This window comes from Tachyglossus aculeatus, chromosome 5 (assembly GCF_015852505.1).
Source record: "Tachyglossus aculeatus isolate mTacAcu1 chromosome 5, mTacAcu1.pri, whole genome shotgun sequence".
NCBI lineage: Eukaryota > Metazoa > Chordata > Mammalia > Monotremata > Tachyglossidae > Tachyglossus > Tachyglossus aculeatus.
Window position 1 is genome coordinate 73,261,522 of NC_052070.1, and position 284,834 is coordinate 73,546,355.

General features: G+C 46.8%; 1 protein-coding gene and 3 non-coding genes across 4 annotated transcripts; 1 reads left to right on the forward strand and 3 right to left on the reverse strand.

Annotated features, from left to right (window-relative positions):
* Positions 1–12,460: 12,460 nt before the first annotated feature.
* HCN4 (hyperpolarization activated cyclic nucleotide gated potassium channel 4) lies at positions 12,461–148,367 on the reverse strand. The gene is made up of 8 exons (XM_038747328.1): positions 147,620–148,367; positions 91,530–91,953; positions 35,257–35,418; positions 31,439–31,657; positions 24,355–24,501; positions 23,808–24,048; positions 22,703–22,867; positions 12,461–13,839 (listed from the first exon to the last, which is right to left on the reverse strand). The coding sequence occupies exons 1-8, from the start codon at positions 148,336–148,338 to the stop codon at positions 12,461–12,463; spliced, it is 3,456 nt and encodes a 1,151-aa protein (XP_038603256.1). The 5' UTR covers positions 148,339–148,367.
* LOC119929085 lies at positions 36,637–36,774 on the reverse strand. The gene has a single exon (XR_005451227.1). It is a non-coding gene; the product is annotated as a small nucleolar RNA SNORA7 (small nucleolar RNA).
* Positions 49,482–49,619, reverse strand: LOC119929027. The gene has a single exon (XR_005451171.1). It is a non-coding gene; the product is annotated as a small nucleolar RNA SNORA7 (small nucleolar RNA).
* On the forward strand, positions 108,819–108,956 carry LOC119928999. Its single transcript, XR_005451143.1, has one exon. It is a non-coding gene; the product is annotated as a small nucleolar RNA SNORA7 (small nucleolar RNA).
* Positions 148,368–284,834: the final 136,467 nt, after the last annotated feature.

A 284,834-nucleotide genomic window follows, 5' to 3' on the forward strand; every position in this document is an offset into this window, starting at 1 on the left:
GAAGAGTAGTGGTCTGTCATACATGAACGGGGAGGCAGTTCCAGGCCAGAGGGAGGACATAGGAAAGGGGTGGGTGGAGTGATAGACGACCTCATAGTACAGTGAGTAGATCGACATTGGAGAAATGAAACACGCGGGCTGGGTTGTAATAAGAAAGCAAGCTGAGGCCAGGGGATGTGTCTACCACGTATTGTTATGTACTCTCCCAGGAGCTTAGTACAGTGTTTTTCACACAGTTAAGTTCTCAATAAATAGGAAAGGGGAAAGAGAGGAAGCAGGGAGGATCTGTGGGATATAGGATAAGTGCTTGGATCAAGCGCTTAGTACAGTGCTCTGCACACAGTGCTCTAAGCGCTCAAATACGATTGAATGAAGGACCAGATCGTCATGGTAGCAGTTTGGATGGAGAGGAAGGGGTGGATTCTACAGATGTGTGAAGGTAGAGCTGATAGGATTTGGTAACAGATTGAATATGTGGGTTGAATGACAGCGATGTCGAGAATAACGTCATGTTTAGGGACTTGTGAGACAGGGAGAATAGTGGTGTGGTCCATAGTGATGGGAGAGTCTGAGCTAGGGTGGAAAAATGAGTTTCTGTTTCGGACATGTTAAGTTTGAGGTGTTGGTGGGACATTCAAGGCAGTCAATCATATTTATTGAGTGCTTACTGTGTGCAGAGCACTGTACTAAGCAGTTGGGAAAGTACAATATAACAGAACAGACACATTCCCTGCCCACAATGAGCTTACAGCCTAGAGGAACAAAGCATGGAGCAGCAAGTAGAACCCTCCCTGACTAAGCCATTATTTACCCTATCTGCTGTCCCCTTTGTGTCAACTACGCACTTGGCTGGGAACCCCATAAGTACTCTGATATTCAACCTCAGCCCCCGAGTGGTTCAGTAAACATCCTTATACCTATTTACCCGTAGTTTATTTTAACATCTGCCTCCCCCTGTAGATTGTAAGTTCCTTGTAGGCAGGGATTGCACCTACCAACTGCATGATCTTGTACTCTCCCAAGAGCTTATATAATGCCCTGCACATGGTAAGCACTCAATAAATTGATTATCTCTGGCCCCGATTTCCCACTAAAAAAAGACTTAAGGAAGGCACTGCCTGGAGAGGTAATGATTCAGCTTCCAGATTGTCCAGTTCTGGCACTGCCTGGAAACACCTAGAGAAGGCCCCTGATAAACATGAGGACAAGGAAGAGTCTCTGTCTTCTCAAAACCTCCGTCAGCCTCACCTTGGGCACCCACCAAGCCGGCACATTCTTCATTCCGAAGTGCTGCCCATTTCCAAATGATTTAATGGGACCCAGCTGCGGGGCTGGCTGCAGAGGATCACATCATTGCTGGCAGCATCTGCACCAAGACTCTCTTCCTCTATTCGTTAAGGCTGGTGATGCCAGCCAGTCCCTCTCCACTCCGCTGAGAACACCTAATGCGACTGATATGACGGTGAACTGACAGTGATAGGAACTGTGTGACATTTCGAGCAGCAAGAGAGCTGGGAGATGGGGGAAGGGGGAGAAGCCCAGCAAAGTATGCCCCTCCTGCAATACTTATCAATTAAGCAATGGTATTTATAGGGCACAGAGCAGCTAAACCAGGCAGATAGGCTCATCGGCTCAGACTGAACAGGGGTAAACTCTAGATGTCTGTTCACTAGAGCAGCCCACAGCTGATGACTAGGGAACAGAAAGTTGTTTAGCTCTGGTGGATCTTGGTTTTGGCATCACTTTTTCATGGCTTTCTTACTTACGTGCCAAGAACTGTACCAAGTGGTGGAGTAGATAGAAACTCTCAGGTTGGACACAGTCCATGTCCTACATGTGGCTCACAGGCTTAGTCTCCATTTTACAGATAAGGTAACCTAGGCACAGAGAAGTGAAGTGACTTGCCCAAGGTCACACAGTAGACAAGTGGCAAAGCTGGGATTAGAACCCATATCCTACATGATTTCCCGGCCCATGCTCTATCCACTAGGTTCCACTGCGTCTCCCATTAGCCCCGTGTCAGGTCAGCAGCAGCACCATTCATTCATTCATTCAATCATATTTATTGAGCACTTACTGTGTGCAGAGAACTGTACTAAGCGCTTGGGAAGTACAAGTTGGCAACATATAGGGACGGTCCCTACCTAACAGCCGGCTCACAGTCTAGAGGCCAAAGGAGTAGAGGACAAGAGGAATGATGCCATTTTTTTCCTATTTCCCATCCAAAACCTAGAAGAGGCATCCAGAGGCCAGTTCAGGCCACCTGGATGCACAAATCAAAGAATTATAATAGGCCCACAGCTCAGTTCAGAATATTTAGATGGAGGCATGCAGGAATGGAAAACCCACCCAACCAGGCAAATTTCCATGAGCCCAAGCCCAGGATCACAGCCAGAATTCTGAGTTTTGGGGAGAGCCCTTGGGCCAACAGGACTCACTCAGCACTCTATCAGCTTGTTCCATCCCACCTCACCTCACTAATCTCCAACAACAGCCCATCCCAGATACTCTGATCCTCTTAACACCAGCTTAATTGCTGTGCCTGGATCTTGTTTATCTCACCATTGACTCCTCTCCCACATCCTCTCCCTAGTCTGGAACTCTCTCCCCCTCCATATACGCCATATCACCTGTCTCCCCCTTCAAAGAATTATTAATGTCACATCTTCTCCAAGATGCCTTCTCCAATTAGTCTTCTTTTCCCCAGCTGGCTCTCCTTTCTGTATGTATGTACTTGGATCTGTGACCTTTGGATATTTGATATTCACCCCACCCCCAACCCCACAGCACTTTCATACATATCTTTAAATTATATGTTATAAATTATGTATTCATATTAGTGTCTGTCTCCCCCTCTACACTGTAAGCGTGTTCTGGGCAGGGAACGTGTCTGCTAATTCTGTTGTATGCTCCCAAATGCTTAGTATAGTGCTCTGCACATAGTAGGGGCTAAATAAATATGAATGATTGATTGATTGAACAGGAGAAAAATGGAAGGGGTGGGCAGAGATTGCTGCTGGTGGCCACTGGCCAGGTTCCCCGTCCCCTGCAGTGCCACCGATCAGGTGCCCTGGGCTTGTGAGGCACAGTGCCTTTCCCCGCCGGCCCTGAGGCCGGCAAAGTGGGCCCCGTCCTGGTCCCAGGGCCATCCAAGGAAGAAGGGGAATAGTAATAATAATAATAATGGGGTTTTTTTTAGTGCTTACTATATGCCAATCACTATTCTAAGAGCTGGGGTAGATACAGGGTAATCAGGTTGTCCCATGTGAGGCCCACCGTTTTAATCCTCATTTTACAGATGCGGTAACTAAAGTCCAGAGAAGTTAAGTGGCTTACCCAAGGTCCCACAGCAGACAAGTTCTTAGCACAGTGCTCAGCGCTTAGAACAGTGCTTGGCGCTTAACAAATACCATCATTATTATCATTATTATTACAAGTGGCAGCGTCATGAATGAATGAATGAGTGGGAAGTAGAACGCACGTCCTCTGACACCCAAGCCCGTGATCTTTCCTAGACTCCGGTGGTCTGGTCCGGTCCGGTCTGGTCTGGTCTGGCCTGGCCAGGTCTAGTCTGTGCTGGTCTGGTCCAGTTTGATCTGGTTTGGTCTGGTCTGGACTGGCCTGGCCCTCCGATTTCTGTCAATCAATCAATCAATCAATCACATTTATTGAGTGCTTACTGTGTGCAGAGCACTGTACTAAGCGCTAGGGAAGTACAAGTTGGCAACATATAGAGACAGTCCCTACCCAACAGTGGGCTCACAGTCTAAAAGGGGGAGACAGAGAACAAAACCAAACATACTAACAAAATAAATAGAATAGATATGTACAAGTAAAATAAATAGAGTAATAAAATATGTACAAACATATATACATATATACAGGTGCTGTGGGGAAAGGAAGGAGGTAAGATGGGGGGATGGAGAGGGGGACGAGGGGGAGAGGAGGGAGGGGGCTCAGTCTGGGAAGGCCTCCTGGAGGAGGTGAGCTCTCAGCAGGGCCTTGAAGGGAGGAAGAGAGCTAGCTTGGCGGATGGGCAGAGGGAGGGCATTCCAGGCCCGGGGGAGGACGTGGGCCGGGGGGTGGGGGTGGAAGGGGGAGGCCTCGGGGAGGCGGTTGCCATGGGGACCGGGGAGCCGCCTGTGTGCGCGGGAAGCCCCAGGGCAGCCCGGGGACTCCGCCGGCCCGGTTACCATGGCAACGGGCGCTCGGCAGGGAGAGCAAGGCAGGGAGGGCGTTCTCCGGGAGCGGGAGCGGCTTTCCCCTTCCCTCCTCCTCCTTCTCCCCCTCAGCGCCCTTCCTCCATCCTTGGTCTCCCCCGGGACCCCCGTGGGGGGCTTGCGGCCGGTCCTGGCTGAAATGAAGCGCGGAGGCCGGAGGGAAGGCAATAATAATAATAATGATGATGGCATTTATTAAGCGCTTACTATGTGCCAAGCACTGTTCTAAGCGCTGGGAAGGTTACAAGGTGATCAGGTTGGCCCACTGGGGGGATCGCAGTCTTAATCCCCATTTTACAGATGAGGTACCTGAGGCACAGAGAAGTGAAGTGACTTGCCCAAAGTCACGCAGCTGACAGTTGGCGGAGCCGGGATTTGAACCCTTGACCCCTGACTCCAAAGCCCGGGCTCTTTCCACTGAGCCACGCCGCTTCTCTAGGTAGGCCGGGGAAACCTAGGTCAATCAATCAATCAATGAATCAATCAAACAATTGTGTTTATTGAGTGCTTACTGTGTGCAGGGCACTGTACTAAGCGCTTGGGAAGTTCAAGTTGGCAACATATAGAGACAGTCCCTACCCAACAGTGGGCTCACAGTCTAAAAGGGGGAGAAGTCTAAAAGTCTAAAAGATCGGTCTGGGCGAGGGGCGGCCGGGGCCAGGCACTCGGGCCTCGCCCTTCCCCCTGGAAGGGAGGAGCCGGGTCTGCCCACCTGTCAACCCCCACCTCCCCCCCGCCCCTTCCGGCCGACCCCCATAGCCCCATTTTACGGGGGAGCCAACTGAGGCCCAGAGAGGTTCAGAGACCAGCCCGAGTTCAACCAGCAGGCCAGGGGCCGAGCCGGGACTCTCGACTCCTCATTCATTCAATCGTATTTATTGAGCGTTTACTGTGTGCAGAGCACTGGACTAGGCGCTTGGAAAGTACAATTCGGCAACAGAGACAATCCCTACCCAACAACGGGCTCACAGTCTAGAATCCCCACCTTTTTCCACCAGGCCGCTCTGTGCCCCTGTTCTGCACCCCAATCGGCGTTCATTAAGTTCCACTGATTGATTGCTTCTTATTGGCAAGGGAGCTGTGGTGCAAACCAAGGGCAGTGGGCTAGTCTCCTTCTCCTCGACAGAGCGTTGGTGGGAAGGAGAGGCTGCAACTCTCACGGAAATATGGTTTGCCCCTGGCTGACTTCTGATGCCAAAAAAAAAATTCAGTCAGAGAAGACGAAGGCAGCCCAAAGTAAAGGAGGCAGAGAAAGGTGGTCACGATTTACTTAGTAAAGATGGAAGAAGCCATCCGTCACCCTGAGCTCTGAAGCACTTTGCCAGTCCACCCCTGCCCCTAGCCGCCTTGGCCCAGGTGCTGGAAGTCCCCATAACTCCTAACTCATGCCACCACCCCAAGCCCTTGAAGCACATCCAGGCCTATCCAGTTACCACGCAGCTCTGCCCCTTGGCCCCACTCCTTTCTCTACCACCCCCCTCCTCCCCTCCCGTCCCCCCAAGCACAACGAACGACCCAGCCGGCCGAGGGGCTATTTGAAAGTTTTTTATTTAAATAAAATATACAATACAGTGTAGTAATCGTTTTCCTTTTAAAAGTGGAAGATTCCAAAATCGCCAACACTCTACAGGGGGCTGGAGAAGAGCAAAGCCACGGGAATCTGGGGGAAGCCCAACTACACATCCATACGCTCTGCGCCCAATCCCCAGCCCGGCCTTGGGGAGCAGCAACCGCCACTTGGTCAGGGTGCGGTTCGTGTGAGCAGAGAGTGCTGCTTGGCTAGTGAGCAGTGGCCCCCGTAGCCCTCCCTGGACACCGGGCCGGTGGCAGGGCGTGGGCTGGGCTGGACTCTTCGGACAGTCCAGGGAGCAGAGAGGTCCAGCAGCATCTTCGAGGGCGCTCCTTGGCGCTTAACAGTCACAACGGGAGGAAGTCTCTGCCCAATTAACCCCCACTCGTTTGTATTTCATTGAAAATAGAATCAAACCCATTATCACATTTTCTTTGCCCCCCCCCCCCCCCCACAGACTTTGCCCTAGCCCCTTGGACCACTCTCACCCAGTTCAGCCACCCTGGAGGCCCCCACAGCCCTGAATGGCCTCCCCAGGCCAAGCTGAGCCAGGCCAGGCAGGGGTTGGGGGAAAAGCCTTGACTTCCCCTTTCTCCCTACTCTTTGCCAGCCCTTTTGCCCAGGAAGCCCCCAAGTCTGGGAGAAGAGTGCTCTGGACGATAGGCTGCTACCCCAAGCCTGGCTCCACCCAGCTTCCTGCCAGGTGAATGGAGACCCTGTACCGAGCCCCAGCGGAGGAAAGGGATTCCCTTCCCGCATCAGAGTTTTCTGGGAAAGACGCTGGCGGGTCTAGATTGCCGGCTACAAAGAGTCGCCACATCTTAAAGCCAAACCAATGTCCTGTTGGCTAGGTTTGCATTTTGGTCTTGCAGGGGCCTGAACCTGCCCTGCAGGTGGGAACAGTGCTGGGGGGGCCCATTTCCAGAGTCCCGGGACATTGTTGCCTCTGAATTATCACAACCCCCACTCCTGTTAACACCTTTACTGATGTCGATAGCAGGACCCGCAGAGCACTGTAGGGGACACCAACTGTTTGCAGAACGCTGTGCTTCAGGCCAACTATATGCAGAGCACTATCTGGATGTGTGCTGTGGGAAGAGCACTGTACTGGACACCTACTGTGTGCAGAATTTTATACCTGGCCCTATTGTGTGCAGGCAATATACTGGGCACCTGCTGTGTGCTGAGCCAATATACTGGACACCTATTATATGCAGAGCACTTTACCCGGCCCTATTATGTGCAGAGCAATATACTGGGCACCTATTGAGTGCAGAGTGTATGGGGACATACAGAAGAAGTAAGATGTGACCCCTGCTCACTCTCCCCGCTTAAAAGGGGTTTTGAAGAGTTTGGGTTGCCCTAATAATCCTTGCCAACTTTTCCTTTTTCCTGGGGTTCAGCAAAGCCACGGGGCCATTCACACAATTAGGACCTTGGTTTCCCAGCTCAAAAGAAAGTTCTACCAGGGATGAGTGGGGCCTTCAGAATCTCCCAGGGCCTCTGCCCCAGCCTCCAGCGTGGAGAAAACCAAGCAGGGGCCCTTGCCCCATTAGCACCACCACACTGCAATGCCCAATGCCCTGCTGACCCCAATTCCAGGCTGACCGGAATGAGGCTCAGCCAGCATTAGATCCCCAATAACTCCACACTCTCCCCGCTACAAGTTGCAGCTTGGGATGGGGGTTCCCATAGCAGAAGTGGTTGGCACAGCTGAAGGGGAAGTCCACTTAAAACCCACCCAGAGCAGCCATCCCCATAAGCCCCAAACCTGAGAATCCAGGAGAAAGAGGAGGCCAAAATGTCCAATGGAGGAGCAGGTAGAAAAGGGCTCCGGGACAGGCTGAGAAGCTCAGGTCTGGGGTTTGTCAAGGGAATGTTCTGCAGCCATGGTCTGCTGTCTGAAGCTTCTAGGGCCATTTTATTTTTTTAATCTGGAGCAGCCTCTACCGGCGGGCCACGTCCCCTCCTGGGCTCAGAGTCATTCAATTGTATTTATTGATTGCTTACAGTGTGTGTAGAACACTGTACTAAGCGCTTGGAAAGTACAATTGGGCAACAGAGACAATCCCTACCCAACAATGGGCTCAGAGTCCTCGGGGAGCTGTCAGCCCCTGGCTCTGTGTCCAACATCTTGGGCCCCGCCTACCTCAGGGCCGAACACCTCATCCCAAGGGACCAGAGATGCTCTGGTTGAGGCTCAGGGCCTATTTCTGTGACTCAGAAAGAGCAAGAGACAAAGAAAAGAGAGCACACGAGAAGACATGTGAGGGTGGTAGAGGCGGGGTCCATCTGTCGTGAGGACTCAGATGGCCCTACTCACCCGCAAACACTCAAGCTAGCTGAAGACGAGTAGGGGAAGGATAAGGGGGGCGGGGGGATATAAGCAACCTGCACACTGCTGACTGCCCTGGTCCCCACTGCTCTGGATGCGGGCAGAATCTGGCTGATGGGCCCAGGTGTGACTTCTGCTTACTCCTCTTCACTACAGGCCAACTTCTGCAGGGAAGGCAGGTGAAGCGGGAGATAGGGGCAGAGAACCAGTCACACGGGGTGGGCCAGGGGCTAGGCAGAGGTGGCCCAGTGGGGCGGGGTCTGGGATACTCACCCAAGTTAAAGAGACTTCATCCAAACCTCAGCCCCACCTGGTTTCAGAAGCGCTGGATATGCTCACCCCCCCAGCCCTTCCACCTCCAGGAGATCAATGTTGGAAAGCAGAGGGAAGTTGGAAAATTCAATTTGCTTCCTATCACTTATGCTGATGAATTCTCATCCACACCTGCCTCCTCTGCCTGAGCCAGCCAGAAAGCCAAGAATGCCCTCCCTCATCATATCCAACAGACAATCGCTCTCACCCCCTTCTAAGTCTTCCTGAGGCACATCTCCTCCAAGAGGCCTTCTCCGAGTAAGCCCTCATTTCCTTTTCTCCCTCTCCCTTCTGCATCTTCCACGCACTTGTATTTACACTCTTGATTCAGCTCCAGGGCACTTATATACATACCCATCATTTATTAATTTATGCTAATGTTTGTCTCCTTGAACTGTCAACTCATTGTGGGCAGGGAACGAGTTCACCAACTATGTCACATTGTACTCTCCCAAGCGCTTAGTACGGTACTCTACACACAGGAAGCACTCAGTAAATGTGATTGATCGATCGATTGATGATTGGGAGGAGAGTCCTAAGCCCCAAGTCTTCCCCTGGGGTGTGTCAAGTCCTTCACTGTTGCCCTGAAGCTCTCGCTCTGCTCTCCTGGGTCTGACAGAGCCCGCTGCCCTCCGGGTCATGATGCCGCGGAAACCCCTGGCCAAAGTCTTTGTGGGATTTCCACTGGGGCTTCCTCCAACCTATTCCTCTGGGACGCCTCACACCGCCAGCCCTGGGACAGTTGGGCCTCTGCTCCAGTCCTTTACCCCTGGGGAAAGAATGATCAGTCCCACAGCAGTGAAATCTGGCTGGCTGGGGAGGGCGGGGGTTTGGACCGGGGGGGAGCCAGTCTCCTAGGTGGAGAGGAAGAGCGGGACCAGGTCCAGAGTCATGGCTCCTTTTCCTCCTTGCCTTCCCCAGAGCTACCTCCAAGGTGCGGGCCGGGAGTGGGGAGTGCGGGCTACCCATCTGAAGGGGCAAGATGTGTTTCCTGAGGGAGCAGGATTTGGGGACTAGATAAACCAAACCGAGCTCCTGTCCCCGGCGCTAAATCAGGAGGTCAGAAGAGTGGGATGGCAGGAGAGCAGGAGGGCAGGAGAGGAAGAGGGCCTTGGTCTCCACAGAAAAGAAACCAAAATTGGAAACTCATCACCCAGGGTCTAACACTCCAAAAGCCTAGGGCACGGAAAGGGGGAGATGTGAGGGTGGGAAAATTTTGGTCCTCTTTGGGAATGGGCTAGAGGGTGTCAAAGTTCAACTTCAAGGACCTCTATGCCTCCGCCTTCTCTTCCAGCTTCCAACCCAACTCAGCTTCCATTACTCAAATCCTAGGCCCTGCAACGAGGCACGAGGCACGGCTCGGCTGAGAAGTAAAGAAATATTAGCCGGCGGTGGATCAGGTGGGAAAGAAGTTCCATCCTGACAGTCTCCGCGCTGCACTGGAGCCAGGGAGAGGTAGGTAGCTGAACAGCCTCCAGGACCTCTTCCCTCCCTCTGCCCGCTGTTGGGTAGGGACCATCTCTATATGTTACCAACTTGTACTTCCCAAGCACTTAGTACAGTGCTCTGCACACAGAAAGCGCTCAATAAGTACGATTGAATGAATGAATGAATCAAGCCTACCTGGCTGGAACTCCCCTCCAGTAAAACTGAAAGTCTCAGAATGACCATTCTGGGGCAACGGGGGCAGCAAGGACAGGGGCGGACAAGAAGAAGGGTGGGAGGCGGTGTCCTTTTTTTTTAATGGTATTTATTAAGAGCTTACTATGTGCCAGGCACTGTAGTCCTTGTCTATGTGGGGTCAGGTGGCAGCCCCACCTCCCCCATTTTACTCTGCCCAAAGTCTGGGCTGTAGACCCAGTGGGTGCCTTCTTCAGTTGGATGAGAACCAAGAAGACTGAAAAGTGCCCACGGGTCAAGCTCCAAGTCCAGCCTGAGAAGCCCCTTACCTGCCTCCTTGCCTCCCTCTTTCATAGCACCGTCTTACTGCTACTCACCCTACTCCCATCCGTCATCCCAACATCACCCTGACAGACCCCTGCCACTCCCCCCGTCACCCCAACACCACCATCAGCACCCTCCCACTGCCCCCGCAAAGTCACTATGGGTGTGACTGCTGCTTACATTCCAGTTTGAAAGTTTCTGTCACTTTCAGCACTGCCCTCTGTGATCCAGGCCTGGCTCCTTGACACGGGCTGAGGTTACATCCAGGGGCGGTCAGCAAGGGACAGGTTATATCCCCGCTCATAAGCTGCCACGTCCCCAAATTAGGGTCAGGCCTGATGCTTCTATTCAAAAGTAGAATATCTATGACTGTGTATGTATGTACGTATGTATGTCTACACACCGCTATACATGGCTACATATACACGTATACATATGTCCGTATTGCCATACTGTAGTAGAAAACGGTTAGCCTAGAGGCCCCTTTCAGAAAGACCGAGGTTGGTCCCACCTTGGATGTGAGTCACCCAAAGCCTTGTGAAGCGCTAGCATTTAGTTAGTGCTACAGCCACATCGGGTGACAACAAGTTTCCCAATTTCCCAGGCCGACTGAGATCCTGAACCCAGAGGTGGGAGGGATGGGGAGAGCCAGAAATGAGAGGAGGAATGAAGAGAGAGGGAAGGGCCAGGTCAGAGGGAGGGAGGAAGGAGGGCCTCGAAAGGGAGGAGGAATGAAGAGAGAAGGAAGGCCCAGGCCAGGGGGAAGGAGGAAGGAAGGCCTCGAATGGGAGGAAGGGGCGTGACGGAGCTGTTTTTTGTTACCTTCACGGAGCAGGGGGAGAAGACGGCCGGGCGAGAGGACGGACTTGGAGCCTCGGGTGGGTGGGGAGGGCCTAGGGGATCCCCTAGATGAGCTCTTAAGCCCTTTCACAGTGAGGTGGCCAGTGAGGTGGTCTATTTGCTCAAGACCTCCGCTTACCTGGCTTCGCAGGTGGTCGCTCCGTGCAGGAGCCAGGCCTTATTGCCTCACCCCCAGAACCCCTAGGGAGCCAGAGGGTTCAAAGTCTCCCGGGGCCTCTGTGCCCCCTGAGCCCAACCGCCCTCATGGTCTCTCACCGCACACCCCACGGTGGCAGGAGGGTGCACGCTGCGTGCTCGAGGCCAGGGTGCTCAGCCACCGAAGCTGCCTCTGCTTTTGGATCAGTTCTATTGCTGGTGAGTCCGAGCGGCAAGAGGGTCTCTGGGGCAGGGAGAGCGAGGGCAGTTTTTGGGTGGGGCGAGGTGGCGGGGGGTGGGCAGGGGGCTGCTCGTTGGCTTCTCTGGAAGAAGTCAGCCCTGGGTTCTCAGATCCAGAGGGCTCTGGGGGTCCTCCGGCCTGGCCTGCTGGCATGCTTCTGCCCCACCGCCCACCTCTCCTCCCCCCATTTTCACAAAGCCTTATTGGAGAGGGGGTCTGACGTCTTCTCTTTCCCCTAGTCCTCCTCTTCCGGGGCCCTACCTGGGCCACTCATGGTCCGGGGCGGGGGTGCTCGGCTGGCCCCCAACTCTCTGCCTCCGCCGCTGCCTAGGAACCGGGGCGGGCCGGACCAGGCCACACCGCCCAACGCCCTCGCCCCTCTTCTTCGGCCAATATCACCCCTCCAGTCTCGCCCTCCCTCACTGGATGGGGAGGCCTGGGCTCACTCTTCAGCCCAAAGAGCAGGAGGCTCCCCCAGGGGCCAGCTGGGCAGGGGGTCCAGAGGGTCCTGGCTGACCCCACCGTCCGTCAGTCAGCACCCACCACGGGGAGACCCTCTCCCACCTCCCTTTGGGTGGGTGGGCCCCTGGAGGGGTTTAGTGGCCTCCTAGTATTAAAATCGCCTACAAAATCGGGTGACCGAAAGCCTACAGTTCTGAGAATACCTGGCTATCTGCTTTTTCTTCTTCTCCTTTTTTTTTTTTATTATAACTCTCGTTATTCCTAATCACAGTTAACCCTGGAGGACGGGAGGGGGAAGAAGGGACTCCTCCAAGTTTAGGGGTCCTAGCGGGGGGGGGGGGGGGGTCCCGAACCGTGGCGGAGGGGGGGGGGGGGAAACGTCACAAATTGGAGGGCAGTTTGGAGCGGGAGGGCTCGGGGTCCCGAGGGGGGCAGGGGGGCAGGGCACCTGAGGCCAGCTGGCGGGCCCTGGGAAGCGCCGGCGGCGGGAGGGCACGGAGGCCCGGTCCCCCGACGTTGCCGCCGGCACCGGGGAAGGCGGAAAGGGCCTCCCGGGAGGCTCGGGGGGAGGCTCGGCGCGGCGCGGGGCCCCCGTCCTGGGGCAGGGCCGGCTGCGAGGCGGACAGGAGCCTGAGGTCCTGGGTCAGGCGGCCGGGAGGCAGGGCCGGGGTGCTGCGCCGCTGCGGGGGCTGCGGGCCGGACGCCAGGCCCAGGATGGAGCCGTGGGAACCGCCGGAACCGTGGGAACCGGCGGAACCGTGGGAACCGGGGGAGGAGGCCGGCCCGCACGGCAGGGTCCTGGGCGGCCCGGGGCTCTGGAAGCCCGTGGGGCTGTAGCCGGGGGAGGCGCCCCCTGGCGGCGGCGGCGGCGGCGGCGGCAGAGGGGACCCGCAGGGCGGCGGCGGCCGCTCCGGGAGGGGCGGGGCGGCGGGCCCCGGCGGCCCAGTCGCTAATGCACTTGGTGGGGCCGCGGGCCGCGCCGTCGGGGAGCCCCCGCCGCCCGCCCGGCCCCGCCCGGACCCCGGGGAGCCGCCCCCTAGCGGCGGGGCCGGGAGCTGGTCCGGGCCGCCCCCTAGCGGCGGGGCCGGGAGCTGGTCCGGGCCGCCCCCTAGCGGCGGCCCCGGCCCCGGCGCCTGCTGGAAGCGGCCGAAGCGGGCGGGCCCCGGGGGCGAGCCGCCCGCCGACGGCGACCCGGCCGGGGCCGCCCGGTGGACCTGGGCGGGGAAGCCTCCCGGCTGCTGGGCGGGGCAGGACGAGGCCGGGGGCGTGTCGGCCCCGGGCGTGTGCGGCTGCGACGGGCCGCTGCTGGACGGCGAGCCCAGCGCCGACGGCAGCCACGACGGCAGCCGCCTGTGCGGCCGCGGGGTCTGGCCGGCGCCCCCTGGCGGCCCCGCGGCGGTGTTGGAGGCGGCGTTGGCGCCCCCCGGCGGGCGGAAGAGGGCGGCGGGCAGGCGCGGGTGGTGGGTGAGGGCGATGGCCACGGAGGTGGTGGCGGCGGCCGCCTGCAGCGGGGCCTGGATCAGCGGCGTCCAGATGATGGGCGTCGGGCTGGACGCCGCCCGGGCGGCCGCCTGGGCGGCGGCGGCGGCGGCGGCGGCCGCGGCGGCCTGGGCGGCGGCCGCCTGCACGTTGTGCGCGCAGTGGGCCATCTCCCGGTCGTGCTGCACGATCTGCTGGATGATCTCCTTCTCCTGGTAGTTGAACACGCCCGAGTTGAGGTCGTGCTGCACCTTGTGCAGGAGGATGGAGTTCTTCTTGCCTAAGGCGACCGGGGGCAGACGGAGAGACGCGGAGAGACACGGGGGCCCGGGGAGGGAGAGGAGAGGACACTCAGGTGACCGCCGGGGCCGGGCCCGGAGGCCTGCGCATCATCATCATCGTCAACCGGATTCATTGAGCGCTTACTATGTGCAGAGCGCTGGACTAAAAGCTTGAGAAGCCCTGGGATGCCCACCAGGGACGGGCCCGGAGGCCTGCGGATCATCATCATCATCAACCGGATTCATTGGGCGCTTACTATGTGCAGAGCACTGGACTAAAAGCTTGAGAAGCCCTGGGATGCCCACCAGGGACGGGCCCGGAGGCCTGCGGATCATCATCATCATCAATCGGACTCATTGGGCGCTTACTATGTGCAGAGCACTGGACTAAGCGCTTGAGAAGCCCTGGGATGCCCACCAGGGCCGGGCCCGGAGGCCTGCGGATGCCCACCGGGGCCGGGCCCGGAGGCCTGCGGATCATCATCATCATCAATCGTATTTATTGAGTGCTTACTATGTGCAGAGCACTGGACTAAGCGATTGAGAAGCCCAGGGATGCCCACCAGGGCCGGGCCCGGAGGCCTGCGGATGCCCACCAGGGCCGGGCCCAGAGGCCTGCGGATGCCCACCGGGGCCGGGCCTGGAGGCCTGCGGATCATCATCATCATCATCAATCATATTTATTGAGTGCTTACTATGTGCAGAGCACTGTACTAAGCGATTGAGAATTCCTGGGATGCCCACCAGGGCCGGGCCCAGAGGCCTGCACATGCCCACCAGGGCCGGGCCGCCCAGGCCCGGAGGCCTGCGGATGCCCTCCGCCTCCCAGCACAGCAGGCTCCACAGTCTCCAATGGGCACCGCCTGGGCTGCAACTGTTGAGCGGGCGGTCATCATCTTTGGGTCCCACCCTGGGCTTCTGGGCAGGGGGATGGAGGCAGGAAGGATTCATTTATTGAGCGCTTACTGTGTGCACAGCATTGTAGTAAGCGCTTGGGAAGTACAAGTCGGCAACATATAGAGACGGGCCCTAGTCGGCAACGTATAGAGACGGGCCCTAGTCGGCAACGTATAGAGATGGGCCCTAGTCGGCAACATTTAGAGACGGGCCCTACCCAACAACGGGCTGGAATGTACTCCGCTTCTGACTCTCTTGACCAGGGAAAGACTCTCTCCAGTCTCCGGCCCTCCAGGGCCATGTTGGGCGCTTACTACAGTGCTCTGCACACAGTAAGCCCACAATAAATACGATGGATTGAATGTTGGGGGAAGGTCCAAAGCCCATTTCTCTGGACCCTTGGATAAGGCGGGTTTTTTTTACAGTATTTGCTTGGCGATTACTATGTTCCAGGCACTGTACTAAGCGCTGGGGTTGATAAAAGCTGATTGGGTTGGACACGGTCCCTGTCCTACGTCAGGCTCACAGTCTGAATCCCCATTTTACAGGTGAGGGGACTGAGGCATAGAGATGTTAAATGACTCGCCAAAGGTCACACAGCAGATAAGCGGTGGAGCTGGACCTAGAATCCAAGTCCTTCTGACTCTCTGGCCTGTGCTCTATCCACTAGGCCACGATGTTTCCATTGGCAGTATTGTCTGGACCTCTTTCCTACCACTGCCCCAATCCTCCAGGCAGGGCTGGGCCTGCCTCCCCAGAGACCAGAGGGGCAGTAACGGAATTGGTTCCCTGCCGGGGACAGCTGCTCTCGGTCAGCATCCGTCCCGTGGATAAGCTTGAACATTGTTTTCCCAGTACCATGGTAAGGAACCATCCCGCTAGGGAGATGGACATTTATGGTTTGGCAGCTCTTCAGCTCCAGCCTGACCTCTCAAGGACACACCACTGCCTGGGTGGCTTTTGACGCTGCTTCGCAGGGAGGTTTCCCCTCGGCTGGCTTTCGGGTGAGGGATGGGGTGAGCAGAGAGGAGCTGGGCTCCAATTGCCCCCGGCAGCCCAAACCGGGTCATACGCCTAAGCCCGGTCCCTGCCCGCCTATGTTAGAACACCTCTCTGCCTCTTCTGTCAGGTCCCAAGGATTTCACGTTGCAACCAACTCTGGGACCCAAGGCTGTTCTGACCCACACTGCCGCTGTCGTGTTGGCAGGCTGGAGGTTTCAGGAGGAACTGGAGAAGTCAATCGGTGGGATTTATTGAGCACGTACTCCGTGCAAAGCACTGTAGTAATCCTCTTTTAGACTGTGAGCCCACTGTTGGGTAGGGACCGTCTCTTTATGTTGCCAACTTGTACTTCCCAAGCGCTTAGTACAGTGCTCTGCACACAGTAAGCGCTCAATAAATACGATTGATTGATTGATTTGGGAGAGTACCAAAAAAAAAACCCAGAGTTGATAGACACGGTCCCTACCCACAAGGAACTTACAATATACAGGGAAATAAACATTGAAATAAATGACCGATGATATGTACTTAAGTGCTGTGGGACTGAGGATGGGGTGAATATCAAGCGATTAAAGGGTACAGATCCAAGTGCATAAGCGATACAGAAGGGAGAGGGAGTAGGGGAAATGAGGGCTTTAGTTGACTGTGAGCCCACTGTTGGGTAGGGACCGTCTCTATATGCTGCCGACTTGTACTTCCCAAGCGCTTAGTACAGTGCTCTGCACACAGTAAGTGCTCAATAAATACGATTGATTGATTGATTGAGGAAAGCCTTTTGGAAGAGACGTGATTTTAATAAGGCTTTGAAGGTGGGAAGAGTGGTGGTCTGTCTTATATGAAGGGGGTGGGAGTTCCGGGCCAGAAGGAAGATGTGGGCAAGGGGGTCAGTGGTGAGATAGTTGAGATGGAGGTACAGTTGGGTAGGCTGTCATAAAAGAATAAAATTTGTGGTCTGCATTGTAGTAGGAAATCTGTGACGTTAAGTAGGAGGGGGAAAGGTGAGTGAGTGCTTTAAAGCCAATGGTAAGGAGTTTCTGTTTGATGCAGAGGTGGATGGGCAATAACTAGCGATTTTTGAGGAGTGGGGAGATATGGAATGAATATTTTTTAGAAAAATGATTCATGCAGCAGTGTCAAATGTGGACTGGAGTCGGGAGAGACAGGAGGCAGGGAAGTCGGCGAGGAGGCTGATGCAGTAGGCAGGGCAGCATACGATCAGTGATTGGATCGGCATAGTGGCAGTTTAGATGGAGAGGGAAGGGCAGATGTTAGCTGTGTTGTGAAGGTAGAATGGACAAAATTTGGTGAGAGATTAAATATGTGGGCTGAAAGAGAGAGATGAGTTGAGGATAATGCCAAGGCAAAGATGAATTTGAAACGTACAGGGTCTGGATTTCTGCAAGTTGTGCCCCGCAGCTTGTGCACGGGAGCAGAGGAAGTGGACTGTGGAGGAGATCTGGGCCTGTGGATTAGTAGTATGAGATCAGAAGAGGAACAGGGGAGAGTGAGTTCAGTTCAATGGAAAGGGTGGTGGTGAGGGCATCAAGAAGGTAGTTGGGTATGGAGTCCAAATGGACCATGATGACTAGAAAGTTGGAGGGGATTAAAAGACAGTAGGTCTCTTTGGGGGAACAGGACAGATTTGTGGGGAGGGGGTGTGTGAGAGAGAAGTCAGGTGAGGAGGTTGTGGTCCGATAGAGGGATTTCAGAGTTGGTAAAGGTAGCGTTTGTACAGGGATTAGAGATGATGAGATCAAGTGTGCACTTGAGTGGGTGAGGTGGGGAGGCATAGGAGGTTGGTTGAGTTGATGAGTGACAGGAAGCAAGCAGTGGAAGAGTCATCGGTAACAACCATGTGGACAGTGAAGTCCCCAAGGATCATTGTAGAGATGTAGAGAGAGAGGAATGTGAGAAAGGGATCAAAATGGTTCAGGAAGTTCGAGGAGAAGCCTGAAGTAGATGACTGTGACTAGCGACGACTCTTCCCCTGATCCCCCTTTACTTTGGGATCCTCCTCCTATAGACTATAAGCTCACTGTGGGCAGGAAATGCGTCTGCTTCTTGTTATATTGTACTCTCCCAAGCACTTAGTATGGTGGGAAGTGCTCAAAAAATAAGATTGAATGAATACTAATAATTAATAATAATTATGGTACTTGTTCAGTGCTTACTGTGTATCACATCCTATTCTAAGAGCTGGGATAGATACAAGGTAATCAGGTTGTACCACATGGGGCTCACGGTCTTAATACCCAGTTTATTCATTCATTCATTCCATCGTATTTATTGAGCGCTTACTGTGTGCAGAGCACTGTACTAAGCGCTTGGGAAGTACAAGTTTACATATGAGGTAACTGAGGCCCAGAGAAGTTAAGCGGCTTATCCAAGGTCACACAGCAGGCAAGTGGCAGAGCCGGGATTAGAACCCATGTCCTCTGACTCCCAAGCCTGTGCTCTTTCCGCTAAGCCACACTGAGGCGGAAAGGAAGCTTTATCCCCTTCTGTCCTCTCAGCTGATTAGATTGGGGATTCTATCCTGTGCTGACCCTTTTTGGGGATTCTGTCCTGCCCAAGGGATTCTCCCAGGGTGCTTTAGCACTCAACATCTGGGTGGCTCTTGGCCAGTTTAATCTTCACCCACCTCTTTTGGTAGCGGAGGATAGGGGAAATATCACTCTCAGCGTTTGAGTAGGGAGAGAGTTCAGCACCATCTTTGTTCAGACTCCCTATGTTCTCCCGGATCTCCTCCGGGTGACCTTGCCTCAAAACCCAAACTCCACCAGAACTCGTGGGAGAGAAGTTGGGCATGTCCGATGGATGCGTTCCGGCCTTGAGTAGAAACTCTCCTACCGGAAAAAGAACCAGGAGCCCTCTCACCTCCCTCTTTCCCCTTGCGGACAGTCCCTGCCTGCCATTCCCTAGGGCAGTGGCTTTTTTTAAAAATGGAATTTGTTAAGCACTCACCATGTGCCAGGTACCGTACTAAGTGCTGGAATGGATATAATCTAATCAGATTGGACACAGTCCATGACCTGTGTGGGGCTCATTTTACAGATGGGAAAGCCCCTTTTTTCAGATGAGGGAACTGAAGCACCCAAAAGTTAAGTGACTTGCCCAAGGTCACACAGCAGTCATGTTGTGGAGCCAGGATTAAAACCCAGGTCCTTTAACTCCGAGGCCCGCGCTCTTTCCATTAGGCCAAGCTGTGTTTCTTCCTGAACAGATGGAACCACCAACTCTCAACCACAGGTGACATTTGGGGAATGGGGAGGGGAGAGGCAGTTAGTTCCCTGGTGAGGAAGTGTCAGACCTTGGCAGGCAACAGCAGGCATCGGTGATCAGTGAAAATTTCACCCCAGTTTTGCCCACGGCTGCCAGCAGGGAGTGTCCTGCTGGGGCACCAACCGAGCCATTGATCACCTACTGTAGAATGCCATGGTCCCCATTTCTGAAGCCAGTGGTTCTTGATTCCAAGCTCTCAAGGCACATATTTTTCCCCTCTCCTAAAAGCCAATCTCCCCCGCCACGAGTCCATCCTAGCACCGTTTTTGTTGTTATTCAGGACCCACGGGGCGCTAGTCCTGGTCTTATGGAACTTGAATTCTTGGGGAGTATCATGCAAGTAGCCCATACACAGGTTCTTCCTCCCTTAAAAGCCCTACTGAGAGCTCACCTCCTTCAGGAGGCCTTCCCAGACTGAGCCCCCTTTTTCCTCTCCTCCTCCCCATCCTCCCGGCCCTACCTCCTTCCCCTCCCCACAGCACTTGTATATATATTTGTACGGATTTATTACTCTATTTATTTTACTTGTACATATTTACTTTTACTATTTATTTTGTTAATGATGTGCATATAGCTTTAATTCTATTTGTTCTGGCGATTTTGACACCTGTCTACATAGTTCGTTGCCTGTCTCTCCCTTCTAGACTGTGAGTCCGTTATTGGGTAGGGACCGTCTCTATATGTTGCCGACTTGTACTTCCCAAGCGCTTAGTACAGTGCTCTGCACACAGTAAGCGCTCAATAAATACGATTGAATGAATGAATGAATACCTAAACTGACCACTTATTGCCGTGGGTCTCAGCTTTCTAGGTGCTTTCTGTTGCTTTTTTTCTTACCGGGGAAAAAGCAGAAGTGCTTAGTACCATGCTCTGCACCTAATAAGTGCCCAATAAATACCACTGATTCATTGTTTGATTTCATCTTGTGAATCAGGTGGACTGTAAGCTCACTGTGGGCAGGGATTGTCACTGTTTATTGTTGTATTGTTCTTTCCCAAGCGCTTAGTATGGTGCTCTGCACACAGTAAGTGCTTAATAAATACGAATGAATGAATGAACTTGCATTGGACACGCATCAGTCCCTTCAGCCACGATCCCAGGCAGGCCTGGATAGGACCTCACCACCAGTAGCATCATCTCCGAATAAGAAAGACCGAAGAATGGCAAAATAGCTGTGTTTTGTGAGCTTATAGGCAAATCCACAGGGATCATCAGTTTCAAGGGTTGCTCCCCCCTAGGATGCTCTTAAGGTCTGTGGGTGAATGTGTGCCAGAGGTTCTAGGTGAAAGATGCTGTTGAGACACCCAATGTGATGGTTTATAAGTAAGGATCTTGTAGCCGGGACCCAGAGAGGGATCAATAGTGAGCGCCTGGCTCTTGTTTGGCAGCCTACACTCCTCCCCCAGCTTAAGGTATGTCTGTGTCCAAGGCAGGGGCCCCACAAAGGACATGGCCAGTAAAGGCCACAGCACTTATGTGCATATCCATCATTTATTTTGACCTCTGACTCCTCTAGACTGTAAGCTCCCTGAAGGCAAGGATTATGTCTACCAACTCCATTGTACTGTGCTCTCCCAAGAGCTTAGTGCAGTGATCTGAATGTAGTAAGCGCTCAATAAATACCACTGATTGACTGACTGGTGGATTTCTCCCACGCCGGAAGAGTAGGGCTCCTAAGATGTTGTTGCAGAAATAGCCATTGTAACCATTTTCCACAAGTGTCTTGCCCTCTCCCATGTGCACATTTAAGGGATTCCTGGTCTCCCAGTTGTCAGCCCAGTGAGTTCTGCTGGGGCAGGCCTCACGCCCAACGCCACCCCTCCAGTTTACAGGACAGGAGAGTCCATTTCCCGGTAAAATTTAGTTTTCTGGGGGCCTCTAGTCGCAAGCAGGGGCCTAGGCACCCGTTGCAGCTGAGGAAAACCCGATTTGGGGAGGCAGTACTATTCTCTCCTCCTGTGAGGGATGAGGGGGGTGCAAACACCTCAAATCCTCAGACAACTGGGGCCAGCAAGCAGGGATGGGGCAGGGGGCTCATTTCAAACCGGTCTTTTGAAAGTTAGAAGAGCTGGCCTATGGTTCAAAGACCACACAGCTGACAGTGAGAGAGGCTCCACGGGTGTGACTCACATGCTGAGAAATTTGCATACCGTGAACTTGAAAGCACATTTGAAGACAGCATCTTTTTGGTCCCCTTGCCACTTGAAGTAAGCATATTGCTCAGACACCAATGGCTAAGAGGGGAAAGGCCTGTCCCACTGTTAGCTAGGGATGTGCATGGGTGGCTTCTGCAGTTGTGGTGATGGTTTATGGCATTTGGTGTATGTTATTTGGTAAGCGCTTACTATGCGTCAAGCACTGTTCTAAGTGCTGGAGTAGATACAGTACCATCAGGTAGGACACAGTCCCTGTGCCACATGAAGCTCACAGTCGAAACAGGAGGGAGCTTGGGCATTGAATCCCCATTTTACGGGTGAGGAAACTGAGGCCCAGAGAAGTTAAGTAACTTTTCCAAGTTAAATGACTTGTGACTTGTTTTGCCTGACATAGCAGGCAAGAGGCAAAGTTGGGATCGTTTTGTGCTGAGCCATTCATGCGCGCGGACACCCAGTCCCCCTGGGCTTAGGGATGCATGTGGGGCAGGGAGACGGCTATCAGGAAGAGTAAGTGCGGCCTGTGGTCTCAGAACAGAATCCTGCCGTCCCTTCGGGAGCAGCAGACGCCACTGGGCCCTCACCCGTTCTGGGAGCCATATATGAGGATGATACTTTGCAGGGTGTGGTGGGACTGTCTTCTCCACTGTCTTGCAAACACAGCGGGAAAAGGAAATAAAGCAGGAAACAAAGAAGCTACAAGGAAGCTTTACAGGCCTCTGTTTCAGAGACCATTAGTAAGGGTTGTGCACTTTTGAGGCCTAAATCACTTGCTGTGGCTCCTTTAAGGGGATCCCAGTGAGGTCAGAACTTAATAATAAGAATGACTGTGGTATTCATTAAACACTTACTAAGCTCGGGGTACAAGACACGGACATAGTCCCTGTCCCACGGGGTTCAGAGTCTAAGCAGGAGGGAGAATAGAGGATGGGGGGATGGGCGGAGGCTGAAGAGGAGGAGGGAAGACAGGTAAGGGGTGAGAGGCCCTTCCTTCCTTGCCCCATTTCCAGCCCAAGGGTCAGACAGCTCAGTGTCATTGTTTGACTGAAGCCCTGAGGTGTGTTTGTAGAGCCAATTGACATTGCTTAGCCCAGATGCCCAAGGAGAAGCCTCATTGGGATTTTCTGGGTGGCCTAAGAAGCTCTCCCTGCCAGGTGACACAACTCAAATCTGGGAAGGAGTTGGGAAAATCGTTTCACTGAAGGATTTGCACCCAGTCACCCCCATAGTCTGCATCGCCCCATACTCACCACTCACACTGCCGCCCCTCCACCCTTAGCCTATCCTCTCCTCAGCCCCAACCCACCCCAATCCCCAACCAATCCCCAGGCCCTGGACAGACGTCCATTTAGAACTCTGGTCCCAAGTATAGTGAGTCATGAATATCCCTTCCATCTTCCTGTAAGGCCTGGCATGAGCTTCTCTAACGTGGGATTCTGGGAAGGAAAGGGGACAGAGCCTTCAGGAAGAGCTCCCAGAGAGAACGCTCAGGTTGCCCCTCCTTTGCCCGCCCCCGACGATGCCTCACCAATCCGGTCCAGCCTGTCCAGCGCCACTGTCTCGAAGGCCCTCCTCATCATGGGGTACTCCTCCAGCACCTCGTTGAAGTTGTCCACTGAGAGGGAGTAGAGGCGGCAGTAGGTGTCGGCCCGGACGCTGGCCGTCCGCCTGCCCCGGGTCAGCAGGCAGATCTCTGTCGGGAAGGGACGAGGAGAATGAGTTGCAGGCATCTCCCCATCCTGCCTGACCCTCCTGGGGAAAGTTGGCGGGGCTCTGACCCGCTCCCAATGTCCCCCTTGGGGCCTCTGAACCCCAGGCCCTAGGCCAGGAGAAGGTTTCACTCCCAGGCATCAGGGCTCCCTCTTCCCAGGGTGGGCTGACCGCCCTTCACCCCACCTGGCTGGAGCAAGAACTCCAGCAGAGAGGAAATAAGAGCCGTGTCTGGTTGCCCCAGAAACTTCAGTTTCAGTGTGGCCAGGTGGGATCTTTGCCCTAGCTACACCTTCCCTGGACAGAATGCTCCCCCCAACCTTGTCCACCCCCCCGGCCCCTAGCCTAGCTGCCCTGCTTCCAGGCCTCATCCCAAGGTGGCCAGGTCTTGTCCCTGCCACTGGCCTCCTTCTTGTGAAGGGCTGTGGGCTACTGCAGCACGTCTCTGATTGGGGCTGGAGGTTGCTGGGGAAGATTAGCCGAGTTTGTTGCAGCTGCCATTCGCCCTCTGAGGATCAGGGGAGAACTGACTCCTTTGCTTCCTGGCCCCCATCCTGCCGTCCTTCTACCCAGCCTGTTAGATGTGCTGCAGTGCCAGGTGGTAGGAAAATTGGGGGCTTAGGTTTTTTTAGTGGAGGTTTTGGAGGTGTGGGGAAGTGAAATAATGAGGCCAACCATAAAGCCTGCCTGGTCTCCAAGGAGGCTGACTTATGTGGCCATGAACCCCACTCTTATGGAACTGTAAACCCACTCTTCCTGGGGGCCTGTGGACAGTATGGGGTCTCCCTCCCACTCAAAGCGACAACTTGATTTGCTCTTGATCTGAGGCCTTGGGGATCAGCCGCTGGATAGGATGGCATACAAGGCCAGGAGGGGACAGGGACACTGCCCCAACCCAGTCTCGAGCCCAGCCAGAGCCTCACCCCCAAAATAGGAGCCATCGGCCAACTTGGTCTCTTTGTTGCCTTTGGTCAAGACGCTGACCACCCCGTGCTGGATGAAGTACATCTTCTTGCCGATGGTGCCTTCGCGGATGATGTAGTCTCCTGGCTGGAAGACCTCAAACCGGAGCTTGGTCAGCATGGAGGTCACAAAGTTGGGGTCAGCGTTGGCAAAGAGCGGCATGGAGGCCACCAGCTTCCGGCAGTTAAAGTTGATGATTTCCTTTGGTCGGGAAGAGAGCAAGGCAGGAGGGATGGAGAGAGCGAGGAAGGGGAGGGAACAGGCATGGTAGAAGAGGAAGGAGGAAAAGGGGAAAAAGGTGGGTGAGAGCGGCAGCAGTGGCAGGGGTCCCACTTGAAAGGTCTCTCTCGGCCCCCTTGGCCCTTCTTGGGCTTTCCTGAGGGCCTCTAGCTGGAATGAAGGCCCCATGGTATTAGTTGCCTGACTAAGCCACTGTGTCCCCATCCCGTCTCTCCCCCTGGCCCTGCCCCTTCCTAGCATGGCCCTCCGCCAGGCCCCGGGCCTTACCTCCCGCAGTGGCTCGCTGAGCTCCCCCAGGATGCTCTCCTCGTCGAACATCTTGCCCTGGTAGCGGTGCTCGTAATAGTCGTGGATGCGCTGGCGCATGTCGGCGGGCAGCTTGTGGAAGGACATGTACTGCTCCACCTGCTTGTACTGGGGGAACGGAGGCAAGAGAAGCATCACTGAACTGCCTGAAGGCTGGGTCCGAGCTCCCGTCCAGCCAGGCCGGTCCCAGCCGAGAGCTGGGAACCCTCACCCAGAGGTGACCCCCACGGCTGCTCCCACCGCCAACGGGAAATGCCCAGCAGGCTGGCAGGTGGATCGGTCCTCCCAGCATTCTGGAAGCACCAGGCTCCGGATCCTGCACTGTTTTCCTTCAGAGGTCTGCAGGGAGGCAGAGACCCACAGTTGCCCACATTTGGGGCACACGAGCCCCGCCTCTTCGCAGGTGCTGGGGGTGGGTGAAACCAGACTGCTGCCCAGGAACCCCGTTCCCACAGCGAGACTAGTAGCCTGTCACCTCTTGGCTGGCAGTCTTCTTGGCCCCACCCCCAGGGATGCTTCTCAGAGGCAGGAGTGTGCTGAGCAGGGACCTGCCCCCATGGAGTGGTGGGGGCAAAGCGGATAGACTGTGGTGTCTATGGCCACCCACAATGGCCTTCCAGGGACCCACCTCTCAGCCTTCAGGGCCACCCCCCTGCACCCTTTATCCTTGGGTGTTTTATTCAGTTCCCAAATGGCGCATCTCACAACCGCTCCCAACAATCAACATTGCAGTTTCCCATTCAGTACAATCTACACCAAGCTCCATTTCCCTCTACCTGAGGAACTGCTTCTCCCACTGCAGCTTCAACTGCCAAGGATTGCAACTGCCGAGGACCACATTGGTCACTCCTTTATCCATCGGGAAAAAGCCTCTGTCAGGCCCCAAGTCTCCCTTATCCTACCTCTTATCTAGACCAAACCCTGCCCTTTTGGCTTCCCATTCGTCTCACCTCCTCCCCCAACCATAACTCCCAGCCTGGGCAGAAAAGACTGGGAAGTGACTCAGCAGCAGGCTTCCCCAACGTGAAGGGTTATTACATAGGCATTGATGATAGGCTGTACTGAGGCCTGAAGCAAAGGGAAAGGAGATATAAAGGCAGCAGGATGGGCTTAGGCTAGAGTTTAGGACTTCAGAGCTTCAAGCCTGGGATTTGGACTGGTTGGAAGGCTCCTTCCCTGGGGTCCTTCTAGACCAAGATGTGAGATTCCATCTCTCTAGGTTGGTTTAGGAGTGTGGTTCTGTATAAAGGATAGGGGTTGTGTTAGATGATCCAGTAAGGGTCTTTAGATCTATCCTCAGTAGGGACCTGGAAACCGTAAGTGGAAAGGGATTTGCTCATTTGGCTCCAATTGAGAAGTAGTGTGGCCTAGTGAAAGAGCATGAACCTGGGAACCAATAGGACCTGGGTTCTAATTCCAGCTCCGCCACTTGTCTGCTGTGTGACCTTGGGCAAGTCACTTCGCTTCTCTATACCTCAGTTACCTCATCTGTAAAATGGGGATTGAGACCGTGAGCTTCTAGACTGTGAGCCCACTGTTGGGTAGGGACCGTCTCTATATGTTGCCAACTTGTACTTCCCAAGGGCTTAGTACAGTGCTCTGCACACAGTAAGCGCTCAATAAATATGATTGAATGAATGAATGTGAGACACAGACTGTGTCCAACCTTATTAGCTTGTACCTACACTAGTGCTTAGTCCAGTGCCTGGCACATAGTAAGTGGCTAACAAGTACTGTAAGGGGGCAGGGCACACAAAGGGTGGAGGGAGTAGGAGACCCAGTCCTCCTCATTTTCCAGTCTAGTGCCCTGCCCCTGTGCGGCTGCCCCAGTAGGCTCCCAGGAGTGGGACCCTGAGGTGGAGGACTGGTTGGTACCCGCTTGGTACCTGCCTAGATGCGGGCTGGGTCCCCCTGAGGCACTGTGGCCCTAGTCGCTCCCACCCCCAGCTCATTCCATGCCTGCGGCAGGCCCTCTGCCAGACACACAGGCAGTGCCCTCTCTCCTTGCCCCTCGCCCACCCACCGCTTCGTTTGCTGACAGGAGGAAGAGGAGGGGTGGGGAGCGGAGGAGCAACGGCTGGGCTTTCCTGGCATTTCCAGAGCCTTTTGTCCACGGAGAACAGCCAAGGCGGCAGCTGTAAATATTCATCGGCTCTTTGCCCTGATCAAAGTCAAATAGGTCGGCGGCTCCCCGTGTGGGAGGCTAGGGAAGGAGCGGCGGCGGAGCAGCAGGAGGAGGAGGAGGGCTCTGCGTCTGCCAGCCTCCGCAGGGGTGCCAGGGAACCCCAGCGGCTGAGCATCAGGGGGCCAGCAGCGAGGTGGGGTGGGTGGCCAGGGGAAGATCCTTCTCCCGGCCCCCCGGGGTTCCCCACCATCCTTTCCAGCAACCCTGCCCTTGGGCATCTGTTTCCACCCTGGTGCCCAGCTTTGTTGCCCTCTGCCTGGAGGACCCAGGAGACCAGGTGCCCAGCTCTGTGCCCTCTGCTGGGAGGCCCCAAGATACCAAATGCTGCCAGGAAGCGCGGGCAGGGCAGGAGGAGGGGAGACCTTCACCCCTCCACCCAGGGGCAAGCAGGGCCAAGGCCAGGATAGGGAAGGGTGGGGTTGGGGGCCTTTCCCATCATTGCCAACCCTCTTAACTTTTCCCCACCAGACCTCCCAGCTATTCAGTTGTTAACCCAGGGGGTCTGGAGATGGAGGGAGAATTGGGGTGGCCAGGCGACCTCCAAGGACCTGGGTACCTGCGGGTGGGTTGGTTTCCCAGAACACCCAGTGTGTCTGCAGGGAGAGCAGGACTCAAGGGGAGGGAGGGTGTGGGTGACCCAGGAGGGCAGGACCATGATCAGTGCCCCTTTGAGCTTTTCCATCCTGCTCTGTCAGGCTCGCCTGGGGAGTGGGGACCAGGGGAGCCATGGGATTTTGGAACTACAGCTTCTGGTCTCTCTGCAGAAATTCCCAGTTTGGGAACAGAGTGAAGAAAGTGGAGCATCTCCAGAATGGAAGGCACAGCTGGGAGCTAAGAGGACAGGCTTTTTACTGAAAGGAAAAATGTAGGGAAGAAGTCTGGGGAGGTTTCTCCATGGAGGATCAGAGCTGGGGCCCAGATCCACAGGCATACAGTGAGTCTTCCTGTTCTCCCCACTGCAGCCTGTGTGGTTTAGCTCTGGGGAGCGTGGAGTGCAGGACAGGGACAGCTCTTCTTTCTGGGGGTCTGGGCAGAGGCAGGGGTGGACAAGCTTTGCCCCTCCTCGCTTTGCTTCCCGGTTTCATCAGGACAGAAGCTGACTCCTGGGCAAGAAGGGGCGGGGGGGCATGTCAACTGCTCTCTCTCTTTGACCTCCTCCCCTACCTGGACCTTCTAAAGTCCAGTTTTCTGCCAGAGCGTGCCCGGCACAGATGCCATGATGGCTACTGCTCCAGGCCTGATGCCTAGCTTCTGAATTCAACTGTGGCGGTAGCAGCAGCAGCAGAGTGCCAGCTTCCTCCCTTCCCCCACACTCCTGGCCTCCCCACTCCTCCCGTGCCCACCTCCTCTGTGCGGAGACATTAATGCTAATGTATTCCAGCGGCAGCTCTCAGAAAGCAAAGTGCAATCAGGCCTGTGTGCTTAGCAGCAGCACCCCATCCCCACTGTCCGCTGAGGAGGGGGGACCGGGCTGGGGAGGGAGGGAGGAAGGGGATCCAAAACCCTCAAGTGTGTCTGCTTAAGGAATTCTGGTGAGAGGGCTTCAACACCCAGCCAGCCCCAGGGGGTGTTTTTGTTCAATTTTTGCCTCATTAATATCCTAGGGTAACTTCCCTCCTGCCTTATAGACCGTGGGCTGGCCCCCAGGGGCCAGAGATCATGTATGAAGTGCCCATTTGTCCTCTCTGGTGAGCAGTCCAGTGCCCTGCACATTGTGGGGGCTTCATGGCGGGGAGCACTGACGGCAGTATTGACTGCCGGGGCCAAGCAGCCCTGGTCTGGGGACGGAGGAAAGGCTTTAGAGGCTTTCACATGTGACTCGGCCCTATGGTTCCCTGGGGGAGGGCACTGAAGATTGGTTCCCTCAAGGTGAAGAAACAGCACTGTGGTCCAGGGCCACTCATTGTGCTTTCCCAGGTGACTCCTAGCTGCCAGGCAGAACCCAGGTCATAGTGGAGGGGCAGGGGCAAGGAGGGCATCTCCTAGCAGCACTGTTAATAACTGTAATATTATTTATTGAGCGCTTACTAGGTGCCAGGTCAGACCCAGACCCTGTCCCACACAGAACTCACCGTCTGAGCACACAGGAGAGTAGATATCATATCCCCATTTAGCAGATGAGGAAACTGAGGCCCAGAGAGGTGGTGACTTACCTAAGATAACTTAGTGGGCCTATGATAGGGTTGGGACTAGAACCTGGTTAGGCAGAGAACCTGACTACCAATTCAGTTGTACTCTAAGAAGCGTTTAGTACAGTGTTCTCTTCACAGTAAGTGCTCAACAAATATCACTGATCTATTGATTTTTGACTCTCAACCCCGTGCTCTTTCTTCACTAGGCTACATGGCTTCCTTGCTTTGAAAGGAATCAGCTCAGTGACCTCCTGACAGGAAGTAGAAAGATCTGAAACGGTCACCTGTTGGGATAGGCCCCTTGAAGCCCTCTCAGCCAGCAAGGATGTCTGCAAAGGACCGGCCGAGGTTGGCAGAGAGAAATTTTCTATCTAGTCAGCATAAGCCTCTCACTAACCCAGTGACCAGTAGAAAATACAAAACTGGTTTCTGGATCCCACTTCTTCCTTAATGGTGCAGACACTGCCAGGCATGCTTCCAAGCTGTGAGGATGGGGCTTGAGCCCCTGGGTCTTTTGTGGAGGTCCAGCAGGTAGGGCTGAGCCACACTAGGTTGGGCTTGAAGAGGCAAGAGGAGGGGAGGGTGAGGGGGAGACATGGGGAAGAGGAGGGAGTCATGTATTTGTCTTGGGATTGGTCTGGAACTGTGCACAATTAACAGCAGCCATCTCCCCTCCTTCCTACCCTGCCACTGGATCCACACTCTTGAGGGCTGCCCTGAGGGTCCCAGGTGGGCAGGGAAGCAGTGTGGCCTAGTGGACAGAGCACAGCTCTGGAGTCAGAAGGACCGGGGTTCTAATCCTGGTTCCACCACTTGCCTGCTAGGTGACCTTGGGCAAGTTCCTTCCCTTCTCTGTGCCTCAGTTTCCTCAACTATAAAATGGGGATTAAGACTGGGAGCCCCATGTGGTACATGGACTGTGTCCAGCCTGATTACCTTGCATCTACCCAGCGTTTAGTACAGTGCCTGGCACATAGAAAGCACTTAACAAATACCACTAAAAAAAAAGACGGAGAGGTTGGGACAGAAAGTCATCCGAGATACTTCCTGTTAGCCAGACAGTAGGACCCATGGGAGGATTCTCTGACTGGCTTGGAGGCGAGACTAGGGTAGAGGACTTCCTTTCTTCCCCTGCTCCACCTGCCCGCCTGCCCCTTATCTGCCAGGCGTCACCCTGGAGGCCCAGTGTAAATTCTGCCAATCCTATTTCTTCCCCAGAGCAGTGGCCATGGCCGGAGCCATTACGCCCAAGTGGGCAACAAGCTCGGCTCCTCTGACTGGTCCCAGGTGAGTGAGGGAGGGGATAAGCAATGATTTTACATTTTTCAATGAATCCTACTGCTCATCAGGACAGTAAGGAAAATCAGGAGGGCTCCTGCTGTAGTGGGCATGAGAGTCTGACCAGCTGGAGATGACCTTACCACCAGGAGCTGTCACTGATGCCCATTTCTTCTGACAGCTCTTGCTTCCTCTCCCCCCGCCTCACCTAACCTCTCCCATCATGTCCCAAACCTAGTCCCGCGAACCCTCCCAGCTCCCTCCTCCTGTCTCAGCCCCTCAGCATTGATCACGCAGGCAAGGCAGGTAAACAACCAAGGCAACTGAAGGTGTGGGGTGAGAGGTGTTTGTAGGGACAGGGGAGTGAATGCAGGGGTGTGAGTGCATCTGTGCTCTTGGGTGGGAGTTAGGGGTGCACCTATGTATATGTGTGTACATGAGTGTGTATGAGCATGTTTATGTAAGGGGCTGACATGAATAATAATAATAATGGCATTTATTAAGCGCTTACTATGTGCAAAGCACTGTTCTAAGCGCTGGAGAGGTTACAAGGTGAGTAGGTTGTCCCACGGGGGCCTCACAATCTTAATCCCCGTTTTTTACAGATGAGGTAACTGAGGCACAGAGATGTTAAGTGACTTGCCCAAAGTCACACAGCTGACAAGCGGCAGAGCTGGGATTTGAACCCATGAATAGGGAAATATCCACACTTGTGTTAGGTGAAAGAGGGAGAGCGTGGGGCCAGGGGGGCGGAGGGGAGAGAGAGAGATAGAGAGAGAGAGAGAGTGTGTGTGTGTGTGTGTGCGCACGCACGTGCCTGCATGCATGGCCTGGCAGAACCCATGGTTTGGAGCAGGAGGTTTGCCAGGCCCACTTTGCTTCAGCCTCTGGCCATTCCCTTGGGACACTGCTCTTCACCAGCCCTGGCAGCGCTGCCTCCAGAAAGGCACCCATGTGGCAGAGAGGGAGCTTGGCTGGTGAAGGCCTGGTCCTCCGGGGCTGGCCCGTTGCTGGCCACCCCGACTGGGTGGGAGCAGGAGACATCTGGGTGCCAGGCCCCATCTCTGCTGTGAGGGTCCCCATGGGTTGGAGGGTTTGGGGCCACTTTGACCCAAAACCTGTGCCTCCTGGCCCCCTGCCAGCATTCTGGGGGGCAACAAGGGCATAGAAACAACCGCCAGGAACTGGGGGGAAGAGTTTAGCCACAGGGAACAAAGGCAGGGTCAGATGTCTCTGCTTTGAATGGCTGCATCTTTCTCCTTCAACCGACCTCTGGCTGGGGCAGCCCCAGCCCATCTGAGTCTTCCGGCCCAAGGAAAGGACCGCCTGGTGACCCCAAATCTAAACCATCTCATCCAGCAACCAACGCATCAACCCCTGCCACCACACCGTCCGGCCGTCCTACCCACACAAGGAGTCCTCTCTGGCCCCCAGCTGGCAAAGCGCTTACCTTCTCCTGGTACTGTCGCCGGGAGGAGTCCAGGGACTGGATGAGGGCAGTGGCGTGGCCGATGAACATGGCATAGCAGGTGGCACCGACGATCATACTCAGCATGGTGAGCCAGACATCCGACATGCCCAAGGGGGCCTGCTTCCCATAGCCAATGCACAGCATGTGGCTCATGGCTTTGAACAGAGCATAGGAGTACTGCTTGCCCCAGGAGTCATTCTAAAAATGGACAGAGAGACAGGCAGGCAGAGAGGGGGCTTAGGGCCACCAAGCTGGAGATCCCAGGGATAGAAATGCATAAATGGAGGCTTATCCTCATTCTGGCTAGGGGTCAGACACCCCTCTCTCTCCTCTCCTGGGAGTGGCCGCGGATGGGCTAGTGCCGGCTCTCCCGGAGACACCAAGGTCCCAAGAGTTCAGTCACCTGTAGCCCCCTCCACCCGGCGGAATCCCGGGTAACTAGATTTCTTTGTAGCTTCCCATTGGCCCTTAGGAGGAGAGGAAATTTGATATTTACACTCTAATAAGCTCACTGTGGGCAGGGAATGGGTCTGTTACATTGTTGTGTTGCACTCTCCCAAGCGCTTAGTCTAGTGCCCTGTACCCACTAAGCTCTCCATAAATACAGTTGATTGTTTGATTGATTAACAATTGTGCATTCATTTATCTAAGCCTCTTTGTCTTCCCCGTTAGAGACTAAGCTTCCTAAGGGTAGGAAGTGTACTTTCCAGTTCTGTTAGCCCCCCTACGCCTAGAACAGTGCTCAGCACACAAAAGATGCTTAATAAATACTGCTGATGGTGAAGAAGAATGAGGTTTTTTTCTCCCTTCCAGTTTTGATACTTGAGAAATGCTCACTGTGTTCCACATGTACCATAAAGGGACAGGGATCAGTTTCCCCATCTGACAGATAGAGAAACTGAGGCCCAGAGAGGTTGAATGAGTTGCCTGAGGTTTTCCAATGAGTTAGGGCAGATCTAGGAAGAACCACAGTCCAGATCTGGCCTGAGCTGGTTTCAGGAGAGCGATGGGTCCACGCCAACCCCTTTCCACCGAGACTAGGAAGAGTTGGCTGAGTGGAATCTTCGTCCCACTGCTCCTCTCTCTCCCACCTCAGTTTACCTTTATTTTAAGGTATTTGTTAAGCACTCACTGTGTGGCAGGAACTGTGCCAAGCAATGGGATGGATACAAGCTCATCAGGTTGGACACAGTCCATGTCCCACATGGGGCTCACAGTCTTAATCCCCATTTTACAGTATTTATTCCCCATTTTATAGATGAGGAAACTGAGGCACAGAGAAGTTAAGTGACTTGCCCAAGGATACACAGCAAGCAAATGTTGGAGCCGGGATTAGAACCTAAATCCTCTGACTCCCGGGCCTGTGCTCTTTCCAATAGGCCATGTTGCTTCTATTGGTTCTCGGAGCCCTCAAGCCCATGTCTTTTCTCCCTTAATGACTGAGCCTGAGGGTATTTTTAGGGAAATTCAGTTTCTGATTCATTTATACTTAGCTCATCAAAAAGAGATCTGTTAGAGCAGTTTGATGTTGAAGGCATTTCCCTTGTGCTCCATTTTCAAGGCCTCAAGAAGCAGCATGACCTAAAGGATAGAGCGTGGGCTTGGGAGTCAGAGGCCCTCGGTTCTAATCCTGGCTCCACCACTTGTCTGCTGTTTGACTTTGGGCAAGTCACTTTACTTCACTGTGCCTCAGTTTCCTCATCTGTAAAATGGCGAATAAATCCTATTCCCTCCTACTTTAGACGGTAACCCCTATATGGAACAGGAACTGTTTCTTATCTGATTATCTTTTATCTATCCCAGTGCCTAGCCCAGTGCTTGGCACATATTAAGTAATAATAATAATAATAATGGCATTTGTAAGCATTATTAAGTGTCACACACTGTCCCAAGCACTGGAGAGGATAAAAGATAATCAGGTCAATCAATCAATGGTATTTACTGAGCGCTTACTTTGTGCAGAACACTGTACTAAGCACTTGGGAGAGTACTTCTAGACTGTGAGCCCACTGTTGGGTAGGGACTGTCTCTATATGTTGCCAGCTTGTACTTCTCAAGTGCTTAGTACAGTGCTCTGCACACAGTAAGCGCTCAATAAGTATGATTGAATGAATGAATACAATACAACAGAATTAGCAGACATATTCCCAGTCCATAATGAGTTTACAGTCTAAAGTTTACAGTTTACACACAGGGCTCACAATCTAAATAGGAGGTAGAACAGGTATTGAATGCCGATTTTACTGATAAGGTAACTGAGGCACAGAGAAGTTAAGTGAGTTACCCAAAGTCACACAGCAGGCATGTGGCAGAGCCAGGATTAAAACCCCAGTCCTTTGACTACCAAGGCTTGTGTTCCTTCCACTAGGTCACGCTGCTCCTCTAAGCACTTAGCAAATTCCACATGGCCCCTTTCCTACTAGGAACTAGAAATTTGTTTCTAGACCAAACTAAACAGGTTCCCACCACAAAGGCTGAGGCCCACTTCAGTGTGGGCAGGTAGCCAAGGGGGATGGAATGAAAGAAAGAAATAACCTCCAGGGTGCTGGATTCCCTCCCCGCACCTCTCTTTGCCTTGTGAGTCTGTTAAGTAGTTCCACCTCGTTCTCCTGCCCTGTAGGTCTTCTAAGGCCAGAGACAGTGAATTGGACAAAGAAGCAAGATCCCAGGTGTGACCTGGGCATGGGCAGTGAGGATGAGAGGTGACACTGGAAAAGCATGAAGCTGGTAGTCAGAGGACCAGGGTTCTCGTTCAACTGTGCCACCAGCCTGCTGTGTGTCCTTGGGTAAGTCACTTAACCTGTGGGCTTCACTTTCTTCATAGGGGTATGACATCCGCTCTTCCTCCCTCCTTAGGTTGTGAACCCTCGGGGGCGGGACAGGGACTTGCCTGATTGGATGACCCAGTGCCTGCCCAAGCATGTAGCACAGTGCTTGGTATAAGGTAGGGGCTTTATGTATACCATGATAATCACAATAAGCATTTTAAGGGTATTGGGAGACCTTCAGCCTGGACCAAACCCAAGGAGCATAGCCCCAGCACACCAGAGTCTGCTCTTCAGGGCCAGGCTGGACATGGCCTTCTGCCCCCGTCAGCTCAGCGAATGCTAAAGCCCTTAACAGCCCAGGGACAGGTGATGCCTGGGCAGGTGCTAAAGATGGGGTGGAGCAGGAGATGAGCTAAAAGCCCCTATGGTCTCCTCGTCTCTTGGGCTATAGGCAAGCACCTCCTACTTCAGTCTCTTCAATCCCAGTCTAGAAACAGTGCTCTTCCCAGCCCTGAGCTGTGGCTTCCATCTGCTCTCATGGGGAACTCTTATGTGCTGCCCCCTCCTCTGCCACCCGACCTACCTGTCTCCTGGCCCCCCTGAATGCCCTCCTCCTTGAGTGATGGGTGCCCCAGCAGGGTATACTGGGGCATCCGGGCAGCACCCCCTAGTGAGTGGGATACTCTTGCCTGGTCCTCTGGTGTTCCCCTAGGTATGGACCTGAAATCAGACCTCTCTTGCATCTACTTGGGAGTGTATAGGACTTCCAAGCGTTTGCTGGCCTTTAGCTCACGTCTAGGGCAACACTGAGGGCACAGAACAGTAACTCCTACAGCCCAGCACATGGAGAAGAGCAAAACCCAGTTCAGTGCCTGGCATTTCTCAAGGTGGGGAAGGAGATGACTGATAAGGGGTTCATATGGCCCTGAATAGGAGGAGAGGCAGGGAGCCCCCAAAGCCCCAGGGCCCTCGTCCCCACCCCCCTGCCCCCATGGGGTCCCAAGGCCCAGGGAAGGGGGGACCACTCACCACCATGCTGTTGAGGGAGACCCAGCAGTCCCTGGGGAAGTCCTGCAGCATGGGCACCAGGAACTGGAGGCAGCCGTCCCAGTGACACAGCAGCAGCATCATGCCGATGAGGTTCACGATGCGCACCACCGCGCTGGCCAGGTCGTAGGTCATGTGGAAGATCTACCACAGTCAACAGGGGATAAATAAGTCAACACCAAACCAGCCCTGAAACCCCCAGTCTCCCCACCTTCAACAGCCCCTCTTTGGGGAGTTCCCTTCCTCCCCTGCTCCCCATCAGGCCCCGCCCTTTACCCCTCTCCTCACCAGTGCTCACCTCTTGCCAGGCCCTTATCTGTCCCATCCCCTCCACTGACCTTCACCCAGTGCTTCCGACCCATTAAAAAGTGCCTCCAAAAGTGAGTGATAGTTTGCATAATCTTTGCATATGATTTCCATTCTGTTCGCTCAAAGTTGAAATCACAGAGCTCTTCACCCGAACTTCCTCCACCCTTCCAGCTCCTACAGAGTCAGGCAGGATGGTGCAGCCTGAAAAAACAACTCGTCGGACTCAGCCCAAGCACCTCCAACCTTGGCCCCAAGTGCAATGCTTCCACTAATCCCTCCTCCTCCTCTCCAGCCATCCTCACCCATTCCTCCCCACAGGGAGCCCAATCTATCCCTCAACGCTCAGGCTGTCAGACAACTGGCCAAATCTGAAAACCGCTCCCTTGGTACAGAGGGGCTGGGCAGAATCACAGGGTGCAGGGGGCTTGAGCCAGGCAGAGTGTGAGCCGAGAAGAGGCCTACTAATGGTTTAATTCTCCCTGAGACAAAGCCCTCATTACTGCCAAAATTATTCAAGGCAAGACTGATGGATGACTGACAGCTGCTCTTTAGCCAACAGAAGGGACACCAGTTTGCATAATTCCCTCCAGGGGGGTTTAGGGAAGAAAATTCCCTCTTGCCTAAATGTGCCTGACACAGCTCGGGACTGGAGTTAATTGACTCATAGCTCCACTGGATCCTTCTAGCTTGGGTCTTGCATCGGGGGAGGAGGGGCAGGGAAACGGGCGGGGGGAATATTTGATCTTAGGTGGGAAATGAAAACAATCCCCGTTGCCTCTCTGCCTAGCAAAGTTTGTCAGCTCCTTAGTCCCACCTTCCCCTCTCTTGTTTTGTCTTAGGTTGTCGAGTCATCTCTGACCCATAGCGACTCCATGGACACATCTCTCCCAGAACGCCCCACCTCCATTTGCAATCGTTCTGGTAGTGTATCCACAGAGTTTTCTTGGTAAAAATATGGAAGTGGTTTACCACCACCTTCTTCCATGCAGTAAACTTGAGCCTCTGCCCTAGACTCTCTCTCATGCCACTGCTGCCCAGCACAGGTGAGTTCTGACGTGTAGCAGATTGCCTTCCACTCGCTAGTCACTGCCCAAGCTAGGAATGGAATGGATATGCCTCTGCTTGACTCTCCCTCTCGTAGTTGAGACTGGTAGAGTACTGGAAACTCGCCAGGTGCGATCCTGAGAGAGGAAAGATCTTTAGAGTCCCTGAATTGAATCAATCAATTGTATTTATTGGGCACGCACTGTGTGCAGAAGACTGTGATGATAATAATTATGGTATTTGTTAAGTGATTACTATATGTCAGGCACTGTACTAAGCACTGGAGCGGATACAAGCAAATTGAGTTGAACACAGTCTCGGGGCTCACAGTCTCAATACCATTTTATAGATGAGGCCTAAGGAAGTGAAGTGACTTGCCCAAGGTCACGCAGCAGATAAGTGGCAGAACCCATGGCCTTCTGACTCCCGGGTCTGTGATCTATCCACTAAGCCATGCTGCTTACTTAGCACTTGGAAGAGTACACTCTAACAGAATTGGTAGACACATTCTCAGCCCACAAGGCTCTCACAGTCTCGTGGAGCTGATTCATCCAGCCCAGCTCACTTCCCCACTTCCCCTCCAGTGGTCCAGCTGCAGCCCCAGCCAGTCAGATCAGGGATACTGAGGACCAAAGAGAGCCAGACGTCATTTTATTTTCTACCCAGGGTCATTATGGTAGTGTCATATTTTTATTTGGATTTCCATTGCACTAGTTCATCCCATACTTGAACCACTTCCTGTAGTATCCGCCTATGCACACTATTGGTAATTTACTTTTTTCTGTCCGTCTCCATTTTTAGATTGAGAAGTCATTGAGAGCGTGGCCTAAAGCATACATCTGGGGGGGTCATATGACCTGGGTTCTAATACTGGCTCTGCCAACTGCTTTCTGTGTGACCTTGGGCAACTCAATTTCTCTGGGCCTCAGTTTCCTCCACTGTAAAATGGAGATTAAATACCTCTTCTCCCTCCTACTTAGACTGTGAGCTCCATATGGGATAGGGCCCATGTCTGACCTAATTAACCTGTACCTACCCCAGTGCTTAGAGTACTGTTTGACACATAGTAAGCACTTAACAAATACCATAAAAAATAAGTGCTTGGCTTCTGTTGTACTCTCCTCAGCAAGCAATACAGTGCTTCACACTCAGTAGGGCACTCAGTGAACCGTACTGATTGACAGATCAATTGAATATAGGCCAGTTTTTGGACTTGGGACACAATTGGTTCCTGCTCATTATGGGCAGAGAATGTATATAATAATGGCATTTTTATTAAGCGCTTACTATGTGCAAAGCACTGTTCTAAGCGCTGGGGAAGTTACAAGGTGATCAGGTTGTCCCACGGGGGGCTCACAGTCTTAATCCCCATTTTACAGATGAGGTAACTGAGGCACAGAGAAGTTAAGTGACTTGCCCAAAGTCACACAGCTGACAATTGGCGGAGCCGGGATTTGAACTCCTGACCTCTGACTCCAAAGCCTGGGCTCTTTCCACTGAGCCATGCTGCTTCTCCAACTCTACGTATCTACCAACTCTGCTGTATAGTACTCTCCCAACTGTTTAGTACAGTGCTCTGCACACAGTAAGGTCTCAATAAATACGACTGACTGAAAAATTGCACTGCAAATCAAAATGTCAATGGAATTGACTGTCTCATTAATAAACCAATCAATGGTATTTATTATGTCTCATAGAAACAATGTTCTAAGTAGGAATTGGATCCTGAACCAAGGTGAGATACCCGATTTTTACCAAAACTGCCCAGAGTGCTTAGTGTGTGCAGAGCACTGTACTAAGCGCTTGGGAGAGTACAATACAACAGAGTTGGTAGGTATGTTCCCTGCCCACAATGAGCTTACAGTCTGGGGGATGAGCTTACTCAGTCACTTTTAGCTGAATGATGTGGCTCCATTCAAGTATTTATATTGAGTTAGAGAGGTTCCACAAATAGGATAGCCAACTTGTACTTTAATGGAAGTGAAATAGAGGTGTCACCAAGTGATCAGAAAACTCCCTCCCCTCCTTCCCTGCTCCCCACGGCCTCTCCCCAAACCTTCCCTCACAACCTCCTTAAACGTTTTTTCCAATTCCCTCCATCCCCTGTCATCGTGGCTTTTCAAATCATTCCCTCATGTGCCCTCCCCTCCTCACCTCCAATGAAGTTCTATAGGAAGTAAAGGTGCTAGTATTGTGAAGGAGTCTCAGGATGTAAAGTCTAGCTTGGGTTGTAAAGCTGGAACTGGATGTAAATTTAGAAACATTGTAAGTGCTATTTTTTGCTACTTGAAATTTGGTAAGTCAAGTACTGTTTGTATTGTGGTTTTACACAGATGACAAATCAGTGAATTCTGAACATCAGCTCCAACTGCAGAATTTTATTTCCAGTAAAGCCTGGGAGTTATAATCGAGAGGGGTATTTAAGTTAAAATCAGTTCCCTGATTCTAGAGTCTCCAGCCCCCTCTCTGCCCCCAAAATTATCCTAGGACTACTGAGGCCATTAACAAAATGAAACAATGCAAGTAAATAGAGCTTTCCCATTCTTTTTGTTTCAGTAAGATGAGTTTCTAGAATCCCTTACTTCCATTATGCTAGTTCATTCCATACTTGAACCACTTCCTGTAATACCTGCCTAAGCACATTAGTGGTAAATTACTTTTGTCTGTCCGTCTCCATATTTAGATTGAGAAGTCATTGAGGGCGTGGCCTACGAGAAACAGAGTGGCCTAATGCATGAGCCTGGGGGTCAGATGACCTGGGTTCTAATCCTGGGTCTGCCAATTGCTTGCTTTGCGACCTTAGGCAAGTCAGTTCTCTGTGCCTCAGTTACCTCAGAAAGGCTAGACACGCACGCACGCACGCATGCACGCACACATACACACTCTCTCTCTCTCTCTCTCTCTCTCTCTCTCTCTCTCTCTCTCTCTCTCTCTCTCTCTCTCTCTCTCTCTCTCCCCTAATTTGTTAGTAATACGAAATGTATCCTCTAGGCTCCTCAGTTACTTCATCAAGCCAAAACCAAAAGCCTCTGGACTGACCCAGCACCTTTCATTGAAGGATCTCACTGTGCTCAGAATTCACGAGGGCTGTGAAGGAGGCAAGGAAACTGGGACACAGATGAGGAAGTGACTTATTCCAGGTGAGTCAGTGACTAGGGGGCTGTTGACAAGATCACAGATATAACTCCCTTTTTCCTGCACCTCCTCCCTGTGTTCTTTATTTTTAACCCAGTCACAGTCCTTTGAGGAAGATATATTTGATGGAGCCAGAGAAGGGTGAGGAGGTGAGAGGAAGGGAAATGATAACAGTTAAGGCAAGGAAAGGGGAAGGGAAGGGAACTTCCATTCCTTTGGAGCACTTGATGTGTTCCCTGACCAGAAATCTTCATTCCCAGTAGGTTACTGTGGGCATAACTGGGGAGAGCAGTTGGCTAAGCTGAGGCAGAGGGATGGTCCCTCGGTGGTCCCCCTGTCTGCAGAGATAACTTGGGCACCAAGCTGAAAACCATCTGGGACTGTTCCTTCTTCCTTCCCCTTCTCTGCCACCCTTAGGGCTTGGCAACCAACTCACTGTACCTCGATTTCCTCTATTTCAACGTCAGCCTCTCGACCATGTCCTATCTCTGGCCTGGAATGCCCTCCTTCATACCAACAGATGATCACTCTTCCCACCTTCAAAGCCTTAAAAGCACATCTCCTCCAAGAAGCCTTACCCGACTAAGCCCTCATTTCCTCTTTTCCCACTGCCTTTTGCATTGTCTTTGCACTGGGTTTTGCACCCTTTTTTCACCTCTTCCTTAGTCCCACAGCACTTATGTACATATCTGTAATTAGTGCTCTGCACACAGTAAGAGCTCATTTAAGAGAAGCACCGTGGCTTAGTGGAAAGAGCCTGGGCTTGGGAGTCTGAGGTCGTGGGTTCTAATCCCGGCTCTGCTACATGTCTGCTGTGTGACCTTGGGCAAGTCACTTAACTTTCTGAGCCTCAGTTACCTCATTTGTAAAATGGGGATTAAGATTGTGAGCCCCACGTGGGACAACCTGATCACCTTGTATCCCCCCAGAGCTTGGAACAGTGCTTTGCACATAGTAAGTGCTTAACAAATGCCATTATTATTATTTATTGATTGATTGCTTGATGGCACACTGAAGCCCATCTGAGAAATGGACACCTATAATAATAATAATAACAATAATGGCATTTATTAAGTGCTTACTATGTGCAAAGCACTGTCCTAAGTGCTGGGGGGATACAAGGTGATCAGGTTGTCCCACGTGGGGCTCACAGTCTTAATCCCCATTTTGCAGATGAGGTAACTGAGGCACAGAGAAGTTAAGTGATTTGCCCAAAGTCACACAGCTGACAAATGGCGGAGATAGGATTAGAACCTACGACCTCTGACTCCCAAGCCCAGGCTCTTTCTACTGAGCCACACTGCTTCTCTAGGGGAGACTATGTCCACCACCTTCAAGTTCAATTCTTTGACCAATATTCAGCCTGGCACTGACCACCATCATCCCATGCCTTTGTTCTGCCTCCTTTTAAGTCCAGGAGAGCTCTAAAAGCCAAGGGGCCCTGTCTAGGCAGGCAGGGAGCCCACAACCGCCTGAGAAGAGGACCACTTGCCTGAAAACCCTGGCCCAAAGGAACGAAGTTCAGGCTTTGGGTAGGTCAACTGGCTTGGGAACATGGAAGGCCACTGGTAGCCCTCAAGGATATTGGATGAGGAGGTGCATGAAACTCCTCACCACTGGCTTTAAAGCAGTCCACTACCTTGCCCCTTTTCCCCCTCGCCTTTACTACTCTATTTATTTTACTTGTACATATCTATTCTATTTATTTTATTTTGTTAATATGTTTGGTTTTGTTCTCTGTCTCCCCGTTCTAGATTGTGAGCCCACTGTTGGGTAGGGACCGTCTCTATATGTTGCCAACTTGTACTTCCCAAGTGCTTAGTACAGTGCTCTGCACACAGTAAGCGCTCAATAAATACGACTGATTGATTGATTACTCTCCTACAACCCAGCCCGCATGTTTCGCTCCTCTAATGCTAACTTTCTCACTGTACCTTGGTCTCACCTGTTTTGCTGCTGACCCCCTGGCCCTTGTCCTGCCTCTGTCCTGGAACACCTCCCTCCTCAAATCCAACAGATAATTATTCTCCATTCCTTCCTTCAAAGCCTTATTGAAGGCAGACCTAGGCCCCCTCTTTCCTCTTCTCCCACTCCCTTCTGCATTGCCGTGACTTGGTCCATTTGTTCTTCCCTCCTCCCAGGCCCACAGAACCTATGTACATATCTGTAGTTTATTTGTACTGATGTCTCTCTCCTCCCCTCTAGGTTGTAAGCTCGTTGTGGGCAGGGAATGTATCTGTTTATTGTTGCAGTGTACTTTCCCAAGTGCTTAGTACAGTGCTCTGCACACAGTAAGAGCTCAGTAAATATGAATGAATGAATGAATGAGGTGTCACATGGATTACCCTGGGCACATGGCATCATACAGCCACATCATTTCTACCATTTTGGGAAAGTCCACTGAGTTCACCAGAACCTAGAGCATTTCTCTGTGGGGGTCCTGATCTCCTCACTTGTTCCAGAGTCCATGTTCCATGAATACAGACACAGCTTCTGAGTAGCAGCGTGGCTCAGTGGGAAGAGCCCGGGCTTGGGAGTCAGAGGTCATGGGTTCTAATCCCAGCTTCGCCACTTGTCTGCTGTGTGACTTTGGGCAAGTCACAACTTCTCTGTGCCTCAGTTCCCTCGTCCGTAAAATAGGAATTAAAACTGTGAGCCCCACAAAGGACAACCTGATCACCTTGTATCCGCCCCAGCGCTTAGAACAGTGCTTTGCACATAGTAAGCACTTAACAAATACCATCATTATTATTATTCTGAGCCGGACGACCAGGTGGCAGGGCTGTGGCTTAGGGAGTATGGGTGTCAACAGTAAAAAATACTGGACCTAAAGGGGTCCAATGCCAAAGCTATACCAGAAATGGGACATACTAGAAGAAAACCAGACTGCCCAGAATAAAACTGGATGGCTGGCTTCCCTACCAGGTTTCTGAACTCATGCATCACCAGGGACCCAGGGTGGAAACTTTCAGCAAGGGGTGGGAGACAGAGGGACTAGGAAAGCAGTTGATCAATAAGAATTCAGAGACAAACATTAGATAGTGGTAGAGGGCCAAACAGATGAAAGCTTATCAGTACAGAGGAGTCTCCACCCTGGAGAGATTAAAGAATCCCCATTTCAGAGAGCCTCCCCCTCCCACAATGACCCATCAATCAATCAATCAATAATAATAATGATTGTGGCATTTGTTAAGTGCTTAGTATGTGCCACCCACTGTTCTAAGCACTGGGGTAGATACAGGGTAATTAGGTTGGATACAGTCCCTGTCCCACATCAGGCTCACGGCCTTAATCCCCATTTTACAGATGAGGTAATTTAGCCACAGAGAAGTGAAGTGACTTGCCCAAGGTCACACAGCAGACATGTAGGAGAGCTAGGATTGGAATTTGCATCCTCTGACTTCCAGGCTCGTGCTCTTTTCACTAGGTCATGCTGCTTCTCTGGTATTTATGGTATCATGGTATTATTCAATGGTATTTATTGAGTGCTTATTATGTACAGAGCACTGTACTACATGCTCAGTGACATTCAGTGCTTGGTACAGCCCCTGCTTCCCCTACTCTGAGGCCTGCAACCTGACATTTATCCTTGACTCTCCTCTCTCTCTCAACCTTCATATTCAATCTGTAGTCAAACTCTATCAGTCTTTTTTCCACAACAATTCCAAATCCACCCCTTCTTCTTCATCCAAATGGCCACTAATCTGGTCCAGGTGCCTGTCATAGCCCTGATTGACTGCTGCATCAGACTCATTGCTGATCTCCCTACCTCCACTTTCTTCTTTGAAACTGGGATCATTTATCTAAAATGGCATTCTGCATACCAACTCCTCAAACTCCTCCAAAGGTTGTCCATTACTCCTGATCATAGAGTGGCTTCAAGGCACCCCATCAGCTCCCTAGAACCCTGGGAAGGCTGACATTGTTTGTAATAAGGGACTGCTTACCTGAAGCAGTGGAGAGCCTGAGGCCTTTCACCTCCAAGATCTATTCAGTTACTTGCCTTGACATGGTCTATCTCAGCTTTCAGCATAGTGCTTGGCACATAGTAGTAGTGGAGTACTTATCCACTCTGTTTTCCCACTACACCCAAGTGCCTAGTCTTCGTTCCTCTCAAGCTAACCTACTCACTGGGCCTTGTTCTCATTTCTCCTGCCTCTGACTTCTTGCTCATGTGCTCCCTCCTGCCTGGAACTCCCTCCTTCAAATTTACCAGGCCAAAATTCCTCTCAATGCCTTTCTGAAATTAAAACCCTGATTAATATCCTATCTCTCCTGTCTATGTCTCCTCTACTCTCTGCTCAGCACTTTTGCTCCACCTAAGCACTTGGGAACTTGCAATTGTTCTAGACCACTTTGTGCATATCTAACAGATCCTGTTACTTAAGTACTAACTCTTGTCTTCCTTTCTCCTAACTGATTTTAGTGACTTTCTCCCGTGCTAGAAGGTAAACTTACTGTAGGCAGGGAACATGTCTGTTAGATTTTACTCTCCTAAGTGCTCAGTACAGTGCTCTGCACAGAGTAAGCACTCATTAAATTCAATTGGTTGATTGATTTCAGGGCAGGAATCATGTCTACTAACTCTATTGAACTCTCCCTGGTATAAGGCTCTGCAGGCAGTAGGCCTCTTTTTTAAATGGCATTTGTTAAGCACTTACTATATGCCAGGCATTATACTAGATGCTGGGGTATTTGGTTGGACCTAGTCCATGTCTCACATGGGGCTCACAGTCTTAATCTCCATTTTACAGATGAGGTAACTGAGGCACAAAGAAGCTAAGTGATTTGCCCAAAGTCACAGGGCAGACAAGTTGAGGAGTCAGATTTAGAACCCAGGTCCTGTGGCTTCCAGGCTCATGCTCTTTCCACTAAGCCATGCTGCCCTCAGTAAATACTACTGATTGGCTGACTGATTTTTCTCCCCAAGGCACTCTCACTGGATTTACCACCTGGAGGGTGGAATAAGGCAGGAATTGCCTACCTTGGTTGGGTCTACCAAATTTCCAGGGAGTGACCCCTCCCCATTGGCATCATGTGGATCTGCGCCCTCAACAGAGAACCTGGCTGATAGCATCAGTGGTAGGCTTAAAATGAGAAAATCTCCTGGATCTTGCATTTCTTTCAGCCCATCCCTACCCTACCACCCCCACCCACTCAAGACTCCTAACTCTGTGGGCAGGTATTGTGTCTACCAACTCTCTTGTGTTGTATCTTCCCAAGCGCTTAGTACAGTGCTCTGCACGCAGTAAGCACTCAATAATTACCACCGATTGATTACTTCTCCCCAGTCTCTGGTTCCAGAAGAGGAGGGGCAGAGAAAGGACATGGACTTTTGTGTTAATAGCCTGACCCTTCCATAATCAAGGCCCTGGCTGGCTCAGCTGGAGATCTCTCCACCTCTGTGGGTTCCATCATCCTCTACCCTGGGGGTGGTTCAAATAGGGTCGGGCCCATCGCCGCACAATAGGAGCACATTTGTTAGCTGCTGCTGCATTTTTCTAAAAAGGCCTTCCTCCCATTTGGATGTGAAAACTCTTGGGCTCTTGCCCAAAACTAAATATCACTGAGACCATACACCCAACCATGCTCTAGGCAGCACCCCCAAAACAGGTCTCAAAAGACCGAGGGAAAAGATCTGAATAGCCGGAAAGTTAATAGCTGTCAGTGATGGAAAAAAAAAAGCAAAAGTGCCAATAAATCTTTTAGCTAGGCATTTCCTCTTGCCTTGATTTAAAGAGTTTGTGTTATTTTATTCTAATGAATTGGAGGATGGAAAATCCAGCAATTATAACCCATTGGTATTCCCCACAGGAAGGGACCTGAACAGTCCCTCTTCGCCTTTCTTTATTTCTACCCAATCTCAAGCATTTATGCATGTATGCATATTAGGTGATTTATTCTGCATTTCATCCTGACATATTCACACTACTCTCTGTTTTATCTCTGTCCTTCCTCCCACTCCTGGTCTCTGTTCATCACCTTTGGTTGTTTGTCCGTCTCCCCCATCCTGAACTCCTCAATGGCAGGGATCGTGCCCATTAATTCTTGTAGTGTTCCAAGTGTTTAGGGCAGGGCTCTTCCCACATAAAGACCACTCAATAAATACCACTGATTAATTGACTGATTGCACAGTTCTGAGCCTGAGATTTCTGCTTTCCTTCTTGCCTCCTTCTGAAGTTGCAAGATGGAGATCTGTAATCTTGGGCAGTCTCCCTCATTTAAATGGTCTCTTGGGTGGGTTCCCCTCATTTAAATCATCTCTCCAGGGAGCAGAGGCATCCTGAGGCCCATAAGCGGATGAGTGAATTTCAGGGGCTGGCGTGATCAAGTTCTTCTCTGACCCCAAAACATCTCCTGGAGCAGTTGGAGGGACACTGTGGACCTGTGGCTTTCTTGTTTTCAGTCCCATGAAAACTTCCTGTTGCATTCAGCTGCTCTATCCAAGCTTCCTGGGGTCTGTGGAGCATACACTGACAGACCCTGGAGAGAAACACTATTCTCTCAATGACCACGGGCAATGATTCTCATGATTATTTAACTTTATCAAGACCAACCATGTGCCAGTCTTGGCACCAATCGAGAGACAGAGAGAGAAGGGGGGGGGGGGGGAGAGGAAATGATACAGCTGGAAAAGACTAAGCTGCTCACCCTAAACCTTGCAGAGGGGCCTTGGCGATGTTTTCAGGTCAGAATGACAATGAATTCATTCTCCTAAGCCAGTGGCTCAGTCCCAGTGGCATCTCTGGGGCCAGGCTGGACTTGGAGTGGGGCATGAAGGGGCAGGAGGCCATCCCACAATTTTCAGGAAGTCTGAAGCCATCCTGCTCCCCTTAGGGGTTAAATCTGTTTCCACAAACAAATCACCCTGCTCCTCTTAGGAGTTTACTGTCTGTCCACAGATAAACCAGCCCACTCCCTTATTTCCTTTCCTTCAAGTCCTGCCATTCTGGTCTCTTCCCACCCGCCCTCCCTGTGTGGTGAAGAAAGAACTCCCAGCGGGGAAGGATCAGTCAGCCGCACAAACGGTTCCTAGACATGGCCCCCTCTCAGCACTTAGAGTCATTTAGGCCTGTGTTGGGGAGGTTCTGCTCTGAATGCTTGGCATTCCTGGGAGAATCTGGGCCAGGGGTGGTGTTCATGAGTATGGGAGGGAGGGCGGGGGGCTGGGGTGGCCCCAGAGCCTTCCATTCCCCTCAAAATTGAGGGAGTGATGCCCATCAAGTAATGGACCAGATCCCTCTGGGGCTCCTGGGGCACCTGCTTTTTGCAGCTAGGCCCCTCTGGCTGGCTAACTCTTTGCTTACTGCTACCAGGCAGACTTAGGTAGTGGATTTTCTCCTAACAGGGCAAACAAACACACAGCTCCCTCCTCCAGCCTCACTGGAGTGTGGGGCGAGGTCAGGGGAGCAGTGCTTAGAACCAATGGACTCAGTCTCAGCCAGCCTCCTTGAAGCTTGGCTGCAGATGAGGCCATGGAAAGATGAGTGGATGGGAGGGTCTGTCCTCAGAGACTGATGTGGTGGGGCAGGGAGGGCAAGGGGAGGAGGGAGGCCGCTGCCAGCCAGCTAAGAGTTGCTCTACCTGGATGAAAGGTGCCCCCCATTCCTGCAGTGCAGGAAGAGTTAAGACAGGTGATCATGCTACCATTGTCCCTGTGTGACCAGGCTATTCAGAAAGACAGGCCTGCTTGGGTCAGGAGAGGGAGGGCAGAGAGAAGAGAAAGGAGTGAAAGAGGAGGGAGCTGAGAGAATACAGCCTTCAGAGCATCTGGCTGCAGCCACTCCTCTGGGTATGACCTCTTTCCCTGCACACCTCCTCTCCAGGAACAATGGTCCTTCCTGGTATCCAGCATCCCTCTCACTGGATGCTGCGTTGCTATGGAGATGGTGGTGGGAGAGTAGGAACAGATGGAGGCCTGACGAGTGTGATTCAGGTCCCTCCAGGAGATAGTGTCTCAGCTTTAGCTTGAAGAGGGCTGGGACTGTTTCCGGGGTGGTGATAGGGCTTGCGGGAGATAAGATGGGCCTCCATCACCATATCCAGCCTCCTTCACCGTTTTCAGCCTCCATCTCCATATCCAGCCTCCCTTGCGATGGTCAGCCTTCATTATCTCTACCACCATGTCCAGCCTCCACCACTGTGCCCAGCCTCCCCAACCGTGGTCACCATGACCAGTCTCCTCCACCATTATATCCCTCCACCACCATGTCCATCCCCTCCCGCCACACCATCATGAGCTACCCCAACACAGTGGGGAGACCCCTGGAAAGACCCTCGGGTCATTCTCTGTATCGCACCCAGTTCTGTTGTTCCACAAGGAATTTGACAAAAGGAAATTCAGGCCTTGGGCTCCACTGGACCAGGAGGGAAGTTGGATTCAGATGCTCCAAGAGGGAGGATCAGAGTGGCACAAACCTAGGCAACCTGGACACCTGCTCTCATTCACTCCTCCCTCACTGTCCTACCTGCAGATCATGCTTGCCCTTCCTCCCCTGGGCCTCATTTGGATCCAGGCATCTCCCACTGGAATCCTGTAAGGTTCTGAGCCATGTGGGTGCACAGCAGGAGGGTGGGTGGCAAGCCGAACCTCTTCCAACCATTAATCCTTCCCCCTCCCCAAAGACATCATGAGATCTGTTCAGCTGATACCACACTGGGTCCCAGAGGGAGGACCCTGGTTCTAGTTCCACCTTAGCCATGGATTGCCCAGGTGGCCTCTGGGTCCATCATTTCTCCACCCTGACCTCTTTATCCCTAGCTGCACAATGAGGGGTGAAGTTAGGTGGGAACACCCCAAGGTGACCCAGGGTGCACAAACTGGTGGGTGTTAAGTGCTTCAAACCCCCACTGCATGCCAACTTGTACTTCCCAAGCGCTTAGTACAGTGCTCTGCACACAGTAAGTGCTCAATAAATATGATTGAATGAATGAATCCTGACCCTCCAAGAGAGGTGACATGGTGTTGGATCAGGCTGTGTTGGAAGGGGAAGAATCAAAGCTGGATCCCTTCTGCTTGAGCTTAGCCGACTTGCCACTTCTCTCCCATTGTCACTCCATTCAATTCACTCCTAACCAAAAGGAAAATCTCAGTTGACCTTGACATGGTGCCTTTTCACCCTTTCAAGTGGAGAGATCCCAAAGCAGGCTAAGCCCACACACTGCAAACTTTGTGCTCCTCTAATGCCAAGCTGCTCACTGTGCCTCAAGCTCATCTCTCTTTCACCAGTAACACCTGGCTCAAACAGTCCCTTCTGCCTGGAGCTCCCTCCCTTTTCGCATCAGGTAGACCAGCGCTCTCCCCATTTCAAAGCCCTACTGAAAGCATGCCTCCTCCAGGTATATATCTCCAGGTATCTCCTCACTCTGTTCTCCCACCCTTCGGCATACTCCTATGCACTTGCACTTGCATTCTTACTTCCAGTCACTGTGACACTTACCCCGCCCTCATCCCCAAAGCACTTATATTCACATTTTTTTCTCTGTTTCTTCCCTTGTCTTGTCTTATGCTGTCGAGTCGTCTCCAACCCAAAGCGACTCCATGGACACATCTCTCCCAGAACACCCCACTCTCCATCACCAATCGTTCTGGTAGTGTATCCCATAGTTTTTTTGGTAAAAATAAGGAAGTGGTTTACCATCGCCTTCTGCGCAGTAAACTCAAGTCTCCGCCCTCGACTCTCTCTCATGCTGCTGCTGCCCAGCGCGGGTGAGTTTTGACTTGTAGCAGACTGCCTTCCACTCACTAGCTACTGCCCAAGCTAGGAATGGAATGGGTATGCTTCTGCTTGACTCTCCCTCCAGAAGCCGAGATTGGTAGAGTACTGGAAACTCTCCAGATGTAATCCTGAGAAGGCGTTTCTTCTCTTACCTGTAATTTTTTTTATTGTCTGTCCCCTCCACTAGACTGTAAACTCCTTTTGTGCAGGGATCATGTCTCACAACTGTGCTGTATTCTCCCAATCAATCAATCATATTTATTGAGCTCTTTGTGCAGTACACTGTACTAGGCTCTTGGGAGAGTACACTATAACAGAGTTGGTAGACACGTTCCCTGCCCAGACATTAATATAAATAAATAAATTACAGCTATGTACCTAAGTGCTGTGGGGCTGTGAGTGGGACAAATAAAAGGTGCAAATTCAAGGTCAAGGGAGCAAGTGTGTAGCCGTGCTGAGCCACAACAAGCACTCAATAAGTATGAGAAGCAGTGTGGCTCAGTGGAAAGAGACTGGGCTTGGGAGTCAGAGGTCATGGGTTCTAATCCTTCCTCTGCTACTTATCAGCTGTGTGACTTTGGGCAAGTCACTTAACTTCTCTGGGCCTCAGTTCCCTCATCTGTAAAATGGGGATTAAGACTGTGAGCCCCACATGGGACAACCTGATCACCTTGTATCCTCCCCAGTGGTTAGAACAGTGCTCTGCACATAGTAAGCACTTAACAAATTCCATCATCATTATTATTAAGTATCCAGTGCTTAGAACAGTGCTTGGCACATAGTAAGTGCTTAGCAAATATCATAATTATTATTATTATTATTACTATTATAAGGCAGAGTAATCCCTGAGACCTCAGCACTGCCTTGCAAATAAATCTGGAGATTACCAGCCTAACGCCAGAGGTCAACAGGCACTAGATTAAAGGAATTCAACATTCTTTATCCTTCACCCATCAGAACTTGTGACTTCCCTGGGGGAGTGGTTATTTGCCAGCCTAAGTGATTGTTATTATTATCATTTAGTATTGAAATCCCATTACTAATGATACTACCACTACTAATGGTATTTTTAAGTGCTTACTATGTGCTAAGCACTGTACTAAGCCCTGGGGTAGATACAAGATAATCAGGGCAGACAGCCTCTGTCCTGCTTGGGGCTCACAGTCCAAGCAGGGGACAAATCCCCCCCCATTTTACAGACGAGGAAGCTGAGGCACAGAGAAGTTAAGTGACTTGGTCAAGGTCACACAGGAGGCAAGTAGAAGATATGGAGTTAGAACCCAGATCCTCTGTTTCCCAGGATCATGCCCTTTCCACTCGGTGTCTCACGGCTTCTGTTTCAGCCTATTCATTCTAATGAATCCCTCAGCTAATTAGTGATTGGAAACCCTGCTGCAAATCCAAATGCTGACTACATGCAAATAATAACAATTAGAGGGATAGAAGACACTGAGATAGTTATGGAAATTATGACACCTCAGAGAACCTGGCTATACCATTTCTCTCAGGGTGGGGTGCTGGGTCTCAGTGGGAATTTCCTTATGGAGAAATCCTTTCCCAAACTATACCTTGTCCTACGCTACCCAGCCAGGCTATTTTCCGGCCCTGCCTCCCTCTGTGCTCACAAAAGCCCCCCACGGTATCTGTTGGACCCCTCCATCAGAGCCCTGTCTTCTTGTTGGATTGCCAGCCCAAAATAAATAAATATGCGAAAGAACAATATCATTAACCAGGGACTAAAAATAAAGACACCTCCTTTCCCGTTCCCCCTGGGGCCACTGCATCTCAGGTGAAACAGAGCAGGAGTCATTAGCACTAAGAAAAGTTGGTGTAATTGCAGAGATATACATGTGTGAGTTTCTCTGTGAAGGACAAAGATACGACCACAGTGCAGAGTTGAACTTCTCTCCATCCGAGGGTCCTTTTTTCCATGGCAACAGCCCCATCTCTCCCTCATGCAACTCTTCAGGGCAGAGACTGATATGTATCTCATTGTCAGAACTTTGGTTTCCTTGACAACGTCACCATTTCTTCCTCTTTTGTTGAACATGCTCCACAGTAAATCCCTCCCTTGCTGACCATCAGAGCTGGATGAGGCCACGCCCGGCCTCTCTGAAGAGCAGGTGATAGGGTCAGACTTAAAAAATGAGCAATATTTTCCCCTCCCCCAACTACTAGGCCCAGGAAACCGAAGCCAGAGAAGATGCAGCCCGGGTCATCCATGGACTGGGGTTGACCCTTTGCCCACAACTTACCTCTAGCCTGGAATGCCCTCCCTCCTCAAATCTAACAATTACTCTCCCCTCCTTCAAAGCCTTACTGGAGGCACATCTCCTTCTAGAGACCTTCTCTAAGTCCATCTTTCTTCTTCTCCCACTTCCTTTGGCATCACCCTGCTGGCTCCCTTTATTAATCCTCCCCAGCCCCACGGCACTTATGTACATATCTGTAATTATTTATTTATATTAATGTCTGTCTTCTCCTCTAGACAGTAAGTCACTGTCGGCAAGGAATGTGTCTGATTACTGTTATAGTGTACTCTCCCAAGCACTCAGTATAGTGCTCTGCACACAGTAAGCCTCAATAAATTTGAATGAGTGAATGAATGAACCACCACCAGCTTAGTTTAGGCTCCACATTTGGGCAGGGTCAACCAAAGATGCTTTGAGAGTGTTCTGATTGGAAATTTTGTCTCATAACCTGAAAAATCATCACTCGGATGTTGTCCTAGAATTTCCTCTGTGCTCTTGGGACAGTCCCACCATTAGCCCTGTGTCAATGCAGGCCACCCAGGAAAGTGAAGTGACAGCCCATTCTCAATTAACCTTGGCAATGGGGTCATTGAAGACTGGGCTATCAAAATGTCCAGATAATCGAAAACCCACCTATTAACAACTTCTTCTCCTCATTCACTCAATCGTACTTATTGAGCGCTTACTGTGTGCAGAGCACTGTCCTCCTTTTTCTTCTTTTCCTCCTCTTCCTCCCAAGACCGGTCTTTCTTCCCAAGAACAAAAAGAGCCTGGTTTGATTGATTTCCTCTCCCTGGCCCTGCAAACTCTCTCCTGGGAGGGGTTGACAGGCAGGGAACGTCCCACGAGACAGGGAGCAGGAGCAGAAGGAGGAGAAACAGAGAAACACGGCACCTTTGTTATCTGGATGACTTCCACAAGGTCACATCGCATCAGGGTTTGAGTGGAGGAGAGGCTTGTAGTCCCAGCTGAACGAGCTTCTATTTAGGAGAGAAAAGGATCGCTCCCTAATGGGGCCCAATCCACCTCATAAGTGAAGAACCCCTGCTGTCTGGAGCAAGACTTCACCCAAGCCCTCGGGGAGAGGATCCAAAAATGGGCTATCACTATTTTCCAACAGACAGTCTGGTTTTCAGCCGGTCTGCTGCCTGTTCAGATTCAGCAGCAGCCACCTTGATATCTGGTTTTTATATTTTCAACTCCCACCTCCCTCCCCCATGCTCCTGGTCACAGCTTCTCTGGCCCAGAAGGGCTGATCATGTCCAGAGAGACCTAGGGGAGGGATAATGAGCCACTGGTGGTGGTGGGGGGGGGGGGTGAGGGAGGGGGGGCGGTAATGGGTCTCTTCTGGAAAATGTGCCCTAAATTCTGGTGGATTTGGACGGAATAGCGTGGACTTCTGCAAAATGGCATCCAAATGATGTCATGATGTTTACATGCCCTAAATGCACGGAATGCCTGACTCTTGGGTATCGGGTCTGTTTGGTTAGTGTGCCGCTGCTGGCCATCGTAGCCAACTATTTAGACCTCAAATACCAAAGCGGTGCTCCATTCAGAATCAATCCAAATCCCTTGGCCCATTACTGCCCGCTGTCTCCTCCCTCCCTCCTGCCCCTCCCAAACCAGACCCCCGAGAGGCTCCTGCAGAGAAATTCCCTTCCCTGGCTGTGCTCCTGGGCAGGCAGTCCTGCGTGGATTGGCAGAGACGGGTAACAAATCACAATTGCAGGGAGCCCATTTGGGAAGCAAAATAAGCCCTTGGGCTCCCTTGCTTGTGCTCCGGGAAGCAGGGCTCTCACTCAGAGCTGCAGGAACAAGCTGCCCCCAAGGCCAGTCCTCGGGCCAATGCAGCTGGATTTTCCCACGGAGGGAGTCTGACAACCGGGTGGTATGATCATGAACGGCTGCAGCTTCCCATCTGCCTCCCGTCCCCGCCTCCTGCCCAGCCCGTGGATGGAACAGAGGCTGTCTCCATTCCTCTGCCACTCAGGATCCATGGAGAGGGGGCGAGCCCCAGGTCTGGGTCATAGGAAGAGGGGACCCCATATCTCCGCCCCACTGCTACTTTGGCTGAGCCACTTGGGAGAGGAAAAGGGTCCAGCCCACAGGTCCTTGGGGAGATATTCTAAGTTATCCCTTCTCTGTGGGGGAGGCTAGAAATTAGACCCAAATCTTCCCAGCCAGGTTCTGGCAATAGGGAGCTTGTCAGTACAACTGAAATGTAGGGCTGCTAGCCATGGGCTCGGGTCCAGTGGCTGCCAGCAACCAACCTGACTGTGCTCCTCTCCTAACTCAAAATGTGATAATAGAGAAACTACATGGCATAGTAGAGAAGCAGTATCAGAAGGTCATGGGTTCTAATTCCAGCTCCACCACTTTTCTTCTATGTGACCTTGGGCAAGTCGCTTCACTTCTTTTTGCCTCAGTTCCCTCATCTGTAAAATGGGGATTGAGACTGTGAGCCCCATATGGGAAGGCCAGTGGAGCATCTTTGACTAGAACCCGAGTCTCCTGACTTCCGGCATTATGCTCCTTCCATTCAATCACACTACTATTAATAATGACAACCGTGGCATTTGTTAAACACTTACTGTGTACTGAGCACTGCCCTAATCGCTGGGGTAGATACAAGTTAATCGGGTCAGATGCAGTCTCTTTCCCACTGGAGCTCACAGTGTTAGTAGGAGAAAGAACAGGTATTTGATCCTCATTTTAGAGGCAAGGAAACTGAGGCACAGAGAAGTTAAATGATTTTTTTTATAGTATTTGTTAACTGTTTACTATGTGCCAGATGCTGTATTAAGCTCTGGGTAGATTCAAGCTAATCAGGTTGGACACAGTCCATGTCCCACCTGGGGCTCACAGCTTTAATCCCCTATTTTACAGATGAGGTAACTGGGGCACAGAAAAGTGAGGTGATTGCCCAAGGTCATAGAATAGACAAATGGCAGGGCAGGGATTAGAAACCAGGTCCTTTGACTCCCAAGTCTGTGATCTTCCTATTAGACCATGCTGCTTCTCATGACTTGCCCAGTGTCATGCACCAGTCAGGTGACTGACTTCCAAGTCTGAGCTCTTTCCACTAGACCACACTAAGTTCTTCTACCCACCTCCACTCCTGGAACAGCACCCTTGGGGACTCTTGAATCAATGCCAAATGGCCCCAATAATAATAATAAAAACAGTATCTGTTAATAATAATAATGATGGCACTTATTAAGCGCTTACTATGTGCAAAGCACTGTTCTAAGCGCTGGGGAGGTTACAAGGTGATCGGGTTGCCCCACAGGGGGCTCACAGTTTTAATCCCCATTTTACAGATGAGGGAACTGAGGCCCAGAGAAGTGAAGTGACCTGTCCAAAGTCACACAGCTGACAATTGGCGGAGCCGGGATTTGAACCCATGACCTCTGACTCCAAAGCCCGGGCTCTTTCCACTGAACCACGCTGCTTCTCATCAGCCACGCTGCTTCTCATTAAGCACTTACTGTGTGCCAGGCACTATTCTAAGCACTGGGATAGATACAAGATAATCAAGTTGAACACAGTCCCTGTCCCACATAGGGCTCACAGTCTTAATCCCCATTTTACAGATGAGGTAACTGAGGCCCAGAGAAATTAAATGATGATGATGGCATTTGTTAAGCGCTTACTAGGTGCGAAATGACTTGCCCAAGGTCACAGAGCTGACAGGTGATGGAACTGGGATTAGAACCCAGGTCCTTTTGACTACCAGGCCCGTTCTCTAGGCAACACTGCTTTTCCAACAATTCCCATGTCTCCTACCTGTCTTCTCTTTCTTCTCCTAACAAACTCAGACCAGCAGTTGCTCTCTGAATCTCCTCCTGAGCTCCCTGAAACTTGTTTTCTTAAGGAAACTCATGTTTCCTCCCCTCCCCAACAGTTCCTCTGTCTCCCTTCCCTTTTCTAAAACAAAGCCCCTCCCCTCCACTCCCTTCCCATCGTTGTGGCCCCTGGGTCTAGTGCTGTAATGTTCTGTAAAGGGCAGGGAGCTCCTTTATGCTTCTCTTTCTTTAGCCCGAAAGGCCTGAAAAACACTGAACAGACTGGGTAATGGATATACCACCCTGTGATATCCTTCTACAGAGGCTGTTATTGTATTAGATCCCATTATATTACATTATAGTGTATTAAGATAATATATTACAGCTTATAGTACAAAGCTGTCTGACTCGCTGTTTAATGTTCCAAAGGGAAATAGAGTGCTTTTCCACCTAATTCAATCCTCCATTAATTAGATCAAAAACCTTAGGAACCCAATCCATTTGCATTAAAAGTAACACAACTTTCACCCTGCTTGTTTATGTTTAAAGTAAATTTCAGACGGGGTGAAAGGTGCAGGGCTGAAAGTGCCCAAGGTTGCGGCAGTCGTTTGGTTCTGCCTCAGAGCAGAGGCTGTGGCCTCAGCGCTGGGCTGAGAGCTGGCAGCTTGTGAGCTCCTGCCTTGGCTCCACTGCCGTCTCACTGTGTGACCTTGGACAAGTCACTTAACCTCTCTGGATCTCAGTTTGATGAGGATAATAAGGGCTGTCACCCACTTCCCTCCCAGGGCTGCTGGAAGGGTTGGCTAATTAAATGACTGTCAAGCGTTTTGCAAATATGATGTTCCGGCCACACTCAAGATGGTTCCAACCTAGGTAACGGAAGCCAGAGAAGCTTCCTTTACTCAGGGCTCCTTTCCCTCAATTTACCCCTGTAAACCTCTGTCTCTGCTGATCAGTCTCACCCTTAGCTGCTCGCAAGGGGAAGGGGCTGGGCTAGGAGGGGAAGGAATGATGGATGACATTTCACTCACTTATCCCTCTGCCAACATGATCAGGCTCATCTCATCCCTCCCATCCCCCCTCCATCCCCCTCCACCCTACAGTGGAACTGGGGAGCCTTGAATGATATTGAGCCCCAAAATATGGTGAACTGCAGCAGAGTTTAGTACCCAGCCCCGGCATGTCCGGTGCTGAACTGGCTGTTTTAGAATCCAGCTCCCCAGATGGGAAATATACCCATTTCCCAAATACTCTTGCCAAGAACTAAATTTTAGGAACCTCCTCTTAATCTTCAACCTGCTTGCCTTCCCTGACTGTCCACCAGTCCTCAGATCCTGACCTGCACTCCATCTCTCCAAGCTCCTCTGCTCTCTTTCCCTTTTGCCCTGCTCCATCTGATCCCAGACTCCATCCTCCAAGCCTAAAGCCCACCTAAAATCCCACCTCCTCCAGCAAGCCTTCCCCGTTTAATTTCCCAGCACCCCGAGTCATGTAATTTCATTGAACAACTCTAACATTATGGACTTATTACACTAATGATAATAATAGCTGTGGTACTTGTTAAGGGCTTACAATGTGCCAAACACTAAGTTCTGGGCTTGCTACATGATAATCAAGTTGGACACAATCCCCCTCCAACACGGCCTTAACAGTCTAAGAGGAAGGGAGAACAGATACTTAGTCCCCATTTTACAGATAAAAAAAGGAGGTGCAGGGAAATTAAATGACTTGCCCAAAGTCACCCAGCAGTCACGCAGCTGGATCCCAGTGGTGGATCCAGGATTAGAACCCATCTCCCCTGACTCCCAGCCCCCTGCTTTTTCCATTAGGATACTCAATGTGGACTCGATTATTTATTTTGGCCACTCGAGTTGTAAATACTCCTTGTTTTTCCCATTAAGGCATGTCAGCTCCTTGTGAGCAGGGAGCATGTCATTTAATTATTCTGTACTTCCCAAGCGTCTAGTACAGCGGGCTCTCAATAAATGTTACTACTACTGTTTTCTCCTCAGAAGACCTGGGCAGTCCCTCCTCCTCTTCCCGGCCTGCAGCACAATCTAACTCTGCTCGGGAACGTCTTCTGACCCTGAACAACACACTGGGCCCCCCAGGCTCAGTCACCCAGCTCACTGTCGTCCTTTCAGGGTAGAAGCGTGACCCTCTGGACCCAAGTGGTAGCGACAGACAACTGGTCAGTGGCCCTGCCAGCCCTCCAGGAGTATTAACTTCTAATCACTTATAAACACAAGTCAACTCTGCAGATCCCAGCTCTGCTCTTTATTTTCCCCTCTAATCTAAAGCAGTATCTTCACCCAGAGTGTTAGATCAATCATAAATACTAATTACATTGGCCCAGTTGGAGTCTGAAAGGGTGATGAAGACGTAGAAGTCTCCCTGCCCTCCTCCCCTCCTTCCAACCCCCATTTTTTTAATCTGACAACCTTTGACCCTGGGTATTAAGGGCTAATTCACTTGCCAGCCACAGAACTGCTGGAGGCTCACTTGAGAAAACAAAGATGCTGAGAGGGAGGGAGAACACCAAGAAGAGTCTGACAAAGGGAAAGCCATGGACAGGCTACGGAGACCAGTAAGAAGGACCTGCGGCCCCAGGGAGCAGTGCTACTGGAAGAGACTCCAGGAGTGTGACCCCAGGGCCAGATGCCTTGCATCATGCAGGAAACTGTCCGGGAGACACTTTGTCATTCCACACCTCAGTTGTAGTAGTAGTAGAATTATAGTAATAGTAGTGGTCACATCTATTGAGGCCTACTTGGTGCAGTGCACTGTACTAGGAACTTGGGTAGAACATAATAAAGTGACACACTTTCTGCCTTCAAACTTACCTTTTAGCAGGGGAGCCAAAATAAACATATACACACGAATGCTGAATATTGATATAAATAAGCTCATGAGTGATAGAGTTGGCTGATGGGTTTATATGACTTAGGGTTTGGGGAATTAATCTGGGATGACTTATTGGAGTTGGTGGGATTTTAGGAGGGCTTTAAATGTGGGGAAAGCTGTTTGATGTGGGTGTGGGAGGCAGTTCCAAGCTCAGGGGACAGTGTGAGTGAGGGGATAGAGATGGGTCTGAGATGGGCAAGAAGGTTGGCTTGGGCGGAATGAGGCCACAAGGCTGGGGAATTATTGGAGAAGAAAGCAGATAGGGTGAGGTGGGATCAGGTAGTAGAGAGCCTTGAAGCTTACTGTGAGGAGTTTTAATTCAATGATGATGATGGTATTTGTTAAGTGGGACTGTATTAAGCGCCGGGGTGGATAAAATCAAATTGAAATGGACACAGTCCCTGGCTCGTTTGGGGCTCACAGTCTCTATCCTCATTTTACAGATGAGGTAACTGAAGCACAGAGAAGTAAAGTGACTTGTTCAAGGTCACACAGCAGACAAGTGGTAGAGCTGGGATTAGAACTCATGACCATTTGACACCCAGGCCCGTGATCTATCCACTAAGTCATGCTGCTTCTCTAAGAAACACTTGGGGCCAGTTAAGAGTTGTGAGGAGAAGAGGTGTGGGCTGAGCGATGCGTCAGGAAGATGATTTGTGCAGCAGCATGAAGTGTAGATTGGAAGCGGCAGTGGCTGGAGGCAGTGAGACCAGTGAGGAGGCTGATACAACCGTATGATCAGAGCTTTTAACAGGGTGGAAGCAGTTTGAATGGAGAGAAAGAGGTGGATTCAGAAGATACTATGCAGGAATAGTGAGATCACACCTGAGGTCCCAAAAAGATTGCTCCTGTTGCTACTACCCAGAATTATTTTATCTTAGTCACTTAGAGAGTTTTCCTTGACTTCATCTTCCAATCTTGATAATCTGTTGTCATGGGAAACAGGAAGGGGCTGGGTAATTTACCACTACAGACCATCCAAATTAACAAATAGTTTGGGACTTCCCCCTCCCACCAAACCTTTGATTTTGATGCACCAGAAGCCAAGAGCAGGGACAGTTCTCAGAAGTTCAGAACGTGTTCTGCCTCTTGTTTACTTGAGTCATAGGCATGGTGGGCATAAAAAAGGGAGGAAGGCAAGTAAAGGGAGGGCTTTTATCTGCTGGCCTGTTTCTGGGACTAGTCGTCCCAACTCCCAACAAACTTGGACTGTGAGCCTCTGACAATGCTCAGAATCTGAGAACTTGGGCTGTGGTGGGTAGTATCTGTTACCTCCACGTGGAGGCCTGGGGAACTGCTCACTTGGGCTGCCCTCCAAGGGCAATGTTGACAAATAGTCTGAGCATCCCCCTGCCCACTGTAGAGTGGCGATGCTTCAAGCAGGCCAATGGACCGAGACTCATCGAGAGTTAACATCGGAAAGGTCAAGACTCTGACATGCAATACCCAGGATCCCTCAGGCTTTTCTTTGGTCCCATCATGCCACCAGAGGTATCCAGACACCTAGCCAGCCCCCAACTCCTTTGGCCCTGGGCTCTGTTGGGGAAGCCATGCAGAAACTGTGAAGAGAGCTCAATGGAGACCTGTTTGCAGACCTCCTGCTCGGGGTTTGTCTGCTTCAAAAGCAAACATGCCACTGCTTGGTCACATTGAGGACAAACTCCTGCCTGCTTCTTACAGAACCAACAGCATTTTGGATCCAGGGAGCTTTGAGCCAGCCAAGGACTGAATCACCAATTCATGCTTGCTTGGACTGAGCCTTGAGCCCTCCAAGCTCCTTGAGCTGCGTCTCTCTCCCCTTCAGAGAACAATTTGCCTTCCTGGGCCTTGTTCCTCTTGATGCTAATGCCCACTACACTGCCCCCCCCCCCCAATATCCACACCACCCTTCCAGGGCCCACCTTACTCTTCTTATCTTACAGTCATATCCTCCCTTCCCCTCATTTGCCCAGATCCTCCTTGCTACTCTTCCTTCCGGCCTCCTGATATTCTTACAACTATCTGTTATATCCTTGTTATTGCTCCCTCTATTTGGGAATGATTTAAACCTGCCTGATGTACCCATTAAATTATAAGCTCTTCGAGGGCAAAAAATAAGTGCTTTCTTTCAGTGTACTTTCCTAAGAATTTAGTGAAGCGCTCTGCACTCCATCAATGCTATATAAATCCCACTGATGGTGATGATGAGGATATTGATAATGGTGATGGCTGCCGTCTTATACCTGTCCTCTTCAGCTCGAGAGGGTCGATGAGAGTATCAACTTGTATAGTAGGAGGGTGAAGGTGGGCAGCTGACATGACTTTGGCTGGCAGTACCTAACCTAGACTGCCCCTCGTCCTCTTCAGGGGCCATTTGGCTGAGGGACAGGTGTAACTCAACCCTGCTCTTCCAGTGGCTGCCTCTTCCACTGCCTTCCTGTGTGACCTTGAGAGAGTCAGTCAGCTGTTCCTCTTCCCCAAGAGAACAATCACCACCTCCTTGCGAGAAAACTAAAATTAGGTTCGATCATTCCCAGCGGCCCTTTAGAGCTTTCAAAGCAGAGACCCAGGGTCATGAAGGGTCCCAGGCCAGAACAGGATGCTGCCAGAGGCTCCCGAGTCTCATTGGCCCCGGGAAACTTTTGAGAAGAGCCCTGGGATGTCTCTTTGGAGAGAAAGAATTTCTCAGCATCAAACACAATTTTCCCTGACAGCTTGTGTCCGGTACAATCTATTTTATACTCTAGATTCTTCCCTTTATAGGGTGCTTTTTACTGCTTATTTTGGGGACCTTTAACTCTTTTTTTTTTACTGCATATTGCTTCCTGCCCAAGCACGAAGAGCTGCGATAATCACAAATGCTGCCTTCTGCTGCTCTCGTTGGGAGCAAACTCCTCTCTCCTGCGGAAATCAGGATGGGAGATGACATCAAGTCTGGCTAGGGGTCACCTGGAGGATGTCCCCAGAGATCCCGGCTGGCATTGACTCCTCTCTAGGAACAGGGCTGGTGCCTCATTCCCTGCTTTCTCCAGCCATAGAAGTAGTCACGGTTTGGGGTTCCAGGGAAACGATCGTTTTACATTTCTATCTGAGCTAATAAGCCACTACCGACTTCGGTGGAGATAAGTATCAAGATTTATTGACTCCAGAGACAGGTATCGACCCTGGTGATGGAGAGATCAATACTCATCTTGGGGGACCACACAACTCGATGGCCAGTGAGGAAACCAGAGTGGGAGCGGCAGGGCAGGGCAAGTCCGACTGGTGGCACAGAGATAGGCCAGAGGGGTTTGGCTCCGGGGAGCTCAAGTGCTGGGGTTTGTCTGTGGCACAACTGATTGGTGCATAGCTCGCTGGAGGGATGGATCCCTGCCACAGGAAGATGTGTGGATGCTGGGAAGAATGAGTGGTTTGAGGAGCAGCAAGGAAAGAGCGCAGGTCTGAGAGTCAGAGGACCTGGGTTCTAATCCCAGCTCTGCCAGTTGCCTGTTGTGTGACCTTGGGCAAGTCACTCAGCTTCTCTCTGCCTCAGTTTCCTCATCTGTAAAATGGAGATTCAATACCTCGTCGCCCTCCTTAGACTGTGAGCCCCATGTGGAACAGGGACTGTATCTACCATAGTGCTTGATACACAGTAAGTACTTAACAAATACAATAATGACAGTAGTAATGAACCAATGTCAGCTCAAAATGAATGAATATTTTTTCTGGTGTTCATCGTCTTATACACCATTTCTCCTCTAGGTCTCTGTCACTTTAGGGGTGAGACTGAAAGCTCTTTGAGGTCCGCGACTGTGTCTTGTTCTTTCTTTGCAACAGAACTACTGCATCATCTTTTTGAAGCCTCATTTATCTCACACCTCTTCTCAAAATCCTCCAATTTCCCATTTCTATTCACAGGAAGCAAAAATTCCTCATGCTTGGCTCCAGGATTCTGAACCTGCCACTCTACAGTTTGCTCTCTGCTTCTCCCAAGCCCGCCTTCTAACTGTACCTCCCTCTCAATTCTCCAGCCTCCATCCCTTTCCCTCACACTGTGACCCCAGGCTGAAACTCCTTCCATACCCCAAACTGACGGACCACATTCAGAACCCTCCTATAATCTCACCTCTTCCAACAAAGTGTCCCCTTTTAACACCCAACACCCCAAGGCATATTCAACCACTAACCACCTGCACAATCGATTATGGGCAGAAAGTGAAGATTTGAAGGACTTATTATTAAAAGTTAAGGAACAGGACAAAAATGTGGGCTTATATCTGAATGTCAAGCAAACAAATATCATGACAACTGGAGGTTTTAACACACTTCTAGTGGACGGAAAGAAGACTGAAATTGTTAACAGTTTTTCTCTACTGGGATCAATAATCAATACTAAAGGAACTAGTAACCAAGAAATAAGCCGAAGATCAATGTTAGGAAGACTTGCTATGAAGAGCCTGGAAAAAGGTCATAAAACGTGCTGATTTTACAGTTGCCACAAAAACACAAATGATCAACTATGTCAATTTTCAACTGTGTTTCCATTGACAATGTATGGATACGAAAGCTGGACAGTGAAAAAACAGGACAGAAAGAACATCAATTTTGTGTTGAAGAAGACTTGTGAATACCGTGGACTGCCCCAAAATCAAACAAATGGATTTTGTAGCAAATTAAACCCAAGTGGTCTTTGGAAGGCCAAATGACTCGACTTAATTAGCACATTTTGGACACATAATCAGGAGAACTAATTCTCTGGAGAAGACACCAATGCTAGGAAAAGTCCAGGGAAAACCGTGGAAAGTGCAGACCAGCAGCTAGATAGATAGAGAGACCATAACAACGATAACAGAAGAACCATTAGGAAGGTTGCAGATTACGGCAGAGGACAGGAAGTTCTGGAGAAAGCATATCCACGGAGCCGCTATGAATCGGAAATGACTCGATGGCACATAATAATAATAACAGTAATAATTTATTAAGCAACAACTATGTGCCAAACACTATGATAGATAAAAGATGATCAGATCGGATATGGCCCCACATATGGACTTCACAATCTAAAAAATAGGGAGAATGTACACTTTATCTCCATTTTTGAGACTCACAAAAGTGACTTGGCTGAGGTCACTCAGCAAGGCCAGTGGCAGAGCTGAGATTATCAATCAATCAATCAGTGGTGTTTATTGAGCCCTTACTATGTGCAGAGCACTGTACTAAGCACTTGGGAAAGTACACAGTCGACACTGTGGACCACCCCCATCTCCTCCTACTTCACCTCGCCTCGCTACATCTACACCCAGCCCACATACTTGGCTTCTCTGGTGCTAACCTTCTCACTGTGCCTCCATCTCGCCTGTCTCGCCGCTGACCCCTGGCCCACATTCTGCATCTAGCCTGGAATGCTCTCCCTCCTCAAATCTGCCAGACAATTACTCTTACCCCTCTTCAAAGCCTTATTGAAGGCATACTTCCTCCAAGAAGCTTTCCCAGACTAAGCACAAATTTCCTCATCTCCCACTCCCTTCTGCATTGCCCTGACTTACTCCCTTTGCTCTTCCCCCTCCTCCCAGGCTCACAGTATTTACGTACATATACACGATTTTATTTATTGTATTGATGTCTGTTTATTTGTATTGTTGTCTGTCTCCCCCCTTCTAGACTGTGAGCTTGTTGTGGGCAAGGGCTGTCACTGTTGGTCGTTGTATTGTACTTTCCCAAGCGCTTAGCAAAGTGCTCTGCATATGGTAAGCGCTTAATAAATTTGATTGAATGAATACAATGAAACAGAGTTGGCGGACACGCTCCCTGCCCACAATGAGCTTCTAGTCTAGAGGAGTTTACCATCTAGATTAGAACCTGGGTCTCCCTAACCCATGGTCTATGCTCTTTCCATTGAACCACACTGTCTCCTATTCATTCTTAACCAACCTTAACCCAACCCAACCAGGTCAGCAAGCAGCCCAATTCTTCCTTCTTATGATTCAGGCTGGGAAACTGAGGCTCAGAGAGGTGAAGAGATCCTTCTGGGGGCCACCGGCCACTGGACAGCAGGGCCAAGATTCCAATTTGCAGCGACTGAGTGTGTGGGCCAGTTCTAGTCCCAATCCTGGCTCCGGACATTCTGGAGGTGGAGGGAGGGGAACAAGCAGGCTCTCCCCATGCCTTTATCATCCTGTCCCCGAAGGGTGCAGGGTACAGGGAGTTAAACTGCTGCATTTCATTGTGTAGATCTCTGCTCCTTTTATGTTTCCTGTTGTAAGTCTTTGCTTGTGATTAGTGTCATTAAAGGCTATATATTAATCTTTGGCTGCCTGGAATTCTCAAGGTCGGCTCAGTGAGCTCCCCAGAGGTCTGTTACCAAAGCGAGGGGAAAGCTCGGTTGCAAAGCAGGCAGACCAGTCGGGAGGGGGAGCGGGAGGCTCAGCGTGTTGTGTGTCAGGTTTAGAGACGGATCAAGGCAGAAATGTCAAGGTGTCAGGCCGCCGTGAGGAGGCTCCCAGCTGGGGCTCCCACTGGCGACTTTCCCGGCTCCGTCCACCGTCAGGGATGCTGGCATCCTGACACCCTTGCGGCCCGCACCCAGACAGGGAGGGTCCAGCAGGGTTCACCCGCACCTCTCCTCTGCCCAACACAGTCTGCTAGAGGGCACCGAACAGCAGCAGATGGGGCAGTGACCACAACTTGATCTAAGGGCCCTTGCCGTGTCCAGTCAGAAGGGGAAAGCATCACCCCAAAACACCAGGAGAGATGGTTCTCTTTAGCGAGAATCACCTTCTGATTAGATCTTGTTACTTCCCTACGCAGAAGGCGAGAACAGCAACCAGCTACCCCTCGAAGCCAATCAAAACTCCTGTTTATCTTGTATCTGCCTCAGCGCCTAGCACAATGTTTGCTACATAGTCAGCCCGCAGTAGACACCCTGAGAAGCAGCATGGCTCAGTGGAAAGAGCCCAGGCTTTGGAGTCAAAGTTCATGGGCTCAAATCCCGGCTCCGCCACTTGTCAGCTGTGTGACTTTGGGCAAGTCACTTCACTTCCCTGGGCCTCAGTAACCTCATCTGTAAAATGGGGATGAAGACTGTGAGCCCCCCGTGGACAGCCTGATCACCTTGTAACCTCCCCAGCGCTTGGAACAGTGCTTTGCACATAGTGAGTGCTTAATAAATGCATTATTATTATTATTACCCTATTACTATTGTTTTTGTTGTTGATGTTATTCCAAGTCTCTCCTCTAAATTCATTCATTCTTTCAAGCATATTTATTGAGCACTTGCTGTGTGCAAAGCACAGTACTAAGCACTTGGGGGAGTACAATACAACAACAAACACATTCCTTGCCCACAACAGGCTCACAGTCTCGTAATTTAGTTCCAGGCCAGTGACTGCATTGTCCTTCTAGTCGGGCGGACCTGCTCTGTACCTCGTGCTACCTGCCATCAAGCCAACACTCAAGCTATTCCTTATTCAGCCCTCTGAAGCAGTGTGCCTAGTGGAAAGAGCACAGGCTTGGGACTGGGGGACCTGGGTTCTAATCCTGGGTCCACCATTTGTCTGCTGTGTGACCTCGGGCAAGTTACTTAACTTCTCTGTGCTTCAGTTATCTCATCTGTAAAATGGGGATTAAGACTGTGAGCCCCATGTGGGACAGTGACTGATCATCTTCTTTCTACCCCAGCACTTAGTACAGTGCCTGGCTCATAGTAAGTGCTAAACAAATACCACAAACAATTTATTTTCTTCCTTTCCTTTCTTCTGACCTATAACTTTTGTCTACTGGTGTGCTCTAAAGCTGCCAACCACTGGGCATGACTTTAGCAAAAATTATGGAAAAAAAAACTAATGACTTTCAAATTTTTTTACTGACCTAATTCTACGTAATATAAGGTAGTAATTGGGAATCCATTATAGCTTCTATGTGGCCTAAAGCTAGGCGATGCCAGTGCCCAGAAAACAGGAAGAGCTTTGCAGAGCATACAAACATAGGTGCTGGTTGGGGGAAATGAGACATCATCTAGAAATCACAGCTCTTCCCTCCCTTCTTGCCCACCTGCCTGCTGCCTCCTGCCACAGAGCTCTTAACTGGCAGCCCCCTGTAGCTCTAGAAAACTGAAGGAAGAACAGATACTAAGGAAGAGGGTGCAGGGGTGGAAGGGATGGGGAAAGTACTGGAAAGAGGAAGTGAGAGGAGAAATAAAGAGAGGAGAAAGGGGGTAAGAAAGAGGGGGGGGGAGGGGAAGGAGGAAGGAAGGGAAAGGGGAAGAACAGAAGCAAGAAAAAGAGAGAAAAGGGGACAAAGGAGAAGGCAAGAGATAAGAGGAAGAGAGGATGGATTAAAAGTTATGGATTATGGATTGCGAATCCTATCTGCAATCTCCCGTCTACCAACTCTGTAGACTCTGTAGCACTTAGTATAGTGCTCTTCACAGAGTTCTTGCTCAATAAATACCATTGATTGATTAGTGGAGGAAGGGAGGGAGAAGAGGAAGAGTATAAGGGGTCCCCCTTCCCCCCTTCCTCCTCCCCACTTCCTCCTCCCTCCTCCGCCTCCCTATGCCCTGCATCCTGGCAGGTGCCTAGCCCCAGGAGCACCATTTGAAAGATGGGATGCTGAGAGAGGAATCAGGATGATAGCACGATTGAATTTTAATGCTGGTATTTCTCACTTTGAGACAATACTCCAGATTTGTAGCAGGAGCAAAACTGACTTTGGCTCAAACCCCTTCTCCATATTTCACTACTTCACTCTTCCCTGTTCCACCCATTCCTGAAGTATTTTGGCTGCCTTGAGTGATTAAAGCCCATTTCAACAGCTGCCCCTTTTCTATTTAGCATTAGATGAAGGCAGATCTTTGGTGTGTTGGCACAAGGCGTTCTTTGCTGAGGAGAAGGGGTTTAGAGGGGGAATCCATAATCTTTAATTTAGATCTGTATTTTCACTACTCTCTGATGATGTATCTATGTAAATGTTCAGTAAATACGACTGAGTGATTGATATTGTGTTTTTATCATTTAAAATGTTCCTATTGTTTTGGTCAGTTGAGAGGATTTTGGGAATGGCGTTAATGGGCATTAACGGGCCATTTTCCCCTGGGAAAAGATTATTTCTTTAGGGCTCTTCTGCTTAATGCTCTATTGCCATGGTTCCAATTAAGACACATTTGGCAGGGAGATGCTGGCAATCAATCAATGGCATTTACTGAGTGCTTACTGTGAGCAAAGCACTGTACTAAGTACTTGAAAGAGTACAACACAGCAGAATTGGTAGATGTGTTTCTTGCTCACAACAAGCTTATAGCCTTGCACCTTGACATCTGTTCTTTGTACCTATAAATCAGCCTCTAGCCTTGTCCAGACCCGGGAGTCACTGGACCTGTTCCAGATGGAAGCCTCAGCGCCCCTCAATCTTCCCTCCTGCTTCCCTGGTCAATGATTCCTCTCCAAGGCTCTTAGTGAGTGGGCAGGGAGTCACCCATTTTCTCCCTGGAAGCAGTGGATTAGCAAATAGGCACTGCTGCTCCTTCTGCTTCCTCTGGAGGCAGCAAGAAAGGGAAATGGAGCATCTTCCAGAGGCCGGGAAGTCCGTGACCTCCAACCATTTGGTTTCCCAGGGTTTCCGCCCCCCCACAACCTCCCCCCACCCACCATCCCATTGACGTTTTTTCATTCCCACTCGGGGAGGAGCCAATGAGATAGCCACTTGGCAGAATTGGAACAATACCCACAGACAGAACACACACACACACAAGATAATGGGAACCATACACACAGGGAGGATACACACACAGACTGGATAACTGGAATCATACAAACAGGGAGGAAACACACTCCTGGAATAACCGGAGCAATACACACAGAGGGAAGATACACACACAATAATGGAAACCATACGTGGGAAGTATACACACATTTGTGGTTCAACTGGAGCAGTATTTCCAGAGGATTTGAGTCCTCAAAGCTCATCTAGGGCCTCAGACAATCACCCCTGCAGCAGGCAGAGGCTGGAGAGCCCTCTGGTCATGAACATTCTCACCAGCTGGACTGGATGGACTGGATTTAAGTGAGTCACAGATGTTTTTTGCAGGTTACTCCTCACTGCAAGGACTGACCCTCCCTTTCATTCCCCAAAGCTATGCTACAGTTACCCTTCCCCCTAGACTGAACTCACTGCGGGCAGGGAAAACCTCTACCAACTGTGTTGTATTGTACTTTCCCAAGGGGACACAGTAAGTACTCAATGAATTCCACTGATATATTACCTGTCACTCACCTTCCTCCACCTGTCTGCCTAATCTCCCAGGCAAGCAATCAAGCAATCTGTCAGTCCTATTTTTTGAGCCCCTACTGAGTTCTAAATGAAGAGCTTTAAGAATACAAAGCAAGGCAGATGCCCTTCCCTGCTTTGCTTTAAGAATACAAAGCAAGGCAGGTACACTTCCCTGCCTTCAAGGAGCTATAGTTTAATGGGAGGAGGCAAACACAACCCATAAGGCCCAAAGAACCTTGCAATCACCTGCGTCTGACCATGGTCTCTCCCATCCCCAAATGACCTCTCACTCCTCCCTTTTCAGCTCTTGCCATATTCAAATGGCTGCCAAATCATGCTCCTTCTTCCTCAGCAATCCCTCAAAGATCAAACTTCTCACTTCTGGCAGTTCTCCCACCTCCACTCCGCTCTCATCAGGCCAGATTTCCCCTGGGAAAATTTTCCCTGCTACCCTTCTGGGACAATCAGGTCACTCCACTTCTCTGAGTCTAGTCAGGAGTAGGGTGATCAGTCAAAAACATTTTCAGTCGAAAACACTTTTCTAGTCCATGTGATGTGGAAACAGATGTTATCCCCATTTTCCAGATGGGAAAACTGAGGCAGCGGTCTGGGCAGTGACTTGATTTAAGCTACACAGAGAATGAGTGGCAGAGCTGATGCTCAAATCCCCAACTCTGGAGCCCCTGGTGATGGTGGTGATGCTGGACCTTCATGGCCTTAATGTCTCAAGGATTTTTCAGTCTGGTTTGTTTATCAGTCATCTCCAGGGAGAAGCTACCTTGACCCCAGCCGCCCCCAACCTTTTCCTTTTCTCCATTTTCCTCCAACAGCAATTTTATATGGATGGAGCCACCTCAAGCAGTACTTATGGCCTCCCACTGCGTGCATTACACTGTACCAAACACTTGGGCAGTACAAACCCTCAAAGCCCCACAGAAAACCAGGTTTCATAGGTTGCAATGGGCAATTAGTTAATTGTGCTATTTGTTAAGTGCTCACTATGTGCCAAGCACTATATTAAACCCTGGGTTAGATGCGAGATAATCACGTTGACACAGTCCCTGTCCTACATTCATTCATTCATTCAATTGTATTTATTGAGCACTTACTGTGTGCAGAGCACTGTACTAAGTGCTTATACAGGGCACTTCCCAAACCCCTCTGGAGCTCCCCTGCCTTCCCTCCAGTCTCTTCTGTCAGTCCCCTTTCAGGACCAGAGAGAGATCCCTATGTCCTGCAATCCCTGGAGTCCTCTGCCCCCTCTCACCAATAAGTGGGTTTGCCTCAAGCTGGGTGGGAAATTGCTTCCTCTGCTTCAATGGGCCAGAGAGGAGCTGATTCAACCCAGTGCCCTGAAAGTTTCCTAGTCTGGAGTCGTGAATCTTCCAGGGTCCCAGGAGAAGATAACACCATTCACTGGTTTTGCTGAAGGCAGAATGGGGCGGGAGGGCACAAGCCACAGTTGCAGCAAGATGGATTGAGGTGTGATATGATGAAGGAGCTCCTGGGTGAGAGTACAGTGCCTGGCACATAGTAAGCACTTAACAAATACCATCATCATCATCATCATCAACAGGTCAGAGATCTGCCTGTCTAGGGTGGATGAAGGGTAGGACTACCTGAAGGCAGCAGGGCCTGGAGAGAGGGTGGCCTCTGGGAGTGCTGCTATGTGAAGGAGCCTATGGTATGGTAATTCTCTTTCCCATTTCCCAGAGAGCGACAGGTCTACCCGGTAGTGGCTAATAATTGGGAGTCTCATCCATGGTTGCCTGTTCAGTACACCTACTTCATCCAGAAAATGGAAAGGAATGTTCCAATAAAACTTCAGCCCAGGCAACTCCCCTACGCCTTCCCTCTTCAGCCCTGACCCAGTGTCAGTCCTTATCCACTGGGGCAACAGGAGTCAGTGTTTACCACAGTGGCAACTGGGATCGAAGAAGTAGGGTGGAGGTGCCCCATTCCTGTGGGATGGCTGGGGCTAGGAGATGTTGTTTGGTATGGGTATGGGTGGGTAAGAGTGTGGCTTAGTGGATAAAGCATGGGGCTTGGAGTCAGAGGATCTGGGTTCTAATTCCTGTTCCGCCATTTGTCTGCTGTGTGACTTTGGGGCAAATCCCTTAACTTCTCTGTGCCTCAGCTCCCTTATCTGCAAAATGGGGATTCAATACTTGTTCTCCCTATTACTTCAAATCTGAGCTCCATGTGTGACCTGATTATTTTGCATCTACCCCAGGGCTTAGTACAGTGCTTGGCATGTAAGTGCTTAAGAAATAGCACAATTATTATTATCTTGTATTTCCTCTGGGACTTGCTCTCCAGTTAGAATGCTGTTTTCTAACTGATGCTCCAGAGCACTCAGAATTTGGAAAGTTGCTCATCTTTGATGGCTTAATCTACTTCTAGAACCCGAGTGGGGACTTACTTCTGGGCAGGACAGGATCCCTGTTTTTGACAGGGGAAGGCAGAGGGAGGGAGAGATTTCTTGGGTGGCTCAGGCTGGGGCAGGGTCTCCTCCTAGTCTGGCTTAGGTGAGGTCAGGGTCTCCCTGTCTCTCCAATTCGGACAAATCACTCAGAAGGAGGGGTAGAAGGGAACAGGCAACGACAATGCCTCCAAGAGATGTTACTTTGTCCGGAAGTTGACTGAGAAGTCCCTGTTTAAGGACAGCAGAAGAGGGACGGGGACCATTTGTGGATGGGAGAGAGGGAAAGGCAATTCTCTCTCTCCTAATACTTTTTCTTCCTGCTGGATACTCAACAGGAAGCCATACTGGGGAGGGGCAAATGGTGGGACTGAGAAGTAGGGGCTGGGGCGGGGGGGTGGGGGGGTGAGGTCCCATTGTGCCAGCTGGTTTGGGGGCTCCCTGGGAGAGTGGTAGCCCTGGCCAGGCTGTGCTTCCACTTTCCCCTGGTAGAGGTAACATGGCTGTGGATTGTCCTTCCACCTCGGCCCAGACCCGCCCATGTCTGAGGCAGGAAACTGAGCTTCCAGGATCAGCCTTCCCGGGATGGTCCTTCACTGATGGACTTTCCCTGGCAGGGGTGGTGTGGAATCTTTTCCTGTGGAAAGGACCTTTCTTGGGCTCTGTTTCTCAGGTGATAAGCTGGGTTGGTTGCAGAGGTGGAGGGTAAAAAATGCTTCTCCAAGGCTGCTCTGTGACGTCCTCTCTCTGACTCATCGCCATGTAAAGGTCTTTCCCTGACCCACTCCCTTGCAAAGTCTTCTCCCTGATCTGCTGTTGTGTGAAGTCCTCTCCCTGACCTGGGTGCCAAGGGGCTGGCCTCCAGCCCCCCTGGGGTTAATGCACTGCCCAGCTGTCTCTGACTCCCAGCCCCATGGTTCTTAGCAGGTTTCCCTGCTAAGAAAGGCAAAGGGGGCTTCTCACAGCCTTACTGGGATTTCTCCTGAGTGTTTCTGGATTATTTTCCAGTTAGAAGGGAAAAATTAAGTGAATTTATGTGGGATTTTATGGAACATTTATGGGATTTGGGAGCCCTTTCTGCAAGCTAACAGCCCCTCTTCCTGTTACCTAAGAAAGACAGCCCACCAAGATCTTAGGTCTAGGTTCTGGGTCACTTTCCTTCAGAGGCCCCTAGCAATCACCCAGCCAGACACTTCACTTCTCTGTCCTGGTATCCCAGGAAGAGGAGGCATAGTGGTCCCTGACTCAAGCCCCTGAGGCCTGGGCACGTGCCGTGGACAGGAATCACCTAGCTGGGGCTCCCACAGCAAAGAGCAACTGAATGGCACAGACTGGCACTTGGGAAGGTAGGCATGGGGGGAGGTCCAAGGCCAGACAAGACAGGGCAGAAAGAACCCATCATCCTGCAGAGCTGTGACTGTCACCTCGTTGCCAAGAGAGCCGCTCACTGTTGCCTGGAGGGGACTGTAAAACCTTCCGGGGCCTTCCTTCCTTGGTCAGGCCTGCACTGCTGAGGCTGAAAGTCAGCTCCCTAAGCAAATATTTGCCTTGTTCTTTAGTCTTCATCAAAATCCCCTTTATAGCACTGGCTGTGATTTGGCAGGATTTCACGGACTGAATAGGGGGCCCCTTCCTCCCCTCCTTGAGCCAGCTTCCTGTAGGGGACCACCCCAGCCCAGCCTTTGAGAGCTTCTAAACACTGCACATGCAGAGGTCTTGGTTGGACCCAACTCCTTGGGGGTGAGAAAGGGGTGTGTCCTAGAACCCAGAACCTGGAAAGTTCCTCCACAAGTTATCTAGGCCCTCCCCCTGTCTCTGAGCAGGTCTCCACCCAAACCATCCCAGGAATCTGGGTGTCTGCCATGATTGAAAGATCTCCAGGATAGGTTCATTCATTCACTCATTCAATCGTATTTATTGAGCACTTACTGTGTGCAGAGCACTGTACTAAGCGCTAGGGAAGTACAAGTTGGCAACATATAGAGACGGTCCCTACCCAACAGCGGGCTCACAGTCTAGAAGGGGGAGACAGACAACAAAACGACATAGTAACAAAATAAAATAAATAGAATAAATATGTACAAATAAAATAAATAAATAGAGTAATAAATACGTACAAACATATATACTTATATACAGGTGCTGTGGAGAGTGGAAGGAGGTCAGGCCGGGGGGATGGGGAAAGGGAGGAGGGGGAGAGGAAGGAGGGGTCTCAGTCTGGGAAGGCCTCCTGGAGGAGGTGAGCTCTCAGTATAGGTTCCCCTTACCACCCTTCCTCCTACAAGTTAAGTCCATTTGTTCATATTCTGCCCTCACTGATCCCCTTCTTTAAACCACTCGGAGGACATTTGTACTTCCCAAGCACTTAGTACAGTACTCTGCACACAGTAAGCACTCAATAAATACGATTGAATGAATGAATGAATGAATGAATGAATGAATGAATGAAAAGTGTGCCCTTTTGGTTCAGAGAGAATATGGGGCTGGACCAGGGCATATGGGTTAGTTCCAAGAACTATGACCGACTCAGAATGGAGCCCAAGGCCTCCACTTCCCCTCTCCAAGTAAAAGGAGGAGCTTCTGTCTTCTTCTAATCCAACAGACCACAGCTCTCTCCATCTCCTAAGCTCTTCTGAAATCACATCTCCTCCAGGAAACCTTTCTTGATTAATCCCTTAAATAATTAATTTATTTATATCTCTCAAGCTTCCACTTCACCACTTCTGTGTCCCTTGGGCATGTGGGTACTTCACAACTTCCAATAGCATTTTTTGCACATATACCCTGTATCTTATATGCGGTAACTCCTGTACACATCCCCTTTTCCTTCCTCCTCCTGAATATCAATTATTTTAGGGTCTGTCTTCCCCTTAAGGGCAGGAATTACGTGTAGTAGTTCTTTTGTACTCCAACAAGTGTATAGGATAGTGCTCCACACCTAGTAGGTGCTCAGTAATTACTATTAATGGGGTAATTGATTGAGGAGGACAAAGATTTGAATAAGGAGAGCAGGAGAGAAGTCCCCCTACCTCTTCTGCCATCCAGCACATGGCTGAATATCTTGGGAGTGAGAATTCTCGGCAAACAGGGCACATTGGACGTGCCTGAGGGCCAGGTCCAACGTTCAGTAACATTCAAGGACTAGTCACAGGCAGATCGGCATCCTGAAAGCTCTCTGTAGGCACGGAAAGTATATAACAACTCTGTTGTTGTGTATCCTCCCAAGTGCAAGGGCTCTGCATACGGTAAGCACTCAGTAAATGTGATTGACTGATTGACTGATTGACTGATTGGAGCATTCCAGGATCCAAAAGTCTTGAGCTTTAGACTCAGAAATCAGTGTAACATCTGCCTGGCCCTGGGTTGTGCCACATCTCTTCTCCGGAGCCAGCAAAAGAAACTGATCCCAAGGCAGGAAAGACCAACACAATGTACTGTAAGGGTCTGAGGGCATCTCCTGTTCCTTCTTCTCCATCCCACACTCCCTCCCCTCCTCTCCCCTCAGCAAGGGTCCCCTGGGCCTGGGTCTCGGGAGCCCAGATAAGAACATCAGTGATTCTGCCAAGATCTCCCCTTTGGAAGGTGGATTCCAGGGTTTCACTGGCTGTGGGAGGCAGCCAGGAAACTGATCTAGATAGTATGTGTGGCCAAAGGAAAGTTCAGGAAGGAAGGAAGGAAAGAAGGATAAATGAGGAGCTGGGATGGCAGCAGGGAGCATTCTGGGAGGAGGAAAACATGGTTCCGGAGACACTGGGAGCTGCTGCCAGCTACCTGGGAGTTGCTGGGCTGCCAGCATCCAAGCCAATGTCTAGCAGGTTCGCAGCCCTCAGTTACCCTGATCAAAGACCCAGTACGGGCACAAGGGGAACAGCAAGGAAGAGCAGCAGCTGGGGGAGCCATCTGGTATCTGAGAAACCACCTGGAGGGCACCCTCTGGCTCCGAAGCTCCCGGAAGGATGATGGGTGAATTGGCCAGGCATCGAAGAAGACCTTGCAGGAGAAGTATGGCAGGGACTTTAAAGAGAGGGTAGGGGGTGCTGCGTGGGAGGAGAGAGATTGGTTGATAGCCTCCTGCTGGAACTATCTGATGTCCTGGTCATGTCCAGAAGGCACCGAGGGGAGGAAAAGCTATGTCCCCCAGTCATCCATGCAAAAGAGGAGGGATCAAAGAGTCCACCTGAATTATAATTAATACTAACAATAATAATTGTGGTATTTGTTAAGCGCTTACTATGTGTCAAGCTCTGTTCTAAGTCCTGGGGTAGATACAAGGTAATCATATCAGACACAGTACATGCGGCTCACAGTCTTAATCACCTGATGAACACCCCTGCCCGAAAGCAGAGAAGAGAGGGATAATGAGAAGCAGCATGACTTAGTGGAAAGACCCTGGGCTTGGAAGTCAGAGGATGTGGGTTCATATCCCTGCTCTGCCACTAGTCTGCTATGTGACCTTGGGCAAGTTACTTAACTTCTCTGTGTCTCAACTGCCTCATCTGAAAAATGGGAATGAAGACTGTGAGTCCCACTTGGGACAACCTGATTAGCTTGTATTTATCTCAGCACTTAGAACAGTGCTTGGCACATAGTAAGAGCTTAACAAATACCATAGTCATCATCACATCTGATGGTTGAGGGGAGTCAGAGAGATCATCCTAGCTCCCTGGGATGGCATCCTCCCAAGTTGGGCAGGAGTCCATTTTGGGGCAGAGGACACAGTGTCTTTGGGAGCAGGCTGGCTAACAGAGCAAGTCAATAGGTCAACTGGGGAAAGCTAAAATCACAACTTAAGCTAAAGTGAAAAAGGGATGAGACAGCAGAAAATCTGTCCTGGCTCAGCCTAATGGTTCCCCCTACCATCCCTGGATTCTGTCTCCAACAGCAACCCATAAGATGACAAAGAAAGTCAGTGTGGAGAAATGAATGAAAGCAGTTCAGACTGTTTTTCCCTTCCACACCCAGGACTGTGGAAATTTCCAACTTGCTTTTAGGCAGACCCATACCCATTCCTCCTTCACCTGCCTGTCGACTTTCTCTCTTCCCTCGGTCCAGTTTTAAGTCTAAGGTCAATCCTGTGAATACTGTCATCCGACCAAAAGGTCACACCGAGAGTCAGGCTCAAAGCATGTATCTCAGACAACCTGGCAACTTCTAATGAAAGGTGTAAATGATCTAGGTACATTATCAAGTTGCTTTATAAATAAAATCTTTCCTACACTATAAGAGTCCTCTAGCACCCAATGTAACAATCATCAGGAAAGATAAGCAGGGGGAACAGATAGTGTGGGGGTCTTGATTATTGGTCAAGTTAGTCTGTTATGGTACTTAAGTGTCTACTTTGTGCCAAGCCTATGCTAAATAGCAAAGAATCAGATCATACACAGTCTCTAGCTCATCCAGGGCTCACAATCTAGAGCTAGGGATAAGCATGACCTAGTGGATAGAGCATGGGCCTGGGGTCAAAAGGAAATGGGTTCTAATCCCGGCTCCTCCCCTTGCCTGTTAGGTGACCTTGGGCAAGTCACTTCACTTCTCTGTAACTCAGTTCCCTCATCTGTAAAATGGAGATTAAGACTGTGAGCCCCATGTGGCAGAGACTGTGTCCAAACTGATTAGCTTGTATCTACTCCAGTGCTTAGAACAGTGCTCGGCACATAGTAAGCACTTAACAAATACCATTATTATCATGAAGAGCAGGCATCCTATCCCCATTTTACAGATGAAGAACCAAGGTCCATACAGGTTAAGTGACGCGCTCACGTTTGCACATCAGGTCCTGGGCAGAGCTGATATTAGAACCTAGGTTCTGTGCTCTTTTCCCAAGGCTACACGGCCTCCCTATCAAGGATAGATACCTAGGCCTCAGGAAACAGGATAATCAGAATAGATCTGGGTTAAAACAGAAAGGAAAAGGAGTAAAGGGGAATATTGTGAGCAAGGTCCATTAAGGCCTCTGAACTAAGAGATGCTGGATGACCCTGGAAAATCCGGGTCAGGTGGCCTGGCAGTTATAAGCAATTTTGCTTCCCAGACATGATCCATGTGGCCGGATTTCTGAACAAGTTCTGGCAGGGTGCTCTGGACAGTTTCTTAATGCTGGAGGTGGAGAATGCCCTTTTTGGCTGAATTCTTTACAAACAAGGAGGAACTAGTCAGAGATTTAAAGGTGGGTGGAAACAAAGAAGTACAGGCCACAAGGTAGAGAATTAAAGATTCAAAGGAAAGAAAGGAGAGGAGAAGAGCAAGATAAAGAAAATTCCAGGAAAGCAGATCTCAACAATCATAAAGTAGGTGGAGGGAGATGAGAGGGAAAAAGTCAAAGAGACAAAGGAGACTTAGTAAGTTGGATGCCCTGTAAGCCAACCGTTCATTGAGTCTAGTAACAAGGAGAAGGAAAAGAAGAGGGGTAAGATGCTAGTAGGTTCACTGGAGAACCATAGAAAGGTTTGAAAAGTAAGCCACAAATCACAGCCAATTATTAAGGTAGACAAAACAACAGCAAGGTGGTGTCAGGACAAAATCAGGAGAGCTAACATGAGAAAAGTGATACAGCTGGCAGAAGGAAGAGTAACAGCAAACTTTCCAAACATAAGAAATGCCATACATCTTGTCTCTGACCAGTGACCCTTCTAGATCATTATTCTGTAACTATAAGTGGCAACAAAGGATGTGTAAACAAAGAAAATGACCAAGAGGAAAACGAAACTCCTCCAGCCAAGCAGGAGGGAAGATTGTTAACAGGTGACTGCAATAAGCAGAGATTTGAAGGTGGGGTTTACCTCTGCTGTTGAAAAGGTTCACCTACAGTCAGGTGCTCGCTGGGATGTAAGAGGCAGCATGGCCTATTGAAAAGACTATGGGCTTGAGAGTCAGAAGATCTGGGTTCTAATCCTGGCTCTGCTACTTGTCTCTTGGGTAAGTCACAACTTCTCTGTGCCTCATTTCTTTCCTCTGCAAAATGGAGATTCAATACCTGTTCTCCCTCCTACTTGGAGACTGTGAGCCCCATGTGGGATCTGATTATCTTGTATCTATTCCAGTACTTAGTTCAGTGCTTGGCCCATAGTAAGTGCTTAACAAGTATCACAATTATTATTATTGTGTGAGGGTGAAAAATAGAGGCATGCCTTTACAAAATGTGCCGTAAGCTCCCTCTAGACTGTAAGCTTGTTGTGGGCAGGGAATGTGTCTGTTTACTGTTATATTGTACTCTCCCAAGCACTTAGTACAGTGCTCCGCACATAGTAAGCGTTCAATAAATACCACTGACTGACTGGATAGATTCAGTTCAGCAGGCTCTAATGACATGCAAGGTACTATTCTTAAGTAACTGGGGGAGTAGACACAAGCTCTTGTTTTAGGGACTTCTAGATTGTAGGGGGGAAATCTCTGACATCTAGGAAAGGATCGAGTAGGTGCTCATCTTCAAAAAAGCCATAAACCTTGACCTTGATAACTAAAGACTGATCTGACCAGCTTACTTTGGTACTTTGGAAGATACTAGAACTAATTATCAAACAATCAATTTGCAATCATCCAGACTAGCACAAAGTACTGGACAGCAAGCAACACGGATTTGCAAAGAGCAAATTGTGCCAGACCAATTTAATTTTCTTCTATGATAGAGTGGCAGACCATGTTGATAAGGGGGAAGCAATAGATGTAATCTGGTCTTCAGAAATGCTTTTGGTTCCATCTGACTGTAACACGTTACGAAGGGTCACGCCTTTCTATAAAAGATGCATCTCCTATCGTCTGAAAGGGATTAGGGACAAAAAAATTCCCCAAAAGCATTTCCAGGCTCTGGGAGCCCTGTACTTCTCCCCCTCTATCTTACGCCTCCCCAAGTGCCCCTCCCATGCTTGATGTTACAATACTGCAACATTACCAGCAGAACACATGCCTTTGTTGTGTGTTTTGGTTAGAACCGTTGTCTGGGAATGTTCGAAAGTGCAAGCCCATTTGGAAACAGTGTTCCAAGATGTTGGTAGAAATATTCTGCTTGTGTATCTGTGTGTGTTTGTGTGAACACATATGCAGCTTCAGGTACTGTGAGTGCTTCAGTACTGTTTTTCTTTAATGTGGGATTTTGTGAGAAAGGAACCTCTACATTTTAGGAGAACTGAGTGTTAGAAATAAATCAGGCTGTCCTGAGAAATTCACCAAGTTACTGTGGCCTAGTGGGAAGAGCATGGAACTGTGAATCAGGAGATCCAGGATCTAGGATCTTCCCACCAACCTATTGGGTGACCTTCTGCAAATCCCTGGGTTTCAGTTTGCTCATCTGTAAAATGAGAATAAGACAGAATGTGAGCCCTGTGTGGGACAGAGACTACGACAAATCTCATAACCTCATACTTACCCTAGCAATGTGGAAAGAGAGAATCTGGGTTCTAATCCCAGTTCCACCACTTGCCTGCTGTGTGACCTTGGGTAAGTCACTTAACTTCTCTGTGCCACGGTTACCTCATCTGTAAAATGGGGATTAAGACTATGAGCCCCAGGTGGGACAACCTGATAACCTTGTATCTACTCCAGACCTTAGAACAGTGCTAGGCACATAGTATGCGCTTAGCAAATACCATCATTATTATCCCCTGTCCAACCCTTTCCCGTAATGGATGGAGCGAAGCAGAGCTATGTGTTAGTCCTTGTCCTGATCAACCTCGTCTATGCTGCCATGCTTAAAGATGCAATGCGAAGTCTGAAAGCTGGAGTCAAAGTTTGTTTCTGATCCACTGGACAGCTCTTCCAGATCAGAGGCTATGAGCAACTTCAGAACTCTTTGAGTTAGTGGTTCAGGACCTGCTTTATACAGATGACTGTCTAGTAGGCAGTGTTGCCTAATAATAATAATGATGGTATTTAAGTGCTTACTACATTTTGTGCAAAGCACTGTTCTAAGCGCTGGGGAAGTTACAAGGTGATCAGCTTGTCCCACGGGGGGCTCAGAGTCTTAATCCCCATTTTACTGATGAGGTAACTGAGGCCCAGAAAAGTTAAGTGACTTGCCCAAAGTCAGCTGACAATTGGAGGAGGCGGGATTTGAACCCATGACCTCTGACTCCAAAGCCCGTGCTTTTATTGATAGAGGACATGACAAAGTCAGGAGATGCAGGTTGTAATATCAGCTGGGCAGCTGTGGCAAATCGCTTAATCTCTGTTTTCAGTTCTTTCACCTGAAAAACTGGGATAAGATACTTTTTCTCCCATCCACTAGATTTCAACCCCCTTATAGACTAGAGACTAAATCCAAAGTGATCATCTTTAGTCTATCACTCATTCATTCACTCAGTCATATTTATTAAGTGCTTACTGTGTGCAGAACACTGTACTAAGCACTTGGAAAAGAACAATACAACAATAAATCTCAGTGTTTGCTTGGGACATAGGTGCTTAGCAAATACAATAATAAAGTCATTATCATTATTATTATTGTTATCAGTAGTAGTAGTATGTACTACTTGTTCCCTTTACAATAATAATAATTATGGTATTTGTTAAGCACTTACTATGTACCAAGCACCATTCTAAGCGCTGGGGTAGATATAAGGTAATCAGGTTGTCCCTCGTGGGGCGCACAGTCTTAATCCCCATTTTACAGATGTAACTGAGGCCCAGAGAAGTTAAATGACTTGCCCAAAGTCACACAGCTGACAAGAGGCAGAGCCAGGATTAGAACCCACGACCTTTGACTCCCAAGCCTGTGCTCTTTCTGCTGAGCCACGCTGCTTTTCATCTCATCCATCCCCTCTTCCAGCCCCACAGCATTTATGTACGTATTTGTAATGTATTTATATTAATGTCTCTCTCCCCCTCTAAACAGTAAGCTTGTTATGGGCAGGGAATGTGTCTGTTCATTGTTATACTTTACTCTCCCAACCACTTAGTACGGTGCTCTGCACAGACTAAGAACTCAATAAATATAACTGAATGAATGTACTCACATAAAAAGACAAGTAAATGATTTTGAATCACTTTTCAGACACAGCACAGTGCCTGAAACAAAATGGGAATTTGAGCTAGCTCACCCCCAGAAAACTATGTGCAACCAAAAGTTTTCACTGACAACACAGACCTTAATATCATCCAGTCCTGCTATCTAAGCAATCCACTATCCAACAAGGGACAGTTAGGTGAAGAGATGCAAAACTAAGGGCCAACATGGCTTTTGGCAGACCTCAAAATACAATGTGTTGACGTGACCACAGGGCATCATACTCTATATCAAGTTGAAATAAGGCTGTTTTTGTGTCCACCCCCTGAAGGTGCTTTGGGAAGAAGACACATCCAGTCTCCATCATACCTCTGGCCCAACCTATCAGCCATCCAATGTCACCTTCTGAACAAACTAGAAAGCTCTGACTGAACTAACGGATGGTCATCAAAGGACTGGTTGGAGAGTTTTCTCCAAAAGATGGTTGTTACTTGCTTTGTAGCCATTTGGGGAAACCTACTGAGTGGTGCCTCAAAGTGGTCAGTCTTAGGGCTAGAATGACCAGTAATTTGGATGAAAGACAGGAGAGAGCGTTCTTTCCATTTGCAGATGACAAAATTGGAGAGGTTGTTAATATCACGGAAGACAGAATCTTGCTTGGTGAAAATGTTCTGATTTAATGATGGAAATGGTTCATTAAAAATAAACCGGTACAAATAATAGAGAAATTCAAGGAAGTACACTTATGGCCAGAATGGGAACAGTGCAGATACAAGATGGGGAAAGATTAATTAGGCAAAATGATGGCAGATAAACACTTCAGGAACCTAGGAGATCACAAACAGAATGTGGGTTAACAGTGATATCTTATTTATTAGAAATATGAACGTAAAACCCGAGGAGGCATTGCAAGATGCTGACGTGCAGCATGAGAAGCAGCGTGGCTCAGTGGAAAGAGCACGGGCTTTGGAGTCAGAGGTCATGGGTTCGACTCCTGATTCTGCCACATTCGCTGTGTGATCTTCGGCAAGTCACTTAACTTCTCTGAGCTTCAGTTCCCTCATCCATAACTGTGAGCACCACGTGGGACAACTTGATCACCTTGTATCCCCCCCAAGCGCTTAGAACAGTGCTCTGCACATAGCGCATAACAAATGCCATAATTATTATGCAGGGATGGGAATAATACTCCTGTTAAAACCAGCACTTCTCAGTCCTTTGTTAGGATCTGGTTCCATATTGGGTCCCTGAATTTTAAAAGAGAAGTTGCCTTCTGAAATCTTATCTCCTCCAGGAAGCCTGCCCCAATTAATTTTCTTCTTCCCAGGTCATATCCTCCCAGCTACCACCTCGGCTCACCTGGAACACTTTTGTACGTATCAAGGTACAAACTATATTAAACTTTTGTTTCTCCCCTAAAGGTAATTTATTCTGTGTCTCCACCCCACCCACTCTCAACCTGTATACTCCTTGAGGGTGAGGATTGTCTCTTCTACCTAGTACACTCTCTTAAGTGTTCAGAACAATGTTTTGCAAACGGTAAGCAATAAATACCACTGATTGATGGAATGATTGATAAGTTGGAATTATTCAGGCTGGAGAAGAGAAGGGGTACTTACTTTCAAGGATAAGGATTTGAAACATTTATATGAACTTCTGCCTCCCACTCTAGACTGTAAGCTTGTTGTGGGCTGGAAACATACTAACTCTGTTCTATTGTACTCTCCCAAATGCTTAGTATAGTGCTCTGCACCTAGTAGGCAATTGACTGACTGATTGAGGAATAACAGTGTTCTAAGTGCCCATCAAGGACTGACCATTAGGAAATGTGACAAACTGCAGCAAGAGAGCATTAAGTTAGACATGGAATAAACCCATCAAACTGTAAGCTTGTGGGCAAGGACTGTGGCTGTTATATTGGCCTCTCCCAAGCACTTAGTACAGTGCTCTGCCCACAGTAAGTGCTCAGTAAATATGATTCAATGACTAAGTGTTGGGTAGTTAACCACTGGATCAGAGTTTTGACTCTGTGCCTCAGTTTCTCCAGCTGTTAAAAAGGAGCAAGCCAGGTGGCAGCAGCACCAGCAGCCATGCAGCCCTAGAAATCCCTCCTCTAGTGGAGCTCTGGGGTTTGTGAATGGGAGTCTCCCTCCTCCCCCACTGCCTTGGAGGTCATGTTCCGTCGGTCAGGGAAAAGAGTCAACCAACTCTGTTGTACTCTCCCAAGTGCTTAGTTCAATGCTCTGCACACAGAAAGCGCTCAATAAGTATCATTAATTTACAGGTGGAGACAGTTGCCACTGCCTCACCTATAGCAACTTGAGAACCTGGGGAAGATTATGCCTGTGTCTGCTGTTGGACTCTGAGCAGCTCAGGTGGAGCAGTGAGGAGCCTGGGAATGGCTTCCAAGGCTGGGATGTGCTTTTGCTCCCACTCTTTTTGTTTTGTTCATTGTCTTTTGCCATACTTTTCGTTTCTATCTCTCCACATGTGGCTGCCTCTAGGAGCCCTCCCTCACTCTCTCAGTCTTAGGCTGTAAACACTCTGTGAGTCAGTGACGTCTGAATTATCTTCTTTGTACTCTCCCAAGCATTTAGTATAGTGCCTGCACCACTCTGGGCACTGTAGAATGTTCTCCCTCCTGCTTAGACTGTGAGCCCCACGTGAGACAGGGATTGTGTCTGGTTTATCTCTACTGTTTCCACCCCAGAGCTTAGTACAGTATTTGGTAGATAAGAAATGTTTAACAAATATCATTATTAATTATCATTATTACTATTAGCAGGCACTCAGTATACTGTTCTGCAAATGGCAGGCACTCAATATATTGTTCTGACAGAGAAAAGTACAGAGAGAGGTGCTCAGTATAGTATTCTCCACACAACAGGCTCTCAATATATACCACTAAATATGTAGGGAGGAAATGCCCCTATCTGATCCTGCTATCCTCCAGGGCTTATTCAGAAGTGTACCATGTGTTAAGGGCTTTGGACTCCCAGGTATGTATTCAAAAGGTAATCATGATCTAGCCTTATTCCTTTGATTAGCACAGTGCTTGGCCCCTAGTAAGTGCTTAATAACTGCCATCATCATCCTACAGGCTGACAGTGGAGAAAGGCATAACACAGAATAGCAGGACAAAGAGAGCAGTACTGGATTGGAAGGGAGAGGGAAAAGGAAAAGCGGGGGTAGGGGAGACCGGATAAGGGAGAATGCTATAAGGAGATCCAGAAAGTCTATTTAGAGTTGGGCATTTTCTGTGGGGAATGCATGCCAAGTCCACCCTGAGAATAGGCAGGATGTGATCTATTGTTATTACTGAAACAGTATTATCGTTAGCAATATCAGCAGCAATAACAGTATTGCTTTCCCTGGAGATTCGTGGCTGGGGACAAACCTAGGAATGAGCCCAAATTGAGACTATCAAAATCAAAGACAGGCATCACCCTTGGACTGAAATTCAACAGAAGCGAAAGGTTTGAGATCAAACCTTAGTTGGAAGAACTCTAATCAGTGGTATTTATTGGGCAGTTACTGTGTGCAGAGCACTGCACCATATGCTTGGGAGAATACAATATACCAGAGTTGGTAGACATGTTCTTTGCCTACAGTAAGCTTAAGACTCTAGAAGTATGTTCAAGCAGGAGGTGAAAAGGTAGGTCACTAAGGCAGGGTATAGGATCTCCCTTGCAAGATGGCCAAGTCCCCTCTTTCTGTGGGCCTGTGTGTGCCCTGTCTGAAGGCTGGGGGAGAGATCACATGACCTAGGTAGGTCACCCTCATGTTATCCATTGCCTTTCTAGACCAAGGACCCAATGAGACTCTGAAGGTTTATGGGAAAAAAGTTGATTTAGTCACCCAGCTGACCAGATTAATCAATCAAAGATATCACGTGCTTACTCTGTGCAGAGAGCTGTACAAAGAGCTTGGGAGACTACAGTGAAGTTGGCAGATATGATCCTTGTCCTCTAGAACTTACAATAATAATAACTGTGGTATTGGTTAAGTGCTTACTATGTGGCAGACACTGTACTAGGCACTGGGGTGGATGTAAGCAAATTTTGTTGGACACAGACCCTGTCCCACATGGGGCTCACAGTCTTAATGCTCATTTTACAGATGAGGGAACTGAGGCACAGAGGAAGTGAAGTGACTTGCCCAAGGTCACACTACAGGCAAATGGCAGAGCCAGGAGTTGAACCCACATCCTTCTGACTCCAAGCCAGCGTTCTATCCACTAGACACTGCTTCTGGTTGATTGTGTTTAGATTAGGGTTGGAGAACAACTGGGACTCTTTTTTTCCTTTAGTGTCAGACACAGCAATGCCAAAGTAAGCCCTGGGTGGGGCCAGGGGTATGAGATGCTGAAACCATCAGAACAATATCCAATAGGGAGGCTGTGGCTTCACGTATGTCCCATTGTCTGACAGCCAGATCTGGGGTAGGGCCTCCCTCACTTTCTCTGGGCCAGCCCAGTTTCTTCTGCCCTCCTCCCTCCCCACCTCTCACCCACTGGTGGTTTAGTGAGTACAGATTAATGCCACCCTACACCTTAAAGGGATTCAACATAGGAAGGGTGTCTTATTGGGAATCATTGGAGGCCACTGGGAGGTTGTACTTCCTGGCATCAGTATGGTCAGGGTCCTGCTAGGAAGGATCATCTAGGAAAACTGGGATTGACAAAGCTGTAGAAGGCCCTGCAACAGTCATGGCTCACCAGCTGGCAGAGGATCTCACAGCCTGGCCTTCAAACTGGAGAGGAAATGAGGCCAGAGGGAGGGTATCCACTGTCCAGGTCCGATCTCTGAGCCCAAGTTTCCCTTTCCTTTCCCCTACTTCGTTCTCAGCAAACTCCTTCTTCTGTTACCCTCTCCCATGCACGTTGCTCCCCCACAGGTTTGAGCAAACCCACACAGACACATACAATCTCGTTACCCACCAGCCTACCCTGTCTCTCTTTCCCCTGCTCACGATTACTCTACTCCCCAGCACCTGCCTGTGGTGGGTGTGCAAATTTTTAGACAACTGCAACTAGCATTCCCCAACCCTGTCCCTATGGCTCCAGTCAGCTTGTCCTCCCACAGCCTCACAATCCAGCTCATCTGTAAGATCCAGGTGCTTGTCTGGACACCTAACAGCCCCCTTCCCAATCCCATCTGTATAACCTTCCCCCAACTCTCTCTGCTCTTTCCCTGCTCTCCCACTCTCCCATAGTGCTGTAGAGTCGAGCATCCTAGAGAGAAGGGGAGGGAGGGGAAGAAGAGATGGAGACAGAGCAAGACAGAGGAAAAGTGTGTGTGTGTGAGAGAGAGGGAGAGAAACAGGAGATAAGGAGGAACCAAGGGAAGAAAGAAGTACATACACACACTCTATTCAAAGGGTCCCCAGAGAAGCACCTTAAAGGTGGATTCCTCCAGTTCTTAGGTGTCATTGTTTCCCTGCTTGGATCTCCCTCTAGACTGTGAGCTCGTTATGGGTAGGGACTGTCTCTTTATTACTGTACTGTACTTTCCAAAGAGATTAGTACAGTGCTCTGCACACAGTAATCACTCAATAAATACAACTGAATGAATCAATGAACCCACAAGCAGCATAGGGCCCAGTGATACCCACGTGCCAGTAGGATACAGACAAAGCATTCCTAATGCTGCCAATGTTGAGAGGAAGATGTGCACATCAGGGACAGATGCAGCCTGAGGCTCATAGGATCACCCTCCGCACCCCTTCCTGGTGGAAGGGGATTCCACCTGACTCCAGAGAAGGGAGGAGAAAGGCAGGAGAATGACTTGGAGGGAAACTGGGCTTCTCTGCTCCATGATCCCAGTTAGGCAGCCAACTGAGTGATGGGATGCAGTCTCAGTTGTCCCTCCACTTAGACTGTGAGCCCCATATGGGACAGGGACTGGGTCCAGCCCTATTAACTTGTATCTACCCCAGAGCTTAGAGCAGTGCTTGACCCATAATAAACGCTTAACAAATACAATAACAATAATAATAGTATTAATCAGGAGTCCAAATGGCACCAGGATCAGTGTTCCCCTGCCCATGCCTGGCCTCTCAGTTGCTTTCCTGCATGCCCAGTTACGGTTACAGGAAAAAAGCACCACCCTTCCCCAATCCCCCTGAATGCAAATACTGATTGCCTGGCTCTGATTGCAGAGTAATTAGTGACTTGGCGATACAGTGTCACACGCTCTCCTGTGCCCATCGCTGAGCCTGTTTCAAGCGACGGGCCCAGCGGTCCATGGACCGCCCGGTAATTACATATTGATTTTGTGGACCAGCCTCCCAGGGAGAATGTTGATGGCCCTGCCTGGGGTGATCGTGATTTCTCCCTGAGCCTTTCCTAGAAAGGGATAGGCTCTCTGGCTCTGCTGCACTAGTGCTAAATGAGACCACATCTCAACTCTGCCCAGCCAGAGTCACGGGGGAGACCTCTCCTCTCCCTCCCTCATCCCATGAGGGCCCCCCTCAGCCAGAGAAAATGCCTATGGCCCTTAATTCATGGCAGGGGATACGACCATGTCCGTGCACGGGTCTGTATATGCCCTGGCATGTGTATGCATTTGCCTGTGTGTTTTCATGTGGTTCCGTTGTGTGTGTGTGTGTGTGTGTGTGTGGGTGTGGGTGTGTTTGTGTTTGCGAACTATGTAAGTTTCCTCTTCTTCCTGGTTCCCTCTCAGGGTCATCAACCTTTAGAACCCTGAGGTCCACTTGAGGCCATAGAAATCAATTTCCTTCCCATTGCCAAGGTGCCCTATTGGGGTCAGGGGGCAGCAGCTGGAGTCCTCTCCCTGCCCCTCCCTGCTGGGGAATCTCAGGCAGAGAAGGCTGCAAAAGCCATGCAAAGTCACAGGGTTGTTGGGGTACAGGGGAGGTTGGGGAGGCAGAACTAATTTTCCTGGATGAGTTTGGCCAATGTGCTAATAAAAATAATAATAATTGCGATATTTGTTAAGAACTATGTGCCAAGAACTGTACTAAGAGCTGAAGTAGATACAAGGTAATCAGATTGGACAGCGTCCCTGTCCCACATAGGGCTTACAGTCTTCATCCCCATTATACAGATGAGGGAACTGAGGCAGAGAGAAATGAAGTAACTTGCCCAAGGCCACAAAGCACACAAGTGGAAGAGCAGGAATTAGAACCCAGGTCCTCCTGACTCCAAGGCCACTAGGCCACACAATGGGGCTAACCCCCACTCCCCACTCACTGAGGAGGGGTTCCTGGACCTTCAGGAAGTGGAAGACATTTCAACATTCAGGCCTGGCTTTCTGCCCTGCCTCTCCCTTCTCTGCCAGAGCTGCCTGGTACCCACCTCTCCCCTCTAACTTCCTTCATCTCTGTTTCACTGGAGGCAGGCTGGTGGGTCTGAGGGGTGCCAGCACTTGAACTGGCTTGGATGAGGTTAGAGGAAGTTAAAGAGACCCAGTGATGAGGATCCCTCTATTCTCCTGCCTGCCAAACCACCATCCTCCCACTTAAACAAAACAAAACAAAACCCAAATACACACAGTTCCTAGCCAACCCCTCTTGGAAGCCTTCCCTGATTTGTGTCACTCATTCTCCAGCCCACTGCACACTCCCTGACTCTCTTTCAGCTCATGCTTGAATTGCTGCCTAGTATGTTTTTCTGATTTGTTTCTCCTGCCAGATGGGAAATTCCTTGAGGATGGAGAATGGGCCTATTCCCTAACCTGGTACCCACAGATCTAGTTCTGTGCAATGCCCTGTGAGACCATTCAGTGGGTACTGCACTTGTTGGCCAACTGACAGCTACTATCTCCTGACTCCGCCACTGCAAGAGCTGCACAAAATCTCCTCGGGTAGCCCAGGTGGACCCACGAAAACTCTTGGAGTCAGAGAAAAGGGTTGTCTGGGTACAGGAAGATGCTGGCCCAGGTCCCCTTCCCCTTGAGCCAGGAGCTGGTCAGGAAGGAACTGGCTAAGGGCTTTCCCCTCCCGATATCGATGCCGTGAGAATGGGAGGAATAGGAAATCTGGTGAGACTTTATCATAGGTATTACCAAGGATATTTCACTGTCAGGGATATGGGCAGGAACCTGTTTCCACAGGAGATAAAGCCCAGGAGAACACGCCATTATTGACAGGAAAATATGGGCCTCTGCTCAGCTAACCCTTTATCCAGCCCCTCGAGGACCCTGAGTGGTGGGCGGGAACCACCTTTGAGCTGAAGCATTCTTTTCCACTTCTGGATCACCTTGCTCTTGCACAGGTTTCAGTGGAAGTCCAAAGGCCCACAGCTTGAAAGAAGTCAGGGTGGGCTTAAAGGAAATCAGGCACCAGAGCTGATTACAGTCAGAAAAAGAGGCTACAGAGAACAGGAAGCACAACCTCAGCCTCAGCCTTTTCTCTCAGCCCTGTTTTTTGGTTCTCCTGGGAGCTTTGTGTCCAGCAGAGAGCTCTGGGTGAGCCGGCTACAGGTCAGAGTTTGCATTCCCTGAGCCTGGAAGGTGGGAGTCGGGGAGAGGAGATAGCAGTGGCCGGGGGAACCAGGGAGTGATCTGTGGGTGGGGGTCATTGTGCACTTGTGCATTGTGCTAAAATAATTTTTCCAGTTGAATAGTACTTGAAGTCCATCCACAGCTGGGCTAGAGGAATCCATGCAGTGGGGGCTGCTGAGGCCACTCTGTGGGCTAGCCCGGTATGTCATGGAGGGAGGGCAGGCTGCTGGTGTCTGCCTGCTTGGGGCTCTGGCTGGACTGTCCCTCTGGGGCAGCCAATCGGCCAGCAGTCCTCTTTGAGTTGAATTTGCTCTTGGAACCTCTGGGGCCTTCTGTCCTCTACCCCATCCCCCCATCATTGAGCCCCTGCCATGCCCCACCCAATGTCTGTCTCTACCCCCACGCCTCTGTTGCTTGGAACAGCACCTTCCTGGGGCTCAGGAGGTGGGTGGCCCCTTCCTGGTTAGGTAGTTAGTGCTCAGAGGGTTTGGTGGTGTGATCTAATGCAGGGGGATGAGCTTGGGCCTTGGGGTAAGAAGTGGGGTGGTACTATCTCTGTTCACTCCCTTAGCCCTAGGCTCCCTCCAACGGCAGAGAAGCAGCATGGCCTAGTAGGAAGAGCCTGGGCCTGGGAACCAGAGGAAGCCCTCCTTTCCTCTTCTCCCACTCCTTTCTATGTCACCACGATTTGCTCCCTTTATTCAACCCCTGTTCCAGCCCCACAGCACTCATGTACACAACTTTATTTATCTATATTAATCAGGCAGAAACTCCTCACCCTCGGCTTCAAGGCTCTCCATCACCTCGCCCCCTCCTACCTCACCTCCCTTCTCTCCTTCTACAGCCCAGCCCGCACCCTCCGCTCCTCTGTCGCTAATCTCTTCACAGTGCCTCGTTCTCGCTTGTCCCGACATCGACCCCTGGCCCACCTCATCCCCCTGGCCTGGAATGCCCTCCCTCCCCACATCTGCCAAGCTAGCTCTCTTCCTCCCTTCAAGGCCCTACTGAGCACTCACCTCCTCCAGGAGGCTTCCCAGACTGAGCCCCATCCTTCCTTTCCCCCTCCTCTCCCTCTCCATCCCCCCCGCCTTACCTCCTTCCCTTCCCCACAGCACCTGTATATATGTATATATGTTTGTACGTATTTATTACTCTATTTATTTTACTTGTACATATTCTATTTATTTTATTCTGTTAATATATTTTGTTTTGTTCTCTGTCTCCCCCTTCTAGACTGTGAACCCACTGTTGGGTAGGGACCGTCTCTATATGTTGCCAACTTGTACTTCCCAAGTGCTTAGTACAGTGCTCTGCACACAGTAAGCGCTCAATAAATACGATTGAATGAATGAATGAATATCTGTCTCCCCCTCTAGACTGTAAGTTCACTATAGGCAGGGAATATGTCTGTTTTATTATTATATCGTAAGCTCCCAAGAGCTTAGTGCAGTGCTCTGCACACAATACTACTGAATATGATTGACTGACTGAATGAATAAATGAATGAATGAACCTGGGTTCTAATCTTGGCTATTCCACTTGTCTGCTGTGTGACCTTGGTCAAGCCACTTTACTTCTCTAGGTCTGAGTTTCCTCATCTGTAAAATGGGGATTCAATACCTGTCCTCCCTCCTACTGAGACTGTGAGCCCCATTTTTTAAATGGTATTTGTTAAATGCTTACTCTGTTCCAGGCACTGTTCTAAGCTCTGGACTATGTAGAAGGTAATCAGGGTGGATACAGTCCATGTCCCACATGGGGCTCACTGTCTTCATCTCCATTTTACTGATGAGGTAACTGAGGCACAGAGAAGTGAAGCGACTTGGCCAAGGTCACACAGCAGACAAGTGGCGGAGCTGGGATGAGAATCCAGGTCCTTCTAACTCCCAGGCCTGTGCCCTATCCATTAGGCCACGCTGCTTCTCACAACATGAGACAGGGACTGAGACCAATGAAATTCATTTGCATCTACCTCAGCACTTAGAACAGTGCTTGACACACAGTAAGTACTGTTACAATCAGCCACCCCATAAGCAGCCCTGCCACCCCAACTTACCTCCTCCCACTGGTGGATGTAACGGATGAGGCGGGAGAGGCGGAGGAGACGCAGGAGGCTCAGGATCTTGGTGAAGCGGACGATGCGCAGAGCCCGGGCTGTCTTGTACACCTCTGAGTCAATGCGGGTCTCCACAATGAGGAAGATGTAGTCCACGGGGATGGAGGAGATAAAATCCACCACAAACCAGCTCTTCAGGTATTTCATTTTGATCCTCTGGGGGTCCAGGATGATCTCCGTGTTGTCCTCCACCACAATCCCCGTCCGGAAGTTGAGGACTAAGTCGATGAGGAAGAAGGTATCTGAGACCACGTTGAAGACGATCCAGGGTGTGGTGTTCTCGTCTTTGAAAAAGGTGATACCCACAGGGATGATGATCAGGTTCCCCACCATCAGCAGCAGCATCGTCAGGTCCCAGTAAAACCTGCCCAGGGAGAAACAGAGGCTCAGTCCCTAACAGGGAGATGGAAGGAGGAGCAGTGGCAAAGGAAAGGGCAGAAGGGCCAAGGCAGACACAGGGACACGGATGAGGAGGACTCCTTAGCCCCATGACCCCTTCCCCTAATTTCAGATGCTTTCTTAGATCTATGAATCTGGAGTACTTATTGAGGGCTTATTCTGTGAAGAGCACTGTATTCTGAGCAGAGCTTGGGAGAACACAATAAATTCCATCTCCTCCAGGAGAACTTGTTTATGGTATCTGTTAATAATAATAATAATAATAATATAATAATAATAATAATGGTATTTGTTAAGTGCTTACTATGTGGAAAGCACTGTTCTAAGAGCTGGGGAGGTTACAAGGTGATCAGGTTGTCCCACGGGGGGCTCACAGTCTTAATCCCCATTTTACAGATGAGGTACCTGAGGCACAGAGAAATTAAGTGACTTGCCCAAAGTCACACAGCTGACAATTGGCAGAACCAGGATTGGAACCCATGACCTCTGACTCCAAAGCCCGGGCTGCTCTTTCCACTGTGCCACACTGTTAAGCACTTATTATGTCAAACACTCTTCTAAGTAATGGGGTAAATGCCAGTTAATTAGGTTGGACACAGTCCCTGTCCAATATGGAACTCAAAGTTTAAGTAAGAGGGACTGCCCTGATTAATGAAAAGGAGGCTGCTAGCACTGTCCCTCCCACCCTCCACTGCACAGGATGCAAAGGCAACGAATAAGCAAAGCAAAAATAGTGTTGCATGGCACCTCACCCTGGGCCTGGGCCTGCAAGGGGAAAACTTCACAGCAGGTGGAAGAAAAATACCACGGAATCTTCATATGTCATCACCCTGCCAAGGGAATCTGAGCTCAACATTGTGCTTTTCATTGCAATCTAACAAAGCAGGCCTGAAAACTAAGTGGCTGAGGGGAGGGAAGAAAATACTTTTTTCCAGTGGATAACTGCCCTTGCCCTCTTCCTCCTCAGCCTGGGAGTTCCCACTGAGTTGGCTGATGCTACCCCTAGGTCTGGGTGGTTCCAAACTCTCTCCACCTCCTTTCCTTGCCAGCCTGCCTGGGTTGAGGGCAGTGCCTGGAGGAAACCCAGCTGAGTTGTGGGGCAGGGCAGAAGGAGCTTACTGTTAAATCAGCAAGTAAACTGGCAGCAGGGCTGCTGGGACATGCTTAGGGGTGGTAGAGGAAGACTTCTCCAAAGTAAGTATGATCAGGTTGGCATTCAGTGTGCCCTGGCAGATTTGGTCTCCAAGAAAAGTTTCCACAGGCAAAATTATCTTCCTAAACTACGCCTTACCCTGGTAGCTCCCACTTGGGAGTCTGCCTCTATCTTAACATTTCAGAATAAAAATTCCCGGGTGTCTGGGCCCAGGTCTTTTGGGAGGACATTGCAGAACACTCACTTATATGTTTCATAAATTGGACTCGGAGTGGGGGGGGGCAGTGTAAGAGTGATGAGAATGATATAGAGAAGGAGGGGGGAAAGAAGGAAGGAAAGGTTGATGCATCTTCTCCCCATCTCCTGTATTGTACTCTCCCAATCTCTGAGTACTGCGCTCTGCACACAGTGAGCACTCAATAAATACCATTGATTGATGGATTGATTGATTTCCTTTAAGATTTGAGCAATCTTTGACTAAGTCAGTTGGTGACTGCTGAGGTGAGCCAGCAGGAGGGGAGATGGGTCAGATGAGTGATTCTACACCTACCCAAATTTTCAAAAGGGGACAATAGCAAGATTTGCAATGATGTGGGGATAGAAGTGACTTTAGCTATACAGTTAGCATGTAGAATGCCCGAAGATGTTCTGACCTAGCTTAAGCAATTCTTCCATCCTTAGGGAGGACCAAGAGAGCTTAACTACACATGCTTATCTCGGGATGCTCAAAGGATATTTATTAGCTATACTGATCATAATCCTAATAGTGTTTGCCTCAATAGTCCCTCAGAGATTTAATTTGTTGCACTTGGTCTCTGTATCTTTGAAAAAAAATGTCATTGCTTATTTGAGTGATGTGAAGCAAGCAGCTGAACTGAATGTGCCCTCAGTTTTCCTGTTTATAACTTAAAGATCACGACAATACTGGGGGATGTTCCAGGAATGAACACATACAAAAGAATTAACTGCAGACAGAACAGGATTAAAAAAAGGGCTAAAGACCACTACCACAAACTACCACCACTGCTGGGTGGTAGTAGTAGCATTTATTGAGTTCTCACTTGGTGCAGTACACTGTACTAGGCTTTTGGTAAGTACAGAATAAAAAAGTGCCATGTACTCTGCTCACAAAGAGCTTACAGTCTAAGAGGATATATAAAGAGAAAATATTTACAACCAGAGTTGGGCTTTTTATGGTTTCTCATTCATTCATTCAATCATATTGTGCAAAGCACTATACTAAGCACTTGAAAAGTATATCAACAAGCAGATATATTCCCTGCCCAACGAGTTCACAGTCTAGAAGGTGAGACAGGCATTCATATAAATAAACAGATAAATTGCAGATATATACATATGTGTTGTGGGGAGGGAAGGAAGGATTAATGAAGGGAGCAAGTTAGCGCAATGCAGAAGGGCGTGGGAGAAGAAGAGAGGAGGACGTAGTCAGGGAAGGCTTCTTGGAGGAGATGTGCCTGCAATAAGGCTTCAAAGTGGGGAGGAGCAATTATCTGTCTTTTTATTATCTGTATTTTATTCATTCATTCATACTTATTGAGTGCTTACTGTGTGCAGAGCACTGCACTAAGCACTTGGGAAGTACAAATCGGCAACATATAGAGATGGTCCCTACCCAACAACGGGCTCACAGTCTAGAAGTCTGTACACAGTCTATATTTGTTAAGCATTTACTGTGTGCCAGGCACTGTTCTTAGTTTTGGGGTAGATACAAGGTAATCAAGTTGGACACAATCCATGTCCCACATGGGACTCACAGTCTTAACCCCCATTTTACAGGTGAGGTAACTGAGGCACACAGAATTTAAGTGACTTGCCCGTCATCACACACCAGACACGTGATGGAGCCGGGATTAGAACCCAGGTTCTTCTGACGCCCAGCCCCGTGCTCTTCTATTAGTGACCCCAATTTTCTCTGGACCTGAAGTTGCCCCCTGGTAGTAAGTTAGACATTTTAGAGGGAGCACGTCTTTCAAATGAATCAGAGACCTTTGGTGCAATACTGCAGGGCATTATGACTCCTCTGCAGGGTTGCACTTAACATTTCCGCTTGGTCTGAAAGTGTTCATGTTCCTCCCAAAATGTCTGACTTATTGCAGAGGGAATCTGAGGTCCTAAGAGAATTGGATTCACTGGTTTTACTATTTTCCTCTCACCAACTAGGGAAATTGTGTTTTCTCCAGTTAAACATTTTAAGGACCTGGTAATTTATTACACACCAGCTTCAATTCAGATGGATGGATTTCTGCATATCTGTCACCAACCTAGGAGATTTTTATTTTCACAATAGGCATTTATAGTGTGCTTAGTTAATATCTGTGCCTATATAACAAGGTTAGAATGTATAAATGTGGTGAGAAACAAAAATTATCAATAATAATAAAGATTTATGATGTGCTTAGGTAATTTCTGTGACTAAGTTATAATTTCTGTGACTGTCACATGGTTAGAATGTATAAATGTGATATCTGAGAAACACAAATGATCAAGAATAATAAAGATTTCAGAAGAGAGGCCATTTCCCAACACTACATATTGGATCTACTACCCCCACCAAAAAAAAAAAAATGGAAACATGAAGACAAACCAAGCCAAGTGATCACAGTATGTTTGCAGAGTCAGCCTGTGTAGGGTTTGAAGGGCAACTCCCAGAAGGCAAGCATGGGTGTCATGGATGTTCTGTAAAGGACCATAACCAGGGTGGCGGCTCAGCAGGCATTGAGACACAAATTAGGGACATACATGGAGCTGAGCTCCAACTCAGACTGTAAGCCCCAAATTCATTAATCATATTTGAGTGTTTGCTGTGTGCAGAGCAGTGTATTAAGCACTTGGAAAGTACAATTCAGCAACAAATCGAGACAATCCCCGCCCACAAAGGGCTCACAGTCTAGGAGGGAGGAGACAGGCATCAAAATGAGTAGAGGCATCAATAGCATCAATATAAGTAAATAGAATTATATATATATACATCATTAATATAAATGGAGTTATAAATATGTACATATATACACAAATGCTGTTGGGGGGTAGACCAAATGGAGCGAGTCGGGGCAGTGGGGAGGGGAGGAGGAGCAGAGGAAAATGGGGGGCTTAGTCTGGGAAGGCCTCCTGGAGGAGGTGAGCCTTCAGTAGGGCTTTGAAAGGGGGAGGTTTGATTGTCTGGCCTGATTAGCTGGAATCTACCCAGTGCTTAGTACAGTATTTGTACAGTCAGTCATGCTGAGTGTTTTAATAAATATGAAAGAAAATTCTCCTCTATTAGTGACTATTCCCTGACCTCCTCAGCTATTAGTCCTTTTTGATCGTTCTTAGTGAAAAGAGAATGAGAAGATTCTGGAAAAGGAAGTCCCCTGTTTCCAACAGGAGTCTCTCATTGGAGCATATGAAATAAAAGTGATAATAATAAGGATACTTATTATTATTTATTACTATTCCAAGGTGGAATGACACACAGATCCTTAATACATTCTTCAGACCCTACACAGGCAATACTCTGCAAACATACTGTAATCACTTGCCTCGGATTGTCTTCATTGTTTCCATTGTTTTTTTTTGGTGGGAGTAGTAGATCCAATATGCAGTGTTGGGAAATTGCCTCTCTTCTGAAATCATTATTATTACACATCATTTTTGTTTCTCAGATATTACATTTATACATTCTATCCATGTAACATAGCATTTAACAAACATCATAATTATGAAAGTAGAGTGGCCTCTGATGACTCGGGACACAACAATCTTTGACTTATTCATTCATTCAATTGCATTTATTGAGCGCTTACTGTGTGCAGAGTACTGTACTAAGCGCTGGAAAAGTACAAATCAGCCATATATAGAGATGGTCCCTACCCAACAGTGGGCTTGCAGTCTAGAAGGGGGAGACAGATGACAAAACAAAACAAGTAGACAGGAGTCAATACCATCAGGATAAATAGAATTATAGCTACAATCTGCTCTGGGGGTCGGTTACTGCAAAATCTCCTTAACTTGCATCCAGATGCCCAGCACAATTTGGAGACTCTGGTTTATGATGATAAGGAAGGACACAGAAACAGCTCAGCTCGGGAAGCCGGAACTGTGGCATTTTGACAGCTTTTCATATTTAGACTCACTTCCAGCCATGAAGATGACAGTAGTATTTTCATATCACACTTATCCTTCCAATGTCTTGATGAGGTTGGTGGAGGAAAATAGTTTAGTCTGTGGATGGTGGGTGGATAATCTAGGTCCCAGAAAGTTTAAGTGACTTGCTCAAAGTCACACAGTAAGTCAGTGGAGGGTTAGAATCCGTATCTGTGAGAACTCATGCGTGCTGTCTGCATGGGCAGGGGTGTATTCCACCATGTTGGGTCCTGTGAAAGAGCCCCCTCAAGGACGGGGCCTCAATCAAGGAGATGGATGCAGAAAGCACTGAAATCCTTGCCTGTGACCTTGCCCAGAGAAGCTAGCCAAAGCAGTACAGTTCCAAGTTTTGGGCCTGTGTATTAAGGACATGAAATGACAGTGCAACTTTTCTATGCTATTAATTTAGAAGGTTACACAATAGCATATAAAGGTATTAAGTCTGGAAGAAATTAGCATGTCTTTGCCCAGGAGAAATAACCTTTCCACCATGTTTAATCTCACTGCTGCGGGGGAGGAAGAGAGGGGAAGAAGGAGTCACAGAGAGAGTCAGTGCGAGCTTGTCCTTTCTGCTTCTTAAAGGGACCAAGCACCAACTCTAAGTGAAGCTGCCCAGGAGAAAGACTAAAAGCCCTTCAGAGTTGGAGGGGGCTTCAAAGAGTTCTCTTTCAGATTCAGGGGAAGGGGCTATTTTCCTTAGTTTATCAAAAGGGCAAACTGAGGAACAGAGAAGGTGAGTGACTTGCCCATGGTCAAATAGCTAGTTAGGCTGTAGAGGCAAGGCTAGGATAATAATAATAATAATAATAATAATAATAATAATGATAGTAATCGTGGTATTTGTTGAATGCTTATTATATGTCAAGAACTGAACTAAGCGCTGGAGTAGATATTAGACAATCAAGTCCCACATGGGACTCACAGTCTATGTAGGAGGAAGTCCCACTTTGCAGATGAGGGAACTGAAGCACAGAGAAGTAAATGACTTTCCCAAGGTCACACAGCAGGTATATGTCAGAGCTGGGTTTAGAACCCAGTCCTCCAACTCCCAAGTCCTTGAATGCCCAGGTCATGCTCTTCCCACTAGGCCAGACTTGGCAGGTCTTTTCACTGGACTGTACAGTTTCCCTTGACAACTTGAGCAACTCATTCCTTCCAGTGTGGGGGACCAGATGTTTGGCATGCTTGGGGATTTCAGACATATGTCATAGGATCAACCAATCAATCATATTCATTGAGCACTTACTGTGTGCAGAGCTCCATACTAAGTGCTTCATAGAGTACAATATAACAGAGTTGGTAGGCACTTTCCCTGCCCACAATGAGCTTACAGTCTATGGCCTCCTTTTCTCTCGAGTTGCTCTTCCCTCATGAAGGGTACGCAGGGCCTTGCAGGAGTGGTCTTCTCTAGTAGGACACAGCTCATTTTCATCACCCTGAAGATATCTTCCTTGGAAAACAGACATGACGGTCTCCTCCCCCACCCCCGACACCTGGGATCCAGTTTCAGGTGGTCCAGTTTCAGGTATTCTGAGTCCTCACCTCCCAGGTCTTCAAAATGCAGCTTTCTTGGAATTTCTCCTTGGGAAAGCTGTCCATCTTGCTCAAAGCAGTGGTTACATTCTCCATGAGAAAGAGGCTGCCACCGATTTTTGCGCTTTGTGCCAGAATGGAGAATGAGATCTCTCATTTTTTAAAAGTTCATTGTTTACTCCAGGAAGGATGAAGATCTGGTGGGGGGGGGGAGGGTGTGTGTGTGTGTGTACCGCTCTTCCAAGTGCTTAGTACAGTGCTCTGCACACAGTAAGCGCCCAATAAATATGATTGAATGAATGAATGAGCAGTCCTGCTCTTGGTACAGGAGAAACAGCACAGCTTTGGGAATCAGGAGGCCTGGGTTCTAGTCCCAGCTCTGCAAGTAGAAGCATGCAGGTTGGGGCTATGCCACCCACAGTGAAGTTATCTAGAGTATTTCTCAAGGTGGACCAACTCTGCTAGAATCCTGAAAATATCTGGTTGATGTGGGCAGTGAAGACCGTACTGGCTTCCAAGTAACTTCTTGGTGGCTTATAATGTTGTGGCACAATAATGACCCTGTGCTGTGGGCCCATTGGGTGTAAATGATTTCTGCACGTACAAGAACCTTTGTATGCACTTTGCAATGTGCTGTACCTCTGCCTGCCTACTCATTCACTGCACTCACTGACACAGTGGGAATATGACTGACAGGGATGAAAGTCTACCACTATAATTAATTCCTCCTTGCAGGTTCTTGGGCCTTGAACTCTCAAGACCAAGAACTGTCTGCCACTTTCAATGGGGGACTCCATGATTATCATGTTTGTAGGTGTCTATACGTCCGTCAATTGGGCAGACAAAGTTTGTACTGACTTGTGAACACCTTTTATGGTATTTGTTAAGCCATTACTATGTGCTAAGCACAGGCCCTATCCCACATAGGGCTCAGTCTTAATTCCCATTTTACAGATGAGGTAACTGAGATACAGATAAGTAACTTGCTCACAGGAGACATGTGGTGGAGCTAGAGCCCAGGTCCTCAGACTCCCAGGTCTGTGGTCTTTCCACCAGGCAATATTGCTTTAGTAGCAATAACAATAATAATAATCATTATTATTACGGCACCTGTTAAGCACTTACTATGTGCCAAGCACTGTTTAAAGCACTGAAGTAGATACAAGTTAATCAGGTGGGAGACATTCCCTGCTCCACCTGGGGCTCTCAGTCTAAGTAGGAGAGAGCAGTGTTTAATTCCCATTTTACCGACGAAGTAACTGAGGCACAGAGAGATTCAGTGACTTGCCCACAATCACACAGAAGAAACGTGTTAGGGTTGGTATTAGAACTCAGGTCCTCTAACTCCCAGGCCTGTGCTCTTTCCATTAGGCCATCCTGCTCCTCTAAGCACTAAATGCTGAAGTTGTTAGAGAGAAGATTATCCAAACTCTGCCCGCAAAGAGTTTGCAATCCAATGGGAAGCAAGAAAGTGTGTGAGTGTGTGTGTTTGTATGTGAATGTGTGTCTGTGTGTAGGCAGATCAGTTGTGGAAAAGCAGGCAATCATTTGGGAGATGAGGAGCAGATAAAGGGAACAAAATAGACAAAATCAGTTTGGTCTATTTGTGACAGGCCTCATTTTTCCAGCTTTCTCTGTGCATTATTCATAAGAGGTAGCAGGAGGGTTGCTGTGATTTGCTTCCTCTAATACACTCAAGCCCACTTAACTAGTGCCCAACATAGGAATCCACCCATTAAAGGAACTCACTTACACACAATGATCTACTCAGACATTCCGGGGGAGCTAAAATATTCTATCAAATGAGCCCCTGTAAAAGAGAATTTGAATGTGAGAGACTCAGAAAGCCTGCACACTGAATAATGAAGACAGGGACTGGGACCCGTTAAGAGAATAAGTGAGATTGCTTTAATTCACATTCCGCTAATCTATGCAAAAGATGTGTACCCAGACATCTGGGAAAATGAACATCTGAAGGAGGAAATAGCGCTGAGAAGAGGCTGTCTTTCAAAATACCTCTTGGAGAAAAGGACACTTTCACTGCATTAGAAAAGATTAGGCTTTGCACTGGGGAGTGGGTGTCTAATAATAATAATAATAATAATAATAATGGTATTAAGCGCTTACTATGTGCTGAGCACTGTTCTAAGCACTGGGATAGATACAAGATTACCAGGTGTTCCACATGGGGCTCAGTCTTAATCCCCATTTTATAGATGAGGTAACTGAGGCACAGAGAAGTTGAGTGACTTGCCCAAAGTCACACAGCTGACAAGTGACGGAGCCAGGATTAGAACCCATGAGCTCTGACTCCCAAGCCTGTGCTCTTTCCACTAAGCCATGCTGCTTTTCAGCCACGCTGCTTCTGTAATGATTAGGCCAGGGAACTGGAATCCCAGGAACTGTTCCTGGATCTTATTTATGGGAGGCCAGGAAACATCCTCTCTACTCTCCCTCCCAAATGCCTGGTATAGTTCTAGGCTCACAGTAAGTGCTCAATAAATAGCTTTGATTGATATCGGCACTCAGTATGCCCATCTGTGAAATGAATCAAAATCCACTGACTTCACTGAGAGACGAGGCTTTAATTCTTGAATGTTTGTGCTTTAATATTTCCTTGTGAAAAATAATCAAATAATTAACGAATGGTATTTATTGAGGACTTATTCTGTGTTGAGCACTGTACTGAGCACTTAGGAGAGTAAACACAATGGAATTGGTAGACACGTCCACTGCTCACAACGAGTTTACAGTATAATAAATTCAGGATACATGGAAGAGAGCTTTGCACCCACAACGAGGAACAGTGTGTTTCCTTCCCCAGCCTCCTCTCCCAACTCTAAGGTACAGGTGCTTCTCAGTACCACCCCTGGGTTGGCTCCAGAACTGAATGGGTCTCCTGCAATCAGCTGAATGTATACCGGACACTATGTATATATGTTTGTACATATTTATTACTCTATTTTTCTTGTACATATCTATTCTATTTATTTTATTTTGTTAATATGTTTGGTTTTGTTCTCTGTCTCCCCCTTTTAGACTGTGAGCCCACTGTTGGGTAGGGACTGTCTCTATGTGGTGCCAACTTGTACTTCTCAAGCGCTTAGTACAGTGCTCTGCACACAGTAAGTGCTCAATAAATACGATTGATAATGGAGGGTCTCCCCAGTCAACATGGCCTAGGGGGTAGAGCATGGGCTTGGGAGTCAGAAGGACCTGGGTTCAAATCCCCACTCCACCACTTGTCTGCTGTGTGACCTTGGGCAAGTCACTTAACTTCTCTATGCCTCAGTTAGCTCATCTGTAAAATGAGAATTAAGACTGTGATCCCCATGTGGGACAGGGACTATGTCCAACCTGATTACCTTGTATCTACCCCAGAGCTTGACACACAGAAGCAGCGATGCTCAGTGGAAAGAGCCCGGGCTTGGGAGTCAGAGGTCATGGGTTCTAATCCCAGATCCACCACTTGTCAGCTGTGTGCTTTGGGCAAGTCATTTAACTTCTCTGTGCCTCAGTTACTTCATCTGTAAAATGGGGATTAAGACTGTGAGTCCCACATGGGACAACGTGATCACTTTGTATCCTCCCCAGCGCTTAGAACAGTGCTTTGCACATAGTAAGCGCTTAACAAATGCCACTATTATTATTATTAGACTGTAAGCCCACTGTTGGGTAGGGACTGTCTCTATATGTTGCCAACTTGTACTTCCCAAGCGCTTAGTACAGTGCTCTGCACACAGTAAGTGCTCAATAAATATGATTGATGATGATGATGATGATTATTATTATAGTAGTAAGCGATTATCAAATACCATCATCATTATTATTATTAGACTATACCCCAGGGCCTTGCCCAAATTAAAATCAGTTACTGGTGCTTGGGCTTGAGAGCAAAGCACGAGTCAGACTGACATTTGCCTGCCAATATCTGATACTGTACAGCACTGATTCCCTCCAGGGTTATTCCACCCACACCCCAACGAGCCAGGCTGAGATCTGGGTGGTGTTGGTGAAATCTCCATCCTCGCAGATGCAACAGGCTCCACAAGGCATTTCTGGTCAATGGTCAGATGACCAGGATCTAAGTGGCTCTAATAGGCTCTTCCTCAAGCTGTACTATTCTTCACCTGCAGCGGAGGGACACTCAGGCAGATGCACAGTTCTTCTCACTGCCCTCCTCTCCTTCTACCTCTTCCAGCCAGCATTGAAAGAATCTGAAAACAAATCATTTCCCATCTGATCTTTACACCTGAACCCCTGCTAAAGCCATTATAACACGAAGCAGAGGACTTTGGGGAAGAAAGATTGAAGTCATAATGGAAAGATCTTGGCCTACAGTGAAATCACCAGCCACACATTTCAAATTCCCAATTCTCTCTCTCTCTCTCTCTCTCTCTCTCTCTCTCTCTCTCCATGTATGTGTACGCCTGTGCAGATGGATGAATAGAGATGTATCTGTTGATTCTTTCTCTTGAGAACCATTAGTGAGGCAGTACAGTTCTCAGGGCAGCTAAAATTCATCCAAACGCTTGTAATCTATCATCTGTTCATTGGGAGAATGTCATGCAAAGCAAATACAGACAGAGAATGAAGACGGTTTCTAAAATTAAAATGAAAAAACTCCGAAGTTGGAAGTGCCATCGCTTCATCATGTTTTCATTGCTGTGATTTCCCCAGCTTTAAAGCTCTCAATTAGAGGCTAAACTTGATACAGTAATTAACAGGAAAATGTTTACATTTAGTGGTCTTCATAAAACCAAATTATACAATGCGAGCATACCCATTTTCTAACATTCTAGATAATTTTTTTGGATCGAGTTTAAAAATGCCAGTGGGATTATTTTTAACTCCAGCTGGGAGTCTTAAATGACTTTCTAACAACATGGTTAGCCTGTTGATTTGTTTATGCTCCCAAAGTACAGTACATGAAGATTTACACATATTTCTTGACTTACCCCTATGAGAAACACTGCGAGCTCACTGACAGTTGAAATTTTGATTAGGCTATTTTAACTCTCTTATCATCATCATCATCATCAGTATTATCGCCAGCAAGTTTTTATTGTGAGCTCACACGAGTCATAGACATGTACTCCTGATTAGGGGCTCATTTTAAAGAATAACCACAGTTCTTGACCTTGTGAATACAGGGACCTTAGAGAAGAACACAAGGACTCTGGAGCTTACAGTCCCATATGGGAGACAAGCAGTTGCACACACAATCAAAAATAAGACTGTATAAATATAACAGCTGTCCCAGCTGCTAAAAGAGGAGAAGGGACTTGCAGTGCCCAGCTGGAAAGGCGAGTCGATTAGGAAATTCCACGGTTTACCTGGACTTCCAGCTTTGGGGGACTGCAACTACAACCCCGACACTAAGAAATCTTAGCTGCCAAGAGACGTTACAAGAGCGAACTGTGATGAATAAATCAGGATTTTAGTAGTTGTTGGCATCACCTCTGACTTTAAAATGCTCTTCCCCACAGATGGACTGCTCCCTAGATGCTCTGCCCGCTTCTTTTTGAAGTCTCCAGTGAGTTATCCATTTCAGCACTTCGGGCAGCTCCTGACAGGGGCGGCTGAGAAGGCCTTGCAATGATCCTTGGGGAGCAGGAGCAGCTAACGGAGCCAGGAGCTGCGGGACAACAACTCACCCTCTTCTGGCATTCCAGTCTGCACCACATTAGGAACTGGGTGCTCTGCCGGGGACATGATCCAGCGTTTAAAACCGGTTTCTGGCAGAATGCAGTAAAAGGTAGGGCTGTGGGCGTGGTGGGGAGGAAGGGGCTTATTACACCCGATCCCACCGTTCCCAGAGGAGATACTAGGAACAAGGGTAATAATGTGAATCCAACTAAGGACCCAGGAAAGTGCAGTCAATGCTGGGTCTGCTTCGCAAATGAGACAAACCACATTACACCTAACTTCAGTCATGGTGTTTCAGGTCAAGGGTCTCCAAAGTCAGAATGCTTGGAACGGTCATCTTTTCATGAAAGAGAAAAGTGAGGCATGGATTAAGGAAGAGGCTTCCTCTGAGTCCACCCAGAGAAAGCTGAAAGTAGAGCCTGGGGCAGAAACCAAGGTGTTTTACCACATTTATTTTCCTCTTCCCCTTGCTGGACAGTAAATCAGTCCGTAGTCTATCTTGGCTGACCACCGCATCTAGCATGATATACTGGCCATTGATGGGAGCTAGACAGGAAGAACAAACTTCTTCCCTGCCCTCCAGCAACTTCCTCAATGTCAACAGATAGGCAAGCAGTCAGTCCATAAAATGTTCTTTGTGTTTCTTAAATTTTCTTAAGGTGACTATTAGCTTCTGCAGTACATGGGGAATCCTCTTGGGACAGAAAAATGGGCAGCATCTGAGGCTGGACTCCCAAACAGGCAGGTTGTGGGCTGGAGCAATCCTGCACTGGAGTGATCTAGACAGCTGTGATCTCCCTGATATAGCAATTCTCATTCTTATATGTGTTCAGATAAGATGTCCTATCTGACTTTATGGCCAGAAAACTGAAAGAAACAACATAGCTTCGGGAATCCAGGGACTACAAGCCAGCTCCAACCCCAGATCATGGGTCATCTTTCAGGGGGGCACCCAGTCATTTTCAGCTGTTGCATAGAGACCAGGAGAGGGACTCTAGACTTCACAGAGCAGATAAGCCATCTCTCCCCGACCAGTGACTGAGACAGGAGACTGATCCGCGTGAGGAGAGAGGAGAGAGTTTCCTGCCTTCCTTCTGGAAGACAAATGACTCAGTTCGGAAGCTCTTACTCCAAAAAGAAGCCTCCCTGGCTCCACAGAAAGCTCAAGAAGATTAGGAATGCAACAAAATGAAGACTTGGGTACAGAATTCAAACCATCAATCAGTGATATTTATTGAGTACCCTTTATATGCTTACAGAAACACATACGCACACACACACAATATTTTCACCTCCTTGCACCTCACTCCTTCTCAATATCATCACTATCATCATAAATATAGTAGTATGTTATGTGCCAAGGACTGTACTAGGCACTGGGTAGATACCAGGCAATCGGGTTGGACAGTTCCTGACCCACATGGCACTCACAGCCTACAGGGGAGGGAGAACAGGTATTTAATCCCCATTTTACAGATGAGGAAACTGTGGCAAAGAGAAGCTAAATGATTTGTCTAAGGTCACATATGAGGCAAGTGGCAGATCAGTATTAGAACCCTCTCCCAGGTCTGTGCTCTTGCCACTAAACTACAGTTCACATACACAAAACTATACTACATGCAAACATGCACTCATATGGACAATCAGGCAAGAGGACTACGTACAGTGCTGTCAGAAGAATGGAGGAGAATCTGAGAGCAGGGGAATGATATACCTAGGACTATTTCTGAGATTGAATTCCTTTGTGAATCTTGAAGCTGTGGATGGGGCCTTCCACGGGAGGCTCCCACTCACAGCTTGGGGAAGAAACTAAGAAACTACTGCTTTTCCCATCCCCAGGCCCACGCTGCTCATGCAGTAAACAAGAAGGAAATGTCTGAGGAGCGGTAGATCCAGGTGAAAGGGCCATTTGGGAGATGAAACAAGTGGGTTTTCCTTCTTTCCCTCCCTCAAAGACCCTGGAGGCTTAGGATAAATGCTGTGGTCCTGGAAAGAGGCCCCACTGCGAAGGAATCTGAGCATAAGCTGAGAGGGCAAGTACCCTGGGGGCTAATCTTGGCTCCGCAACTGATTCACTGGGAACAAGGACCACCACTCTTTTAGTCACCGAGGTCCTCGGTTTCTCCTTATTTGCAGCAAAGAAAAATGCTGGCTGCCTTTTGTCCCTCCAGTTATTGATGAATTACTAGCAGCACTCTAGACTCCACAATAGGAATGCATAAACTCCAATAGAAAGTATCATCATGCTCCTGGTCTTGCTTATCTCATCAGAAAAATGGGGCTCTCATGTCACTACTGAGGGATCCATTAGATTGTATGCTTCTGGAGAGCAGGGATTGTTTCTATCAGCTTTATTGTACTCTCTAAAGTGCTTAATACCGTGCTCTGTACACAGTAACTGCTCGAACTGATTGATTAAATTCACCTCCATAAAGCCATTACAGGAACTTTCCTCCACTTCCATTATTATTATTATTATTATTACAATTATCTATCTCTGTTTATAAAGGTCTTTGAAAGCTTGCTGGCACAATCCATAGATGATTGTTCTTTTGGCTTGCTCTTGGTATAGAGGGCCGGTAGGGTTCGGCTACTCTTATTGACAGTAGACTGATCCCTAAGGAAGTTCCATTCTGCCTTGTATCTGCCACTTCAGGGTTCACGGCTGCCTAAGGGAGAGATGCAAGGAGAGCAGAATCCCAACAACAATCAGCAAACACACCTCTCACCCAACATAAGATAAAATTTGGTGGAATAATAATGATGATAATAATTATGGTATTTGTTAAGTATTTACTATATGCCAAGCTCTGTACTAAGCACTTGGGTAGATACAGGATAATCAGGTCCCCCATGTGACTCACAGTCTAAGTAGGAGGGAGAACAGGTACTGAATCCCCATTCTGCAGATGAGGAAACAAAGGCAAAGAGAAGTTAAGTGACTTGCTTTAGATCATATAACACACCAGTGGCAGAGCTGGGATTAGAACCCAAGTCCTCCAACTCCCAGGCCCAGGCTCTTTCACCTAGGCCACACTGCTTCCTAATAAAGCAGCATGGCCTAACGGGAAAAAAGAAGGAAAAATCAAGGCCAATCCTTGTCATAGATTCATTTCACTGAAAGGGATCTCTGCACATCATCCAGCCCAGTCCCTCGGCAGGCCTGAACTGAAATCATCCCCAGCGGAAGAGTCTTTTGGACAGGCTCCTTATGTTGCTCACTGAAAGAACACTAAAGCTTTTGCCTTTAGCCAGTACTCTCACACTCCCCTGCCAACACAAAGCCCTACACAGAGATGCCCAACCCAGAGATGACAGAAGGCAGGAACTTATCTTATTATTCCAGGCTTTGAGGGAAGAGTTCTGTATTGAACTCTCCCAAGCTCTCAGTTCAGTGTTCTGTACACAGTAAGCACTAAATAAATACAACTGACTGACTGATTGACTGATTGACTGACTTCCCTGGCCCACTGGAGAGCCAGACAAATCTGTTGGGCTGAAAGCTCTCTATTAGGTCTTCCAGCTTTGGACCAGTTCCTTTTGGTCTCTTCACATGTAAGGTAGAAAGCAATCGATCCCCCCCACTCTGTAATTCCTCCATTTCCTCCACAGTTTTCTCTTCCCTGGACTAGTTAGTCACTGGTTTGTGCTCCCTCTAGACTGTAAATTTGTTATGGGCAGGGAAGCAGTGTGGGTCAGAGGAAAGAGTGCGGACTTGGGAGTCAGAGGTCATGGGTTCTAATCCTGGCTTTGCCACTTGTCAGCTGTGTGACTTTGGGCAAGTCACTTAACTTCTCTGTGCCTTACTTCCCTCATCTGGAAAATGGGGATTGAGACTGTGAGCCCCATGTGGGACAACCTGATTACCCTGTATCCCCTCAGCGCTTAGAACAGTGCTTGACACATAGCGCTTAACAAATGTCATCATTATTATTATTATTAACATACCTGCTAATTCTGTTGCATCACACTCTCCCAAGTGTTTAATTCAGTGCTCTGCACATATCATTCATTCAATCGTATTTATTGAGCGCATACTGTGTGCAGAGCACTGTACTAAGCGCTTGGGAAGTACAAGTTGGCAACATATAGAGATGGTCCCTACCCAACAATGGGCTCACAGTCTAGAAGGGGGAGACAGGCAACAAAACAAAACATGTGGACAGGTGTCAAGTTGTCAGAATAAATAGAATTAAAACTAGATGCACATCATTAACAAAATAAGTAGAATAGTAAATATGTACAAGTAAAATAGAGTAATAAATCTGTACAAACATATACACAGGTGCTGTGGGGAGAGGAAGGAGGTAGGGTGGGGGCAATGCTCAATAAGTATGATTCACTGATAGATTCCCTTCTAAGTATTGCATCTGGAGAGTTTCCAGTACTCTACCAGTCTCGGTTATGGGAGGGAGAGTCAAGCAGAGGCATACCCATTCCACTCCTAGCTTGGGCAGTGGCTAGCCAGTGGAAGGCAATCTGCTACAAGTCAAAACTTACCTGTGCTGGACAAGTGACATGGGAGAGAGTCTAGGGCAGAGACTCAAATTTACTGTGTAGAAGAAGGCAATGGTAAACCACTTCTGTATTTTTACCAAGAAAACTCTACGGATATACTACCAGAACGATTGCAGATGGAGGTGGGGTGTTCTGGGAGAGATGTGTTCATGGAGTCACTGTGGCTTGGAAACATATTGACAGCATAAGACAAGACTGATAGACTGGAAGGCAGAAAATCCCCGTCCTGATTCACGGTACATACTCCATAAAATCCCCACCCTGGGTTATGGTATATACCCTCCCTTCCTCCCTTTTCCTCACCATCTCCACCCCTAGCTATTCCAGAATACCAGGGATCTGGGACTTTTCCAAAGTCTCAGTTTTGCAGCACCCCCGAGTGCAAATGTGCTAGAGAGAATTCTGAATACCTGGAGCTGTGAAATCTCATGACAATAATAATCATTGATCCATATTTATGAGCTGCCTCCTGGGAGTGTTTTCTGCCATGATTAAAAATACAAACATCTGGCAGCAAAAGAATCTCTTCGAGGTCCAAAAGCCAAGGGAATGAAAGGAGTCTTCCCATCCTAGGAGCACCCAGAATCCAGCTGGCTGACTGGGAGCTGAGGTGCCCTGCTCTTGAGATCCAAGAGACGGGCACCAGGGTGCAAAGAGCAGCTGGTAATAATAATAATAATAATAATAATAATAATAATAATAATAATAGCATTTATTAAGTGCTTACTATGTGCAATGTACTGTTCTAAGCACAGGGGAGGTTACAAGGTGATCAGGTTGTCCCACAGGGGGCTCACAGTCTTAATCCTCATTTTACAGATGAGGTAACTGTGGCACAGAGAAGCTAAGTGACTTGCCCAAAGTCACATAGCTGACAAGTGGCAGAGCGTGATTAGAGCCCATGATCTCTGACTCCCAAGCCCGTGCTCTTTCCACTGAGCCACACTGCTTGACCAGGATCCAAATTCCTTCCCATCTCCACTTGGGTATCCCTCTGCCACCTGAAGCTCAGTACGCCTAATCCTGAGATCGGTACCTTTCCCTCCAGCTCTTCATCCTTCCAAACTTCCCCTGCTCTGTCACCAGTTCCCAACACACAACCTCTGTTCTCTCTTTCTCCTCCACATGCAGTCCACTGTCCAGTCCTGCCAATTCTTCCTTAGGACCATTTTATGCCTACACCCTCTTCTCCATTCTGAGGTCCCGGTCTGCTCCGGTCCTGCGCACCTTAAACCTGGATTACTACACAGTATCCTTGTCCACCTTCAGACTCTCTACTCTCTTTGTCTTTCCTCTCCACTTCATTCCCCACACAGTAAAAAGAATCATCATCTTCAAGCACCGTTCTCATCATTTCCCTCCTCAGGAGCCTATTAAATCAAATTAAATTAAACTAAATTATATCTACTTGCCACAGGCCAAAGAACCTCCACCAATTTGGTCCTCAGTGATGCCCTCTACTCCAGCAAAACAAGAGTTTGCCACCTCCTCCTCAGCACCTCCTCCATCTCGGTGCCCCTGGAATGACTATTTCCTCCACTTGAAGAGCCCTTCCCCCTCTTCTTTCCTAGACCATATCACTTCCCTTCTTCAACCCCCATTTCCTGCATGACACTTTCCAGGTGGACCTCACCTATTTCCACTAACCTCTGGAACTCCTTAGACTTTGTGTGAATCTCCTCCACACAAACCCGGCTGGGTTCTTCGAAGAAACTTTCTTATTTACAGGTTTCTATCTTATGTCTTCATTCATACTGGAGCTTCTGTGCTTGTCTTTCTTTCCCATTTTGGTAAGTACCATGTTTTCTATAGTAAATCCCCCAGATTCCTGGCACAGTGCTCCTTGCACAGCTGTTGGCTGGCCAAGAATAAAGTTCTCCAGCCCCAGGTCCGGTTTGTGTCTGGCATGAAATCTTGCTGGCCAGGCAAAAATACGTGCTGACCATATCTGGCCCAAAGAATTCACCTTCCTACTCTATTTAATCTCTTCCTCTCCCCCAGTACTTGGATGTTTATGGCAGTGTCAATTCCATTATGACTCTTCAGTTGTGTGTCTTGTGGAATCTAAATAGTAAGCTCCCTGAGGACAGGGATTTTGTTTTTTCTAAATCTCTGGATCACTACTACAGTGACAGGCACCAACAGGAAGCTCAAACAGTATTGATTGATTGGTTACTGATGAGGGCAAGGTAGTAGACATTTCTGAGGGAAAAAAAGAAATTACATTTAATATCAGGGTACGGAGTGAAGACCTTCCCACTCTTCTCTGAGCCGGACTCAGCATCTTTTCTTCCATATTCCTAATGCTGGACACAATCTGTCTTTCCACATCCACCCAGATACTTTTCTCGTTTCCTCTAAAGCATACCCCTGCCTAGAAGCTCTCCCTGGTTGCCTTGGAAGTAAAACAGGGTTCCAATTTAAGGATTGGATTGGACTGGACTGGACTGGAACCTGATCTCAGGCTCCAAAACAAAGTGCTGGACTCCCAATTAAGACATGAAAGCTTAGGCTAAGAGGAAAGCAGAGATAATTTCTTGACAATGTCCTCAAGGCTGATGATTAATGCTTCCAACTAACCGTTGTCCCTTGGACCTAGTCTTGGAGAAGTAGTGCAACAAAGGAGCCCAACTTCAAATAGGAAATTTTGGCCTGCATTTCAGTAGACTTCGCTAGCCTCAGATCAAACTTATTCCAGGCCCATACATTCCTCACTTTATGCCCATTTATATTCCCATTGGTCTTTTAAATATTGAAATCCTGAAGCAGAGTCAGTCTCCTAGCTCTGAAACTATAATGATATTGATAATGATGATGGTGTTTGTTAAGCACTTACCATGTGCCAGACACTGTTCTAAGCACTGAGTAGGATACATGAGGGCAGTGAATGGTAGCAGGCTACCTGAATAAATGCTGAATGGAGAACTGAAATTGGGAAGCCGAGAGGAAGGAGGGAAGAGGAAATGTTTTAAGGACACAGTAAAATGAAGCCTCAGACAGTGCTGCAACCCAGCTGAAATTTGGGAATCAGTTGCTGAGGAGAGACCAGCATGGTGTACAACTCTCAGGAGAAAAGTGGCTTTTTGAGCAGAAGCTGGGTAAGGAATGAGAGATTAGGAGGCAAAAGTGAAGACAGCATCAAGTGCTGCAAACATCAAATATGACATCACAACACACTGGAAGCAGAAATATTCTGGCCCACTATGCTTTTTGGGAGGCCATAATAGGCTAGGAGGCTCAGTTGGTGGCAATGTGGACTAGTGAAAAGAACACAGGCTTGTCATTCATTCATTCAATCAATCATATTTATTGAGTACTTACTGTGTGCAGAGCACTGTGCAAAGCACTGGAGTAGATACAAGGTAATTAGACTGGGTGCAGTCCCTGGTCCCATACAGGACTCCCAAGGTAGGGAAAATAAGTATCTTATCCCCATTTTACAGGTGAGGAAACTGAGGCACAGAGAGATTAAGTGGCTTGTCTAACTTGACACAGCAGGTGAGTGGCAGAGCTGGGACTAGAACCCAGGTCTCATGACCCTACCAACTCTGTTGAATTACACTCTCCCAAGCACTTAGTACAGTGCTCTGCATACAGTAAGCTCTCAATAAATACCATTGATTGATTGATTGACATGCCTGTGTTCTTTTCACTAGTCCACACTGCCACCAACCATTGATTTGGAGAGGCCTGGTTCTGAATACCTTTGTATATCTATCACCCTCCCTTCTTCCTTCTGAAGCCCTTCCTGATTTAGTGAATATGGGGGGCAAGGATAACTCTCAGGAGCAAACTCCCAGAGGGGACTATTGTTGGCCTGCCCTACCGCCTTTAGACTCCCATCCATGCATCGATCATGGCTGCAAATCACAGCTCAGTCAGAACAATGAGTTCCATCTGTAGTTGCTGCATGGCACCATCACATAGCCAAACCGCAACCGACATTGCCGGAGAGACCGCTGCTATTAGGCAATGACTGAGGCTGCATCATTGCCACCATCATCATCATTATCATCATCATTATCTGCTCCATTGACTGTGCACTTTCTGTGTGCCAACTACTGTACTAGGAACTTGGGAGCATTTATAACACCACGGTTTCTGCCCTCAAGGAGCTCACTACCTAATACGGGAGGCAAGAGGGCACAATTTGCCAAATGCACAACAGAGTGCCAGTACCAGTACCTGACTAAAAAAAGGAGCAATTAAATAAATATGAGGAGATATACACCTAAGTGCCATGGGAGCAGACTGGGCAACATGGGCAGGAAGGTGAGAATTTCTCAGAAAGATGTGAGGTAACATCTGAGTAACCATTTATTGGTGATAAAGATGAACTTCCCTGAAGCAAAGTTTTTGCTTGCCAGTTTGCTGCCAAGTGTACTCAGGGTACACAGTGGGGCTTCCTGTAGGAATACCAAGAATTTCTGATGCCTTTTAGTTGGGGAGATAGTTAAACACACACAGTGGGTGCTCAGTCGACAGCAGGAGACTAGGTACTTAGGCCAGGAAAAGAGAAGCAGAGGTAGAACACTTTGTAAAGAGTTAAATACCTGACTCTCACCAACAACTTTTCAGAGTCCCTGGCCCTGATCTCCAAGACCCAGACAATTTAGGAATCTTATTTTCCTACCCATCCCCTGGCCAGGCCCGAACCTGGAATTTGATAGTTCCAAGATATTGTTTTGTAGGTAATGAGCACCAGAATTAGAAGCATTGACAAACAGCAAGGCCTTCTACTTTATCATCCCTTTCCTGAAGGTTTGCCAAGGACTATGCCACTTTCAGCCGGTGGCAAATATGATGGTTCTTCTTTCTAACTGGGAAGACTGAGTCAGAGCCAGGGGTCTCAGAAGGTGTTTGATTTAGGGTTCCAGTTCTTGCTTCTGTTTCCAAATTCTATTTTCTGCCCTCAGAACCTCATACAATTTACACTTGCAAATTACCCAGAAAATTCAGGGCTATGAAAAAAATGCCCTCCCCTGGACTGGCCCAATAACTGCAGCTAAAGTGCAAATGCTGCCTCTGTGAAGCCTCCTGGGTAATAGAAGCAGCATTCCCTTTTCATTTTCTATCCCTGGGGATGCTGGTGTTGGCTTGCTTTGTCCACTTTGCTCAGCTGCAAAACCCCAGCTATCCTCTGGAATTCTGAACTGGGGAGGAGAGTTCCAGTCAGCGATCCACTAAAACCCTCGGGCTGCAAAAGGATGTGGGAAATCATTTCAGGCACCCTCTGCCTCTGCCTCTTTCCAGCCCTGTCTGATGGGACTCAGTCCAATAGGAAACCCATCTAGTTGAAGTGCAAACAACCCACAAGCATGTTTTTCCAGAAACCAGAGCTCTCCAGGAATACAGGAAAGTTAAAAATAACAGGAACCCATTCTATTTTTCCCTGTTCTTCAAAGAGAGCCGAAGTGGAGAGCAAATCACCAGCCAGAGGCTGCATCAGTGGAAAGAGCAGGGCTTGGGAGTCAGAGGTCGTGGGTTCTAATCCCAGCTCTATCACTTGTCAGCTGTGTGACTTTGGGCAAGTCACTTGACTTCTCTGTGCCACAGTTACCTCATCTGTAAAATGGGGATTAAGACCGTGAGCCACACGTGGGACAACCTGATTACCTTGTATCACCCCCAGTGCTTAGACCAGTGCTTGGCACATAATAAGTACTTAACAAATGCCACCATCATCATCATCATCATCTGACTGTGCCTGGTAGTGCACTGCCTGAAGGTGGAACCAGGTTAGCAGAACCAGCTTAATGGGGTAGACAGCCCCAGGATCACCTAGATGTTTGGCCCATTCTTGGTTTATCCAGGGTTGTGGGTTTGTGGGCCTGCAGTCCAGAGAATGGGCTCATCTTAATGGAGGTTCTCTCTCTCTATCCCTCTCTCTCCCTCTCTCACGTTACAGGCCGGGTGTTAGAGGCTCTCCTGGCATGACACAGCCCCTTCCAAGACTGGTTGACTGTGATAATAATTATTATAATAATTAATAATTATGGTATTTATTAAGTGCTTACTATGTGCTGTTCTCAGTACTGGGGTAGCTACAAGGTAATCAGGTCACTTCACTTGGAACTCACAGTCTTAATCCCCAATTTACAGATGAGGTAACTGAGGCACAGAGAAGTTAAATGGCTTTCCCAAGTTCACACAGCAGACAAATGGTAGAGACAGGATTAGAACCCACATCCTCTGACTCCCAAACCTTTGCTCTTTCCACTATTCTTATGGTCAATTCTTATGGTCACTTGCAAAAAACAATTTTCTGCCTGTTGGTGAGTGTTGAGTGTCAGGCTAAAGATCAGGAGAAAGAGACAAGGAAGGAAGAGCAGGGACCCGCGAGCCAGGAGATAAAGTAAGTGGCCTTACCTTCCCATCTCAGCTCTGCCACCGACCTGCCATATGACCTTGGGCAAGTCACTAATTCCCCAGTCTCAGTTTTCTCATCTTTAAAATGGGATAAAATGTGTGCTTTCTTTCTTATATTGTGAATCTGTGTGGGACAGGGATTGTGGTTTAACATGATAATCTGGTATCAGCGTTTGGCCTCTAGTAAGCACATAATAAACATCATGATTGTTATTATCTTTAGATTTTATTTCTCCTTTCACCATTGACTTTATTGCTGGGATACCTGGCTTATTGGAGAACCTTCCTCACTGGCTCAGTGGAAGAAGCCCGGGCTTGGGAGTCAGAGGTCATGGGTTCTAATCCCGGCTCCACCACTTGTCAGCTGTGTGGCTTTGGGAAAGTCACTTCGCTTCTCTGTGCCTCAGCTACCTCATCTGTAAAATGGGAATTAAGACTGTGAGCCCCACATGGGACAACCTGATCATCCCGTATCCCCCCCAGTGCTTAGAACAGTGCTTTGCACATAGTAAGAGCTTAACAAATGCCATAATTATTTTTCAAACTCCCCAAATGTGTCAATGACCTAACTTCAAACCACATTTTGACTGTTGTTCAACTATCAAAATCAGCCCCTCCCTGGGTCCAAAATCAGATGATTTCTAGAAGTCTTCTCTCATGTGGTCTAAACCAGGACTAGGGGATATCCAGTGACTGAGGTGTGAGTAGGGGTGGAATTTTGGAAAACGTGGGGGATCAGTGAGATGAAATAACAAACTTGCCTACTGTCAACATGGAGTTCACTTCTTAGCCCCAGCCTTGGCACTCCACAGCAAGGTAAGTCAAGCTCATTGGCTCTAGACTGGAAGCTCGTTGTGGTCAGGGAATGTGTCAGTTTATTGTTATTATGCACTCTCCCAAGCACCTAGTACAGTGCTCTGCACAGAGTAAGTGCTTAATATGATTGACTGAATGAATGAAGAGTCACCTTTCGTCCTGTACAAATTTACATCCTTCGGGGAACTCCCTCAGTTCTGAGGCCAGAACTCCAACTTTGAATAATGGGAAGCAGGGTGGCCTAGTGGAAAGAATACCGGCCTGGGAGTCGAAGCACCTGGGTCCTAATCCCAGCTCTACCATATGCCTACTGTGTGATTTTGGGCAAGTCACATAACTTCTCTGTGCCTGAGTTATCTGTAAAATGGGGATTTAATCTTACTCTTTCTTATTTAGACTGTGAGCCCCATGTGGGACAGGGACTCTGTCCCACCTAATTAACTTGTATCTACCCCAGGGTTTAGAACAGTTCTTGGCATATAGTAAGTGCTTAATAATGACTGTAATTATTATAACTCCAGCCATCCTGCACTCCCCTGAAGCTTCAGGACCAAGAATCAGTGTAAAGGAACTGATGAGCATGCTAATGGTTTCCTCAGCATCACTATAGCATTCTCTTCCCCTCCAGTCACGTTTTCACTGGGATTCAGAATGCAATGACAAGCTAGAAGGCGGAAAGGTGTGTGCTGACATGCAGCCTGAAAGGACCCTCTGCAGAACAGAGTCTGCAGGAAGAAGCTGGGGTCTCTCAAGGGTACCTGTTCCCCTGAGACTGCTGGCCTCATTTTCAGGAGAGAGAGGTTTGGATCAGTCTCAGATAAGCATCCCAACTTCTAGGGTCTTATCAGATCCAACTCACCAGGTTCATTCATCAGCAAGTTGACAACCCAACATCAAAAGATTGCAGGCAAGGGTGGGGAGGCGGATGACGGGAAAGTGAGAGAGAACAAGGGGAAGGAAATGGCTTTTTAAATCTAGGAGAGAGAAAGATCTCAGGGAATTGGTGAAATCTTTAGTTAGTGAAAATGCTACTTTTGAAGCAGAAGTGGATTTAACCCCCAGACTTTTCTAGCTGCTGTGGTTTGCCCACATGCCCAGGGGTGAAGGGACATCAGGTAAGACCAAATGTAAGCAAAACTGTACCCCAAATGGACTCTGTGCCCCCACCCATGTTTTAAGGACAAAAGGACACAAGAAATTATTGAGTGATAGTGATAATCTCCCACTGCCTCCAACAGTGGCCCCAAAGGATGTTTGGAGGAGTTTATCTCCCTGACATCCTGTTGCACTGTATTCTTCCAAGCATTTTGTGCACTGCACTGCACATAGTAAGCCCTCAATAAATTCATTCATTCACTCTTTCATTCAATCGTTTTTATTGAGCACTTACTACGTGTACTAAGCACTTGGGGGACTACAAATACAACAATCAACAGATGATATGCAATTGACTGACTGACAACCACCCAAAATTACTATTCCTAAGTTTTCTCTCTACCCACTAGGAACCCTTAGTAATAAAAATAATACATAAAATTGTGGCATTAGTTAAGAGCGTGTTATGTGGCAACCACTGGAGTAGATACAATATAATCAGATCGGACACACTCTCTGTCCCACATGTGACTCACAGCCTAAGGGGGAGAACCAAAGTTGAATCCCCATTTTTTAGATGAGGAAAATGGCATAGAAAAATCCATCGAAGGTCATGCTGCAGACAAGTGGAAGAGCCAAGATTAGAACCCAGGTCTCCTGACTCTTAGTCCTGTGCTTTTTTCATTAGCCTATGCTAAATCAATTTACCCTTCTCAATCTTCCTAACTCCAATCTTATGTTCCGAAATCCCTACCTTTCCCAATAATGTCCCGTTATGGATCTCTAATCAATTAATTTATCCAAACCCTTTATGATTTTTTTATATTTTCAACCTATATAACTGTATAACCTGTTGACCCCCAGCCCACGTCCTTCCCCTGGCCTGGAATGCCCTCCCTCCACACATTCACCAAGCTAGCTCTCTTCCTCCCTTCAAAGCCCTACTGAGAGCTCACCTCCTCCAGGAGGCCTTCCCAGACTGAGCCCCCTTTTTCCTCTCCTCCTCCCCATCCCCCCACCCTACCTCCTTCCCCTCCCCACAGCACTTGAATATATTTGTACAGAATTATTACTCTATTTATTTTACTTGTACATATTATTCTATTTATTTTGTTAGTGATGTGTATATAGCTTTAATTATATTTATTCTGACGATTTTGACACCTATCTACATGTTTTGTTTTGTTGTCTGTCTCCCCCTTCTAGACTGTGAGCCCGTTGTTGGGTAGGGATCGTCTCCATATGTTGCCGACTTGTACTTCCCAAGCACTTAGTACAGTGCTCTGCACACAGTAAGCACTCAATAAATACGACTGAATGAATGAATGAATGAATAACTTCCAGTGGTAGTAGAACACCTGATATTTACAACCCACTCTATAAAGAATCTACCCCTTTAAAGTTTCAGTAGCTGTCTTCTCACCCTGGAGTGAGGATTTTAGGGAAGAGCAATTTCGTGTTTGGCCTGCCCACACCTTTTGTGACTTTATAAGCTTCAATTGTGTCCCCTCTCATCTTTCATCTTTCCACACTGAGAAGTTCTAATCTTTCCAATCTTGCTTTGTTCAGAAGCTGCTCCTCTCATGATTATTCCATCCCTTCTTCAGATCGATTTTGTCCTCCCTAAGTAACAAAGGCCATAACTGCCCACAATATTCTGGGGATGGATACTCTGTGGTTCCACACAATGACAAAACCCTTCTTCTTTCTCTTATGTCCCTGCTGATGAAACCCAGCATTTTGGAATCGAAGTCAGTCAATCAATCAATCAAATTGTATTTATTGAGCCTTTACTCTGTGCAGAGCACTGAACTAAGCACTTGGGAGAGTACAGTATAATGGAGTTGGTAGGCATGTTCCCTGCCCACAATGAGCTTACAGTCCAGAGGGGGAGACAGATGTTATATAAATAAATAAATTATGGATAAGTACATAAGTGCTGTGGGGCTGAGGGAGGGGTGAATAGAGGGAGCAAATTTAAGTGCAAGGGTGGTAAAGAAGATAGTGGGAGAAGAGGAAATCAGGACTTAGTTAGGGAAGGCCTCTCGTAGGAGACATGCTTTCCAAAAGGTATTAAAGGTGGGGAGAGTGATTACCAGATATGAAGACGGAGGACATTCCCAGCCAGAGGTAGGATGGGAGCGAGAAGTTGGAGACCAGATCAATAAGACTGAGGTATGGTGAAATAGATTGGCATAAGACCTAAGTGTGCAGGCTGGGTTGTAATAGGAGAGCAGCAAAGTAAGGTAGGAGGGGGCAAGGTGATTGAGTGTTTTAAAGCTGTTATAAAGGTCCAACTGTTTGATGCAGAGGAGGATGGGCAACTATTGGAGGTTCTTGAGGACTGAATATTTTTGTACAAAAATGATCTGGGCAGAAGAGCGAAGTATAGATTGGAAAGGGAAGAGTCAAGAGGCATGGAAGTCAACAAGAGTGCTGCTACAGTAATCAAAGTGGGTAGGGTGGATGCTTGGATTAACGTGGTACCAGTTTGGATGGAGAGAAAAGGGTGGATTTTAGCGATGTGCAGGTTGAACCAAAAGGATTTAGTGATAGAATAAATATGTGGATTGAATGAGAGAGATAAGTCATTAGTATAATGCCAAGAAGAGGGAAGAATGGGGTGCCGTCTACAGCAATGGGAAAGTCAGAGGAAAGACGGGGTTTGGGTGGGAAGATAAGGAGTTCTGTTTTGGACATGTTAGGTTTGAGGTGTCAGTGGGACATGCAAGTAGAGATGTCCTGACAGCAGGAGGAAATGCAAGACTATGGAGAAGGAGAGAATCAGGGCTGGATATGTTGATTTTGGGAGTCAACCACATAGAGGTAGTTGAAACCATGGGAATGAATGAGTTCTCCACGGGAGTGGGTGTAAATGGAGAATAGAAGGGGACCCACAACTGAACCTTGCAGGACTCGAACATTTAGGGCAGGAGGAGCCCATGAAAGAGACTGAGAATGAATGGCTAGAGAGATAGGAGAACCAGGAGAGGACAGTGTCCGTGGAGCCAAGGATGGATAATGTTTCCAGGGGGAGGGGGGTGAAAGACAGTGTTGAAGACAGCTGAGAGGTCAAGGAGAACTAGGATGGAGTAGAGGTTGTTGGATTTGACAAGAAGGAGATCATTGGTGACCTCTGAGAAGGCAGTTTCTGTGGCATGAAGGGGGTGGAAGCCAGATTGGAGGGGTCAAGAAGAAAACTGGAGGAGAGGAATTTGAGACAGCAGGTGTAGACTACTGGCTCAAGTGTCTGCAGACAAGGTAGGAGGGAGATGGGGTGATAGCTGGAGGGAGCCATGAAGTTAAGGGAGGGATTTTTCACGATATGGGAGACATGAGCATGCCCACGTTTGTGTGGAAGGAAATTTTCAGTGATGATTCTTTAAGTCAAATTTGATTTTCAAACTCACCAGAAGGGCAGCTGATCTGGTTAGGAAGAGCAAGCAACATATGTATGTGGTCACCTTGTAACTGTCCCCAGACAAGACCTCAGTTCAACAATTGGGTTTTTGCAGAAGTCCTCAAATAAAAGCTTAATTCTGGTAAAAACCAGAAAGACTGTTCATAATTGTGCATTTGTTTCACATGGTCACACATCTCTGTACAGGGACACATATCTCCCAACCCCTAAGGTGGGCTCTGAGAAAACCAGGTAGGGGGCTTCATGGAAAATCAGGCAGATGACATGATGGAGATTCCATTTCTCTTTTCTATCCTGTTGGTTCTTATGGGAATCTGCATCTGGGATGAACTCTGAATGTCGTTATTCCTAGCAGCTACTGCTGTTCTCCAAACCTACTGAGAGGACAAGAAGGAAGTTGGATGGCTCAGAGGGGCAAAGAAATTCCCTGGTAAATGTGGGCAGAGATAAAGCATATTCTGTGGGCCAGATGGAATTTAGGTAGTCCAAGGCAGGGACTACTACATTAGGGTCTTGTCCTTGTCCCTTCTAGAGGAGGACCTCTTCCCTAGCCATTACTAACGGTATCTGCTTTCACCCTCCATTTCATCCAATTCAGCTGGACCATATTGTTCTCCAGTCCCATCCCCTGTACAGCCTCTGAAGCACATTTCTGGCTACTTGCTACGTTTGGGCCCCAGTGGACTTGGAAGCATTTTCAGAATCAATTATTTATGACCAGGCTGCATCTGGAGACCAGCGATCTTTACCCTGTTTGATCTATCGAAGTCTCCATGTGGATGAATATTTTAAAAGCCCTTTTGTTTGCTCTCCAGTAATCTCAGCTCTGACTACGTCTATGAATTCACTTCTGTCTGAGGATCTAAAACCCAAATCTTCCTCGTTTAAGAATGGACTCTTCACCGATACCTGTCACCATGGGGACTAACTCAAAAATCTATCTTCTTGATAGGCAGCTTGTTTAGAGATCCCATTCTGCTTCCCACCCTCTGCCTTTGACTTTTCTTTTTAATGGTATTTGTGAAGTGATTACAATGTGTCAAGCACTGTACTAAGTGCTGGGTAGATACAAGGCCAGATAGAATCAAGTCAGATAGAATTCCTGTCTCACATGGGGCTCACAGTCTAAGTAGGAGGGAGAACAGGTATTGAATCCCCATTTTGCAGTTGAGGAAACTGAGGCACAGGGAAGTGAAGTGACTTGCCCAATGTCACACAGCAGGCAAGTGGCAGGGCCAGGATTAGAACCCAGGTCCTTTGGCTCCCAGGCCTATGCTTTATCCACTAGTCCACGCTTCTTCCCTGCTGTATACTACCCTGCATTAGTGATTTCCCCATATTTTTATGTTTGTCTCCCTAGTTAGAATATAAGTTCCTTGTGGTCAGGGAACATATCACTTCTCTAGACTGTAAACTTATTGTGGGCAGGGACTTTGACGGTTTATTGTTCTGTTGTACTCTCCCAAGTGTTTAGGACAGTGGTCTGCAAACAGTAAGTGCTCAATAAATATGATGGAACTTCTTCATTCTTTTGTATTGTATACAATGGAATACATAATGTATACTGTATTCTGTTTTACTGTAACCTGCATACAGTGAGCACTCACAAAAAAAAAAACATTGAGTAATTTATTGATGGATTCTGTTCTCCCTAAGTACCTCAAATAGAGCACCAAGTGGACGCTCAAGAAATAGTACTACTCCTACTGCTACTACTCGCAAAGAGTAGTAAAATACACAATTTGAAGCCTAAAAAATCACATGGGCTTGGAATTATTCTTATATTTAGGCCAAAGTGTCACAGAAAATTCAGGTTCAAGTGCATTTTTAGGTTTTGATGATCCAAGTAATTTGCACATTTAGACACAGTCAGGGTGGTGGAAATCAAAGTGACAATTTAACTTAGTTTCAAATTGATTCCCACCAAGAAGACTTTTTGGCATCTGGAAAGAAGCTTTTTTATGGTATTTGGTCAGTGCTTACTCTGAGCCAGGCACTGTACTAAGCACTAAGCATTGTGAGGTTTCTGCCAATGCTTGCTGTAGGAACAGAGTTTGAAGGGTTCCTCCAGGGCCCAGGATCCCTCCTTGGTTCTCTGTTTCTGATTCAGCCTTGGGCAGCTCTAATCAGACTCCCTCGGCTTTACCAGAGTCACTCGGGGGTTCTCAGGCTGTAGCTCACCCCCCCCAGCCGCAGTGGAGCAGTAGGCTGACCCCTCATGTAGAAAGGCTCACTCCTTCTCTCACATGATGAATGGCCATGGATTTTCCACCCAAATTTCTGCCTTCCCCATGCTGAGAGTCTCTTTGCCCATTTTCCTTGAAAGACAAGAAGACATTATCCCAAATTGCTAGAATTAAATAGGAGAGTTGAGTGGCTGTGCCATGTGCTCTCTGGTGCCGCTCCGGTGACTGACAATAGCTTCTTACCCATCATTCTTCCTTGAAGGCCCCTAAAGCCTTCATTCAGCAGCAGTCTCTTTCCACTGAGAGTCAGAGAAGCAAAATTAAGCTGCTAAATGGACTTGTTTCCCCAGAGTCAGGGGGCAAGTCAGCAGAATGAACCCTGGTTTCAGACTTCTCCCCTACTTCAAAGCCTTTTTGAAGGCACATCTCTGCCAAGGGGCTTTCCCTGACTAAGTCCTCCTTTCCTCTTCTCCCACTTCCTTCTGCGTTGCCCTGACTTGCTCCCTTATTCATCCTCCCTCCCAGTCCCATAGCACTTATGTACATATCTGTAATGTTTATTTATATTAATTTCTGTCTCCCCCTCTATGCTGTAAGCTCGTTGTGGGCAGGGATGTGTCTGTTTATTGTTGTATTGTACTCTCCCAAGAGCTTAGTACAGTGCTCCACATAGAGTAAGTGCTCAGTAAGTATGATTGAATGAATTGAATGAATTGGATGAATTTCTGATCTACTCCTCTCCCTGCTTATCCAAGATCCAGCTCTTTCACCCTTTGAGCACCCCCGAACTCTGCTAGGAGTACCCTTTCAAGTTACCTAGTCTTGACCCAAGATTATCTGAAGGACCCCCTCATGACCCAAGTCCAAGACCATCAACCCTCCTAGAAACAGGAACCCATCTTACTTTCCCCATCCTTGGGTGTTTAATTTTTTAATTTATTATTTTTTTAATGGTATTGGTTAAGCTTATATGAAATGCTGGGACAGATACAAGATCATCAGGTTGGACAGAGTCCAGGTCCTACATGGGGCTCACAGTTTTAATCCCCATTTTACAGATGAAGTATCTGAGGCCCAGAGGGGTTGAGTGACTGGCCCAAGGATACAAAACAGACAAGTGACAGAGCTAGAACAAGAACCCAGGTCCTCTGACTCCCAGGCTGGGGTCATGCTGCTTCAGAGCACCTACTGGGAATAAGTCTGGTTCCCAAGTCTCCTGCTCCCTCACTCCCCTGGTTCTTGCCACCTCAGCCCTCTACTGTGTTCCCTCAGAATCAATCAGAAAGGACCTGGGGTCCATTTGAAATGAAGCCAAACCTGGGCCTAGACCAACTCTGATTCTTGACTTTGCACATTTAATACAGGGCTCTCTGTCCTTTTTCAGAAGACAGCTCATCCTTTCTGGGAATGGCTATGCCTCCATCTCCAGATGCCCATGTTTTCCAACTGCTTTACGGTCACTAATCAGCCTACTGAAAACATAGTAGTATTGTAAGTGCTTGGGAATTCCTCGAGGAGCTGACAATCGAATAGGGGAAGCAGATCGATAAAACGTATTTACTAACAATAGGAGCAGGAGAAGTGACAAGACTATCAGAGTGGGAGTGGGAATGCTATTAAGGCAGGATGAGATAGCTGAATAAATAATTAAGCATATATTAAATGGGTACATAGATGATTTAGGATGGGCATAAAACACATAAATGATATCAACCCTCATCCATACGACCCCTTGTATCCCTTTGCAGTGCAACTCAATAGCAACCTCCCCATTGCCGAGAGCAGAAGTCTTATCATCTGGAGCCACTGGGAAACCCATGACCAAGGTGAGACTGGAACCCAAGAGGCCCCAGCTCCCAGATGGATGCTCACTCACTGGACTGATCAGTTGTTCTCAGCTGCGCCCATGTCCCGCCACATCCCATGGGAGGATGCTGATTCTGCTCGGAGATGTGGCCTTGGGAGTCCAAGTGAGAGGAGCTGCCCCATGGTAGGAGTGGCTTGATCCAGATGCCAGGATAGGCCCCCTCAGTTCTCGGAGACCAAAGCAAGCCCCTGACTTGCAGGCAGGTGCAGACCAGGATGCTGCCAAAGGCTGCTGGGCTTCTGCTTCCCTAACTGCCCCTGGAGATCACCTTCAGGGCAATACCCTTGGTGCATGTGTTCAGGCCTTGTGCTGTGTCAGGCAGGGTGTAGGGAGCTTCCTCTTTTTTAAAATGGCATTTGTTAAGCGCTTACTACGTGACAGGCACTGTACTAAGCCCTGAGGTAGAGAAAAGACAATCAGGTTGGACGCAGTCCCTGTCCTACATAGGCTCACAGTCTTAATCTACAGATGTGAGGCCCAAGGAAGTGAAGTAACTTGCCCAAGGATACACAACAGACAGGTAGAAGAGCTGGGAACAGAACCCAAGTCCTTCTGGCTCTCAGGCCTGTACTCTATCCACTAGGCCACACTGCTTCTTCCTGTGAAAAGATGTCCTGGCCAGTGCATTGATATGAGAAAGAAACAACAAAAAGGGCCCACTATCCAGCCCTCTAGCCCATTTCTCAGTCCCTTCTCCCCGTACCTGTCCCGGACAGTGCGGATCGGAGATTCATCCCAGGGTTTATAACACTCACTTTCTGGAAATTCCTCTTGCTGTAGACCAGTTCTATTTCCTCTTTTGGTACGCTTCTGGATTTATGGTTCCACCTAGGCAGTCAGCTCTTGCCTTCCTACTTTCACACACCTCCCCCCTCGCATCAGAGAGCTTGATCGCCCTTTATATCTTTAATCAAAAGTAACATATCTCTGACCCTTCTGCCCCTTCCATCAGCCCTGACTCTGCTTCTGAGGCTCTTTGGTTTTCGGGGGCCTGTGCTGGGAATAAGAAGAGAACTGAGGGAGCCTCAGGGAAGCTAAACTTTCCCTATTCTCTACTCCCAAGGCAGCTCCTGTGCCAAGGCCTCACTCCTGCTCCTCCCGCCTCACTGGTCTGAGCTAAATTTAAAACCAACATAAAAATATCTGACTTGAAAATCACATGGCTTTCCAGGTAAATTCTCTATCGAGATCCCACTGGGTTGTGCTTTGAAAATATTTAAAGGTGAAATACCAAAGATAAAACTCTGCTCAAGAGTCCAAATCCATTATCCAGGAAAAAAACAACAAATTTGCCTCTTCCAGATATCTGACGTGGAGATAGCATGGTCTTTAGGAAAGACTATGAGCCTGTCAGTCAGGAGATCTGGTTTCTAGTCTCAGCTCTGTCCTTGGCCTGCCGTGTGACCTTGGATAAGTCACTTGACCTCTCTTGCCCTCGGTTTTCTCCTCTGTAAAATGGGGGTGGCAGACTGTGACTCCTAGGTGGCACAGGGAATATACTCAATTATCGATTAATAACCTTGTACCTACTTCCCTGTTTAGTAAATAGCAAGCACTGATATATTCTGACACCCTACATTCCAGCGATGAGCAAATTCCAAGACAGATGAGGTAGCAGAGTTTAGCTCTGTCCTTCAGAGCTTCTGACAATTAGTCATTATGTTCAGGGAGATTTGGAAACTAGAAACTTAAAGGTTCTGGGTTCAAAACTTCCTGGTGCTATCAGTGTGCTGTGTCATCTCTCGGGGCCACTTGGAAGAAATGTGACTGGGGCTAGGGGACCGGAGATCCAATTCTGGGACCTCACAACCCCACAGTATGCAAATGATGTAACAGCGTCTACATGATTTAACAGCACAATAACGCGGACAGGGATTCCAGAGAATTGCAATTTCCAATTCAACATGGAGAAATACAAAATAAAAATCAAATGCTGTGCAGATATAAAACACAGTTCAAACCCTGGGGGGAGAAAAGGGTAGAAGAGCAGGATCCAATGTTATCGATAGTAACATAAACTGTAAAATCTACACAAGAGGAAATAGGCTTGAACTGCACCAGGAAGGATTTAGCTAGACACAAGGAAAACTTTCCAACTGGGTGAGTGGGTAAACATCAGAGTAGGTGAGTGATGGGGGCTGGAGAAGTTATTTATCTTTTAAAACAGATTGGAATCTTACCAGCCTCTCCTAGGTAAGGTGTAATCATGCTAGAGGCAGAGGAATGGACATGATGACTTCCCTTGAGCAGCCCAAGATTCTATGATTTCTATTTTCAAACCTAAAACCAAACTTTTAAAAATGGGTAACCCTGACCTATTGAGCCCCATCTCCACCTAGCACCCTGAGGTAAGGGGAAAAGCCACCCGCTTTCAGGTATCTTTGTTCAAAATGCAGTTCTGCTTCAGTCTATGACTGCTCCCTGCTCTGAAAGCTCTCTCTGTCAATCCTTACCTGCTCTAACAAGCCAAAATTAGAACAGTGGCATGTTAATGTGGGAGCATGGGGAGTGGGACAACTGATGATGCTTTGGAAGAATCTGAATTTACCTTATCATTATTAACAATAATAATAATAATTGTGGTATTTTTAAGTGCTTACTATGTACTAAATGCTGGGGTAGACAAAAGGTAATTGGGTTGGACACAGTTTCTGTCTCTCATGGGGCTCACAGTCTCAATCCCCATTTTACAGATGAGGTAACTGAGGCACGGAGAAGTGAAGTGACTTGAACAAAGTTACACAGCAGACCACGGGCAGAGCAGAGATTACAACCCATGATCTTCTGTCTCCCAGACCCAAGCTCTATCTGCTACACCATGATGTTTCTCATACTTTTTAGATTCAGGGCCAGCGACTCCCCCATAGTTGAAGTGAGATTCCCCTGGCTTATAAAGGTCCAAACCAACCCCTTTTGCCCATGATCTAGGGGAAAGCCCATTTTTAGTCAAGCTCTTGACTTGCTGGATGACTCTGGATAAGCTACGTACTCTCTGTGGGCCTCACCTCCTGGGTGCTTCTAGAATCAGCAAGAGATGCCTGTTACATGTTCTGAGCATCTTGGAAGAAAGGCACAGTAATGATATGAGATGTATTCCCAGTTATGTGGTTGTTATTCCTGTTGTTAATACAGTGCCTGACTCCCTCTGCTGCCCAGGAGATCTGCTGCATCATCTTCATCATCGGTGTTTATATTAAGCACTTACTATGTGCAGAGCACTCTACTAAAGCGGTTGGGAAAGTACAGTGCAAGAGTTGATAGACATGTTCCCTGCACACAAAAAGCTTACAGGCTACAGGGGGAGACAGATATTAATGTAAACAAAAAATTTATAACGTATAACTTACAGATATGTATATAAGTGCTGTGGCAAGAGGGAGGATAGCATTTCTTTCCCTTCACACCCTGCATAAATGCTTAAGCCTACTGCACAAGGGTCCTTGATACTCTCATCCCCCCACAGCACTGTTATATCTACCCTAACACTCTTCAACTTCTTCCTACCTGTAATTTATTTTAGAGTCTGCAAACAGCTTGAGGACAGGGATTGGGTCTACCAACTCCATTGTTCTCTCCCAAGAACTTAGTATTAATTAATTAATTCATTCATTCATTCAATCATATTTATTGGGCACTTAATGTATGCACAACACTGTATTAAGCACTTGGGAAGTACAAGTTAGCAACATATAGAGACGGCCCTACCCAACAACAGGCTCACAGTCTAGAAAGGGGAGACAGACAAAAACACAAAACAAGCAGACAGGAGTCAATACCATCAGAATAAATAGAATTATAGCTATATACACATCATTAATAAAATAAATAGAGTAATAAATATGTACAAATATACACAAGTTCTGTGGGGAGAGGAAGGGGGTAGGGTAGAGGAAGGGAGGGGGCGATGAAGAGGGGAGGAGGAGAAGGAAAGGAAAAAAGTGGGGGCTCAGTCTGAGAAGGCCTCCTGGAGGAGGTGAGCTCTCAGTAGGGCTTTGAAGGGAGGAAGAGAGCTAGTTTGGCATATGTGTGGAGGGAGGGCATTCCAGGCCAGAGGTAGGACATGGGCCAGGGGTCGACGGCGGGACAGGCAAGAACAAGGCATGGTGAGGAGGTTAGCGGCAGAGGAGCAGAGTGTGTGGGCTGGGCTGTAGAAGAAGAGAACGGAGGTGAGGTAGGAGGAAGCGAGGTGATGGAGAGGCTTGAAGCCGAGAGTGAGGAGTTTTTGCTTGATTCGAAGGTTGATAGGAAACCACTGGAGATTTTTGAGGAGGAGAGTGGCATGCCCCAAGAATTTCTGTACAGAGATAATCCAGGCAGCAGAGTGAAGTATAGACTGAAGTGGGGAGAGACAGGAGGATGGGAGATCAGAAAGGAGGCTGATGCAGTAATCCAGTCGGGATAGGATGAACAAGCAAGGAAGAGGTTTGAACGGAGAGGAAAGGGCGTATCTTGGCGATGTTGTGGAGGTTAGACCGGCAGGTTTTGGTGACGGATTGGATGTGTGGGGTGAATGAGAGAGCGGAGTCGAGGATATAATAACAATAATAATAATAATAATGGCATTTATTAAGTGCTTACTATGTGCAAAGCACTGTTTAAAGCGCTGGGGAAGTTACAAGGTGATCAGGTTGTCCCTTGTGGGGCTCACAATCTTAATCCCCATTTTACAGATGAGGTAACTGAGGCACAGAGAAGTTAAGTGCCTTGCCCAAAGTCACACAGCTGACAATTGGCAGAGCTGGGATTTGAACCCATGACCTCCGACTCCAAAGCCCATGCTCTTTCCAATGAGCCAAGCTGCTTCCCTGATACCAAGGTTGCAGGCTTGTGAGACGGGAAGGATGGTAGTGCCATCTACAGTGACAGAAAAGTCAGGGAAAGGACAGGGTTTGGGAGGGAAGATAAGGAGCTCAGTCTTGGACTTGTTGAGTTTTAGATGGCGGGCAGACATCCAGATGGAGATGTCCTGAAGGCAGGAGGAGATATGAGCCTGGAGGGAGGGAAAGAGAACAGGGGTGGAGATGTAGATTTGGGTGTCATCAGCATTAGAGATGATAGCTGAAGCCATGTGAGCGAATGAGTTCACCAAGGGAGTGAGTATAGATGGAGAATAGAAGGGGTACGGTGCTCTACAGTGAATAAGCACTCAATAAGTACTATGGGTTGATGGCTTGATCTGGGTACACTGAGCACCCCTGGTGGTCCACTGGACGATCCTGGAAAGAAGTGGGCCCAAGACAAGGTGGCTGGTGAACATTAGGGCCTATCCTGCTGTCCTTGAGGTAGTCAAGTTTTCCCTCCCTCTGAAAGTACCACGTGGTTCTACAAACATAGCGAAAGGCAGCTAAGTGGAGCAGGAGTGTGCAGTCTTTGCTTGAAGCAGCTTTAAGGCTGTGCCAATTGCTCTCCCCTACACTGTTCCAGGGGGCATGTTTCTGTGCTCTTGGGAACCACAAGCCATAGTCAACCTCATCATCCATGGGTCTCTTCTCCAGACCAAGCTACGAAAAATCCCACCACCTTCATGATGTCTTCCCAGATTAACTACCTATCTTAGATCACACCAATGGACTAGAAATTCCTTAGCAGTTATGTTAAGGATAGCATTCAATCAATTGATTGAGCGCTTACTGTGACAGATAAGAAAAACAAAAGAACACAAGCAAAGGAAACAAAGCATAGCTAACAGAGATCATCAGACTATAGACTGATAGTACTGTAGACTATCGATAATTTTATTTATTTATATTGCTGCCATTGATGCCTGTTTACTTGTTTTGATGCCTGTTTCCCTCCTTCTGTGAGCCCATTGTGTGCAGGGATTGTCTCTGTTGCTGAATTGTACTTTCCAAGCACTTAGTACAGTGCTCTGCACACAGTAAGCACTCAATAAATACGACTGAATGAATGAATGAATGAATAAATAAATAGCACTGTAGACTGTAAGCTCTGTGAGGGCAGGAATCTCATCAACCAACTTTGTTGAGTTGTATTTTCCCAAATGCTTAGTACAGTGCTCTGCATACAGTACGTGCTCAAAAAATACTAATGATTATTTATCATCTGTGCTTTATATTCGGCTATATGTATGTGTATTGGTGTGTTCCCATCTCCCCCACCACCTAGAAAGTTCCTCAAGGGCAGGGACTGTGATGTGTCCTATCTTTGGGACTCCTACAACATCTAGCACAATGCTCTGAAGAAAGTAGTCTCCCCCTTTTAGACTGTGAGCCCACTGTTGGGTAGGGACTGTCTCTATATGTTGCCAACTTGCACTTCCCAAGCGCTTAGTACAGTGCTCTGCACACAGTAAGCGCTCAATAAATACGATTGATTGATTGATTGATCAATGACTTACTGTGACTGGAAAAATCACTAATGGCTGGTTGGTCAAGGCCACTCAACTAAGCCTAGGAAAATCACAATGGAAGTAAAGATTTTTGGTTCTGATTTTCCAATTTGATCACCTATGGAAGGAACTCAAACATACCTCTCACAAAAACGGTTTTATGCCTAGTTCCACTGTGCTGTGGCAGTCTTTTGGTCACTTACAAAACCTATCCTTTATAAGCCTCAGAATCCAAGGTGATGCAAGGGAAGCCAAGTGACCAGCAGGATAGGCCCTTGCCCAGCCCTGGTGGCTACTCCCTCTCCAATCCCCGAATCATCTCTGGTGAATACTGGCACTTTCCCACCAGCACAGAGACTAAGGGCGTCAAGATTATCCGTAAGTAGATTCAGACAAAACTTTTCACGGGGTCAGATCTTGGAGTCTAGGATAGATAAGCCTCTGCCATATAGCAAATCTCAAAATGGAAACATTCCTTCTGTATGGGTCATGGAATGTGGGATGAGAGAAGAACAGAAGCAGCTATGTGACAGCAGCCTCAAAAAATGATCTTGTTCATGGTCACCCTCAGCCATTTTTTAAAGGTATTTGTTAAGCTCTTACTACATGCTAGGCACGATATAAAGTCCCAGGGTAGATACAAGCTAGTCAGTCCATGTCCCACATGGGCCTCATAGTAGTAACCCCCATTTTACAGATGAGGTAACTGAGACACAGAGAAGTGACGTGACTTGCCCAAGGTCACACAGCAGACACGTGGCATAGCTGGGATTAGAACTCCGGTCTTTCTGACTCCCACTAATGTTTTATCCACTAGGCGATACTGTCACCAAACAGCGCTTCGAGGGAGGTTGATATTACATTTTCTTTGCTTTCCTTCTGATGCTAACTTTATTGTTGCTTGGGTAGCCAAATCCTGAAACCTTCACGTATGAGTAATCATAAGCCATTACTGGTTCAGAACAATGGCCCAACCAACTCAGAACTCTATCTCAGACAGAGGCAACCTGGGGGACCCAGGGGATGTGTTGCCCTCCTAGATATCTACAGTAAATTCCTTTCAAGCAGGTGATGGATCCAAATAGAGAGACTGGGAGCCTAGAACCAAAGTCCTATAAAGAGGTCCGAAAATTTCTGTTGAGGTCCCCTACTACTTGATGATCTCCCACCTCCATCTCATCCTCTGATGGATGGTGATTGTGACTGAATTGGTCTTACTAGAAAGAATGACCCCCAAGCAGCATGGCCTAGTGGATAGAGCACGGATCTGGGAGACAAAAGGACCTGGGTTCAAATCCCGGCTCTGTCACTTCTCTGCTACGTGATCTTGGTAAAGTTACTTAACTTCTCTGTGCCGCAGTTACCTCGTCTTTAAAGAGAGGATTAAGACTGTGAGCCCTTTGTGGGACAGGGTCTGTCTCCAGTCTGATCGGCTTGTATCTACCCCAGTGCTTGGCACTTAGTAAGCATTTAACAGTGCTAAGCACTTAGTACAGTGCTATGCCCACAGCAAGTGCTCAATAAATACGATTGAATGAAATTAACAAATACCATAAAAAACCAACAAACAAAAAAACCCCAACCTCAGTTACCTGGCATATAACTTCTTAGCATGTGTCTTCTCCATTCTCCCCAAAATGGGCCATGGAAAAGTTTTCTCCAAATGACCTTTTCCTTATTCAAAGAGATAGCCAGAATCTGGAGAGACTCACACCTCCCTGGATTCAGTGGCTATTTCAAGGGAGGTGAAATCTGGGGTCTAGCCTATTTGAAGCTGCTCCGTAAAAACGATCAGAAGGGAAGAGAAACATCATCACTGAACAACAGGTTTTTCAGCTAGGGCTTAACCAGGAAAAAACAGAAAACTAATGTTAATCATTTACTTTGTAAAGTATTGCCTCTAATAGTGAAACAGCATGATGATTGTTCCTTCCCTCCACTCTATAGCACTTAATGACATTTCTTAACCTAGTGCAGTAATACCTTTCCCTCTAGCTGCTACTTCAGTAGGAAAGGGCCCCACCCAGCCCAGGATCAACCAGGAGTTTAATAAAAAAGAACCCTGGAGACAAAAGAGCCTCACATTTTGGAGGATAGAGGGCACCTGGAGTGAGGATGCTGGGGCAGACTGGTTGGTTGGGATGTTAAGTCTCGGTATCACTCACTGAAATAACCTACAGTCCGCTGTGTATACAGGTCTGCTGCTGGAGAGGGGGTGGCAACCGGCATGTCGTTGGTGCCCTTGGAAAAGGCCCAAAGGACATGGAAAAGTTCGGGCCCAGGTTTGGGGGAGCAGAGACCCTCCAAAGACACCCCATTTAGAACGTTACCTTGAGATACTGGGGCAGGAGAGGAAGTGAGCCTGGAGTAAGGGCACTCTACGTGAAGGTGGGACAACTGTATTCAAACCCCAGCTGCGCCAAGGTTCAGGAGGATGTCCCAAAATCATGGCCCTCACACCTTCGGTGCCTTGGTTTCTCCACCTACCACAGCTATAATGCAAGGATGAGAGGGTGTGAAAAAATGGCTTATGGTCTGCAACACAGAGGACAGTACACATTCTACCCTTAGCTACGACTTTTCTCAAAATGCTCAATCAATCAATAAATCCTCCCCCTTCTCCAACACCACCCGCTCCCAATCCTCTCCGCTACTCTCCCATCCTTCCCAGCAGTATCTTCAGATGAGATCTCCTCCTTCCTCTCAAGTGCTACTCCATCCACCTGTGCTTCAGACCCCATTCCCTCTCATTTTATGAAATCTCTCGCCCCTTCCCTTCTCCCCTCCTTAACGTCCATCTTCAACCGCTCACTCTCAACTGGTTCCTTCCCCTCTGCCTTCAAACATGCCCACGTCTCCCCCATCCTAAAATAACCCTCTCTTGACCCCACCTCTCCTTCTAGTTATCAACCTATCTCCCTCCTACCATTTCTTTCCAAACTCCTTGAACGAGTCATCTACACATGCTGCCTCGAATTCCTAAACGACAACTCTCTCCTCAACCCCCTCAAATCTGGCTTCCATCCCCTACACTCCACCGAAACTGCCTTCTCAAAGGTCACCAATGACCTCCTTCTTGCCAAATCCAACGGCTCCTACTCTATTCTAACCCTCCTCGACCTCTCAGCTGCCTTCGACACTGTGGACCACCCCCTTCTCCTTAACACGCTATCCAACCTTGGCTTCACTGACTCCATCCTCTCCTGGTTCTCCTCTTATCTCTCTGGCCGTTCATTCTCAGTCTCCTTTTCGTGCTCCTCCTCCCCCTCCCATCCCCTTACTGTAAGGGTTCCCCAAGAGTCAGTTCTTGGTTCCCTTCTGTTCTCTATCTACACTCACTCCCTTGGTGAACTCATTTGCTCCCACGGCTTCAACTATCATCTCTACGCTGATGACACCCAAATCTACATCTCTGCCCCTGCTCTCTCTCCCTCCCTTCAGGCTCGTGTCTCCTCCTGTCTTCAGAATCTCCATTTGGATGTCTGCCCACCATCTAAAACTCAATATGTCCAAGACTGAACTCCTTATCTTCCCTCCCAAACCCTGCCCTCTCCCTGACTTTCCCATCACTGTAGATGGCACTACCATTCTTCCTGTCTCACAAGCCCGCAAACTTGGTGTCATCCTCGACTCTGCTCTCTCGTTCACCCCACACATCCAATCCGACACCAAAACCTGCCAGTCTCATCTCCACAACATCGCCAAGATCCATTCTTTCCTCTCCATCCAAACCTCTACCTTGCTGGTTCAATCTCTCATCCTATCCCGACTGGATTACTGCATCAGTCTCCTCTCTGATCTCCCATCCTCCTGTCTCTCCCCACTTCAGTCTATACTTCACTCTGCTGCCCGGATCATCTTTGTGCAGAAATGCTCTGGGCATGTTACTCCCCTCCTCAAAAATCTCCAGTGGCTGCCTGTCAACCTACAAATCAAGCAAAAACTCCTCACTCTCGGCTTCAAGGCTCTCCATCACCTCTCCCCCTCCTACCTCACCTCCCTTCTCTCCTTCTACAGCCCAGCCCGCACCCTCTGCTCCTCTGCCACTACCTCATTCTTGCCTGTCCCACCGTCGATCCCTGGTCCACGTCCTTCCCCTGGCCTGGAATGCCCTCCCTCCGCACATCCGCCAAGCTACCTCTCTTCCTCCCTTCAAAGCCCTACTGAGAGCTCACCTCCTCCAAGAGGCCTTCCCAGCCTGAGCCCCCTTTTTCCTCTCCTTCTCCTCATCCCCCCACCCTACCTCCTTCCCCTCCCTACAGCACTTGTATATATATTTGCACAGATTTATTACTCTATTTATTTTACTTGTACATATTTACTATTCTATTTATTTTGTTAATGATATGCATATTGCTTTAATTCTATTTGTTCTGACGACTTTGACACCTGTCTACATGTTTTGTTTTGTTGTCTGTCTCCCCCTTCTAGACTGTGAGCCCACTGTTGGGTAGGGACCGTCTTTATATGCTGTCAACATGTACTTTCCAAGCGCTTAGTACAGTGCTCTGCACACAGTAAGTGCTCAATAAATACGATTGAATGAATGAATGAATGAATTTATTGAGCACTTGCTGAGTGCAGGGAACTGTACTAAGCACTGTGGAGAGTACAGTACCACAGAATTGGTAGACATGTTCCTGTCCACAAACTAGCATTCCGGTCGACTCCACTCTCCCCAACACAAAGCCTCATTTCTCTTCAATTCATGAGGAGTAGCAAATTATTTACAAAATGGCAGGTGATTGGGCATTGGGGGTGAGTGCAAAAAAGACACAGGAAAGGCATGAGTTGACTGTCTCCAAGCCCAGGAGAAACGATGAAGAACCATTAGGACTGCCTGATCCCACTAAACCTCAGCCACCTGTGTCTCCCCTTCAGCATCTGTCATTTTCACCACCAAGTAGCACAGGTTAAAGCAGACACCCACTGAGGGCTGTCTGCTGGCCGTGAGAAAATTCAACTGAAGTTGACACCCTCCCTGCCTTCTAGGGACTTTAATTCCAAAGGTCCAGGTGGTGAGGTCACTTCTCAAATCCAATCTGGATGGCTGGAGACCTTGAAAAGGACCTTGAAAGGATGTGTAACCTTGGGGTAAGTCACTTAACTTCTCTGTGCCTCAGTTACCTCATCTACAAAATGGGGATCAATACTGTGAGCCCCATGTGGGACACAGATTGTGTCCAACCTGATTAGCTTGTACTTATTGCAGAGCTTAATACAGTGCCTGGCACAGAGTAAGCACTTAACAAATACCATTAAAAACAAAGCAAAACATACATCCCAGCATAATTCAAGGATGAATTGTTTAAGGGTCTTGAAAAATTCCTTCGGAGTCTGCTTTTTGGGCCCTTTGGAAAAAGGAAGTTTGCTGTGGCTCTTATAACCCATACAGTACACCACTTTTCCTCCAAAGGATTTCAAATATGAATCTCCCTCTTATTCTCATGGCATCCATGTAAGACAGAGAGAGAGAAGACATGATCGTTACTATTTTCTACCTGGAGAAACTGAGGGACTAAAAAGCTGTGCTCTAGATGACAGCCACTCAGTTGCTGAGTTGGGATCCCAGGCATCCTGGGTGCCTTTCCCCCACAGAAAAAAATCCTCTACCACAAAGCCTTAGACATCACTCCTCTGGGCTGCTCATCTCCCGGACCTGCTCTCACCCACGTCAGACGTTGATTTTCCTTGTCTCCTTGTCAAAAACCCACGACAAGTGCTCTGAAATTGGCAGAAACTGCTAGCCGCTGATACCTTCAGATGGGGGCCCGTCACATTAAGCTCAACTCAAGCATTCTCACATCCTAAAGCACACGAGACAATGTATTATTAACTTCTCCCCTCGTGGTATGTATCAATTTCTGAAACCGACTCATTCATGCACACACACATACACACACACATTACACATCCACCCACATGTAAAAATGCTTAGACAGACACAAAATCATCAGGCAGCCAATTATCTGAGTTCAGCACAGTTAGTATGATCTAATAATGAAGCTTAGGTGTAATGCAACACCACCAACGGCAGCCTGCTATGAGCAAGCGAGTGGGAGTGAGGGCAGAGCCCTGCTCAGGTCTCCTGATTGTCTAGATCTCAGCTCCCGAGTCGGAAGCTGAAACCCATCAAACTCCTTCCCCTGCCAGGGAGACTGGTCTTGCTCCCAACTCCAACTTGGAGAGAGTTTAGCACATCTGGACTGTTTGATTCCCTGGGCCAGGGCACACTAGCAACCTCAGGTGCTTTGGGGAGATGCCCCTGTCGTTGGGCTTTGTGAGGATCACTGGACCCAGAGAGCTCCATGGGAGTTCCTTGGGCTGGCTCTCAGCAACCCCATCAGAGATTAGATTGCTAAACACTATTCAATTCATGCAGGAGACCTGGTTCCTGCCCTCACTGGGTTTGCATTCTGGGAGTTGGTGTGAAGGTGTTGGGATGCAGATCTACACTAGCCATCATGCAGATGCCTAGGGAGGATGTTACACCTTGATGAGAGGAGAAGAGGGTACTTAATGATGCCGAAGGGGGAGGATAGGATTGGATTCTGACCCTGGCACGGATCACATCTTCGGGAAGTCGCAGAGGGGCTGCTCTGGGAAAGCAGAGACAAAACAGGGCATGGCTTGACTCCAAATTGCCTGCAACCTAGAGGCCTAGGATCACCAAAGATTTTAAACAGAAGTAAAAATCCCCAGGAGAGCATCCTCCATCCAGACTCTCTCCTTGACAGCGTCAAATTCACGCTCAGGCGGTTCCGTTAGCAGGTGTGAGGGTGAGAACTCTTGCCTGCCCTTCCCCCATCACTCCCTTGCCCGCCCCCGCACCCTCACAGCCTGAAAGCACTGGCCCAGCAGTTCCACCTGGAACAATAATAACGATAATAAAAATAATAACAATAATTGCGGCACTTCTTAAGCACTTACTATGTGCCAAACACTGTATTAAGTACTGGGGTAGATACCTGCAAATTGGGTTGGCCACAGTCTCTGTTCCACATGGGACTCACCGTCTTAATCCCCACTTTACAGATGAGGTAACTGAGGCCCAGAGAAATGAAGTGACTTGCCCTAGGTCACACAGCAGACACGTGGCAGAGCCAGGATTAGAACCCAGGTCCCTCTGACTCTCAGGCAGGACTCTATCCACTAGGCCATGCTCCTTCTCGGTGAGATGCCTTTGTCTGTCCTGAGCTTGGGAACGGACTGGTGCCATTCCAGGTCCTCCAGGTCCCTCCTGCTCTGCTAAGGCACACTCAGTTGGGGGACTCTGCCCGCCCCCACGCTGACTTTTGAGAGGCAAGAAAAAGAGGAACTGGAGAGAGGGACAGAACCTCAGCTCTGTGACACCAATAATGTCACCGGCTGACCCCCGGATCACCATAGCCTCAAAACCATCCTCACAGAAATGATGGTCAGAAGAAGCCCCAATCACAAACAAACAAATCATTTACCCACAGAGAGATCTAAACCTGGGAGAGATCTTCAAGCTTCCAGCCAGCCAAGCATGACACCCATGTTACTTGCAGGGATAAGCTAGGTGGTGAGGAATTGATGTCTGGGGGCAGCGGGAAGGCAGAGGGTGCTTTCAGCTCCCTCTCACACCTGCCTTTCTTACCTAGCCCTAAGGAGCCCACCTCTTGGCTCTCATCTTAAAAAAATGCACCCTCCTTCCCCACACTTAGCAGGAACCCAAGCCCAGACACTCCAATCCCAGCTCTGATGATTGCTTGCTGTGTGATCTTGGGCAAGTCACTTAATTTCTCTTTGGTTCTGTTTCCTCAACTAAGCTCATTGTGAGCAGGGAACGTGTCTATCAACTCTGTTATAGTGTACTCTCCCAAGTGCTTAGCACAGTGCTCTGCACACAGTGCTCAATCACTGTGATTGGTTGAACGATTGATTACTCTCCCAAGCACTTAGTATAGTGCTCTGCGAACAGTAAGCACTCAATAAATATGATTGATTGATACTTGGACTGTGAGCCCCACGAAGAAATGGATATTTCACTAAGGAATTCCCCCCATCCAGACTTCTCCTTCTTCCCCTTGGCTGTTCCCCGCCCACCATTTCAGCTGACCCAGGTCAGAGACAAGAACCGGAGGTATCTGAACAAAATTCATCCTGTCGGGGAACAGCAGATAACCGGCAAGTGTTAGAATAATGCTGAAAGTGCATTACCTGATAAGACAAGCCCAGGGTAGGAATGATATATCAGCAAGGGGAAATTCCTCTGAGCAGGAGGGCTGGACTGAGACAGTAAACTCATTATGGGAAGGGAATGTGTCTGTTAATTCTGTTGCATTGTAATTTCAACACTTGTTAAGCACTTACTATGAAACCAAGCACTGTTCTAAACACTGGGGAAGATGCAAGTTAATCAGGTTAAACACAGTCTCTCTCCCATATAGGGCTCAAACTCTTAAACCCCATTTTACAGATGAGGTAACTGAGGCTCGGAGAAGATATGTGAATTTCCCAAGGTCATATAGCAGACAAGTGGTGGAGCTGGGATTAGAATCCAGGTCTTTCTGACTCTCAGGCCTATGCTCTACCCCCTAGGCCACGCTCCTACTCTATTGTCCCAGGTGCTTAGAACAGAGCTCTGCACATAAATGCCTCTGATTGACTGACTGATTGGGGCAGCCCCCTCCTCTGCAGACTGAAATGCCCTCTCTGCCCTCATGAGGGTGTCTCTCATGCCAGTCTGGGTCACAATCTCCTCCAGGCAAATGGTGGAAATCAAGCAGATTCAGAGCTGGCTGCGGGCACCTTAGCAGACGGAACAAGACAAAGGTGAGATGAGCCAAGCCGGTCTCTCATGTTTGCTGGGCTTCCAATGCCACCCTCTCTGGGCTGCAGTTCAGGAAACCTTCCAGGGCTGCCCTCCCTGACCTGCCGCTCCAGGAAAAAGCTTTCTTTCCTGCTACCCAGAGCCACCTCTAGAAACTTGGGTGGTTTTTATTTATTTATTTACTGAAACAAAGCCGGACTTAATGGGGCTGGTTATCATTACTGATTCTGTTATCATCCTCCTAGTGCAGGGAGACGCACTCTAAACCTTGACACTTCTAGCTCAGTATCACCCCCGTGCTATTTCACTGTGTCTAATGAAACATCTGCTCCTTCAAAGAGATCTCATACCTCAGCTATTTGTCTCCCTACACCCCCACACACACCACCACCACCGGCCCCACACCTCTCTGCTGTTCCCTTTCCCTTTAATTTCCTCCTTTATGCCAGCAGAGGTGATGCAATTATCAAAGTGGGCCTAATGGATTAATGGAGACTTGGTTGCCACCCTTCCCTTAATGTTAATTAACCCTCCCTTCTGCAGCAGAGCTGCGTAGGAGGGAGCACCCCCATGCTGAGAAAGACATGGGCCCTACAACTGATGGAAGGGAGATGGTTTCTAAATGTGACATCCCAAAAGTTCTCCTATCCAGCTGCTATCAAATCTCTAGAACCCTGGGGGGATCATTACTTTGCAGAACACATCTTTAAAAAAAATGGCACTTGTTAAGGACTTACTATATTCCAAGCACTGCATTAAGTGCTGGGGTAGATACAAGCTAATCAGGTGGGACACAATCCACATTCCTCATGCGGCTCAGGGTGTTAATCCCCGTTTTACAGATGAGGTATCTGAGGCACAGAGAAGTGACATTACTTTCTCAAGGTCACACAGCAGACAAGTAGTAGAGCCACGATTAGAACCCAAGTCCCCTGACTTCCAGGCTCACACTCTTTCCACTAAGTCAGACTACTCTGGCTGGCCTCTAAATACTTTCCTGATAGATCCCCGTTGCCCCTTCCCCTCAGATTTGGGAGGTTCAGTGAGATTAGGTGGGATGGGAAAGGGAGAGTGAATCCTTGACACGAGGTTCCTGGCCTCACCTGGGACTCCCTACACTCCCTACCCTCGGGAAGCTTAGCTGCTGAATCAGGTCCTTCTTACTGTGGATGCCCAGAGTGTCCTCAAATGATGCGGGGTCTCCTCCCCTGTAAACTCCAAATGGGCACCCAGTCCCCCTTCACTGGGGCTGGGCACTACCTCCAGTTCCCTGAAGCTGGGCACTGCCCAGTCCCAGATCCACAGCGGTCCACCCGACTCTGCAAATGCAACAGTCTTAGAGTTCTGAAACCTTTCCCTTCCTGTATGAAGTCACAACCTGCAGGGCATCTCTGCCTCTGAGTTACTCATAGTCGATGCATAAACAGAGGCAAGCTGCTTTTGCAGGAGGCACAGATTTAAATCCGTAATTAGTGGGTTTTGAAACATCACCACGGTTGGGATTAGCCCATCTTCATCGTTAGGGAAGCAGACGGGGTTTCTCCTGCCAGATTGACAGAAACCTCCGAACTAACCTTGGAATTCCCTTCTCGGCTGCCAGCCTCGTTCGTCTCCTTGCCAATCCTGCAGCTGCCTCTGTGCTCTCCTGAGGCTCTTAGCCTACACTGAAATGGTTCTAACTTTCACTTCACTCACAACAGCCTGTCTATCCCCAAATAGCTCTGGGGTGGTGGGACCTCACCCATCCTTGATGTTGGCTGTGGCCCCTTTGACTAGACCACCCGTAAGTGAGCTCTAGAGAAGGAGACCCAAGCCAAGCCCACTGGCCGCAGCATCAAGGTAAAATGATGACTGCTCAGTGGTACCGTGGCCTGGGGATCAAGAAAGTGCCTGGAGGTGGTCCCTGGGTATTACACACACCTGCTCCCTCCCGTGCCCACCTTCTGAGTCCTCACTGCTCTCATGCCGAGACAATCCGACTTCCCGTGCCGTCAGCACTGCAGAGCAGATGCAGCTTGCACAGGGCAAACCCAGGGTATCCTCTCCTGGGAGGATCGTCAGCAGCCTGCTCCGCCGGCTTCAAGGGTGGGTTCCTTCCTTCCTGACAGGGGAACCCGGTGGAACTGAAATCACCCTTGCCTTGTCAAAACAGCCAAGGCTGAGCCCCCGGGGCTTCCAGCTCCAGGAATCTTGCTGTGACCTGTAAACCACTCTGGCAGGCTGGGCTGGGGGAAGGTAAAGGGAGTGGGCACCAGGATCACCAATCCTCTGACCAGATTGCCATCGTATTTCTCACCTCAAGGGAGACTGCTGGGAAGTTCAGTTTTCCCTGATCAATCTGTTCTTGCAATCAAAGCTTTGTCCTGCACCAACTCCCTTCCCGAGTAAGCACTGTGTCCTTCCTTACTTCAACCAAGCTGGGAAACAGAACTCAAGCCCATGATGTTTTCCAAGACCAAGGATAATCTGACACTTTGTTTGGAGTGATCTGCACCTGTAAGGTTAAGAGTTTGGCAGGCTGGGAACTGCCGGTGATATGTAACTTGACTGATCGGCCCAGGGGCCAAGATGCATTGGAACCTCCCCTCTGCAGATAAAATGCCAATTAAAGAAACACCTCAGTAACCTATGTTCCATTTTTAAGAACACTTTTAAAGGTGTCCTTAAGTCGAGATGAGATCATTTCATACAACAAAATTTCAGATCAACAGACATATCCAGGGTCACCGGCAGTTTGCATCAAAATGAGTTTACTATATTATTAATCGCCACCCCTGCAGCGTTTTTCATCACCAACTGGGAGGTGAATGGTAAACATTGTGATTCCTATTTTAAGAGGTCTAAGGCTCCTGAGGAAGGTGGTGTTGGAGAGGTACTAAGCAGTTAGGGAGTCCTGGTTGCCATTCATGTTGCACTGCGGAAATGTTCATGGATCTACAACTAGTAATCACTTAGCTATGATGCCAGACTAGAGGAGATAGAAGCCCAGAGCACTCCCTGCAGCCCAGAATCACATCATGGATCTTGTCAAGAAAGGCAGAAACATGCCCCTTTTGTGCAGAATGGGGAGAGTGCATGGTCTCTGAATGGAGATTTGAGGGTTGAAAGACTTTTCCTGGCACAATGACCAAGAGTTTGGACCACTGGCTAAATCTCTGCCTCTCAGGGGGCAGCTGTTCACTAGGTCTGCGTCTGAACTAGTAGAAACTACCCTCTTCTGGCCCCTTCCTTTCTAAGGAAATATGCCCTTAGAAGTATTTTCATCTTCATTTCGGTGACTCATTAAGAGCACAGCCAGACGAATTCACAGCAGGCAGTATCCCCAGAAAAGCCAGCCCAGGTGTCCACTCCTGACCTGTGTCATTGAGCTGTTGTTAGGTGCTTCTGAGATTGCAAAGACATTTCCTCTAGTACCAAAAGATTGTCTGAATTAGGATAGGTAAAGGCATTTTAGAATGAATCTAAATATACAAGCCTCATTCGCCCAAGCAACACTGCATGTACCCTGGGTTTGAGATAGGATTGGTTTCTTTTAACTATTTGACAAAAATTTCCTGGCCTCCCTGAAAACTCGGGGCTGAGCTGGTGTCAAGCTCAAGTACAATCCATCACAAGCAGACATTGAGATGTCATTTAAAATCACTAAAAATGGAATTCCGCACATTCTGTTTCACATTCAGGAAAAACAGCTTCTATTGTTCTTTGTACTGTGACCTTTTCCTTTCAGGGTACACACACACACATAGGCACACACACACACACACACACACACACACAGGCACACACACATAAGATCCTTTGTGCAATGCCCCAAAACTTGACTATCCATCAAGATACAACTCAGCAGCTATGTATCATGCCGGATTATCTGTCGTTCTCTCCTTTGAACAAAGAGCTCAGCGTGTGTGTGTGTGTGTGTTTGTATATGTATGTGCACACATGCTCAACTCTTTCCTCCTATCCTACCCATCCTACCCTCATTACCCGAGGATGAAATCCTCTGAATGGGGGCCGCCTAAATTGTGCTCAAGAATGCGACAACCTGGCACTTGTCACAAACTAAAGACCCGAGGCACGAGGTAAAGAGGGAATGGTCAGAGAGACAGAGGTGTGGAAGAAAACATCATGTCACCTGTCCCTGTTTTTACAAGAAAACGTTGAAGTAGGCTGAGCAGAGTTGTGGGAGAACTCCAGGAGAATTATCGGCAAAACCACCTAGACAGTGAACAGTAATATTCATCTGGGAAATTCTATTTGCAGACACAACCTGAGTTATTTTGGTCCTTCCAGAGATCAACCCCATCTCCAATCCCCTCGAAGAAGAAACACCATCCTCACTTTGCAGGGAGTTATTGATGCCGGAAATAGCAGTGCCTCCGATCCCCTTCATTCAAACCGCAAACTCAATCTATAACTGTTGGTCTGCTATTTTTTATTAAACCAATTCTGCTGGATCAATGCTTCCTACCAGTTAGAAATTATGAATAAATCTCAAAATGTCCACGGAAAGAGCTTTGAAAGGCTCACATAAATCGTGATGTAGGAAACATACATTGAATCTGCGTTGATGTGCAGTCAACCTTGGACTAGAATTAAACTCTAGTAACTAGTGCATAGATGGGCAGTCCTGTGCAATGATCACGCTCCCTCTAGCCTCCTCTCTTTGAGATTTCAGAAACATTGCTAAGAATTAGTCAGGACCATACATTAGTCACCTAACGAAGGGCTCCTGAAACATAAATTATAAGGAAAAATCCCACTGATTATAGCTCTAGGTGGGGAGAGGAAGCAGGGGAGAGGAAGGAGGGACCCCATTTCTCTCCCAATCCTCTTCTCCTAGATCACTCACCAGCTAGATTGGAAACACAAGGCTAAAGTCCCCCTCCCGCAGATCAATGAACTCCTTGCTGGGATTAATACTTTGAGGCCAGGCTCAGATGCCGTAAGGCCAAAGTAGAACAAAGATATCTCAATGGTGAATCCCAAATCCTGCTCTCCTCCACCTCCTTTCACCAGGGGCCTGCGGTCAGTGGGAGATTTCGCTGCAGGAGGCTGCAGGCGTGAACAGTTCGACCCCTATTACTGTACTCAGAAAGACCCAAACTAAGAAAATGAGAACCTCTAATTCCTGGCTCACCCTGATCACCTCAAACGTTGAGGGAGAAGAGGAGGTGAGAAGGGAAGTTGCGTGGTGAGGGAAGAGTGGAACAGGACAAGATATAGAACTACGGATCTACCCCTACCCTGACACTGGCGATGAGTACCTAGTAGAAGCAATTACACCAAGGGAGAAGGAATGCCGTATTGCCTCCCACCTCCACACTGAGGGATGTCTGCTGGAGGGTGAGAGGGCCGGCTAGGAAGAAAAAAAAATGTGACTAGTAACTCAAAGCAGCAAGTTTTAATATCCAGGGAGGGAAAGGTAGAGATATTTCAGAGGGCTTTATCTATGTTGCTGGAGGAGGAAGAAAGTTGGAGAGAGAGCACGGCTGGCTGAGGAAGTAGAAGCAGCAAATACATCCTCTGAGCTGGAAGTTCCCATCAAATGGAGAAGGTTCAATCATACTTCTGCAGTTCCCACCAGTCCAGCTTCTCCAAAGCACAATAGGAGGCATGATTTTTCCCAGCACAGCTTCATCATAAAATAAGCCAGGTTGAAAAAAAAAAGACCCAACATCCCTTAGGCATCCCTGAATCTGCAGCTGCAAAGGTTTGGGTTTGATGGTGCAACTTGGTAAATTAGTCACTCTTTGTTTAACTTACCCTGCTGGGCTCATCCTTCCCTGTGGCACTCCAAGTTGGTTGAGATGAGCATCTCATAAATAGAAGAATGACTCTGGTCACTGTTTGCTGCCTATTTTAAGCAGCAGATGTTGCTTAACTGGTAATTCCAGGAGAAAGAAATCCCACTCACTGGGTAAAAGATGTCTTTGCTCTCATTACAGATCTGCCTCCCTGGAGTTGGCAAATTGAGAGCTGGGTTGGCAAGGCGCTCACTAAGGCAGGCAAGGTGTGGTGAGGGGGGTGGTGGTGAGGTGTTTGGTCGAGATGAGAGAAAAAGGGGGGGGGGGGGAGATATTATAAAAGCGAGAGAGAGAACACCAGTCCTGTGTTACATGTCAACCTCTGGACCCTTTTCCTTTGTCAAAGAAAGGCAGGGCTCAGTCAAGCTCCCCTTGACTTGCTGGTTCCCAGCATTCAGTTTCACAGTGGAAATCCTGAGTGTAGACTCTGCTATTAATTCAGGGGGACCCAGAATCCCCCTTGGTTAAGTAGTCTGACTGTTACATGCATGGTTTTTTTTCTCTTCAAGAGAAAATTCCCCAGAGTCTGAATGGCTTTAGTGGTTCAGCACTAGCAGGTAGACGATTTTTAAAAATAAAAACCTTTCAGTCCACAAATAGGACACTTCTTCTGAGGGCTATTATTTTTGCCCCGTAAATGCTCAGTCATCAGCGGTTTGGGGCCATGTGAACATTCTGAATGTAAATTGCGAGGCAACCTTTTAAATCACCTATCCAAGCACTGGTGTTTGCTAAATCAAGCAAGGTAATTACGCTACATTAGTCAATACTAGCCGAGAGAGGGTGACCTCGTTTTTAATCTTGGGAAAAAAAAGTAACCGCACAGAAACCTCTGTTTGCAAGCAACGCAACCTGGTATTACCTCTAGAGTGAATGGGGACGGGGGTGCAGCTGAAAGCACCGAGAGAGATCTTGGAAAAGGCATCTGCACCATCACTTTGCTGGACATCTCCCTTGAGGGTGTTCCAAGGGAGGGGGAAAGAGCAGGGGATGGGGGGCTGGGGGTGGGGAGAGGGAGGGAAATAAAGCGGCCTTCGACCGAACTTGAGGCACATCATCACCTGATTAATTGCACACCTCCATTCACAGCTACTGTAAATGCACTTTACCTTAACCATCAGGGGCACAGCAGCCAACGACTCCACGCTGCCCTGTTTCTTGTTGCCCCGTCGACTTAAACCCCCCAAAGTGGGGTTGTTCTGCGTGACGGGTTTAAAGCTCCCAGGCTAAATACGAGGGGTCGGGGGGAGCAACGATGCTGGGATGTCTCTGCCACCACCAACTATATGAACCGGCCGCAAAGTAATTCCAAAGGGCAGGTGAGTCCTTGGCATCGACTTGGAGACCCCAAAATTGCGTCCAGGGGTCAGCGGGGAGGCATTGCTCAGTCTAGGTGACCTAGTGCAGCAATATCGGTCTACAATTTCTCCCCGGTTCTTGAAAGGAGACGGATCTGGCACACGCTTTGGGGGAATCGGTCCTCCGGGTAGTTTAAATTTTGTACCGCGCTTAACGGAGAATCACGTGCGCAGTGGGCACTCAATATATATCTGCTGCCCGGATGACTTGGGAAAAAAAGGTCGAAGGGGTTGCGGGGAGAGACAGAGGGCAGGGGATAGGGGAAGGGGAGGTACCGGACAGGGAAGGACGCGAAAGGATGACAGGACGGGACCGGCCGAGGCGGGACAGGGCCGGATGCCGGGATCGGTGGGGCATGGAGAGGAGAGGAGCGGAGAAAAGTGTGAATGTCCTAAAATGGCAAAGCGAGGAGAAAGAAAGTTTAGTTCAAAGAAAAAGATCTGGGGATGAGCGGGAGGCAAGTATTCCGGCTGGATCGGGGATGCTCTCACGGTGGAAATGATCGGGGACCGGGAAAGCGGTGAGAGAGGGGGAAAAGGCAAAAGTTAAGCCCGGGGTGAAGCTCCCCTTACCTGAAGTCGCTGTAGGGGTGGATGATCCAAAAGCCGGCCGACTTCACCCTTTCCTGCTCCCGCTCCACGGCCTTCTGGCTGCCGAACATCCTCAAGGAGAATTTGTTGACCCCGGGCTGGAGCATGGCCCCGAACTGGCGCTGCATGAAGCCGGCCTGGCCCAGCCGCGCCTCGTCGTCGGGGACGATCTGGTCGGCGCCGGACCCCCCTTCCACCTTGATGCAGGTGGCGGAGGAGGAGGAGGAGGAGGAGGAGGAGGAGGAGGAGGAGCGGGCGGGGGAGGAGGAGGAGGAGGAGGGAGGCGGCGGGTCGGGGGGCGTCTTGTCCTCCGCGGGGGACGCGTCCCCCTCCCCGATGAGGCGCTTCTCCTCGGCCGAGTCGCGCGGGTGGGCGCCGGCCCCGCCGCAGCCCCCGCGGCCGGCCAGGGAGGACAGGCTGCCTCGGAAGCGCCGGCAGTCCCCGTTGGTGCCGGACTTGCCCGCCCCACGGGGGGCCCCGTCGGTCTCCATGACGCCCGCGGGGTCCCCGGCCCGGGGGTCGCCCCCGGCGACGGCGGGCAGGGGCTTCAGCCGGATGCTCCTTCTCCGGCTGTCCCTGTCGCCCTCCTCCTCCTCCTCCTCCTCCTCTTCGTCCTCATCGTCCATGATCGAAGCCTTGGGTCCGATTTGCTGGGGAAGGCTGTACAGCCTCTTGCGCATGGACGGAGGGAGCCTGTCCATGGCGCCGGGAGGAGGAGAGGGGTTGGGGAGAGGGGTTGGGGAGAGGGGGACCCCCCCCCCTCCACCTCCTCCTCCCTCCCTCTCAGAGGGCAGGGGCGTCCGGCGGGTCGGGCATGCCCTCGCCCCTCCCCCGGGCGTGCAGGAGGGGCACCTGCGGACCCCCGGACGGATGACACCCCTCCGGGCCGGACCCCTGGGTGGGTGGGGGTGTCGCCCCAACTCAGAGGAGAGGCGCCGGGCACTCTACAGGGGCATCCCGCTCCCTGATGGGGAACAAAAGGAGGAGCGGCCACGACAGCAGCAGCAGCAGCAGCAGCAGCAGCAGCAGGCTGAACATGTTGGCATCGTGGGGGGCGGAGGGACGGGCAGAAGAGCCCCTCTCGTTGCAGCCGGCCCCCCCAAAGCCCCCCGGAGACCCCGCCCCCCTCAATGGGGCGCAGGCTGCAGCCTCCCCGGGCGTCGCTTACATCACGGCCGTCCCTTCTCCCTCATGCGGCTCTCCCGCTCCCGGGAATATTCATGAAGCTATCTGATCTATTGGGTTGCCATAGGAGCGGCTACTGCGAACCGGCTCTGCCTCCCCGAGCCGTCAGCCCGGCTCCTTAAAGGGGCCACGCGGCCGGCGGGGAGGGGCGCGGGACGGAGCGAGATGATGATGATGATGGTGGCATTTGTTGAGCGCTGACACTGTGCACAGCACTGTTCTAAGCGCTGGGAAGGTTGCAGGGTGATCGGGTGGTCCCAGATGCCGGCTCATTATTTATTTTACTTGGACGTATCATCATCATCAATCGTATTTATTGAGCGCTTACACTGTGCACAGCACTGCTCTAAGCGCTGGGAAGGTTACAAGGTGATCGGGTGGTCCCAGATGCCGGCTCCTTTATTTATTCATTTTACTTGTACGTATCATCATCCTCAATCGTATTTATTGAGCGCTGACACTGTGCACAGCACTGCTCTAAGCGCTGGGAAGGTTTCAAGGTGATCGGGTGGTCCCAGATGCCGGCTCATTTATTTATTCATTTTACTTGGACGTATCATCATCATCAATCGTATTTATTGAGCGCTGACACTGTGCACAGCACTGCTCTAAGCGCTGGGAAGGTTGCAAGGTGATCGGGTGGTCCCAGATGCCGGCTCATTTATTTATTCATTTTACTTGGACGTATCATCATCATCAATCGTATTTATTGAGCGCTGACACTGTGCACAGCACTGCTCTAAGCGCTGGGAAGGTTACAAGGTGATCGGGTGGTCCCAGATGCCGGCTCATTTATTTATTCATTTTACTTGGACGTATCATCATCATCAATCGTATTTATTGAGCGCTGACACTGTGCACAGCACTGCTCTAAGCGCTGGGAAGGTTGCAAGGTGATCGGGTGGTCCCAGATGCCGGCTCCTTTATTTATTCATTTTACTTGGACGTATCATCATCATCAATCGTATTTATTGAGCGCTTACACTGTGCACAGCACTGCTGTAAGCGCTGGGAAGGTTACAGGGTGATCGGGTGGCCCCAGATGCCGCCTCATTTATTTATTCATTTTACTTGGACGTATCATCATCATCAATCGTATTTATTGAGCGCTTATTATGTGCAGAGCGCTGTACTAAGCGCTTGGGAAGTACAAATTGGCACCATATAGTCCCTACCCAACAGTGGGCTCGCAGTCTAAAAGACTATGAAATATCTATTCTATTTATTTTATTTTGTTAGTAGGTTTGGTTTTGTCCTTTGTCTCCCCCCTTTTAGACTGTGAGCCCACTGCTGGGTAGGGACTGTCTCTAGATGTTGCCAACTTGTACTTCCCAAGCGCTTAGTCCGGTGCTCTGCACATGGTAAGCGCTCAATAAATACGATTGATGATAAAAGACTATGAAATATCTATTCTATTTATTTTATTTTGTTAGTAGGTTTGGTTTTGTCCTCTGTCTCCCCCCTTCCAGACTGTGAGCCCAGTTGGGTAGGGACTGTCTCTAGATGTTACCGATTTGTACTTCCCAAGCGCTTAGTCCGGTGCTCTGCGCATGGTAAGCGCTCAATAAATACGATTGATGCTAAAAGACTATGAAATATCTATTCTATTTATTTTATTTTGTTTGGTTTTGTTCTCTGTCTCCCCCCCTTTTAGACTGTGAGCCCATTGCTGGGTAGGGACTGTCTCTAGATGTTGCCGATTTGTGCTTCCCAAGCGCTTAGTCCAGTGCGCTGCACGTAGTAAGCGCTCAATAAATACGATTGATGATGATGATGATTAGTCCAGTGCTCTGCACATAGTAAGCGCTCAATAAATACGATTGATGATGATGCATCAGCCCCGGGAGGAGGCATCCTGAATCCTCAGTTGGACCAGAATAGTAACAGGTCGCTTGGAGTGCGGGTGGGAGCTGTCCATTTGGGTGGGAAGCTTGTGGGGGGGCCCAATGCTAGCCGACCCACCCCGTCCTCCTTCCCTGGATGGCTTTCTCCGCGGGGAGGGTCAGGGAAGACGCCGGGGAGCTCCGGGAGACGGGTGGGGCGGGAAATTGGGTTCACCTTGACCAGGGGAGACGGGGTTTCCCCGGGCCCGGGTCCTTCCCCTGCATTGGCCGCCCGTGCTAAGCGCCCCCCTTCCCTCCCTCCCCTCCCCTCCCCTCCCCTCCCGGGTCCTTCCAGGCTGCCGGCTGCGGCCCCGCCCTGCCGAGCCCGGGGAAGCCCGGCCCCGGGGCCCGCGCTCAACGGCCGCGCGGGAACCGCCCGGGCCCCGCCGCTGCCATTCATAAATCCGCCCGGGCCCGCGCCGCGCCTGCGCGCTGCGTTCCGCCCGGTCCCGGGAGCGAGGCGTCGAACTGGCGCGCACGCGCGCGCGCGCGCACACACACACACACACACACACACACACACACACACACACACCCTTTGCTTCTAGAGCAATCAAGCAGGGGAGCTGCTGGGTGACCACACACACACACACACACACCCTTCTTTCCTTCTAGAGCAATCAAGCAGGGGAGCTGCTGGGTGACCACACACACACACACACACACACACACACACACCCTTTGCTTCTAGAGCAATCAAGCAGGGGAGCTGCTGGGTGACCACACACACACACACACACACACACCCTTTGCTTCTAGAGCAATCAAGCAGGGGAGCTGCTGGGTGACACCACACACACACACACACACACACACACACCCTTCTTTCCTTCTAGAGCAATCAAGCAGGGGAGCTGCTGGGTGACCACACACACACACACACACACACACACACACCCTTTGCTTCTAGAGCAATCAAGCAGGGGAGCTGCTGGGTGACCACACACACACACACACACACACACACACACACACACACCTCGCCGACGCCCTTTTCTCCTCCTTTCCTTCTAGAGCGATCAAGCAGGGGAGCTGCTGGGTGACCCTGGGCAAGTCACTTCCCTTCTCTGCGCCTCAGTTCCCTCCTCCTCCTCCTCATCATCATCGATCGTATTTATTGAGCGCTTACCGTGTGCGGAGCACTGGACTAAGCGCCTGGGGAGGACAAGTCGGCAACATCTAGAGACGGTCCCTACCCAACAGCGGGCTCACAGTCGAGAAGGGGGAGGCAGAGAACAAAACCAAACATACTAACAAAGTAAAATAAGGAGAATAGGTATGTACAAGTAAAATAAATAAATAAATAATTGGAGTAATAAATATGTACAAACATATATACAGGATATATACATATATACAGGAGATATATATACATATATACATCATCATCATCATCAATCGTATTTATTGAGCGCTTACTGTGTGCAGAGCACTGGTCTAAGCCCTTGGGAAGGACAAGTTGGCAACATCTAGAGACAGTCCCTACCCAACAGCGGGCTCACAGTCTAAAAGGGGGAGACAGAGAACAAAACCAAACATACTAACAAAATAAAATAAATAGAATAGATATGTACAAGTAAAATAAATAAATAAATAATTAGAGTAGTAAATATGTACAAACATATATACAGGATATATACATATATACAGGACATACATATACATATGTACATCATCATCATCATCATCATCATCATCAATCGTATTTATTGAGCGCTTCCTGTGTGCAGAGCACTGGACTAAGCGCTTGGGAAGTACAAGTTGGCAACATCTAGAGACAGTCCCTACCCAACAGTGGGATCACAGTCTAAAAGGGGGAGACAGAGCGCAAAACCAAACATACTAACAAAATAAAATAAGTAGAATAGATATGTACAAGTAAAATAAATAAATAAATAAATAGAGTAATAAATATGTACAAACCTATATACATATATACAGGATATATACATATATACAGGAGATGTATATATACATATATACATCATCATCATCATCATCATCAATCGTATTTATTGAGCGCTTACTGTGTGCAGAGCACTGGACTAAGCGCTTGGGAAGGACAAGTTGGCAACATCTAGAGACAGTCCCTACCCAACAGCGGGCTCACAGTCTAAAAGGGAGAGACAGAGAACAAAACCAAACATACTAACAAAATAAAATAAGTAGAATAGATATGTACAAGTAAAATAAATAAATAAATAAATAGAGTAATAAATATGTACAAACATATATACAGGATATATACATATATACAGGAGATATATATACATATATACATCATCATCATCATCATCATCATCAATCGTATTTATTGAGCGCTTACCGTGTGCAGAGCACTGGACTAAGCGCTTGGGAAGGACAAGTTGGCAACATCTAGAGACAGTCCCTACCCAACAGCGGGCTCACAGTCTAAAAGGGGGAGACAGAGAACAAAACCAAACATACTAACAAAATAAAATAAGTAGAATAGATATGTACAAGTAAAATAAATAAATAGAGTAATAAATATGTACAAACATATATACAGGATATATACATATATACAGGAGATATATATACATCATCATCATCAATCGTATTTATTGAGCGCTTACCGTGTGCAGAGCACTGGACTAAGCGCTTGGGAAGGACAAGTTGGCAACATCTAGAGACAGTCCCTACCCAACAGTGGGCTCACAGTCTAAAATCAATCAATCAATCAGTCGTATTTATTGAGCGCTTACCGTGTGCAGAGCACTGGACTAAGCGCTTGGGAAGGACAAGTTGGCAACATCTAGAGACAGTCCCTACCCAACAGTGGGATCACAGTCTAAAAGGGGGAGACAGAGCGCAAAACCAAACATACTAACAAAATAAAATAAGTAGAATAGATATGTACAAGTAAAATAAATAAATAAATAGAGTAATAAATATGTACAAACATATATACATATATACAGGATATATACATATATACAGGAGATATATATACATATATACATCATCATCATCAATCTTATTTATTGAGCGCTTACTGTGTGCAGAGCACTGGACTAAGCGCCTGGGAAGGACAAGTTGGCAACATCTAGAGACAGTCCCTACCCAACAGCGGGCTCACAGTCTAGAAGGGGGAGACAGAGAACAAAACCAAACATACTAACAAAATAAAATAAGTAGAATAGATATGTACAAGTAAAATAAATCAATAGAGTAATAAATATGTACAAACATATATACAGGATATATACATATATACAGGAGATATATATACATATATACATCATCATCATCATCATCATCAATCATATTTATTGAGCGCTTACTGTGTGCAGAGCACTGGACTAAGCGCTTGGGAAGGACAAGTTGGCAACATCTAGAGACAGTCCCTACCCAACAGTGGGCTCACAGTCTAAAAATCAATCAATCAATCAGTCGTATTTATTGAGCGCTTACCGTGTGCAGAGCACTGGACTAAGCGCTTGGGAAGTACAAGTTGGCAACATCTAGAGACAGTCCCTACCCAACAGTGGGATCACAGTCTAAAAGGGGGAGACAGAGCGCAAAAGCAAACATACTAACAAAATAAAATAAATAGAATAGATATGTACAAGTAAAATAAATAAATAAATAAATAGAGTAATAAATATGTACAAACATATATACATATATACAGGATATATACATATATACAGGAGATATATATACATATGTACATATATACATCCGTAAAACGGGGCATAAGACCGTGAGCCCCATGAGGGACACGGATGGGGCCCAACCCGATTTGCTCGTATACACCGCAGCGCTTAGTACACTGGCACGCAGCAAGCGCTTACCAGTACGCGCTTAGCAAATACCGTAATTATTATTATCATTACCGTTAATGGTAATTATCATTATCATTATTATCATTTTGTTCTCCGTCTCCCCCTTATAGACTGTGAGCCCACTGTTGGGTAGGGACTGTCTCCATATGTTGCCAACTTGTACTTCCCAAGCGCTTAGTCCAGTGCTCTGCACACAGGAAGCGCTCAATAAATACGATTGATTGATTGATTGATTGATTACCAAATACCGGAATTATTATTGAGGGGAGGGAGCCGGACGGGGGCGTGGGAAGGGCCAGGAGGGGCGGGGAGAGCCAAACAAGGCGCACCCAACCCCAGCTTCGTTCTTAAATTCATTCATTCCCCCCCATCTTACCTCCTTCCCTTCCCCACAGCACCTGTATATATGTATATATGTTTGTACATATTTATTACTCTATTTATTTATTTTACTGGTACATATCTATTCTATTTATTTTATTTTGTTAGTATGTTTGGTTTTGTTCTCTGTCTCCCCCTTTTAGACTGTGAGCCCACTGTTGGGTAGGGACTGTCTCTATGTGTTGCCAACTTGTGCTTCCCAAGCGCTTAGTACAGTGCTCTGCATACAGTAAGCGCTCAATAAATACGATTGATTGATTCATTCATTCATTCATTCAATCGTATTTATTGAGCGCTTCCTGTGTGCACAGCACTGTACTAAGCGCTTGCAAAGTGTAATACAACAATAAAGAGAGACAATCCCTGCCCACAGTGGGTTTATAGTGGGGGGGGGGGGGGCAAGCATCTTTCCCGAGGCCTCCCCCCGCCTCCTCCGAGCAGCACCCGGGCTCCTTGCTCTCTAGCGATTTCCTGCGGAGAGATCCGACCTCTAGGAAATTCATCCAGGGACTCCGACCCCCCTCCCCAGCCCTCCCGCAGCTCCGATCTGCCCCGCACCATTCCCATCCATTACCCGAGCCCCGCACCGCTTAGAACAGTGCTTCGCACATAGCGCTTAACAAATATAATAATAATAATAATAGCATTTGTTAAGTGCTTACTATGTGCAAAGCACTGTTCTAAGCGCTGGGGGGGATACAAAGTGATCAGGTTGTCCCGCGTGGGGCTCCCAGTCATCATCCCCATTTTACAGATGAAGTAACAGGCTCTGAGAAGTTAAGTGTCTTGCCCAAGGTCACACAGCAGACATGTGATGGAGTTGGGATTCGAACCCATGACCTCTGACTCCAAAGCCCTTGCTCTTTCCACTGAGCCACGCTCAGTGGATGATGATGATCATCATCATCAGTCCTGCCCTTCCCCCGCTCCACCCCACATCCCTAATCCCGGCTCCCCCACTTACCAGCTGGGTGACTTCGGGCAGGTCACAACTTCTCTGTGCCTCAGTCACCTCATCTGAAACATGGGGATTAAAACTGGGAGCCCCATGTGGAAAGCAGCATGACCTAGTCGCAAGAGCCCGGGCTTGTGAGTCTGAGAACGTGGGTTCTAATCCCAGTTCCGCCACTTGTCTGCCGTGTGACCTTGGAAAAGTCACTTCACTTCTCTGTGCCTCACTTACCTCATCTGGAAAATGGGGATTAAGACTGTGAGGCCCATGTGGGACAACCTGATTACCTTGTACCTACCCCAGTGCTTAGAACAGTGCTTGGCACGTAGTAAGCCCTTAAGAAATACCATAAATACCATTAGCTCGTATCTACCCCAGCGCTTGGAACAGTGTTCGGCATATAGTAAGCGCTGAACAAATACTATTATTATTATCCCTGGATGACAGGGACCCGGCGGCTTATTCAGGTTTGGGGCTCAGTCAGCCGAGTCGAGGCTTGTCCGAGGCAGGGGCGCTGGTCACCCCGCAGCGGGGCTTCCCGAGGCATCCCTGAGCATCAAAGAGCCTAGCGACAGAACTCTCTATTTGTCCCTATTTGGTGCTAGATTGTACTTCCCAAGCGCTTAGTACAGTGCTCTGCACACAGTAAGCGCTCAATAGATACGACTAAATGAATGAATGCCCAGGGCGGGGCTGCCAGCCCACACTCCGTCTTTGCCCCTGATCCGTCCCTTACTTGCTCTCTCGGGGTTTTGGCTCCTTTACCTGAATAGTCAGGTGGCTTGCTGCATAGCATCAATTCCCCCGGCGTCTTCCTCTTTTGCCCGCTTCGTTCCTGTCCACGGCATCCTCCCTCCCGAGTCAGAGAAAGGAGCGGACTTTCCCTGTTTTATAGATGGTGAAATGGGGATGTAGGGTGTTTCCCCCCGTCTCACACAGTCACCAGCCTCCCAACTCCCGTTTCTTTTCTCTATCAGGTGGGTCCTCTACCTTTCAGCCTCAAGTCCCAAATAAAGAGAAGGCTTATTAATGCTTCGTATTTACTCTGTTCAGCAGTTGGTCCTTAGAGGACTTCAGATCCTAGAGTCCTTGGCAGGTGAAACCGAGAGCCCTGTAGAAAGGGGAATTAGAACTGGACACTTATAAAAATTGGTCGTTGGCCCGGTTTTTGGTCTATTGGAATGAGCACTGTTCTGGGAATCAAGATCAATCAATTAATCAATAGTATTTATTGAGTATTAATTGTGGGCAGATTACTGTAATAAGGGCTTGGAACAGCACAACAGAATTAATTGTCATGATCCTTGCCCTCGGGAATCTTGCAGTCTAATGAGGAAGACAGGAACTAAGACAAATTGCAGATAGGAAAAAGGGGGAAAAGAACTGTGTCTATGAGCTAGTGCTTAAACTAATAGGATATGTAAGGTGTACAAAAGGGCAATCAAAGTTATGAGTAATTAAGAGCTTAGGGATCACAGAAGGCTGAACAGAAAGAAGGGAAGGATATAAACAGGGGAGATTAAAAATTAATTGGAGAAGGCCTCCTGAAGGAAATGTGATTTCAACAGGGCTTTGACCCTGGGAAGCGCCGTAGTCCATTGACTTTGAAGGTCGTGATGGGTTTTCCAACTGAGGTCGGGGAATGAGCAAGAGGTCAGCAGTGAAAAGAGATGAGTACAAGGCATAATGTGTAGGTTAAGAGTGCAAGCTGGGGTATACTGGGTGAAGAGAGTGGATATGTAAGTAGCAGGGAAAAAGTTGATCGAATGCCTTAAAGCAAATTGTCAGTAATTTTTGCTCAATGGGAAAAGGAATGGGTAACCATTTGATATTTATGAGTGGGAAGATGAGTGTAGAATTATGTTTTAGAAAAATGATCCCAGTGGCAGAGGAAATTATGGCCTGGAGAGGGGAGAAACTGGAAGCAAGGAGACCAGATGCAGTCAAGGATTATATTAGTAGCACCTAGACTAGCATAGTGGTCGTTAGGAAGGAAAGAAAGAGATTCTTCCCCCTAGATTGTAAACTCTGTAAAGGCAGGGATCATTTCTACAACTTTATTGTATTGTACTTTCCCAAGGGCTTAGTATAGTGCTCTACACATAGAAAGTTTTCAATAAATGCCATTGATTGGTTGAAAAGAGACACATCCTGAAAATGTGGAGGGGAAGCCAGTAGGATTTGTGTGCTGAAAGAGTCAGAAGAGCCAAAGATAATGCCACAGTTACAGCTTGTAGTCCTCTAGACTATAAGCTCCTTGTAGGCAGGGAGTCTACCAACTCTTTTATATTATACTCTCCCAAGCACTTAGAATCAATAAATATGAGTGATTAATTAGGCTAAGATGGGGAGGATGGTGGTGTCAAAGGTGATGGGAAAGTTAAGTGGAGGAGAGGATATGGGAAAGAAGATGAGGGGCACAGTTTTGGGCAAATCAAACTTTAGGTGCTGGTGGAATATGCATGTAGATATGTTAAAGAGGGAGGAAGGAGGAAATGAAGATGACTAAGGAAGAGGGAGGTTGGGGCTAGTGAGGTAGATTTGGGAGTCATCCACAATGGGGTGGAAGCTGAAACCATGGGAGCAGATGAGCTCCCCAGTGGAGTGCCCCCCCGCCCCCATCGCCCTGCCCGCAGATTGTGAGCTCGTTGCTGGCAGGGAATGTCACTATTCATTGTTGTATTGTACTTTCCCAAGCTCTTAGTACCAGTGTTCTTTGCACCATAAGCACTTAATAAATATGATTGATTGAATGAATGAATGAATTAATGAATTAATGAATTAATTAATTAATGAGAAGACTAGAGGGCTCACCTTATCCAAGCAAAGCAACTGGTAGCTACCACCTTCCCTCTGTGCCACCCAGAGCCCCTGCTCCGGACATATCCTGTGTGGGCCAGGCCATGAGGGCATCAACTACAGCTGAGCACTCTTGGCATCCCCAACACTGGACAGCTAGACATACTGACTTTTCAGAAAAAGGTGGCACTCTCCTTCACACAACTGAGGAGACTCCATCTCATCCATCCCTGGACCACCCCAGCGGGAAAGAGAACAATACCTGCAGCATGAGACCTAAACCTCCCATAGCCTAGTGGTTGCTATGACTACAAGTGTACCTTGAACTCTGAACCATGAGGAGCCTGAATTTCTCCTCTAGCCACAGCACCCTACTGATGTTTGTTTATATTTTGTATTTGTCCTTGACTTTTATGCTGTTTTAGTGTTTTTTGTGTTTGCCTCCATTCTCCTCTTGCCACTAACATTCTTAGATTGTGAGCCCTGGAGGGCCAGAGATTGTGTCTGATTCCCATTTGTATATTTTTTCCCAGCATTTAGTGCAATGCCCTTTTCACGCCATCTGAACTGCTACCATGTTGATCCAAACGCTTATCAACTATCCCGCCTTTACCTACCTCCTCACTGACCACCCAGCCTTCTGTTTCTCTTCAATCCATTCTTTACTCTGCTGCTGGATCAACAAAAATGTTCAGTCCATGTCTCCCCACTCCTTGAGAACCTCCAATGGCTGCCCAACCACCTATGCTTCAGACAGCAACTCCTTACCATCAGCTTTAAAGCACTCAATTAGCTCTCCCCATCCTACCTCACCTCACTAATCTCCTGCTTCAGAGCAGCCCACACATTCCACTCTTCTAGTGCCAGCTTACTCTCTATGTCCCAATCTTGCCACTGACCCCTTTCCCACATCCTCCCCCTAGCTGGAACTCCCTCCCACTCCATATATGCTGGACCACCACCACTCTCTCCACCTTCAAATTATTATTAAGTTTACGTCTTCTCCAAGAGGGCTTTTCCGACTAAGCCCTTTTTTCCTCAGCTTGCTCACCCTTCTGCGTTGTCTAGGCACTTTGATCTGTGACCTTTGGACATTTGATATTTACCCCACCCCCAATCCCACAGAACATATGTACATATATTTAAATTATGTATTATAAATCATATTTTCATATTAACGTCTGTGTCCCCCTTTAGACTGTAAGCTTGTTATGGGAAGGGAACATAGCTAATTCTGTTGCATTGTTTTCTCCCAAGTGCTTAGTACAGTGCTCTGCACATTGTAAGCGCTCAGTGAATATGACTGATTGCTCTCTAGACTGTAAACTCCTTGTGGGCAGGGAACATGTCTACCAATTCTGCTATATTGTACTCTCCCAAGTGCTTCATACAGTGCTCTGCACACAAGTGCTCAATAAATGCAATTGATTGATTTCTTTGCACACAGTAAGAGCTTAATAAATACAATTATTAATGTCACTACTAGGACCCAGTACTACAGAGTGTTGAGAGGAGACAGGAAAGAGTTGGCAAGAGAGATTGAGAAAAATTTGCCAGAGAAGTAAGGGGGCTTGGTGAGAACTGAGCCTGTACAACCAAAGTTAGATAATATTTCCTGAAGATAGTGGTCCACGATGTCAAAGACAGCCTAACTTAGTGGCCAGAACAGGGGCTGGGAGTCAAGAAACCCAGATTCTAGTCCCAGCTCTACTACTGGGCTGTTATTTGACCAGGGGCAAGTCATTTAACCTCTCTGTCCCTCTCTGTCCCTCCGTCTCCTTGTCTGCAAAACGCGTTAAAATAGATTGTGTGTTTTTTACCTTTAGCATATTTTCCCAAGGGTTTAATATTTGCCCTGCAAACCATTGGCCCCTCAAAAATACTAGTAAATAAATGATAAAAACAATGTTCTTCTCTGAAGATGTGGTCAATCAATGGCATTTATGAGCACTTAATACGTTGGGTTTATATAGAACTCATAGCATTCAGAGCGCCCATCCTTTTTAACCACACTCTGTTGAAAAAAAAATGTAAAAACATGCTGAATAGCACCATATGGAAGGGGTCCCTCCTCAGGATGCTAGAGACAAGACTACTCAAGTTTCTCTTTAATGGTCTGGACACAAAGTACCTTGGGCACTTACTGGGTATAAGGAGGGTGGAGAGGGCTTGTGAGGTGCAAATCTGAGAGGCACCTAAGGAAAGTAATACTGGGGGGTGTCTTCCAGCTATCCTGCTTCCTCAGTCTCAGTTACTGACTCTCCTATTGATTACTGCATTACCGCATCAGCATCTGCCTCTTCTGATCTCAATGGGAGCCCTACCTGTGAGTAAACTGTACTGTAACTGCCAGACTTTTCCCATTAATGGAGCATAAGCTGCCTCTTAGTATACAGTGATGGAAGGCAGATGCTGCTGAGGTTCCCGTGTGCATAGCTAGGTGCAAGAACAGCACAGGAGAGATGGGAAAGCCTTCCATTTAGCCCTTGTCCCGGGATTACCTGGATTAACCAATTACTCCTAATTGATCCCTGTAAACCAACTCAGTCCACTGGGTAGACACTATCTTCTTAAGGGACTGTATGCATTAACTCTACTTGCTCTAAGGTCTCAATTTAGGATGGTCACTAATGTCCTGCAACAATATCAGACACACCTCTGCTAACCCCCTCTTCCCAGCCCCCCAACAGTAACGGTTAGGGTGCAATCCATCTGGGAACCAGGTTGTTTGGTATAAAACTGGACAAATGGAGGTTCCCTCCCAGTGGCAAGTTCTCCCCCTGCTTAGCTTCTTTGTTTTCTTAACCCTCTTTCACGATTTTTACAAGCATCAATCTCAGCTAATCCCTTGGTACTTTTCCATCAGCTTGCCTCAGTTCCAAACAACTCTCCCAGGGGACTCTAACTCACCCTTCAGAGGGTTTGGTGGGCTCCAGCTGGGTCTCCCTTTTCTGCCAAGTCGAATTCTAAGGCTCAAGGCCAAACTCCAGAACTGTTGGCCTCAAGGCTCCATCTCCACTCAAATAGTTTTGTGGCTCCTACTGGAGATGGGTTGATAGAGGAACATTAAAACTTTCAATTCACTTTCCACCTGAACTGTAAAAGCCCAAATTCCTGACTTGCCAATGGAATCTGGCAGTCCAGAAACCACAAGAAATAGCATTTCCTAATACTAAATAACTTTCTAATAAGATTTATGTGTAAGGACATGTATATAATGTGCACATACACACACACACACACACACACACATTCAGTACCACTTAACTCTAGTTTCCCTATCTAAGATTCCACTGGGGTCATGACCACTTTTACAATAGCAAAAGATACTCTACTCCTCATAACGTCTCTTGGAGGTGTATCAGAGCAGATCAATTAATCAGTTAATGAAATTTATTAGATCCTTACTGTGTGCAGAACACTGTACTAAACACTTAGGAGAGCATAATACAACAGAGTTGGTAGATGTGCTTTCTGCCCACCAGGGCCTTACAGTCTAGTGGGGGAAACAGACACTTTAATGAATTATGGATATGTACTGACTTGTAAGTGCTGTGGGACTGAGCATGGAGTGTGTATCAAGTGCTTAAATTGTACAGATCTAAGTGATTAGGTGACACAGAAGGAAGAGGGAGTTGGGGAAAAGAGGACTTAATTGGGGAAGGCCTTTTGGAGAAGATATGATTTTAATAAGGCTTGGAAGATGAGAGTGGTGATCTGTCATATATAGAGGGGAAGGGAGTTCCAGACCAGAGGGAGGATGTTGGCAAGGGGCTAGATAAGGTAAAAGTATAGTGGATACAGGAGATAACAGAGAAGGCCAGGAGTCTTTTGCCCTCCTGCCAGTTAGGGGCCTTTGTCCCATGAAGCTGGAGCCCTGGTCCAAGCTACAGCAAATCACAGTGTCTTCCAGAATAATACTGCATAAGCCAAAAGCCATAATTACTGCATGGACCAGAGCCCAGAGCAAAACTCCAAGTGACCTTTCTCAGGAGAGCTGATCCCTGGGAGGGTGATCCCTAAAATCAGTCTGACCTCATTAGTTAGTGATTACATTTCTTAGCTCAGCCAACAATCTGGTGGAAAGAGCATGGTTCTGGGAATCAGGAGCCTGGATTACTAACCTCAGCCCTTCATTAAGGGGAAGGTCTTCTGCAGCCACAGCAGCAACTGTGAAGGCTTCTGACCCAAGAACCATCTAGGGTATCTCACGAGCTGGACAGACCCAACAGAAGCCTTGACAGTAATGAAGACTGCAGCAGCTACCAAGGCAACCACCTGCTGGGTTTCGGTGCCTTGACATAGTTTTGGCACTATTCTATGGTCACTTCATTTGTAAATGGGCTCTGCATGTCGAACACCCTTTTTAGTGTGCTGCACCTCTGCCTACTCACTCGTTCCACTCCACGCCCAAATGGAAACAGCAATGGCAGCACAAGAAACCACCAGCCCTATAATCAATTACTTCATGCAGGTTCTCCATTCTGAAGGCTTAAGACCAAGGGTTTTCCATCAGTCTCAATGGGGTTTCCATCATCATCATCATCACTGTCCATCATCACTATGTGCCAAGTCGGTGAATCAGTCAATCATATTTATTGAGTGCTTAGTGTATGCAGAGCACAGTACTAAGTGCTTGGGTGAGTACAATGTAACGTTAAACTGACACATTCTCTACAACAGGCTTACAATCTAGAGGGGAAGACAGACATTGATATAAATAAATTACAAGCACTGTCCAAAGCACTGGACTAGATACTAGACAGTCAGATCAAAACCAGTCCCTGTCTCTCATAGAGGGGTTGAATGGATTGGCCACAGTTTACCATTCCCATGCTCATCTCTTTGGCCCACCACAGGCTCAAGAAACAGAGTTTGTATTTGACCGCAGGCAGCAGAAATAAACCAACTTCCAAAGGAGAAATGTCTGTAGAAAGAGAAGAGGGTCTAGAGGTTTTCACCTGACTCCATCTGCTATTATTTTAGGCAGCCTTGGGGCACTGAAAGCTGTTGTGACCACTCCTACTTCCCCTCCTTTCTAGGTTCCAGCCAGAACTATGAACGTCAAGCACACTGGAATCTTTTTTTAAATGGAACCTAGGTAGACATCCATTCTAGCAACCTCCACCCCTCGCCTACCTGCAAATTAAATCCCCTCTATCAGTCCTGAGAGGAAAAACTCTGCCTTAGAGGCCTGGTTTTGTTTAGGAATTTTCCTTCCCTCTTTTCCTCTCTTTTTCACTACAAGATTTCCAGATGACTTTGACCATTCGAGCCACAAAGTACTTCCCTGAGTGCCCTGCTATCTGGCCTTTTAAGGAGAACTTTTTATTCCAGCAGAAAATAAGGTACTTAAGAACAGGTGTTCTACCTGTGAACAAGAGAATACAGAGATTAAAAACACCTTGTATCTCAATAGCCCTTTCATTAACATGAGTCTTAGCCCAAATGGGCAGAGACTAAAAGAAACCCAGGCAGCACTATAACTTGTTCTCATCTCTCTCACTTCAGACCTCTTGCTTTCATCCTCTCCTTGGCCTGAAACACCCTCCCCCTTCATATCTGACAGTCCATGGCTCTCTCCATCTTCAGAGTCCTTCTGAAATTCAGATTTGTCCAGGAGGCCTTCCCTGATTAATTTTGAATCTCCTCATTTAAGAGTCCCCTAACTGCTACTTCAGTATTTCTGTATCACTTAAGCACTTTAGTATTTGGTCTCGCACAGCACTTTTGAACATCTTCTATATCCCATTACTTAAGCAGTGACTCACCTATGTATGCCCCTTTTCCTTCTTCCTCCTATCTGAAATTTATTTTACTCTAATTCTCCCTGGCTAGATTGTAAATTATTTGAGTGCAAGGGTATGTTTACTACATTTGAACCAGGATGGCAAGCTGTGGGGGGCCAGACTCCTTGAAACCCTTCTGGAATGGGTCTTTCTTCACGAAACTTGGGGAAGCCAGTCGGATTGGTGTCCCGATAGGACCCGTAGGATCGCTAATTCAGGTACCTCAAGACCAGGGTCCAGAGCTCTAAATGTCCATGGGCTGGGACCAGAGGAAAAGCTCCAGTGCCACTTCGCTCCTATGAGACCAAGGTTCTTCTATCCATCCCCAGAGGAGACCTGAGTGAGTCCTGAGGACCCCCTCTCCCACAATTGCATGTCCAGTCTGCTCAAAGTCCTACAGCCACAGCCCCCTGGCATCACACAGCTCAGGGGAGGATGGCTGAGGGGAGAATCTAACTACTACTCATTTTAAAAAAACTACTCAATGAATCTCTCCAACCTTGAAGCTCATCTTTCTAATGTGGACAGAGGACAAGGCCCAGACCTGCCCTGCTGTCAAGATGGAACCTATGGGTGGCACAGTCCTCCAATAGGGAGGGAGTTTCTTTGTGCAGAAATGCTCTGGGCATGTTACTCCACTCCTCAAAAATCTCCAATGGCTGCCAGTCAACCTACGCATCAAGCAAAAGCTCCTCACTATCGGCTTCAAGGCTCTCCATCACCTCTCCCCCTCCTACCTCACCTCCCTTCTCTCCTTCTACAGCCCAGCCTGCACCTTCCACTCCTCTGTCGCTAACCTCCTCACTGTACCTCATTCTCGCCTGTCCCACCGTCGAGCCCTGGCCCACGTCCTCCCCCTGGCCCGGAATGCCCTCCCTACACACATCTGCCAAGCTAGCTCTCTTCCTCCCTTCAAAGCCCTACTGAGAGCTCACCTCCTCCAGGAAGCCTTCCCAGACTGAGCCCCCTTTTTCTTCTCCTCCTCCCCATCCCCCTGCCCTACTTCCTTCCCCTACCCACAGCACCTGTATATACACGTTTGTACAGATTTATTACTCTATTTATTTTACTTGTACAGTACATATTTTCTATTCTATTTATTTTGTTAATGATGTGCATCTAGCTTTATTTCTATTCATTCTGATGACTTGACAACTGTCCACATGTTTTGTTTTGTTGCCTGTCTCCCCCTTCTAGACTGTGAGCCCGTTGTTGGGTAGGGACCATCTCTATATGTTGCCAACTTGTACTTCCCAAGCGCTTAGTACAGTGCTCTGCACACAGTAAGTGCTCAATAAATATGATTGAATGAATGAATAATAATAATAATGTTGGTATTTGTTAAGTGCTTACTATGTGCAAAACACTGCTCTAAGCGCTGGGGTAGAAACAAGGTAATCAGGTTGTCCCACGTGGGGCTCCCAGTCTTCATCCCCATTTGACAGATGAGGGAACTGAGGCCCAGAGAAGTGAAGTGACTTGCCCAAAGTCACCCAGCTGAAAAGTGGCGGAGCCAGGATTTGAACCCACGACCTCTGACTCCAAAGCCTGGGCTCTTTCCACTGAGCCATGGTACTAATTCTCTTGTAATCAATCAGTGGTATTTATTGAGTGCTTATGTTTGAGGTGTGCTGTATTAAGCACTTGGGAGTATACACTACACTAGATTAGGAAGACATGATCCCTGCCCTTAAGGAGCTTACAGTCTACTGGGGGAGGCAGACATTAAAATAAATTGCAAGTAGGGGAAGCAACAGAGGATAAGTATATAAGTGCTGTGGGGCTGAAGGTTGGGTGAGACCCAAAGTGCTTAGGGGTATGGACAGGTGATGAAGAAGGCAGGGGAAATAGTGTGGGGAGATGAGACTTTAGTCTCCCCCCTAGACTGTAAACCCACTGTGGGCAGGGAACGTGTCTACCAACTCTGTTGCACTGTACTCTCCCAATCGCTCAGTACAGTGCTCTGCACACAGTCAGCACTCAATAAATATCATTGATGATGATTGATGATGGAAGGTTTTCAGGAGAAGATATGAGATATAACATTGAGGCGAGTGGTGGTCTGTCAGAAACGGGAAGCAGCATGGCATGGTGGGTAGATCACAGGCCTGGGAATTAGAAGGCCAAGGGTTCTAATCCCTGCTCTGCCACATATCTGCTGGGTGGCCTTGGGAGAGTCACTTCACTTCTCTGTGCCTCAGTTACCTATCTGTAAAATGGGGATTAAGACTGTGAGCCTCCTACGGGACAGGGACTGCGCCCAACCTGATTTGCTTGTATCCACCCCAGGGCTTAGTAGAGTGCATGGCATATAATAAGCGCTTAACAAATATTGTTAACATTCAATTATTATTATTATTAGGCGGGCATGAGCAAGGGGCCAATGGAAAGAGAACTGAGATTGAGGCACAGCAAACAGGAGCAAAGTGACAGGGCTAGGTTGTAGTGGGAATAGGTAGGAGGGGGAGAGCTGACCGAATGATTTAAAGCCAACCTCTGACTATGGTACTCTGCATACAATAGGCTCTCAACAAATACTACTGAATGATTGATTGCTAGTAATTTAATATCTCAGCCTCTCCTCTCAACTCCTCTTTTGGTATGACTTTCATGGGCACCTATAATATGTGAAGAAATCCATACTGTGCCTTGACAGGTAAAGCTGTAGAATGGTATGAAATCAAAATAATGACTTGAATTGGTAGAGTCCATTTTAATTTTTCAAAGTCCTTTCACATCATTTACTGGATTATCACCTTTGAACATTCCTGTGAGTTAGGGGAAAACACAGTTTATTATCCCTATTTTGCTAATGAAAAAATTTGAGGCCCACAGAGGTTAAGTGATTAGCCTGAAGTCACTCACCAAAGGAGTGGCAGAGCTAGAACTAGAATTAGAATCCATTTCTGTTAGCTCTCAGCACAAAGTAAGCACTTAACAAATACTATTGTTATTATTATGAATTTTCCTTCCTTCTTTTTCTCTCCCTGCTCTAATTATTATTATTATTGCAAGGCCACAGTGTCTCCCAGCCTCACATACCAGCAACAGAAAAGAATCAGTCTCGCATTTCCTCCTGCCTTCAAGACATCTTTACTTGGTTGTCCTCCCGGCACCACAAAGTTAACACGTCCAAAACAGAACTCCTTATCTTCTTGCCCAAATCCTGTCCTCCCCCTGATTTTCCCTTCACTGCAGACAACACCACTATCCTCCCTATCTCACAAGCCCATAACCTTGGTGTTGCCCTTGACTCCTCTCTCTCATTCTAGACTGTGAGCCCGCTGTTGGCTAGGGATCACCTCTATATGTTGCCAACTTGTACTTCCCAAGTGCTTAGTACAGTGCTCTGCACACAGTAAGCGCTCAATAAATACGATTGAATGAATGAATGAATTCAACCCACATATTCAATCCGTCCATCACTAAAACCTGTCCGTCCCATCTTCACAACATTGCTAAAATCTGTTCTTTCCTCTCCATCCATACTGCTACCACATTAATACAATCACTTGTCCTCTCCCACCTGGATTACTGCCTCAACCTCTTTGCTGATCTCCCAGCCTTCTGTCTCTCCCCACTCCAGTCCATACTTCACTCTGCTGCCTGGATCATTTTTCTACAAAACGTTCAGGGCATGTTTCCCTACTCCTCAAGAAACTCCAGAGGTGGTCCATCCACCATCCATCCACCACTGCATCAAACAAGAACTCCTCACCACTGCCTTTAAGGCACTCAATTGCCTTGCCCCCTCCAACCTCACCTCGCTACTCTCCTACTACAACCCAGCCCACAGGCTTCGCTCCACTAATGGTAACCTTCTCATTGTAACTCTATCTTTTCTATCTCACTGCCGACCCCTTGCCCACGTCCTGCCTCTGGCCTGGAATGCCTTCCCTCTTCAAATCTGAAGGACAATCACTCTCCCCCATTTCAAAGCTTTTTTGAAGGCACATCTCCTCCAAGAGGCCCTGACTAAGCCCCCATTTCCTCTTCTCCCCCTCCCTTCTGCATCTCCCTGACTTGCTCCCTTTATTCACCCCACCTCCCAGCCCCACAACATTTATGTGCATATCTGTAATTTATGTATTTGTATTGGCATCTGTCTCCCCCTCTAGACTGTGAGCTTGTGTGGGCAGGAATTATATTTGTTTATTGTTATATTGTACTCTCTCAAGCACTTAGTACAGTGCTCTGCACACAGTAAGCACTCAATAAATACAACTGGATGAATGAATGAGTGAAAGAACTAGAAAGGCTGATGTCTACTGTTTAATAGTCATAAAGGTTCCAGTGTCATTTTCAATCCAACGGGGCTAGGGGAGGAGGGAGGTGAGGAGGCCAGAAAGGTGATGTGTAGCTAATACCTTGGTTCAGAATTCAGCTAACTTCAAGAGAAATGCTAGTTTGGGCTTTGCAGATCTGGCTGCAGATCCTTGGTTTGTGTTTCTTTGTGCCGCTTGATTGATATGTGGCTCCATGTGAGGGACAGCTATAGTCTAGGGGCTCTGGGAGGGTCCCTCCTCCCTCCCTAAGTCCCACAATGAGTCAGAGATTGTGCCAGAAATAAAATCTAGGCCATCTGACTCCCAACACACAGCTCCTCCATCCACTAGACTAATCCTGCCTCTCATCTTAGTGTGGCTGAATAAGACTCTTCAATTGAAAAAAGCCATTAAAATCCAATGGAGTCCGCTAATGTCATAATGCTGCTACCTGGCATGGCTTTGCTATTAGAAAATAAGGTCTTCATCTAGGCTGGAGTGTAGTCAGGCCAGCATGTAGACACTTAACTCTATTTTATTATCATTATTTTCCATTTTGTTTTATTTATGAGATAATAGTTCTTGCTGCCAATATGCTTAAATGAGCAGCAGTCCACTAAGCCCAGTGGCAATACCTGGATGGATTTGTTGTATAAAGCTCAAGGCAGACGAATGATCTCCAAGCACATTATAAAAGATAAACCTTATCCTATCATTAGACAGGTAATGAATGGCTTGCTTTCTGAAAGGGTGTTAAGCTTTTCCAAGTCCTCTGGAACTATTTAGTACTTTGGCTTAGGTAATTTAGTAGATGGATACTAATCATCAGAACAGAACTGTTAAATATTGTTTTTCTCCTTTTTCTACAAGAAGCACAGAAAGCCTAAGCATTTTAGCCTATGTCACACAGGAAATTAGCACCTAACTTGTTATTACAACTAGATTATAACCTTCTTGAATAAGCCAAGTGTCTTCTCTGACCTTTGTAACACTTCACAGTACTAATACAGATCAACTCCCCTGGGGGTGAGGAAGGGGAGGAGGCACTCAATAACTAATTGTTATTGTTAAGGATATTAGGTTACCAAAATCTCTTTGCAGCCCTGATATGCAGAGCAGAGAAGGAATTAGAAACCTAGTCCAGTGGGTTAGTTACTAAAACTCACAGGCCTAGTGGTAGATGGGCTGCTACTGATGAGACAGTCCACAGTAGCTCAATTGGGGATTCCTGTTCTGCCACCCCTCTGGGGTCCAGGACAGCCAGTTCAGATGGAGTCATGGCAGATGCTGCCATCTAAGCACAATCATCAGCAAGCTCAGTGGCCTCCACTCAATGGGTCTGTCCCAGAATGTGTTGGCACCAAAACCATTGCTACACAGATCTTGGAACAGTGCTTGGCATATAGTAAGCACTTAACAAATGCCATTATAATTATTACTACCCAAGTGATGGCAGTGGAGACATCTGCATTGGTGCACAAGTTCTGATGCCTCCTTTTCCTCCTGGTTTTTCCTTCTCTCTTCCCCCCTTCTTCTTCCTTTCCCTCTATCACCTTCCCTCATTCCCTCTTTTCTCTTCTCTCCCTTTCTGTTCTTTCCCTCTCTGCCCCCCGCTATTTCCATATCTGCTCCTCCCTTAACACTCCCATTCATTCCTCCTAAGGTGATCAGAAATCCGGCAGCTCATTCTAGGTAGCTGAAGGGGAAGATTTCACCTTCCCCATTCCCCACCCACTGCCCCCACACATCTTCACCCAGGGAGAGAGAAAAGAGATGGAAAAGAAAGAGGAAATTGAACTGTCCCCCTCATCTTTCAGGGAACACCCATGATCCCCCGTTGGTTAAACAGGACTAATCTGCCCTTCAACTGGCTGCTTAGAGATGATTTTTATTGTCACTGATGGAGCCGTCTGAGGATACTATTCTTTTTTTCTAAATGATATTTTTAAAATGTTTACTATGTGTCAGGCACTGTACTGAAGCACGGGGGTGGACACAAGGTAATCAGGTGAGACACAGTCCATGTTCCACATAGGACTCAAAGTCTTAATCCTCATTTTACAGATAAGATAACTGAGGCACAGAGGAAAGTGACTTGCCCAAGGTCACACAGCAGATAAGTGGTATAGCCAGGATTAGAACCCAGGTCCTTTGACTTTTGTTTACCCTTCTTTTAATAGTATGGAGGTGAGGCTTCCCCAATGGCTGGTTCAGAGGCATTGTTGATGCCTGCCATTCTAAGCAAGCTGCCCCAACCTTCTCAGCCTCACCCTAGAAATAGGAGGTGAGGCAAGTTGGGCTGCCTTCCTCCCCAGCCATTGCTTCTGACTGGGTATGGCAGCCAGTGTTGCAGAAGAGAAGTAGCATGGCCTAGGGGATAGAGCATGAGCCTGAAGGACCTGGGTTCTAATTCCAGTTATACCACTATCTGCTGTGTGACCTTGGGCAAGTCACTTAACTTTTCTGTGCCTCAGTTATCTCATTGGTAAAATGGAGATTAAGACTATGAGCCCCACGTGGGACACAAACTAGGCCCAACCTGTTTAGCTTGTACCTACCCCCAGAACTATCAGCAGCTAGCACCACTTTTACCCACTTCCATCCCCTTCCATCCCCTTGCCCCAATTTCTTCTAGGCCACCCACATCGGGGTCAGTGCTTATTTCCATGGATAATTATTGACTTCATCAGATTTCTAAAACCTCACTTCTGGGTAGGACTGCATCCAGTAATATAGACTAGATTCATTCATTCATTCAATCATATTTATTGAGCACTTACTGTGTGCAGAGCACTGTACTAAGCGCTTGGGAAGAACAAGTTGGCAACATATAGAGACGGTCCCTACCCAACAGTGGGCTCACAGTCTAGAAGGGGGAGACAGACAACAAAACAAAACATATTAACAAAATAAAATAAATAGAATAAATATGTACAAGTAAAATAGATAAATAAATAGAGTAATAAATATGTACAAACATATATACAGGTGCTGTGGGGAGGGGAAGGAGGTAAGGCAGGGGGGTGGGTAGGGGAAGGAGGGGGAGAGGAAGGATGGGGCTCAGTCTGGGAAGGCCTCCTGGAGGAGGTGAGCTCTCAGTAGGGCTTTGAAGGGAGGAAGAGAGCTAGCTTGGTGGATGTGCGGAAGGAGGGCATTCCAGGCCGGGGGAGGACGTGGGCCGGGAGTCGACAGCAGAACAGGCAAGAACAAGGTATAGTGAGGAGGTTAGCGGCAGAGGAGCAGAGGGTGCGGGCTGGGCTGTAGAAGGAGAGAAGGGAGGGACTAGATCTTACTCCTATAGCCAAACTCTTTTGTCAATTTCTGTTTTAAGATCTCATGGGCTTTGAGGTAACATTTTCTTCCCTTTTCCCCAGCCCAGCTCCTCTTCCACCCGGATCAGTTCTTCTGTGGATAGGCCACTTGAGGGCTAGCTTTGTCTCTGACTGCATTGTTTCCTCAAACCTGCTGCTGCCCACTTCTGCCTTCAGTGCTTATCTCTGTCCTTTGCATCCAGGAAGTAGGTGATGACAGTATGATCCTCTCCTGGGTTCTGCCTCTAGGTCCCCTAGGTTATCTGAGAGCAGTGTGGCCTAGTAGAAAGAGCACAGGCCTGGGAGTCAGAGAACCTGGGTTCTAATTCTAGCTCCACCAATTCTCTGCTGCATGATCTTGGGCAAATCACTTAATTTCTTTGTGCTTCAGTTACCTCATCTGTATAATGAGGATTAATAATAATAATAATAATGGTATTTGTTAAGCACTTACTATGTGCCAGGCACTGCACTAAGCCCTGAGGTGACTACAAGCTAATTGGATTAATACTGTGAGCCCCATGTGGGACAGGGACTGTGTCCAACCTGATTTTTTTTATCAACTCCAGTGTTTAGTACAGGACCCTGGAACATAATAAGCCCTTAACAAATACTATTAAAAAATCCTCCCTTTCTGCAGTAACTACAGCTGGAGCCTCTCCCCTAACAGTGGCACAGGTGAGGTGTGTGAGCCTGAGAGGGGATGAGAGCTCCTAAGGATAAAAGCTATGAGGGGCCTCCAAGCAGAAGCATTGTGAGAGATATGAGAGGTGCTTAAGTCTTTGGCTGTAGCAGCTCAGGCCTCCTCAGGCTGAACTAGGCCCAGAAGACCTTAATTCCAGATGAGTAACAGATTTCCTGTGTGTTCTATCAATCACTCCATTGTATTTTTTGAGCACTTACTGTGTGCAGAGACTGTACTAAGTGCTTGGGAGAGTGCAATATAGCAGAGCTGGTACGCATGCTCCCTGCCCATAATGAGCTTATAGTCTAGAGGAAAGAGACAGACATGAATATTAATGAATATATTCTGAATTTATAAATAAGTACTGTGGGGTTGAGGGAGGAGTGCAAGTTCAAATGCAAGGGCAACACAGAAGGGAATGGGGGAGGAGGAAATGAGGGCTTAGTCCAGGAAGGCTGTTTGGAGAAGATAGGCTTTTATTAAGGCTTTGAAGGTGGGGAGAGTGATTGATTGTCTGTTGGATATGAAGAGGGAGAGAGTTCCAGGACAGGGGCACAATGTAGGCAAGAGGTTGGTTGGTGGTGAGGTAGATGAAATCAAGGTGCAGTAGGTTGGCATTAGAGAAGTGTGGGCTGGGTTGTAGTAATTATTATTATTGTTATTATGGTATTTGGTAAGCGCTTACTATATGCCAAGCACTATTCTAATTGCTGGGGTGGATACAAGGTAATCAGGTTGTCCCACAGGGGGTTCACCATCTTAATTCCTATTTTACAGACTAGGTAATAGACACAGAGAAGTTAAGTGACTTGCCCAAGGTCACGTAACGGACAAGTGGTGGAGGAGGGATTAGAACCCAAGTCCTCTGAATCCCGAGCCTGTGCTTTTTCCACCCTCCGCTACTACCACACTGTAGTAGGAAATCAGAGAGGTAAGGTTGTGGGAGACAAGGTGATTGGGTGCTTTAAAGCCTAGGGTAAGGAGTTTCTGTTTGATACAGAAGTAGATGGGCAACTACTAGAGTTTTTGAGGTGTAGACTGATTGCGTTTGTAGGAAAATGATCCTGGCAGCAGTTAGAAGTATGGACTGGAATAGAGAGAGACAGAAAGCAGGGAGGTCAACAAAGACGCTGATGTAGTCTTCAAGGTGGAAATAGGATAAATGTTTGGATTAACGTGGTAAGGATAGCTCTACAGCAAAACCTGATGCTCACCTCTCCTGAGGACACCAGGGTGGTTTGTAAATCATTCAGTGGTATTTACTGAATGTTTACTGTGTGCAGAGCACTTTGCTAAGCAGTTGAGAACGTACAAGGTGATAGAGTTGGTAGATATCATCCCTGTCCATAAGGAGGGGACCTGTTGGAAGCAGCATGTCCTAGAACAAAGTATATGGGCGTGGGAATCAGAATACTTGGGTTCTAATCCTGGCTCTGCCACTCATTTGCTGCATGATTTGGGCAAGTTACTTAACTTCTCTGTGCCTCAGTTACTTTCATCTGTAAAATGGGGATTAAGACTCTGAGGCCCACGTGGGACATGGACTTTGTACGACCTGATTAACTTGTATCTACCCCAGTGCCTAGTACAGTGCCTGACACATAGCAAATGCCTAACAAATACCATAAAAAAGAAGATTAAAATATACAGCTGTTTTTCAGTCAAGGCCTCTCAGGGGAAGCTGAAGTCTGGAGTGATAAGGGAAAGCAGTGTGGCTCAGTGGAAAGAGCCCGGGCTTGGGAGTCAGAGTTCATGGGTTCAAATCCCAGCTCTGCCACTTGTCAGCTGTGTGACCTTGGGCAAGTCACTTAACTTCTTTGTGCTGCAGTTACCTCATGTAAAATGGGGATTAAGGCTGTGAGCCCCCTGTGGGACAACCTGATCACCTTGTATCTACTCCAGCGCTTAGAACAGTGCTTGACACATAGTGAGTGCTTAACAAATACCATCATTATTATTATTATTATTATTATTATAAAGAGTCTTTACTGAGGATATTCAGGAAACCAGGGCCAAAAATGTGTGTATGTGTGTGTGTGGACTGGGAAGGCAGGGGGGAGGAGAGGAAGGGGTCCTTCTGATTTCCCTAGTTTATTCTGGAAACTGAAAGAGACCCTCCCCCTCCCCCCACCCAACTTTCTCTTTACATTTTGCATTGTATCTGAACTTTGGGGGTAGTTTGGTCTTTAACTTGCCAGCTTGCCCTCTGTGCCTTGTGTGTGAACTCTGACCTAACAAACTGTAGAATGGCCACTCAAGGGAAGGGCTGGGTTTGTCTTCCAATTCCAGGGCAACCAAAACTCAGAAACAGTTCTGATTTTGCATGGGAATACACCTGCCCTACTTCTTGGGGCTTGATTTGAAAGTAGCTAATACTGCCTTTGCCCCTTATATCATTTTCTCATGGGTTGAAATTGCAGTTGGGGAGTTTTAGACAAACATAAGAACTTCTCCTCCATCAAGGTTACTCAGGACTTAGGGTGGTTTAAAGAGGATGATGTGAAACCTCCTTCCCTGGGCATCTCTAAGAAGGAGGGAGACCTCTGTCAGACCTGGTTGATTTAAAGGCAATCCTGCCTGGATACAGGGGAATGAACTGGATGACCTCTGGGTGACCACCCAACCCTTATTATTTTGTAGGATGTTTAGACATGTCTCTGAGTTGCCTAAGCTCTAGCTAAATTAAGACAATAGGCAGAGTTTATTTTGGAGAGTTCCCCAACTGATTTCCCTTTATTGTGCTATCTCATCTGAGCCTCCCCGCAGGACTGCTGATAAATAAAGCACACTAAGGAGGCACTAATATTAGGCAATACTTGTCTGCCAGCTCCCTTCCAACCTAGGTTGTAAAGATAATATATTATTAGATGTGCTTGCTGTTGGACTTCATCCAGCCAAAAACATTTCAGCTCTTTGAGAAATGTTAGGCCTAAATTCTTTTCATTTTTCCAAGGGATAGTGGTAGGAATGGGTGCTGGAGACAAAAGCCTCTTTCTACAGAAAGCTTTTTCTCCTCGCTTGATTGGGTTCCCCACCTCTTCCCCACCAGTCAACTGATCTGCAGCACCTCCAGTCTTTCTGTTCTTTACTCCCTTTTTTCAATTATTTAGTGAGAATATGAACTTGTGTTTCCATCAAGAATGCTAACTTCTTGGCTCTAAAGAGTTTGTACCTAATAAAGAGACTGGAAGTTTTAATTTCAACATTATTAACAGCCTCAGGAAGGTAAAAGCTCCCAAATGTTAGGGGTCAGCTATCTAACCCTCTCTCAAGTCTCATCTGCTCTGGGACAGTTGAGGATTCTCTGATTATCCCCCCTCATGCTATTATCAATCAGTCAAACAATCAATTGTATTTATTGAGCACTTACTGTGTGCAGAGCACTGTACCAAGCATTTGGACACATCTCTCCCAGATTGCCCCACCTCCACATCTGCAGTCATTCTGGAAGTGGATCCTTAGAGTTTTCTGTGTAAAAATATGGAAGTGGTTTACCATTGCCTCCTTTCATGCAGTAAACTTGAGTCTTCTCCCTTGACTCTCCCCCATGCCGCTGCTGCCCAACACAGGTGAGTTTTTATTTTAGCAGACTGCCTTCCACTAGCTAACCACTGTCCAAGCTAGGAATGGATATGCCTCTGCTTGAGTCTCCCTCATTAGTTCAAGACTGGTAGAGTACTGGAAACTCTCCGGGTGGGAACCTGAGAGGGGAACTTGGGAAGGTACAGCATAACAATATAATAGACACATTCCCTGCCCACAATGAGCTCATGGTTTAGAGCGGTAGATGAACATTAATATAAATAAAATAATTTACAGATATATACATAAATGCTGTGGGACTGTGGGGCTGTTGGGGGTGGTGTCAAGGGAACAAGTCAGGATGATGCAGAAGCAAGTGAAAGCAAAGGAAAGAGTCTCCCTCACTAGTTCAAGACTGGTAGAGTACTGGAAACTCTCTGGGTGGAAACCTGAGAGGGGAACTTGGGAATGTACAGCATAACAATATAATAGACACATTCCCTGCCCACGGTGAGCTCATGGTTTAGAGCGGTAGACAGACATTAATATAAATAAAATAATTTACAGATATATACATAAGTGCTGCGGGACTGTGGAGCTGTTGGGGGCGGTGTCAAGGAACAAGTCAGGGTGATGCAGAAGCAAGTGAGAGCAAAGGAAATGAAGGCTTAGTCAGGGAAGGCCTCTTGGGGGAGATGTGCTTTCAGTAAGACTTTGAAGGTAGGGAGAGTAATTGTCTGTCGTATATGAAGAGGGAGGGCATTCCAAGCCAGAGGCAGGATGTGGGCAAGAGGTTGGCCACGAGATGAACAAGATCGAGGTACAGTGAGTAGGTTGGCATTAGAGGAACGAAGCATGTGGGCTGGGTTGTAGTAAGATAGTAGTGAGGTAGGAAGGGGCAAGGTGATTGAATGCTTTAAAGTGCTTTTACTAGTCATAGTTTCCTCATTTGTAAAACTGAGGATTAAGAGCCTGTCTCCCTCCCCTTAGATTGAGCCCACTGTGGGACAGGGACTGTGTCTGACCTCATTATCTTGTATCTGCTCCAGTGCTTAGTAGAGTACTTGGCACATAGTGAGAACTTAATGAACCCCACAGTTATTATTGTTATTAATAATAATAATAATCACCACTGTCACTATTGCCCATTGCCATCATCTCACATTTTATTGTGACCCCTTACGTGTAAAACTGGGCTGGGCCCTGTACCTAGTAAGTTAAACATACAGTCCCTAAATTCTATGAACTTTTGGTCCCAAGTGGGCAATAGTGTCAAATAATCCTAATCTTAATCATAATATTACTTAAGCATTTACTATATACCAAGCTCTGTACTAAGTGCTGGGGTAACTAGAAAATAATCAGGTTGGATACAGCCCCTGTTCACATGGGGCTCACAGTCTCAAAAGGAAGGAGAACAAGTGTTGAATCCCCATTTTATAGATGAGAGAACTGAGGCACAATGAAGTTGCCCAAGGTCCCACATCACAGAGTGGATGGAGTCAGGGGTAGAACCCAGGTGTTCTTTCTTCCAGGCTCATGTTCATGCTCTTTCAATCACTCAGTGGTATTAGACGATGCTTCTTCTTAATAAATAGTTGGAGTCTCTTCTGTCCTAAGGATTGGAAGAGAGAAATTGAGCTGTGATCTCCTAAGGTCAGACACAATCCCTAGCCTGCATGGGGTTTATAGTCTAGGTAGGAGGGAGAAGAGATAGTCCCATATTACAGTCAGAGACTGAGTCACAGAGAAGTTAAGTGACTTTTTCAAAGTCACACAGCAAAGCAATTGGCAGAGCTGGGATTAGAACTCAGGTCCTTTTGACTTCCAGATCCTTCTGACTCCACTTTCCACGGCCACACTGCTTCTACTTTGCTCTTCATCCCAAAAGGAGCTTGGTGGCATTGTTTACAAAATGGAAGAGGAAAACTTGGGTTTTGTGGGGAGGGGTTTGTATTTGTTAAGTGCTTACTGTGCCAGATACAGTACTTAGCCCTTGGGTAGATACAAAAATAATGGGTTGGGCACAGTCCCTGTCTTATTTGGGGTTCATGGTCTTAATCCACATTTTTCAGATGAGGTAACTGTGGAAAAGTGAAGTTAAGTGACTTGCCCATGGTCACAAAGCAGACAAGTGGTGGAACTGGAATCAGAACCAGGTCCTTCTGACTCCAAGGCCTATGCTCTATCCACTAGACCATGCTGCTTCTCTCTGCCAGCAGATTTACAGGCTGCAGCTGGCAGTGGTGGGATGAGAGAAGACCATGTTATGGTCTCAATGGAGAATACTTCCAACTCTCTGGTTGCCCTGTATCCTGGTGCTAGTGAACACTTTATACTTGGCTTAATTCTCCACTTAATGTGTGCCAATCATGTTGCTAAGTATTAAGATGTGTCCTATTCCACCTGGGAATCACAATCTAAGAGGTCAGCTGAGTGTGTATCTTCTTCATTTTACAGATGAAGAAACTGAGGTCCAATGGAGTAAAGTGGCCCAAGTTCAGCCAGCAGACTAGTGGCAGAGCTAGGATTAGCTGCCTCCCATTGACTTTCAGGAACATTCTGTCCTCTGATAGGGTGAAGCAATGCAGATAATGCTGATTGTCTGCCTGACTGTAACCATGTCTCTAACCAAATTCAGCTTCAGAAGAAACCTCAACTGAACGAAGGAGCCCCAAAACCAGCCCCGTGGGGTTCAGAGAAACATTAAGCAAGTTTGCTGAAGGTGAGCATCTTTTCTTGTTATGTTAAGTCCTGTCTCCTGCACAGTTCAGGAAAGAAAAGGTAAGAACTCCACCTGTTCGCCATATTTTGAGCTTGGCTATTCCTCCCTGCTCAGCTCATATGATACTGGTGCCCTGGAGGAAAGTGATTTGATGACAGCATCATCCTTGACTTGGGGATCACTTATTTATCCTGGGCAAAGATGGGTGAGTTACCCCTGGCCTTGACTGAATCTTAAAATCAAACGTTGTGCAGTGCAAATCTGCAAGCCCCAGAGTGTATTCCCAATGAATACAGCCATGAGTCTGCTCTTCATGAGGTCCAGCTTAACTTAGTGATGCTGGGATATTTTAAGGGTTTATCAAGTGGCAAGCACTGTGTTAAGTGCTGGGGGTAGACATGAGGTAATCAGATATGGTGCAGTGCCTAGGCTGGACTCATGGAGTTTGCACTCAGAGAGGGAGAACAGGTATCTTATTTCTGTTTTGCAGAGGAGAAAACAGGTCCAGAGAGGTTAAGTCACTTGCACAAGGTCCCACAGCAGGCAAATGGTATCCCAACTCCCAGTCTTATGCTCTTTCCACTAGGTCATACTTCTTCCCTCGGACCAGATGTGCAAGGGGCCAGTTGTTATTGAGTGACCTTCACCACTTTGAGGTCACCTGCATGCCCCTGCTCCAGTCTATTCTGAATGCCTCTTGCTCCCACTCACGGGGCAAGAGAGAACAGTGCTAATGGAGAGGGCACTGCCAGCTGGAAGTGCAAAGGCTGTACCTGTTTTTCCTCTGCAGGGAGGCAAAGGCGCCCAGGGTCAGAAGCATCAAGCAGGAACCAGAGCAGACACTAGTCCCACCCACCGCAGTATCTGTTTCCCCAGGGGACTTTGGATGCCTTCCAAATCCCCCACCCGTTGGCCAGCCTCCTCTGTTTCAAGCAACAACACACATCTGGTTTCCCGGCTGCGGCGGGCTCAGAAATAGAGAGCTCATTGCTCATCCCTGGCAGGAGAAAAGAGCTCTCCACACCAGCGTCTCATCCCAGACTAAGCTGAGCAGGTGGGGCGGGGGCAGAGGGCCTGCTCCGGTGCCAAGGTAGGACACGGGTGCCAGCGGTGCCATGGCTGATACCCTCAGGACACGAGAGAGGGGACTCGGTTAATGGAGACACGGCTATCGGAAGGTTTGGGGTTGGGGCATTTAAGGTGAGAATAATAAAAGATAATCTGTCTCCCTGCCTGGTCCATGGAGGGCCTTTTATTGGCCTTTTGTCCCTGAATTCTCCAAATAGAAAGGTGTCCTGTCTTAGATGGACAGGGCTGGCTTCAGACATTTGGCTGCCCTGAGCTGTTTTGTATGGTGTCATTATATCAATGCCACCTACTTTATACTGGGAATGTAGCTCAGGGTAATGACATCATCCAAAAGCTTGCCTGGGCCCCCGAACCTTAAAGTGTCTTTCCAGAGGGACCCCAGTTGTCCGGCTTGGGTCCAGGCTCCTTGCTTTCCCCTCCGAGGCCCCATCTACACTGGTGCTGTATCCGACTTGGGCTAGGGAAGGCTTGACATTCGTTTCAGTTTTCAACCACTGCCCCCAGAGGGCTACCATACACCTGCCCCCCCACGTTGGTGTCCCCAGGACATCAGCCTTACTTACTTACCGTTTGGAGTTGGTATTGTTTATGAGTATGAGGCCCTACAGGACCACCATGGGCAATCAATCCATCTATTTATTGAGTGCCCGCCGGGTTCTAAGCACTGTGTTTGGGGGAGTGTAACAGAAAAAAGGAACCTATTCTCTGTCCTTCTACCCCCTCCTGGGCCCTTCTCCAGATTTCAGTAATGTGGGGAAAGTCAAGTGTGGAAGGAGGGGGAGAGAGAAGCTCCAGGGGACTGAGCCAGGGCAGCAGAGAGGATGCCCCCAAAGCTCTCAGGATTCATCATCTCTGTCCTTTCCCTTCCCCACCAAGACTAAGCCCCATTCCTCTGCAAGCCCTGGACTCTAAGCCCACCTCTCCTTTCAGGCTGAGCATTTGTCATGGCATGTGGGATGCAGCAACCTCAATGCCAGCTGGTTGGAGCCTGGGAGCCCTTTCTCCGACTTGGTCAGAGAGCCACTGACATGATTCTGAGATCTCAAACACCTGCCTGAAACAAGAGCCATCATGTTGCACATTTTAAGGCTCAGCAGCTGAATGTTCCAACGAACTGTCCTCTCATTCATTCATTCATTCAATCATATTTATTGAGCACTTACTGTGTGCAGAGCACTGTACTAAGCGCTTGGGAAGTACAAATAGGCAGCATAACTCTCCCCATTTGACACAACTTCACACGTGAATGACACGTTTCCAAGAGTGCAGCTGAAAGGAAAGACGGAAGTACAGTATATGAATGTATAAATATATTTTAATTGACACTTTTGTACCGGTTAACTCTCCCCTCTGATTTTTATATGGTTTGTGTTTTGGCCATTTGATACAGACCTGGCCCGAAAGGGGCTGTTTGTGTGGAATCAGAGATTTCCACTTCCGTGGTTTGCAGGTTTCACTTAACAGGATTAGGTGGCAGGATTTATTTAGAAGAGTGTGGTGATAAAAATACCCATTTTCCGGCTCATGAGTAATAACGAGAATGCTGGTCTGGGGGAGGGAGGGGCTTATTATTAGGGCTTTTTTCAACTCGGTCCCCTCAATGTCGGAAAAAGTTCAGGTCCATGGTTTGATGCCAACATTTTTCACCATGGGTTGGTTCACAGATTGGGGTGGGAAAAGGGCAATGCAGAGAAGGCCAGAGCTCCTATGGAGGAGGCATAGTAATCGTAGACTCAGTTCTTATCCTCTTTAGTGCTTTCCCACTCAGGGACACTAAAGTGTCATGGAGACAGGGCCCTTCCCCCCACTTCCTCTTTGTCATTTTTGGGCGCCAGTGCCCGGCCCAGACATCCACGATGCATTCCTGAACCTCTCTCTTCTGGGACCTTTGACATCTCCCTGGAAATAACATGGTTCTGCTCAGCCTGGAAGAGACAGCTAGGAGCTGGAAGATAACACCTCACACCTCCTGTGAGTCTTGCCTTTGAGTGTCCAATCTGTTTTCCATTAAGACACAAAAGGACAGGAGAGGGATCTCCAGCTGGCAGGCAATGAAGGATCAAGACAGGAATAATAGTTGTGGTATTTGTTAAGTGCTGGATAGGTGCCAGGCACTGTGCAAAGTGCCGGGGTGGATACAAGAAAAACGAGTTGGACACAGTCCCTATCCCAAGTGGAACTCGCAGTCTTAATCCCCATTTTACAGATGAGGGAACTGAGGCATGGAGAAGTTAAGTGACTTGCCCAAGGTCACACAGTAGACAGCTGGAAGAGGAGGGATAAGAACCCAGGTCCTTCTGACTCCCATGCTCATGCTCTATCCACTAGACCACACTGCTTCTTGGTAGTAAGTGGTTGTTTGTCTTACTGGAGAGGTGGAGCACAGAAGAAAATCCCAGCAAGAGGGAAAGACCTTCATGAATGGGGAGGCAAGAGTCACTTCTCCTCCTTCCCACCAATGAATGTAATGGGAGAATTATGTGGATCAGGCCAGAGAAATGGTGTGGATAATAATAATAACAGTATTTGTTAAGCACTTACTATGTGCCAAGCACTGTTCTAAGCACTGAGGTTGATTAAGATTGATTAAGAGAAGAGTGTGGCTCAGTGGACTGTTCTAGACTGTGAGCCCACTGTTGGGTAGGGACCGTCTCTATATGTTGCCAACTTGTACTTCCCAAGCGCTTAGTACAGTGCTCTTCACACAGTAAGTGCTCAATAAATATGATTGATTGATTGATTGAGGTAGATACAAGGTTATCAGGTTGTCCCATGTGGAGCGCATAGTCTTTAATCCCCATTTTACAGATGAGGTGACTGAGGCACAGAAAAGTGAAACGACTTGCCCAAAGTCAAACAGCTGACAAGTGGTGAAGGCAGGATCAGAACCCACGACCTCTGACTCCCAAGCCTGTGCTCTTTCCAAAGCCACACTGATTTTCAAATTAACAAAACTCAGCAAATCCCACCGAGATGCTACCAGGTGGATGCTACCTGGTTTCTAGGGTGCTTCAACCACAGGGCAAGATGGTCCCAGTTGTCCAGGGCCCACTGCCAGTGGAAGCTTCTGAGCCTCACCAGGCAATCCTCCTCCCACAACCACAGGTTCATTTATGCTAATTCATCAATGAAACATTGAAATTGAACAATGAAACAGGAGACCCTCCACCCACAACCATCAGTTCATGTGTGCTGACATCAGTGGAAACACACCATTTTCTCCACCAGATGAGAGTACTGGGAAGGAAAGGATGTGCCTGGAGCAAAGAGAGGGGGATCCAATATTTCCCTGCCCAGGGCCCATCTGTGGCTCAAACTAGCATAACATGTATGCTAGAGGACTGGTGTGAGGGATTAGTAGCAGGTCTTCTGTTCCATAGGTGGAGGCTCTTGGGTTAAATTAGAGGGCCTGGAAAGGGGATATGAACCCTGACCTGAAACTGGTCTACACTAAACATGGAAGCAGATTGGAGGATCAGCTATGGACCCTGGAGAAGAGCAGAAAGAAGTCAGGAGAATGACTTGAGAAGCAGTATGACATAGTGGATAGACCATGGGTCTGGAAATCAGAGAAGCAGCGTGGCTCAGTGGAAAAAGACCACGGGCTTTGGAGTCAGAGGTCATGGGTTCAAATCCTGGCTCTGCCAATTGTCAGCTGTGTGACTTTGGGCAAGTCGCTTAACTTCTCTGTGCCTCAGTTACCTCATCTGTAAAATGGGGATTAAGACTGTGAGCCCCCCCGTGGGACAACCTGATCAATTTGTAACCTTTCCAGTGCTTAGAACAGTGCTTTGCATATAGTGAGTGCTTAATAAATGCCATCATTATTAATCCTGGCTCACCAAATTGTCTGCCATGTGACCTTTGGCAAGTCATTTAACTTCTCTGTACCTCAGTTACCTTATCCATAAAATGGGGATTAAGATCGTGAGTCGCATGAGGGACATGGATTATGTCCAACCCGATTGGCTTGTATCTAACACAGTGCTTAGTACAGTGCCTGGCACATAGTACTTTACACATACCATAAATAAAAACAGAAAAAAGGTAACATGCATGGAAGTTGGGGAAACACTGCCCAATCTCAACTTCTAGAATTTCACAGTTTGTGCCAAATTTTGGGGAAAATCTCATTCTAACCTACTGATAATGTAAAACCCATAACCCATTGTTTGTTTGTTTGTTTTATGGTATTTTTAAGTGCTTACTGTGCCAAACACTGTTCTAAGCACTGGAGTAGGTACAAGTCAATTAGGTCAGACACAGTCTCTGTTCCGCATGGGGCACACAGTCTGAAGTCGGAGGGAGAACAGGTATTGAATCTCCATTTTACAGTTGAGGAAACTGAGGCACAGATAAGTTAAGTGACTTGCCCAAGGTCACACAGCAAGCAATTGGCAGATCAATTGGCAGGGCGGGGATTAGAACCTAGGCCCTCTGACTCCCAGGACTGTGCTCTTTCCATTAGGCCACTAGGCCATGCTGCTTTTCTTTATGGGTCATTATGTTCAGTGGATTGATAGTTTGAGTTTAAAACTCTCACATACATTTGAGTCCATCAATCACCTACACTAGATTGTAAATTTTTTGAAGGCAGGGTCTAGATGTCTTAGTTGTCCTCTCCCCAACAGTCAGTTCAATGCTCTGCACCCAGTAGGTGCTCATTTAAATACTAGATAGATTAAGTACTGGATAGATTTATAATGATTGTACTTCTGACAATATGGAGCCTACACCTATGTCCCAGAAATCAAAAGGCATCTTGATCTTTGATTCTGAACATGATCAATGCTAGTGGAGTGTGACAGTTCAGGCACAATTATTTTAGGAGGAGAGCAGGGGGCTCCTCTGAGAAGCAGTGAGGCCTAGTGGAGAATTCGTACCTGGAAGTCAGAGGACCTGTCTTCTAACCCCAGCTCTGCTACTCGTCTGCTGTGTGACCTTGGGTAAGTCACTTAACATCTTTGTGCCTCAGTTACCTCATCTCACATTTGAGCCTCATGTGAGATAGGGACTGTGTCCAGCACTTAGTTTACTGTCCGGTGAATAGTTCATGCTTAACAAATCCTATTTTTTTTTTTTAAAAAGGAGCTGAAGTTTCTCTAGGACTAGGACATCAACCTCTATGATATCCACCATGTACCACCTAGATCCTCTATCTCTCTTGCCCTGAGCTGACCCTGGGAAGATCAACCTATCAAACTGAGTGCTTGGGAGACTACAATCTAACAGAGTTGTTAATCACATTCCCTGCCCACAAGAAGCTTACATATAGTCTAGAGGGCAGAGAGGAGAAGATCCCTGATTTCAGGAGACTCTGGCTTCTGGAAGTTTAATTGACAACTCCACCTACAGCCCAAGGAATAGGAAGGCAGGTGAATGTGAGCTCAGGTGAAAGATTTGGAATCTAGAGGGGAAAAGTTCTTCCTTCTATGTGGTATGTCTGTATCCAATTCCCCACTTACAATTCTTCCAACCTAAAATCAATTCCTTCTCCCTTTCCTTTCCTCAATCCTGTTCCTTCTCTCCTGCAGAACGCTTTAAAACCACCTCCTTTATGAAGCCTTCCCAGATTAACTCCAATGGTGCTGGTCATTTCATTTCAATTACACCTATCTCTAGAAAATATTGCTTTGATGCATCTTTTTATAAGTACACATGTCTCTGTTGGCTGCATGTCATGTGAACTAGTCCATCAAACATATTTACTTAGCACTTACTAGGGGCAAGGTTTAAGGGAGTGTGATGAAGTAAGAGACACAGGCCCCACCTCAGACAGGAGCCACTCTTCTTATGGTATTTGTTAAGTGCTTACGATGTGTCAAACACCGCTCTAAGCTTTGGGGTAGACACAAGTTAATTAGGTTAAACACAGTCCCTGTCGCTCATGGGGCTCACAGGAGGGAGAATCAGAGAACTGAGGCACAGAGAAAATTAGTGACTTGCCCAAGGTCACACAGCAAGCAATTGGCAGAGCTGGAATTAGAACCCAGGTCCTCTGACTCCCAAGCCTGTGCACTTTCCATTAGGACACAGTGCTTCACTTACAGAAGTTATGGCTTTCAAATTTAATTAAGCAGCCATTGCTGTGCTGGGACCTGAGTGGACACCAGTCCTTATGCTCTAGAGTGCACAGTCTCAGACAGTCTGTCCCCAGGGGCTACAGGAGCTGCTCTCCCCCCAGATCTATGGGGTGTCTTCTCTGGCCCCTCTGATGTTTGACACTCAATTATGCATTTCTCCATGGGTGATCCCTTCAGGCAGGAAGAGCTCCTTCCCAGTTCAGGGATTTGGCTAAGAATTGCTATGGAAAGAATCTAATAAATATTCAACTTAACCACTATGATGGGGGTAAGAGAGTTGGCGGTGGGGCGGGGGAGATAAGCTGTATGTCAATCTCTCAGAGCAGAGATAAATCCCCTGTACAGCTGAAACAGTGTCTCTGTGCATCTTGTATAGATTCAGGCATGTTTGCTGTAATTAAATTTTTACACACTGGTTGTTTTTAAGGCAGGCAGGAGAGATCTGACTCTTCTTCATCCTACAAGAGGAAAGGAGTTTATAGGTATTCCCCAAGGAATTACCTTAATCAGTGATGTCTTTTTTACCTTTGGTCTTGGGCAGGAGACTGTAGATGACTGAACATTTTCCCAAGGCTAGAAATGGCCTTGCCAACAACTCCAGTCCAACCTTATTGCATCTCTGGAACTAATGATGTAGAGTTGATTCCCCCTGGAATCTTTTTCCTGACCAGTGGCAGGCTCTCTGTTTCTACCCAGCCACTTAATGACCTCAACTGAATGCTCTGGAGATTCACAGCCTCGTCTCTGAAATGTGCTTGACTTCCTTGGGAACAGACATGTCAGAGACTCAAAGCAGTGTTGACCGACAATAGCCATTGGAGTGGATGTCTTCCTGTCTGGCAATGCTGATTCTTTTATTGGAGGAAGTTCCTGCCTCAGTCTCATGGAAGGGCAGTGAGGTGTAATACTGGGACCATGGGTTTAAGAAGCAAGGGACTTTGACTCGATTCCTAGTTTTCCTGCCGAGGTGCATGATGAGTTTGGACAGGCCTCACCCACTTCCTTCCCAGAGTTCTTCCAACTCTGAAAGGAGAATGATATTGTCCAACGTGTAGTTTTTTTTAATGGTATTTGTTAGGGGCTTACTATGTGTCAAGCTCTGTTCTAAGCGCTAGGGTAGATACCAATTAATTAGGTAGGACACAGTTCCTGTCCCACATGGTGCTCACAGGCTAAATAGGAGGGAGAACAGGTATTGAATCTCGATTTTACAGTTGAAGAAACTAAAGCACAGAGACATTATGTGACTTGCCCAAGATCCCACAGCAGGCAAGTGGAGGAGCCAGGATTAGTAATCAGTAATCCTGGTAGTAATATGAGTAATCCTGCTAGTAATGGTAATCAGTCGGTGGTATTCACTGAACACTTACTGAGTGCAGAGCACTGTACTAAACTCTTGGGAGAATAAAATACAGCAAAGTAGGTAGACATGTTTCCTGCCCACAAGGAATTTACAGTCTAGAGGGAGCTTACTGCATTTGTTGCATGCCCACTGGATATAATACACTATACTAAGTGCTTGAGAAATTCAAAACAAGCAAGTGACCCATTCCTTGCCTCCTAAGTTGACATAACGATATTTACAGAATAGTCAGGACAAATAAATGACCATACAATGGCATAAACAATGAAATAAACAAAAGCAGCAAGGTCTAGAGTGCAAGCTCTTAGTACAGTGCTCTGCACACAGTAAGTGCTCAATAAATACGATTGAATGAATGAATGAATAGTATAAGTGCTCAATAAATATGATTAATGAATGAATGAATGAATGAATAGAGCATGGGCCTGAGAGTCAGAAGGACCTGGGTCCTATGTCCAACCTGATTAACTTGTATGTACCCCAGTGCTTAGAACAGTATTTGACAAATAGTAAGTGCTTAACAAATATCATCATAATCATTATTATTATAAACATATATAAAAAAGTGTTGAGGGTGAGCACAGATGCAAATGCTAGGAATAGCTGATGGCTTTCTATGACTTGGTTGTGCCAAATTAGTTGTGGAGTATCTCTAAGATGCTTGAAAATTACTGACTTTCCTGATAGATTGTTCATTCTATCATTCATTCAATCATATTTATGGTATGCTTACTGTGTGCAGAGCACTTTACTAAGTACTTGGGAGAGTACAATATAACAATAAACAGACATATCCCTGCCCACAGCAAGTTTACAGGCTAGAGGGGGAGACAGACATTAATATAAATAAATAAATTACAAAATATGTATGTAAGTGTGTGAGAGATTCGGGGCAGGGGGTGAATAAAGGGAACAAGTTAGGGCAATGCAGAAGGGAGTGGGAGAAGAGGAAAGCTTCTTGATGGCAGGAATAGTATCTACTAACTCTGTTTATACTCTCCCCAGAGCTTATTACAGTGCTCTGCATGAAGTGTTCAATTAATATATTGACTGATCCTGGAATGCTACAGAAATTCAGAGCATCACCCTTCAGGAATCTTCATTTTTAGTTGCTCTTTCTGTCAGGGGTGTGATTCTGAACAGACTCCAGATTGAAAGTGTTCTCCTTCCAGCGTCTGGATTTAGTAGATTTAGACTACTCTTTCACCAGTTCCATCTGTTGCCCCTGTGGGGCTGGGAGGGAAGGAGTGGTGCTGAAGGGAGTGGGAGAAGCGGAGAGGAGGGCACAGTCATGGAAGGCTTCTCGGAGGTGGCGGGCGTACGCTAGACACTAACCAGACACGTCCCCTGCCCACAGGGAGCTTACGGTCTAGAGGGAGTTTACTGTGTTTTAAAGGCGCGTAGGAAGGGCCCTTCCTGTGCCAAGCATCACCTCTTGTCCCACGCGTGACTTAGTCTCCCCAACTGTCCGCAGCACCCGGGACAGGTTGCGGCAGGGCCTGGAGTGGGCGGCGGGTGTGGTGGGCGCCTCGCTGTCAGAGGGCCTCTCGGTGGCCATCTTCTTCCTCCAGTTCCTGGACTGGTGGTATGCCTCCAACAACCAGGATGCTGTCAAGGCGCTGACAGCCCCGCCCGCCCCACTCCCCACTACCCCCCCATCCACCTGGACCACCAAGCAGCATGGCTCAGTAGAAAGAGCCTGGGCTTTGGAGTCAGAGGTCATGAGTTCAAATCCTGGCTCCACCACTTGTCAGCTGTGTGACTGGGCAAGTCACTTAACTTCTCTGGGCCTCAGTTACCTCATCTGTAAAATGGGGATGAGGACTGTGAGCCCCCTGTGGGACAACCTGATCACCTTGTTAACGTTTCCAGCGCTTAGAACAGTGCTTTGCACATAGTAAGTGCTGAATAAATGCTATTATTATTATTATTATTACCCATTACTTCCCCACCCCTTAGTTCTCCCATCCACAGTCTGCCATTGCTCTTACTTATGCTAACTAGCCGTGGTTCCACGTGGCATAGTGAATAGAGCACAGGCCCGGGAGTCAGAAGGTCTTGGTTTCTAATCCTGGTTCTGCCACTTGTCAGCTGTATGGCCTTGTTCAAATCACTTCACTTCTCTGTGCCTCAGTTACCTCATCTGTAAAATGGGTATTGAGACTGTGAGCCCCACTTGGGACAGGGCCTGTGTCCAACCTGATTTGCTTGTATCTACCCCAGTGCTTAGTACAGCACCTGGCAAATAGTAAGCACTTAAGAAATACCACAATACTACAACATATACAGATCAACTGACCTAGATAGCATCCTTTAGGCCTTGTTGGTCCAGCTCCCTGCTGAGGGAAATTCAGCTGGACATGCTTGGTTTTGATAGTGCTTGTTGTGTGTGTCCCCATTCAATTTACAAGCCTCTTTAAGAAGACTGGACCGACCATGTTGCCAATAGTCTTCATGACAATCGCCCTTGTCTGGGCCACTCTATTCAGGGATCTGTCAGAGGCTCCTATAATGAAGCTTTGCATTTGAGGCTCAGCATGATCTGAGGGCTGCAACCTGGTGCCAGGTGATACTGCCCTAGAGAATCGAGTTTGTCACCCATCTAGTTCTCTTCCAGACAATCCAATCAATCAATCAATCAATCGTATTTATTGAGCGCTTACTGTGTGCAGAGCACTGTATCCAGAATGGAAGATCTTGATTCGGGGAGTCTGACATTTCGGCTGAACAATATATAGGGGTGCAGGGCTTTGCAGCCTCTTAGAAGTTTGGGCCCTGCCCCTGCACCTCTGGGAAAAATCAGAAACAGGGAAATCTGGACAAACTAAAAATAGAAGGAGAATTGAACTGCCTGAGTGCATGGTGATCTGTGTCACTGTAGGTTTAAAATGGTTTTATGTTCTCCCTCCTACATGGGTTGTGAGCCCCGGCTAGGACAGGGACTGTATCTGACTGATTGTATTGTATCAACCTTAGTGCTTAATACAGTGCATTTCTCATAGTAAGTATTTATTATTATTATCATTATTATTGTTTCAACCACCCTCCTGGGATATCCCTATAGGCAGAGTTTGGAACCAGTGACAGAGTCACAGCAGGAAATCAATCAATCAATCAATGGTATTTATTGAGTGCTTACTGTGTATGGAGCATTGTAATATATGCTTGAGAGAGTACAATACAACGGAGTTGGTAGACACGATCCCTGCCCACAGTGAGTTTACAGTCTAGAACCAGCTTGCAGGAAAGAACCAGAATGGATTAGTTCTGAGTTCAGAAGCCCTGGAAACACACATTACTTTTGGCCACCATCAGGAAAAACCTGTAGCTTTATTAAGGTTAAACAAATAACTTTGGAAATGTGTTCGACAACCCTGCACCACCCCTAGGATTCTGGACAGGTCTGGTCCACTTCAGCATAAATGTTAAGAACTCAGTTTAGTGATTTAGACAGTGAGTAACTTCTTGAACCTGGATGTGAGCTATTTATTTGTTCATTCAATTGTATTAATTGAGTGCTTACTGTGTGCAGAGCACTGTATTAAGCACTTGGGAGAGTAACAACAATCAGACAAACGGTCTGGGTGGGAGACAGATATAAATACAAATAAATAAAATTACAGATATGTACATAAGTTCTGTGGGGCTGGGAGGGGGAAGAGCAAAGGGACTAAGTGACACAGAACGGAGTGGGAGATGAAGAAAGGTGGGGCTTAGTCTGGGAAGGACTCTTGGAGGAGATGGGCCTTAATAAGTCTTTGAAGGAGAGAAGAATAATTGTCTCAGATTTGAGGGGGGAAGGTGTTCCAGGGCAGAGGCAGGATGTGGGCTAGCAGTAAGCGGTGAGTTAGGTGAGATTGAGGCACAGTGAGAAGGTTAGCACTAGAGGAGTGAACTGTGTGGGCTGGGTTGTAGTAGGAGAGTAGCAAGGTGAGGTAGGAGGGGGCAAGGTAGTGGAGTGCTTTAAAGCCAATGGTGAGGAGTTTTGGTTTGATGTAGAGATGGATGGGCAACAACTGAAGTTTTTTGAGGAGCCGGGTGACAAGTCCTGAACATTTTTGTAGAAAAATGATCCAGGCAGTAGAGTGAAGTATGGACTGGAGTGACGAGAGCTATGAGGCTGAGAGGACAGCAAGGAGGCTGAAGCAGTTATCCAGGTGGAATAGGATGAATGATTGTATTAACATGGTAGCAGTTTGAATGGAGAGGAAAGGGTGGATTTTAAGTATGTTGTGAAGGATTTAGTGATGGATTGAATATGTGAATATGAGAGAGAAGAGTCAAGGATAATGCCAAGGTTATGGCCTCGTGAGACAGGAAGGACGGTGGTGCCGTCTACAGTGATGGGAAAGTCAGGGGAAGGACAGGGTTTGGGTGGGAAGATAAGGAACTCTGTTATGGACATGTTAAGTTTGAGGTGATGGGAGGACATCCAAGTAGAGATGTCTTGAAGGCAGGAGGAGATGCAAGACTTGGATAGATGGAGACAGATCAGGGCTGGAGATGTAGATTTGAGTATCAACCCAGATGACATCGGTGTGACTGCGGATGCAGAGGAAGGGAGGGAGGAAAGATCCAACTTTCCCATACAACATTGCCCCAAGACTTTGTCTCTGCTTCCAATGCCAGAACAGGCAGAGAGTAGTGAGGTAGCATTGCATCTTGCAAAGGCTGAGAGAAGCCTCCAGAGAGCTCAGGAAGTCGCCTTCTGTGTCAGAGCCTGGGGATGGCTGTGGAGCTGCACAGTTTGGAGCTCACCTTGCCTAGGGGCTGAGACTCTCTGGGGACCACAAGAAGAGTTGGATTTGGGCTGTATTTTCTTCCTTGCACTCTCCTCATCCCCTGCATCTGCAAAGGTGGGACTGGAGGGATTGTGGCTTCTCTGGGCAGTAATGGCTGTAAAGGAGCCATTACAGTAGATCTGGTCAATCTCCTGCAAACTAAGAAGGATTTTCACTCTGGGCTGAAACAGCTCCCAAAGAGACATTACCTTGAGAGCATCAATAATCCCCATTTTAAAAACCCCATTAGCTGACTGGTAAGCAGCGTGGCTCAGTGGAAAGCACGGGCTTTGGAGTCAGAGGTCAGGGGTTCAAATCTCGGCTCTGCCAATTGTCAGCTGTGTGACTTTGGGCAAGTCACTTAACTTCTCTGTGCCTCAGTTCCCTCATCTGTAAAATGGGGATTAAGACTGTGAGCCCCACGTGGGACAACCGGATCACCTTGTATCTCCCCAGCGCTTAGAACAGTGCTTTGCACATAGTAAGTGCTTAACAAATACTATTATTATTATTATTATTACCTGACCAGTGAGTTACATAATCCCAGGAGATGAGCAGTCTAAAATGAGCTCCGTGGACTGATAAAACACAGAGGAGTTGCTTGGGTCCCCAGTTTATGCAAAGATCACCCCTAATGGGTCTCTGAAACTATAGAAGGGAACAAGGCCAAGGGACTGGTAAGAGGCAGGTGACCCTTCCATTTTAGGGAGACGGCGGAATGGAGGCTGCCCCGACCTCTCATTGGACAGCTCCCCAGTCAAGGCTTATCAAGAGACCAAGAGGTTTCTGGATTTTAATCAACAGCCCCCGTGACAATTACTGAGTTTCTATCTTTATAGAAAACCCCTTACTTCATTATCCCACTCCCTGCCATTATCTGTGTGCTGTCTCTGCCTGTTTCTCTATCAAGAGGCTGTTAATTATCACCAGCGCTGTTCATTAAAATTCAAATCAAGATTGATAACTAATCGGGATGCCATTTATTTGTTAATTGTTTTTAAACTTAAGCAGAGTTTCTCATTAGCCCAGGGGTGCGCCCAGCCTAGAGATGTGGGCAGAGAGAGATCTCTTCATGCTAGGACATGCGGAACTGGATCTGGGAGTTGCAGCTGGGAGCAGTGAGATGTGTAGCATAGGCAGGCCGCCGGGTGTTCAGGTTTCCCCAGAGAAACAGAGAAAATTCCCTCCAAGCAGCCCCGTTGCATTCTGAGAGAATCTTGAGATATGTCTTGCAGATCAGGCAGGCAACAGTACTGACGTCTTGTAATGAACAGGTATGTGTGGTTGGAAAGTTTCCTCAGTTTGCAGTCGCATTGCTTAGTCACACTGGGATGGTGATCATACTCCTTACAAATGATTTCTGGTATTCACCCAGGGCAAGAGGGACCCTCACACAGCCCCGTGGTCTTCTAGGAATCCTTTAATCAATGGTATTTATTGAGTGCTTACTGTGTGCAGAGCACTGTACTAAGAGCTTGGGAGAGAACAGTACAACAGAGTTGGTAGACACATTCCCCACCCTGAGCCCCATGTGGAAAGAGCACGGGTTTGGGAGTCAAAGGACATGGGTACTAATCCTGGCTCTGCCATTTGTCTACTGTGTGACCTTGGGCAAGTCACTAAACTTCTCTGTGCCTCAGTTACCTCATCTGTAAAATGGGGATTAAGACAGTGAGCCCCACGTGGGACAACTTGATTACCTTGTAGTTACCCCAGTGCTTAGAACAGTGCTTGGCACATAGTGAGTGCTTAACAGATACCAGCATTATTGTTATTAATTATTATTAATTAATTATTATTATTAATTATTATTAGTAGAGAAGCAGCGTGGCTCAGTGGAAAGAACCCAGGCTTTGGAGTCAGAGGTCATGGGTTCTAGTCCTGACTCCATCAATTGTCAGCTGTGTGACTTTGGGCAAGTCACTTAACTTTTCTTTGCCTCAGGTTTGCCTCTTTGCCTCTCCCCGTGGGGCAACCTGATCACCTTATAACCTCCCCAGCACTTAGAACAGTGCTTTGCACATAGTAAGTGCTTAAATAAATGCCATCATTATTATATTATTATTACAGTCTAGAAGACTGGAAGGGCCCCCACCACCAAGATGCACTGGTTTAGCCATCAACCAATCCATCAATCTATGGTATTTATTGAGCTCTTACTGTGTGCAGAACACTGTACTAAGTGCTTGAAGGAGTATAATACAACAGGGTTGGTAGACATGTTCCCTGCCTACCAAGAGACATTGGCAACAGGGAAGTAGAGGCCAAGGAAGGTGGGATTTGGAGCTGGGATTCACAGTCTCAGGGTGACCAGATCCCTCATCCTGTAGAACACCAGTTGGCTCCCTGGATCTCTTCCTTCCTCCAGCTCGGGATGTTATGCTGGCGGACCACAAGTGTCTTCTGCTACCATCCCCCTCCTGAAGCATCATCATCCCTCTCTTCTGGTTGACATAAAGGGACAGCTTCCTCACATCTCTCAGCCCTGTGGGTTTGTCTCTTGAGGGCGGAGGAGGGGAGGAAGCCCCAGCGGCTGATGGATGGTGGTTCAGTGTGAGATGCTTATGCAAAGGGTGCTTGCCTGGGCCTGCCGCCTGCCTCTTGGAGAGAGACAGCCACCTCAGAACTAATTACCAAGCTGCAGCCCCCAACCTGGGCTCAGCAAAGTGCCTTAGAGAAATCTGGCAGCCAGCTGTGAGGATGCCCCTGAGATCCTCTTGTGATAACGAGACCTCAGTGCTCTCTATGGGATTTTCCATGGCTTCTGCACCAATTTCTGCCAACAGGATGAGCTTCAGAGGCTGGACTCTCACATTTTCCTTGCCCCCAAACCTTTCTCAGGTCTGCCCTTCTCCAGCTTCAGGGAAATGTGGTCCAGCTCACTGTGGGCAGGGAATGTGTCTACCAACTCTGTTATATTTTTCTCTCCCAAGTGCTTAGTACAGTGCTCTGCACACAGTAAGTGCACAATAAATGTGATTGATAGATTGATTGGACCTAGAGAAGCCCTGGAGGGTCCTAGCCAGAAGAGGGCTGTATTCCTTCATCTCCCCACCCTCTTTCCAATTTCCCCTCTTCGGGCAGGTCTGTGGCTCAGATCCACTAACTAAGAGACACCTCTTTCTTGGAATAAAGCATCTAGGTCCAGGCAGCAAGAGTGGGAAGTCCTCCAGTGGCTAATCTCAGGACCATTACCTTTCACTGGTGCAGCAGAATTTCATGGGGAGACACAGTGGTTGCATACACCATCACAAAATGAGGATGAGATTTGGCAAAACACACCCTCCCACATCTACTTATCTGATTGGAATGCTCCAGTTTTCTTCTCGATTCAATCAATTGGGTAATCACTAATCTCCAGTCTTCTCTATGTAGTGCAGATCCAACTGTAAGCCAGGATCTGCCCAGTGCCCAAGGATCTTGGGGTTGTCTGTTAGTGCCAATGCACAGTGCTTATTATAGTGTCTGGCACATAGTAAGCGCTTAACAAATATCATTATCATCATCATCATCATCATCATCATCATAGGATTGTCAATGCTCCAACTGGCAAATCTACAAACACTTCCCTTACCCCCAACATCAGCTCTCCTTTTTCTTGGGATTTTATTTGGCCCAGCTGCCTGTCCATCAGCCTTACTGCTGATAAAGGCTTCTCCTTGTCCCTGCCTCTTGCTGATTCCCCCAGAAGTCTCTCCCCTCCTCAGACAACTTCTCAAACCCTTCTGCCCAGGGAGGTGGGAGTGTTATCACCAGAGAAGCGTGCCAAGCCCTGAGCTTCCTGCTGTTTTGTGGTTTACAGGCTCTCAGCTGGATGGAGTGACTCAGTGACACCTCCCTACTGTGAGGAAAGCAACAGCCCTACTCTCTCACTAGGCCAAGAGAGAAGCTTCCTGGTCTTGCAGGACTAAGGCATTCCTCCTCTTCCCCCATTAAGTCATTGATGGAAAATCCCACCAACTACAACTTAGACCCAACCAGGGCCCAGCGAAAATCCAGGGCTCATCTGCCTCCTTTCCTTGGACCCTTCTAGTCTAAACTCCAAATCCAATTGAAAGCCTTTCAATGCAGGCTAAATAATATCATTAAGCTCCCACTAGTAGAATGACTTTGTCAGAGACATTCCCATTGTCATTGCATTGCTATTGCATTACACTATCAGTTTACATAGAAGCAGCATGGCCTAGTAGAAAGAACAAGAGCCTTGGAGTCAGAGGCCCTGGGTTCTAATCCTGACTCAGCCACTTATCTGCTGCATGCCTTTGGGCAAGTCACTTAACTTCTCTGTGCCTCAGTTATCTCATCTGCAAAATTGGGATTCAACACCTGTTCTCCTTCCTACTTAGACTGTGAGCCCCATGTAGGACGTGATTATTTTGTATCTACCCCAGTGCTTCGTACAGTGCTTGGCACTTAGTACATGTTCAACAAATATTATTATTATTATCTAGAAAGCCCAGGGGGTTCGGGCTTTGGGGAAGGTTGCATGGGAAGACTACAACTTGAGGGGAGTAGCACCTGCAGATGGGGGTTTAGAGGGATCCTGGATCACACAAGGGAAGGGGAGGCTCCATCAAAGTCCTCCTGACCTCGTCTCTCCAGTTAAAGTTCTGTGAGAGAGACAGGAGTTGAGGATCTCCAACTCCACCTTCCCTTGAATATAGCAATGGAGACCCTGGGTTTTCCATGCATGTTCAGTGATCTAGGTACTGAAGATGGATGAAGGTGCCAGAGGTGAGGAGGAGGAGGAGGAGGAGCAGAAAGAGGATGAGGGGAGGATTGAGCAGTATTTCCTAAATGAGCTCCCTGATCTTCCATTGTCTGCCTGAGGCAGAATAGCTGCAGGCACCAGGCACAGAGCTATTACTCAGGGCCAGAGAGAAGCAGCAGTGCATGTCTTAGGCTTGTCTGAAGCTGCCAAGTCTGAGTTGATGCCCATCCCTGAACCCAGCAGATGTGAGGTTGGCATTTGTATGCACAAAGTTTGAGAAGGATACTGACAGCTCCCCCGGCCCCACCCCACCCTGCCTCTTTCCTTCCCCTGGATATCCCAAACCACGCTGTATTCCCAAGCTGTGGGGAAACAGTGTGGACTAATGGAAGGAGCACAGGCCTAGGACTCAGAGAACCTGGGTTCTAATCCAGGATGGCATAGTGGATAGAGCACGGGAGTCAGAAGGTCAGGAGTTCTAATGCTGACTCTGCCACTTGTCTGCTGTGTGATCTTGGGCAAGTCACTTCACTTCTCTGTGCCTCAGTTACCTCATCTGTAAAATGGGGATTGAGACTGTGAGTCCCACTTGGGACAGGAACTGTGCCCAACCCAATTTGCTCGTATTCATTAATTTATTCATTCAATCGTATTTATTGAGCCCTTACTGTGTGCAGAGCACTGTACGTAAGCGCTTGGGTAGTACAAATTGGCAACATATAGAGACGGTCCTTAGTACAGTGCCTGGCACGTAGTAAGCATTTCACAAATATTACTCTTAATCCTGCCTCTTGCCTGCTGTGGGACCTTGGGCAAGTCAATTGACTTCTCTATGCCTGTTACCTCATCAGTAAAATGGAGAGGAACTACTTGTTCTCTCTCCTAATTAGACTGTGAGCCCCATGTGAGACAGCAATTGAGTCCAATCTCCTTATATAGTACTACCCTGGTGCTTACTGCAGTGCTTGTCACAGAGTAAGTGTGTAATAATTACTTATTATTATTATTATCATTATCTTGGACAATATTCCATCTGTACGCTGCCTTGGCCCTGGAGGCCCAGAAGTTCCAGGCCTCTGAAGGGGAACTTCTTTGGTCAGGACACGAAGAGGGGAAATGTAAAGAGAAAGACAACTTAGTGTCTGGCTGGGGGCTGGTCCCTAGAGAGGGAACGTATTCTTTCCAATAAACCCTAATATGACCCTGCTGCCGAGTCATTGCCGCTATAAAGGTGGTGTCTTTGTGATTGAGCATTGCCATGTACTGAAGAGAAGGTGGTTTGGGAAGAGACCTGCTATCATAAAACTTAACTAAGGTCTCTTCAGAGAGGAGAGATAGAAAACCAGGACCATAGAGATGGGATCTGAACACAAGTAACAAGGAATTGTTCTAAGCAGAAATGCCATAGAAGGGCTTCCCTGTCAGGGCACAGTATTTAGAAAGCCTCCTTCATGGCACCCTGGGAGATAACAATCAGCAGCAAGGTTGGCATAAGTGGCATCCAAAGTGCAACTTGCCCAAGGCTCCAGTTGTGTCCAAGAGCAGCAGAACTCAATGGCTTTCAGGCAGTGGGCTCAGTCTAACCCCTGAACCTCACTGCCTTGCCCTGGTATGTGGTGGCAGTTCCTCAGAAGCCACCATTGCTTCATAGCTCTGACCGAGGCCTTCAGGCCTTGACAAAAGCGTGCAAAGTTGGGAGTCTGGCATTCTGGCATCCTGCTTTGCTACTAACCTGCTGTGTGACCTTGGATAAGTCATGTGAACTCTCTCAATGACAGTTTGCAGATATGTTAAATGGGAATAATAACCCCTTTCACTAACCATCGCTCAGGAATGGTGTAAGAGAACTGATAGCAGAGAACATTTTTAATCAATAAAGAGCTTTACTGATGCAAAGTATCACTATTATTTTGGGTCTGAGTGACACCTCCGCTTGAAATCCAGATGCTGTAGAGAGAAGCTAGATTATATTTTTAGAAGCAGTAATTATAATCATTAATAATAATAATGCAGCATTAATCAATAATGCAGTATTTCTTAACATCTCTAGCAGGGGCCCATGCCTGTCTTAGTCAGAGCAAAGGCTAGAACGAATACCTCTTGCTCTCCTCATACCAGTGTCAGGATATCAATTAATCACTGGTATTTACTGAAGACTTACTATGTGCAGAGGAGTGTACTAAGCTCTAGGAAGAGTACAATACAGCAGATTCGGCAGATTTGTTTCTACCCACAAGGAATATAGTACTTATTGCCAAGGAGTTGGATCAGATACAAAATAATTAGGGTAGACCCTCTCCCTGTCCAACATGGGGCTCACAGCCTAAGATGTGAGAAGAGTAGATATCTTAGCCCCATTTTACAGGTGGGGAAACTGGACCCTAGAGAGGTTAAGTGATTTGCTCAAGGTCATACAGCAGGTCAGCAGCAGAACTGGAATCAGAACCTGAGTCTCCTGACCCCCAGCCATAGCCTAGTGGAAAGAGCATGGGCCTAGGAGTCAGAAGACATGGGTTCTAATTCCGGCTCTGCCACTTGTCTGCTGTGTGACCTTGGGCAAGTCACTTAACTTCTCTGTGCTTCAGTTTCCTCATCTGTAAAATGGGGTTAAGACTGTGAGCCCTATGTGGGACAGGGACTGTGTCCAACCTGATTATCTTGTGTCTATCCCAGTGCTTAGAACAGTGCCTGGAATATAGTAAATGCATGATAAATGCTATTATTATATTGTACTTATAATAATAACCTCCAGATTATATAATAATAATAATAACCTCCAGACCACACTGCCTCTATGTCACCATCCCTCTGCCCTCAACTATGGTCTTGGTGCAACTTACTCCTTACCGTTCTCCTCCTGGAAGCAGCCTGGCCAGGCTGGAACTTTCCCCCTTCTGGAGAACAGCCAGGGAGAAGGTGATGGCATCCCTGCTGCTGGCACAGTGGCACTTATGGGAACTTCCAATCAGGACCGTGGCCAGACCTTGGCATGGATGTGCCCTGGACCATGGAGTCAATTACCTCCTTTTCATCCGTAGGGAGCTGTCATGATCCAACAAGTGACATCTAAGGGTGGCCCTTGGGGCTGGATATATTCATTAAAAGTGTGACAGGCCTTGGCTTTGGAGTCTGTGTACCTTTAGAAGGAGCTGGGCAGCCATTTGCCAAAAAGGCAATAAGGCTTTTCCTTAGGCTTGACCTTCTAGGGCAGTTTGGGGGTTTGAGCACTTTCAGGTTAGCTGAAAAGAGGGCTCCCTAACCATTAGACCTACTTCAGAGCTGCCAACCTGGCCCAGGTGAGGCCTGAAATCAGGCCATACACTCTGTAGGCTGAGGTCTGGGCCCTGTGAGTCCCTCTGTGCCCAAGCTCTTTGGGCAAAGCCTGGGAGTGACCAACCTTATCCTCCCAGACTGAAGGATGAGGGAACTACTGCCAAGAACTTCTGGGCCCAGAGATCTGACAGCTGTGAATGGGGCAATCAGGAGAAAAGTGCCCCTGGTAATGGCCCCATAATTTTGAGGTGTCACTTCTCTGTCTCGTTCATAACTGCTGGGATCAAGGCTGGCTGGAGCAGGAGCTGCATGGGGCAGTTTATCACCAGCCCAAATTTCACCCTTCACTTATCCTGTCATATGAATTAGCACATAATAGCAACTGAAGAATATCAGGACACAGTCCTGAACTGAAAATTGGCTGTCAGTACCTGGGCCTGGATGTTGCTTCCATATGTACGGCCCTGGAGACAGTCTGTCAGGTAGATGTCTCATTCTGCAGGCTTTCTTTCCTGATTTCTCTTTAGCCCCAAATCCAGAAGGACCTGGATAGAGAGAACTTTGGAATCCAAAGATTTCCACTTGACTTTCTCTCCTGCATCCAGGGATTGAAGGAGGAGGTAGCAGAGGGAGGGGTGTAGCAATCAAGGATCTAGGGTCCTCTGGGAAACCCTGGGACCATCAGCTCATCTTTGGGTCTCATGGCAGTAGTAAGGCCTAGATGTTGGATATAATAATAATAATAATAATGGCATTTATTAAGCACTTACTATGTGCAAAGCACTGTTCTAAACGCTGGGGAGGTTACAAGGTGATCAGGTTGTCCCACATGGGGCTCACAATCTTAATCCCCATTTTACAGACGAGGTAACTAAGGCACAGAGAAGTTAAGTGACTTACCCAAACTCACACAGCTGACAAGTGGCGGAGCTGGGATTTGAACCAATGACCTCTGACTCCAAAGCCCGTGCTCTTTCCACTGACCCACACTGCTTCCCCAACCTGTAGATCCCCAACCTGGATCTGAACCTGCAGCTCCCAGGAGAGTTGGCAGCAGTTAAGGGGTTAAAGGAAGGAAGGCATTCTTGTCTGAAAGTGCTCTTAGAACATCACCTGGCTGCTGTTTAAGGAGGTCTCCATTTGTCAAATGACAATTCTTAGAAGAGATGAAGTTCTTTCACTGTGGGACTTGCTTTAGAGCTACCAGAGTCAGAGCGCCAAGCTTTTTCTCCAGCCTCTGCCTCCTTCTCCTCCTCCTCTCTCTTCCCTCCTTTTTCCTCTTCCCTCCTCCTCCTCCTTCCTCTTCCCTCCTCCTCCTTTCTCTTCCCTCCTCCTACTCCTCTTTCTTCTTTCTCCTCCTCTTCTTCCTCTTCCTCCTCCCTCTTCCATCCTCCTCCTCCACCGCTTCCTCCTCTTTCTCCTCCCCCTCTTCCTCTTATACCTTCTCTTCTAGAGAAGCAGCATGGCTTAATGGAAAGACCCAGCTTGGGAGTCAGAGGACATGGGTTCTAATCCTGGCTCCACCACTTGTCTGCTGTGTGACCCTGGGCAAGTCACTTCACTTCTCTGTGCATCAGTTCCCTCATCTGTAAAATGAGGTTTAAGACTGTGAGCCCCACATGGGGCAACGTGATTGCCTTTTATCTACCCCAATGCTTAGAACAGTGCTTGGCACATAGTAAGTGCTTAACAAATACTATTATTATTATTATTATTATTATTATTATTATTACCTTCTCCTCCTCCTCTTTCTCTTCCTCCTCTTTCTCTTCCTCCTCTTTCTCTTCTTCCTCCTCTTTTCCCTGTGGGCCCAGAAAGGGTGACATAGCAATAAAAGGAATAGTCATATTATCTTAAGCAATAATGTTAATAGTTCCAATAATAATAATAATACTGTTCAGAACAAAGAGCATTTGGTGATTGTGCAGGATAGACTGGCACCAAAAATTATCACAAGAATGTAATGGAGGCAGACCTTGATAAGTGCAGACAATATATGGTGACTAACAGGGAAATAAAATGCATAATTACAGGATACAGTTTACCTTGAGTGCTGAGGATTATACCAACTAGCATAATAGCGTTGCTAAGATTGTAGATGAAAAGTTAGCTCTCAATTGCAAATTACATAATGGATTTACACCATATGAATCTGTAAGAGAATTAATTATTGGAGCTGACATCTGTAAAATATTCATGGGCTTTTTTTTGTTTCTGCCCTATCTAGGTCTCTCTCCACCAGCCGTATTTCTCCCAACTTATGCCTGTTTCTCCTACGCTCTCTGGGTGTCATCTCTCTTGATTGATTGATAATAATAATAATAGCATTTATTAAGCACTTACTATGTGAAAAGCACTGTTCTAAGCACTGGGGAGTTTACAAGGTGATCAAGTTGTCCCACAGGGGGCTCACAGTCTTAATCCCCATTTTACAGATGAGGTAACTGAGGCTCAGAGAAGTTAAGTGACTTGCCCAAAGTCACACAGCTGACAATCGGCAGAGCTGGGATTTGAACCCATGACCTCTGACTCCAAAGCCCGTGCTCTTTCCACTGAGCCATGCTGCTTCTCGATCTCTAACTGCCCCCCACTCTCAATTTAAAGTGAAGTGAGACTTAGAGACTCTTCCTTATATGGAATAGACTAGTGGAATAGGAATTTAGAGGCAGTTTCTGACCAGAAGAAGCTTGTCTGTCTCTCCATTAAAATGGACTACTTTCTCAGTCATGGGGATTTGTTATTGCCAAACCCCAAGATTACTGTCTCCCTTCCCCTTTTACCCATCTCTGTCTCTCCCCACTAACCCTTCCAACATTTCTCACTTCAGTTCTTCTGCTCAGTTTTTTTTTACTTCTCTCCAGCTAGTTTCCTGCCCTCATATGCACCAATCAAAAACTATGCACACATCTTGCATGACAGACAAAAATCTGGAAATGGATTTATATAAATTGGGACCTAACCATGATGACAGGCCAACAAATTCTAGCCAACGGACGGATGTTCTGCTCTTTGATAAACTTAATGAAACAATGGAGTACAATGATATTGCTATTTCCTGAAGCAGAACTATCCCTAGAACATAAGTAAAAAGATGAATAAATAATGGATTTCTCCACAACAATTTCAGGATCCACCCTTTCCTCTCCATCCAAATGGCTACCCCAAGGATCCAGGCAATTGTCATATCCCAGATTGATTACTGCATCAGCCTCCTCATTCGTCTCCTGAGTTCCAATCCAGTCTCTACCACCTGCCTCTTGGGTGACCTTGAGCAAGTCACTTAACTTCCCTGTGCCTCAGTTTCCTCATCTGTAAAATGTAAATTAAATACCTATTCTCCTTAGATTGTGACTCCCATGTGGGACAGGGACTGTGTCTGACCTGATTACCTTGTATCTACCCTAGCACTTATTATCCTTATTATTATGGTTATTATGATTATTATTAGCAATAATAATAATATGATGGGGGACATGGACAATGTCTCCACAGCAGCCAGCCCAATAGGGAAGGTCCTAGATGGAACCCCACAAACTAGTCTGCCTCTCCATAGGCCCTTCTTTTAGGCCCCAGTAGCAGGCAATGCTGAGCCTTGGGTTGGCCATTTTGGAAATGGTGAACCCAAGACCTGGGGCAGCCCTTATTCCCTTGTGGCTGCCCATTACAGATCAAGAAGTCTGGCCTGATCCCTGACTCGACCTTCTCTAATGATGGATCAGATGAATTTCCAGGCTCTTCCCGAGAAGAATTACATCTCACTTAACTGAAAGGTTTTATTTTAAGGAATATTCTGCCAAGCCCTGCTGTTGATTCATGGAACTGTTTGCTGAAAAATAACAAAAGAGAAGGATGGAAAGAGAGGAAAGGAGGGAGAGAGGAAAGATCCAGCCAACTTTATCGAGTTTGTGCTGATTCCTCGAACACCGTTGGTCAAAACTGTCTCAGAAAAACTCAAGGGAGGCTAAGGAGGATCTACAGTCAGGCCAAGGACAAAAATGTAGAGAAATAAAGGGCCCAGGGAGGACCCTTGGACCTCAGAGGGAAGAGTCCTCAGGCTGTGGAAAGGTTCCCCAAAATGGAGGGCCAGTGGGCCACCTTGCTCAGCCACCCACCTGATCTTGGGCAGGGGTTCAGAAGCTAGAGTAGAGCCTGGAGAGGAGAGTTATATGGCAACCATATGGGCAACAATCAGAGGAGCAATTTTCTATCTCAGTCTACTTACACATTAAGGTTGCTTGCTACTGCCTTTATTTGGAGGCCACAGAACCAGAACATTGATTAAAGGGCCGGCAGCAGCTCCTGGACCCACCTGGGGGCTGGCAAAAATTCTGCCTGCTTTGGTGGCAGGAGGCCTGGGGGGGTTTTGTTGTTATTTGTTTCTTTGTTTTCTATGTTTGAGTGGATTGAGCACTGTTGTAACTGGGAGTCAGGAATGAAGAAAATGAAGTCTGCTTTTGGTCCCTAGCACTCTCTGTGGCCATAAAGGACAACCCGTGATGATCTTCTACTTGGTATCTGTTTCCCTGCTTGAGAAAACTTTATACCATGTGGTTGCTATTACCTCTTGACAAATGGGAACAGTGACCCTTGGAAAGTGTGTGTGTATATGTGTGCTTCTGTTCATGTGTGCATGTGTGTGTTTGAGATTTCAAATATTCACAAAGCTTGTTTCTCAGCAAAGGGTGTTCTTTCATTAACACAATGAAGACTTCCCCCGCCCCCCCCAATCTCTTATCTTGGTTGAGAAAATGGGTGAGTGATTGGGTGGGGGCAGGTCTGTGGCAGGAGACATAGAAAACCTTGTAAATAAGTGAAAAGGGCCCCTGGTTTGGCTCCACAGGCTTGCCAAAAACCCTCTCTTCCTCCCACCACCTCTGCCCATGTTTTGTTCAGGCGCTTCCCCACATCACATGGAGGGGATTATGCTTGGAGGCCCAGATGGTCTCCAAGGTAACCATGGGAACCCTGTTGTGACTCTGCTGACATGAGGTTCACCTTTCATGGTAAAGGTTGTTCTGGGTTTTGGAGAAGCCCCATGATGCCTTGCACTGTCTGCCCGCAACTAAACTGGTGGTTGCCATACCCAGAGAAGGCACATGCCCAACTGACATCTTCCTTGGTCTGTAGGTTCACCCACTTCTCCCTTGGAATTGGTACCCAGGCACCAAACTTCTTATTGGGTGGGATCCAGGAAAATGTCTATGTAGGTTCTCTTTGCATTCTGGCTGAGTGCAAGCCCCTCCCTAACCTTCCTAAGGCTGGGTTTAACCTAAAGTGCTTAGAGGCAGGGAGGACAAGGTAAAGAGGAGAGGAAGGAACATTTCTTTAAAAACAGAGCTGGCATCATCCCTATGGGAATGACATAGAGTCAGCTCCAGCCACTATTCACTGAACCCTAAAACTTGGGGGCCTTCAAAGGCAAGGAACTACAATACTAATTAAGAACCCAAATTCTAATCCTGCCTTTTTCTGTTTCCACATTCACCTTACCCAGCTGATGCAGGATAAAGTATAATTTTGAACAAAGACTTTAGATCCAAGCTATGCCAGAAGGCTTGGTGTCCCTGGACAAACCCACCTCCCTTATCTAGGCTACAGGTTCCTCCTCTAGGCTGTAAACTTGTGGTGGGCAGGGAACATGTCTACCAACACTGTTGTACTCTCCCAGGTGCTTAGTACAATGTTCTGCACACGGTAAGCACTCTACACATACCACTGTTAATGATGATGATCAAGCCTGGGGAAAATGTTCCCAGAGGATGTTGGGATGGGGGAAAGAATAATAATAATAATAATGATTGCATTTATAAGCGCTTACTATGTGCAAAGCACTGTTCTAAGTGCTGGGGAGGATACAAGGTGATCACGTTGTCCCACGGGGGCTCACACTCTTAATCCTCATTTTACAGATGAGGGAACTGAGGCACAGAGAAGTGAAGTGACTTGCCCAAAGTCACACAGCTGACAAGTGGCGGAGCCGGGACTTGAACCCATGACCTCTGACTCCAAAGCCTGGGATCTTTCCACTGAGCCATGCTGCACATTAAGCTCCTAATAAGAAGCAGCATGGACTAGTAGATAGAGCACAGGACTGGGAATCAGGAGGACCTGGGTTCTAATCCCAGTTTTACCACTTGTCTGCTGTGTGACCTTGGGCAAGTCACTTCACTTCTCTGGGCCTCAGTTAACTTATCTGTAAAATGGGGATTAAGACTGTAAGCCCCACGTGGGACATGGACTGTGTCCAATCTGAATAGCTTGTATCTACCCCGGCGCTTAGTACAGTGCCTGACACATAGTGAGCACTTAGCAAATGCCATAAAAAAGAGCCTAAGCAGGTCTATTCAGGTACTAAGCATAGGCATTTCCCACAACTGGCTAACAGGGGGAAGAGGAGTTGGCCACTATTCCATAAATGCCTGACCCTAGGTTCTCCATTTTGTCTGGGGTGGATGTTTTTGATCACACGATTTGCTAGTGAAGCCTACTCTCAATTTTGCATAATGGAACAGAGCATGGGGAAGGCCATAGAGAATGCTGAATATGGACTAAGGGTCAGTGAAAAGTATCCCACCGCGTACCCACCACCAACTTCACCCCACTCATTCTACTCTGCAGAAACGGGTTGTAAAGAGACCAATGAATTCATACTTGGGTGACCCCAAAGGGAAGAAGTTGCAAGCCTCAGGGCAGCAGAAGCAGACCCCGCGGTATAGAGAAGTGACAGTCTTGTCCTAAGTCTGGCCCCTTCCTTTTTCCCCTACTTTGTCCCACTTCCCCAGTGCCCAGGCTGAAGACTCAGGGTTGACAACATCCCTTTCCCCACTTGATTCCTTACTCCAGCAGCAGTAGCTGAGGAGTGGGAACTGTCCCTCCTTCCACAAAGCACATTCCACCTCCACCCCAACCTTCACTCCACCCCTCATAATCACTTTCCTGCCCTGGGCTATCTCTAACAACTGAGCCATGATGGTTTTGGCAAAGACAAGAGGGCATAAGGAGGTGGGTGTTGATGAGGTTGGGGACCTGCTTAATTACTAACTAATGAATTATGATATTTATCAAGCATTTACTTGCTAAAGTAATCATTATGTTAAGGGCTGGGGTTAAAGCCATAAATCAGATTGGTCACAAGCCCTGCCCCACCCAGGATTCACAATATAGGATGTAGAGGGAACAGGACTGTTTTCTGTATTTCACAGATTAGGAAGCTGAAATCAAAAATAATAATAATAATTGTGGTATTTCATTCATTCCTTCAATCATATTTATTGAGCACTTATTGTTTGCAGAGCACTATACTGTTGTTAAGTGCTTACTATGTACCAGCACTGTACTAAGTGCTAGGGTGAACACAAGCAAATCAGGTCGGACACAGTCCCTGTCCCACATGAGGCTCACAGTCTTAATCCCCATTTTCAAATGAGGTAACTGAGGCACAGAGAAGTGAAGTGAATTGCTCAAGGTTAAACAGCAGATGTTATTATTATTATTGTTATTATTATTGTATTTGTTAAGTGCTTACTACATACCAACCACTGTTCTAAGCACTGGGGTAGATACAGGGTAATCAAATTGTCCCACGTGGGGCTCACAGTCTTAATCCCCATTTTCCAGATGAGGTAACTGAGGCACAGAGATGTTAAAGGGCTTGCCCAAGGTCATACAGTGGACAAATGGCAGAGTCGGTGTTAGAACCCAGGTCATATTGACTCCCAAGGTCCATGCTCTATCCACTAGGCCACGCTGCTTCTCAGAAACTTTCATTGAGTACTTTGTGCAGAGCACTGTAATAAGTAGTGCTTGAAAGAGTACAAACTGAGTCCCAAAAAGTTTAAGTGACTTTCCCAAGGTCACACAGCGAGCCAGTGACAGAGCTGGGACTAGAACCTGGGTCTCCTGAAGTCTGGTCCTGTGTGCTTTTCACTGTGTGTGTATGTCTACATTTATGTTTTTATAGACATAGATGGATAGCTGTATTCTTTGAGTACAAAGGACAGCTATACATTCAAAGAAGCTGTCTCTGATGGTGAAATCCCAAGGGTGGATGTTTGCCAAAGAGATCAATGCAGGGCCCACAACCCCAACTACATTGTTCACAGGAAGACTGCTTCCTTTAAGTCACATTGCTTCCTTTCCCACCTCCAGTTAGCCCATTCAGACCAGGGTCCACAGGCCGCACTTCCTGTGGTCCATCAGCGTCTCTGGCTCCAAGCACCCTCTGATCAGAAGCTTGGGGTTTTCCTGTCACTGGGACATGGCTGTCTCCTGCCAAAGCATCCACATCTGTCCACTCCAGGACATGTGTGCCGAGGTCTGGATTTCAGACCCACCGTGGCTATGACACATTCCAAGTGACCTGGGAAATTGCTGGGTACGCCTGAGTGATCCAGGCTCCCACGACTCCTCTGGCTGCTGCTTTTATTTTCTTTTCTTCTTTCCCTCCAGCCTGCAGATCTGTGTGTGGGCTTGTTTGCTTTGTTTGTTTGCAGGATCTATAGCTGCAATTTACAAAATTGGATTCTCGTTCCACCTCAGCGTGAGGGACGGATGCTTGGGATGAAGGCAGGATACTTGAAGTAGCAGCAGCAGCCGCTGCCACTACCATCAGTAAATTCATTCAATCGTATTTATTGAGCACTTACTATGTGCAGAGCACTGTACTAAGTAAATGTGATCTGTGGTTGGAGGCACATGACACTGCAGTCCGTGGAATATAAATTCCCCTCACCTCACCAAGCCCAAGTGAGCAGTTTCCTGTCTTGACAACAGACTGGAGTCAAAGCTCCCTCCCTTCTCCAGTCTCCGGGGACCTGGGCTTGCCTTACCTTAGCAGAGGCCCCTACTCTTCCTGTCTTGGACTTCTATATGTTCTCCCTTTTTTACCCCGTGGGTGCACAAGCTCTAAATGAGATAGGTGGTTTCTAGGTCAGACATAAGACTAAATTTACTGAAGTGTTTCCAGCTAAAGGATGACTGAAGAAATGATGAGGTGTTTGTTGCTCTTGTGGTCTTTAGACAAGGGAAGGGGTCTGCCCATTTCAGGTACTTTTGGTCTAGGTCTGCTCAGAGGCAGGGTCTGGATTAGGTGACTGTGACCCCTGGAGTCCTAGGATAGATCGATTATTGTGTGAATATGGGGTACACCCCTCTCAAAATGTGAACTCTGGTTTCAAATTCCAAATCTGACCCACGGCATTCACATGTATACACAGATCGACACTTCTTCTAGCCAGCGTCCTGCTCCTGCACATTTGCGTGTGTGTGTGCATGTGTGTGCACGCACGCATGCACACACGCATGCGCGCACACTCTCTCTCTCTCTCACACACACACACATACACATACACACACACACAGCCTCCCCCCATGCCCACCACTGCAGGACTGTCCTGGAACAAAACCAGTGGCAGCATGAATTTTAAGCATGACTAGCTCATGCTTTCCAGCTCCCCTATCCCCGGGTCCAACAACAGTGTTACTCAGCACTGATTTCCTCTTGGTTGCACATTCAGTTTTCTTCCAGAAAAATCCCAGAAAAATTTACAGCTGAAGGCTCAGCTCCCTCCTTCCCAGAGAAGATGGAAGCCACTGGATGTGGGCCCACCTCAAATGCACCCACCATCTTAACAGACTTCCCATCTTGTCTACTGAGAATTGGCTGACGTGCTCAGGAGTGGAGGATCCTCTCTGGGCCCTGCACCCTATTTCCTCCAGCCACTCCCACTCCTCTGACAATGGCAGCAAGCTCATCCAACAGACCTCCCCAATCCAGACAAAACCACCCACCCAGTAGCTGTCCCACAACTGTTCTTGGGTTCAGAGTCCAAAAGATGGTCATTAGGGTAGGGGGCACTGGAGCAGCTCTAGCCGGAATGGGGTCCTGTTCATGAGGAATGCTGTCTCTCAGCCTCTCCTAGGTCTGGGGCCCCAAAAGGACCAAGCATTCCTGGGGCTGTGCATTGTGGAGATTTGAAGTGTGTGTTTGACATCTCGATAATGGCTTCCTGTTGGGGATGGATTTGCCCAGTCGTAAGGAAGTCTTACTATTCAATAACCTACTTGTGTCAACGCAATCAGAACTAATCAAGCCCTCTGTTACTCAGTGGGGGGAGATTGCCATACCCCACAGGGCTTTGTTGCAAATTCGGTAAGTATCCTCTCTCAGAGTCACGGACTGATTTGACAGACTGGGCCCAAGAGTGGGCTGTATCTACTCTGGTTTCTGGGGGAAATACAGCATTTGGTGAGCAAGGGATTGTTGCAGCCGCGTGTCAGGGGCAGGGAGGAGTAGGGGCCATGTTGGTGCTTGCAGTGTGGCCAAGTGGAAAGGCTTGGGATTCAGAGGACAAGGATCCTAATCTCGACTCCACCACTTATTTCCTGGGTGACCTTGGGCAAGTCACTTCTCCGTGTCTCAATTCCCTCACCTACAAAACTGGGATTCAATACCTGTTCTCCCTCCTTCTTAGAATTGTGAACCCTGTGTGGGCCCTGATTATACTGTATATTCCCCAGTACTTAGTTCAGTACTTGGCACATAGTAAGCACTTTACAAATATCACAATTATTATTATTATTGCAGTGGGATCTAGGTAAAATCTTCCTTGGCATCATGGAGACTGAGGTAGGGGAAACACATGTTCCCAAGGGTGGCAGCTGATGGTAACTTCCTGTTTGGCAAACTGTGAGGGAACGATAGAGGCAACACCGACTGCCTCTGCTGCTCATCTGGGAATAATTGGATGAGGCAGCTGTAATTTAGGATTAATTAAGAAGTTGACTTAGGAGGGCAGGATAGGCACGGAGCTTTCTCTTTCTTCATCAGGGACATTGGGCTCCCATCCAGCTGTTGACGTCTGGCCTGAGATTGACTTCTGGGTGCCATTTTCTAAACATAATCAACAGCTTGGGGTGTGACCTTGGGAAAATGCTCCTATCTCTCAAGACTGTGTTTTTCTCATTCATAAAATGAAGATAGTAGTGGTCACCCCCTAATTTTGTGGGCCAAATGTTCAGAGATTCTGGGCTGAAAGTCTGTGTGCAAAAGAAAGCTTTACTGAATTGTTGTATCATCATCATCATTATTATTGTTGTGGTGGTGACGGTGGTGGTGGAGGTGGTTGCTCTTCCCACCCTCGGGATTCTCCCATTCCTGTAAGCTCCTCCTCTAGTCTGTAAGCTCCTTGAGAGCAGGAACCATGTCTGCCAACTCTGTTGTACTATACTCTTTCAAGCGCTGAGCAGAGTGCTCTGCACACAGTAAGTGCTCAGTGAATGCCATTCATTGATAGATTGATTCTGGCATTCGTTCATTCAATCGTATTTATTGAGCGCCTACTATGTGCAGAGCACTGTACTAAGCACTTGGGAAGTACAAGTCAGCAACATATAGAGACGGTCCCTACCCAGCGACGGGCTCACAGTCTGGAAGGGGGAGACAGACAACAAAACGAAACATGTAGGCAGGTGTCAAAACCGTCAGAATAAATAGAATTATAACTATAGCTGGCATCAAACCATGTACCTCCTCTGCCTTTGGAGCTCCCTGCAGAAGGCAGCTGGGCTCAACATCCAGTCCCTGATTTTGATCGGACAGTCCCAGAAGTCAGCCTGGTAACACCTTGCTCAGCAGCTGTCAGAGCTCTCTGGGCTTGACCTGATCCTCCAACCTTGTTCCTAGCACTACCATCTGACTGATGCCCAGGTTGCCTAGCTGACTGTCTCCAGCTGCCATGGAGGAAGGTGGAAATAAAAATGAAAGGCCAAGTTTGGAGTTTCTGGGGGATGCTAACCTCCTTTTGGGTTAAAGCAGGATCTCGGTTTATTTATTTGTGATATTTGTGAAAACACACTCATCATGACAGTCTCGAGGCACACACAGAGTACAAATTACAGGAATGTGAAAAGGCAGGAAAGGAGTCAGGTGACCATCTCTTCTCTGTCCATTTCTCTGTATTATCCAGGGAATTATGGATCCCTTGGCAGGCCTTATAGCACAAAAGGGGAGAATTTAGAAGAGCAGGAGGGTGGTGGTTTGTCAGTTGTGCAGGAGGGAGGGCCTGAGCAAGGGATCGACAGTGGGGCGACTGATGGCAAATTGCATCTTGGTGCTCAATAACCTCCTCTGTAAAATGGGGATTAATACTGTGAGACCCACGTGAGACAACCTGGTTACCTTGTATCTACATTAGCACTTAGAACAGTGCTTGGCACATAGTAAGCACTTAATAAATACCATTATTATTATTATTATTATTATTGTTACTACTACTTGAGACCTGAACAAATCATAGAATTTCTAGGCTGATGCCCATGCCAATTCAGTATACAACCTGCTACATGTGTGAGCCCCTGGGCAGGACTCCTGTGAACACATCAGCTCTAATCCACCCCCCATTAGTACCTCTCTGGCTCTGCCCCAACACCCTTAATCCGGAGCCAGCCCATGTCTCCTGTCCTACAGGAAGCTTAGCTAGCAGCTGTGGTAAAGGAGAGGTAGACTCAGGCACAGGGGGCTACCTTTCCATTTTGAGTGTCAGGGAAAAGCAAGGGTGGAGATTTTAGGTAGGATAGGGACTGGGTGGGACAGGCTTCAAAGAGTTAATGAGCTGGAGGGTCTCTATTGTGGGTCTTTTTTATCTCCGTTTGCAAACTTCTAGGTGTAGTGAAATTGGGAGTCCAGGTCCAAAGCTGTGGAAGCCATCCATTGTGAGTCACAAATTCAAAGAGGCTGTACACCAATTAATTAATCAATCATATTTATTGATCACTTACTATGTGCAGAGCACTGTACTAAGCACTTGGGAGATACAATATAACAGACACACTCCCTGCCCACAATGAGCTAACTGTCTAGAAGGGGAGACACATATCAACATAAATAAATGAATTTCAGATATGTACAAAAGTCTTGAATCCAAGAACATAAATTCTACCCCACACACATAAATACACAAACACAGGGTCACTGGAGCAGAATTTGAGAAGGAGTGTGGCCTAGTGGAAAGAGCCCAGGCCTGGGAGCCAGAGGACCTGGGTTCTAATCCCTGCTCTGCCAATTGCTTGCTGTGTGACCTTGGACAAATCACTTAACTTCTCTGTGCCTCAGTTACCTCATCTGTAAAATGAGGATTAAATCCTCCTCCCTCCAACTAGGACTGTGAGCTCCATGTGAGACAAGCACTTATAGCAGTGCTTGACACATGCCATAAAAACCCCTGCCACCTACAAAGTTTTCCAACTGTCCCTTGACAATGGAATCCTTGAGATGGTTTGTAATGCAAGCTCAGCTTGAAACATCTCCTCCTTCAGGATGGAAAATGCTTTTCATACAGCACCCAGCCCTTCCCATGGCTTAAGACTTCCAGATATTATTCTGTTGGCTTAGCAGCTTCTCTTTGTGCCTTAATTTCCCTCCCTGGGAAATGGGGGATCCCAAGGTGGGAGATAAGAGCTCACAAAATGATCCCATCTTCTTAGTGGGTTAAATTTTTCCCAGAGAGTAGCCTGGAGGGTACAGGCCCTTTTAGTCCCCTTTACAGGTTGTGGGCAGGGATTGTGTCTACCAACTCCATTGTATTATACTTTCCCAAGCAATTAGTACACAGCTGTACACACTGTAAGTGCTTAATAATAACAATAATAATAATAATTGTTAGTCACTTACTGTGTGCCAAGCACTGTACTAAGTGCTGGGATAGTTACAAGATGATCAGGCCCCACATGAGGGTCACAGTCTAAGCAGGAGGGAGAACAGGTATTGAACCCCTATTTTGCAGATGAAAGAACTGAGGCACAGAGATTTTAAGCTGGGACATTGTGGAGTGGGGTTTAGAGCCCAGATCTTCTAACTCACAGGCCCATGCCCTATCAACTAGGTCACAATGCTTCCCCAGTAAATGCAGGTAACACTGCACTGGGCCATGGAGTCATGGCCTTGTTCAATTCACCTTCCAAAGGTCCTATCTGTCCCCAGAGAGTGACATTCATTCAGGGTAGATGTGGATATCCACTCAATGGGGCTTTGAGATCCATGGTAGGAAAATAGTTATATCAGAAAAGGGCAAGTTCACAGTGACCCTTCATCAGAGATACTATCTTAGTTGGGTCCCTGGGAGAAGGGCCTTCTCCCCTTGGAAACAAAACCCTTCTAGGTCAATTTGACAGATGATTGCTCCTTCTCATCCCTTGAAGGGGGTTGCCAAAGCCTGCCTCTCCCTCATGAGCAAGAAAAGTACAGTTTGGTAGGGCAAGGAGGCTTTGCTCACTATTGGTCATTAGCCATCACTCCAAAGAAGGAATTATCTTTCTGAGACATCTCGAATCTCCTCAAGGAGAATGTTAATGAAATGAAAAGACCCAGAAATCCGCATCTGGGGAAATGTGATGTTGGGGTTGTTTGTAACAACTATTGTTGCTGTATAATTATTTTTAATTCATTCATTCAATCGTATTTATTGGTTCCCTTTTTACTCTCTCTCTTTTTTCCCTCTCTCTCTCTCTCTTTTCTCTGCCTGTGCATGTTTTTGTGTTTGTTTGGACAAAGAGATTTGACCATATGCTTAATGCATATTTGATTGCCTCCAGTAGTGAAAATTCATTTCAGATATACTAAATATTTTAATGATGTGCCCACTGCATAAAGACACTTTGGACATTTTTTAAAAAGTACAACAAAATCAGCTCTCAGATGAAAAAGGCCCCATTAAGTACTCCATGTTGTTCAGCTAAGGCTTTCCTGGTCCATTGTTTTTGATGTTCCTCGGAAACCACTGTCACTCTGAATACCCAAAAAAGAACATGTTGAAGTTGGTTATTTTCAGGAGAACCTAAAGGGTGTTCCTAGCCCTTTCCCCACCATGTACACTGCCCCTACTCCCAACCAATTTTTGAGAAACTGAAATTAACGTGACTCTGAGCACTCTGGGGTGAGCCTTCCCTGTGGTAAAGCTTTGGGGTCTTTACTGATGATAATCCACTTCTACCCATTTCTGCCTTCCACTTCTCCACTGCCCCCTCTCCCTCAGCTCCAATCAATCAATCATACTTATTGACCACTTTATATATGCAGAGCACTGTGGTGTTTGAGATAGTACAATATATTAATAATAATAATGATGGTATTTATTAAGCGCTTACTATGTGCAAAGCACTGTTCTAGGCGCTGGGGAGATTATAAGGTGATCAGTTTGTCCCACAGGGGGCTCACAGCTTTAATCCCCATTTTACAGATGAGGTAACTGAGGCCCAGAGAAATGAAGTGACTTGCACAAAGTCACACAGCTGACAGTTGGCAGAACTGGGATTTGTTGGTAGACACATTCCCTGTGCATAATGAGCTTACCGTCTTGCAGGTCCCCAGTGTCTTCTGTCCTCAACCTTAGCCTTTGATCAATCCCTGAAGTCAAAAGAAGTGTTCTCCTTCCTCAGTCGGCCATCCCTTCCTCCTACTGCCTACTCAAAATTACTTTCAAAGAGCTGCTCATGAAAGAAACAGCAAATGAAAGAAATCAGTGAAAGGAAGGGTTGTCTTGTGGAAGGACCTAGACTAGGAAGTTGGGATACCTGGCTTCCCATTCCAATTCTTCCATTGGTTGCAGTGTGGTCGTGGGGATTCACTTAACCTCTCTGATCTTCAATTTCTTCATCTGTGAAATGGGGAAAAAAACACCTGCTCTCCCTATTACTTAGAATGTGAGTGCTGTGAGGAAAAGGGACTGTGCTTGATCCCACCATTCATTCATTCAATCATATTTATTGAGTGCTTACTGTGTGCAGAACACTGTACTAAGCGCTTGGGAAGTACAAATTGGCAACATATAGAGACGGTTCCTACCCAACTACGGGCTCACATCTAGCAGGGGGAGACAGACAACAAAACAAAACAAGTAGACAGAAATTCTGTTCTCACCTCACACAGTGCTCCTTGGAATTGAGATCCACTCCACCTATTCCAGACTCTCACACCCTTCTTGGACTCCTACCAACCCTGTCATCCCTTAAGGGTAAAGTACACCCCCCTCAACTCTCCACCTCATCTCTGAAGCCCTGTTTCTCCATTGCACTGGCAAAACTAATCCCTAGCCCTGAACCATCCCTATAGTCTGCTTTCTCTGTTCCTCTATTCATGCAGCTGAACACAGTCCTTGGAAATCCAGGAATGGGGCCAATTTTTAATGTTTTAAATAATAATAATAGTAAAAGCCTTTATTAAGTACTTACTATGAGCTAAGCGCTGGGCTAGATACATGGTTATGAAATCCGACCCAGTCCCTATCCCACCTCTTCTATTCCTCTTTCATCAACTCCCATCCCCACAATGCTAACCAAATATTCTAAACCTTTCATTCCCTCTTGAGGTCCCCAATGCCCCCCACCATCACCTCCCTCCTTAACCCCTCATAACTTTGTCAAATATTTAGTTAATAAAATAAAAACCATCAGGCATGGACTTCCCAAAACCCTTCCTACCACCTCCTCAACACTCTACTACATCCTTTTTTTTCTCTTCCTTCCAAGCTATTTTTCCAAGGGGGTATTCCCAGCTGCTCTCTAAATCTCTCCCCTCTTTCTGTACCTCTGAGCTCATCCCTTTTCACCAAAAACATCTGCTCCACCTATCCTTCCCTCCCTCCCTAATCAATCTCTCTCTCTAATTATTTCTTCCCCTCTGCTTTCAACCAATTAATCCATCAATCAATGGCATTTATTGAGCACTTACTTTGTGCAGAGCACTCTGCTAAGCTCTTGGGAGAGTTCAATAGAACAGAGTTGGGGGACAAGTTCCCTACCCACAAGGAACTTAGTCTTCAATTTTCAAACATGCTTAACATCTTGCTTACAGTAAAAATGTCTTCTCTAAACCCCATCGCCCCCTCTAGCTATTACCCCATACACGCCATCCATTGCTGCCTTAGTTTCCTCTCCACTCTCTCTCTCTTTGACCCACCATCTTCAGGCTCCACTGAAATCCAAGGTCCAAGGTCACCAATGACCTTTTCAGAGCCATATTTGATATCTTTCATCACCTCGATATCTCTCCATCACCTCGCCCCCTCCTACCTCACCTTCCTTCTCTCCTTCTACAGCCCACCCCGCACCCTCCACTCCTCTGCTGCTAATCTCCTCACCGTGCCTTGTTCTCGCCTGTCCCACCATCGACCCCCGGCCCACGTCATCCCCCGGGCCTGGAATGCCCTCCCTCTGCCCATCCGCCAAGCTAGCTCTCTTCCTCCCTTCAAGGCCCTACTGAGAGCTCACCTCCTCCAGGAGGCCTTTCCAGACTGAGCCCCTTCCTTCCTCTCCCCCTCGTTCCCCTCTCAGAAGCAGCGTGGCTCAGTGGAAAGAGCACAGGCTTTGGAGTCAGAGGTTGTGGGTTCGAATCCTAGTTCTGCCACATGTCTGCTGTGTGACCTTGGGCAAGTCACTTAATCAATCAATCAATCAATCATATTTATTGAGCGCTTACTATGTGTAGAGCACTGTACTAAGCGCTTGGGAAGTACAAATTGGCAACATATAGAGACAGTCCCTACCCAACATTGGGCTCACAGTCTAAAAGGGGGAGACAGAGAACAAAACCAAACATACTAACAAAATAAAATAAATAGAATAGATATGTATAAGTAAAATCAATCAATCAATCAATCAATCAATCAATAAATAAATAAATAAATAGAGTAATACTTCTCGGAGCCTCAGTTACCACATCTGTAAAATGGGGATGATGACTGTGAGACCCACACGGGACAACCTGATCACCTTGTATCCCCCCAGCGCTTAGAACAGTGCTTTGCACATAGTAAGCGCTTAACAAATGCCATCATCATCATCATCATCCATCCCCCCATCTTACCTCTTTCCCTTCCCCACAGCACCTGTAGATATGTATATATGTTTGTACATATTTATTACTCTATTTATTTATTTATTTATTTTACTTGTACAGATCTATTCTATTTATTTTATTTTGTTAGTATGTTTGGTTTTGTTCTCTGTCTCCCCCTTTTAGACTGTGAGCCCACTGTTGGGTAGGGACTGTCTCTTTATGTTGCCAACTTGTACTTCCCAAGCGCTTAGTACAGTGCTCTGCACACAGTAAGTGCTCAATAAATATGATTGATTGATTGATTCATCAACAAAATCTGCCAGACCACAGTTATTCCTCTCTTCAAAGCTCTCCTCCTTCAGTAAGCTTCCCTAATTAATTCCAGTCACATCACCCCAACACCATTCTTGTTACAGTACTGTCCTCAGCACTTTTGTACTCATGTATAATTTTATTTGGAAATTATTTGTATAACCAATTAGTCAGCTATTGCATACATTTATACCATTTCTCATGATATAAGTGCTTAGTACAGTGCTCTGCACACAGTAAGCTCTCAATAAATACGATTGAATGAAATCAATCAATCAATCAATCATATTTATTGAGCACTTACTGTGTGCAGAGCACTGTACTAAGCGCTTGGGAAGTTCAAGTTGGCAACATATAGAGACAGTCCCTACGCAACAGTGGGTCACAGTCTAGAAGGGGGAGACAGAGAACAAAAAAAAAACATATTAACAAAATAAAATAAATGGAATAGATATGTACAAGTAAAATAAATAAATAAATAGAGTAATAAATATGTACAAACACATATACATATATACAGGTGCTGTGGGGAAGGGAAGGAGGTAAGACGGAGGGATGGAGAGGGGCACAAGGGGGAGAGGAAGGAGGGGGCTCAGTCTGGGAAGGCCTCCTGGAGGAGGTGAGCTCTCAGTAGGGCCTTGAAGGGAGGAAGAGAAATATTCTTTCCTCTGCTCCCACTATTTTTAGTCCATCTGCCTACCTGTCCACTCTAATAGATTGTAACCTCCTGGAGTATAACGCAATGATAGGATATCATTTTTATGGCATTTGTTCAGCACTTACTATGTGCCAGGCACTGTACTAAGCACTAGGGCAGGTATGAGATAATCAAGTTGGACCCAAGCCCTGTCCCACATAGGGCTCACAGTCTTAATCCCCATTTTAAAGATGAGGTAACTGAGGCACAGAGGTTAAGTACCTGCCCAAAATCACACAGAAGGGAAGTGGTGGAGACGGGATTAGAACCCAGGTCCTCTGACTCCCAGGCCTGTGTTCTTTCCACTAGAGCATGCTGCTTCTCTTTCTTGTGTTATACCTTCTTAGGCACCTAATACAGTATTTTGCATTCAATAAACACTAAGTGAATGCTATTTTTGATGAAGGTGATGATTTGATTATCTTGCATTTACTCCAACGTTTAGCACAGTGCTTTGGTACTTAGAAAGGGTTTAGGAAATAACATAATAATTTTCAGATCTCTGTGGTACAGCCATCGTTGTCTTTAAAATTATTGCACACCAACATAGTTTAGGTAGAAGCAGCTTGGCTTAGTGGAAAGAGCACGAGTCTGGGAGTCAGAGGACCTGGGTTTTAATCCTAGCTCCTCCTCTTGTCTGATGTGTGACCTTGAGCAAGTCACTGAACTTCTTCATGCCTCAGTTCCCTCATCTGCAAAATGGGGATTCATTACCTGTTCTCCCTCTACTTTGACTGTGAGCTCCATCTTGAGACCTGATTATCTTATACCTATCCCAGTATTTGGAACATAGTAAGGGCTTAAAAATACTATTACTCTTACAATATAATAATAGTAATGATAATAATACTAAAACATGTAGATCAGTTTAGAAAGGGCCTTGCACGAAGCCCTGCTTGGGGAAATGCAGAGAAAAATGAAGAAGGAAATTAGGGATAGTTCTTGCCTAGATGCAGTTTCCAATCTACCAACAATAAATAGCTTACCATTTGAGATTGGCATTTCAACAATGAAGCAAAAATAAGAAACAAGCCTTCCTGCCCAAGTCCTTCCATCCCACCCATCCCCTTTCCCCCACATCTCCCCACTCCCACTCCCCAAGCCCTCATTTTTCTTATCCCTATAGATCAGTAATTGGTATAGATCAGTATAGATCAGTAACCATCCCACTAGCCTTCCTTGGCATTTATGTTTATATCAATTTACATGATCCACTTACTTATTCATCTATTCATTTGTCCATTTTCTCACTATTATCAATCGTATTTCTGTCCTCTTGCTGTCTATGTATGTACTCAGTTTATTTCTACCTGTGTCCCTCATTAGATTGTAATCTCCTTATGGGCAGGGGCCATGTCTTTTTATATTGCATTCTCCCAAGGGATGATCACAGAGCTCTGCACACAATACAACAGTGAGTACAGTGCTCTATGCCCAGGTAGGCACTTATCAGATACTATTGAACTAGTGAATGAGTGAATAAATGAGTGAATGAATGAATGAATGAATGAAGTTCCCTCGAGTTCTCTTTTACCCACCTTCTACTAGTATGGGGATGTGAATCTTGGACCTTACCATGCCAGGCGGTAATCCTGAGGCTGGTGGTAAGGAATTGGAACCCCATCTGGCCTGGCTCCAGTACTGATGGTCTCAGGCCAACTCTCCTCAATCTCCCACCCTCATCTCCTCTACTTCAAGGAGAATCCCACTTGGTTTAATCCTAGTCACCCTTCTTGACTCATAATCCATATCATTTGAAGTAGTTCAGTCTTATAACATGGTTTCCTCAAGAAATTTATGATACAGACCAAGAAACAATCAGTCTGGGTGCCAGCCTCCTTTGCCAGTGTTGCCTAGTGGAAAGAGCCTGGGTCTGGGAATCAGAGGACCTGGGTTCTCCCACCTCTGCCAATTGCTTGCTGTATGACCTTGGGCAAGTCATTTGTCTTCTCTGTGCCTCAGTTTCTTCACCTGAAAAAATGGTGGTTAAATATGCCTCAGTTTCCTCACCTGAAAAAATGGGTGCTATATACTTAGACTGTGAGCTCCATGTGGGACAGGGTCTGTGTTTGACCTAATTAATGTGTACCTTCCCTAACACTCAGAACAGTGCTTGACACATAGTAAACACTTAACAAATGCCGTAAAAAAAACTGATTTTAGGTTCTGTGGGAAACTGACCCATTTTGGGAGTTCATTCAATTAATGGGTCTGTATTGGGTGCCAGTAGGAGCCAATGGGGCCAACTCTATGTATACACTCTCCAGAACAACTTTATGACAGAAGATGGGATGTTCTGAAGAGGGTGTGTCCGTGAAGTCACTGTGGGTTGGAGATGACTTTTGATGGCATTTGAAGAAGATTGGGTGCCAACAGCGTATTGGTGTTTGGGGTTCACTACAGGATAGATACAGCCCCTGCCATCAAGGAGTTTATGGACTGAGTTGGGGAGACATCAGTATGTTCAAATAATTATGAGAATGAATTTGGGGGCAGTGGGGAGTGGGCTCATGGATTATACTCCTGGTTTAGAGAATGGTTGAGATTATTCTGGAAAAGTATCAGTGTATTAGAGGGAGAGCAACACAGATCCCCTTCTCCTTTGAGTGGGTTTACAGGAGAATTAATACTGCTACTTATGTGCAGTGCATTATTACCTTCTGTTATTTTCTTCTAGAGCCCTGTTAGCAACACTTTGGAAAAAAAGAAGCTTGTAGCACAGAACATTATGCACTCTGAGCTTTCATGGGGAAGACCTCAGAGATGGATGTCGATAGAACTCAGTCCTATCCCTCTCTATTTTTGCAGTTTTCAGTCAGAGCATTAGAAATAGGCCTAGCAGATTGAGTTTGGGGCCCCTAGATTAGATAAGGCTTTCCCAACCCTCTCTCTGCTGGAGTTTTCACACGGCCCTAAAAATTGGTTTCCTGGGGTACTTCTCAGTGACCAGGGGATTAAGGATCAGAAAAGTAATCATTCATCTATAGCACATCACAGACTTTTCTGCCACCCTCAAGACCTCATAATATAAGAAATAATAATACCGTACTATGAATTGGTTGAGCAATTTTATTATTTTTTAGTCCCACTTCCACATTAATGATCTCATTTTATTCTCACCATATCCCTATGAGATTAGGAGGGGCAGGTGTTTTTAATTGTTATTTTTTTTAGTAGAAGTGTTAGTATTCCCATTTTACAGATGAGGAGACCAAGGCAAAGAGAAGTTAATTGATTTGCCATTGGTCCAACATCAGGTGCTCCAGATGTTTTCCCCTGGACTCCACTGCCTCCCACTCGACTGGGTCAGACCAGTGGTCCAATCAGTCCATCAACCAATCAACTGTATTTTTTGAGTGCTTACTGGGTGCAGAGCACTGTACTAAGAACTCGTGAGAGTTCAATATAACAGAACTGGTAGACAAATTCCCTTCCCACAAGGAGCTTACAGTCTAGATGGGGAGAGAAAAATCAAAATAAATTATGGGAATGTACGTGTGTGCTGTGGGGCTGAGGGTGGGGTGAGTGAAGGGTACAAATCCAAAGGAAAGGGTGATGCAGAAGGGAGAGGTAGTATGGGAGGTGAGGGCTTAGTCTGGGAAGGCCTCTTGGAGGAGATATGCTTTCATTAAGGACAAGGCCAATATGATGTTTACCCTTCTTGACATCCATTCTAATGATGGGGATGTAACATCTAGCATCTTCCTAACTTTTCCTCTGATCCATGGATTAATTCAAACCCCTCTTGGTATTACTGACACCCAGGACAAGATGTTTGCCATCCTTTAAGTGAAGAAGAGCTTCCTATTGTTTGTCTGTACACTCCTACACTCAAGCTCCGATGAGTGCCCTCTCTGCCTAGTTATAAAGAAGTGGCAGGACTTTCAGAGACCTGGATTCTACTCCAGTTCTCCCAGGCCATTTCCACATTCACTCTGTGGGTAAAGTATACACTATAGTGCTCATTGCTGCTGATGGACTAAATAACAAAATAGCCTGTGGCTAGTGCTTTGAGTTCCTTGCAAGAAAGAAGTTATATTTAGACCATACCTTATTATAATAATAATAATACCAGCATGGTCTAGTGGAAACAGCACACATCTGAGGAGCAGTTCTGCTCTCAGTTCTGCCCTAGTAATGCCTGGAACAAGTCACTGCACCTCTGCCTCAATTCCCTCATCTGTAAAAGAGGAGAGCACTTCTTGCCTCACTGACAAGCTATGAGGATCAAATGAGCTAATTATTGTGAAACTGCTTTGGAAAAAATAAAGGTACTTAAAATACATGTGGTATATTGAGCCCAGTCCTGGGAATCAGGAGACAGGGGTTGTAGTTCTGTTTTCGCTTGTACTTAGTTAACGTGGGCTAAGAACACACAAGCATAGCACACATGCATTTTGCAAACTGCTGCATCACTGTCTGCCTGCTTGCTCCATATACTCTGTTTCCCAGCAGGAATGTGTTTGGCTTGGATGAGAGAGTGTGATTGACTCACTGCGAACCATTAACCCTAGCCCTAGAATCAATTCCTCCATGCAAGTTTTCGGCTCTGAGACTTGAGGACTGAGCCTAACCTGTTGTACCTGACAGGAGACATCTTCCATTCTTAGGTATCATCTATCATAGAAGCAGGAAGTAGAACAAAAATGAATACAGCTCGGGTTTTAAGAAGGGGTTGTGAGTGAAATTCTTGGCACTCCTCTTTTCAGAATTGCCCCTCAAGGCCTTAAACCAGGCATGTAAATTCCTCTCCAGTGGGTCTCTGTGTGTGTGTGTGTGTGTGTGTCTGTGTGTCTGTGTGTGTTTAGGTGTGGGAGGTAGAATGTACATTCTTGGATTCAAGGCTTCTATATCTGTACCCATCCTTGTCTGTGGGCAGGCCCTCTGTTTTTGTATGGTATTTGTTATGCCCTTACTATTTGTCAAACACTGAACCGGCTTCTGGGGTAGGTACATGTTAATTAGGTCGGACATTCATTCATTCATTCATTCAATCGTATTTATTGAGCGCTTACTGTGTGCAGAGCACTGTACTAAATGCTTGGGAAGTACAAGTTGGCAACATATAGAGATGGTCCCTACCCAACAGCGGGCTCACAGTCTAGAAGGGGGAGACAGACAACAAAACAAAACTATTAACAAAATAAAATAAATAGAATAAATATGTACAAGTAAAATAAATGAATAGAGTAATAAATATGTACAAACATATATACATATATACAGGTGTGGTGGGGAGGGGAAGGAGGTAAGGTGGGGGGGATGGGGAGGGGGAGGAGGGAGAGAGGAAGGAGGGAGAGAGGAAGGAGGGGGCTCAGTCTGGGATAAAGAGGTGAGAGAGAGGTGAAAGATGAGAGAAGAGAGATGAGGGATAGAGAGCAGAGAGATGGAGTGAGACAAAGAGGGAAGAGAGAGATGAAACAGAAGAGAGGCAGAGAGAGAGGAAAGATGGAGGGGGAAGAGATAAAGAGGTGAGAAAGAGGTGAAAGATGAGAGAAGAGATGAGAGATGGCAAGCTGAGAGATGAAGAGAGACAAAGGGGAGAGAGAGATGAAACAGAGAGAAGAGAGATGGAGAGAGACAGAGAGCGATGAAAGATAGTGAGCAGAGAGATGGAGAGAGACAAAGGGGAGAGAGACAGCGATGAAAGATAGTGAGCAGAGAGATGGAGATAGACAAAGGGGAGAGAGAGATGAAACAGAAGAGAGAAGAGAGATGGAGTCACCTGCTCTACCAGAGACAGAGGGAATTCTTCACACATCCACAGCATTGCTTTAAACCTCTCGAAGGTGATGGACAGAGTCGCTGTCCCTCATGAGGCTCACAGTCAAAGTAGGAGGTATTTAATCCCCATTTTACAGCTGAGGAAACTGAGGCACAGAGAAGTTAAGTGATTTGCCCAAGGTCACACAGCAAGCTGTTGGCAGAGTGAGATTAGAATCCAGATCCTCTGACTCCCAGGCCCATTCTCTTTCCCACTAGGCCACGGTGCTTATGAGTTATTCTTAACATCAAGTAGCAGGGCAGGATCATAAGCAGTGAAATTGCAGAACAAAGTCCTAGCGTTGAAGCTATGTTTCCACTACCATTTTTGGCACAAGTTTTTTGAACACTCAGGGAAGGACTGTAGAGGAGTGGTTAAGGAGGAAAAAAAGGAGGGGCCATCACCACCCCTGTCACCCCAGCTGTGGCAGGACCCCATCTTCGCTCTCATCCACAATTTTAATTTTCACCACAAGCTGGAACTAAAGGAAATTGAGCCCTGCTTGATGTGCAAAGAAACTAGAGTATAGAGACTTCTGTTTTACTTGCTCTGTATAGTTTCTAGGCAGTATCCAAGAGAGAGTAATCCTATATAAAAACTTTCTGATGATCACAGGAATTTTCCTGAGCTATTTCTTCCTGCATAACTGACCAGAAGGCGGGTCTAGGTACACAGAAGCAGCTGGACGATTGATGATGATGATGGACAATTCTTCCTTCAAATACTCAGAGCTCTCTCTCTGGCTTTCTCTGCGTCTCTCATTCTCTCTCTCCCTCTCTGGCATTCTTTAGGTCTCTCTCTCTCTCTCTCTCTCTCTCTCTCTCTCTCTCTCTCCCCTATAGAAAGATTTAATCAGTATTGGCTATGCCTAGCAGAGCTGGTCATTTTAAATACTCTAATAGTCTATTTTAGAGACGACTGGGCTGTGAGTCTCCCTGAAGCTCTCAGGCTCATTCTGAAAGGCATACTTGAAATTATTTCAGCCACTCAGTCATTGTCAATTACTTCCACTCTCAGCCTGCAATAATGAGCATAATTTGAAAATACATCATCGGCATTGGCCTGACTTGGCATTTGTCTGTCCCTGAATCTTTTGGGCCAGGGTACATTTTTTTTTCTTCCTGAGGTTGGAGGAAGTGATGTTAGCTGTTGAAGAGACCAGAACAAAATGGAAGCTGCTGAATTAATAAGAGTCCTCCAATTTCCAGTCAGAAGATCATTTGTGGAATCATATTGCTTTGGGCTTTGTCATTTCTAGATAATGGGGTTGTGAATAATAGCCAATGCTGAAGGCACTGTCCTAAAACCCAAATGGATAGTAACATTTAAAATGTTTGCACTGTTCCATCCTGAAGTCCATATAGGGCGAACTATATGAATGAGACCATTGGGAAAGTGCTTAGGAAGTTTGACTTCACTAAAAATGTGTTTAGGATTTTGAAATGATTTCATGACAGATAGCCAGCTGTGTCAAGAGCCAGGAGATCTGTTGAATCCATTCCACAACCAATGGGATAGGGCAGGGGTGGGGTACAGTTCAATTTATTCTGTACAACTATGCCAGAAGACAAAGAGCTTACAGTCTGTCATAGAATTCTGTTACTTACGCAGCATAATGAGTGACAATGCAACAACAGTCAAGGAAGTAAGAAACAGAATCACTAAAGGCAACACATCCTCTGGAGGTCTTTTAACAGAATGTGGCCCTTGTGTGGTGTCAGGCTCCAGGCAAACTAAAGATCTGTGGATCTGGAGAGCTGTCCAACCTTTTCTATGGCTGAATTCTTGAGCCATTCCGTCAATGTCATTATATTTTATTCTCGACAACAAAAGCCACAGAACAGGATTAGCTCACGCCCTCCTACCTTACCTCACTCATCTCCTACTACAGCTCAGCCCATACACTTTGCTCTTCTAGCACCAACTTTTTCACTGTGCCCTGATCTTGTCTATCTCGCCACTGACCCCTGTCAGACATACTCCCTCTGACCTGGAACTCCCTCCCACTCCATATTTGCTAGACCACCATTCTTCTCACCTTCAAAGCCTTATTAAAGTCACATCTCCAAGAAGCCTTCCCCAATTAAGCCCGCTTTTCTCTGACTCCCTCTCCCTTCTGCATTGTCCATTCACTTGGATCTGTACCCTTTAAGCCCTTGATAGTCACCTCACCCTCAGCCCTGCAACACTTACATACTTGTCCAAAACTTATTTATTTATACTACTGTCTGTCTCCTCCTCTAGATTGTAAGCTCATTATGGGCAGGGAACGTGCCTACCAACTCATATTGTACTCTCCCATGTGCTTAGAACAGTGTTCTGCACACAGTAAGTGCTCAATAAATACCATTAATTGTTGGATTGATTGATCACAAACAGTGACTTACTACAACAAAGCTATGTTCTAATACATCTGCACTAGGTGGCATATGTGAGGAGAATGGGCCCAAGCAGTTGCACTATGGAAAACTGAATTTCGGAAATCAAAAGCAAAGAGGACAGAGAAAACATTTCGAGGACAGAGTAAGACAAAGCTTCAGACCATGCTGCATCTGAACTGAAACCTGAAAGTCAATGGCTACAGATAGACCACCATGGCACACTGCAGCCTCCAACAACTTCTGCTCCCAGTAACTCTGCAGATGGCTTCCAAATCCACCTTCCAGCATTTTTAAGCTCAATATGTGAAAAACTGAACTTTTGGTCTCATCCTCCTTCCTCCAACCTCTCCTTCATCTAACTTTCCCATTGCAGTTGAAAACACCATTATCATCCCTGTTACCAAAGCTGGCATTATCTCTGATTCATCTCTCTCTCTTTCAGTTCTTACATCCAATTTTTCCTCCACAACATTTCCTAGATTCACCACTCCCTGTCCTACCAAACAGCCACTACACTGGTTCAAGAATTTGTTATATCCCAGATTAACTGCTGTATCAGCTTCCTCATAAATATCCGTGACTGCGATCTCTTCCCTCTCCAGTCTAACCTTTACTCTGCTACTTGGATTTTCTTTCTAAAACAGTGTTCAACAAGTATAGCTCGAATCTCCCAAAACCTCAAATGGGTACCCATTTATCTTCACATCAAATGAAACCTTGGGACCATTGGTTTTAAGGCACTCCATCAGCTCTCTTTTCCTTATCTAGCCATTCTTTTCTTCAATTATGACCCAGTTTACATCCTCTGGTCAACTCAGTCTCACCTTTTCATTATGCCTTGTTCTCACCCTCCCACCTCTGACCCCTGGCCCAAGCCTGCCTAAAACTCCCTCCCTCTTCATATCCAACAGATCACAGCTTTTCCCAACCTCAAAACTCTTCTAAAATCTCACCTCCACCAAGGAACTTTCTCCCACTACTCCCTCCCCACTCTCCACCCAGGTCACATCTATCATCTTAGCCCTTTTATTCAATCATTCTTTCATTCAATCATATTTATTAAGCACCTACTTTGTGCAGAGCACTGTACTAAGTGCTTGGAAAGTACAATTCGGCAACAGAGACAATAAAGCAAGTGGACAGGCATCAATTGCATCAATGTAAATAAATAGAATTATAGATATATACAGGTCATTAATAAAATAAATAGAATAAAAAATATGTACATATATACACAAGCGCTGTGGGGCGGGAAGGGGGGTAGAGCAGAGGGAGGGAGTAGGGGCAATGGGGAGGGGAGGAAGAACAGAGGAAAAGGGGGACTCAGTCTGGGAAAGTCTCCTGGAGGAGGTGAGCTTTTACAGTAGGGCTTTGAAGGGAGGAAGAGAGCTAGTTTTACACAAACAACCTCTTGTTGCACTTTTGCACTTATCATTTTACATTACTATCTGAACACATCTTCCTCCTACTTGTAAATTATTCTACTCTGTTCCCCCAGCTAGATTGTAAGATCCTTATGGGCACAGATTGTGTCTTCTTCTACTACACTCTCCCAAGTACTTAATTTAGTACTCTGCACACACACAACAGCACTCAATAAAAACTGTTGATTGATTGATTAATGGGAGGAGAAGATAATAGCTCTGGTGAGGTGTCTGAAGTCCCCCTGCAAGTACATTCTAGGTTTTGGTGGACTTGGAGGGGCTTTAAAAACTAGTGCATATGATGTAATTATAATAATCCCGATAATGATCATAATAGTGGTATTTGTTAAGGGCTTGCTATGTGTTAAGCACTGTACTAAGCACTAGGGAGGATAAAAGATAATCAGGTACCACATGGGGCTCAGCATCAAATAGATGACATATATATATATATATATATATATATATATATATATATTTATATATACGTATACCTGTATATTTATATACATGTGGTACCTGTTGAGGCTCAGAGTCAAATAGGAGGAACAACTGGTATTGTATCCTCGTTATGCAAATTAGAGAACTGAGGTACAGAGAAGTTAAGTGATGTGCCCAAAGTCATGCACAGCAGACAAGTGGCAGACCCTGGATTAGAACACAGGTTCTCTGATTCCCAGGCCTATCCTCTTTCCACTGGGCTATGTTGTTTATCCTAATGTCTTTATGTTGCACAATGTGCCCTAGACAAAGCATGCAATGCTACACACGCCTCTGTATCTGGAATCACAAGAGCCATTGTTACCCCACTGCTGTCTCTTGAGAACCCCCTGTGCTTGGGTTTTTCAGCCTGCAGATCTCAGACCCTGAAAGTCCTTTGCTTCTCTTCCCAGAGCAAAAGGAGGATATCTGTAAGAGCAGGTAAGGCTTTGGAATGAAATCAAAATAAAATATCCTCCTGTGCCAAATGCATAATTACATTTTTTTGACATTTCTAGTTGTGAATTTTAATAGATAAAGTGATTTATAGAATTTCCAAACATTGCACCACTCTGAGGGGATTTATAATCCCTGGATAAAAGGAGAATGAAGTGGCATCACATCTCTGCCATTTGCTCTATTGCATCAGCACATGGGGGTTGCCAGGGTGGGTCTGGAGGCTACAGAAGACAGGCTGCCTGTAGGAAGGTTGTATTATATGCTTAACATTTTCTGGGGTGTCCTCCGGAAACAGCAGGAGCCAGAGAGGGACTGGATTCTAATCTCAGCTCTGCCACTTACTGGCAGCATGATCTTGAGAAAGTCACTTAACTCCTCTGTAACCTCAGTTTCTTCATTTGTACAATGAGGATTAAAGACATTTTCTCACTCTCCCTTAGACTGGGAGCTCCTTGTGGGATAAGGACTATGTCTGACCTGATTATTTTCTACTTACTCCAGTGCTTAGTGTAATGCTTGTCACTATGTAAGTGCTTATCAAATACCACAATTATTATTTTAATTTGAAGTCATTGTTCTTGGTGTTTGGTGATTAGTCATGGAAGGTGAAATTTGGTTGTTTGATTCTTCTTCCTTTTGAAAACAATGACTCCTACCCTCTTTGTCCACCCTATACCAATGGAAAAGGCCATGACATTAGCCCTCTTTTCCAGTGAGTATCTGGGGTCCTGGAGAGGGGAAGGTCTTCCCTAGCATCACATGATAGTTCAAATTTTCTTTGTGAAGTCTTCATTCCCAATATGAGGCTGTATCTCAAAGTGGGACTCATTAACTAGAGGATTTCAGGGCCAGAGAAGTTGATATAATAGTGATAGCAGTAATTATGAGAATAACAACAAGAATAATAGTAATAGGAAGGCAGCCTGGCCTAGTGGAAAGAGCACAGGTCTGGGAGTCAGAGGAACTGGATTCTAATCCTAATCATGCTGCTGGACTGCCATGTGACACTGGACAAGTCAATTAACCTCTCTGGGCCTCCATCTCCTCATTTTACCATAATAACATTTTCTTCTAAAACAGGACAGATATACATATTTATATGTGTATAAATATATGTGCATGCTTAGATATGTGTAGGTACATGTATACATGTATATAACTGTATATATATACATACATACACACATATATACAATTATATACATGTATACATGTACCTACACATATCTAAGCATGCACATATATATAGCATATAGCATCTATGTATAATAGGGAAAATATACCTGCTCATTCTCCTCTTAATTTATGAGCATTGTGTGGTACAGGGACTGTTTTATCTAATTATCTTCTGTATACCTGCTTTAGACTGTAAGTTCCTTGTAGGCAGGGAAAGTGTATACCAACTCTATTGTATTGTACTCTCCCAAGCACTTAATATTCTGCACACAATAAGTGCTCAATAAATACCACTGATTAATTGATTGATTACCCTAGTACTTGGTTTATAATAAGAACTTAATAAATATTATAACTAGCATTTAATAAGAATAATACTAGTACCTTGTATTTGTAAAGTGACCTTTTCTAGACTGTAAACCCACTGTTGGGTAGGGACCATCTCTGTATGTTGCCAACTTGTACTTCCCAAGCGCTTAGTACAGTGCTCTGCACACAGTAAGTGCTCAATAAATACGATTGATTGATTGATTGATTGTTTTCCCAAAGCACATTCACCTCAATTATCTTATGGATCAATCAATCATATTTACTGAGCGCTTACTTGTGCAGAGACAGCAGGAGGGTGCTGGCTTAGATGGGCTGACAATCTGCAGAGACAGCAGGAGGGTGCTGGTTTAGATGGGCTGACAATCTGACCTAACTAGGTGTGACTGACCTGGCTTTAGGGCAACACCCATGGATGTCAGGCCATGAAAGGTCCTTCCATGTTGGGAGCCTAACATTTGGAGAGGTTAAAGTTGTAAGGAGCACATGAAACTGTAATTTTGCCTTCAGCTGTAGCACAGGGTGGGCATTTCCTTGGGTCCTAGGACCCCCTTCCCTTCTTCTTCCCCTTCAGGCTCTTGGACTTATCCATTTCTCCTATGATCAGTCAATCAATTAATGGTATTTACTGAATGCTTACTGTGAGCAGAGTACTGCAATAAGCACTTGGGAGAGTACATACAATAGAATAGGTGGACACAATCCCTGCACACAAGGAGCTAAAGCATGCCCCTACCACAAAACATTGGGAAGATTGTGACAGTGGCTGCTGTGGCTGCAGTGGAGAATGTGAACTCTGAGTCACAAGGAGTCTGAAATTTTGCTCCTCCTGTCCTGGTACCCTACTGATTTTTGTTTATGTCTTTATGTTGTCTTAGTGTTTTGTTTCGTCTCTCCTTATGTATCTGTCACCAGTCCCCTCTCTCCCTTTTTATTTTTAGGTTGTGAGCCCTCCCCACCTTCCAGTGGATGGGGAGTGAGTATAATCCCTAACTGTGTATTTTTTCCTAGCACTTAGTACTTCTGCATACAGTATGCACTTAATAAGTACTATTGCTATTAAGGAGCTTACAGACTAGTTGGGGAGACAGGCATTAAAATTAATTATAGATGGATATGTACATGAGCTCTGTGGGAATAGGGTGAAAATCAAAGTGCTTAAGGGGTATAGTATAGACCCAGTACACAGGTGATTCAAACAGAAGAGCAAATAATGGTTATGAGGGCTTAGTCAGGGCAGACATTTGGGAGGCGATGTGATTTTAGTAGGGTTTTGAAGGTGGGGAGAGTGTTGGTCTATCAGATATGAATAGGGAGGGATTTGAAGGCCAGAGGGAGGATGTCGGCAAAGGGTCAATGGCAAGATAGATGAGATTGAGGTTCAGCAAGTAAGTTTGCACTAGAAGAGTGAAGTGTGAGGGTTGTGTTATAATAGGAGAGCAGTGAGGTAAGATGGGATGGGGAGAGCTGACAAGTGTTTAAAGCCATGAATAAGGAGTTTCTGTTTGATGCAGAGATGGATGGAGGTTTTGGGGGAGAGGGAAAATGTGGACTGAGAGGTTTTTTTAGAAAAATGATACGGGCAGTAGAGTGAAGTATCAGATGGAGAGGAGAGAGTCAGGAAGCAGGGAGGTCAGGGAGGAGGTTGATGCAGTAGTCAAGGCAGGATGAGATAAGTGTTTGGATCACTATTGTAGCAGTTTGGGTGTAAAGCGTGGGTACTAGAGATGTTGTGAAGCTAGAACCAACAGAATTTGATAGACTGAATGTGTGGGTTGAATGAAAAAGATGAGTAGAGGATAATGTAAGGGTTATGGGCTTGTGAGGATAGTGGTGTTTTCTGCAGTTTGGGGGAAGTCTGGGGAAGGACAGGGTTTGGGTGGGAAGATAATAAGCTCTATTTTGAACATGTTACATTTGAAGCTATGGTGGGACATCTAAGTAGAGATGTCCTGAAGGCAGCAGGAAATATAAAACTGCAGAGAAGGAGAGAAGTCACAGCTGGAAAGTTATATTTGGGGATCACCTATGTAGAGATAGTAGTGGAAACCAAGGGAGTGGGTGTAGGTGAAGAATAGAAGGGGACCCAGAACTGAGCCTTGAGGGACTCCCAAAGTTGGGGGGGGGGGGGGGTAGGCAGAGGACGAGCCAGTGAAAGAGACTGAGAAAGAGTGGCTAGAAAATTAGGAGGAGAACCTAGAGAGGACAGTGTGATGGCATTGTTTCTCTCACCTGCTCTCCTCAAGGCAAGAATGCATGCCAATGAGCCATTTAATAGTCCCAACTTCACTGGGCTCCAGCCCAGGAAATCCAGGCCTCCTGACTCTCAATCCTAAATTCTTTGTGCTCAATGACACTGCCTTTCCGAGGAGCTGAATTCTGGAATTTACTAATGGGAAAGTTGTGAAAAGTCATGCATTGATTTTCAAGCAAGTTTTTTTTTAATGGTATTTGTTACAGGCTTACAATGTGCCAGGCACTGTACTAAGTTCTGGGGAAGATACAAGCTAAGCAGGTTGGACACAATCCATGTCCCACATAGGGCTCACAGTCTTAATCCCCATTTTATAGATGAGGTAACTAAGGCAAAGAGAATAATAGTTATGGTATATAATAAGTGCTTACTATGTGCCAAGCACTCTTCTAAGCATTAGGATTGATACAGTGTAATCAGATTGGACACAGTCCCTGTCCCAGATGGGGCTCACAGTCTTAGTTCCCATTTTGTAGATGAGAGAACTGAAGCTCAGAGAAGCTAAGTGATTTGCCCAAGGTCACACAGCAGAGAAGTGGAGGAGACAGAATTAGAACCCGGGTCCTTCTGACTCCCAGGCTCATGCTCTATTATGCCATGCTGCTTCTGATGTGCAAATAAATTAATTTATAAATTATCAATTAATAATATAACTGATAATTAATTTATAATTTATAAATATGGTCGAAGAAGATGTCCTTAATGGAGAGAGGAGTTATGTAGAGATATTCAGAAAGAGTCTCTATCACAGTACTTTGTGAAGGAAAGATTTCTGTTCATCCTAAGTTGAACAAATTCTCCACCAAAGTCAAAACGTGATGACTTACAGTTGGCAGAACAAGTTTGTACTTTTGGAATCTCCTGCAAAGACTCAGCATCTTCTTTAGTTACCATTATGATGTGCTCTGAATCATTTTTACATGGACGTTATGGTAGTTTACTGGTGATCAGCATTGCAGGTAAAGGAATTTTATATACTTTTCTAGGGGGTTCTAAAACAGATACTAATTTACAATGTTAAGTTTATGGGAAAACCCCACAGTTCAGTCAAATTTCCTGAGAACATAACCTTAGCATGGGGTATTCCTGTACTGTAAAGAGGGAGGTGGGACCATATGGATTTGAGGTGGGATGAAGGGATCTCAGAACTGGTCACAGAGATGTGTTCCAGTTTCCACTGGTCTCATACTCTACTATCTTGAACAATCTTCTCCCCCCGTGCCTCCTTTGTTTTCCACCTGGAACCCCAACATGGAACCCCTTGTTTCCTTCTCTAAGGAGAAGCAGCGTGGCCTCGTAAAAAATGCACAGACCTGAGAGTCAGAGGACCTGGGTTCTAATTTGGATCTGCCAACTGTTTGCTGTGTGACCTTGGGCAAGTCACTTAACTTCTCTGTGCCTTGGTTTCCTCAGCTGTAAAACAGAGAATAAATCCTACTACTTAGACTTTGAGCCCCATGTGGGACAGGGCTATGTCCAACCTGATAAACTTGTATCTATCCCAGAGCTTAGAACAGAGCAACACACGTAATAAGTGCTTAACAAATATCAAAAAGAGGGGTGATGCTCAATGGGAATCTGGCCTAAAACCAGGAGCTGGGTCATGACCAAGGGAAGTTGAACTTTTTTTCATGAGGCGAAGCAATAAATGGCCTCCACTTCTTGCCTACTGTGGAGAAAAAGGAAAAGTTTGAATCATCTTTAATCTCTCGCCAGGGCCCCTAGCCATACATCTGTTCAGATAACAGAGGCTCAAAGTAGAGTTCAGCATGATTAAAGAGTTTATGCAAAATGACAACTCAAGTTTCCCATCCATACACATCAAGGCAAGATGAAAAGTTTTCTGTCTAATGAGGTCATTGACTAGATGACTTGTATATACTGAGCCCTGTCCAAGCCTTGTTCCCCACCTACAGATTTTCTACCCTGTCTCTGCCCAGCTGGGAAGTGGGGCAGAAGAGGAAGCAGAAGAAGGGGACTGAAAAAAACACTCATTCATTCATTAGTATTTACTGAGTGCTTATGGTGTGCAAAGCCCTGTACTAAACGCTTGAGAGAGTACAATATGACAATAAACAGACACATTCCCTGCCCACAACGAGCTTGCTGTCTAAATAATGTCATGTGTCTTTCCTGCTTCTCAGGCCAACCTCTCTACCTACTTAAGACCATGCCATGTAGCAGCCTAAGATGTGTGTCTGAGCTCGTTATGATAGGAGAGGGAGGACGAAAGTCCTCTAGACTGTAAGCTCCTCCTCTACACTGTAAGCTCCTTGTTGTTAGGGAACATATCTACCAACTGTGTTATATTGTATTCAACCAAGCACTTAGTACAGTACTATGCACACAGAAAGTGCACAATAAATACTACTGATTGATTGAATGAAAGGTTTTGGTTACAAAGGGAATCTCACCCCCATGCTTCCTACACATTAATAATAGCAATTAATATTATGACATTTGTTAAGTGCTTACTATGTGTCAAATATTATTCTAAATGCTGGGGTAGATTCAAGTTAATCAGGTCGGATGCAGTTCCTGTGCCAAATGGGGCTCAGAGACTAAGTAGGAGAGAGAACAGGTATTAAATCTCCATTTTACAGTTGAGGAAACTGAGGTCCAGAGAAGTTAAGTAGTTTGCCCAAGGTCACAAAGTAAACAAATGGTGGATCCGGGTTTAGAATCCAAGTTCTCTGACTTCCAAGACCGTGCTCTTTCCACTAGGCTATTCTGCTTCACATTCTTCACCTCTAGATTATGAGCCTGTTATTGGGTAGGCATTGTCTATATCTGTTGCCAAATTGTACTTTCCAAGTGCTTAGTACAGTGCTGTGCACACAATAAGTGCTCAATAAATACAATTTAATGAATGAATGAATCAGGGAAGAAGGTGTCCTGTCAGCAGCCCCTCCTGAGGCTGCTCATAGCATCTGTCCCAGTTTAAAGCCACCAGCCTGATTCTACTCTTGAAGACCCTCAACCACAAACATCGGAGAAGGGCAAAACACAGAAAGTCAGGCCCCAAATAGAGAAACAGCATGGCCTAGTGGATAGAGCATGGGTCTGGGAGTCAGAGGACTTGGGCTCGAATCCCATCTCCACCACTTGTCTGCTGTGTGACTTTGGGCAGGTCACTTAATGCTTCTGAGCCTCAGTTACCTCATCTGTAAAAGGGGGATTAAGACGGTGATCCCCATGTGATCAGCGTTTAGGACAGTGCTTGGCACATAATAAGCACTTAACAAATACTATTATTATTATTATTATTATTATTGTTATTATTATTATTATTTGTGGGTCCTGGAACGCCCTCTCTCCTCAAATCTGCCAAACAATCACACTTCCCCTTTCAAAGCCCTACTGAAGTCTCACCTCCTCCAAGAGGCCTTCCCAGACTAAGCCCCCCTTTTCCTCAGCTCCCCCTCCCCTCCATGTCACCCCGACTCAATCAATCAATCAATTGATCGTATTTATTGAGCGCTTACTGTGTGCAGAGCACTGTACTAAGCGCCTGGGAAGTACAAATTGGCAACATATAGAGACAGTCCTTACCCAACAGTGGGCTCACAGTCTAGAAGACTCGCTCCCTTTACTCTCCCCTCGCCCCCCTCACAGCACTTGTTGTATATGTACATATCTATAATTCTATATATTTATATTAATGCCTGTTTACTCATTTTGATGTGTATATATCTTAATTCTCTTTATTTATATTGATGTCTGTTTACTTGTTTTGATTTCTGTCTCCTCTGTTCTAGACTCTAAACCCAGTGTGGCCAGGGACTGTTTCTACTGCTGAATTGTACTTTCCAAGTGCTTATTACAGTGCCTGGCACATAGTAAATGCTTAACAAATACCTTAAAATATATACATATATATCCCCATCCTCCCTTGGATTTTCTCTCACTGCTTGTTGTTCCAGAATTGTATTCACAGAGCCTCTGGCTCACCCCAAAATAGCAAGACTGACATACCAGCTGTGGTTCTGTGTATGTTTATGCATATCCATATGAGAATAAGTGAGACTCCTTATTGTTTTCCCCTTGAGAGATGAACTTATATTTGCATTCTAATAACCCTAAAGAGTAAAGGAATTAGATTGTCTACTCAGCCATTTTCCCTCAAGGCATTTTGGACATTAACCCTGCCGACTACTTGGTTAAATGATTAGTGATAGCTTTCCCCCTTTTGACAGATGGAAAACCAAAGGCATGAAGAGGTTAATAGGTTTGTCTAGTGTTATCTAATAAATCACTCCAAAAGTAAACCTAAGGAAAACAGATTTCCAGATCGTGTCAAGTGGCACTTCTTGCAAAAACACAGTGGTTTTGTATGTAGCTGCTCCTAGATTTCTAAGATTCTCCCACTGCTAATGGCATTTTCCTTAACACCTCCCTCTCTTTCAAAGCCCCTATTCGGTCTGCCATCAAATCCTGACCATTTTTCTTTCACCGTATTTCCACAATCCACCTCTACCTTTCCATCCAAATGGCCACCAAGCTGGTCCAGGCACTTGCAATATCCCTGATTGACTCCTACGTCAGCCTCCCTCCAGTTTCCCCATTCAGCAGTTCATACTTCATTCTGCTGTCCAGATCATTTTTCTAAAATATTGTACTGCACATATCTCCCCACTCCTCATCCTCATAACCTTGAAAGGTTGCCCATTCCTCTTCACAGCAAACAGAAATGTCTAACCACTGGCTTCCAGGCACTCAATCAGCTCTCTCCCTCCAATGTAACCAGCCTTCTTCCACTAAACCCCTACTTACATTCTTCATTCCTCTCAAGCTAAGCTACTCATTTTGCTTCAGTCTTATCACTCCCAGCACCGACCCCTTTTTTATACCCTTCCCAATCTGCGGAATTTTCTCCCCCTTCATATGTGACAGAGCACACACAGCTTTTCCCATCTTCAAAGTCCCTCTGAAATCACTTCTTCTACAGAAGGCCTTCCCTGATTAATCTCAAATTAATCCCCACTTTATATCTCCCAGCTGTCGACGTCAGCTCTTCCGTGCCACTAAGGACTTAATCACGGCCCTAGCCCCATAACACTTTTAAACATAGATCAATCAATCGTATCTATTGAGCTCTTACTGTGTGCAGAGCACTGTTTAAGCACTTGGGAGAGTACACTGTAATCAATCAATCAATCAATTGTATTTATTGAGCGCTTACTGTGTGCAGAGCACTGTACTAAGCCCTTGGGAAGTACAAGTTGGCAACATATAGAGACAGTCCCTACCCAACAGTGGGCTCACAGAGTTGGTAGAGACGTTTCTTGCCCACAAATAATTTACAGCCTAGACATATCTTATATACTCTACTACTTCCTTTATCTGTAACTTACTTAAGAATCTGTCTCCCTCACTAAATTTTAAGCTCCCTGAGGACAGGGGTCATGTACACTAATTCTGTTGTACTCTCCCAAGTGCTTAGTACAGTGCTCTGCTCACAGTAGGTACTCCTAAAGTACAATTGACTGATTAACTGTATGTACTAATATGGCAGAATAGACCAATGTGGAATCAACTTACCGTCTCATATTGTTTAACTAAGCGTAATCTTGTTGCACTAATTAATTTCTCCCCCTATATAGGCCTATCTCAGTTTTCACCCCTTCTTCCTTAGATGCTACTCTTCACAAAGCCTTTGTTCTACTAGAGTGACACCTCCCCAAATTTTTGCCCACTAGCCTTGTCTGTCTGCTGCAGTGGTCTCTAAAGAGTCCACCTTTGGCAAGGTTGGATCAAGTCCAGGGACCTAGGCCAAAGGGGGCCCTTGTCCAATTTATCAATCAACCATCCCAGAATATGACCCCTGGCTGCTAGTTCCCATGACTGTTCCAGCCCCTGCCACAGCCAAAAACCACTCTCAAGCACAGTCAGCTGGAGCACACTTGACCTCCAAACAATCTCCCTCCCCTGGGGATCCCCCTCCTGAGCCTAACCAGACTCCAATCAGCTAAAGAGGGGAGACTGCCCCAGTCCTCTCATATGCAATGTGACATAATGATGGGTATCCTGTGGTCATCCATCCTCCTCATGTGTCTGGCCCAGTGGAACCAGCTGGGTTGCTGTGACCATCGTTTCGATGCCGGTGAGCTTACTGCATTTTAGGAGTCTGTGGTTGGTGATCTCATCCTGCCACTTGCTGTTCAACACGGTTCATAGATGGTGCTAATGAAACTGCTGCAGGAGCTGGATGCGTCTTCTGCAGCAGGACAGGGTCTTACAGGAGTGGCCTGGAGAAACCACCCCCCCAAAACAGTCAGATCCTTGTTGAGCCAAAGTCAAGTCTTTTCAGGGTATTTTCCCCTACCCTGGGATAAAGCATCACATTTGGAGCACTCATGTGCATTCACTGAACATAAGTAATCTTTCTTGATAGAAAAATAAGAGCTGATGATTTCTGCCTGGAATACTTCATGTAAGAAGGAAATTGTAACTATCGGGAATTGCTGTCACAGCCTTGGTAGCAGAGGAAGGCAAGAAGAGGAAGAACACATCTTCCTTATTTCCCATTGCTTCCTTGCTGCTCGGTATGCAGCCACGGAGCTACAGAGGATAATCCAAGGTTCTCTAGAGGTCTGTCTCTTGGTAGACTTTTATCTAACCAACTCTTGTCTGGGTTCTACAATCAAATTCAGATCTCTGGAGTTGGAATTTAGGATATTAACCATATTATTGATAACAATAATAATAATTGTGGTATTTATGAAATGCTTAATCTATAAATGGTCTTTTTTTTAGATTGCATTTATTAAGTGCTTACTATGTGCCCGGCACCATTCTAAGCACTGGGGTAGAAACAAGCTAGTACATTTATTCAATCATATTTATTGAGTGCTTACTCTGTGCAAAGCACTGAACTATTTGGGAGAGTACAGTATAAAAATAGACACATTCCCTGCCCTCACAAGTTTACAATCTAGAACTAATCAGGTTGGACACAATCTATGTCCCACATGGAACTCAGTCATAATCCCTATTTTACAGATGAGGTAACTGATGCACAGAGAAGTAAAATGGCTTGTCCAAGGTCACAAAGTGGACATGAGGTGCAGATGGGATTAAAACCTAGGTCCGCTGACCCCCAGGCTCATGATCCTTCAACTAGGCCAGGCTACTTCTCTTCCTCACCTTTCCTGTCTATATTTTCTTCCTATGACCTCTCTTCTTACTTTCATTTCCTCCTTTCTTCATTTATTCTCTTCCTCCCTACATTTATTGCCCCTTCTTTGATTTCTTTCTCTTTCCCCTTTTTTCTTTCCTTTCTTTTTCCTCCCTTTCTTCAGTTGGGAAGGGATCCCTTTCTGGAAATCAGGGAGAAGTGCCATGCAGAACAAAATGGAGATCAGAAGATGAATGAGCCAGTCTCATATTTGGGAACCCTCTGGTGGAGGGGGGACAGGTCACACCTCCCAGGAAGACACTCATTTTATGTCGTTTGGACAGGATTTAAGACCAAAATAAGTGATTCACGGTCCCCACAAATCCCTGTGCTGTCCTCCTCCCTCCTTCAGTGCTCTCTGGTCTTTAGTGCTTTGTTGTTTCAGTTCTTCAAGTACACTACCTGGATTCCCCTCTGTGCCTCCTGCTGGTCTTTCAATGCCAAACTCAGATTCTTCTAATAAAAATTATAATTCTGGATTTTGTTAAGCTCTTATTATGTGCCAAGTGCTGTGATAGATACAAGTCAGTCAGATCAGACAGCCTCTGCCCCACACAGGGCTCACAGTTAAAGTGGGGTGAGGGGAGAATAGGTACCTAGCCTCCATTTTACAGATTAGGAAACCAATGCACAGAGAAGTTAAGTGACTTGTCTAAGATTGCAAAGCAGGCAAGTGGCAGAGCCGTGGCTCCTGGCTCCTGGGCCTCTGCTCTTTCTACTAGGCCACACTGCTTCTGGTTAGCAGGAAAGAATGGAGCCGGATGCAAGTTTTTTTTATAAATTGTTTACTCCTTGAGATAAGTAAAATCATTTGTTTTATAAAATCTCCAGTGACTTATGCTTATCCATGAAGATGCACAGCATCTTCTTTACTTCTTTCCTAACTCCTTCTCTCCCTCCTTCTCTCATTTTCGACCCTCCACCTGTACATTTCCACTGGCTTAAAAAGAATTACACAAGAATTGATTTCTACATCTCCCAGTGGAGAATGGAAAGGACAGGAGGTAAGTGCAATTAATTGGTGCCTGCTCGATGAATTCTTTTGGTCGTCTGTGGTTCAGGGTAATCCGTAGCTTCCCAAGGCACTGCAAAACCAAGAGTTTGGCTGTGTTACAGAACATGCTAATTAAGAGATTCCGGGAAATGATGATACTATTTCAGCACACCCAACTGCCATGAACAGGCCCCTCTTGAAACGTGATACCTAATGACCTCACTTCTACCTTTTTGGTCTTGTGATGGACAGACATCAAAGGTTTCAGAATGTAATTGCAAAGAAGCAAACCCATCCTCGACCTCAAATTATGTATAATGATGATCCACCCCTGGGAAATGTTATTTCTGCTCATTTTAATTCCCTAGTAGGTGCAAAGTGATTTTCCTAGTCATTTTAGGGGATAGCGATTTCTACATTAAAGCCCCCAAAAGACTGTACTCTCAGCCCAGTGAGCTTCCGGACTGAAAATGGGTTTCCAGCAAGAACAATAGAAACCAACTCTCTCTCTAAAGCATAACTCTTCACCTCTCTGATTTAGAGAATCGGAAATGAACACACAGCTCAATCTGTGCATGGAAAGGGGCCATTTTGGCTGGGTTCAGTCAAGCTCAGAGCTGATGTCTCTAGGCTCACACTTTCCTGAAACCCATCCAGCAGCTCTTTTCAGTGAGTAAAGCTTGTTCATAGCTCAGGGTTTCAGTGCAGCTCTCACTTCATCTTACTGAAATCCTTTTGACACTCACCCCAAGCCCCATGATCCTGTTTTGTTCATTTCCAAGTCTCACTCCTTCCAGCCCTAATCCACCCATCTTCAATACCCCCAAAAATAAAATCACCGCAGTGTCGTATGCCCAATTATTCAAGAAACTCTATGGAAAAGCAAGGATTAAGATGTTCTACCTCTAGACAGATAAGTCATAGGAGTACAATTACATCTTCTTGCCCAACACTTCCTGCTTCAGGCCAGCGGCTGGCTTTTTCCATCATCACCATTCCAGGGCTTCTCCACCATTGGGGGCCTGAAGACCACTGGAGGCAGCCTCCCTGCTTTATTGAGAAGCAGCACGGCCTAGTGGAAAAAGCACAGGCCTAGGAGTCAGAGGACCTAGGTTCTGATCCCAGCTCCACCATTTGTCTGGTATGTGATCTTGAGCAAGTTATTTAACTTCTCTATGCCTCAGTGTCTTCATCTGCAAAATGGGGATTAAATCCTACTCTCTCCTACTTGGACTGTGAGCCCCATGTGAGAGTTGATTATCATGACTCTACTCCCAGGTCCCCCACTCAGGGTCTCACCTGGAGAGCTTCCAGTACTCTACCAATCTCAGCCATGGGAGGGAGAGTCAAGCAGAGGCATATCCATTCCATTCCTAACTTGGGCAGTGGCTAGGGGGTGGAAGGCAATTTGCTACAAGTCAAAACTCACCTGTGCTGGGCAGCAGTGGTATGGGAGAGATTGAGGGGGGAGAATGAAGTTTACTGCATGGAACAAGACAATGGTAAACCACTTCCATATTTTTACCAAGAGAACTCTATGGCTATGCTACCAGAATGATTGCAGATGGAGGTGGGACGTTCTGGGAGAGATGGGTCCATGGAGTTGCTGTGGGTCGGAGATGACTACCTAAGACAAGACAAGAGAGCCAGGCCCATGCTCTTTTCACTAGGCCCTGCTGCTTCTTGAAAAAATGCTTTTTCTTGCCTGTCTCCTGCTCTTGTTTAGGTCTTTATAACCCGCTGTACAGTCCAATATTCACTCTGAATTCTCTGTTTATAAATATTTACCTGTCTGTCTCCTCCATTAGAGTTTAAACTCCTCGTGGTCAGGGAACAGGTTTCATGCTTCTGTTGTACTTACCCAGGCTCTTAGTGCAGTGCACGGTATCCAGTGGCCTTCAGTAAATAAGATTACTGCTGCACTGCACTCAGCACGTTTTCAATAACTACTGTTGATTGATTGATTCATTTACCACCTCCTTTGTAAAACCTCCTGCTGTGAACTGTTTTCTTGTTTATTTTTTAATTGTGCTTGTTAAATGCTTACCATGTGCCAGGCACTGTACTAAGCGAAGGAGTAGAAACAACCTAATCAGATTGGACCCAGTTCGTGTCCCACGTGGGGTTCATGGTCTTAATCTCCATTTTACAGATGAGGTAACTGAGGCACAAGGAAGGTAAGTGACCTGCCCGAGGTCACCCAGCAGGCAAATGGCAAAGCTGGTATTTAAACCGAGGTCCTCTGACTCACAGGCCTGTACCCTTTCCACTAGGCCACACTGCTTCTTGACCCCCATGGTCGACACCCCTGAGTGAAAAGCAGCAGTTTGAGGGATGGAGGGGGTTTGTTGAGGGCACTATGCAGTGCACTTATGAGTCTGAGCCTGTGCAGTGCCAGTCAGTCCGTCATACCCTTGCCCATTCTCGCCCAAGTCCCGAGAGCTGTAGTGGGCAGGGATTGCTGACTGGATCTATGGCAGGCCCAGAGCCAGTGGGAGCTGCCCTGGCCAGAATTGCCAATTCCATGAATCAACTGACAACCCTGAGCTGGCCCCAAGGGCTGAAGTGAATCAATTCAAAGGCCATGGTCCAGCCAGCTTTGTTCTAGCTGAATTTGTTGCTATTCCGCTGACCACCCTACCAGTGCTGAACTTCGCACGGCACTAGGCAAAAATGTCAGAGGAGGGGTGGGGACTGCAGTGTTGGAAATAAACATGGAGCTGTGGTGGGGGATGGGACCATTATGGCCTGGGAATCAGTGAGGGATCTGGCATGGGGAGCCCCTTCCCAGCTCCCTATACTAAGCTGGGACAGGCAATGTCAGGGAGAGGCTAGCCAGAGCCGAGTGTCTCCTCTTGCCACTGTCACCCCACTCCAAAACCCCCCAAGGCTGACTTGATCTCTTTCTGACCCTCCTGCCTCTCCTCTGGGGGAGTGGCAGGGCCAACATTGATCAGTCAGGAACACCTGACACCTGCACCAAGTTCTGACAAATGCCAGCAACCCTGCTGCATTAATATAGTAGATGGTGATGAATGAGGGATCCTTACTCGCTCCAAAAACACTCTGCAGATCTTGCACTGCACTATTTCTTGCCCCACTTTCCCCAAATAGCTGCAAACTGAAGACATTTCCAAATATCACCCCCCTGAAGTCTCAGAAAAAGGAAAAAGAGTTCACTCTGAGAGCCAAGTACACCCCACAACTTCCCCTCGCCCCCAAGCCAACTGCATCAGTTGTGCCTGACAACTCATTCTCGCCTGTCCCACTGCTGACCCCCGGCCCACGTCCTCCCCCTGGCCTGGAATGCCCTCCCTCTATACATCTGCCCAGCTAGCTCTCTTCCTCCCTTCAAAGCCCTACTGAGAGCACACCTCCTCCAAGAGGCCTTCCCAGACTGAGCCCCCTTTTTCCTCTCCTCCTCCCCATCCCCCCGCCCTACCTCCTTCCCCTCCACACAACACCTATATATATGTTTGTACAGATTTATTACTCTATTATTTTACTTGTACATATTTACCATTCTATTTATTTTGTTAATGATGTGCAGTTAGCTTTAATTCTATTTATTCTGACGACTTGAGACCTGTCCACATGTTTTGTTTTATTGTCTGTCTCCCCCTTCTGGACTGTGAGCCCGTTGTTGGGTAGGGACCGTCTCTATCTGTCACCAACTTGTACTTACCAAGCGCTTAGTACAGTGCTCTGCACACAGTAAGTGCTCAATAAATACGATTGAATGAATGAATGAATGAACTATTTAGCACTTATATACATATCTATAATTTATTCATTTATAGACTGTACGCTCATTGTGGTCAGGGAACATGTACATCAACTCTGTTATATTGTACTCTCCCAAGTGCTTAGTATGGTGCTTTACACACAATAAGTGCTCAATAAGTATGATTGATTGATTGATCTGGCTTTCAGTCATTGAGGGTTCGAGCGTTTCTATTACCACAGCTGTACAAGTTGGCTCTTCTGTATACCACTCAGATGCACATCACCCCCTCTAAGACTCAGAGGCTTCTTAGATCCGTCTGCATCTTCACTTCATTTCCAAAGACAGCGTTTCATACTGCCCTATTAGGGTCTCTTATAAGGATAAAATGAAGTCTGGATTTCAGTAATGGATTGACAATATATCCCTGCACCTGGAGGCTTCAATCCCACACCTATCTGGTCTATCACTTCCTTCTAGATGATAGAAGTCTTTCTGGTTTTCATTATCATTAGCCGTGAAAGACTTTGACTTTTGAGGGACATCATTTCTTGGTTAAGAATTTGTTGTTTCTCCTTTATGGTCAACTTTATGGTCAGCAGCAGCAGCAGCATCAGTCCTAGGCACCAAACTGTGTACTATACACTATAAAAATCTGTGGGGAGGGGTAGATCAATGAAATTCATTGAGTGGTTACTCTGAGCAGAGCATGATAGTGCTTGGGACAATTCACCGGAATCAAAAGATAGGGTGCCTGCCCTTAAGGAGATTTCAAAGTAGTGAGGGAGATGAGCAAACAGGAATTATTTACAGATAAGATGAATAGATAACCTAATCTACATAGTTTCCTAAATGGTAAGGGTGGTTTTGATGCTAAGGGTGAGTGATACACAAAGGGCTTGGCTAGATCCCTACCCTTTAAGTAATTTGCAATAGCTGGTTCTTCCATGCAAACAATCCTTCACTACATAGAAAATTTAATTTACATAGTCCAAACTGTGAAGCGGCTCCTTGGTATTTGCGAGCAACTCATTTATTTATGAATAAACACTCTAGGCCACAAATGTGTGTAATGGAAGATTTGTAGTCGTGTTACATCACATTGGCAAACAAATCTAATCTTTCAGTTTACTTTGTCATGGTAAATGCTCCCATGAACCTGACATTAAGCGACTAGTTTATGTGTCTTTTCTCACTCAGGAACCTTCAATGAGCATTAGTGGATGCCTAGATTGGGCCCCAAAAATGTTTGATGGGAGCATTCAAGATTGTCTCCAGGGGGTTTGTCTTCAGTCCTCATGTCACTACTCTGACTATTTACATCAGCCCTGTGACTGGTTGGTTGATGTTATCGGACTCCCACGAGTATCTTGGCATCTCAAATGACATAATGGTTGTGTTCCTTCTAATTCATCTTTCTTAGGAATTTTTCTTGGGTGTGCTTTCAGTGGGGTTTTGAAAAAAAGTGTGGGTGTGTATATATATGTGTGTGTGTATGTAAACGCACATGCACAGAGGGAGGGCAGATGCTTGACAATGCTTTGCATATAGCAAGCACTCAATGAATACCATTGATTGACTGATTGATTGATTATGATAGCAAAATCCAGAAAACCCTGAAACCTTTTCAATCAAGCTACGTTTGCTGGAGGCAGCACCCACTATTCTCAGTGTGTGTGTGGGTTCATTAGCCCCCCTCTCCCGCCCAGATCAACACTTCTCCCTTTGTAGCAACTGCTGCTGGGCTGAAAATCAATTAATCAGTAGTATTTTTTGAGTGCTTAATATGTACCAAACAATGTACTGAGTACTTGGGAAAATAGATATAATAATTATTAAGGGCTTACTATGATATGCCAAGCACTGTACTGAACACTGGGGTAGATACGAGAAAATCAGGTCCCACATGGAGCTCACTGTTTAAGAAGGAGGATTATCAGATAGTGAATCCCCTTAGATGAGGGATCTAGAGAAGGCTTACAGAAGTGAAGTGACTTAACCAAGCTAAAACACCCAGCAGGTACATGACTGAGCCAGGATTACAGCTCAGGTTCTCTTTCTCCCAGGTCCTTGCTTTTTCCACTAGGCAATAAAAGAGAAAGAGACAAGAGTCCCATGAGAATAATAATAATAATGATAATAATAATAATAATAATGACATTTATTAAGCACTTACTATGTGCAAAACACTGTTCTAAGTGCTGGGGAGGTTACAAGGTGATCAGGTTGTCCCACAGGGGACTCACAATCCTAATCCCCATTTTACAGATGAGGGAACTAAGGCACAGAAAAATGAAGTGACTTCCCCAAAGTCACACAGCTGACAATTGGCAGAGTCGGGATTGAACCCATGACCTCTGACTCCAAAGCCTGGGATCTTTCCACTGAGCCACGCTGCTTCTGTAATCATAATCATAATCTAATATAATCATAGAGGGGGACCATATGACTGTGGGCAGGGAACCTGTTTGCCAACTCTGTTGTACTGTACTCTGCCAAGCACTTAGTACAGTGTTCTGCACATTCATTCAGTCAGTCAGTCAGTCAGTCAGTCAATCATATTTATTGAGCGCTTATTGTGTGCAGAGCACTGTACTAAGTGCTTGGAAGGTACAAATCGGCTACATATAGTGATGGCCTCTACACACAACAATAGGCTCACAGTCTAGAAGGGGGAGACAGACAACAAAACAAAACATGTAGACAGGTGTCAAAATTGTCAGAACAAATGGAATTATAGCTATATACACACCATTAACAAAATAAATAGAATAGTAAATATGTACAAGTAAAATAAATAGAGTAATAAATCTGTAAAATATATACAAGTTCTGTGGGGAGGGGAAGGAGGTAGGGTGGGGGGATGGGGAGGAGGAGAGGAAAAAGGGGGATCAGTCTGAGAAGGCCTCCTGGAGGAGGTGAGCTCTCAGTAGGACTTTGAAGGGACGAAGAGAGCTAGCTTGACAGATGTGTGGAGGGAGGGTATTCCAGGCCACTGGAAGGACATGGGCCCGGGGTAGATGGCAGGAAAGGTGAGAATGAGAAACAGTGAGGAGCTTAGCGGTAGAGGAGCGGAGGATGCAGGCTGGGCTGTAGAAGGAGAGGAGGGAGGTGAGGTAGGAATGGACAAGGTGATGGAGAGCCTTGAAGCTGAGAGTGAGGAGTTTTTGCTTCATTCTTAGGTTGACAGGAAGCCACAGGAGATTTTTGAGGAAGGGAGTAACATGCCCAGAGCATTTCTGTACAAAGATAATCTGGGCAGCAGAGTGAAGTATAGACTGAAGAGGGGAGAGACAGGAGGATGGGAGATCAGAGAGGAGGCTGGTGCAGTAATCCAGTCAGGATAAGATGAGAGATTGAACCAGCAAGGTAGCGGTTTGGATGGAGAGGAAAGGGCACAGAGTAGGGACTCAATAAATACCATTGATGATGATGATAATGATGATGATGATGTGCCCCCAGAAAGGGCCCTTGCCTACAAGGAGGGTGGGAAGAGTAGAAGGTTGGCATAGCCTGGCATGCACCAGGCATTCTCTAATCCAAACCCACCAGATGCTTCATCTGGCCTTCTCAGAGGGTCTGAGGCCCTGCTATCACCACCTTCCAATTGATCATTCCACTGATGTTATTGATATGTTTGTCCAGAAAGGGACTCGCTCTAAAAATGGCAAAGGGTTTGGAGCCGTGAGCCTCCTGTAATCAAGCCCCTAGAGTAGTGTGGCGGAAACATCTTGACTTGCTTTCCAGCCACCGAGAAATCCTCTCTCACCCACACCCTCCCCCTACACACCCACACACACACCCACACACCCCTAACCCCCCTCCCCCCACACACGCTCTTCAGATTTCTTTTTCACTCGCCACTCCATACTAAAGGTCACTGTCTCCTCCAACGCTTTCAAAAGCCAATCCCCCAAGACTTGATCTGTTTTCATTTTGCATCGTGAGGTTGTGGTTCTGGAGAAGCATCCCAGCCCAGAATCTGTTTAGTAATAAGACTTCATGTATGGATTTCTTCAGTGTGTACCTAGAGATTTTCCCCTAATCTTCCATGACATTAAAATAAGCGTGTGGGGAAGAGAACAGAGAGGGCTGAGAGGCGAGTCAACATCCTTCATCGGCAACACTTTTGGCAGATCTTTATAAATATCCCTTTGTTCCAGGAACCCTGGGAGGGCATCCAATATCTCTAAGACTGTGCTCTCCATGACCATGAGATAATTAATCTTCACAAACCCTTGGAAGAGCCTCGTTCAAGTGTGCCCGACTTACAAGTCAGGGAAAGCAAAAACAGAGGACTTGATCAGAAGAGGGGAAAAGTAGCAGGATTGGAATTTGAACTCAGAGCTCTCGAGTCCAAGGCACTCTGAAAGTCATGGGCCCCACTTAGTGACAAATGAGGGACTAATGGAGGGAGGCCAAGGGACATTTAAAAAGATGTGTTTGACCTTTCCACACAATAGCTTTGAAGGAATGGTAAATAACTAAACCAAGCCCCCTGCTTCTTGTCCCTCTCCTGAAGGCCCTTCTTATGGGTTTGTTGGAGCCTCTGTGACCTCATGGACAGGGCACAAGATTGGGAGTCAGGAGACCTGGGTTCTCATCTCAGCTTCATCACTTGCCCGCTGTGTGACCCTGGACAGGTCACTTACCTTCTTTGTGCCTTAGTTTTCTCATCTGCAAAATGGGGATTCAATACCTGTTCTCCTTACTGTTTAGACTGTGAGCCTTTTATGGGACAGGGACTGTGTCTGACCTGATTACCCTGCATCTACCCCAGTGCTTGGCACACAGTAAATGTGATTATTATTACTGGAGCCCCGCACTGTGCCTGCACCTATTTCTTAGCCTACAACCATCATTTCTTCCTGATGGGGAGGAAAGAAAGTGGCATTGAAAAGAGTGGCCCCTGCGTCCCTTTCCCAGAGAAGCAGTGTGGCCTACTAGAAAGAGCACAGGCCTGGGTGTCAGAGGACCTGGGTTCTAATCCCAGCTCTGCCACTTAATCAATCAATCAGTTATATTTATCTAGTGCTTACTATGTGCAGAGCACCATACTAAGCGCTTGAGGGAGTGCAATATGACAATATAATAGAGTTGGTAGATACATTCCCTGCCCATAGTGACCTTACAGTCTAGAGGGGGAGAACACTTGTCTACTGTGTGACCTTGGGCAAGTCACTTAACTTCTCTGTGGTTTAATTACCTCACTTGTAAAATGGGGATTAAGATTGTTATCCCTATGTGGACTGTTTCCAACCTGATTATCTTTTATTTACCACAGCGCTTAATAGAGTGCCTGGCACGTAGTAAGCGGCTTAACAAATACCACTGTTTGGTATTTGCAACAAGGCCCATCTCCTCTGCTCCATCAATGGAGCCAAGGGTTTGCCCGGCAAGGTGGGGCAGGCTCTTCCCCTTCCCTTGGCAGGGTAGGGTAATTGCCCTGATTGTGCATATGGGCATACTGAGAAAGGAAAAAGCCCCATTACTTCCAAGACAGCTCTACTGGGGATTATATACGTTTTAAAATGAATACAATATCAGGTTCTTTCAGTGCTCTACCTGACTTTCTAGGTCAGCCAATCAGTCAGTCCGTCGATCGTATTTATTGAAGACTTACTGTTCTTGGTAGAGTACGATACAGTAGAGTTGATAGTCAATTGATCAATCAGGGATATTTATTGAGTACTTAACTTTGCACATGGCACTGTACTCAGCGCTTAGGAGAGTACAATGCAGCAGAATTAGCAGACATGTTCCCTGCCCATAACAAATTTACAGTCTAGAGGGGGAAACAGACATTACAATAAATAAAGGATCTGCCAGTAAGTGCTGAGGGGCTGGGGTGGAGTGAATATCATAGTGCTTAAGGGTTATGTGGGGCTGGGGTTGGGGAAGAATCAGAGCATTTAATGTGTACAGACCCAAGGGCATAGGCGACATGGAAGAGAGGGTGAATATTTCCCCAGATAATTTATCAAGTGAAAGTCCTCCCAGTCACACTGTCAGAAACTCACAGGGAACACAGTCTCCTTTTTGGGGAGAAAACTTCCTTTCCATTTCCTCATCCTCTCAAATGTTACTCTTTTAACTACCTCCCTTTCCCAAAATTATCATCTTCTCAGTCTAAGAACAATCCCCCAGAATAATGTCCCATTCAGGTTGTTAACGTTAAAAGAAATGTTCTTCACCTTTCAACACTTCCATAAAAATGACTAAATAAGGATGTTGAGTAAGCAACTTTTTGTTTTCCTTGTCATTCTCCTGGATCACCAAAGAAGAATGAAAGACACCAAAACTTCTTAGAAAGAAAAAGACTAGCCCCTGTTGTATCAATATTCTGATTATAATAATAATACTAATACTGATGGTATTTATTAAGTGCTTACTATGTGCAAAGCACTGCTCTAAGCTCTGGGAGGATACAAGGTAATCAGGTTGTCATACGTGGGTCTCACAGTCTTAATCCCCAAAATCACTCAGCTCACAACTGGCAGAGCTGGTATTAGAACTCATGACTTCTGACACCCAAGGCTGTGCTCTTTCCACTAAGCCATGCTTCAAGTGCCAAGTGCTTAGTACAGTGCTCTACACACAGTAAATGTGCAATGAATATAACTAATGGATTAATAAATGATAATCTCTTTTCACTTGAAATTTTGAATGAGAGTTTGGGGTCATTATAGTATTTAATAAGTGTTTACAATATGTCAAACACTGTGCTAAGCCCTAGGATAGCAAGTTAATCAGGTTAGACATAGTCCCTGCCCCAATTTAAGAGATCAGGAGATCAGACATCAGATCAGACATCAGACATCAGATCAGAGCAGGAAATCAGACATCTCCATTTTACAGATGAGGAACCTGAGTAAGGTTACTGAAATTGCTCATATCTCTAAAGTCCATAAAATATTTGACACATTCCCTGCCCATAATGAAGTTATAGTCTAGAGGGGGAGGCAGACATTAATATTCATTCATTCATTCATTCAATTATATTTATTGAGAGCTCACTGTGTGCAGAGCACTTTACTAAGTGTTTGGGAGAGTATGTTACAATAATAAACAGTCAGTTTCTCTGCCAACAGTGACCTTACAGTCTAAAGGAATATATGAATAGATCTGTATGAATAGAATAGATCTATATGAATAGGTAATTCCCAATATATAATTTTTAAATGTGTACATAAGTCCTGTGGGGTTGTGGGGGGGGGGGGCAAATATCAAATGTCCACAGGTCAGAGATCCAAGGGCATAGATGACATGGAAGGAAGAGCAAGGATGGGGGGAATGGACTTAATCAGGGAAGGCTTCTTGGAGGAGACGTGACCTTAATAATCATTTGAATGTGGAGACTGTGGTGGTCTGGCTTATATGGAGGGGGAGGGAGTTCCAGGCTAGGGGGAGGATGTGGGAAAGGGGTAGGTGGCAAGCTAGATGAGATCAGGGCACAGTGAGTAAGCTAGCAATAGAGGAGCAGAGTGTACTGGAGAGACTGTAGTAGGAGATCAGTGAGGTAGAATAGGATGGTGAGAGGTGTTTGAGTGCTTTAAAACCAATGGTGAGGAGTTTTTGTTTGATAAGGAGGTGGATGGACAACAACTGGAGTTTTTTGAGAGGGGGAGGTGACACGTCCTGAATGTTTTTGTAGAAAAATGATCCAGGCAGCAGAGTGAAGTATGGACTGGAGTGGGGAGAGACAGGAGGTCAGCAAGCTCTGCACATAGTAAGCGCCCAATAAATATGATTGAATGAAGGAGGCTGATGCAGTAATCCAGGCAGGATAGGATAAATGACTATATTAACATGGTAGCAGTTTGTATGGAGGGGAGATAGGGGATTTTAGCGATGTGGTGAAGGTGGGGCAGACAGGATTTGGTAACAGATTGAATATGTGGGTTAAACGACAGAGAGGACTCAAGGACAATGCCAAGGTTATGAGTTTGAGATAGGGATGATAGTGGTGTTTTCTGCAGTGATGGAAAAATCAGGGGGAGGACAGGGTTTGGGTGAGAAGATAAGGAGCTCTGTTTTAGACATGTTGAGGTTAAGGTGTGGGCAGGAAATCTAAGTAGAGATGTTCTGAAGGCAAGAGGAAATGCAAAATTGCAGAGAAGGAGAGAGGTCTGGGATGGAGATGTAGATTTGGAAATCATCTGCATAGTGATAGTAATTGAAGCCTTGGGAGTGAATTAATTCTCCAAGGCAGTGGTTGTAGATGGAGAATAGAAGGGGACCTAGAACTGAGCCTTGAGGGACCCCTACTGTCAAAGGGTGAGAGGAGAGAAGGAGCCAGCAATAGAGATTGAGAAGGAGCAGTTAGAGAGATAGGAGGAGAACCAGGAGAGGCCAGTGTCAGTGAATCTAAGGTTGGATAAAGTTTCAAGGAGAAGGCGGTGGTCTAATAATAATGATAATAATGGTGGAATTTGTTTAAGTGTTACTATGTGCCAAACACTGTTCTAAGCACTGGGGGCGGGGGGAGGATACAAGGTAATCAGTTTGTCCCACATGGGGCTCACAGTCTTAATCCCCATTTTACAGATGAGGTAACTGAGGCACAGAGAAGTTAAGTGACTTGCCCAAAGTCACACAGCTGACAAGTGAGATTAGATTAGCTGAGATTAGAACCCATGACCTCTGACTCCTAAGCCCAGGCTCTTTCCAATGAGCCACGCTGTTTCTCTAAGAGTCAAAAGCAGCTGAGCAGTTTAGGAGGATTAGAATAGAGTAGAGATCATCAGATTTGGTGAGAAGAAGGTCATTAGTTATCTTAGAGAGGGCTGTTTCTCTGGAGTGAAGGGAGAGGAAGCCAGATTGGAGGGGCTCTAGGAGAGAACTGGGAGAAAGGAAGTGGAGTCAGCCAGTGTAAACAACTCTCTCAAGAAGTTTGGAGACAAATAGTAGGAGAGAGATGGGGTGAGAACTGGAGGGAGCTGTGAGGTCAAGGGAGGGTTTTTTTAGGATAGCGTCTTTGAAAGCAGTGGGGAAGAAGCCATTGGAGAGTGAACAGTTGAAGATGGCAGTCAAGGACGGAAAGAGGGAGGGGGCGAGTGTTTTAAAAAGGAATGAAGGGATGGGGTCAGAAGCACAGGTGGAGAGGGTAGATTTAGAGAGGAAGCAAGAGTTTCCATCTTGAGTTACTGCAGGGAATAATGGGAGAATTGAAGAGAGTGAAGTGGGAAGGGGACTGGAGAAGTGGAAATTTTAGGGAGATTATTCCTGATGGTTTCATTTTGTCAATGGAGTATGCAGCCAGATCACTAGGGAAAGAGATGGTGGGGGCAGGAGGACAGGAGACTTGAGGAGGGAGTTAAATATCTGGAACAGCTGGTGGGGGCAGTGAGTATAGGAGTGAATTAGGAAGAAGTACTATTGTTGAGCAGTGGAGAAGGCCAGACTGAAGTAGATAAAGAATGAATTTAAGGTGGACAAGGTCAGAGAGATGTCTGGATTTCTTCCAACATTGCTCCACAGCTTAGGCACAGGAGGGGAGGAGTCTGTGCAGGTGATCCAGACTTGTTTCTGTGGAGTGAAGGGGGTAGAAGCCAGATTGAAGGGGCTCTAGGAGAGAATTGGAGGAGATGAAGTGGAGACAGCAGGTAAAGAACTCTCTCAAGAAGTTTGGAGAGAAATGGCACAGAGTAGGAACTTAGTAAATATACCATACCACCCTCTCTAGATTGCAAGCTCATTGTTGGCAGGAAATGTGCCTACCAACTCTATTACATTGTATTCTCCCAACTGATTAGTACAGTGCTCTGCACATGGTAAGTTCTCAAAAAATATGGTTGATTAATTGATTGAGTTGAGGAGATTACAATCCAGTGGAGGAGTTTACCATCTCCTGCCCTTCTTCCTGACTCTTCCAGTGACCCTGATCTCTCTCCAGCTGATCTTTCTTCCCACATTGTCATTCTCCTGCCTGCCCACTGCCCTGATGATTCCAGGATCTTGGGCCCATAACCTCCTACCTCCCTGCTCCTTTGTAATTTTTCCACCTATAGACACTAATCTCATTATGGGCAGCAAGCATGACTACCAACTCTGTTATACTATCCTCTCCCAAACACTTAGTACAGTGCTCTGCAATAGTAAGTGCTCAATGAATGGGGAAGCAGCACAGTCTAGTGGATAGAGCATGGATCTGTGAGTAGAAGCACCAATGTTCTAATCTCGGCTATGCCACTTCTCTGCTGGATGACCTTGGTCTAATCACTGCCTCAGTTATTTCATCTGCAAAATGGGGATTAAGACTGTGAGCCCCATGTGGGATGGGGCCTGCATCAGTCAGCCAGTCAATTGTATTTATTGAGTGCTTATTATATTCAGAGCACTGTACCAAGTGTTTGGGAAAGTACAATATAACAATGTAATAGTCACACTCCCTGCCCACAGCGAGCTTACAGTTTAGAGAGGGAGATAGGCAGTAATATAAATAAATAAATTAAAGATGTGTACATAACTGCTATGGTCCTGGCATGGAGGGAATGAATAAAGGGAGCAAGTCAGGGCAATGCAAGGAGTTGAAGGTTAGGAAAAGAGGGATTAGTCAGGGAAGGGCTCTTGGAGGAGATGTGCCTTCAATAAGGCTTTGAAGGGGGGGAGAGTCATTGTCTATCAGATATGAGGAAGGAGGGCATTCCAGACCAGAGGAAGGATGTGAGTGAGAGGTCTGTGGTGAGATAGACAAGACTGAGGTACAATGAGAAGGTTAGCATTAGAGGAGTGAAGTGTGAGGGCTGGGTTGTAGTAGGAGAGTAGTGAGGTGAGGTAGGCGGGGGAAAGTTGACTTAGTGCTTTAAAGCCAAAGGTGAGGAGTTTCTATGGGTACAGGCCTGATTAACTTGTATCTATGCCAGCACTTAGTATAGTGCCTGGCATGGAGTAAGTACTTAACAAATACCATAAATGTTTTTTTTTAAATGATTGATTGATTGACTGATTCCTTGTTTCTCTTCCTACTCATTTCCCCACCCTGCTCTCTTTCATGTTTGCCCCTGCAACTGCTCCTTCTCTAGACTGAATGGTCCCCCTCTAGACTGTAAGCTTACTGTGGTGAGGGAATGTGTTTACCAACAATGTTATATCATTCTCTCCCAAATACTCAATACAGTGCTCTGCACACAGTAAACACTCAATTAATACCATTGACTGATTTATTGCTTGATAATTAATATTATTATTATTCTATCTCCTCTTCTTTAGTGGAGGCAACAGCTACAGCTACTGTCATTACTACTTTGACCAAAGATTTGTTTCTGTCCAGTCGATGGGCCCAAAATTGAAGTCCTTCCTTAGGCCTACTGAGTGGAGGAACAAAGCCCCCCAAAAGCATGATTTTCCCATTTAATGCAGGAGGTTTGACCCCCTTGATTTAAAGGGAAGAGAGGAGTGGCTGAGTAATCTCAGGAATCTACAGATGCAGACCTGGCCCTCTTCCCAGTTCTTGGGACTCTGGCATCTTTCTCATTCTGAATAAGAAAAGGAAGGAGTGTTTCCCTCCTCTTCCTTTCCAGCACCACTTTTTCCAAAAAGCAGAAAAATAGCCCTTGCAGATCCATGAGGAGTGCTCCCATGTAGTGTATTATTAGATAGTCCTTTTGCTTCCCGCTGAAAAGCTTGCAGAAACAAGACGGCCCTGCAATCCAATTAGCAGAGACTTGCCGATCCCATTAAAGCAGATGCAGCTACCCCATCTATGGAAGGAGGAAAAGGAAATTGGTGACCAGAGCCCTCTGACTAACAAGTACTTCAAAAAGAAACTGAACAGACTCTTCGGCTCCTGCCTGCTCCTGGGTTTTCAAGATTTGGCTATTATTAGCTTCTGTTCATGACCCACAGCCGGTATTGCTGTATGTTCTTAATGCCTCTAGGCCTCTTCACTGTTCTTCCACATCTCCTTTCCCTGTGAATATCCTCTTACCCCTCTTAGCCCCTTGAACCTTTCCTTTCCCAAATCTTTCCCTTCCCAGGGCATACCTTCTGTAATAATAATAATAAAAATAGTATTTGTTAAACACTTATTATGTGTCAAGCACTATTCTAAGCACTGGAGTAGATACAAGGTAATCAGGTTTGACACAGTCCCTGTCCCATATGGAGCTCACAGTCTTAATCCCCATTTTACAGATAAGGTAATTGAGGCACAGAGAAGTGAAGTGACTTACCCAAAGTCACGCAGCAGATGAGTGGTAGGGTCAGGATTAGTACCCAAGTCCTTCTGACTCCCAGGACCGTGCTCTATCCATGAGGTCATGCTGCTTTCATTTCAACTGGCTTCTCTGGACTGATGGCTGACCGGACCAAAAGGTGGTAGTTTCCAGATGACACTGGTGAGACTGCTCTAGAAGCCACCTATGCCTCCTGTTTTAGGCTCATGACTCCCAGCCCTCTAGAAGTCTAGACACCTCCACAGACTTTTAGTTCTTCAGTTTAGTTTTCAGTTGGCTGCTCCTCTGACACCAAGTCTGTCTGGCATTCTTCCAGAGGATGTGCTGGCCTCTTGAGTCAATTTTCCATTTTTTAGTTTCCCCATGCATTATTGGGAAGTGTACTGCCCAGGTAGTGGAATTCTGTGATGGTATTCAATTCTGTTTTGCTGGTGAAAATTTTTGGTGGTGTGTAATTTTCCCAGATGAAGAATGGTACAAAATAGACAGGTTTTGGTAACAGGCAAATAGGATGACAGTTATAAAAACTTAAAATCCAAGAGGATACTGCATGCTTCTGAGTAGCTTTTGAAATCCTCAGGCTTTCAATCCAATGAAAGATGAATCTATCAATCACATTTATTGAGCACTTACTGTGTGCAGAGCACTGAACTAAGCACTTGGGAGAATACAATACCTTGTCCACAACAAGCTTAAGTCTAAAGGAGGAGACAAACATTAATGTAAATAAAGATAGACTGGTAAATTGTTTTTTGATCACTACTGGAGCTGGGTACTTTGAAACGGGTAGTTTGGGAATGTGGAGACAAGGCGGCAGTATTATGGAGCATGCTTCCTTCTGCCAGCCAACTGAGTGGCCTGGGAATTTTAGGATTGACAACCAATGCCTTGGGATGCTGAAAACACCTCCTCCCTCTCCCCAGCTTCCAGCTTGCCATGAATCTTGGGACTGCCCTGAAGCCAACAGGGGAAAGACATGGGGCAGGGGAGCATAGATTAGGGGCTGAAATGGCTTCAGATGTTCTTTACTGAAGTGGGCAGTGAGGTGTTGTCAAGATACATGGGTATAGCTCAAAGGTTGGGCGAGAGATACGTGTTAACCCAGAAGATATTTACACTGATATCTCCATGCCTCATGGAGATGTGGGCTGTCTTTACTGGGAAGAGTCACAAGGCCCCATACACAATCCTGGGTAAAATGAAAATTGTCACTGGACAATTCTGATGGGAATCATATCTCTTCCTGTTATTAAACTGGGGCTGAAAATGGGTGGGGGGACATCTCTTTCACTGAGAAGAGAATCTCAATCTCTTCTCCCCCAAAGGTAGAAACATATGGATGGCATTTTCAGCACTAGAAAATGTCACATCCAGTGCAGTTTTGCATTCATTAGTAAATTCCCTTCTGTTTCCAAGGCCATGAGAAACAAGAGGCACTCAGTGAAAATGAATTCAGTGACAGTGAGAATTTGGGGGGAAATGTAAATGGGGCAATCTGTGATACAGAAGTTTCATCGTCTGCCACACCAGTGCTGAAGTTGGAAATCTTTAAATTAATTTTAAAAAATACACAAAACTTGTGAAGGCGAATCATGCTTCAATGCTTAGACTATTCCCTGGGGAAGGTACAGGGAGCCAGGCAAAATAGGGGTGGCAATGTGAACTGGGACAAAAGATTTCATTAGCTCAAAGCTCCTGGAAAATAATGATATCCTGCTATCATGTCCTCTTTAATGCCCTCTTCAAAACAACAGACAGTTTTGCTGGTTGAGAGTCAGAATGTTAGTAGTAGTAACCTTTTAAAACCACCCATGGTAGAAATCTATTTTCAAGTGAAAAAGAAATGGAAAAACAGTTCCATAGTGGAGTGGGTTTCTTTCCAGATGTGGCATATGCCAGAACAGCTGTACAAAGAAATCTGTTCTACATCACAAGCCTTCAGCCTTCTGCTTTCCTGAGTCACCCTGGCTAGGACCAGTTCCCTGAAAAGTGTTTATCTCACAATGTAACCTTAGGTCTGTGTCTCCTCCAAGCCTGGACCCATTTTGTCATCTGTAAAATCAGAAAAACAGTATTTTCCACCTGTTCATTACTAAAAAAGATCTTTGAAATGAAAGTCCCTAAATAAACAGCCATTATCCAGGTTCAAGCTCTTGTTATCTCCCACACCCTCTCTCCGATCTCTCCCCACTTCAGTCTATAGTTCACACTGACATCCAGATCATCTTAGTATTAAGATGGTACTTGTTAAGTGCCTATTATGTGCCAAGCACAGTATTAAGCACCACAGTAGATACAATATCACCAAGTTGGACACAGTCCCTGTCCCATATAGGAACACAGTTTAAGTAGGAGGGAGTAGGATTTAATCTCCATTTTAAAGCTGAGGAAGATTCATTCATTCTTTCATTCAATCATATTTATTTAGTGCTTACTGTGTGCAGAGCATCATCATCATCAATCGTATTTATTGAGCGCTTACTGTGTGCAGAGCACTGTACTAAGTGCTTGGAAAGTACAATTCGGCAACAGATAGAGACAATCCCTACCCAACAACGGGCTCACAGTTTAGAAAGGGGAGACAGACAACAAAACAAAACAAGGAAGATGAGGTACAGCGTGTTCTAGTCGAAAGAGCTAGGGCCTGGGAATCAGAGGATCTGGGTTCTAATACTGGCGCTGCCAAGTGACTGCTGTGCAACTTTGGGCAAGTCATTTAACTTTGTGCACCAGATTCTTCATCTGGAAAATGAAGACTTAATACCTGTTCTCTCTCCTACTTTAGACTTTGAGCCCCACCTGGGACAGGGACTGTGGCTGACATGATAATCTTGTATCTTTCCCAGAACTTAGAAGAGTGCTTGTCACAGTATGCACTTAGCAAATATCACTATTATTATTATTATTGTTATAGTGAAGTGAAGTGACTTGCCCAAGGCCACCTAGCAGACAAGTGGCAGAGTTGGGATTAGAACCCAGGTCCTCTAACTCGCAAGCCTGCGCTCTTTCCACTAGGCCATGCTCTTCTTCCTAACTTTGTTTTGCTCACATCACCCTCCCTCAATCAATCAATCAATCACTCATCATCATCATCAATTGTATTTATTGAGCGCTTACTGTGTGCAGAGCACTGTACTAAGAGCTTGGGAAGTACAGGTTGGCATCCTCTAGAGACAGTCCCTACCCAACAGTGGGCTCACAATCTAAAAGGGGGAGACAGAGAACAAAACCATACATACTAACAGAATAAAATAAATAGAATAGATATGTCCCATGGGGGGGGGGGGGGGGGGCTCACAGTCTTCATCCCCATTTGACAGATGAGGTAACTGAGGCACGGAGAATGCTCTGCACACAGTAAGCGCTCAACAAATACGATTGATTGATTGGCATTTGTTAAGTGCTTACTATGTGCAAAGCACTGTTCTAAGTTAAGATTTGCCCAAAATCACACAGCTGCCAAGTGGCGGAGCTCGGGTGAGATGGGTGAGAGGAAGGACAGGACAGGCGCTCACGAAGGTGGGCTTTTGTGGGTTTTTTTGGCGCTTTGGTCAGTCATTTATTGAGCGCTCACGGTGTGCTCTACAGTCCCTGCCCACCATCTAGAGGCCTAGGCTATACGCTCCCCACAGCACCTCTCCGCAGGGCGGCCCGTACGCTTTGGTGACTACCCTCTGAGCAAGGCGTCCAACAGCCTCTTGGCCCGCAGCCGAGGGTGAGTTCTGGGGTCCAATTGATACGATTGATGATGATTCAATTGTATTTACTGAGCGCTTCCTCTGGGCAGAGCACTGTTCTAAGCACTTGGTATATAGAACGAGAGAGGTCCCACACACCTCTACACGATGAGGACGCCTCACCCGGCTTAATTAATAATAATGGTGATGGCATTTAGTAAGCGCTAACAATCAATCGTATTTATTGAGCGCTTACTGTATCAATCAGAGGTATTTATTGAGTGCTTACTGTGTATGGAATACTGAAATCCCACCTCCTCCATGATGTCGTCCCTGATTAATTTCCTTCTCTCCAGATTATATCCCCTAGACTGTAAGCTTGTTGTAGGCAAAGTAAGTGTCTACCACCTCTGTTGAACTGTAGTCTCCTAAGCATTTAGTACAAAACAAAGTAAGCACCTCAAATAATACCACTGATTGATTGGTATCTCCCAACTACCATCTCAGCACTTATGCAATAAGACTTTTTGTGCATAACAGTTTACATATTTTGGCAGGAATTGTGTCTATGAATTCTCTCGTACTCTCCCAAGTGTTTAGTACAGTGCTCTGTACAGAGTGATAAATATCATTGATTGATTGATTGTAGTACTTTTTAATTCACTAATCTGTCTTTCATTCTCTTGTTCTGATCAGCTGTTGTAACTATCATTTTCCTCCAAACCAAAGGCATTCTAAAATTTTGAATCCAAACTTTCTTCTAGGGTACAGTAACAAATCATTCCAATTGTGTCACAACTGAAAAGGTTTGTATATCAGTCAATTAGTATTACTTTTCTGTGTGCAGAGCACCATATCAAGCACTTGAGGACATGCAATAGAGGCAAAACTCACAGACCCTGCCCTCAAGGAGTTTACAATCTAATAGGGGGTGCCTGATACAAAATTATTTGCATGAGAGAAAGTGAAGATAAGAAGTAAAATACAAGTGCTTAAATAGCAGAATTTATAAATCAATATTTTGAAAGGACTTTAGGTGGTTGTGCATGCTTAAGTGCCAAGATGGTAGTAGCTGGGAGGATATGACTTGGGGAGAAGACAGTCAGGGAAGATTTCCTGGTGGAGGTGAGATTTCAGGAGGGCTTTGAAGCTGGGGAGAGCTGTGAATGGGAGGGTTTGAAGGAGGAACCAACATTGCTGTGGTCAGGTTGTGTGGCTGTACAAACCCCATGGTGAGACTAAACAATGCCAGCTGTCTGGGCATGTGCTGTTACCAGCTGAATGAAATTTGAATACAGCCCAGGTTCAGCAGTTTACTTGCTGCATTCCTGCCAATCTGAATGTTCTTTCTCTGCCTTTCTGTCATTTCCACATACCCAGATTTTTTAAAAACTACAATTAACATGGTTAAAATCGGTTTTTATTACATTTAGTTTAATTTTTCTTTTGAATTTATAAGCTTTGGGGGGACATTAATCCCTGGTACAAAGTCAAAGACAATTTCCAAATTACCAGGGCAGCCCCAAATCACAGTAGGAATAAGGCTTGAGAGGAGGCAGCTTCATAATGGATCTTAGAACAATTGTCTCCTGGTTTGGTTACCAGCAGCCTCTTCGGGCTGATCTTTCAGCCTTTGGGGTAGCTGTCAAAGGCTGGAGAAAGCTTTAGCACAAAGAGGTGGGCACACGAAGCTCTAAGGAGGGCGTGACTACCATATTGTACCGTTAATCCTTGTTTTGACGTTAGGAGCCAAGAAGGCGACAGACACCATCCGTCTTGTGTGGCGCTGCCCTCTCCTGGATAAAACCAGTTATACTCAAGCGTTTGTAACTACCGCACTGTATTCTCTTGAGTTGCACTGGATTCTCTGACTCGAACAGATAATAATTATGAAAATTAATCCACCTGACCTGTTATCATAGGGCCAGTCCCCGGATAATGTTTGTTTTCAGATTGCAACCACAAATAAATTGAAGAAAAACTTCAGGACTTCAAAGACAACTTCAGACTGTCAGACTAGCAGAACATTATAAGGCCACTTTTACGCGGAGGGAAATTGAGGCTAAAAACTATTTTTGCCCCTCGATTTTATCGAGGAGCAGTGTGGCCCAGTGGAAAAAACAGGTGCCTGGGAGTCAGAAAATCCGAGTTCTAATTCCAACTGTGACAGTTGTCTGCTGTGTGACTTTGGCCAAGTCACTTAACTCCTCTTTACTTCAATTTCCTCATCTGTAAAATGGAGATTCAATACCCTTTCTCCTTCCTACTTAGTCTGCAAGCTGTATCATCATCATCAGTCGTATTTATTGAGCGCTTACTGTGTGCAGAGCACTGTACTAAGTGCTTGGGAAGTACAAGTTGGCAACATATAGAGACAGTCCCTACCAACAGTGGGCTCACAGGGACTCTGTCCAGCATGATTAACTTGTATCTAACTCAAAGTTTAGAACAGTGCGTGACACACAGTAACTGCTTAACAAATACCATAAAAATAATAAGAATAATCTGAATTGTCTAGGGGTAATGGCTTAAATTTTTTACTTCATTTAGGTAGCATAAGCCCAACCTAGGTCTCTCATAAAAGAATGAGTGGCCCAGCCAGTGTGGATTTACCCAGAGAGAAGACTGACTTCTTCCCTTCCTGCAATCATGCACAATCAGTTGATCAATCAATCAATGGTAGTTATCGAGTGCTTACTATTTGCAGAGCACTAAGATAAGCACTTGGGAGAGTACAATACAACAGAGTTGTTATGCACGTTCCCTTCCCAAAATGAGCAAACAGTAAGTGTTCAATAAATTCAGTCGGTTGATTAAGAATTTGTCCATTTTGTAGACCCAAAACTTGAGGCACAGTAATGGGAAATGTCTATCAGTTCCCAGTCTAGGATTATCCTGCTTTGTGGCAAACCTTGCTGGGGAGAGGGAAATCCCTCAGACTTTCTGATATGGAGCTGTGCAAATGAATACCCAAAATAATGCTAAACTATCTACCCACAGGCCCTGATCCCACCAACATCATGCTGGCTTCACCCCCTTTTACATCAGCTTAGTCCTGCCTTGGAACAATGCTGAGCCAAAGCAGCGTGGCCTTATGGATAGCGCAGGTGTCTGGAAATCATGAGACTCTTCTCCACTAGCCACAGCACCCAACTGATTTTCTTTTTAATTTTGTGAATTTGTCCTTATGTTTTATCCTGTTTTAGTATTTCACTATTTCATCATTCCTAATGTGTCTTTTCTCAATCAATCAATAATTCAATCAGTCAATTGATGGTATTTACTGAGTGCTTACTGTGTGCTTGGGAGTATACAGTAAAATAGAGTTGGTGGACATAATTCTTGCCCACTGGGAACTTAGTTCTTTCTCCCCATTTATACTCTTAGATTGTGAGTCTCCCAGTGGACAGGGATTGTATCTAATTCCCACCTGTACATTCTCTCTAGAATCTGCTTTTCTCCTCCATCCAAACTACTACCATGCTGTTCCAAGCACTCATCATTTCCTGCCCTGACTACTGCATCAGCCTCCTCAGTGAACTCCCAAGCTTCTGTCTCTCCCCTCTCCAATCAATACTTCACTCTGCTGCCCAAATCATTTTTCTAAAAAAAAATTCAGGCCACGTTTTCCCACTACTCAAGAACCTCCGGTGCTTAGTACAATGCTTGGCACATGGTAAACGTTTAACCAATATCACAATCATTATGTATTGATTTGTTTCAGCATCAGGCAAGGGAGTCTAATACATTCATTAATGTTATTGGTGTCTCATTTAAGGTGCATCACATATGTCTTGCTGGGATTTGAGATGTCCACCTAGTCCAAGCTCAGAAATGAAATAACTAAGTATTGATCTAGTTCAGGGCCCGGGGCTCTGAGAGACCTGGGTTGTAGGAGCAATTCTTGTGACATTTCTCCTCTGACTCTCCACAGTATTTCACCCATTTATGATTGATTGATTTTTTTAAAGTTGTTCGATTCAGGTGAGAACAAATAACAAAAGGAGAGGTGATGAAATCAGGAAGTTTTCCTGATGTGTCTAACTCCATACTTTCTCTTTGGCTATATCTTTGGTTTTCCTCTATTTTGGTAAAAGAATGAGACTCAGATCAGTCTCTGACCCCAATATGTGTGTAAACACACACACACACACACACACACACACACACACACACACACACACACACACACACACACACACACACACACACACTCCCTGCCTCCTTTCACAGAAGCCTTTAGTCCCCTTTTAAGGACTCATTGTTGCCAAACCACCAGGAGCTAGAAAATCTTACAGATAAACCACCTAGCTGCTCCAGAATCAGAAGAAGGGAAAGCCCAGCAGGTCACACTCTGTCCCCTTGCTAAGATGCATACTGCATTTTTCAGTCTGGAATGTCTAAGTACAGAGCTTTCAAGTCATCTCCAGTCATTCAGTCAATCAATCATATATATTCATCAACTGCATTACTGAGTGCTTAACTGCATACAGAGCACTATACTAAGTGCTTAGGAGAATACAGTATAACAGAATTATTAATGATAATAATAATAATAATTGTGGTATTTGTCAAGTGCTCACTGTGGTGCCAGGTGCTGTACTAAGAAGCAGGTGAGAAGAAGGTGAGAAGACAGCTACTGAAACTTTAAAGGGGTAGATTCTTTATAGAGTGGGTTGTAAATATCTGGTGTTCTACTACCATTGGAAGTTATTCATTCATTCATTCATGCAGTTGTATTTATTGAGTGCTTACTGTGTGCAGAGCACTGTAGTAAGTGCTTGGGAAGTACAAGTTGGCAACATCTAGGGACGGTCCCTACCTAACGGCGGGCTCACAGTCTAGAAGGGGGAGACAGACAACAAAACAAAACATATTAACAAAATAAAATAAATAGTATAAATATGTACAAGTAAAATAGAGTAATAAATACATACAAATATATATAGAGAGAGAGAGGTGCTGTGGGGAGGGGAAGGAGGTAAGGCGGGGGGATGGGGAGGGGGAGAGGAAGGATGGGGCTCAGTCTGGGAAGGCCTCCTGGAGGAGGTGAGCTCTCAGAAGGGCACCCAGCTGACAATTGGCAGGGCCGGGATTTGAACCCATCACCTCAGTACAGCGCCTGGCACATAGTAAGCGCTTAGCAGATAGCATAATGATTATCTGGAATGCATTTATTGCTAGGCATGTCCCCGTGGCCGGTCCTGCCGAGGGCCCCTCACAGATGAGGTAACTGAGGCACAGAGAAGTGAAGTGACTCTACCCAAGTGGTGGAGCCAGAATTAGAACCCATCACCTTCTGACTTCAGGCCCCGTGCTCTATCCACTATGCTATCCTGCTTCCCAACTGGTAGACACATTCTCTGAGTACAACAAGCTTACAGTCTAGAAGGGGAGAAAGAATTAATATAAATAAATGAATTATAGATGTGTACATTAGTGCTGTGGAGCTAAGGGAAGGGTGAATAAAGGATGCAAATCCAAGTGCAAAGGTGGGCAAAAGGGTGTGGGAGAAGAGGAAATGAGGGCTTAGTTTGGGAAGGCCTCTTGGAGGAGATGTGCTTTTAATAAGGCTCAGAGTTCCTGGAACCAGAATTTAGTCTCCTGTCCTTTTCCCGACTTTCAGCTTCCACCCCATGGTGAGTCATCCCGTGTGAGTTATTTCATTACATTCAGCTCGTGTTGTCCATTGCTTGATATTACTGCAGCAGATTGGAGGCAGGGTGTTTCTGCCTCTGCCAAATCACTTAGTTTTCCTGCTGCTCATCACCATGGCACCCAGGTGGACTGGTGAAGTGGTGAATCCATTCTGCACAAGATAACTCAGAGCTGGAGAAATAACTTCTCTGCAACCGTGACCCTGCACATACCACACTCTGGCACTCTGTGGGTCCAAACAATAAAAGTTTGGAATTGACCTTCTGACTGCAAGGTCTCGGATTCTTGAATGAGAGCTCGGGGAAAGTCAAGAGACAGAGGGAATCTGTGAATAGTGCCGGGGATCTCACTAAATGCCCTCTCTAGAGTTAAAAAGGACCTCAAGAGGTCATCTGGTTCAGTCCCTTGCCTTCAAAAAGGCCAGTGACTTAGCCATTCAGGACTGATAATAATAACAATAACAACAATAATAATTATAGATAATTATGGCATTTGTAAAGTGCTTATTATGTGCCAAGCACTGTTCTGAGCACTGGGGCAGATACAAGATAATAAGGTCAACCACAGTCCCTGTCCCACATGGGGCTTGCACTCTAAAATAGGAGGGAGAACAAGTATTGAACCCCCATTTTACAGATGAAGAACCTGAGGCACAGAGAACTTAAGTGATTTGCCCATGGTCACACAGCAGACAAGTAGTGGGGCTGGGATTAGAACCAAGTTCCTCTGACTCCCAAGCCCATCCTCTTTCCAGTAGGCCAGGCTGCTTCCTTAGAGCATGCTGCTTCTCTATTGTCTAGCTCTATTAGTCTATGCTCTATAGTTTATAGTTGTTAGTTTTATCTTTTTTTAAGGAATGGAGATACCAGAACTTTCCTAGGTGCCCCACTCAATCAATCAATCAGTCATATTTATGAAGCACTTGGTAATAATAATAATAATAATAATAAAATTATTATTATGGCATTTGTTAAGTGCTTACTATGTGCCAAGCACTATTCTAAGCACTGGGGTATATATAAATCTGGACAAAGTCCCTACTCCACATAGGGCTCATAGTTTAGGTAATAGGGGAGGAGGATTTAATCCCTGTTTTTCAGTAGCAATAAGAATAATGAGAATAATAATAATAATTGTGGTATTTAAGCACTTACTATGTTCCAGGCACAGTACTAAGTGCTGGGGTACATACAGGCAAATCGAGTTGGACACTGTCTCTACCCCATATCGGGCTCACATTCTTCATCCCCATTTTACAGATGAGATAATCAAGGCACAGAGAAGTGAAGTGACTTGCCCAAGGTCACAAAGCAGACAAGTGGTGGATCTGGGATTAGAATTTAGGTCCTTGACTCCCAGGCCTGTACTCCATAATAATAGTGATAATAATAATAATAATAATTGTGGTATTTGTTAAGCGCTTACTGTGTGCTGGGCACTGTACTAAGCACTATGGTGGAAACAAGCAAATCAGATTGGACACAGTCTCTGTCCCACATGGGGCTCCCAGTCTCAATCCCCATTTTTACAGATGGCTCAGAAAAGTGAAATGACTTGCCCAAGGTCACACAGCAGACAAATTGTGGAGCTGAAATTAGAACCCATGACCTTCTGACTCCCAGGCCCATTCACTATCCACTATGCCATGCTATCCATTACAAATGAGGAAACTGAGGCACATAGATGTTAAGTGATTTGTCCAAGGTCACACAGCAGACAAGTGACAGGGTTGGTTTTAAAACCCAGGTCCTCTGATTCCTAAACTTGTGCTCTTTCCACTAGGTCATGCTGCTACTTGGTGCATGCAGGAGCCTGCTCTAAGCACTTGGAAGAGTACAATAGAATTGGCAGACACAATCCCTTCCCTTGACGAGTTTACAATCTAATGCAGGAGATAGATGTCAAAATAAATTACAGCTAGGGGAAGCAACAGAGTATCAGATATGTATAATAAGTGCTATGGGGTTAGGAGGGGGATCATAGTGTTTACAGGGTTTGGACCCATGTGCATAAGCAACACAGAAGGGAGAAAGATCAGATGGGGAGATGAGAAGTTGGTCAAGGAAGGCTTTTTTGGAGAGCTGTGAAGGGCTTTGAAGATGGGAAGGGTGGTGGTCTGTTGCTTATGAAAGGTGAGGGAGTTCCAAGCAGAATGGAGGGCATGAGTAAGTGTTCAACTGCAAGATGGATGAGATGGGAAAGTCAGGGTTAGGAAGGTAGGTGGGAAGATGAGTTCTATCTTGGACATGTTTAGTTTGAGGTGTTAGTGGGACATTCAAGTAGAGATGAGCTGAAGGTAGAAGGAACTCTGTGGGATTGAAAGGAAGGAGAGGGGTCAGGCTGAAGATGTAGATTATGGAGTCATCAATCAATCATATTTGTTGAGTGCTTACTGTGTGCAGAGCACTGTACTAAGTGCTTGGGAGAGTGCAGTGCAGCAGAGTTGGTAGATGCATTCCCTACCCACAAGGAGCTTTCAGTCTACTAGTGGGGGAGAAAGACATTAAAATAAATCATGGATATGGACTTAAGTGCTGTGGAACTGAGGGTGGAGTGAATAAAAGGTACAAATCCAAGCACGAGGGCAAAGGGATACTGATTCTAGCCTGCTTCTCTGTGAAACCTTTTCTCCAAAGATCCCAGAGTTGAGAGCCTTTTCCTGACTGTGACTTCTCCAAACTTCCACCTTCCCAGGGAGCTAGTGGTAAAGTGGGTAAACCCCTCCACCACCCCCAATTTCAGGAAGCTGTCTGCCCAACATCACACAGTGAGTCTGGGGTGTCCAGGGATTGTGCTACCAGGGCTTTTCTTTGTGTGGTAGCTGGCAAGACCTAATAACAGTAATAATAATAATAATAACAATTGCATTTATTAAGTGCTTACTATGTGCAAAGCACTGTTCTAAGCACTGGGGAGGTTACAAGGTGATCAGGTTGTCCCATGGGGGGCTCACAGTCTTAATCCCCATTTTACAGATGAGGTAACTGAGGAACAGAGAAGTTAAGTGACTTGCCCAAAGTCACACAGCTGACAATTGGCGGAGCCCAGGTTTGAACCCATGACCTCTGACTCCAAATCCCATGCTATTTCCATTGAACCACACTGCTTCTCTAATATACAAAATATATATAAATATATAATATATAAATATATATTAAAATAATGTTAACCATGGTACTTATTATCTGCCAAGCACTGTACTAAGCGCTAAGATAATCAGGTTGGACACAGTCCCTGTCCCGCATTGTACTTTCAGTATCCCCTGGGCAGGGGCTGCCTGCTGATTCAGCAGTCTCTCCCCCTCCCATCTCCTTGACTCTCCAACCATCCTGGATAGGGTGCCCCAGGCCTCAAGGGTTAAATGGGACAGGTTGAAGAGGAGAACAGGCAGTAGAAACAGACTAGGTGCAGGGGCGACTGGGAGGGCATGGGAATGAATGGAAGGAGATGCAGAATTGAACCTTGAAGGATTAGGCATGGGAGGAAGAGGAGGAGCCTGTGAGAGAGACTGACAATGAGCCACCAGAGATAAAGGAGAACTTGAAGAGGACAGTGCCAGTGAAAGCTAAGTTAGATACTGTTTCCAGGAGAAAGAGTTGGTCCACAGTCTCAAAGGCAGCTGAGACGTCGAAGAGGATTAGGATGGAGTAGAGGCTATGGGATTTGGCAAGAAGGAGGTCACTGGCGACCTTAGAGACGGCAGTGTCTGTGGAGTGGAGGGGGTGGAAGAAAGAGTACAGGATGTCAAGGAGAGAATTGGAGAAGGAGAGGTGGAGGCAGCAGATGTAAACAACTTACTCAAAGAGTTGGAAAGGAATGGTTGGAAGGTCATGGGGCAATAACTGGAGGGTACAGTGGGGTCAAGGGAGGGTTTATTTAGGATGGTAGATACTTGATTGTGTTTGAAAACAGAGAGAAGGAGCCATTGGAGAGTGAGTGGTTGAAATGGCAGTCAGGGAGGGAAGAAAGTTGCAGGTGAAGTATTTTAATAAAGTGTGAAGGGATGGGTAGGAGGGAAATGCTCTTCTTTATGGTTTAATTGTTTCTTTGGGAAACCTGAGTTCCAGAGCTGTAATTATTCTTATTCTGTATGAAAAGCTGAATGACAGTGGTCCATCATCATCATCATCATCAATCGTATTTATTGAGCGCTTACTGTGTGCAGAGCACTGTACTAAGCGCTTGTGAAGTACAAATTGGCAACATATAGAGACAGTCCCTACCAAACAGTGGGCTCATAGTCTAAAAGGGGGAGACAAAACCAAACATACTAACAAAATAAAATAAATAGAATAGATATGTACAAGTAAAATAAATAAATAAATAAATAGAGTAATAAATATGTACAAACATATATACATATATACAGGTGCTGTGGGGAAGGGAAGGAGGTAAGATGGGGGGATGGAGAGGGGGGCGAGGGGGAGAGGAAGGAAGGGGCTCAGCAGACAGAGGAATTCCTCACCCATTTCCCATTTTAACCTTTGCATGCTACTATGGGAGGAAAGAAAGCTAGTTAGAAGACCTGGGACTGTCCTCTTGCTGTAGGGGTCCATGTAAAATGTAGTTTTAAAAAAAGACACTGATTCTCTCTTTCTTTCTCTCTCATCTGCTTAACTATCATGCCTGCCCTGCTCCTTTCCTGCTTCTTTTTTGCTCCTGGGCATCTTAGACTGTGAATCCCATATGGGATGGGGACTGTGTCCAACATGATTAACTGGTACCTATCCCAGTGCTTACATCAGTGCCTGACACTTTCCCTAAGACCTCCTTTTCTCTTCTCCCACTCCCTTCAGCGTTGCCCTGAATATCTCCCTTCATTCATCCCTCCCGCCCAGCCCCATGGAACTTATGTATATATCTGTAATTTTTTTTAATTTATGTATGCCTGTATGTATGTACATTAATGTCTGTCTCCCCCTCTAGACTGTGAGCTCATTGTGGACAGGGAATGTGTCTGTTTATTATATTGTACTCTCCCAAGTGCTTGGTACAGTGATTTGCATACAGTACATGCTCAATAAATATGATTGAATGAATGAATGAATGAGTTCTTAACAAATACTATAAAAATAACAATCCACTGTGCAGAACAAATAAATCGTCTCTTTCAGGCGTCCTCTTTCCACCACCAAATCTCTGCTGTCTTTTCCTTTTCAGTCTCTTTGGGGCCTTTGCTTATTCTTGTTCCTATTGTAAGATACTTGTGGACAGACATCATATCTCTCTGGGTATTCTATCCCACAGTGCCAGAGAGGCTATGAGTACTTAGCCAATGTCAGATATGGTGAATAGTCAAAAAGAGAATGAAAATAGCAAAGAGCTAATCTTAATTGCTGGATGGCCTAGAAAGGAAGAAAAGGGCTAGAGTTTCTAAAACCCGAATCAGGTGGAACTGTATAGCTGGAAATGACTATTCCTGGAATCAAATTGTGATTACCACAGGTTTTGTGCCCTTTCATCATCATTCTTTCAGTTTTCCTTCTCAATTCCCTCTATCTTTTCTGGGAATACAAGGCCTTAAACTACAGGTCTGGTTCCATTAGCCTTCTCCACAAAATGGTGTTTCTGCGTAGGCAGCCCCAAAGAATGCTGTATCACCTTCTAATTCCTTATATGACACTTGCCACCTCAGTCACTGTCCAGTCTCACCCCTGTGAGTAGTTCTCTCTCAGCGTTATTTAATTTCAAGACTTCTTGCTGAACATCTGTGCTCCAGATTACTCTTTTTCCCCCATGTATCTGCATCACTTTCACGTTTTTCAGTTGCTGGAATGATAGGTTAATATGATCCTCTGTTGAATGAAATTGAGAAGGCTTCTTTTCAAAACACCATAATTTTGTCCCTTCATTTGCCTTTGTTTTGATTGTATCCAGTTGTTTTTGAGGCACTGCCTTGGAAACGTTTTCATTTTAGGGGACTTTTAACTCAGGAAGGGAGAGAGAAGAGGTCTAAGGTTGCAAAAGATTTTCATAGCCCAGAGTTGTACCTACAGTTGAGTTGTTATGGGCATCCTTTACCCATGGACTCCATGAGACAAACACTGTGCTAAACTCTGGGGTAGATACAAGCAAACAGACTGGACACAGTCCCTGTCCTATATGGGACTCACAGTCTGAGGGAAGGAGCCTAGGTATCTATTCCCCATTCCACAGATGTGAGACACAGAGAAGCTACATAACAGCAGGCATTTGGCAGAAACCGGGATTAGAATCCTGACTCCCTGATTGATGGTCTTTCTATCAGGAGAGGCTAATTCATCTAGAGTTGGGCTGAGATAATGATGAGTGTGGCTAAATTCACAGGCTAAAGGCCTCTGGGGGTTGTGAAGGAATGTAAAAAGCTAAGAGCATTTTCACTGTTCCCAGTTTCTGCACTAAGTGCTAAGTGATGATCAGCTTTGGATAGAATTGGCTGGTTGCCCTTGGATAGCATTTGGTTTACAATTTGTTTTCCCCTAACACACTTGGAGGACAGACGAAAGAGCAGCAGGTGGGAATGGCAAGAGGCAAACTAAGGAATATGATCCTGCCACAGACTCTATGACATCCAGACCCATTCCCAGCCCCTGCTTCCTCTATCCAGTGATAGTGATGGGTCAAGAGACTTGACCCACATCAAGGAGAACCTGTTCACAGAATCTGTGGACATGATTTTGGGAGATCAGTTGTTTGGGTCGATCATCAAACTGCCCTTTGGTTTCCTTTTTGTGATGTGGGGAATCTGAAGCAACTATTCTCGGGTCTTAACAATGGCTCCGGCTGCAATAATAATAATGATATTTAAGGAGATTCAACAGCCAGAGACACGTCATGTCACAGAGCCACGCAGGATGATTCAGAGCCAGAGCCCTCCGGCCTAGAGAAGTGACCCTTGATCCAAAAGGGGTGGAGCAGGAATTGGGACACTGAACCCTGCTGTGAGTTGCTCTAGGTTTTCCTGAGCCAGCCCAGCTTTTTCCACCAAGGGGAGAGAGGAGCCAGCCAGTTGTAGGGCAGAGCAGGGACTTTTTCCTCTCCTCCTCCTCATCCCCTCACTCCCCCCACACTGACCTACCTCCTTCCCCTCCCCACAGCATTTGTATATATTTGTACAGATTTATTACTCTATTTATTTTACTTGTACATATTTACTACTCTATTAATTTTGTTAATGATTTGCATATGGCTATAATTCTATTTATTCCAACAGTTTTGACACCTGTCTGCATGTTTTGTTTTGTTGTCTGTCTCCCCCTTCTAGACTTTGAGCCCACTGTTGGGTAGGGACCGTCTCTATATGTTGCCAACTTGTACTTCCCAAGCACTTAGTACAGTGCTCTGCACACAGTAAGCACTCAATAAATATGATTGAATGAATGAATGAATGAAATTGAGGCAAAACTACCATCAAAGCCTTATTGAAGGCACAACTCTTCCAAGAGGCCTTCCCTGACTAAGCCTTCGTTTCCTCTTCTCCCACTCCCTTCTGTGTCACCCTTGCTCTTGCTCCCTTTATTCACTCCTCCTCAGCTCCATAGCTCTTATTTACACATCCACAGCACTTGTAATAATAATAATGATGGTATTTGTTAAGTGCTTAGTATGTGCCAAGCACTGTTCAAAGCACTGGGGTAGATGCAAGATAATTAGGTTGTCCCAAATGGGGCTCACAGTCTTAATCCCCATTATACAGATGAGGTAACTGAGGCACAGAGAAGTTAAGTGACTTGCCCAAAGTCACACAGCTGACAAGTGGTGGAGCCAGGATTAGAACCAACAACCTCTGACACCCAAGCCCATGCTCTTTCCACTAAGCCACACTGCTTATGTCTCCCCCTCTAGACTGTAAGCTTATTGTGGGCTGGGAGCATGTCTACCAACTCTGTTATATTGTACTCTCCCTAGTGCTTAGTACAGTCCTCTGCACACAGTAAGTGCTCAAAAAATATGACTGATTGATTTGCCCAAGGTCACACAGCAGGCAAGTGGCAGAGCTGACTCCGGACCTGTGCTCTTTCCAATAGGTCACACTGCTTCATACTGTTCTCCTTCTTCTCCTTAAGAATCACCACCCTGCTTCTCCTACTCAAACCGTTATTTATTCATTCATTCATTCAATTGTATTTATTGAGCGCTTACTGTGTGCAGAGCACTGTACTAGCGCTTGGGAAGTACAAGTTGGCAACATATAGAGACGGTCCCTACCCAACAGCGGGCTCACAGTCTAGAAGGGGGAGACAGACAACAAAACAAAACATATTAACAGAATAAAATAAATAGAATAAATATGTACAAGTAAAATAAATAGAGTAATAAATACATACAAACATATATACATATATACAGGTGCTGTGGGGAAGGGAAGGAGGTAAGGCGGGGGGATAGAGGGGGGAGGAGGGGGGAGGAAGGAGGGGGCTCAGCCTGGGAAGGCCTCCTGGAGGAGGTGAGCTCTCAGTAGGGCCTTGATGGGAGGAAGAGAGCCAGCTTGGTGGATGTGGGGAGGGAGAGCATTCCAGGCCAGGGGGATGACGTGGGCCAGGGGTTGACGGTGGGACAGGCGAGAACGAGGCACGGTGAGGAGATTAGTGGCAGAGGAGCGGAGGGTGTGGGCTGGGCTGTAGAAGGAGAGAAGGGAGGTGAGGTAGGAGGGGGCGAGGTGATGGAGAGCCTTGAAGCCGAGGGTGAGGAGTTTTTGCCTGATGCGTAGGTTGATTGGTAGCCACTGGAGATTTTTGAGGAGGGGAGTACATGCCCAGAGCATTTCTGGACAAAGACAATCCAGGCAGTGGCGTGAAGTATGGATTGAAGTAGGGAGAGACAGGAGAATGGGAGATCAGAGAGGAGGCTGATGCAGTAATCCAGACGGGATAGGATGAGAGCTTGAACAAGCAGGGTAGCAGTTTGGATGGAGAGGAAAGGGTGGATCTTGGCAATGTTGTGGAGCTGAGACCGGCAGGTTTTGGTGACGGCTTGGATGTGAAGGGTGAACAAGGGAGCGGACTCGAGGATGACACCAAGGGTGCGGGCTTGTGAGATGGGAAGGATGGTAGTGCCTTCAACAGTGATGGCAAAGTTAGGGAGAGGGCAGGGTTTGGGAGGGAAGACAAGGAGTTCAGTCTTGGACATGTTGTGTTTTAGGTGGCAGGCAGACATCCAGATGGAGATGTCCTGAAGGCAGGAGGAGATGCGAGCCTGGAGGGAGGGAGAGAGAGCAGGGGCAGAGATGTAGATTTGGGTGTCATCAGCGTAGAGACGATAGTTGAAGCCATGGGAGTGAATGAGGTCACCAAGGGAGTGAGTGTAGATCGAGAACAGAAGGGGACCAAGAACTGAACCTTGAGGAACCCCTACAGTAAGGGTATGGGAGGGGAAGGAGGAGCCTGCAAAAGAGACTGAGAATGAATGACCGGAGAGATAAGAGGAGAACCAGTAGAGGACGGAGTCTGTGAAGCCAAGGTTGGATAGCGTGTTGAGGAGAAGGGGGTGGTCCACAATGTTGAAGACAGCTGAGAGATCGAGGAGGATTAGGATAGAGTATGAGCCGTTGAATTTGGCAAGCAGGAGGTCATTGGTGACCTTTGAGAGGGCAGTTTCTGTGGAATGTAGGGGATGGAAGCCAGATTGGAGGGGGTCGAGGAGAGAGTTGGTGTTGAGGAATTCGAGGCAGCGCATGTAGACGACTCGTTCAAGGCAACGACTCGACAACTCGTTCATGTCCTCGTTTATGTCTTCACCTCTTTCCTCCCTCCAATCACTTCAATCTTCTTTTTCTAACCCCTCCTTTCAGCCTGCAGCTCAGTACCCTGGCGGCAGAACTAGTTACGTGCATAGCTGGAGCTCTGGAGAGGCGTGACTAATAGATGACAGCATACTTTTGTCACGCCATATTACTGGAAGCAGAGTAAAGCCCAGCTGACAAAATTTGAGGTCTGGGTGAAATTGAAGGGCTCACCTGAACCCTGGGTTGGTTTAAGGGTGTCCTAGAGTCATGGGGATCTTAGACAAGGTTGGGTAGGGCATAGGGTCTGATTTGGGCCTGCCAGAACTGGGGCAATTCCAGGACAACCTCAGGGTTCTGGTGGACTTGGGAAAGGTCCTAGATAGATCCAGATGGATTCATTCATACTGGAATTCCTCCAGGAACCCAGTTGCCCTCCTCCCCCGCAACCCCAGATAGCTCTTAGCCCAATTCAGACCTCCCGCCTCGAGACACCAGGGCCCTGGAGATGATTCCTTGAAATCCCATAACCCCTCCCCCTCCACCACCCAACCCCACTCACAAATGCCATGATAATCCTTGGGTACTCCTTAGGGTTGTGAGGAAAGGAAGAATCTTTTGGCATCAGAACTTCACGATTCTGAGAGTACATCTTGTTGGAACTGCCAAGATGTGTTTCTCTTGTGGAAAGTGGAAGGACTGTGTAGATTCTGCGGTGCAAGCTGCCTTCATGCCAACTCCCACAGCGAGTCTTGCAGCAGGGGCCTCTTTGGAAGTGAAAGACACTGAATGCTAACTATTAAGGGCAGAAATTTCATCCAAGGGAGTTTATAAAACTGCCTAGGGTGACATTTGACCCAGAAAAAGGCAACAGGAATTTTAGTTCCAAATCTGACCTGTACTGGGTCCTGGGCCAGTTGGCACATTAACCAATGATTGCTCCCTCATTTGGCAGCAGAAAGCAGGAGTTGGAGAGTTGTATTGTGAGATGCAGCTTGGCCTACTGGATAGAGCATGGGCCTGGGAGTCAGAGGTCCTGGGTTCTAATCTCAGCTCTGCAATTTGTCTACTATGTGACCTTGGACAAGTCACTTCACTTCTCTGTGCTTCAGTTCCCTCATCTGTGAAGTGGGGATCAAGACTGTGAGCCCTATGTGGGACAGGGACTGTGTCCAATCCGAATATCTTGTCTCTACCCCAGCACTTAGAGCAGTGCTTTGCATATAGTAAGTGCTTAACAAATACCACAGTTATTATTATTACTCTCCCAAGAGCTTAGTACAGTGTTCTGCACATAGTAAGTGCTCAATAAAAAAAACACTGAATGATTGATTGGTGCATGGAGAGGTATGGAGGCATGGGAGTCCCTGGAAGTTGAACTCCATGCCAGGTGACTTTGTCAGATGGAAAACCACTGGCAGTCATTGAACAGCAGAGTCCAGAGTCCTAATCCAATTTGGGATTCGGCCCCTGCTCTTTTTCCAAGGACTCCAGCCAGAACCAGTAAAGGGGCAAGTCTGGGCTGACCCCAAAATGAAATCAACTAGAACATTTTCACTGCCTGAGCATAAAGTAATTTAAACTCAATCCAACAACATGAACAAGAAAGATGAATGGGATTATTTTACATTTCCCTAAAATCCAGAACTTGGAACTTTTTTATTTAAACAGATGAGCAGTCTGAAGTGCTCCAATTTACAATAAACTCTTCCTTCAAAACTACTTCAGAATGTAAACTCTATAATGATAACAAAACTCCTACAAGAAATAGTTATAATGTTATAATAGTAGCAATACTTGCCTGCCTTCATTTAAAGGAAAAAAACCACTCCCTATTCTATTTATTTCACCTACCCACTCAATAATAGTGTAGTATTGTATTCCTGGTTTCTGTATTCCACTTCCTCCTTTGATGGATTGTTACCAACTGGGCAGAGGCTGACCACTGCCTAGTATTAATCACAGCACACCTATTTCCTCCACTAATGGCACTAATAATAAAAAGAAAAATATTAACCTCCCCCGCCAACCAAGAGCCTCCTCTGACAATAACACTGTGACCTTTGTTGATTACCCTTTGATTTCTTGATGAGATCTCTACTGGTCCCTTACTTCTTTCCTTTTTCACCAATTGGAATATTTCCTGCCCATTTCTGGGTTTCAGACCTCGGCTGACTGGGGCTTTAATGAATCACAAGAAAAGCCTTCTTATTTCTTAGGAAGGGAAACAGGAAACTCAACCCCCATCCCCTTTGTTAATTCCACAATGAGGCATGCTCATACGCTTCTATTTTGTTCTGCAGAACAAACCCAGCAAGGCTGTCACAGGCCATATAAATAGAACAGACAGACAGCTGTAGATGCTATAAATGGTTTCAATTGGACCTGGGTTCTTGGTGCTTAATACCTCCCTCAAGCTGTTCATGAAATACTCTAGGAGGGGTGGCAATCTGAAGCACTGGATAAATATTTTCTTCTTAGAAAAGGCAAGACAGAAAGGAAAAAAAAAATGAGTACAACTGGCAATCTGAAAAAAACTGAAGAAGAAACCCAGAGCTCTGCTAATACAATGAAAGACAAGGTCAATTTTTTTCTAATGTTACTCATGTGCTAGTGTATATGTCTGAATGTACACATACATGTGTGTGCAGGAGAGCACACCTGCACTCATGTGCAGCAAGGGGAATAGGCACAGAGAATATCTACTACCACATTCAGTGTTTTAAATAAAGGGCTGAGACAGAACAGATGAAACCAGTTGCATTATGCAAAGTTCAAGTTTCAGTGATTCCCAGCAAGGTGCAGATCAAGTTTCAGTGATTCCCAGCAAGGTGTAGATCATGCTAATCAACCTATCCTTTTCTTCCTAGAGGTAAGTTCTTTAATGGTTCTCAATCCCTCCCTCCAGGAGAGTATAGGCACAAGGGGGAATAGTTGAAATCATCAAAGAAATATTGTAAAATATTGGAGACCCAAATTACGGGAAACCAATGGCTTGCTTTCTGTCCATCTCCCCACTGCTCTCCTACCATCCATCTACCTGGGAGCAGTCATTCTCTCACAGGGTGACCCAGCCCATTTCTTCGCATCAGTAAAGATGTCAATGACTCCACCACTGATTTTTAAAAAGGCTTTCCCAAACACACGTAATGATTCTCCTATGTTTTTCTCCACAGGAACTCAAAATGGTTTTTCAATGACTATTTCATCAGTCCTTGCAATCCTCAATATGAGGTTAACTGTGTTTTTAAGGAGCAGATATGCTTTTTCAAGGTCATTCAATCGAGTAATCAGTGGTATTTATCTTGCAATTAGTGAGACAAAAGCACTGTTCTATGTGCTTTGGAGACTACAACAGGAACAGAACACACACACATATATATTATATATTATGGTATTTGTTAAGCCCTTACTATGTGCCAGGCACTGTACTAAGTGCTAGATATACACACATTCCTTAAGGAGCTTACAATTTAATGGGGAAGACAGACAAAATTATTATAAATATAGGGAACAGGAGGAAGAAATATGACAAATAGTAAAACCAGAATTAAATAATTGAATAGAGAATTAACTATACAAACATTATATATGTATGTGTGTATTTAAGTGCTGAGGATAGAAATTAAGGGCAGCTGTTGATCTGGTTTGACAAAGGTGTTGTGAGTTAATCAGGGATGGGCCTCAGGGAGGAAGTGGCAGTTTAGGCAGACTCTGATAAAGGGGAGGGCCTTGAGGTAGGAAATTTTGAGATGAGAGGCCCCCCCCCCCCCACCACAGTGAGATGGCTGACTGTATGTGAGAGTTTGGGAGTTGGTTAGAAAGTGAGCTTGGAAGGACTGATAGGGTGTGTTAGGATAAGCAGATGAAAAAATGGAGTATATAAGAGGGGAAGAGCTTGTGGGTAGTCTTGAAATCAATAGTAAAGTATTTTTTGCTTTATCTTTCTTGATCTAGTAAATCAACTTCATTGAATCATAGCAGCCTTGAGCTGGAGAGGCATCCCTATTCCTGGGGGTTTTCTGGGGTCCTGTCTTGGGATAAGAGGTCCTATGTTCACTAAGGAAGGAGATTGTACCATTGTTTGGGGGGGCTTCATGGAATGTTTAATAACTTATTCTTTCAGTCTAGCTTGCATCCTTTTTGCTATGGATGAAATTCCTTTATCTTGTCCAATAGGGAGAGGAGGTAGGGATGTGCTTGTTAGTTTCAATTTTACTCATAGGAACCTTCCAAACTTGTCAAGGTGTGCTTCTAACAAGAGTGAGTTGTTAACTTACTACCCATCTTTCTCTCTTCCAGCTCAGAAAATTCCCTCCCTTTTTCCTTTATAAATAGCTTTATGATTAAACCTTTCTAAATGCAGTCTCAAAACTACTTTTAAGTACCAGAGATTTAGTTGACCCACCTCTATACACCTGATGATGACAAATAAGGTTTCCATAGAGAAAAACAGGTTTAGTCCTGAGGTTTGAGTACTGAGAATTGCCCATTTACTTGTTTTGATGTCTGTCTCCCCCAATCTAGACTGTGAGCCTGTCATTGGGTAGAGATTGTCTCCATTGCTGAATTATACTTTCCAAGTGCTTAACACAATGCTTTGCACACAGTAAGTGCTCAATAAATACAATTGAGTGAATGACAATTGATGGTAGTAAGGGATTTTATGTAGCATCACTTATACTCTCTTCACTGTCTGTCAGGTTTCTGCTGGGGCATAGAGTTTAATGAGCAAGTAGGTTGAATTCAGCAAACTGAAATGCTCACTGAGGTTTTTTCATATCAATCACTGGTGTTTACTGAGCACTAACAGTGTGCAGTACACAGTGCTAAGGAGAGTACTGAACAAGTGAAGTGGTAGACATCTTCCCTACCCATAATGATCTTATAGTCTAGAGGGGAAGACAGGCAATATCATAAACTCTTAATACAGTGCTCTGCACAAAGTAAGCACTCAATAAATGATTGAATGAATATATAAATAATATACAGACATGTACATAAGTGCTGTGGGGTTGAGGGTGGGGTGAATATCCAATGTCCAAAGGGAACAGAGCCAAGTGCAACATGCGAAGTCATTGGGAAGTCCATTTACAGCCAAAACAGCTGAAGTTGTACTGTCAGTAAAGATGCTGTCCTGCAGCTCCATTAACTAGCAGGTAGGTATTTCTTCTTTGGGCGGGGGGGAGAGTTGATATTTGTTAAGTGCTTACTATTTGTCAAACACTGTTCTAAACCCTGGGATATGTACAAGTTCATTAGGTTGGACAGAATCCCCGACCCACATGGGGCTCAGGATCTAAGTAGGTGGGAGAATCCTTGGTAACTCTGGTGGTCTTTACTGTCTGTTGTTAGCCATTTGTTTTTATCAAGATTACTGCTGGGTCTGTCCCCTTCAGGGAATTCACCATCACTGTTGTTATTATTATATTAACATTTACTGTATGTCAAGCAGTGTTCTAAGAACTGGGGTAGATACAAGTTAATCAGTTTGGGCAGAGTCTCTATCCCAGTTGGGGCTCACATTCTTAGTAGGAGGGAGAACGGGTAATTAATCCCCATTTTACAGTTGAGGAAACTGAGGAACAGAGAAATTTAAGTGACTTGCCCTAGGTCACACATAGCAAGCAACTGGCATCACCAGAATTAAAACCCAGGTCCTCTGACTCCCAAGCTTATGCTCTTTCCACTACGTCATACTGCTTCTCCAATTTAAGTGATTCTTCAATCAAAAACCTTCACCACTAATGGCAGAGTCCCAGAAGGGATTCCCCTAATTACAGAGCTGTGGTTAGAACCCAGGGCTCCCGATTCCCAGTTATGCTCTTTCCACTGGACCAATCAATGGTATTTATGAAATGCTTACTATGTGCAGATCACTGTACTTAGCGCTTGGGAGAGTACAATACAACAGAATTGGCAGACATGTTCCCTGACCAATAGTATGTTTCCTCAGGTTATATGTGTTAAATCAATCAGTGGTATTTATCAAGCTCTTATTATGTTCAGAGTGCTGTATTAAGTGCTTGGGAGAGTACAATACACAGAGTTGGTAGTCATGTTCCCTGCCCACAAGGAGCTAACAGTTCTAGAAGAGGAGATAGGCAGTAATATAAATAAATCAATTACGGAAATCAGATTCTTTCTTACACTCTCAGCTTAAAATGTTTCTCCCTTTGGGCAAGTCAGTGATTTTCTATTTTCAAGAAATGGACTGGACAAACTTCCTATTTCATGGAAAATGGGCCTTCTGTAGGTGGCATTCAAAATCATTTCATTTCTAATTGTGCATTTTTAAGGGTATCTGTGAAGCACTTTACTATATGCCAGGTACTGTACTAAGAGTTGAGGTAGTTACACGCTACTCAGGTTGGACACAGTCCCTGTCCCACAGGGAGTTCAGAGTCTTAATCCCCATTTTACAGATGAGGTAACAGGCACAGAGCAGTTGTGACTTGCCCAAGGTCACAAAACAGACAGGTGGCAGAGCAAGGATTAAAACCCAGGTCCTTCTGACTCCTAGGCCTGTGCTTTATCCACTAGGCCATGCTACTTCTTATGTTAAACGTTAAAAGTTAGTGGAGTAACAGGGACAACTGTATAGACCATTCCCCCCTTAAACAGCACTAAAATGTCTGTCTGTTCCTAAGTCATTTCTGCTGGCATAACTGATGCAGTCAGATTTTTATTCTGATTAACACTAGAAGGAGTGTCAGGACTATGGGAGAACCAAGACAGATTCTCTTCCACACTGTTGAAGATCCACAGAGCTGTCACTTCAATTCTGGAAGCAAGAACTGTCCAGCTTTAGATGTAGGTAGGAGGAGGATAAAAACATAACTGGGGATTTCTGCAGAAAGTTGAATCTGTGGCCCTGGCATTTGAAATAGAGTGAAAAAGCCGTCTCACAAACCTACAAACTGAACAAACTCCATCTGGTTATGATCAAGACACAGGAAATAGGGATTCCTGGAGGTAGTGCTTTTTTCCCCTGAAAAAATTAATAATAATAATAATAATAATGGTATTAAGTGCTATGTGCTAAGCACTGTTCTAAATACTGGGGTAGATACAGGGTAATCAAGTTGTCCCACATGAGGCTCACACTTAATCCCCATTTTACAGATGAGGTAACTGGGGCACAGAGAAGTTAAGTGACTTGCCCAAGTTCACACAGCAGACAAGTGGTAGAGCTGGGATTAGAACCCATGTCTTCTGACTCCCAAGCTCGTGCTCTTTCCACTAAGCCATGCTACTTCTCTGTTGATCCCCAAAGTCACATTGGGCCAACTTCTGGGTCTGAACCTGATTGCCATCAGGTGGGAAGGGTGGGAAGAGGGTAAAACACCTCAAAAGACTTATTCCCAGATTTAGGAGAGGCTGCCTTTATGACAGCAGGTCAACAGAAAATTCCAGGGGGAAACAGGGAGCAGAGTTTACATCATTATATGCTAGTTATTTGCTTTTAAATAAAATGTGCAGTGATTATGAGGGAATAACACCACCAGACACAAGGCTAGAAGGCTCTGAACACCTCCTATATCTCATGTATAGTTTTCCAGCTTGCTATTTGTCCCTCTTGTATTCCCTAAATTGTTGACCACTGACATTAATTGAGGTCTTGCTGTGTTCTCATCACCTTGTCTCTTAATGGGACTAGCAGAGAACTGTCAGGTCATTTTTACATGACTACTTGATGTTTCAGGTGTGTCAGAACATTTAAACAAAATTGCCAAGTACTGAGTCCCTTCAGTGGGGCCTTTGCTGACTCATTGTATGACCTTGGACAAAGCTCTTAAGCCCTCTGTACCTCATTTACTTCTGCAAAAATAGGCATAGTCCCTCTTGTTTATAAAGTTCTCTGAACTGGATCACTTGTAAATTTCAGTGCAAAGTTTCCATTCAGTTCAATCAAATTTATTCAGCCCTTACTGTGTGCAAAGCACTTGGGAGTGTAAAATACAACAATAAACAGACACATTCCCTGAACCCAGTGAGCTCACCATTGCTTGTAACATTTTCCTAAATATTGAGGAATGTTTTCATAGAAATAGTCATATATACAATATTACATTTAAACATTTTTCTTTAACTTTTCTCATTTTAAGGTAATATAGTCTTCAAAACCAAAATGACACCAGATTTAAGATAATCCCTCCCCCAATTTGACACTTTATGTGGTGCTTTAGAATAGGAAAATAATTTTATACTGGAAATCTCTCTCTCTGTCTCTGTCTCCCTCTCTCTTTCTCTCTCTGTCCCTCTCTCTCCCCCCTCCCTCCTTCCCCCCACCCATTCATTATCACACATGGCATCTCTGTCTTTCATTCCTCTTAAAGACAGGTCTGGGTCAATAAAGACCCAAAGTGGATTTTGAACCT

Excerpts from the sequence above, each read along its gene's own strand:
- HCN4 (XM_038747328.1), bottom strand. The coding sequence starts at position 148,338 with ATGGACAGGCTCCCTCCGTCCATGCGCAAGAGGCTGTACAGCCTTCCC. Across the intron at positions 35,419-91,529 it reads ACATCCACCAGTGGGAGGAG|ATCTTCCACATGACCTACGA; the intron begins GTAAGTTGGGGT and ends TGACTGTGGTAG. Across the intron at positions 24,502-31,438 it reads GGCGACAGTACCAGGAGAAG|TACAAGCAGGTGGAGCAGTA; the intron begins GTAAGCGCTTTG and ends CCGTTCCCCCAG.